General features: G+C 46.2%; 1 protein-coding gene across 2 annotated transcripts; it reads left to right on the top strand.

Annotated features, from left to right (window-relative positions):
* Window positions 1-109,525: 109,525 nt before the first annotated feature.
* Window positions 109,526-242,269, top strand: SLC39A4 (solute carrier family 39 member 4). 2 transcript variants are annotated; one of them, XM_069732109.1, is made up of 12 exons: window positions 109,527-109,778; window positions 138,603-138,845; window positions 160,623-160,812; window positions 167,446-167,615; window positions 169,829-170,003; window positions 180,330-180,502; window positions 181,532-181,687; window positions 222,556-222,669; window positions 224,802-224,853; window positions 234,616-234,768; window positions 240,531-240,718; window positions 240,790-242,269. In XM_069732109.1, the coding sequence occupies exons 1-12, from the start codon at window positions 109,584-109,586 to the stop codon at window positions 240,916-240,918; spliced, it is 1,938 nt and encodes a 645-aa protein (XP_069588210.1). In that variant the 5' UTR covers window positions 109,527-109,583; the 3' UTR covers window positions 240,919-242,269. The 2 variants fall into 2 exon arrangements, with proteins under 2 accessions (XP_069588211.1, XP_069588210.1); XM_069732110.1 differs by lacking the exon at window positions 138,603-138,845 and having other exon boundaries at window positions 109,526-109,778.
* Window positions 242,270-288,358: the final 46,089 nt, after the last annotated feature.

The following is a 288,358-nucleotide window of genomic DNA, read 5'->3' as shown; positions in this document are numbered from 1 at the left end:
TCCGGTAATCTTCTCCAGAAGACTCTCACTAAAAATGCAGACTGATGAGTTCCACGAAAAGATGACTGATGTAGAAAGATTAAGAATTTTGATTTTCTGTGGATTGAAAGAAAATTATCCAGATCTTGATATTCTTCTAAAATTGAAGATTGGCCGGGAAGAATGTACGTTTACTTTTATGGCCATTTTTGAAAGGATTTATAAATTGGTCTGTACGAATTTGAATCAACAATCCATGATAAATTGTTTTGTAAACAAGTTTAAATTCTTAAATCCTGTATCTCGTATAATTGCTTCACAGAAAAATTCTTTATACGAATGCGCCCAATCCCTTGATTTTTCTAGAAAACACGAGAATCTTGAAAGGAAAACACATTTTACTAAGTTTTTGAAATCAGTCAGAATTCAATCTTATCAAAAGCCAAAATCAAAATCTTCAAATCTGATCCAAAATCAAATCTATGAAGTACGAAGAAAATTACATATTTGTTACAAACCGTATGAAAAGATTCAGGAGTCTATTAAAGAAATTTCTCTGAAAGATTTAAAATCTGAAGGGTCAGATCTGTCTCTAAAGATGGCGGAGACTGACAGACGGAAGCAGGTGAGTATCCCAGGGGGAGCTCAGCTGAACACTCCATTATCACAGCAGCTCTTCAAAGAGTCCATAGGGTTAAAACTGACCTTACTAAATAAAGCATTTCAGATAATCGACAGAGAGTTACATTTTGGGATAGGAATTGGCTAAATATGTAATTATATTATATGATGAGTTATACAATGTATTATTTATTAATGTAATTATTCTATTTCAATATAATTCTGCAGTTATATATATTAATATAGTATACAGTAAATACTGTAGCATATTTGTATAAATAGAGATTATATTAACTGCATTTTTATATATATAGTGAAATAATTAAAATTTACTCCAGTAAAAAATATTTAGAATTACAATTAAATACATTTATTAAGTATATACATATGTATAAGATATCTAAATTATTTTGTTTTGAAATAAATATGAAAATAACCTTTATCTTTCATTTCCCTTAGAATTTTACTTTCAAAGCGAGGATTGAACAAAAAATACCTGTTTCATGAATTTATGTCTTATTCACACAGGAAGCTATATTAACTGCATGATTTTTATATATTTAACACTAACAAAATAAATAATATATCTAACAACCTAAAAAAATGTGTGTACTACATGTTTTTCTGTAACATTATGTTTTTTCCACTGCATTGTGCATGGTGTGACAGCTGTGAGTTAAGGAATATCATATAGCCTTGTTTTAATTTTAGGAATTTTCCTCAGCCTATACATTCAAAGGGTCTTAGTTACAGGCTTGTACCGAAATAGCGTTAGAACATTCAACTCAAGTTTCTTGTAAATGAGTCCAGTCCTTTCTATAGTTTAAAACATACTGTTACTGTTAGATAATATTTGGGGAATATTCAAAGGAATATTAGAATACTAAATTTAATAGATTACAATGCGCATTGATTGATAATTAGGATACAATATTTTGGGTTAATATACATGTTTTTTATTCTTTGTATGTGAAATGTATTGTGAACGTCTTATGTGAGTCACATGTGACAGGTGAGAGAACACATGAGCAGCTGCTGAGAGTGAACCTAATGCTAAGTGTGTAATGTAAGAGTGACCAGAGCGTGGTATGTGGAATGTGGAATGTGGAATGTGGATGCACAGTTTGACTGAGGCCTCATGATTTATGGTATGTCAGAAAAAAAACCAACAACTGTGTGTTTAAAAAAAAATAATAATAATAGGATTCAGTTAAATTATTAGAATATTAAGATATATTTAAATATTATTATTCAACATGTAAGCAACATATATTTCTTTAGTTATTATTATTATTTAATAAGTACAATAACACATCAATATGGTTTATCAAGGAAACCTACATTTAGAACATTTTTTCCTAATGATAATTTTTTCATATTTCAGTGTTTTTTATATTTACCTAGATGAGTATACATCTTCAAACAAATATATGGCACAAGTTGATATGACAGTTATAAAAATAATTATTTTTCACTTGGGTTTTTACAAATTAATTTTTTCATAAAATAATATTTTTTGATATTAAGGGGGAAATGTGTTTTTGATCCTGATCACATCATCACATTTCATCAATACCTCTTCTTCACACATTTTAATAAAGAAGAAATATTAATAAGGTATTATTGGGTACAATAACAATAAATATTATAAAAATCATTTTTTTCTCTTATGAAGGGTATTCTATGCAAAGTTGCATAATTTCAATATTTTGGTAATCCAAGGTTATGACAACATCTACAAAAATATTAAGGGAATGTGTTACTGAGACATAATCTCAGCATTTGTCATCAACATATAAAGGCCTTATTTTTATTTTTTATTCTCATTTTTATTTTTCATTTTTTTCCACTTTTCTTTCAATTTTTATTTTTCATCAAGAAAAAATCAATATTTAATAGAGTAATGTCTACAAGAATATTGCTTGATCAAATATAGTGATCATATGGTTTCATTATATAAGAAATGTTTCAATTCTGAGTTAAATACAACAATTCATTCATTCATTCATTCATATATATTCTTATTTTGGTTCATGACTATACATACTTACATATTATTGGTTTACTGAACATAAATTAATAAAGTTTTAATAATAAATATCAGCACTTGTTACATAAAAGACATACTGACATCTATGGGTTCAAAAAGAAATTACACCTATGACATAAAAATGTCCAATCACATGAAGAATATGGTAAATAATATATATCATTTATTATTATTATTATTATTATTATTTTATTTTTCCAAATATAAACTCCATTTTAATATCATTTAATAATTATATGGATATTATTGATTGCTATGGTACGCTGTGATATTATAAGTTAGGGAAATTACCAGATTTGGTATAGAATAGGGAATGAAGACTTCAATCAAGATACTAAAGACGTTAATAAAGATTTTATATTTTTCTAAATTCAATTGATTCTTAAAAGTTACAAGAAGGAAAGCCGTTATCCAGAAGTTCCACAAGGTAACAATGCTATGATTTCTGAGTAATAATAGACTGTGTCAAATACAATTCATGTCACCACTCACAACTACAGCATCCATCACTGACAACTGAGTACAGTATCAAAGATGAACTGTGTTATTACGTTCCAGTGGTTTCCTATCACCTATAAGACTTCCATGAAAGCTGGTGAACACTCAGGTAATTGTCAGGACGCTACAACCCTGACATGTGTCCTGTGTACTAAGGACTGGTTATGGTGCTATGTTTAGCAAGGAAGAGTCAATGTAACCCTTGCTGTGCTGACCAAAGACGTCACACCTGTCCCAAGACCAGTGCGGACGATATGAGGATTCCAGATGATTTCCAAGGCGAGCCAATGTAAGTCCAGGTCTCTAAAGGTGACACTGCACAGATATTAAAGCTACATTTCATCTATGGACTTTGTTTTCTTATCAACATTTGAATTTATGGACTTTGATTGACACATGACACACGGTCTCTACATATCTACATGCTATCATCTATTGCAAAAGACTTATAATAAAGATTGTTTAAAAGAACCAAGAAGACATCAATATGAAGACCAGATGACATCAGACCTGAGATGCTTCAAGTAGATATAGGGAAGTATAATATATATTTTATATGAATATTAGTCACGGCCTACCATAACATGAATTACCATAACATGAATTACCATAACATGAATTTACATATCATTATATTATTGAGAACATATAACGATATCATTATTATTGATATTATTTATTACATCATTTTGCCAAAGAAGAAAGAAGATTTTATTAATATTTTAATTTGAGGGTTCCAATCAATGTCTGTCACCCTCAAAAGGGGGAATTGTTAAATATTAATTATTCTTATTTTTATTCTGTACTGAGCACATTGCTTCTTGCTGACACTATGAAAAGCTATTTCTGTGTATGTAGCTCAGACTATAAGTTAACTCCATATACAGAAGACACGTGATCTGTAGAAATCATATAAATAACGTCTCTAAGGAGGGTGGGGGTCTTTTTGTCACGTGGGACGGTCACCTCCCTTCCTTCACCATCATTCTCCATGGACATGAGACAAGACACGAGGAACAACAGCTGTTAGCTACTCCATGCCATGATGACTTCAGACTTTCACACAGACAGATGACTTCTACCATTCTACCTTTTAAAGATGAGTAACAGGAGAAGCGCTGATATCTACACATGAACACTCTGTTTGTAATTGTTTCATCTACCTTTTATGTTTTTGCTGCGATGGTGGATAACTCAATAAACCACTATACTTTCGTCAGAATATCATGACATTTTTCTTTTAAGAATAACGCACCTGGTTAAGTCTTGATTAGATATTTTTGCGCAATAACGATTTTTAACAGCTATGTGCCCTGGACCATGACATCTCTACCAAATTAAAACATTACCAGCGACCTTTGGCAACCGCCTCAGTGACACTTTGGGACCTCGGAATCCCCCAATTGTGGCTCTATTACCCTTCTTTCGAGAGCCAAGATCCTTCTGGGTACCCCAGTATGGAGATGTAACCAAGTCCTATTTTCTTAAGGACTTCTCGACCACCTGGTACTTTTCCACTAGGCTAACCAGGTCGTCCACATTCTGGGGGTCTGCATGGGTTAGCCAGGTCTGCACTGGCCTAGGAAGAGAGTGGATAAATCTGTACATGACAACACGATTGACGATCGTGGCCGGGGTGGAGGACTCCAGATGCAACCACTTCTATATCACATGTAGCAGGTTGAACATTTGTGAGTTAAATAAATAGGGCAGCACACTGCAGCGCCAAAACATGCAAACTTGAAAAAACAAAATTTGAACTGCATTACTGCACTAGAAATATGAAAAATGAGAGCTTTTAGCGCACAAAAATGGCCAATTTTATGTGTACCTCGTAGCCACGTTAAGGCATCTCTCTTATACGAGGTCCTACGTTTGACCTACCTCACTGAGAATAAACGTCTCCATCTGAATGGGTACATGTAAAAACCTCTTCTTGGACTCAAATTCTCTCTCTCTGTGGAGGGGTATTGGACCTGCTGTAATTAAAACACCTGAAGCTAGGAGGCGGGAAGTGCACGATCAGAAGGCTAAAGAATACATTTCAAAAACCTGACCTGCACATCCAAACATAGACTGAGTGTGAACAGGTGCTGAACCCAGAGTCGCCAACTCGTATATAGTTAAATAAATAGGGCAGCACACTGCAGCGCCAAAACATGCAAACTTGAAAAAACGAAATTTGAACTGCATTACTGCACTAGAAATATGAAAAATGAGAGCTTTTAGCGCACAAAAATGGCCAATTTTATGTGTACCTCGTAGCCACGTTAAGGCATCTCTCTTATACGAGGTCCTACGTTTGACCTACCTCACTGAGAATAAACGTCTCCATCTGAATGGGTACATGTGAAACCTCTTCTTGGACTCAAATTCTCTCTCTCTGTGGAGGGGTATTGGACCTACTATAATTAAAACACCTGAAGCTAGGAGGCGGGGAGTGCACGATCAGAAGGCTAGAGAATACATTTCAAAAACCTGACCTGCACATCCAAACATAGACTGAGTGTGAACAGGTGCTGAACCCAGAGTCGCCAACTCGTATATAGTTAAATAAATAGGGCAGCACACTGCAGCGCCAAAACATGCAAACTTGAAAACACGAAATTTGAACTGCATTACTGCACTAGAAATATGAAAAATGAGAGCTTTTTGAAATGTATTCTCTAGCCTTCTGATCGTGCACTTCCCGCCTCCTAGCTTCAGGTGTTTTAATTATAATAGGTCCAATACCCCTCCACATAGAGAGAGAATTTGAGTCCAAGAAGAGGTTTCACATGTACCCATTCAGATGGAGACGTTTATTCTCAGTGAGGTAGGTCAAACGTAGGACCTCGTATAAGAGAGATGCCTTAACGTGGCTACGAGGTACACATAAAATTGGCCATTTTTGTGCGCTAAAAGCTCTCATTTTTCATATTTCTAGCGCAGTAATGCAGTTCAAATTTCGTGTTTTCAAGTTTGCATGTTTTGGCGCTGCAGTGTGCTGCCCTATTTATTTAACTATATACGAGTTGGCGACTCTGGGTTCAGCACCTGTTCACACTCAGTCTATGTTTGGATGTGCAGGTCAGGTTTTTGAAATGAACATTTGTGAGTGACGGGATTTGTCACTGCAATACATCCAGTGGTGAACCCTTTGAGCTCAGAGAGACATAGTCACTCCTCAGTGTGCCAATATTTCCATTTCTAACTAGACATATTTCTGTGTGTCCTGTAAGGCCAGGTCATAATAAGCTTTTTGGGGCTCACCAGTTAGATAGGGGGTCAGCACCTCCACCCACAGCTTCTCCCACTCTGTTACCCTTTCAAACACAGTTAAAAATGCCTCAATGTCATTGACCGGGGTCATCTTTTGCATGCTTGTCTTATCACCTTCCGGACATATGAGTCATCACCTGGACTAGGGGGAAGGGTTGCCAGCCTTCAGCGAACAGCCTCTGCGAAGAGTTCCATCTGCCCCATAAGCAACTCCTGTTGCCGTTGTTGCTGTTGGAGCTGTTGCACTTACAATTTGTTTCCTGTTACCGTTGTTGCTGTTGGAGCTGTTGCACTTACAATTTGTTTCCTGTTGCTGCTGTTGGAGCTGTTGCAGGTACAGTTTATTTGTTTCCTGTTGTGTTAGTTGCTGCTGTTGGGTGCGGACCAGGTGATCATTTCCTCCATGCTGTCCAACTTCGCTTCCTGGCTCACCCACCGCCACTTCACCAAATACATTCAGTTTATCCACTGCCGTCACATGTGGTCCTTGGGGACGTTGCCGGAACTTCTAGCACCAACTGTGTGATGCACCAACGGTGTAATGCAATTGCTTTTATCACTGGAAAAAGATGCTAGTCCAGTGTTGAAGCAAATTGTGGAAATAAAAAACGTTCTACTTATCTTGGTCCTAAAGATTCTTTATTACAGCAGCGCAGCCCGATATCGTGTCATTTTCCGAATTGGTCACCTATCCTGGCGGAGATTATCCTCCAGCCACGATGCATGAGCAGCTGATATCTCCAGATGTTCATAGGAGTTGTGCCTGCACACAACCTGCTCAGGTGAGAACCTTCCTTTTACTTTCCTTTGCAGATAAAAGGTTGTCATCCGATGGCCAACAGAGTTTCTACTAACTGTGGTAGATGGACTCACCCGGATGCTCACAGTGGTGGACACAGGAACGCTTCTCGTTTGAATCTTCGACTGGTTTATTGAATAGGTACAGTATAAACCAGTGCAAAGCAAAGTAAAATCGGTCTTTCTGGCATAACTGGAAAACTAAAAAATATAACATATAGCCCAGTCTGTGTCTGCAGTGAAAACAGCAGGGTTCCGCTCTCTTTACCAGTGACGTTGTCACAGTGCACACAGACGTAGACCATACTATGCACGGATGTGTAAACTTTTGCAAGCATTTTACTTGCGACATAGTGATGAGCAAGCTTATTATATTGCCTCATTCATATGACGTCGTACATGTCTATAATGAGGTCCGTTGTACTGATCGGCCGTGCCCTCTCTTGGAGAATGAGGCACCTCAGGCCCCTCCACCTGTTGATTCTTTCTCTTTGAGAAGCTCTCATAAAGGCATATTACCGGCCATAAAATCATTTCTCGTCAAGGACATGAACGTTTGCCAGGCACAAGCTGATAAGAGGGCAATAAGTGCTACATGCAGGAATGTCTACATCTATATGGGGCCATAGCTCTCACTCAAGGTGAAAATAAGTTGCTTTTTTATTTCAGCCAACATTTTGGAGGAGAATTACTTCTGGCCTCCATATTTCCGGCCTCTGCTCCCCTGTGTGTTACATCCAGTCTCATATGGATGTGTATTGTTACTAACAATAAGACTGTACAAGGCAAAAACATTTACAGGGACAATCACTGACAAAACCCTTTTATCTTAAAGCCACCAACACTTTGAAGCTCTTGAGACCCCAAATTAGAGAAGATTCAGCCAGCATGACCGATCCCCTGTTTGGCTTGTAACCTGGCACACGGCGGTAGCCGTTGGCGAGGTACTTGTCTCTTACGGCCCCGCACGTTACGTGAAGGTGGGGGTCCTAGCTGGGTGTGTTGACTTGTACTATGGGGGCGCTATGCACTTGCAGGTTGCATGATGCCAATTGACTCTGGTTTTCCAGGACCGGATGTTAAACAGTTCGATGAGGGAGGCCACCACTCAAAAATAAACTTTTTACTGAACGATAGCTTGGTGAGGATTATGTACAAATGATAGCGGGTGCACAGTTTGATGCACATTTCCTTCACAATGCGGAATATTGTCACACACGGTCTCAATTCATTTCCCATGTCTTCACTTGAACTCTGGTTCCTTGAACTCCTCTGGTTCCTCTGCCTTCGCCACAGCCCAGCTCAGCACTACGTCCAGTTAGTGAGAGTCCTAATCTAACCTCCAGCTCCACATCCTCTTCCCTTTTAAGGCAACTAGTTTGCCAATATGGCCGGTCCTTAGCCTCTCTGTTTCTTGCACCTTGGAACTCCCGCCCCTGGCACTCTCTTTGGCTCAAACTCTGTTCCTTATTAACCCATTACCTCTCTGAGTTATTAACTTGGGGCCGAACTGCTAGGCGTCCTCTTCCATGACCCGTCTCCAATGCTCACTCTGTCCTTTGGTCACTTTCCTACCTCTACTCCAGATCTTGCTATCCTCTGTCTCAGTCTCCACTAGATCACTCTGTCCTTCAGTCACTTTTCTCACTCCTTCTACTCAGGATCACGCTATCCACTGCCTCGGTCTCCACTCACGTTAGGGACACTCATGTCATGCGGCTATGCTGACTGATCAGACCTTATGTCTCTTTCTGTGTCACGCTGGGCCCTATCAGATGTACTGACAGGAAACTATCTCTGTCCATTCACTTTATCCATTCACTCTCTGGGCTAGTCCCAAACAGTAAAAGTAATTCTCCCTACTGACAGGCAAAACACATCCTATCACCAACAACGCATGTCACAGAACACCTTACACATCAAGTTACTGTACTTTTATAATAACAACTACATGTGTCTTCATAGGGGAACATGGGCAGTATGTCCATTTCCTTCCAGGCTAATGCAGGAAATGTTACAAGTTATACACTAAGTAGTATACAGACGGCTCTTGTGGAAATCCTCTGAACATGGTGCTTTAAAACAAAGGAGCGGTGGTGGCTGCAGAGACTGAGATGTAATAACACACCCGGAGAGTCATGAATCTCTGTGGATCATCCATCAGGGAGGACTATTGGTGTTTGCATAAAATGAGATTCAAGACCACACTGGGAGAAGAGAGTCAAGAATCTCTGAAGATGGAAGAGGACTAGTGGTGGCTATAGAAAGTGAGGCATAAGTCCCCATGAGGAAAGTCATCCATTAATGAAGGACTAGTGGTGGCTGCAAAAACTGAGATATAATAACATACTGGGAGTCAAGATTCTCTGTGGATTAAGTCTATTACGGAGGTCCAGTTGTGGCTGCAGAGACTAAACACGAGAGGCCACCCGTGGAGACTCATGCACCATCTACAGAGATTCGTGGGGGAGGTCCAGTTGTGGCTGCAGAGACTAAACATGTGAGGCCACCCGTGGAGAATCATGCACCATCTACAGAGATTCATGGGGGAGGACCAGTGGTGGCTGCAGAGACTAAACATGTGAGGCCACCCGTGGAGAATCATGCACCATCTACAGAGATTCATGGGGGAGGACCAGTGGTGGCTGCAGAGACTAAAACCCGAGAGGCCACCCGTGGAGAATCATGTACCATCTACAGAGATTCATGGGGGAGGACCAGTGGTGGCTGCAGAGACTAAACATGTGAGGCCACCCGTGGAGAATCATGTACCATCTACAGAGATTCATGGGGGAGGACCAGTGGTGGCTGCAGAGACTAAAACACAAGAGGCCACCCGTGGAGAATCATGCACCATCTACAGAGATTCATGGGGGAGGACCAGTGGTGGCTGCAGAGACTAAAACACAAGAGGCCACCCGTGGAGAATCATGCACCATCTACAGAGATTCATGGGGGAGGACTCGCTGTGGCTGCAGAGACTAAACACGAGAGGCCACCCGTGGAGACTCATGCACCATCTACAGAGATTCATGGGGGAGGACCAGTGGTGGCTGCAGAGACTAAAACACAAGAGGCCACCCGTGGAGAATCATGCACCATCTACAGAGATTCATGGGGGAGGACCAGTGGTGGCTGCAGAGACTAAAACACAAGAGGCCACCCGTGGAGAATCATGCACCATCTACAGAGATTCATGGGGGAGGACCAGTGGTGGCTGCAGAGACTAAAACACAAGAGGCCACCCGTGGAGAATCATGCACCATCTACAGAGATTCATGGGGGAGGACTCGCTGTGGCTGCAGAGACTAAACACGAGAGGCCACCCGTGGAGACTCATGCACCATCTACAGAGATTCATGGGGGAGGACCAGTGGTGGCTGCAGAGACTAAACACGAGAGGCCACCCGTGGAGAATCATGTACCATCTACAGAGATTCATGGGGGAGGACTCGCTGTGGCTGCAGAGACTGAGATGTATGACCACCCCGGCGGAGTCATAAATCTCTGAAGATGGCTCTGTGGGGATGGGGACCAGTTATGGCTATATACACTGAGATATATATGCCCCTGGTCACTGACAATCCACAATAGGGAGCGGTAAAGTTATCCTCGTCTCCCATTATTGGAGCTTCTTTCTTCAGACCTTTGGTGAGCGCCATTTTGTTTGGCACTTTGTAACATTTGCTGACTCACCGATGTGCAATGGTTGCCCTCTGCTTTCCAGAATTTTTTCTGTTGTGCTTTCTTTTGGTCATTGTCTTAAGGTACCGTCACACATAACGATATCGTTACCGAAATCGTTATGTGTGACAGCGACCAACGATCAGGCCCCTGCTGGGAGATCGTTGGTCGCTGGGGAAAGTCCAGAACTTTATTTCGTCGCTGGACTTCCCACTGACATCGCTGAATCGGCGTGTGTGACACCGATCCAGCAATATCTTCACTGGTAACCAGGGTAACATAGTAACATAGTAACATAGTTAGTAAGGCCGAAAAAAGACATTTGTCCATCCAGTTCAGCCTATATTCCATCATAATAAATACCCAGATCTACATCCTTCTACAGAACCTAATAATTGTATGATACAATATTGTTCTGCTCCAGGAAGACATCCAGGCCTCTCTTGAACCCCTCGACTGAGTTCGCCATCACCACCTCCTCAGGCAAGCAATTCCAGATTCTCACTGCCCTAACAGTAAAGAATCCTCTTCTATGTTGGTGGAAAAACCTTCTCTCCTCCAGACGCAAAGAATGCCCCCTTGTGCCCGTCACCTTCCTTGGTATAAACAGATCCTCAGCGAGATATTTGTATTGTCCCCTTATATACTTATACATGGTTATTAGATCGCCCCTCAGTCGTCTTTTTTCTAGACTAAATAATCCTAATTTCGCTAATCTATCTGGGTATTGTAGTTCTCCCATCCCCTTTATTAATTTTGTTGCCCTCCTTTGTACTCTCTCTAGTTCCATTATATCCTTCCTGAGCACCGGTGCCCAAAACTGGACACAGTACTCCATGTGCGGTCTAACTAGGGATTTGTACAGAGGCAGTATAATGCTCTCATCATGTGTATCCAGACCTCTTTTAATGCACCCCATGATCCTGTTTGCCTTGGCAGCTGCTGCCTGGCACTGGCTGCTCCAGGTAAGTTTATCATTAACTAGGATCCCCAAGTCCTTCTCACTGTCAGATTTACCCAGTGGTTTCCCGTTCAGTGTGTAATGGTGATATTGATTCCTTCTTCCCATGTGTATAACCTTACATTTATCATTGTTAAACCTCATCTGCCACCTTTCAGCCCAAGTTTCCAACTTATCCAGATCCATCTGTAGCAGAATACTATCTTCTCTTGTATTAACTGATTTACATAGTTTTGTATCATCTGCAAATATCGATATTTTACTGTGTAAACCTTCTACCAGATCATTAATGAATATGTTGAAGAGAACAGGTCCCAATACTGACCCCTGCGGTACCCCACTGGTCACAGCGACCCAGTTAGAGACTATACCATTTATAACCACCCTCTGCTTTCTATCACTAAGCCAGTTACTAACCCATTTACACACATTTTCCCCCAGACCAAGCATTCTCATTTTGTGTACCAACCTCTTGTGCGGCACGGTATCAAACGCTTTGGAAAAATCGAGATATACCACGTCCAATGACTCACCGTGGTCCAGCCTATAGCTTACCTCTTCATAAAAACTGATTAGATTGGTTTGACAGGAGCGATTTCTCATAAACCCATGCTGATATGGAGTTAAACAGTTATTCTCATTGAGATAATCCAGAATAACATCCCTCAGAAACCCTTCAAATATTTTACCAACAATAGAGGTTAGACTTACTGGCCTATAATTTCCAGGTTCACTTTTAGAGCCCTTTTTGAATATTGGCACCACATTTGCTATGCGCCAATCCTGCGGAACAGACCCTGTCGCTATAGAGTCCCTAAAAATAAGAAATAATGGTTTATCTATTACATTACTTAGTTCTCTTAGTACTCGTGGGTGTATGCCATCCGGACCCGGAGATTTATCTATTTTAATCTTATTTAGCCGGTTTCGCACCTCTTCTTGGGTTAGATTGGTGACCCTTAATATAGGGTTTTCATTGTTTCTTGGGATTTCACCTAGCATTTCATTTTCCACCGTGAATACCGTGGAGAAGAAGGTGTTTAATATGTTAGCTTTTTCCTCGTCATCTACAACCATTCTTTCCTCACTATTTTTTAAGGGGCCTACATTTTCAGTTTTTATTCTTTTACTATTGATATAGTTGAAGAACAGTTTGGGATTAGTTTTACTCTCCTTAGCAATGTGCTTCTCTGTTTCCTTTTTGGCAGCTTTAATTAGTTTTTTAGATAAAGTATTTTTCTCCCTATAGTTTTTTAGAGCTTCAATGGTGCCATCCTGCTTTAGTAGTGCAAATGCTTTCTTTTTACTGTTAATTGCCTGTCTTACTTCTTTGTTTAGCCACATTGGGTTTTTCCTATTTCTAGTCCTTTTATTCCCACAAGGTATAAACCGCTTACACTGCCTATTTAGGATGTTCTTAAACATTTCCCATTTATTATCTGTATTCTCATTTCTGAGGATATTGTCCCAGTCTACCAGATTAAGGGCATCTCTAAGCTGGTCAAACTTTGCCTTCCTAAAGTTCAATGTTTTTGTGACTCCCTGACAAGTCCCCCTAGTGAAAGACAGGTGAAACTGCACAATATTGTGGTCGCTATTTCCTAAATGCCCAACCACCTGCAGATTTGTTATTCTGTCAGGTCTATTAGATAGTATTAGGTCTAAAAGTGCTGCTCCTCTGGTTGGATTCTGCACCAATTGTGAAAGATAATTTTTCTTGGTTATTAGCAGAAACCTGTTGCCTTTATGGGTTTCACAGGTTTCTGTTTCCCAGTTAATATCCGGGTAGTTAAAGTCCCCCATAACCATGACCTCATTATGGGTTGCAGCTTCATCTATCTGCTTTAGAAGTAGACTTTCCATGCTTTCTGTTATATTTGGGGGTTTGTAACAGACCCCAATGAGAATTTTGTTACCATTTTTCCCTCCATGAATTTCAACCCATATGGACTCGACATCCTCATTCCCTTCGCTAATATCCTCCCTTAAAGTGGACTTTAGACAAGACTTTACATAGAGACAAACCCCTCCTCCTCTCCGATTTTTACGATCCTTTCTAAACAGACTGTAACCCTGTAAGTTAACTGCCCAGTCATAGCTTTCATCTAACCATGTCTCGGTTATTCCCACTATGTCAAAGTTACCTGTAGATATTTCTGCTTCTAGTTCTTCCATCTTGTTTGTCAGGCTTCTGGCGTTTGCGAGCATGCAGTTTAGAGGATTTTGTTTTGTTCCAATCTCCTCGCTGTGGATTGTTTTAGAAATGTTCTTACCTCCCATCTGAGTATGTTTTCCTGGGTCGTCTTTGTTCGAGTCTAATGTTTTTCTTCCCGTCCCCTCTTCTTCTAGTTTAACGCCCTCCTGATGAGTGTAGCGAGTCTTCTGGTGAATGTGTGTTTCCCAGGTTTGTTGAGGTGTAGTCCGTCTCTGGCGAGGAGTCCATCGTACAAGTAATTCACACCGTGGTCCAGGAATCCAAATCCTTGTTGTCTGCACCATCGTCTTAGCCAGTTGTTTGCATCAAGGATCCTGTTCCATCTCCTGGTGCCATGCCCGTCTACTGGAAGGATAGAAGAAAAAACTACCTGTGCATCCAGTTCCTTTACTTTCTTCCCCAACTCTTCAAAGTCCTTGCAGATTGTCGGTAGGTCCTTCCTTGCCGTGTCATTGGTGCCAACATGTATCAGAAGAAATGGGTGGACGTCCTTGGAGCTGAAGAGCTTTGGTATCCTATCGGTCACATCCTTGATCATCGCACCTGGAAGGCAGCATACTTCTCTTGCAGTTATGTCCGGTCTGCAGATGGCTGCTTCTGTGCCTCTCAGTAGTGAGTCTCCCACCACCACCACTCTTCGTTGCTTCTTGGCTGTACTTTTTGCTGTCACTTGTTGCTGTGTGCCCTTTTCTTTTTTGCTTGCTAGTATTGCTTCATTCTTAGGTGTGCCATCTTCATCCTCTACAAAGATTTGATATCGGTTCTTCAGTTGTGTTGTTGGTGATTTCTCCATGGTCTTCTTGCTTCTTTTGGTCACATGCTTCCACTCATCTGCTTTTGGAGGTTCTCTGACACTTTTTTCACCTTCTGTGACCAGTAGAGATGCTTCTGTTCTGTCTAGAAAGTCTTCATTCTCTTTGATGAGTTTCAAAGTTGCTATTCTTTCTTCCAGACCCCGCACCTTTTCTTCTAAAAGGGCCACTAGTCTACACTTCTGACAGGTGAAATTGGATTCTTCTTCTGGTCGATCTGTGAACATGTAGCACATGCTGCAGCTCACCATGTAGGTTGTCACATCTGCCATGTTGCTCCTAGATCCTGCTGACTTGCTGTGTGTTTTCCTTCTTGTGTAATCTACTCAGCCAAGCTCTCTTGCAATAATGTCCTACAGGCAAAAATTACGGCGCGCGGTTTGGTGATGCTTTCGAAGCAGCTGGTCCCGGCTGTACCCAACGATCTTCTAGCTTAGGGAGACTTCGCTTCTCCCAGAAGGCACCTGGAATATGCAAATTAGCCTCCTGAAGCTTGAATCCCTGGTTTGGTGATGCTTTCGAAGCAGCTGGTCCCGGCTGTACCCAACGATCTTCTAGCTTAGGGAGACTTCGCTTCTCCCACAAGGCACCTGGAATATGCAAATTAGCCTCCTGAAGCTTGAATCCCTGGTTTCGCAGGTGCGCAGGGCCGCACTTAGTAACCTGATGTTTACCCTGGTTACCAATGTAAAAGTAAAAAAACAAACAAACACTACATACTTACATTCCTGTCACGTTCCTCAGCGTCAGCTTCCCTGCGTCCCCCAGTGTCAGCGCCGGCCAGCCGGAAAGCAGAGCACAGCGGTGACGTCACCGCTCTGCTTTCCGGCCGGCGCTTACACAGTGCGGGAAGCTGATGACGGGGGACAGACACCGGAATGTAAGTATGTAGTGTTTTTTTTTTACATTTACAAGCGGCCCTGCGCTTAGTAACCCGATGTTTACCCTGGTTACCCGGGGACTTCGGCATCGTTGGTCGCTGGAGAGTGGTCTGTGTGACAGCTCTCCAGCGACCACACAGCGACGCTGCAGCGATCGGTATCGTTGTGTAGATCGCTGCAGCGTCGCTTAATGTGACGGTACCTTAATGTCTTATCCTATGGCGAGGTTTGGCCGGGGATGAGGTTCCATTACCTTTGGTTCTGTTCAGTGACTTTCCTGTTGATCTTGCGGGTTGTTGACACACACTTCTTGGTTTGTGGCATTATATGACAGTGGAGATCTGAAGCTTCTGGTCACCAGTGATGGCGTCTAGTTGCCCTGTGATGTCTGTCTCTTGTGTGGCTGGTCCCAGTATGACCCCCAGTTATTCTCCAGCCTGCAGGCATGGCCCATTAGTGAATAGCCAGAACTGTGCAGATCTTTTTATTGATCAATTGGTGGATAAGTGTCTGCGCTATACGAGTTCTCCTGTTATTTAATAACCTGCCATTCCTTCATAGAGAAGGTAAAACAATCTTCTTTGTGCTCTCGTGACCCCTTTGTAACGTCGTGACTTTCTGGCATTTACCTCAATGGGACGTCACCCACACTGGAACTTTCCTTTACAAGACGTGTTCATCTTCAGCACAAACATCTGGAGTAAAGGTTACAATCTGCCACCATGACATCACTGGTTCCATGGTCAGGTCCTCTCCATGACCTCCTGCTGAGGAGCCCTGTCTGACCCCAGCTTCTGGCTCCTTAACCCCTCTGTGACCTTAGACGTACTATCCCGTCGAGGTGCCCTGGGCTTATCTGACCCTGGACGGGATAGTACGTCATAGCGATCGGCAGCGCTCACGGGGGGAGCGCCGCCGATCGCGGCCGGGTGTCAGCTGCTTATCGCAGCTGACATCTGGCACTATGTGCCAGGAGCGGTCACGGACCGCCCCCGGCACATTAACCCCTGGCACACCGCGATCAAACATGATCGCGATGTGCCGGCGGTGCAGGGAAGCACCGCGCAGGGAGGGGGATCCCTACGGGCTTCCCTGAGCCCCCCGCAGCAACGCGATGTGATCGCGTTGCTGCGGGGGTCTTACCTCCCTCCCTCCCTGCTCCAGGCCCGGATCCAAGATGGCCGCGGATCCGGGTCCTGCAGGGAGGGAGGTGGCTTCACAGCGCCTGCTCAGAGCAGGCACTGTGAAGCCTGCAGCGCTGCATGTCAGATCAGTGAGTGCTGTGCAAACTGTCAGATCACTGATCTGTGATGTCCCCCCTGGGACAAAGTAAAAAAGTAAAAAAAAATTTTTCCAAATGTGTAAAAAAAAAAAAAAAAATATTCAAAAATAATGAAAAAAAAAAAATATTATTCCCATAAATACATTTCTTCATCTAAATAAAAAAAACAAAACAATAAAAGTGCACATATTTAGTATCGCCGCGTCCGTAACGACCCGACCTATAAAACTGTCTCACTAGTTAACCCCTTCAGTAAACACCGTAAGAAAAAAAAAAAAAAACGAGGCAAAAAACAACGCTTTATTAGCATACCGCCGAACAAAAAGTGGAATAACACGCGATCAAAAAGACAGATATAAATAACCATGGTACCGCTGAAAACGTCATCTTGTCCAACAAAAAACGAGCTGCCATACAGCAACATCAGCAAAAAATAAAAAAGTTATAGTCCTGAGAATAAAGCGATGCCAAAATAATAATTTTTTCTGTAAAATAGTTTTTATCGTATAAAAGCGCCAAAACATAAAAAATGATATAAATGAGGTGTCGCTGTAATCGTACTGACCCGAAGAATAAAACTGCTTTATCAATTTTACCAAACGCGGAACGGTATAAACGCCTCCCCCAATAGAAATTCATGAATAGCTGGTTTTTGGTCATTCTTCCTCACAAAAATCGGAATAAAAAGCGATCAAAAAATGTCACGTGCCCAAAAATGTTTTCAATAAAAACGTCAACTCGTCACGCAAAAAACAAGACCTCACATGACTCTGTGGACCAAAATATGGAAAAATTATAGCTCTCAAAATGTGGTATTGCAAAAAATATTTTTTGCGATAAAAAGCGTCTTTCAGTGTGTGACGGCTGCCAATCATAAAAATCCGCTAAAAAACTCGCTATAAAAATAAATCAAACCCCCCTTCATCACCCCCTTAGTTAGGGAAAAATAAAAAAAAGTATTTATTTCCATTTTTCCATTAGGGCTAGGGTTAGGGCTAGGGTTAGGGCTAGGGTTAGGGTTAGGGTTAGGGCTAGAGTTAGGGCTAGGGTTAGGGCTAGGGTTAGGATTAGGGCTAGGGTTAGGGTTAGGGTTAGGGCTAGAGTTAGGGCTAGGGTTAGGGTTAGGGTTAGGGCTAGGGTTAGGGCTAGGGTTAGGGCTAGGGTTAGGGCTAGGGTTAGGGCTAGGGTTAGAGCTAGGATTAGGGCTAGGGTTAGGGCTAGGGTTAGGGTTAGGGCTAGGGTTAGGGTTAGGGCTAGGGTTAGGGCTAGGGTTAGGGTTGGGGCTACAGTTAGGGTTCGGGTTGGGGCTAAAGTTAGGGTTAGGGTTTAGATTACATTTACGGTTGGGAATAGGGTTGGGATTAGGGTTAGGGGTGTGTCAGGGTTAGAGGTGTGGTTAGGGTTACCGTTGGAATTAGGGTTAGGGGTGTGTTTAGATTAGGGTTTCAGTTATAATTGGGGGGTTTCCACTGTTTCGGCACATCAGGGGCTCTCCAAACACGACATGGCGTCCGATCTCAATTCCAGCCAATTCTGCGTTGAAAAAGTAAAACAGTGCTCCTTCCCTTCCGAGCTCTCCCGTGTGCCCAAACAGGGGTTTACCCCAACATATGGGGTATCAGCGTACTCAGAACAAATAGGACAACAATTTTTGGGGTCCAATTTCTCCTGTTACCCTTGGGAAAATACAAAACTGGGGGCTAAAAAATAATTTTTGTGGGAAAACAAAAAGATTTTTTATTTTCACGGCTCTGCGTTATAAACTGTAGTGAAACACTTGGGGGTTCAAAGTTCTCACAACAAATCTAGATAAGTTCATTGAGGGGTCTAGTTTCCAACATGGGGTCACTTGTGGGGGGGGTTTCTACTGTTTAGGTACATTAGGGGCTATGCAAACGCAATGTGACGCCTGCAGACCATTCCATCTAAGTCTGCATTCCAAATGATGCTCCTTCCCTTCCGAGCCCTCCCATGCGCCCAGACGGTGGTTCCCCCCCACATATCGGGTATCAGCGTACTCAGGACAAATTGGACAACAACATTTAGGGTCCAATTTCTCCTGCTAACCTTGGAAAAATACAAAACTGGGGGCTGAAATATAATTTTTGTGGAAAAAAAATATTTTTTATTTGCACGGCTCTGCATTATAAACTGTAGTGAAATACTTGGGGGTTCAAAGCTCTCACAACACATCAAGATGAGTTCCTTAGGGGGTCTACTTTCCAAAATGGTGTCACTTGTGGGGGGTTTCTACTGTTTAGGTACATTAGGGGCTCTGCAAACGCAATGTGACACCTGCAGACCATTCCATCTAAGTCTGCATTCCAAATGGCGCTCCTTCCCTTCCGAGCCCTCCCATGCGCCCAAACAGTGGTTCCCCCCCCCCCACATATGGGGTATCAGCGCACTCAGGACAAATTGGGCAACAAATTTTGGGGTCAAATTTCTCCTGTTACCCTCAGGAAAATACAAAACTGGGGGCTAAAAAATAATTTTTGTGGGAAAAAAATTTTGTTTTATTTTTATGGCTCTGCATTATAAACTTCTGTGAAGCCCTTGGTGGGTCAAAGTGCTCACCACACATCCAGATAAGTTCCTTAGGGGGTCTACTTTCCAAAATGGTGTCACTTGTGGGGGGTTTCAATGTTTAGGCACATCAGTGGCTCTCCAAATGCAACATGGCGTCCCATCTCAATTCCTGTCAATTTTGCATTGAAAAGTCAAACGGCGCTCCTTCCCTTCCGAGCTCTGTCATGCGCCCAAACAGTGGTTTACCCCCACATATAGGGTATCAGCGTACTCAGGACAAATTGGACAACAACTTTTGAGGTCCAATTTCTTCTCTTACCCTTGGAAAAATAAAAAATTGGGGGCAAAAATATAATTTTTGTGAAAAAATATGATTTTTTATTTTTACGGTTCTGCATTATAAACTTCTGTGAAGCACTTGGTGGGTCAAAGTGCTCACCACACCTCTAGATAAGTTCCTTAGGGGGTCTACTTTCCAAAATGGTGTCACTTGTGGGGGGTTTCAATGTTTAGGCACATCAGTGGCTCTCCAAACGCAACATGGCGTCCCATCTCAATTCCTGTCAATTTTGCATTGAAAAGTCAAACGGCGCTCCTTCCCTTCCGAGCTCTCCCATGCGCCCAAACAGTGGTTTACTGCCACATATGGGGTATCAGCATACTCAGGACAAATTGGACAACAACTTTTGGGGTCCATTTTCTCCTGTTACCCTTGGTAAAATAAAACAAATTGGAGCTGAAGTAAATTTTTTGTGTAAAAAAGTTAAATGTTCATTTTTATTTAAACATTCCAAAAATTCCTATTAAACACCTGAAGGGTTAATAAACTTCATGAATGTGGTTTTGAGCACCTTGAGGGGTGCAGTTTTTAGAATGGTGTCACACTTGGGTATTTTCTTTCATATAGACCCCTCAAAATGACTTCAAATGAGACGTGGTCCCTATAATAAAATGGTGTTGTAAAAATGAGAAATTGCTGGTCAACTTTTAACCCTTATAACTCCCTAACAAAAAAAAACTTTGGTTCCAAAATTGTGCTGATGTAAAGTAGACATGTGGGAAATGTTAATTATTAAGTATTTTGTGTGACATATCTCTGTGATTTGATTGCATAAAAATTCAAAGTTTGAAAATTGCAAAATTTTCAAAATTTTCGCCAAATTTCCGTTTTTTTCACAAATAAATGCAGGAAATATCAAAGAACTTTTACCACTATCATGAAGTACAATATGTCACGAGAAAACAATGTCAGAATCACCAGGATCCGTTGAAGCATTCCAGAGTTATAACCTCATAAAGGGACAGTGGTCAGAATTGTAAAAATTGGCCTGGTCATTGACGTGCAAACCACCCTGGGGATAAAGGGGTTAATAATATTACAGGTGTATGAACTGTTTTGCCGTTTGGTAAACTAGGACCCTCCATCCCAAACCACATGTTACTGATATCAGTGGATAAAAGGACGTCACTGCCATTGATATGACAGCAGAACATGTGACCCATGGTGGACATAGGCCTCCATATACATTTATACATGATGGACACTGCCAGTCATGGAACGAATTGATAGCAGCGCCGGTATCGACACATTAATGATAATTCTTATGCAGATGAAAAACTCTAATATCCTGGTAACAAAAACCTGAATCTATCCCCTAATCCCCCAGCCCTGCACACACATATTCCCGGTTATAGGATGTTTCGCCCCCAGCAGTTCGCCCCCGGGTACATCCTGTTCGTGACGCCAAGTTGAGTCTCCCGTAAGGGCAGTGGGGTACTCAGTACCAGGTCCGGTACTTGAAGGGGACGTCACGGTGGCTGCAACCCGGTCTGTGGCCCTGGGCGCCCAAGTAAAGGGAAAGGTCTTTAAAGGGAGTTTAAGAATAAGCTTTGTTCGTGACGCCACCTGTGGTATTCGGTCAGTAGGGACCAACGCTGCTTAAAGGGGTCCTTTGGGGTGATGGTATGGCACCTGGATGGTATAACTTCCCACAGGTGAAGTAAATCTACCCGGGGCAAACTGCTGGAGGTGAAACATCCAAATCCCCATATTCCCATCATGCCCCTGGTTCACCCGTTGTGTTGGATATCAGAATCCTGACACGTGAGGAAATCACATACGTGAACGGATATTTGTCCCCATTTGTCACGGCGTCGCCATCCTTTCTTAGATACGTCTTAGCTCCACGTGATCACTGTGACTTCTGCTGCACTTTCCATGGGCTTGGATGTCGAATTGTTTTGCACGAACTAGAAGTTTCAGCAGTAACCACCTTATAACCACGAGTGGTTGGCAATTTGGATCACATAATACCTTGTTCTGACATTATTATGGATTCTTTTGAAGCATAAATACAAACAGTGATTCCACTTTCAGGAAAATGTGACCCTTTAACTGTGTAAAATACTTAAAAATATCAGGTTCTCCCCCTCTCTGGGTCCAGCACTGGTTCCACACTAGTTCCGCTGCTTTAACAGTGATGTCACATTAACAGCACATGTCACCGCTTTAGCCCGTCACTAACCTGTGCAGCTCTGGTGAGGTTGTTGGCCCATGCAGCTGAGCTCAGAGGCAGGCTATGATGGTGACGCACACTGAGACTTGACAGCACGACTGAAGATAAAACACCAAGACCAGAGCAGGGCTGGAAGCCGGCACTGGATCTACGGAGGGTGAGCACCTGCTGAATTTATTGTTATTGGTATATTACACAGTTTGGGCCAATTTTCCTGAAAGTGGACAATGCCATTTAATATTCAGTGGAAAAAGTTCAAATCATATAAATGGCACCGCTATGGGGTCAGTTTCTGCCCCTAAATATGTCAGTTTACATTTATGCATGTTTGGATGACACTCTTGTGCTCAATGCTGACATAATTTGGAGCTGTTATATCAACAATATCCTGGTGACTTGTGTGATGGAAAAATAACTTTTTCACTATTCTCAACAATAATATAATTGGGATGAAGATCAGATCAGAAATTCGTGATAATGTTGTGTCCACTCTTGATTTGACAATATCACTGGCAGTGCCCTCACAGATGAATACACATATCTGCAGCTACAAACAATTTATTTCATTGAGTTAGCACTCACCCTCAGTGGAATGTGGAATTTCCACAGGCCAATATATGATGCCCCATACATAGTGCCCCATACATAGTGTTCCATACATAGTGCTCTATACATAGTGTCTGTCAGAAACATGAGGTATTTGGCTGTCTATGATCACGCACGCTGAGCTCTGCTACGTCCCTTAAAGCTGAGCACAGATACCCTGCAAGCATCTCCATCCCCACTGAATACAACAAACAAAGCCCTATGGCAGATACACTGTGTAACTTGAAACTCCAGTGTGGGACTCTGTCACCTTTCTCCTTCTCAAAGGCAGGAGTTTGTACAAATCCTTTTGTCTGAAACCCATGTGCTTTCATGCTCATGTACAGCTTTAATAGTAAGGCATAATTTGACCCCAATTAGTGACAGAGATATGGGAGTTATATATTTGGTATGTGCTTCGGCCGGGCCATCACACAATGCGTTTTCTAGGCGAAGCGCCTAGCAGATTCAGAAAAACGAATTACTGCTTACTCACTATGCCTAGCAAAGGCATGTTTGATCTCAATAGAATGCTAGTTGTAAAGCAAGATCAATAATGATCCTTTCGTCGCTATACGAGGTTGCATCCTGGGGCTATGGTGGATATGAATGTTCCATACCTCTGAGTCCCTCTGAGAAAGTAGGAATGCATTTCATAGCTCCGCCCACTTAGTGATGTCATGACCAAGGGGAATAAGACCCTGGGAGCTCAGTTTTCACTAGCCTTTGACTAGGAAGCTAGCTGAGAGACGCTCTGTAATGTATTTTGATGTTGCCCCTCCCCCGAGCCACATCGTTTACCATGATGTCAATTGATGAGAGAAATATAAGTGTTCTTTTCAATTTTAATCCCATTATATTTGTAATCTGTATTGTACATATGATATTGTCTTCTTTATAATATCTGTTTAATACTTTGTAAACACTGCCTACCTTTTTATGAAGTAAAATATAAAATTACTTGCTTGTCTATTCATGCTCTATACGAACTGTCGCATCCTCTGATGTGAATTACGCTACTGATTTGGGTTGGCACCGGACCTGTCAATCGGAGCTGGTGGCACCTGCTGAGTTGATATTCATTGTTCCCGCCTGTGTGGGAGTAGTTATATCGCCCTCGCTGCAGCATGCCCAGTAGCCAGTACATAGCAGGCAGCCTTTCTGGTGACTAATTACCCTAGGTGCAGTACCAAATCTGACCTGAGAGTAAAGGGGGCTCCAGAGAGCTACAAGTTCCAAACCGGAACTGGGAAGGGAGATATAGATATATCCCCTTCAGAAGGAACAAGGGGCAACCCAACAACCCCAGGTCGTGTTTAATTGGTGTGAGTGGTGGGGACGATAAAGGCATCTTCCCCGTGATCCTTGACATAGTTTTGGCAGCACAGTGTGAACTGTGACAGTGTCCCATACATAGTGTCCCATACATATTTCTCCATATATAGTGTCCCATACATATTTCTGACTTCATGCACCTCTCTCCCTCTGTTCTACCTGCTACGCTGCTACTTTTCCCCTGACCTTAATTCCATGAATCATACTTCTAATTTACTGCATGCTGATTGATATATCCATGCTTTTCACACCTAACACTATCCTCCCATCTTATTCTATCTTTCTTCAGCTTTGATGGCAGTCAAATGTTCATTTTTCTGCAATCTGCTAATTGTCCCCTGCTGTGGACTGTCCTCCTCCTCCTTCCTCCTTCCTCCGTCCTCCTCATTCTTCCTCCTCCCCCCTCCCTCTCTCACCTGGCTCCATTTCTTGGACACTTGAATGGTATAAGTTGAATGGTACTCGTCAGATTTGACTTAAGTCAGATGTGAAATCATTTGAAGTGACATCTTTTAAGAAATAGTCCAAGAATCGGCCAGATGGGAAGACTAATCACTGTATTCTAATTTTACTTGCTTCTCCTTTCTTCCCCTGCTCTTTAACCACACTCACATTTGCCCTCACTGTTTTCGCTCCACTAATCGTCACTCTCCTTCACTATCCCCAAACCCCTGCACCCTCAAACCAAATAACTATCTCCCCCTCTCTCCTACCCCCACCTCACTTCACCCGCAGACCTGCTCTACAACCTCAAACCTCACCTACTAACATATAATATAAGCCGACTGCTCTCCTTCACCCACCCGCTTTCCCTTTTTTCTCATTTTCACTGCTGGCGACATATCCCCCAATCCTGCCCCCCCCCACGCCCCGCCTTATACATCCCACTAATCCTCACCCCTATCCTTCTCACACTAAGGCCGGGGTCACACTGGCGTATTGCATCGGATGCGAGAGCATCGGATGCGATATGCTAATGACACTCTGCTCCTGCTCGCAGCAGAGCAGGAGCAGAGTGTCATGTGTCTGTGCTCCGATTCTCTCGCACAAGGAGGATCGGAGCACAGCTGCGGAGGAGGCGGAGAAATGAATTTCTCCATCTCCTCCATTGCTGGGGTCCGCTTATAGCGCACATCACTCGGATGATATCTGAGTGGTGTGCGCTGTCTCACTCGCACCCATAGGTTTATATGGGTGCGAGTGAGCCGAGAGTTTTCCTCGGTCCGTGACAATCGCAGCATGCTGACCGAGGAAAACGGCCGAGTAAAAGTCGGCTGCTGGGAGCGGCCCCATATGTTAATATTGGCCCGAGTGCAATGCGATTTTTTTGTCGCATTGCACTCGGCCGTATTACGGTCTAGTGTGACCCCGGCTGTTATGAAAGGTAATTCAGTACCACAATGGACATAGAGGTCAGTGCACATACAGTGACCTGGCAATAACCCAAAAAACAAGAACGAGCTCTGAGACGTGGGAACTCTGTTAACCGCAATTCCTAATCCTCTCCAACCACACTAAAGGCAGCCGTGGATTGCGCCTGACGCTCCCTATGCAACTCGGCACGGCCTGAGAAACTAGCTAGCCTGAAGATAGAAAATAAGCCTACCTTGCCTCAGAGAAATACCCCAAAGGAAAAGGCAGCCCCCACATATAATGACTGTGAGTTAAGATGAAAAGACAAACAGAGATGAAATAGATTTAGCAAAGTGAGGCCCAACTTTCTGAACAGAGCGAGGATAGGAAAGGTAACTTTGCGGTCAACACAAAACCCTACAAAGACCACGCAAAGGGGGCAAAAAGACCCTCCGTACCGAACTAACGGCACGGAGGTACACCCTCTGCGTCCCAGAGCTTCCAGCAAGCAGAAAAAAAACAAATTGACAAGCTGGACAGAAAAAAACAGCAAACAAATAGCAAAGAGGAACTTAGCTATGCAGGCCACAGGAACGATCCAGGAGGAAACAGGTCCAATACTAGAACATTGACTGGAGGCCAGGATCAAAGCACTAGGTGGAGTTAAATAGAGCAGCACCTAACGACTTCACCACATCACCTGAGCAAGGAAACTCAGAAGCCGCAGTACCACTTTCCTCCACCAACGGAAGCTCACAGAGAGAACCAGCCGAAGTACCACTTGTGACCACAGGAGGGAGCTCTGCCACAGAATTCACAACACCCGGCCTAAGAGAAACTACCGCAATCCCTCACACTTAAAATCTGTGCCACTGACCCCCACCCCCCTACTTCCTCTCTCTGGGGCACTTTGGAATGCCCGCTCTGTCTTCAACAAGCTCCACGTGATCCACAATCTCTTTACTTCCCGCAGCCTTTCCTTCCTGGCCCTCACTGAGATCTGGCTGACGGCCCCTGACTTGGCCTCGCCTTCAGCACTGAGCTACGGTGGCCTCCAATTTACCCACACTCCTCGCTCTGGCAACAGACATGGTGGAGGAGTGGGTATCCTTCTTTCCAAAAACTGCTCCTTCAACACTATCCAACCCCCACCCTCCCTTATCTTCCCTTCTTTCGAGGTTCACTCTGTCCATATCTACTCTCCCTCCAATCTCAAAATGGCTGTCATATACCGACCACCGGGCTTAGCCACTGCCTTCATTGACCAATTCTCCACCTGGCTTCTTCACTTTCTCTCTGCTGACATCCCCACCATCATAATTGGTGACTTTACTATCCCTACTGACACCCGCCAGCCAGCAGCCTCCAAGCTCCTGGCCCTTACCTCATCCATTGGACTTACTCAGTGGTCCTCCACAGCCACCCACACAGACAGACATACACTAGACCTCATCTTCACCCGCCTCTGTTCCTTATCTAATATCACAACCTCTCCCTTCCCCCTATCTGACCACCATCTACTCACCTTCTCATCCTTGTCCTCCTCACCCGCCCCCCATGTCCAGCCATTACCACATCCTCACAGAAACCTTGCACACCTAGACATTCACAGACTCTCAGACTCTCTCCTACCCCTGTCCTCCATATCTTCACTCCACGACACGGACAGCGCCACCGCTTTCTATAACTCCACCCTCACATTATTATTATTATTCATTTTTATAGCGCCATTTATTCCATGGCGCTTTACATGTGAATGGGGCAAATATAGACAAGTACAATAAACATGAGTAAAACAAGGCACACACAAGTACAGGGGGAGAGAGGGCTCACAGTCTACAGGGGATGGGTGAGGATACACTAGGTGAGGGTAGAGCTGGTCATGTGGCGGTTCAGTAGACTGGGGATCACTGCAGGTTGTAGGCTTGTCGGAAGAGGTGGGTCTTCAGGTTCCTTTTGAAGGTTTCCGTGGTAGGTGAGAGCCTGATGTGTTGTGGTAGAGGGTTCCAGAGAATGGGGGAAGCACGGGAGACGTCTTGGATGCGGTTGTGGGAGGAAGAGATGAGAGAGGAGTAGAGTAGGAGATCATGAGATGATCGAAGGTTGCGTGTAGGTAGGTAGCGGGAGACCATGTCACAGATGTATGGAGGAGTCAGGTTGTGGATGGCTTTGTATGTCATTGTTAGTGTTTTGAACTGTAGCCTCTGGGCAATAGGAAGCCAGTGAAGGGCCTGGCAGAGAGGAGAGGCTGGGGAGTAACGGGGAGACAGGTGGATTAGTCGGGCAGCAGAGTTTAGGATGGATTGGAGTGGTGCCAGAGTGCTAGAAGGGAGGCCAGAGAGTAGGAGGTTGCAGTAGTCGAGGCGGGAGATGATAAGGGCATGTACTAGTGTTTTTGTGGTTTCGTGGTCAAGGAATGTACGGATCTGGGAAATGTTTTTGAGTTGGAATCGACAAGAGGAGGCAGGGGCTTGGATATGTGGCTTGAAAGATAGGGTAGAGTCAAGGATCACCCCGAGGCAGCGAGCATGCGCGACCAGGTAAAATGAGCAGCCATTGACATTGATGGATAGGTCGGGTGGAGGGGTAGAGTAAGGTGGGGGAAAGGTGATGAATTCTGTTTTGTTCATGTTCAGTTTTAGAAAACGAGCAGAAAAGAAGAATGAAATAGCAGGCAGACAGTGCGGGATTTTGGTCAGTAAGGAAGTGAGGTTGGGTCCAGATAGGTAGATCTGCGTGTCATCAGCGTAGAGATGATATTGTAAACCGTGGGATTCTATGAGCTGTCCCAGGCCGAAGGTGTAGATGGAGAAGAGTAGGGGTCCTAGAACTGAGCCTTGGGGAACACCGACAGACAGGGGGCGAGATGAGGAGGTGGTGTGGGAGAGGGAGAAACTGAATGTCCGGTCTGTTAGATATGATGAGATCCAGGATAGGGCCAAGTCTGTGATGCCAAGAGATGAGAGGATCTGTAACAGGAGGGAGTGGTCCACAGTGTCGTAGGCAGAAGACAGGTCCAGGAGGAGGAGGACAGAGTAGTGTCGCTTGCTCTTGGCGGTTAGTAGGTCATTGGTCACTTTAGTTAGGGCAGTTTCAGTTGAGTGATGTGTTCGGAAACCAGATTGTAACCGGTCAAAGAGGGAGCAGGAGGAGAGGTGGGAGGACAGTTCAAGATGGACATGCTGTTCCAGTAGTTTTGAGGCAAAAGGGAGAAGGGATATCGGGCGATAGCTGGACACAGAGGATGGGTCGAGGGAAGGTTTTTTGAGGATAGGTGTGATTGATGCATGTTTGAAGGATAAGGGGAAGTGTTATGGACCTGGTGGTTAGGAGCACCCGGAAAGACCTGACGGGTAAACGAACACAGGACAAGCTCTGGGAAGTGGGAACTCTGCTGACCGCAATCCCTAATCCTATCACACACACTAGAAATAGCCGTGGAGCGTACCTAACAGGCCTAGACGCCTCGACACAGCCTAAGAGCTAGCTACCCCTAGAGATAGAAAGTAAAGCCTACCTTGCCTCAGAGAAATTCCCCAAAGGAAAAGGCAGCCCCCCACAAATATTGACTGTGAGTAAAGATGAAATACACAAACACAGGAATGAAAGAGGTTTCAGCAAAGGGAGGCCAGACTACCTAAACAGACAGAGGATAGAAAAGGTAACTTTGCAGTCAGCACAAAAAACTACAAAAGACCACGCAAAGTGTGCAAAAAGACCCCTGCACCGACTCACGGTGCGGAGGTGCCACTCTGCATCCCAGAGCTTCCAGCTAGCCTGACAGAATCATATTAGCAAGCTGGACAAGAAAACAAGAACAACAAAATAAAATAGCAGGGACTTAGCTTCTGCTGGCAAAGACGGTCACCAGAAAGATCCAAGAGCGAACTGAATCAGTACTGGAACATTGACAGGTGGCATGGAGTAACGATCTAGGTGGAGTTAAATAGAGCAGCAGCCTAAGAATAAACCAGGTCACCTGTGGAAGGAATCTCAGAACCAGCAGCTCCACTCACAGCCACCAGAAGGAGTCCATGGACAGAACTCGCCGAAGCACCATTCATGACCACAGGAGGGAGTTCCAAAACAGAATTCACAACAGGGAAGACACCGTTTGTAAGTGAGAGGTTGACGAGTTGTGTTAAGGTTGGGATGAAGACTTTTGCGAGGTTAGGGATGAGGTGGGATGGGAGCGGGTCAAGAGTGCAAGTGGTGAGATGTGATCTTGATAGAAGGAGGGAGATCTGATCGTCTGTCATGGTGGAGAAGCTGGCTTTGGAACAGGGCTGAGAAGTCAAGAGGAGGGGCATTGGGGGCTGCGGGCCAAAGCTTTGTCTGATGTTATCTATCTTCTGCTTAAAGAAAGAGGCAAAGTCTTCAGCTGAAATGAGAGGGGAGGGAGGAGATGCTGGGGGGCGGAGTAGAGAATTGAAAGTGTTGAAGAGCTGTTTAGGGTTGTGAGACAGGGAGGATATGAGAGATGAGAAGTAAGTTTGTTTTGTGTCAGTGAGCGCGGACTTGAAGCTGGCAAGGGACTGCTTGTATGCAGTGAAGTGCTCAATAGAACGAGATCTCTTCCATCGCCGTTCAGCGATCCTGGAAGCCCGTCTCAGTTCTTTGGCAAGGCTGGTTAGCCAGGGCTGCCTGTTGATTGTAAGAATTTTGTTATGCATGAGTGGGGCGGTCGAATCGAGTGTTGCTGTTATTGTGGTGTTATAAAAAGAGGCAGCAGCGTCTGTGTCATGAAGGGAGGCTATGTCTGTAAGAGGGAGAAGGGACTCAAAGTGATTGTAAATTGAGGTGTTTGAGATTTCTGCGAGGGTGAGTGAGTTTGTGGAGTGGAGTTTGTGCGCTAGGAGGGGAGAGAGAAGAAAATGTCAATAGGTTGTGGTCAGACAGGGGGAGGGGAGAGTTAGTAAGATTAGTAAGGGAACATAGGCGGGTGAAGATGAGGTTCAGTGTGTGGCCATCTTTATGGGTGGCTGCAGATGACCATTGAGTGAGACCAAAGGAGACAGTGGGCGATAAAAGTTTAGAGGCGGCTGAGGTGGAAGTGTCAATGGGGATATTGAAGTCACCCATGATGATAGTGGGGATGTCGGCTGAGAGGAAATGAAGTAGCCAGGTGGTGAAGTGGTCAAGAAAGGTGGAGATGGCTAGTTCTGGGGGGCGGCAGATGACAGCCAGCTGTAGATTGGAGGGGGACTAGATGCGGACAGAGTGCACCTCGAACGAGGGAAGAGTAGCAGAGGGTGGTAGTGGAATTGGGGTAAAGGAGCAGGTGTTGGACAGGAGCAATCCAACACCTCCACCACGTTTGTTGCTGGGGTGAGGGGTGTGAGAGAGGTGGAATCCACCATAGGAAAGAGCGGCTGGAGAGGCTGTGTCAGAGGGGGTGAGCCAGGTATCAGTGATGACAAGGAAGGAGAGTTTGTTATTGATAAAGAGGTCGTGGATAAATGACAGTTTATTGCAGACATCAGCCATAGACTCAGTCGCCCCTCTCATACATGGCAAAGTGCGGCAAATCAATAGGCAACCCTGGCATAACAACCTCACCAAAAAACTCCAACAAGCATCCAGGGTCGCGGAGCGGCATTGGAAAAAAACACGCCTGCCAGACGACTTCACCGCTTTCAAACAAGTTACACTTGCCTTCAAACTAGCCCTCACTTCTGCTAAACAGACCTATTTCACTAACCTTGTATCTTCACTATCCTACAACCCAAAACAACTGTTCAGCACATTTAACTCTCTCCTCCACCCGCCACTGCCACCTCCAACTCCCCTCATCTCTTCTGAGGACTTTGCCACATACTTCAAAAACAAGATCGACCAAGCATGGTAAACCTTTACTGTTCCACCACCCTGACCACTCCATATACCAGACCTCTGCCCTTCCCCAATAACTTCCCTCTCCAACATCACTGAAGGAGAGCTTACTAGCCTCCTTTCCAAATCGCACCTCACCACCTGTGCACTTGACCCCATCCCTTCCCACCTGCTCTCCAACCTCACTAACATGCTCATTCCAGCATACTTTCCCCTATGCCTTCAAACATGCCACCATCACACCCATCCTCAAAAAAGTTAACCTTGACCCAACTGCTATGCCCAGCAATCGCCCCATTTCACTGCTCCCATTTGCTTCCAAACTCCTTGAGCAGCATGTCCATGCTCAACTTTCCTCCCACCTCTCATCTAACTATCTCCTTGACAACCTCCAATCTGGCTTCTGCCCCCACCACTCCACCCAAACTGCCCTGACAAAAATTACTAATGACTTACAGCCAAAGCTAACAGACAAATCTCCATCCTCCTCCTTCTCGACCTGTCCTCTGCTTTCGACACAGTCAACCTGTGCCTACTGCTACAGATTCCTGGATTGCCTCATACCTTTCCAACCGCACATTTAGCATTTCCCACTCCCACACTACCTCCTCACGCCGCCCCCTCTCTGTTAGAGTCCCTCAAGGCTCTGTCCTAGGGCCCCTACTTTTTTCCATCTATACCCTTAACCTAGGACAACTCATAAATTCCCACGGCTTCCAGTCCCACCTATATGCAGACGACACTCAGATCTACCTCTCTGGCCCAGATGTTGCCTCTCTGCTGTCCAGAATCCCGGAGTGTCTGTCAGCCATATACTCCTTCTCCTCTCGCTTCCTAAAACTCAATGTAGACATAACCGAACTCATCATCTTTCCCCCATCTCATGTATCCCCCCCTACCTGATCTATCTATTATGGTAAACGGCATCACGCTCTCTCCCGCACCAGAAATCTGCTGCCTCGGGTTAAATCTCGACTCTGCCCTGTCCTTCAAACCGCACGTCCAAACTCTCGCCACCTCCTGTCGCCTCCAACTCAAAAATATGGCCAGAATCCGTCCCTTCCTCAGCCCACAATCTACCAAAACTCTTGTGCACGCCCTCATCATCTCCCGCCTCGATTACTGCAACACCCTCCTCTGTGGCCTCCCCGCTAACTCTCTTGCACCACTCCAGTCTGTCCTCAACTCTGCTGCTCGGCTAATCCACCTCCCTCCTCGCTACTCCCCTGCTTCTCCCCTCTGCAAATCTCTCCACTGGCTCCCAATTCCCCAACGAATTCAGTTCAAACTACTAACACTGATCTACAAAGCCATCCGCAACCTGTCCCCTCCCTATATCTCTGAACTAATCTCCCAATATCTTCCCTCACGTAATCTCCAGTCCTCCCAAGACCTCCTACTCTCCTCCACACTTATTCGTTCCTCACACAACCGTCTCCAAGATTTCTCCCGAATATCCCCTATCCTCTGGAATTCCACACCTCAACACGTCCTATTACCCACCACCCTCGGATCCTTCAGACGGAACCTGAAAACCTATCTCTTCAGGAAAGCCTAGAGCCTGCAATAATAGTAGTAGTGTATCATAACCATGATTCGTCAAACTCAATCTGACAGGTGCCCCGCCCCTATCAAAGTGTATCAAAGTGTGTAACCCCTCCCCTCCCCTTGTCTGACGGCTGGTATCCAGCTGTCCCTCCTTGTTTGATTTCCCCCTTTTGATATAGTTTGATATATTTTAATTTGTTGCAGTTTGATATTATTCACGTATTTGATTTATATTAGATGTTCGAGTTTGATTCTGTAAGCTGTGTTTTATTCACAGTGTACACATATAGTGCAGAACTTTTGTTTTATAACACACCAAGCTGTTTATTTGTGAGGGGTCCTTTATATATATATATATATATATATATATATATATATTGTAGGGATTTCACTCACTCAGCTGCGACGGCTGACACTCAGGAGACGTGTTCCTTTAAAGTTCACTGGGTTTATTGCTTCATAAACCATGTGGCAAACAACAGAAAACAAATAGCCTTTGGTTCAGGTAAAGAAAAACAAGTGTCCAGTTCATCCGGCTCAGTCCTGAAGCCGTAACACACTCAGGAGGGTTTCACCTCCACACATATCTACCTGTGTTAAGCATTAGGCTTTCTTTTATATGTCTAACCACACCCAGAACCCATCACATGACCAGACATGTGGTTGTGACATCACCACAGGTCCTGAAACACATATAGGTAGCCATGGTTACATCACAGCAACAAGCCATCTATAAGACACATATCTCCCATCGATTAGACATCCTTTAGCCACGCTACAATATATATATATATATATATATATATATATATATATATATATATATATATATAAAATATGCTTTACACATATAGTGCAGAACTTTTGCTTTATAGCACACCAAGCTGTTTATTTGTGTCTCTACTGACCATTAACTAAATGCTTATTTACACAAACAGAAAAGTTATTTGTGTCTCTACTGACCATTAACTAAATGCTTATTTTCACAAACAGAAAAGACAGATTTTCTGTTTGTACCTGTATTGTACCTGTAGGGTTATGTAGGGTTATCTGCAGGTCATTTGCTGGGAATTGTGTTTTATTTATGTTTTTATAACGCACCATGTTTGTTTTTGTATTCGCTTTCTCAGGGTCAGTGGTATATAATTATATCCTAGGATCTGTACGCTTACATACAGCATGTTATGTTCTGTAAAGCAAACCCTAGGAAACACACAGATCAGCTTAAAATGTTTTTACTAACCATGATTTTCCCTTTCATCCTGGTATTATTTAAATCACACACACTAATATTGTTTTGGACTCTAGCAAGTGGTAATGCCAAATTCTGAAAATAGCCATTTTATATTGAATTACTAACGTTTTTCTATTTTAGCGCTGCCACATCCACATATATTATTCCAGCTTTCTTTAATTCTGCATTATTTTATCACACATTAATTTCACAGCTGATGAAAATAGCCATTTTATATTGAATTACTGCAGCTCGCTGAGCGTTACCACTGGACTCGTTTCTCAATTAATTTCCCAGCTGGCGGCGCTATCTATAATTATGCTTATACCTTAGGCGTGTATTTACATGGCACTGTAATTCGCACTTTTACACACTATATGTGGATTACAGCCGGTATACAGTAACAGTCGGCATGACTGAGTGTAATATTGCACTCAATACTGTGCAAAGGGTCTGAATACTTATGTCCGTGTGATATTTCAGATTTTCTTTTTAATAAATTCGCAAAAAAAATCTACATTTCTGTTTTGTTCAGGCATGATGGAGTGCAGAGTGTACATTAATATATATATCTCAGAATGCAGCTGAATAGTATTGCTAATTAGTCCATATAAATAGAAAATTATGTAGAAACCCAAAGTTTTGATAAGTGTATGAAAATACACCAATATTAACTATTTGTGCTATTTTAGGCGTAAATTTGGTCTATATGTATAACAGTCAGGAGTTGGGGCGATGAAATATGTGTTACAAGCGTAGTGAATTGCAGATATATTCTGCAGTGTATGTCATTTTGAGAAATGTGTAGCATAACCAATTACCTATCACAGCCACTAGATGGCAGAATATCATATTAATTATACATTGGGGTTTACTTTTGGAAACTTACAAATTCATTGGAAAATTTTTAAGCCATTATTGCTTAGGCAAATACAGAATATAAAAAGTAAAAACATTAAATAGTACAAAAATGTTTTATTGTCAGAACTAATTGGAAATAAAGAACACATTTTAAGCTAACCGCACTCACTTTACACAATCAGAAAAAAGGAAACACACTTTAAGTTAGCTAACAGCATGATGCTGACAAATGCATCTTTGCGGAATCTGATAACGCGCTGAACAAAGGGATGAGCCTGAAAATCTTGATCTTTTAAAGCTTTTTTACATTTCTATTGGTGTTACTTTTGCACATGTATTACTGGATTCTTTAAAAATATGAATATTATCTAGTTTACTTATGTTGCGGTATTTTATTTTCCTGGTGTTACTTTTGCACACGTATTACTGTTTTTCTTGTTTTTTGTGTAAAATCTCGGTCAGGCAGGCATGAACACACACACACACACAAAACACAGAACCCACACACAACAAACACACATAACATACAAAACACACAACACATACAACACACACGACAAACATACACACACAACATACAGAACACATACAACACATGCGGCAAACACAACACACACACAACAAACACACAGAACACACACACAAGAAATAGACATTTAGGACTTATTTATGTTATTATGTTTTTGCACTTTGCCTGTGCTGCCTATAATTTGACCCCTTTTTATTCAAAGACAGCTAACATATGCAGACTTTTAAAGCTTTTTTTTACATTTCTATTGGTGTTACATTTCTATTGGTGTTACTTTTGCACATGTATTACTGGCGTCTTTAAAAAATATGAATATTATTTAGTTTACTTATGTTACAGTATTTTATTTTCCGTGTGTTACTTTTGCACATGTATTACTGGCGTCTTTAAAAAATATGAATATTATTTAGTTTACTTATGTTACAGTATTTTATTTTCCGTGTGTTACTTATGCACATGTATTACTGGCGGCTTCAACAGTTATGATCCATACCTTTTCTATATAAATATGGGTAAATGAATACACCATTATAGAACCATTTCGAATCCGTGTTTTGTTGATACAAATCTTGAATTTGCGCGCTCTGATAACAATAAGAAAAACAACAATTGTTCAGGAATGTCACAAAAGCGCGTTGCTTCGCAGCCTTACTAGGGATCTCAGGATCCCATGTTTAGTACTGTCATATGTTGCATAATTTTAGCACATTTCCTGTACCACAGAATATTTTATCATGTGCATCATTATTAGTCATTTAGGACTTATTTATGTTATCATGTTTTTGCACTTTATTAATATGCTCTCCACATAGGGCAGTGATTTTTGCACTTTATTAATATGCTGTCCACATATAGTATTTTTGATATCTCAAAAGGGTGTGACACATTCCCATATATTATTTCAGCTTTCTTTAATTCTACATTATTTTAGCACATATTAATTTGACTCCTTTTTATTCAAAGACATCTAACATATGCAGACTTTTAAAGCTTTTTTACATTTCTATTGGTGTTACATTTCTATTGGTGTTACTTTTGCACATGTATTACTGGCTTCTTTAAAAAATATGAATATTATCTAGTTTACTTATGTTGCAGTATTTTATTTTCCTGGTCTTACTTTTGCACATGTATTACTGGCGTCTTTAAAAAATATGAATATTATTAACCAATTAGCTATCACGGCCACTAGATGTCAGAATATCATATTAATTATACATTGGGGATTACTTTTGGAAACTTACAAATTCATTGGAAATTTTTAAGCCATTATTGCTTAGGCAAATTCATTGGAAATTATAAATTTATTATACTAACTACAGGCACGTATATTGATAAAACTTTACCTCAGCCTCAATGACCCATGTAATTTTTTGCTGAATTAAAAATTATACAGTTATTTCATATTTTTGGGGCTTACTTCCAGGAGAAATTATTGATAGAAACCCAAAGTTTTGATAAGTGTATGAAAATACACCAATATTAACTATTTGTGCTATTTTAGGCTCAAATTTGGTCTATATGCATAACAGGCAGGAGTTGGGTCGAAGAAATATGTGTTACATGCGTGATGAATTGCAGATATATTCTGAAGTGTACGGCATTTTGAGAAATGTGTAGCATAACCAATTACCTATCACGGTCACTAGATGGCAGAATATCATATTAATTATACATCGGGGTTTACTTTTGGAAGCTTATAAAGGCGGTGTGTATGTGCACAGGATGACTTATTTTGTTTTTATAGTCACTAATATCCATATTAAATGACTCTTTAGCTTTATGAGTAAGAGACATCCTACAAATAGAATCCTTTTCCCTAGTAGTTTTATATTCCATGTCTGATATATTTCTACACAAAGCTACAAAACTATTTTGTAGTTTATAATGTATCACAGTAGTTTCATGTGAAGTTACATCTTAGGTTCTGTTCAGACTATTGTAATATCTGTAGCTTAAAATAGAGCCAAATAGCTACTTTCAAACCCGGACATGCACCATTGATTTTCGTCACAAATGGATCCAATATACACTATATATGGCTCAAATACAGACGGCAGGCAGCCTATTTACACGGCACTTTATAAAATCTTTCGTTTGAAAGGTTATTCTGTATTTCTAAAGCGCAACTCTGTGTCGATAAGCGAGTAATTCTAAAAGCACAGGCAAACATATGTGTCAAAGTTTATTTTTCTGCGTTATGGTTTAAAGTTATAATCATTTAACCCCTTAATCCCATATGACGTACTATCCCGTCCAGGTGACCTGGGACTTAATTCCCAGGGACGGGATAGTACGTCATATGCGATCGGCCACGCTCACGGGGGGAGCGCGGCCGATCGCGGCCGGGTGTCAGCTGCCTATCGCAGCTGACATCCGGCACTATGTGCCAGGAGCGGTCACGGACCGCTCCCGGCACATTAACCCCCGGCACACCGCGATCAAAGATGATCGCGGTGTGCCGGCGGTGCAGGGAAGCATCGCGCAGGGAGGGGGCTCCCTGCGGGCTTCCCTGAGACGATCGGTACACGGTGATGTACTCACCGTGTACCGAGAGTCTTCTCCCTGCAGTCCCCGGATCCAAAATGGCCACCGGGCTGCATCCGGGTCCTGCAGGGAGCACTTCCGGGTCAGGATCAGGCTGCAGCTGCAGCTCTAATCCTGCCCGGCTGTATGTCAGATCACCGATCTAACAGAGTGCTGTGCACACTGTCAGATCGGTGATCTGTATTGTCCCCCCCTGGGACAAAGTGAAAAAGTAAAAAAAACAATTTCCACACTTGTAAAAAAAAAAAAAAAAAAATTCCTAAATAAAGCAGAAAAAAAAAAATATTATTCCCATAAATACATTTCTTTACATAAAAAAAAAACAAAAAAACAATAAAAGTACACATATTTATTATTGCCGCGTCCGTAACGACCCAACCTATAAAACTGGCCCACTAGTTAACCCCTTCAGTGAACACCGTAAGAAAAAAAAAAAAAAAACGAGCCAAAAAACAACGCTTTATTATCATAACGCTGAACAAAAAGTGGAATAACACGCGATCAAAAAGACGGATATAAATAACCATGGTACCTCTGAAAACGTCATCTTGTCCCGCAAAAAACGAGCTGCCACATAGCATCATAACCAAAAAAATAAAAAAGTTATAGTCCGCAGAATAAAGCGATGCCAAAATAATTATTTTTTCTATAAAATAGCTTTTATCGTATAAAAGCGCCAAAACATAAAAAAAATGATATAAATGAGGTGTCGCTGTAATCGTACTGACCCGAAGAATAAAACTGCTTTATCAATTTTACCAAACGCGGAACGGTATAAACGCCTCCCCCAAAAGAAATTCATGAATAGCTGGTTTTTGGTCATTCTGCCTCACAAAAAATCGGAATAAAAAGCGATCAAAAACTGTCACATGTCCGAAAATGTAACCTATAAAAACGTCAACTCGTCCCGCAAAAAACAAGACCTCACATGACTCTGTGGACCAAAATATGGAAAAATTATAGGTCTCAAAATGTGGAGACGCAAAATATATTTTTTGCAATAAAAAGCGTCTTTCAGTGTGTGACGGCTGCCAATCATAAAAATCCGATATAAAAAACGCTATAAAAGTAAATCAAACCCCCCTTCATCACCCCCTTAGTTAGGCTAGGTTCACATTGCGTTAATGGGTTAACGCTAACGGACAGCGTTGCACGGCGAAAATGTCACAATTAACGCCGTGCAACGGGTCCGTTAGCACAACCATTGACAGCAATGTGATTTTCGGGTGTAGCGCATCGCTAGAGCGTGCCATTTTCGGCTCGCGCTAGCAAGGTGCCGTTCTTTTGTGGCGCGCCTCAGACGCTGCTTGCAGCGTCCGCGGCGCGCCCGAGGTCCGATCCCCGATCTTCCAGACCGGGGACGTTAACGGACCACTAAACATGACACCTAAAAAGACATTGCGTTAGCGCAATCCGCTAGTGCTAAACGAATTTCGCTAACGCAATGTGAACCTAGCCTTAGGGAAAAATACTAAAATTAAAAAAAATGTATTTATTTCCATTTTCCCATTAGGGTTAGGGTTAGGGTTTGGATTACATTTACGGTTGGGATTAGGGTTGGGATTAGAATTAGGGGTGTGTCAGGGTTAGGTGTGTGGTTAGGGTTACAGTTGGGATTAGGGTTAGGGGTGCGTTTGGATTAGGGTTTCATTTATAATTGGGGGAGTTTCCACTGTTTAGGCACATCAGGGGCTCTCCAAACGCGACATGGCGTCCGATCTCAATTCCAGCCAATTCTGCATTGAAAAAGTAAAACAGTGCTCCTTCCCTTCCGAGCTCTCCCGTGCGCCCAAACAGGGGTATACCCCAACATATGGGGTATCATCGTACTCGAGACAAATTGGACAACAACTTTTTGGGTCCAAGTTCTCTTGTTATCCTTGGGAAAATAAAAATTTGGGGGGCTAAAAATCATTTTTGTGGGAAAAAAAAGGATTTTTTATTTTCACGGCTCTGCGTTATAAACTGTAGTGAAACACTTAGGGGTTCAAAGTTCTCACAACACATCTAGATAAGTTCCTTGGGAGGTCTAGTTTCTAATATGGGGTCACTTGTGGGGGGTTTATACTGTTTGGGTACATCAGGGGCTCTGCAAATGCAACGTGACGCCTGCAGACCATTCCATCTAAGTCTGCATTCCAAATGGCGCTCCTTCCCTTCCGAGCTCTGCCAAGCGCCCAAACAGTAGTTCCCCCCCACATATGGGGTATCAGCGTACTCAGGACAAATTGGACAACAACTTTTGGGGTCCAATTTATTATGTTACCCTTGTGAAAATACAAACCTGGGGGCTAAAAAATAATTTTTGCGAAAAAAAAAAAATTATTTTAACGGCTCTGCGTTATAAACTGTAGTGAAACACTTGGGGGTTCAAAGCTCTCAAAACACATCTAGATAAGTTCCTTAGGGGGTCTAGTTTCCAAAATGGTGTCACTTGTGGGGGGTTTTAATGTTTAGGCACATCAGGGGCTCTCCAAACCAACATGGCGTCCCATCTTAATTCCAGTCAATCTGCTCTGCTATATGTAATTCCAGCTCTGCTATGCACCCAAAAAGTGGTTTACCCCCACATATGGGGTATCATCGCACTCAGGACAAATTGCACAACAACTTTTGTGGTCTAATTTCTTCTCTTACCCTTGGGAAAATAAAAAATTGGGGGCGAAAAGATCATTTTTGTGAAAAAATATGATTTTTTATTTTTACGGCCCTGCATTATAAACTTCTGTGAAGCACTTGTTGGGTCAAAGTGCTCACCACACATCTAGATAAGTTCCTTAAGGGGTCTACTTTTCAAAATGGTGTCACTTGTGAGGGGTTCCAATGTTTAGGCACATCAGGGGCTCTCCAAACGCAACATGGCGTCCCATCTCAATTCCAGTCAATTTTGCATTGAAAAGTCAAATGGCGCTCCTTTCCTTCCGAGCTCTGCCATGCGCCCAAACAGTGGTTTACCCCCACATATGGGGTATCGTCGCACTCAGGACAAATTGCACAACAACTTTTGTGGTCTAATTTCTTCTCTTACCCTTGGGAAAATAAAAAATTGGTGGCGAAAAGATTATTTTTGTGAAAAAATATGATTTTTTATTTTTACGGCTCTGCATTATAAACTTCTGTGAAGCACTTGGTGGGTCAAAGTGCTCACCACACCTCTAGATAAGTTCCTTAGGGGGTCTACTTTCCAAAATGGTGTCACTTGTGGGGATTTCAATGTTTAGGCACATCAGGGGCTCTCCAAACGCAACATGGCATCCCATCTCAATTCCAGTCAATTTTGCATTGAAAAGTAAAATGGCGCTCCTTCCCTTCCGAGCTCTGCCATACGCCCAAACAATGGTTTACACCCATATATGGGGTATCAGCGTACTCAGGACAAATTGGCCAACAATTTTTGAGGTCCAATTTCTTCTCTTACTCTTGGGAAAATAAAAAATTGGGGGCGAAAAGATCATTTTTGTGAAAAAATATGATTTTTTATTTTTACGGCTCTGCATTATAAACTTCTGTGAAGCACTTGGTGGGTCAAAGTGCTCACCACACCTCTAGATAAGTTCCTTAGGGGGTCTACTTTCCAAAATGGTGTCACTTGTGGGGGGTTTCAATGTTTAGGCACATCAGTGGCTCTCCAAACGCAACATGGCGTCCCATCTCAATTCCTGTCAATTTTGCATTTAAAAGTCAAATGGCACTCCTTTCCTTCCGAGCTCTGCCATGCGCCCAAACAGTGGTTTACTGCCACATATGGGCTATCAGCGTACTCAGTACAGATTTTACAACAATGTTTGGCATCCATTTTATCCTGTTACCCTTGGTAAAATAAAACAAATTGGAGCTGAAATAAATTTTGTGTGAAAAAAAGTTAAATATTCATTTTTATTTAAACATTCCAAAAATTCCTGTGAAACCCCTGACGGGTTAATAAACTTCTTGAATGTGGTTTTGAGCACCTTGGGGGGTGCAGTTTTTAGAATGGTGTCACACTTGGGTATTTTCTATCATATAGACCCCTCAAAATGACTTCAAATGAGATGTGGTCCCTAAAATAAAATGGTGTTGTAAAAATGAGAAATTGCTGGTCAACTTTTAACCCTTATAACTCCCTAACAAAAAAAAATTTTGGTTCCAAAATTGTGCTGATGTAAAGTAGACATGTGGGAAATGTTACTTATTAAATATTTTGTGTGACATATCTCTGTGATTTAATTGCATAAAAATTCAAAATTGGAAAATTGCGAAATTTTCATAATTTTCGCCAAATTTCCGTTTTTTTCACAAATAAACGCAGGTGCTATCAAATAATTTTTACCATTGTCATGAAGTACAATATGTCATGAGAAAACAATGTCAGATTCACTGGGATCCGTTGAAGCGTTCCAGAGTTATAACCTCATAAAGGGACAGTGGTCAGAATTGTAAAAATTGGCCCGGTCATTAACGTGCAAACCACCCTCGGGGCTTAAGGGGTTAAATAATAATTTTCTCATTAGATATGTGACTTGCACTATTTATTTGCTTAGGCTAGATCATTTACAGTTTAACAATACATTTTATTACAAAAATGACCTTATCTGGGGCCCTAGAAATAACCTAGCAGCATTAGTAAGCCCCTTACTTTCTGCATTATCAAGAATCCTTGGGTTAAGATAACGTAAGTTTATATGCATAAAGCATTTAATATAGCGTACCAAAACATATAAGGTTAAAAATATGAATATTATTGAATATAATGTTTTACTTTTGTTTACAGTATTTTATTTTCCGGGTGTTACTTTTGTTCATGTACTACTGGCTTCTTCTTCAGCTGTGATTTTTACCTTTTCTATATAAATATGGGTAAATGAATTGTCCATTATAGAACCATTTTGAACCCGTGCTTTGGCGGCCTTAAACATTTTGTATAACAGATGTGTTTCTCCTGATTTTTCTTGCTTAAGGGATCACTGATGTTTTAATAAACTTTGAATAAATAACTGGGCATACATAAGAAACCCTGCAATATATCTTTATAGAAATAATACTTCTGCACTCATGGCCGCTTCTCCGTCACCTTTGTCTCCTGAACTCATCATTCACTGTGAAATAATGCAAAAATTCATCTTTGTATTGACGGATGCCACAACATTTTGCCATTATAAGTTTATGGTTCTGTAAGGAGAGAGGAGAATTACAGAAAGGAGATGGCTGCAGACACACACACACACAACACACACAACAAACATACACAACAAACACACAGAACACACACACACAACACTGAACACACACACAACAAACACACATAACATACAAAACACACACAACACATACAACACACACGACAAACATACACACACACACACACACCCACACAACATACAGAACACATACAACACATGCAGCACACACACACACACACCAAACACACATAACATACAGAACACGCACAACACATACAACAAACATACACACACAACATACAGAACCATAAACTTATAATGGCAAAATGTTGCGGCATCCGTCAATACAAAGATGAATTTTTGCATTATTTCACAGTGAATGATGAGTTCAGGAGACAAAGGTGGCGGAGAAGTGGCCATGAGTGCAGAAGTATTATTTCTATAAAGATATATTGCAGGGTTTCTTATGTATGCCCAGTTATTTATTCAAAGTTTATTAAAACATCAGTGAGCCCTTAAGCAAGAAAAATCAGGAGAAACACATCTGTTATACAAAATGTTTAAGGCCGTCAAAGCACGGGTTCAAAATGGTTCTATAATGGACAATTCATTTACCCATATTTATATAGAAAAGGTAAAAATCACAGCTGAAGAAGAAGCCAGTAGTACATGAACAAAAGTAACACCCGGAAAATAAAATACTGTAAGCAAAAGTAAAACATTATATTCAATAATGTTCATATTTTTAACCTTATATGTTTTGTTTGCGACAGTTCAGAGAAATCAAAAACCATATCATGTTTGGTGCGCTATATTAAATGCTTTATGCATATAAACTTACGTTATCTTAACCCAAGGATTCTTGATAATGCAAAAAGAAAGTGACTTACTAATGCTGCTAGGTTGTTTCTAGGTACCCAGATAAGGTCATTTTTGTAATAAAATGTATTGTTAAACTGAAAATGATCTAGCCTAAGCAAATAAATATCGCGAGTCACATATCTAATGAGAAAATTATTATTTAAATGATTATAACTTTAAACCATAACGCAGAAAAATAAACTTTGACACATGTTTGCCTCTGCTTTTAGAATTACTCGCTTATCGACACAGAGTTGCGCTTTAGAAATACAGAATAACCTTTCAAACGAAAGATTTTATAAAGTGCCGTGTAAATAGGCTGCCTGCCGTCTGTATTTGAGCCATATATAGTGTATATTGGATCCATTTGTGAAGAAAATCAATGGTGCATGTCCGGGTTTGAAAGTAGCTATTTGGCTCTATTTTAAGCTACAGGTATTACAATAGTCTGAACAGAACCTAAGATGTAACTTCACATGAAACTACTGTGATACATTATAAACTACAAAATAGTTTTGTAGCTTTGTGTAGAAATATATCAGACATAGAATATAAAACTACTAGGGAAAAGGATTCTATTTGTAGGATGTCTCTTACTCATAAAGCTAAAGAGGCATTTAATATGGATATTAGTGACTATAAAAACAAAATAAGTCATCCTGTGCACATACACACCGCCTTTGTAAGTTTCCAAAGTAAACCCCGATGTATAATTAATATGATATTCTGCCATCTAGTGGCCGTGATGGGTAATTGGTTATGCTACACATTTCTCAAAATGCCGTACACTTCAGAATATATCTGCAACTCATCACGCATGTAACACATATTTCTTCGACCCAACTCCTGACTGTTATGCATATAGACCAAATTTGAGCCTAAAATAGCACAAATAGTTAATATTGGTGTATTTTCATACACTTATCAAAACTTTGGGTTTCTATCAATAATTTCTCCTGGAAGTAAGCCTCAAAAAATATGAAATAACTGTATAATTTTTAATTCAGCAAAAAATTACATGGGTCATTGAGGCTGAGGTAAAGTTTTATCAATATGCGTGCCTGTAGTTAGTATAATAAATTTATAATTTCCAATGAATTTGCCTAAGCAATAATGGCTTAAAAATTTCCAATGAATTTGTAAGTTTCCAAAAGTAATCCCCAATGTATAATTAATATGATATTCTGACATCTAGTGGCCGTGATAGCTAATTGGTTAATAATATTCATATTTTTTAAAGACGCCAGTAATACATGTGCAAAAGTAAGACCAGGAAAATAAAATACTGCAACATAAGTAAACTAGATAATATTCATATTTTTTAAAGAAGCCAGTAATACATGTACAAAAGTAACACCAGGAAAATAAAATACTGCAACATAAGTAAACTAGATAATATTCATATTTTTAAAGCAAGCAGCTTGGATGGTATCTGAGTCATTCTATCTTCGGCATTGAATCCTGCATGTATCTATATATGTAAACATATCATTCATTCTCTGAGCTGAAATATCCTGCATGTCTATTGCTCCAGTCCCTGACAGCAAGCAGCTTGGATGGTATCTGAGTCATTCTATCTTCGGCATTGAATCCTGCATGTATCTATATATGTTAGTCATACTATTATGCCTTTGTGTTTATAGATATTTAACTCACTTTTGCATGTCCTTACTCAGAGAGATCACATAACTGTTTCAAAGTGCTTTATGATCCATGTAGACCTGGACATTTGTTTATCTGATCACTACATTTATTGTGTCCTGTTGTCTCAACTGAGTTAGATTGATTGCTAACGAGCTTTAACACAAAAAAAAAAAAAAAGAGATCTAAGGGCTAGCCTTCTATAAATGTAGATGTAGCTTGGGGATGCATTCGTGCAGGGGTGCATTCGTGCACTGTTATTCGTGTATTTTTTATTCAAAGTACTTTTTTTTCTAAGTACTCGGCAGTTATAACATGGCAGTTAGACAGGGCAGGAGACAGGTAAGAAAAACTAAATCTAATCCATATTCACTTGAAACAGCACAAATACTCACCATATTTATTTGTATAATCTATATTCTGGCTGCTGCATTCACTCACATTCACCGCCCTTGCATTAACTCTCTACACTCCATCCATATCGGCCCCTCTGTCCTTGCCTCTCCTATGTATAGCACTCATGCTCTATTCACATTGCTTAACAGCACAGATCCATTCAGTCCCAACATCCAACACAAGAGACGCTCTCACAAATCACTTAACCATCTGCTCACTCTTTCGATCCTCCTTCTCCTAGTCGCTGGAGACATATCTCCAAACCCCGGCCCCCCATGTTATAGCCAGTCAAACCTCCCAATTGCTACACCCAGAAACCCCTCTAACCTTATTAATATTCCCTGCATGCCTGCTGTCTCTTTCAATTGTGCCCTTTGGAATTCTCGCTCTGTGTGTAATAAACTCTCCTTCATTCATGACTTCTTCCTTTCTAATTCTCTTAATCTCCTGGCTCTTACTGAAACCTGGATCCAGCAGACAGACACCACCGCTGCTGCTGCTCTTTCATATGGTGGACTACACTTTTCTCATACCCCAAGATCAGACAACAGAGCAGGTGGAGGCGTTGGTCTGCTCCTTTCACCCAAATGTACTTTCCAAGTTATCCCCCAAGTACCCTCACTTGTCTTCCCTTCCTTTGAGGTCCATGTGGTCAGACTCTACGTCCCCTTCTCCATGCGAGTGGCGGTGGTGTATCGTCCTCCCGGCCCCTCTCATCAGTTCCTGGATCACTTTGCCACCTGGCTTCCACACTTTCTCTCCTGTGACACCCCCACCCTTATCATGGGTGATTTCAACATCCCCATTGCCTCTCCCCTCTCCCCATCTGCTTCTCACCTTTTATCTCTATCCTCCTCTTTTGGCCTCTCGCAGCATACTAACTCTCCAACACATGAAGATGGAAACTCCCTTGACTTGGTCTTCTCCCGCCTTTGCTCAGTGGATGACTTCACAAACTCCCCTCTCCCGCTCTCTGACCACAACCTTCTTTCATTCTCTATCAAGAACTGCCATCCCGCTCAGGTCACCCCCACTTTCCACACCTATAGAAACATACAGGCCATTAACACCCAGAAACTTATGATGAACTTGCAGTCCTCATTGGCCCCTATTTCCTCCATCTCATGTCCTGATTCTGCATTGAAGCATTACAATGAAACCCTGCAAAGTGCCCTGGATGAAGCTGCTCCTCCTATACATAAAACAACTCGGCACAGACGGCAACAACCGTGGCACACGCTGCAAACACGTTTCCTGCAGCGGTGCTCCAGGTGCGCAGAACGTCTGTGGAGAAAATCTAATCTACCCGAAGATTTCATCCATTATAAGTTCATGCTAAAGACATACAATTCTGCCCTTCACCTCTCCAAACAAACCTACTTCAACACCCTCATCACCTCCCTGTCCAATAACCCTAAACGTCTCTTTGACACGTTCCAGTCCCTACTCAACCCAAGAGAGCAGGCCCCAACCACGGATCTCCGTGCTGACGATCTGGCCAATTACTTCAAAGAAAAAATTGACCACATTCGACAGGAAATCATCTCCCAATCTCTTCATACCATGCACTGTCCTCCCTCCCCCACTGCATCTAGTTCACTCTCTGACTTTGAAGCAGTTACAGAAGAAGAAGTAAGCAGGCTCCTTGCATCTTCGCGCCCGACCACTTGCACCAGTGACCCCATTCCGTCACATCTCCTCCAGTCCCTTTCCCCGGCTATCACCTCTCACCTAACAAAAATATTCAACCTTTCCCTCACTTCCGGTATTTTTCCCTCCTCATTTAAGCATGCCATCATACATCCATTACTTAAAAAACCATCCCTCGATCAAAACTGTGCCGCTAATTATAGACCTGTCTCTAATCTTCCCTTCATCTCTAAACTCCTCGAACGCCTGGTCCACTCCCGTCTTACCCGCTATCTCTCAGATAACTCTCTTCTCGACCCTCTTCAATCTGGCTTCCGCTCTTTACACTCTACTGAAACTGCCCTCATTAAAGTCTCTAATGACCTACTAACAGCTAAATCTAATGGTCACTACTCCATGCTAATTCTCTTGGATCTCTCTGCAGCATTTGACACTGTGGATCATCAGCTCCTCCTCACTATGCTCCGCTCCATCGGCCTCAAGGACACCGTTCTCTCCTGGTTCTCCTCCTATCTCTCTGACCGATCCTTCACTGTATGTTTTGCTGGTTCCTCCTCCTCTCACCTTCCCCTTACTGTTGGGGTTCCTCAAGGATCAGTCCTAGGCCCCCTCCTCTTCTCGTTGTATACTGCCCCTATTGGACAAACAATCAGTAGATTTGGTTTCCAGTACCATCTCTATGCTGACGACACCCAATTATACACTTCTGCTCCCGATATCACACCGACCTTTTTAGAAAACACCAGTGATTGTCTTAACGCTGTCTCTAACATCATGTCCTCCCTCTATCTGAAACTAAACCTGTCAAAAACTGAACTCCTCGTGTTCTCTCCCTCTACTAACCTACCTTTGCCTGACATTGCCATCTCCGTGTGCGGTTCCACCATTACTCCAAAGCAACATGCCCGCTGCCTTGGGGTCATCCTTGATTCTGACCTTTCATTCACCCCCTACATCCGATCACTGGCTCGCTCTTCTTACCTGCATCTCAAAAACATTTCTAGAATTCGCCCTTTTCTTAATTTCGACTCTGCAAAAACTCTGACTGTTTCACTTATTCATTCTCGTCTGGACTATTGTAACTCTCTACTAATCGGTCTCCCTCTTGCAAAACTCTCCCCGCTCCAATCTGTCCTGAATGCTGCAGCCAGGATCATATTCCTCACCAACCGTTACACCAATGCCTCTACCCTGTGCCAGTCATTACACTGGCTACCCATCCACTCCAGAATCCAGTACAAAACTACTACCCTCATCCACAAAGCACTCCATGGCTCAGCACCACCCTACATCTCCTCCCTGGTATCAGTCTACCACCCTACCCGTGCCCTCCGCTCCGCTAATGACCTCAGGTTAGCATCCTCAATAATCAGAACCTCCCACTCCCGTCTCCAAGACTTTACACGTGCTGCGCCGATTCTTTGGAATGCACTACCTAGGTTAATACGATTAATCCCCAATCCCCACAGTTTTAAGCGTGCCCTAAAAACTCATTTGTTCAGACTGGCCTACCGCCTCAATGCATTAACCTAACGATCCCTGTGTGGCCTATTTATAATAAAAAAAAAAAAAAAAAAAAAAAAGGTTCCTCGCATCATGTTCTCATACACTTTATGCAGTATTAGCCCTCTGTGTCTGTACTGCTACATACTTAGGCAGGTAACTGGTTCATGCAGCTTTACATGAACACCTGAGCCTTACACTATAGCTGGTCCGAATAACTAAAGCAATTGTTACCATCCACCTCTCGTGTCTCCCCTTTTCCCCATAGTTTGTAAGCTTGCGAGCAGGGCCCTCACTCCTCCTGGTATCTGTTTTGAACTGTATTTCTGTTATGCTGTAATGTTTATTGTCTGTACAAGTCCCCTCTATAATTTGTAAAGCGCTGCGGAATATGTTGGCGCTATATAAATAAAATTATTATTATTATTATTATTATTATTATTTAAAGAAGCGAGTAATACATGTGCAAAAGTAACACCAATAGAAATGTAACACCAATAGAAATGTAAAAAAGCTTTAAAAGTCTGCATATGTTAGATGTCTTTGAATAAAAAGGAGTCAAATTATAGGAAGCACAGGCCCTGTAAAATTAATATGTGCTAAAATAATTTAGAATTAAAGAAAGCTGAAATAATATATGGGAATGTGTCACACCCTTTTGAGATATCAAAAATACTATATGTGGACAGCATATTAATAAAGTGCAAAAATCACTGCCCTATGTGGACAGCATATTAATAAAGTGCAAAAATCACTGCCCTATGTGGACAGCATATTAATAAAGTGCAAAAAATCACTGACCTATGTGGACAGCATATTAATAAAGTGCAAAAACATGATAACATAAATAAGTCCTAAATGACTAATAATGATGCACATGATAAAATATACTGTGGTACAGGAAATGTGCTAAAATTATGCAACATATGACAGTACTAAACATGGGATCCTGAGATCCCTAGTAAGGCCGCGAAGCAACGCGCTTTTGTGTCATTCCTGAACAATTGTTGTTTTTCTTATTGTTATCAGAGCGCGCAAATTCAAGATTTGTATCAACAAAACACGGATTCGAAATGGTTCTATAATGGTGTATTCATTTACCCATATTTATATAGAAAAGGTATGGATCATAACTGTTGAAGCCGCCAGTAATACATGTGCATAAGTAACACACGGAAAATAAAATACTGTAACATAAGTAAACTAAATAATATTCATATTTTTTAAAGACGCCAGTAATACATGTGCAAAAGTAACACCAATAGAAATGTAACACCAATAGAAATGTAAAAAAAAGCTTTAAAAGTCTGCATATGTTAGCTGTCTTTGAATAAAAAGGGGTCAAATTATAGGCAGCACAGGCAAAGTGCAAAAACATAATAACATAAATAAGTCCTAAATGTCTATTTCTTGTGTGTGTGTGTTCTGTGTGTTTTTTGTGTGTGTGTTGTGTGTGCCGCATGTGTTGTATGTGTTCTGTATGTTGTGTGTGTATGTTTGTCGTGTGTGTTGTATGTGTTGAGTGTGTGTTGTATGTTATGTGTGTTTGTTGTGTGTGGGTTCTGCGTTGTGTGTGTGTATATGTGTTCGTGCCTGCCTGACCGAGATTTTACACAAAAACAAGAAAAACAGTAATACGTATGCAAAAGTAACACCAGGAAAATAAAATACCGCAGCATAAGTAAACTAGATAATATTCATATTTTTAAAGAATCCAGTAATACATGTGCAAAAGTAACACCAATAGAAATGTAACACCAATAGAAATGTAAAAAAAGCTTTAAAAGTCTGCATATGTTAGCTGTCTTTGAATAAAAAGGAGTCAAATTATAGGCAGCACAGGCAAAGTGCAAAAACATAATAACATAAATAAGGCCTAAATGTCTATTTCTTGTGTGTGTGTGTTCTGTGTATTTGTTGTGTGTGTGTGTGTTGTGTGTGCCGCATGTGTTGTATGTGTTCTGTATGTTGTGTGTGTATGTTTGTCGTGTGTGTTGTATGTGTTGTGTGTTTTGTATGTTATGTGTGTTTGTTGTGTGTGGGTTCTGTGTGTTGTGTGTGTGTGTGTGTGTGTGTTCGTGCCTGCCTGACCGAGATTTTACACAAAAAACAAGAAAAACAGTAATACGTGTGCAAAAGTAACACCAGGAAAATAAAATACCGCAACATAAGTAAACTAGATAATATTCATATTTTTAACCCCTTTACCCCCAAGGGTGGTTTGCACGTCAATGACAAGGCCAATTTTTACAATTCTGACCACTGTCCCTTTATGAGGTTATAACTCTGGAACGCTTCAACGGATCCTGGTGATTCTGACATTGTTTTCTCATGACATATTGTACTTCATGATAGTGGTAAAATTTATTTGATAGTACCTGCGTTTATTTGTGAAAAAAACGGAAATTTGGCGAAAATTTTTAAAATTTCGCAATTTTCAAACTTTGAATTTTTATGCAATTAAATCACAGAGATATGTCACACAAAATACTTAATAAGTAACATTTCCCACATGTCTCCTTTACATCAGCATAATTTTGGAACCAAATTTTTTTTTTTGTTAGGGAGTTATAATGGTTAAAAGTTGACCAGCAATTTCTCATTTTTACAACACCATTTTTTTTTTAGGGACCACATCTCATTTGAAGTCATTTTGAGGGGTCTATATGATAGAAAATACCCATGAGTGACACCATTCTAAAAACCGCACCCCTCAAGGTGCTCAAAACCACATTCATGAAGTTTATTAACCCTTCAGGTGTTTAATAGGAATTTTTGGAATGTTTAAATAAAAATGAACATTTAACTTTTTTACACAAAAAATTTACTTCAGCTCCAATTTGTTTTATTTTACCAAGGGTAACAGGAGAAAATGGACCCCAAAAGTTGTTGTCCAATTTGTCCTGAGTACGCTGATACCCCATATGTGGCAGTAAACCACTGTTTGGGTGCATGGGAGAGCTCGGAAGGGAAGGAGCGCCGTTTGACTTTTCAATGCAAAATTGACAGGAATTGAGATGGGACGCCGTGTTGCGTCTGGAGAGCCACTGATGTGCCTAAACATTGAAACCCCCCACAAGTGACACCATTTTGGAAAGTAGACCCCCTAAGGAACTTATCTAGAGGTGTGGTGAGCACTTTGACCCACCAAGTGCTTCACAGAAGTTTATAATGCAGAACCGTAAAAATAAAAAATCATATTTTTTCACAAAAATTATATTTTTGCCCCCAATTTTTTATTTTTCCAAGGGTAAGAGAAGAAATTGGACCTCAAAAGTTGTTGTCCAATTTGTCCTGACTGCGACGATACCCCATATGTGGCAGTAAACCACTGTTTGGGTGCATGGGAGAGCTCGGAAGGGAAGGAGCGCCGTTTGACTTTTCAATGCAAAATTGACAGGAATTGAGATGGGACGCCATGTTGCGTTTGGAGAGCCGCTGATGTGCCTAAACATTGAAACCCCCCACAAGTGACACCATTTTGGAAAGTAGACCCCCTAAGGAACTTATCTGGATGTGTGGTGAGCACTTTGACCCACCAAGGGCTTCACATAAGTTTATAATGCAGAGCCATAAAAATAAAACAAAATTTTTTTCCCACAAAAAATATTTTTTAGCCCCCAGTTTTGTATTTTCCCTAGGGTAACAGACGAAATTGGACCCCAAAAGTTGTTGTCCAATTTGTCCTGAGTATGCTGATATCCCATATGTGGGGGGGGGAACCACCGTTTGGGCGCATGGGAGGGCTCGGAAGGGAAGGAGCGCCATTTGGAATGCAGACTTAGATGGAATGGTCTGCAGGCGTCACATTGCGTTTGCAGAGCCCCTAATGTACCTAAACAGTAGAAACCCCCACAAGTGACACCATTTTGGAAAGTAGACCCCCTAAGGAACTCATCTTGATGTGTTGTGAGAGCTTTGAACCCCCAAGTATTTCACTACAGTTTATAACGCAGAGCCGTGCAAATAAAACATGTTTTTTTTCCACAAAAATTATATTTTAGCCCCCAGTTTTGTATTTTTCCAAGGTTAGCAGGAGAAATTGGACCCTAAATGTTGTTGTCCAATTTGTCCTGAGTACGCTGATACCCGATATGTGGGGGGGAACCACCGTCTGGGCGCATGGGAGGGCTCGGAAGGGAAGGAGCATCATTTGGAATGCAGACTTAGATGGATTGGTCTGCAGTCGTCACATTGCGTTTGCAGAGCCCCTAATGTACCTAAACAGTAGAAACCCCCCACAAGTGACCCTGTTGTGATAGGCAATTCAGTATCACAATGGACATAGCGGTCAGAGCACATACAGTGATCTGACAATAACCCAAAATAATAGAACGAGCTCTGAGACGTGGGAACTCTGCAGACCGCAATCCCTAATCCTCTCCAAACAACACTAGAGGCAGCCGTGGATTGCGCCTAACTCTGCCTATGCAACTCGACACAGCCTGAGAAACTAACTAGCCTGAAGATAGAAAATAAGCCTACCTTGCCTCAGAGAAATACCCCAAAGGAAAAGGCAGCCCCCCACATATAATGACTGTGAGTTAAGATGAAAAGACAAACGCAGGGATGAAATAGATTCAGCAAAGTGAGGCCCGACTTTCTTAACAGAGCGAGGATAGGAAAGATAACTTTGCGGTCTACACAAAACCCTAAAGAAAACCACGCAAAGGGGGCAAAAAGACCCTCCGTACCGAACTAACGGCACGGAGGTACACCCTTTGCGTCCCAGAGCTTCCAGCAAAACAATTAGACAAGCTGGACAGAAAAAATAGCAAACAAATAGCAAAGAAGAACTTAGCTATGCAGAGCAGCAGGCCACAGGAATGATCCAGGGAAAAACAAGTCCAACACTGGAACATTGACAGGAAGCATGGATCAAAGCATTAGGTGGAGTTAAGTAGAGAAGCACCTAACGACCTCACCAGATCACCTGAGGGAGGAAACTCAGAAGCCGCAGTACCACTTTCCTCCACAAACGGAAGCTCCCAGAGAGAATCAGCTGAAGTACCACTTGTGACCACAGGAGGGAGCTCTGCCACAGAATTCACAACAGTACCCCCCCCTTGAGGAGGGGTCACCGAACCCTCACCAGAGCCCCCAGGCCGACCAGGATGAGCCACATGAAAGGCACGAACAAGATCGGGAGCATGGACATCAGAGGCAAAAACCCAGGAATTATCTTCCTGAGCATAACCCTTCCATTTAACCAGATACTGGAGTTTCCGTCTTGAAACACGAGAATCCAAAATCTTCTCCACAATATACTCCAATTCCCCCTCCACCAAAACCGGGGCAGGAGGGTCAACAGATGGAACCATAGGTGCCACGTATCTCCGCAACAATGACCTATGGAATACGTTATGTATGGAAAAAGAATCTGGGAGGGTCAGACGAAAAGACACAGGATTAAGAACCTCAGAAATCCTATACGGACCAATGAAACGAGGTTTAAATTTAGGAGAGGAAACCTTCATAGGAATATGACGAGAAGATAACCAAACCAGATCCCCAACACGAAGTCGAGGACCCACACGGCGTCTGCGATTAGCGAAACGTTGAGCCTTCTCCTGGGACAAGGTCAAATTGTCCACTACATGAGTCCAAATCTGCTGCAACCTGTCCACCACAGTATCCACACCAGGACAGTCCGAAGACTCAACCTGTCCTGAAGAGAAACGAGGATGGAACCCAGAATTGCAGAAAAATGGCGAAACCAAGGTAGCCGAGCTGGCCCGATTATTAAGGGCGAACTCAGCCAAAGGCAAAAAGGACACCCAGTCATCCTGATCGGCAGAAACAAAGCATCTCAGATAGGTTTCCAAGGTCTGATTGGTTCGTTCGGTCTGGCCATTAGTCTGAGGATGGAAAGCCGAGGAAAAAGACAAGTCAATGCCCATCCTACCACAAAAGGCTCGCCAAAACCTCGAAACAAACTGGGAACCTCTGTCAGAAACGATATTCTCTGGAATGCCATGCAAACGAACCACATGCTGGAAGAACAATGGCACCAAATCAGAGGAGGAAGGCAATTTAGACAAGGGTACCAGATGGACCATCTTAGAAAAGCGATCACAGACCACCCAAATGACTGACATCTTTTGAGAAACGGGAAGATCTGAAATAAAATCCATAGAGATATGTGTCCAAGGCCTCTTCGGGACCGGCAAGGGCAAAAGCAACCCACTGGCACGAGAACAGCAGGGCTTAGCCTGAGCACAAATCCCACAGGACTGCACAAAAGTACGCACATCCCGCGACAGAGATGGCCACCAAAAGGATCTAGCCACTAACTCTCTGGTACCAAAGATTCCAGGATGACCAGCCAACACCGAACAATGAACCTCAGAGATAACTTTATTCGTCCACCTATCAGGGACAAACAGTTTCTCCGCTGGACAACGATCAGGTTTATTAGCCTGAAATTTTTGCAGCACCCGCCGCAAATCAGGGGAGATGGCAGACACAATTACTCCTTCCTTGAGGATACCCGCCGGCTCAGATAAACCCGGAGAGTCGGGCACAAAACTCCTAGACAGAGCATCCGCCTTCACATTTTTAGAGCCCGGAAGGTACGAAATCACAAAGTCAAAACGGGCAAAAAACAGCGACCAACGGGCCTGTCTAGGATTCAAACGCTTAGCAGACTCGAGATAAGTCAAGTTCTTATGATCAGTCAATACCACCACGCGATGCTTAGCTCCTTCAAGCCAATGACGCCACTCCTCGAATGCCCACTTCATGGCCAGCAACTCTCGGTTGCCCACATCATAATTTCGCTCAGCAGGCGAAAACTTCCTGGAAAAGAAGGCGCATGGTTTCATCACTGAACAATCAGAACCTCTCTGCGACAAAACAGCCCCTGCTCCATTCTCAGAAGCATCAACCTCGACCTGGAACGGAAGAGAAACATCTGGTTGACACAACACAGGGGCAGAAGAAAAACGACGCTTCAACTCTTGAAAAGCTTCCACAGCAGCAGAAGACCAATTGACCAAATCAGCACCCTTCTTGGTCAAATCGGTCAATGGTTTGGCAATACTAGAAAAATTGCAGATGAAGCGACGATAAAAATTAGCAAAGCCCAGGAACTTTTGCAGACTTTTCAGAGATGTCGGCTGAGTCCAATCATGGATGGCTTGGACCTTAACAGGATCCATCTCGATAGTAGAAGGGGAAAAGATGAACCCCAAAAATGAAACCTTCTGTACACCAAAGAGACACTTTGATCCCTTCATAAACAAAGAATTAGCACGCAGGACCTGAAAAACCGTTCTGACCTGTTTCACATGAGACTCCCAATCATCCGAGAAGATCAAAATGTCATCCAAGTACACAATCAGGAATTTATCCAGGTACTCTCGGAAGATGTCATGCATAAAGGACTGAAACACTGATGGAGCATTGGCAAGTCCGAATGGCATCACTAGATACTCAAAATGACCCTCGGGCGTATTAAATGCAGTTTTCCATTCATCGCCTCGCCTGATTCGCACCAGATAATACGCACCACGAAGATCTATCTTGGTGAACCAACTAGCCCCCTTAATCCGAGCAAACAAATCAGATAACAATGGCAAGGGGTACTGAAATTTAACCGTGATCTTATTTAGAAGGCGGTAATCTATACAAGGTCTCAGCGAACCATCCTTCTTGGCTACAAAAAAGAACCCTGCTCCTAATGGTGACGATGACGGGCGAATATGCCCCTTCTCCAGGGATTCCTTCACATAACTGCGCATAGCGGCGTGCTCAGGCACAGATAAATTAAACAGTCGACCTTTTGGGAATTTACTACCAGGAATCAAATTGATAGCACAATCACAATCCCTATGCGGAGGTAGGGCATCGGACTTGGGCTCATCAAATACATCCCGGTAATCAGACAAGAACTCTGGAACCTCAGAAGGGGTGGATGACGAAATTGACAGAAATGGAACATCACCATGTACCCCCTGACAACCCCAGCTGGACACCGACATGGATTTCCAATCCAATACTGGATTATGGGCTTGTAGCCATGGCAACCCCAACACGACCACATCATGCAGATTATGCAACACCAGAAAGCGAATAACCTCCTGATGTGCAGGAGCCATGCACATGGTCAGCTGGGTTCAGTATTGAGGCTTATTCTTGGCCAAAGGCGCAGCATCAATACCTCTCAATGGAATAGGACACTGCAAGGGCTCCAAGAAAAACCCACAACGCTTAGCATATTCCAAGTCCATCAAATTCAGGGCAGCGCCTGAATCCACAAACGCCATGACAGAATACGATGACAAAGAGCAGATCAAGGTAACGGATAGAAGAAATTTTGACTGTACTGTACCAATGGTGGCAGACCTAGCGAACCGCTTAATGCGCTTAGGACAATCAGAGATAGCATGAGTGGTATCACCACAGTAGAAACACAGCCCATTCAGACGTCTGTGTTCTTGCCGTTCAACTCTGGTCAAAGTCCTATCGCACTGCATAGGCTCAGGTTTAAGCTCAGGTAATACCGCCAAATGGTGCACAGATTTACGCTCACGCAAGCGTCGACCGATCTGAATGGCCAAAGACATAGACTCATTCAAACCAGCAGGCATAGGAAATCCCACCATGACATCCTTAAGGGCTTCAGAGAGACCCTTTCTGAATATAGCTGCCAGCGCAGATTCATTCCATTGAGTGAGTACGGACCACTTTCTAAATTTCTGACAATATACCTCTATCTCATCCTGACCCTGACAAAGAGCCAGCAAATTTTTTTCTGCCTGATCCACTGAATTAGGCTCATCGTACAGCAATCCAAGCGCCAGGAAAAACGCATCGATATTACTTAATGCAGGATCTCCTGACGCAAGAGAAAATGCCCAGTCCTGAGGGTCGCCACGCAAAAATGAAATGACGATCCTAACCTGTTGAACTGGGTCACCAGAGGAGCGAGGTTTCAAAGCCAAAAATAGTTTACAATTATTTTTGAAACTCAGAAATTTAGTTCTATCTCCAAAAAACAAATCTGGAATAGGAATTCTCGGTTCTAACAAAGAATTCTGAACCACAAAATCTTGAATATTTTGAACTCTTGCCGTGAGCTGATCCACACATGAAGACAGACCTTTAATGTCCATGTCCACACCTGTGTCCTGAGCCACCCAAATGTCTAGGGGAAAAAAAAGGCAAAACACAGTGCAAAGAAAAAAAAATGGTCTCAGAACTTCTTTTTTCCCTCTATTGAGAATCATTAGCACTGGGGGCTTCCTGTACTGTTGTGATAGGCAATTCAGTATCACGATGGACATGGAGGTCAGAGCACATACAGTGATCTGACAATAACCCAAAATCATAGAACGAGCTCTGAGACATGGGAACTCTGCAGACCGCAATCCCTAATCCTATCAAACCACACTAAAGGTAGCCGTGGAGCGCTCCTGACCAGAACCTAGGCGCCTCGTCACAGCCTGAGAAACTAGCTAATCCTGAAGATAGAAAAATAAGCCTACCTTGCCTCAGAGAAATTCCCCAAAGGAAAAGGCAGCCCCCCACATATAATGACTGTGAGTTAAGATGAAAAGACAAACGCAGGGATGAAATAGATTCAGCAAAGTGAGGCCCGACTTTCTTAACAGAGCGAGGATAGGAAAGATAACTTTGCGGTCTACACAAAACCCTAAAGAAAACCACGCAAAGGGGGCAAAAAGACCCTCCGTACCGAACTAACGGCACGGAGGTACACCCTTTGCGTCCCAGAGCTTCCAGCAAAACAATTAGACAAGCTGGACAGAAAAAATAGCAAACAAATAGCAAAGAAGAACTTAGCTATGCAGAGCAGCAGGCCACAGGAATGATCCAGGGAAAAACAAGTCCAACACTGGAACATTGACAGGAAGCATGGATCAAAGCATTAGGTGGAGTTAAGTAGAGAAGCACCTAACGACCTCACCAGATCACCTGAGGGAGGAAACTCAGAAGCCGCAGTACCACTTTCCTCCACAAACGGAAGCTCCCAGAGAGAATCAGCCGAAGTACCACTTGTGACCACAGGAGGGAGCTCAGCCACAGAATTCACAACATGACCCCATATTGGAAACTAGACCCCTCAATGAACTTATCTAGATTTGTTGTGAGAACTTTGAACCCCCAAGTGTTTCACTACAGTTTATAACGCAGAGCCGTGAAAATAAAAAATCTTTTTGTTTTCCCACAAAAATTATTTTTTAGCCCCCAGTTTTGTATTTTCCCAAGGGTAACAGGAGAAATTGGACCACAGAAGTTGTTGTCCTATTTGTCCTGAGTACGCTGATACCCCATATGTTGGGGTAAACCCCTGTTTGGGCACACGGGAGAGCTCGGAAGGGAAGGAGCACTGTTTTACTTTTTCAACGCAGAATTGGCTGGAATTGAGATCGGACGCCATGTCGTGTTTGGAGAGCCCCTGATGTGCCGAAACAGTGGAAACCCCCCAATTATAACTGAAACCCTAATCTAAACACACCCCTAACCCTAATTCCAACGGTAACCCTAACCACACCTCTAACCCTGACACACCCCTAACCCTAATCCCAACCCTATTCCCAACCGTAAATGTAATCTAAACCCTAACCCTAACTTTAGCCCCAACCCGAACCCTAACTGTAGCCCCAACCCTAACCCTAGCCCTAACCCTAGCCCTAGCCCTAACCCTAGCCCTAGCCCTAACCCTAGCCCTAATCCTAGCCCTAGCCCTAACCCTAGCCCTAACCCTAGCCCTAACCCTAGCCCTAACCCTAGCCCTAACCCTAACCCTAGCCCTAACCCTAGCTCTAGCCCTAACCCTAGCCCTAACCCTAACCCCAACCCTAACCCTAACCCTAACCCTAGCCCTAATCCTAACCCTAGCCCTAACCCTAGCCCTAACCCTAACCCTAGCCCTAACCCTAGCCCTAACCCTAGCCCTAACCCTAACCCTAGCCCTAACCCTAGCCCTAACCCTAACCCTAGCCCTAACCCTAGCTCTAGCCCTAACCCTAGCCCTAACCCTAGCCCTAACCCTAGCCCTAGCCCTAACCCTAGCCCTAACCCTAGCCCTAACCCTAACCCTAACCCTAGCCCTAATCCTAACCCTAACCCTAACCCTAACCCTAGCCCTAACCCTAACGGGAAAATGGAAATAAATACATTTTTTTTATTTTTCCCTAACTAAGGGGGTGATGAAGGGGGGTTTGATTTACTTTTATAGCGAGTTTTTTAGCGGATTTTTATGATTGGCAGCCGTCACACACTGAAAGACGCTTTTTATTGCAAAAAATATTTTTTGCAATACCACATTTTGAGAGTTATAATTTTTCCATATTTTGGTCCACAGAGTCATGTGAGGTCTTTGTTTTTTGCGGAATGAGTTGACGTTTTTATTGAAAACATTTTCGGGCACGTGACATTTTTTGATCGCTTTTTATTCCGATTTTTGTGAGGAGGAATGACCAAAAACCAGCTATTCATGAATTTCTTTTGGGGGAGGCGTTTATACCGTTCCGCGTTTGGTAAAATTGATAAAGCAGTTTTATTCTTCGGGTCAGTACGATTACAGCGATACCTCATTTATATCATTTTTTTATGTTTTGGCGCTTTTATACGATAAAAACTATTTTACAGAAAAAATAATTTTTTTGGCATCGCTTTATTCTCAGGACTATAACTTTTTTATTTTTTTGCTGATGATGCTGTATGGTGGCTTGTTTTTTGTGGGACAAGATGACATTTTCAGCGGTACCATGGTTATTGATATCTGTCCTTTTGATCGCGTGTTATTCCACTTTTTGTTCGGCGGTATGATAATAAAGCGTTGTTTTTTGCCTCGTTTTTTTTTTTTTTTCTTACGGTGTTTACTGAAGAGGTTAACTAGTGGGACAGTTTTATAGGTCGGGTCGTTACGGACGTGGCGATACTAAATATGTGTACTTTTATTGTTTTTTTTTTTTATTTAGATGAAGAAATGTATTTATGGGAATAATATATATATTTTTTTTCATTATTTTGGAATATATATATATATATATTTTTTTACACATTTGGAATTTTTTTTTTAAACTTTTTTACTTTGTCCCAGGGGGGGACATCACAGATCAGTGATCTGACAGTGTGCACAGCACTCTGTCAGATCACTGATCTGACATGCAGCGCTGCAGCCTTCACAGTGCCTGCTCTAAGCAGGCTCTGTGAAGCCACCTCCCTCCCTGCAGGACCCGGATCTGCGGCCATATTGGTTTCGGGGCTAGAGCAGGGAGGGAGGGAGGTAAGACCCCCGCAGCAACGCGATCACATCGCGTTGCTGCGGGGGGCTCAGGGAAGCCCGCAGGGAGCCCCTTCCCTGCGCGGTGCTTCCCTGCACCGCCGGCACATCGCGATCATGTTTGATCGCGGTGTGCCAGGGGTTAATGTGCCGGGGGCGGTCCGTGACCGCTCCTGGCACATAGTGCCGGATGTCAGCTGCGATAAGCAGCTGACACCCGGCCGCGATCGGCGGCGCTCCCCCCGTGAGCGCTGCCGATCGCTATGACGTACTATCCCGTCCAGGGTCAGATAAGCCCAGGGCACCTCGACGGGATAGTACGTCTAAGGTCACAGAGGGGTTAAAGAATCCAGTAATACATGTGCAAAAGTAACACCAATAGAAATGTAACACCAATAGAAATGTAAAAAAGCTTTAAAAGATCAAGATTTTCAGGCTCATCCCTTTGTTCAGCGCGTTGTTATCAGATTCCGCAAAGATGCATTTGTCAGCATCATGCTGTTAGCTAACTTAAAGTGTGTTTCCTTTTTTCTGATTGTGTAAAGTGAGTGCGGTTAGCTTAAAATGTGTTCTTTATTTCCAATTAGTTCTGACAATAAAACATTTTTGTACTATTTAATGTTTTTACTTTTTATATTCTGTATTTGCCTAAGCAATAATGGCTTAAAAATTTTCCAATGAATTTGTAAGTTTCCAAAAGTAAACCACACTGTATAATTAATATGATATTCTGCCATCTAGTGGCCGTGATAGGTAATTGGTTATGCTACACATTTCTCAAAATGACATACACTGCAGAATATATCTGCAATTCACTACGCTTGTAACACATATTTCATCGCCCCAACTCCTGACTGCTATACATATAGACCAAATTTACGCCTAAAATAGCACAAATAGTTAATATTGGTGTATTTTCATACACTTATCAAAACTTTGGGTTTCTACATAATTTTCTATTTATATGGACTAATTAGCAATACTATTCAGCTGCATTCTGAGATATATATATTAATGTACACTCTGCACTCCATCATGCCTGAACAAAACAGAAATGTAGATTTTTTTTGCGAATTTATTAAAAAGAAAAACTGAAATATCACACGGACATAAGTATTCAGATCCTTTGCACAGTATTGAGTGCAATATTACACTCAGTCATGCCGACTGTTACTGTATACCGGCTGTAATCCACATATAGTGTGTAAAAGTGCGAATTACAGTGCCATGTAAATACACGCCTAAGGTATAAGCATAATTATAGATAGCGCCGCCAGCTGGGAAATTAATTGAGAAACGAGTCCAGTGGTAACGCTCCGCGAGCTGCAGTAATTCAATATAAAATGGCTATTTTCATCATGTGATAAAATAATGCAGAATTAAAGAAAGCTGGAAAAATATATGTGGATGTGGCAGCGCTAAAATAGAAAAACGTTAGTAATCTACTATATAAAGCTGAATGTGTGTGTATGTATGTATGTATGTGTGTATGTCCGGGATTGGCATCTGCACCGTCGCAGCTACAGCCTCGAGAGCGTCATAGGCTATGTTGTGAGGCGAAATTTTAACCCCGCGCGTTCCAATTCACCAAATAATTTTGCCCCTATCTACATAATGGGGAAAAAAGTGAAAGGAAAAGTGTTGGAGGCGTCACAGCTACAGAAACAAAATTTTGCACAGTCACACGTCTGGACTCTGAGAGCGTCATAGGCTATGTTGTGAGGTGAAATTTTAACCCCGCGCTTTCCAATTCACCAAACAATTTTGCCCCTATCTACATAATGGGGAAAAAGTGAAAGGAAAAGTGTTGGAGGCAAATTGACAGCTGCCAGATGTGAACAAGGGGGACTTAAAGAGTGAGAGCGATGGCGCCAAAGAGTATATACCGTACAGTTGCTAAGGTGGGGCCTCGACATGGGATACTCACCACACACGGGGATATGAACACGCACACAAAATGCGCCACACACTACCACGTGCTTGAACACATATACCACCCTCAGCACACATTTCACCACACATACACCAACCTCGCCACATAAAAGTCAAAACACAAAAGTCGCCACTCAAAACTCGCCACGCGCAGAACTCGCCACATGCAAAAACTAGGCTCTTGCAAAACTCGCCACAAGTGCAAAATTCTCCTCATGAAAAACTCGCCACACGCAAAACTTGCACACGCGGAAAAATTGCCACATGCACAAAAGTTGCAACACATGCAAAAGTTGCCTCACACAAAACTTGCACATACTCAAAAGGCACCACACATAATACTCGCAACGCGCAAAACTCGCCATGCGCAAAACTTGCTGCACACAACTTGCTACACTAACCTGTCACATGTAACTCGACACACAAAAAGTTGCTACACTCATGTTGCTACACAAAACTCATCTCACAAAAGTCGCTACATGCATGTCGCCACACACAACTCAACACACACAACTTGACAAACGAAACTCGCCCTAAAACACACACAAGTCTGGTATTATCCTTCAAAAATAAAAATCTGATTAATAAGCAGACAAACTACAACAATTGCACCATATAGGAAATACGGCAGCTGTCAGTCACATGACCTGTCTATTATGTGTATGTGTGAGCTAATATATACAGCCAGGGGGAGGGCTTCCTGTTGGCTGGGGATTTATCAGGCTGCCAATTTATCTTACAAATACTGAGGTAAAAATAGTGAGCAAATAACGTGTGAACGAGGTCTAATACAGGAGGAGATGACACACAGGTATATACTATATACAGGTGAGATGACACACAGATATATACTATATACAGGAGAGATGACACACAGGTATATACTATATAGAGGAGGAGATGACATATAGGTACATATATATACAGGAGGAGATGACATACAGGTATATACTATATACAGGAGGAGATGACATACAGGTATATGCTATATACAGGAGGAGATGACACAGGTATATACTATATACAGGGGAGATGACACAGGTATATACTATATACAGGGGAGATGACACACAGATATATACTATATACAGGAGAGATGACACACAGGTATATACTATATACAGGGGAGATGACACAGGTATATACTATATACAGGGGAGATGACACACAGGTATATACTATATACAGGGGAGATGACACAGGTATATACTATATACAGGGGAGATGACACACAGATATATACTATATACAGGAGAGATGACACACAAGTATATACTATATAGAGGAGGAGATGACATATAGGTACATATATATACAGGAGGAGATGACATACAGGTATATACTATATACAGGAGGAGATGACATACAGGTATATGCTATATATAGAAGATGACATGCAGGTATATACTATATGCAGGAGGAGATGACACTCAGATATATACTGTATACAGGGGAGATGACACACAGGCATATACTATATACAGGAGGAGATGACATACAGGTATATGCTATATATAGAAGATGACATGCAGGTATATACTATATGCAGGAGGAGATGACACTCAGGTATATACTATATACAGGGGAGATGACACACAGGTATATACTATATACAGGAGGAGATGACATACAGGTATATACTATATATAGAAGGAGATGACATTCAGGTATATACTATATATAGGGGAGATGACACACAGCAGGTATATATTATATACAGGGGAGATGACATACAGGTATATACTATATACAGGAGATGACATACAGATGTATACTATATATAAGGGAGATTACAAACATGTATATACTGAGGTGATGAGGTGAAAATGAGAGGTGTGAGGTGAAAATGAAAAGGTGTGAGTGCAAAATGAGAGAAGTGAGGAAGAATAGTGGAGTGATCAGAAAATGACAGATGTGAGGTTGAAATGACAAGTGTTAGGGGGGAATGAGAGGTGTGAGGGAGAAAATGAGAGATGTGAGGGGGAAAATGAAAGATGTGATTGGGAAAATGAGAGGCGTGATGGGAAAATAAGACAAGTGAGGTGCTATAACTAACCACAGATATTTACTATGCCCAGGCAACGCCGGGCTCTTCAGCTAGTTCAATATAAAATGGCTATTTTCAGAATTTGGCATTACCACTTGCTAGAGTCCAAAACAATATTAGTGTGTGTGATTTAAATAATACCAGGATGAAAGGGAAAATCATGGTTAGTAAAAACATTTTAAGCTGATCTGTGTGTTTCCTAGGGTTTGCTTCACAGAACATAACATGCTGTATGTAAGCGTACAGATCCTAGGATATAATTATATACCACTGACCCTGAGAAAGCGAATACAAAAAACAAATGACCCTCAGATAACCTCTGCAGTCACAAAGAGAAAGCGCAAATGACCCCTCAGATAACAACTACAGCCGCAAAGAGAAAGCAAATACAAAAACAAACATGGTGCGTTATAAAAACATAAATAAAACACAATTCCCAGCAAATGACCCGCAGATAACCCTACATAACCCTACAGGTACAATACAGGTACAAACAGAAAATCAGTCTTTTCTGTTTGTGAAAATAAGCATTTAGTTAATGGTCAGTAGAGACACAAATAACTTTTCTGTTTGTGTAAATAAGCATTTAGTTAATGGTCAGTAGAGACACAAATAAACAGCTTGGTGTGTTATAAAGCAAAAGTTCTGCACTATATGTGTACACTGTGAATAAAACACAGCTTACAGAATCAAACTCGAACATCTAATATAAATCAAATACGTGAATAATATCAAACTGCAACAAATTAAAATATATCAAACTATATCAAAAGGGGGAAATCAAACAAGGAGGGACAGCTGGATACCAGCCGTCAGACAAGGGGAGGGGAGGGGTTACACACTTTGATACACTTTGATAGGGGCGGGGCACCTGTCAGATTGAGTTTGACGAATCATGGTTATGATACACTACTAATAATCATTCTGCCGCCTCACCAACCGCCCGAGCTGCCGCCTCACCAACCATCCGAGCTGCCATGCCCTTGCATACAGGAGGGAGGGGGAATATGAGCCATGCATACAGGAGTGGGGTGTATGAGCCATGCATATGGGGGGGATATGAGCCATGCACACAGGAGGGGGGGATATGAGCCATGCATACAGGAGGGGGGGATATGAGCCATGCATATGAGATGGGAGGGAGATGAGCCATGCATACAGGAGAGGGGGAATATGAGCCATGCATACAGGAGGGGGGGAATATGAGCCAGGCATACAGGAGGGGGGAGTATGAGCCATGCATACAGGAGGGGAGAATATGAGCCATGCATACAGGAGGGGAGAATATGAGCCATGCATACAGGAGGGGGTGGGGAATATGAGCCATGCATATGGGATGGGAGGGAGATGAGCCATGCATACAGGAGAGGGGGAATATGAGCCGTGCATACAAGAGGGGGGGGGAATATGAGCCATGCATACAGGTGGGGGGGAATAGGAGCCATGCATATGGGATGAGCCATGCATACGGGGGATATGATCCATGCACACAGGAGGGGGGAATATGAGCTATGCATATGGGATGGGAGGGAGATGAGCCATGCATACAGGAGGGGGGAATATGAGCTATGCATACAGGATGGGGAGATGAGCCATGCATACAAGATGGGAGGGGGGCATTAAACAGTATTGAGCATCATGTGGGGTCATTATACAGTATGGAGCATCATGTGTGGCCATTATACAGTATGCAGCATCATGTGTGGCCATTATACAGTATGGAGCATCATGTGTGGCCATTATACAGTATGGAGCATCATGTGTGGCCATTATACAGTATGGAGCATCATGAGCAGTCATTACACAGTATTGCCACTGTGTGGTCATTATACAGTATGGAGCATCATGTGGGGCCATTATACAGTATTGAGCATCATGTGGGGCCATTATACAGTATGGAGCATCATGTGGGGCCATTATACAGTATGGAGCATCATGTGGGGTCATTATACAGTATGGAGCATCATGTGTGGCCATTATACAGTATGGAGCATCATGTGTGGCCAATGGCCATTATACAGTATTGAGCATCATGTGTGGCCATTATACAGTATGGAACACCATGTGTGGCCATTATACAGTATTGAACATCATGTGGGGTCATTATACAGTATTGAGCATCATGTGTGGCCATTGTACAGTATTGAGCATCATGTGTGGCCGTTATACAGTATTGAGCATCAAGTGTGGCCATTATACAGTATTGAGCATCATGTGTGGCCGTTATACAGTATTGAGCATCATGTGTGGCCTTTATACAGTATTGAGCATCATGTGTGGCCATTATACAGTATTGAGCATCATGTGTTGCCATTATACAGTATGGAGCATCATGTGTGGCCATTATACAGTATTGAGCATCATGTGCGGTTATTATACAGTATGGAGCATCATGTGTGGCCATTATACAGTATTGAGCATCATGTGTGGCCATTATACAGTATGGAGCATTATGTGTGGTCATTATACAGTATTGAGCATCATGTGTGGCCATTATACAGTATTGAGCATCATGTGTGGCCATTATACAGTATTGAGCATCATGTGTGGCCATTATACAGTATTGAGCATCATGTGTGGCCTTTATACAGTATTGAGCATCATGTGTGGTCATTATACAGTATTGAGCATCATGTGCGGTTATTATACAATATGGAGCATCATGTGTGGCCATTATACAGTATTGAGCATCATGTGTGGCCATTATACAGTATGGAGCATCATGTGTGGTCATTATACAGTATTGAGCATCATGTGCGGTCATTATACAGTATGGAGCATCATGTGTGGCCATTATACAGTATGTAGCATCATGTGTGGCCATTATACAGTATTGAGCATCATGTGTGGCAATTATACAGTATGGAGCATCATGTGTTGCCATTATACAGTATGGAGCATCATGTGTGGCCATTATACAGTATTGAGCATCATGTGCGGTTATTATACAGTATTGAGCATCATGTGTGGCCATTATACAGTATGGAGCATCATGTGTGGTCATTATACAGTATTGAGCATCATGTGAGGCCATTATACAGTATGGAGCATCATGTGTTGCCATTATACAGTATGGAGCATCATGTGTGGCCATTATACAGTATTGAGCATCATGTGCGGTTATTATACAGTATGGAGCATCATTTGTGGCCATTATACAGTATTGAGCATCATGTGTGGCCATTATACAGTATTGAGCATCATGTGTGGCCATTATACAGTATTGAGCATCATGTGTGGCCATTATACAGTATTGAGCATCATGTGTGACCATTATACAGTATTGAGCATCATGTGTGGCCATTATACAGTATTGAGCATCATGTGTGGCCTTTATACAGTATTGAGCATCATGTGTGGCCATTATACAGTATGGAGCATCATGTGTGGTCATTATACAGTATTGAGCATCATGTGCTGTCATTATACAGTATGGAGCATCATGTGCGGTCATTATACAGTATGGAGCATCATGTGTGGTCATTATACAGTATTGAGCATCATGTGCTGTCATTATACAGTATGGAGCATCATGTGCGGTTATTATACAGTATGGAGCATTATGTGTGGCCATTATACAGTATTGAGCATCATGTGTGGCCATTATACAGTATGGAGCATCATGTGTGGTCATTATACAGTACTGAGCATCATGTGCGGTCATTATACAGTATGGAGCATCATGTGTGGCCATTATACAGTATGTAGCATCATGTGTGGCCATTATACAGTATTGAGCATCATGTGTGGCCATTATACAGTATTGAGCATCATGTGTGGCCTTTATACAGTATTGAGCATCATGTGTGGCCATTATACAGTATTGAGCATCATGTGTGGCAATTATACAGTATTGAGCATCATGTGTGGCCTTTATACAGTATGGAGCATCATGTGTGGCCATTATACAGTATGTAGCATCATGTGTGGCCATTATACAGTATTGAGCATCATGTGTGGCCATTATACAGTATGTAGCATCATGTGTGGCCATTATACAGTATGGAGCATCATGTGTGGCCATTATACAGTATGGAGCATCATGTGTGGCCATTATACAGTATTGAGCATCATGTGTGGCCATTATACAGTATTGAGCATCATGTGCGGTCATTATACAGTATGGAGCATCATGTGTGGCCATTATACAGTATTGAGCATCATGTGTGGCCATTATACAGTATTGAGCATCATGTGCGGTCATTATACAGTATGGAGCATCATGTGTGGCCATTATACAGTATGGAGCATCATGTGTGGTCATTATACAGTATGGAGCATCATGTGTGGCCATTATACAGTATGTAGTATCATGTGTGGCCATTATACAGTATGGAGCATCATGTGTGGCCATTATACAGTATGGAGCATCATGTGCGGTCATTATACAGTATTGAGCATCATGTGTGGCCTTTATACAGTATTGAGCATCATGTGCGGTCATTATACAGTATGGAGCATCATGTGTGGCCATTATACAGTATTGAGCATCATGTGTGGCCATTATACAGTATTGAGCATCATGTTCGGTCATTATACAGTATGGAGCATTATGTGTGGCCATTATACAGTATTGAGCATCATGTGTGGCCATTATACAGCATGGAGCATCATGTGCGGCCATTATACAGTATTGAGCAACATGTGTGGCCATTATACAGTATTGAGCATCATGTGTGGCCATTATACAGTATGGAGCATCATGTGTGGCCGTTATACAGTATTGAGCATCATGTGTGGCCTTTATACAGTATTGAGCATCATGTGTGGCCATTATACAGTATGGAGCATCATGTGTTGCCATTATACAGTATGGAGCATCATGTGTGGCCATTATACAGTATTGAGCATCATGTGTGGCCATTATACAGTATTGAGCATCATGTTCGGTCATTATACAGTATGGAGCATTATGTGTGGCCATTATACAGTATTGAGCATCATGTGTGGCCATTATACAGCATGGAGCATCATGTGCGGCCATTATACAGTATTGAGCAACATGTGTGGCCATTATACAGTATTGAGCATCATGTGTGGCCATTATACAGTATGGAGCATCATGTGTGGCCGTTATACAGTATTGAGCATCATGTGTGGCCTTTATACAGTATTGAGCATCATGTGTGGCCATTATACAGTATGGAGCATCATGTGTTGCCATTATACAGTATGGAGCATCATGTGTGGCCATTATACAGTATTGAGCATCATGTGCGGTTATTATACAGTATGGAGCATCATTTGTGGCCATTATACAGTATTGAGCATCATGTGTGGCCATTATACAGTATTGAGCATCATGTGTGGCCATTATACAGTATTGAGCATCATGTGTGGCCATTATACAGTATTGAGCATCATGTGTGACCATTATACAGTATTGAGCATCATGTGTGGCCATTATACAGTATTGAGCATCATGTGTGGCCTTTATACAGTATTGAGCATCATGTGTGGCCATTATACAGTATGGAGCATCATGTGTGGTCATTATACAGTATTGAGCATCATGTGCTGTCATTATACAGTATGGAGCATCATGTGCGGTCATTATACAGTATGGAGCATCATGTGTGGTCATTATACAGTATTGAGCATCATGTGCTGTCATTATACAGTATGGAGCATCATGTGCGGTTATTATACAGTATGGAGCATTATGTGTGGCCATTATACAGTATTGAGCATCATGTGTGGCCATTATACAGTATGGAGCATCATGTGTGGTCATTATACAGTACTGAGCATCATGTGCGGTCATTATACAGTATGGAGCATCATGTGTGGCCATTATACAGTATGTAGCATCATGTGTGGCCATTATACAGTATTGAGCATCATGTGTGGCCATTATACAGTATTGAGCATCATGTGTGGCCTTTATACAGTATTGAGCATCATGTGTGGCCATTATACAGTATTGAGCATCATGTGTGGCAATTATACAGTATTGAGCATCATGTGTGGCCTTTATACAGTATGGAGCATCATGTGTGGCCATTATACAGTATGTAGCATCATGTGTGGCCATTATACAGTATTGAGCATCATGTGTGGCCATTATACAGTATGTAGCATCATGTGTGGCCATTATACAGTATGGAGCATCATGTGTGGCCATTATACAGTATGGAGCATCATGTGTGGCCATTATACAGTATTGAGCATCATGTGTGGCCATTATACAGTATTGAGCATCATGTGCGGTCATTATACAGTATGGAGCATCATGTGTGGCCATTATACAGTATTGAGCATCATGTGTGGCCATTATACAGTATTGAGCATCATGTGCGGTCATTATACAGTATGGAGCATCATGTGTGGCCATTATACAGTATGGAGCATCATGTGTGGTCATTATACAGTATGGAGCATCATGTGTGGCCATTATACAGTATGTAGTATCATGTGTGGCCATTATACAGTATGGAGCATCATGTGTGGCCATTATACAGTATGGAGCATCATGTGCGGTCATTATACAGTATTGAGCATCATGTGTGGCCTTTATACAGTATTGAGCATCATGTGCGGTCATTATACAGTATGGAGCATCATGTGTGGCCATTATACAGTATTGAGCATCATGTGTGGCCATTATACAGTATTGAGCATCATGTTCGGTCATTATACAGTATGGAGCATTATGTGTGGCCATTATACAGTATTGAGCATCATGTGTGGCCATTATACAGCATGGAGCATCATGTGCGGCCATTATACAGTATTGAGCAACATGTGTGGCCATTATACAGTATTGAGCATCATGTGTGGCCATTATACAGTATGGAGCATCATGTGTGGCCGTTATACAGTATTGATCATCATGTGGAGCCATTATACAGTATGGAGCATCATGTGTGGCCATTATACAGTATTGAGCATCATGTGTGGCCATTATACAGTATTGAGCATCATGTGTGGTCATTATACAGTATGGAGCATCATGTGTGGCCATTATACAGTATGGAGCATCATGTGTGGCCATTATACAGTATTGAGCATCATGTGTGGCCAGTATATAGTATGGAGCATCATGTGTGGCCATTATACAGTATTGAGCATCATGTGTGGCCGTTATACAGTATTGAGCATCATGTGTGGCCGTTATACAGTATTGAGCATCGTGTGTGGCCATTATACAGTATGGAGCATCATGTGTGGCCGTTATACAGTATTGAGCATCATGTGGAGCCATTATACAGTATGGAGCATCATGTGTGGCCATTATACAGTATTGAGCATCATGTGTGGCCATTATACAGTATTGAGCATCATGTGTGGCCGTTATACAGTATTGAGCATCATGTGTGGCCGTTATACAGTATTGAGCATCATGTGGAGCCATTATACAGTATGGAGCATCATGTGTGGCCGTTATACAGTATTGAGCATCATGTGGAGCCATTATACAGTATGGAGCATCATGTGTGGCCATTATACAGTATTGAGCATCATGTGTGGCCATTATATAGTATGGAGCGTCATGTGTGGCCGTTATACAGTATTGAGCATCATGTGTGGCCATTATATAGTATGGAGCATCATGTGTGGCCATTATACAGTATGGAGCACTGTGTGGCCATATTTGTTTTTGGTTATAATTATTGTATATAAAACAGTGTGATCAGCAGTGCTTAAATGGGTGTGGTTGGGACGTGGATATGGGTGTGACTACTTGTGAAATGGGTGTGGTCAGAGGCGTGGCCTAAAATTTGCCGCGGTGCACTATGCGCGTCTCAAACTTTATATCTCTTTCCTTACTTCAAAAGCTGGGAGGTATGGTACCACATTTGCCAGATCACGGCAAGTGTTGCAAATCCCATAGGAAATGAATGAGGCCGAACGCAGTGTTCCAGTAAGTGATCCATTACGCGGCAGATGCAGAAAAACTGCCCGATCTGCTGCAAAAGGCGACTTTCACATCAGCGATTTATGCCAAAGTCACTGCCGATAGAGTAATACTCACCAAAGGGGGAGGCAGCGCTAAAAGTGCCTGGGGCAGCAGAAACGCTAAATACGGCCCTGGTTACATGGGAGCTCTCGTGGGCTGTCGGCGAGAAGTACAAGGGTTAATTGTGGACTGTCTTCGGTACACGTAGTGCGGGTTCAGCACTGCAGATAACGTTCTGAGAAGGAAGCGAAGTTATGGCGGTCGAAGTCCTCCTGATCGGGACTTTCCCGGTCAGCTTTATCTAGATAAATTTACATAAGATTTAGACATGGAGCCAGGAATGAATCTCAAAGAACAAGAAAATCCGGTTATAACACACAAGGCAAATAATGGTATAAGGTGAAGCCATAAGGGGAAAGTCCGATCATACCGACCGGATTACTAAGGATGCCATATTTCTCATTAAGGAGCATCATGCGTTAGTAAGCTGTGGTTTCACAATTCATTTTCTGTGCTTAGCTCAAATTCAGCCCCACAATTATCATTTCCCTTTCAGCCCCTTCTTTTTACTAGATGTGGTGGTTGATTGATGCATGGTCTCTCTGCCCTTGAGGGACAAAAGTACGCGCAGTGGCAGTACACAGCTCTCTCCCTTGTTGGGTAGATGCCCCTTAGTTGTTGGCGAGACACTCTCAAGTTGTGGGTGTCGTTTCTAGTTATTGGTGAGGTGCCACTTAGTTGTTTGTGAGGAGTCCCCTAATTGACGAGGAGAACTCATTAGCTATTGGTGAGGCGCCTCCTCCTCTTTGCTGTGGTGCTATGTCATTGTTGGTGAGGCTCCCCTTAATTGTTGCTATAATGCCCTCCCTACTTGTAGGGGTGATGCTCCCCAGCTAAAAGGTTGACACCCTCTACTAGTTGCTTCTGTGGTCCTTCTAGTTGTTGGTGAGGCATTCCATAGTTTTTGGTGAGGTGCCCTCTAATTGTTTGAGGTCTCCCAAGTCGGTTGTACCTCCTAATTGTTGGTAAGGTGCATTCTAGTTGTTGGGGAGGAGGCCCCCAGTTATTGGTGAGGTCCCTCAGTCTTCCAGGGAAGAGTCCACTAAGAGATGTTGAGGGCACTCTAGTTTTTGGTAAATTGCATGCTAGTTGTTGGATAGCTTCCCCTTAATTGTTGATGAGATGACCCCTAGTCATTAGGGAGGTGCACATTAGTTTTTAGGGAGGTATCCCCCTGCTGTTTGTTATTGTCAGTATATCACCCCCTAGTTGTTGTTGAAGCTCCACTTAGTTGTTGGTGAGGTTCCCCTAATTTTCACACACATCATAGTTGTTGGGTATATATGTCCCCTGGCTGTCAGTGAGGCACCCTCTAGTTGTCAGTATGGTCTTTAGTTATTGGACAGGTGTCCCTTAGTTATTGATGAGGATCCCCCTAGTTGATACGGAGACACCCATTAGATGTTGTGGTGGCATCAACTAGTTGTTGCTTAGGAACTCTCTAGTTGTTTGTTAGGCTCCCCTTAGTTGTTTGTAATGCAACTACTAGGAGCACCTCCTAGTGCTCCTAGTAGTTTGTGAGGCACACCCTGGTTGTTGAATAGGTACCTCCTAGTTGGTGTTGAGAAGCCCTCTAGTTGTCCCCTAGTTGTCTGGGAGGTGCCCATTAGTTATGGGGGTGGAATCACTTAGTTGTTGATGAGGTACTTCCTAGTTTTTTTTTTGCTGTTCATGAGCTCTCTAGTTGTCCCCTAATTGTTGGTGAGGTGTACACTAGATGTTGGGGGTGAAATCCCCAAGTTGTTGGTGCACCATCATTATTAGTTGGTGAGGAGTCTCCTCCTTATTGCTGAGTTGCTTCTTAATTGTTGGTGATTCCCCCCCTAACTGTTGGAAAAGTGCTCCATAGGTGTTGGTGAAGTGCGCCTTAGTTGTTCGTGACATGTCCCATGGGTGTTGGTGAGGCACTCCTAGTTGTTGATGAGGTTCTTTCTAGTTGTTGAGAAGCCTTCTAGTTGTCCTCTGCTTGTTGGTGAGGTATCTCTTCCTTTTGCTGAGTTGCTCCTTATTCATTGGTAAGGTGCCTCCTAGCTATTAGTAAAGTGTCCCCTAGTTGTTGGTGAGGTGCATTGAGTTATTGATGATGTACATCCTAGTTGTTGTTGTTGAGGAGCCCTCAAGTTGTCCCCTAGTTGTAATGCAGCCACCCACTAGCTTTAGGGGTGCTCCTTAGTTGTTGGTGAGGGTCCCCCTAGTTATTTATAAAGTACTTCATAGTTGTTGGTGAGGCACCACAATTTCTTGATGAGGTTCTTCCTGGTTGTTGTTGTTAGAATCAGAGAATCCTATAATGTTGGAGTTGGACGGGACCTCCAGGGTCATCGTGTCCAACGCACTACTCAAAGCAGGATTCACTAAACCATCTCAGACAGATGACTGTCCAGCCTCTGTTTGAAGACTTCCATTGAAGGAGAACTCACCACCTCTCATGGCCGCCTGTTCCACTCATTTATCACCCTCACTGCCAAAAAGTTTTTTCTAATATGTAATCTTTATCTTCTCCCTTGTAGTTTCATTCCATTGCTCTACACTGTGACATCCCTTCAGATACTTGTAGACAACTATTAAAGGAGTTGTCCGGTACAAATCAGGCATTCGACGGTTTCCGACCCGGGACCAGAGGATATGTATCAGTTATACATACACCCGGCTGTGGGCGCAGCCTCACTCTCCACTTGTAGGCAGCGAGGTAGCTTCCTATAGTCAGAGACGCCCACTGGCCGGCTGCGTCACTACCAGGAGAGCGGCCTCAGCTTTATACAAGTGTATGGAGAGTGATGCCGAGCCCACTGGTTTGGAGTATGTATAACTCACACATACTGGTTCGGAAACCAGCTAATCCGCGCTCTAGGGGGGATTCATAAGTCTGCAGTCACACCGTTCCTCGTAGTACTTTGGAGACCGGTCACCATCCTGGTCGCTCTTTTCTGAACTTGCTCCAGTTTATCTTTGTCTTTTTTATAATGTGGTGCCCAGAACTGGACCCAGTATTCCAGATGAGGCCTGACCCCTTAGTTGTTGGTGAGACATCTCGTCCTTATTTGCTGTTGAGCCATCCCCTAGATGTTGGTAAAGTGACCCCTAGTTGTTGATGAGGCGACTTTTAATTGTTGGTGAGACATGATTTTCTTGTCAGTGAGGCACCCCTAGTGTTTGATGAAGTACCTCTTTGGTGTTGGTGAGGGGCACCCTACTAGTTGTTAGTGAGGCACCCACTATTTGTTGGAGAGGTGCTCTTTGTTGTTTGTGCAGTATCCTTAGTTTTTGGGTAGGCATCTATGAGCCGTCCACTAGTTTTTGATCAAGAACCCCCCTAATTGTTGATGATGTCCCATAGTTTCATAGTTGCATAGATTTAAGATTGAAAGAAGAAATAAGTCCACCGAGGTCAAACTATAAGTTAACATATTAATAACTCCATATTAGGGGAAAGTCCTTCCTGACTCCACATACCATGGATCAACGTCCATCACTGAATCTAGTGCTCAAAACCTGTAATATTATATTGTCTAGAATGGAGTCCAGGTTGTTGATGAGGTACCTCCTACTTGCTGGTAAAGCGCCCCCTCATTGTTGATGAGGCGACCTTTAGTTGTTAGGTGTGCACGCTTTTTTTGGTTGGTCAGGCTTCCATCCAGTCATTGATGATGTGTTCTCCAGTATTTTTTGATGATGAGCTCACTAGTTGGTGAAGCATCTCCTAATTGCTGTGATGTGCCCCTTATTTGTTGGCTATGAGTCTCCTTGTAGTTGTTGTTGGGGAGGCTCTCCCTAGGGCCCTTTGTGAGAGACCCTTTAGTTGTTGATGGGTCTTTTAGTGGTTGTTAGTGAGGAGTCCTTTAGTTGGAGAAATGTCCCCTAATTGCTGGAGATTTGTCTCCTAGTTATTGGTGGCACCTGCTAATGACCCCCGTGAGGAGCTTTCTGCTTGGGGAGGCACTCCCTAGTGCCCTTTGTGAGGGACCCCTTAGTTGTTGATGGGTCTTTTAGTGGTTGTTAGTGAGGAGTCCTTTAGTTGGTGAAATGTCCCCTAATTGCTGGAGATTTGTCTCCTAGTTATTGGTGACACACCTGCTAATGACCCCCGTGAGGAGCTTTCTGCTTGGTGAGGCTCTCCCTAGGGCCCTTTGTGAGGGACCCTTAGTTGTTGATGGGTCTTTTGGTGGTTGTTAGTGAGGAGTCCTTTAGTTGGTGAAATGTCCCCTAATTGCTGGAGATTTGTCTCCTAGTTATTGGTGACACACCTGCTAATGACCCCCGTGAGGAGCTTTCTGCTTGGTGAGGCTCTCCCTAGGGCCCTTTGTGAGGGACCCTGTTGTGAGTTCTGTTTTTGGGCTCCCTCTGGTGGTTACTGATGGTACTGGGTGATTTGTGTTCTGCTGTCTCTGGTGTCCACCTGTTCTATTAGGATTTGGGAGTTTCCTATTTAACCGGGCTTTCTTGTCATTTCCCCGCCGGCTATCAAGGTTATCAGAGTGTTTTGTTACCTCAGCTTCTGGCTTCAGTAATCTTCAGGACAAGCTAAGTTTTGATTTTCTTGTTCCACGTTTTGCTTTATTTTTGTCTTGTCCAGCTTGCATATAATTGTCTCTTTGCTGCTGGTTGCTCTAGTGGGCTGTAATTGCTCCTCATGTTCCATGAGTTGGAACATGAGTTCAAGTAATTACAGGATGGTTTTTTGAAGGGTTTTTTGCTGACCGCGCAGTTTACTTTTGTATCCTCTGCTATCTAGTTTTAGCGGGCCTCATTTTGCTGAATCTGATTTCATACTGTGTATGTGCCTTCCTCTCATTTCACCGTCATTATATGTGGGGGGCTGCTATTTCTGTGGGGTATTTCTCTGGAGGCAAGAGAGGTCTGTGTTTCTTCTAATAGGGGAAGTTAGATCTTCGGCTGGTGCGAGACGTCTAGGATTAACGTAGGCACGTTCCCCGGCTATTGTTATTTGTGTGTTCAGGTTTAGGGTCGCGGTCAGCTCAGGTTCCATCACCCTAGAGCTCGTTGGTGCTTGTCCTTTTGTGATTCCCTGCCATTGGAATCATGACTGTATAGCCGGCCAAAAAATGTTTGGGCTGAAGTAGGAGGAAAAGTAGTCTGAGGAAGTTTTTTTTTTTTTTTTTTTTCTCCTCTGAGGTTGCTGCGTAGCCCTAATTGCAGCCTGGCTGATTTTTTATTTTTTTTCCTCCTCTTAATCCTTGAATGGCTCTGACCTTAGCTGTTTATCATGGACGTCCAGAGTTTAGCTTCCAGCTTGAATAATCTTGCTGCTAAGGTTCAAAATATACAAGATTTTGTTGTACATGCTCCTATGTCTGAACCTAGAATTCCTATTCCAGAGTTCTTTGCTGGAGATAGATCTAGTTTTCTGAATTTTAGGAACAATTGCAAGCTGTTCCTTTCTTTGAAATCTCGCTCCTCTGGAGACCCTGCTCAGCAAGTCAAGATTGTAATATCTTTCCTGCGGGGTGACCCTCAGAATTGGGCATTTGCATTGGCACCAGGGGATCCTGCGTTTCTCAATGTGGATGCGTTTTTTCTGGCATTGGGTTTGCTCTATGAGGAACCTAACCTAGAGATTCAGGCTGAAAAAGCTTTATTGGCTCTCTCTCAGGGGCAAGATGAAGCAGAAATATATCGTCAGAAATTTCGGAAATGGTCGGTGCTTACTCAGTGGAATGAGTGCGCTCTGGCTGCAAAATTCAGAGATGGCCTTTCTGAGGCCATTAAAGATGTTATGGTGGGGTTCCCTGCGCCTACGGGTCTGAATGAGTCTATGACTATGGCTATTCAGATTGATCGGCGTTTACGGGAGCGCAAACCTGTGCACCATTTGGCGGTGTCTTCTGAACAGGCACCTGAGACAATGCAATGTGATAGAATTCAGTCTAGAAGTGAACGGCAAAACTATAGGCGGAAAAATGGGTTGTGTTTTTATTGTGGTGATTCAGCTCATGTTATATCAGCATGCTCTAAACGCACAAAAAAGGTTGATAAGTCTGTTGCCATTGGTACTTTACAGTCTAAGTTCATTCTGTCTGTGACTCTGATTTGTTCATTATCATCCATTTCCGTCGATGCCTATGTGGATTCAGGCGCTGCCCTGAGTCTTATGGATTGGTCATTTGCCAAGCGATGTGGGTTTAGTCTTGAGCCTCTGGAAGTCCCTATTCCTTTGAAGGGAATTGACTCTACACCTTTAGCTATGAATAAACCTCAGTACTGGACACAAGTGACCATGCGTATGACTCCCGTTCATCAGGAGGTGATTCGCTTCCTGGTGTTGTATAATTTACATGATGTTCTAGTACTTGGTCTGCCATGGTTACAAACTCATAATCCAGTCCTTGACTGGAAAACAATGTCTGTGTTGGGCTGGGGATGTCAGGGGGTTCATGATGATGCACCTCCGATTTCTATCGCTTCATCTACTCGTTCTGAGGTTCCTGTATTTTTGTCTGATTATCGGGAGGTTTTTGAGGAGCCTAAGCTCAGTTCGCTTCCTCCTCACAGGGATTGCGATTGTGCTATAGATTTAATTCCTGGTAGTAAATTTCCTAAAGGTCGTTTGTTCAATCTGTCAGTGCCAGAGCATACTGCTATGCGGGATTATGTTAAGGAGTCCTTGGAAAAGGGACATATCCGTCCATCTTCGTCCCCTTTGGGAGCAGGTTTTTTTTTCGTGGCCAAGAAAGATGGGTCCTTGAGGCCTTGTATAGATTATCGTCTTTTGAATAAGATTACAGTCAAATATCAGTATCCTTTGCCTTTGTTGACTGATTTGTTTGCTCGCATTAAGGGGGCTAAATGGTTCACTAAGATTGATCTCCGGGGTGCGTATAATCTTATACGAATAAAACAAGGTGATGAGTGGAAAACCGCATTTAATACGCCTGAGGGCCATTTTGAGTATTTGGTAATGCCTTTCGGACTTTCTAATGCTCCTTCAGTCTTCCAGTCCTTTATGCACGATATTTTCCGTGAATATCTGGATAAATTTATGATTGTGTATTTGGATGATATTTTGTTTTTTTCTGATGACTGGGAGTCTCATGTTCAGCAGGTCAGGAAGGTGTTTCAGGTCCTGCGGGCCAATTCCTTGTTTGTAAAAGGCTCAAAGTGTCTCTTTGGAGTCCAGAAGATTTCTTTCTTGGGGTATATTTTTCCCCCTCTACTATTGAGATGGATCCCGTCAAGGTTCGGGCTATTTGTGACTTGATGCAGCCTGCATCTCTTAAGAGTTTGCAGAAGTTCTTGGGCTTTGCTAATTTCTATTGTCGTTTTATAACTAATTTTTCTAGTGTTGTTAAGCCTTTGACGGATTTGACTAAGAAGGGTGCTGATGTTGCTGATTGGTCTCCTGCGGCTGTGGAGGCCTTTCAGGAACTTAAACGCCGGTTTTCTTCTGCTCCTGTGTTGCATCAGCCTGATGTTTCGCTTCCTTTCCAAGTTGAGGTTGATGCTTCCGAGATTGGAGCGGGGGCGGTTTTGTCACAGAGAAGCTCCGATTGCTCGGTGATGAAGCCATGTGCGTTCTTTTCTAGAAAATTTTCGCCCGCTGAACGGAATTATGATGTGGGTAATCGGGAACTTTTGGCCATGAAGTGGGCATTTGAGGAGTGACGTCATTGGCTGGAGGGTGCTAGACATCGTGTGGTGGTCTTGACTGATCACAAAAATCTGATTTACCTTGAGTCTGCCAGGCGTCTGAATCCTAGACAGGCTCGTTGGTCACTGTTTTTCTCTCGTTTCAATTTTGTGGTTTCATACCTGCCAGGTTCAAAGAATGTGAAGGCGGATGCTCTTTCTAGGAGTTTTGTGCCTGACTCCCCTGGAAATTCTGAGCCCACTGGTATCCTTAGGGATGGGGTGATTTTGTCGGCCGTATTCCCAGACTTGCGACGTGCTTTGCAGGAGTTTCAGGCGGGTAAACCTGATCGTTGTCCGCCTGAGAGACTGTTTGTTCCGGATAGCTGGACCAGTAGAGTCATCTCTGAGGTCCATTCTTCTGCGTTGGCAGGTCATCCTGGAATATTTGGTACTAGAGACTTGGTGGCCAGGTCTTTTTGGTGGCCTTCCTTGTCTAGGGATGTGCGTTCTTTTGTGCAGTCTTGTGAGGTTTGTGCTCGGGCTAAGCCTTGCTGTTCTCGAGCCAGTGGATTGTTGTCACCTTTGCCTATCCCGAAGAGGCCTTGGACGCACATTTCCATGAACTTTATTTCGGATCTCCCTGTCTCTCAAAAAATGTCCGTCATCTGGGTTGTGTGTGACCGCTTTTCTAAAATGGTTCATCTTGTACCCTTGCCTAAGTTGCCTTCCTCCTCTGAGTTGGTCCCTCTGTTTTTCCAGAACGTGGTTCGTTTGCATGGGATTCCGGAGAACATCGTTTCTGACAGGGGATCCCAGTTTGTGTCTAGATTTTGGCGGACGTTCTGTGCTAAGATGGGCATTGATTTGTCCTTTTCGTCTGCATTCCACCCTCAGACGAATGGCCAGACGGAGCGAACTAATCAGACCTTGGAAACTTATTTGAGGTGTTTTGTTTCTGCTGATCAGGATGACTGGGTTACCTTTTTGCCGCTGGCCGAGTTTGCCCTTAATAATCGGGCTAGTTCTGCTACCTTGGTTTCTCCTTTCTTTTGTAATTCGGGGTTTCATCCTCGTTTTTCCTCTGGTCAGGTGGAGCCTTCTGATTGTCCTGGAGTGGACATGGTGGTGGATAGGTTGCATCAGATTTGGAGTCATGTGGTGGACAATTTGAAGTTGTCCCAGGAGAAGGCTCAGCAGTTTGCTAATCGCCGTCGCCGCGTGGGTCCTCGACTTCGTGTTGGGGACTTGGTGTGGTTGTCTTCACGTTTTGTTCCTATGAAGGTCTCTTCTCCTAAGTTCAAGCCTCGGTTCATCGGTCCTTATAGGATCTTGGAAATTCTTAACCCTGTGTCGTTTCGTTTGGATCTCCCGGCATCGTTTGCTATTCATAATGTGTTCCATCGGTCGTTGTTGCGGAGGTATGAGGTACCTGTTGTTCCTTCGCCTGAGCCTCCTGCTCCAGTGCTGGTAGAGGGAGAATTGGAGTATGTTGTGGAGAAGATCTTGGATTCTCGTGTTTCCAGACGGAAACTCCAATATTTGGTCAAGTGGAAGGGTTATGGTCAGGAGGATAATTCTTGGGTGGTTGCCTCTGATGTTCATGCTGATGATTTGGTCCGCGCTTTTCATAGGGCTCATCCTGGTCGCCATGGTGGTTCTCGTGAGGGTTCGGTGACCCCTCCTCAAGGGGGGGGTACTGTTGTGAGTTCTGTTTTTGGGCTCCCTCTGGTGGTTACTGATGGTACTGGGTGATTTGTGTTCTGCTGTCTCTGGTGTCCACCTGTTCTATTAGGATTTGGGAGTTTCCTATTTAACCGGGCTTTCTTGTCATTTCCCCGCCGGCTATCAAGGTTATCAGAGTGTTTTGTTCCCTCAGCTTCTGGCTTCAGTAATCTTCAGGACAAGCTAAGTTTTTGATTTTCTTGTTCCACGTTTTGATTTATTTTTGTCTTGTCCAGCTTGCATATAATTGTTTCTTTGCTGCTGGTTGCTCTAGCGGGCTGTAATTGCTCCTCATGTTCCATGAGTTGGAACATGAGTTCAAGTAATTACAGGATGGTTTTTTGAAGGGTTTTTTGCTGACCGCGCAGTTTACTTTTGTATCCTCTGCTATCTAGTTTTAGCGGGCCTCATTTTGCTGAATCTGATTTCATACTGTGTATGTGCCTTCCTCTCATTTCACCGTCATTATATGTGGGGGGCTGCTATTTCTGTGGGGTATTTCTCTGGAGGCAAGAGAGGTCTGTGTTTCTTCTAATAGGGGAAGTTAGATCTTCGGCTGGTGCGAGACGTCTAGGATCAACGTAGGCACGTTCCCCGGCTATTGTTATTTGTGTGTTCAGGTTTAGGGTCGCGGTCAGCTCAGGTTCCATCACCCTAGAGCTCGTTGGTGCTTGTCCTTTTGTGATTCCCTGCCATTGGAATCATGACAGGACCCTTAGTTGTTGATGGGTCTTCTAGTGGTTGTTAGTGAGGAGTCCTTTAGTTGGTGAAATGTCCCCTAATTGCTGGAGATTTGTCTTCTAACATGTAAATATTCTATAATAAAGTCTTATTTGAGAAAAAAATGAAAAATAAACTTACAATGTATAATTTTATTAGATATATTCTTAAAAATGAATAGACAAAAGACACACAAATGTAAGTCTGACCCTATTAAATCTTAAGTCTTCCCCTAACCTGGGACCTGCCTATCAGCGGAGGTCGGCACCCTAATTGTAGAGGAGAACTGGTGCCCCCGCTCCTCGGCGGCTGTCCCTATGGTGACCATACAGATAGGGAAGAGCACTCATACAGTATATGAACGTCCCTGCAGACTAGATGGCAGAAGATAAGGAAGAAAGGGGAACATAGACAGTGGCGGGGTCCTGACCGAATCATCCTTTCTGGTGATGCCCTGACACCTGTGCAATTTATCACATATTGATAGAAAGATGAAAGGACTGGAAAAAGAATTTTGTACAATATGAACCTTGATATATAGTGAATAGTCTGTATAGAGGATTCCCAGCGAATATACTTTGTCCTGATAAAGGCATCAACACATGTTATTACAGCCTCAAACACAAACCTTATGTGTGCAATCAAGAAGACGAGTGACTCCGTGACCCAATCTAGGGAAAAGTGCCTGTGCGAAAAGTGTAGTGAGTGTATTATTCATACACACGGGGTAACCAGCCCCATATACGCAGGAGCCATGGCCACCTTGTAGGCGAGATCAACAACAATAGCGCCCAGTATTGGACTTATCCCCTACTGAACATGGTTCCTCAGGAGGCCAGATGGACATTGTGTGTGGTCACCATGAAGATCCACCATGCTGGATGCTGGAGACTTGTCTCCTAGTTACTGGTTAATACTGTGATAGCCAGTAATGCTCTCAGTGTGAAAACCAAGATAATCTTGTAGTTATGAGGCCTTGTAATGGCGAAGAAAAATATAATAAATGATGACACACAGCAGCATCCAGGACTTCTTAGGTCGGTTCCTCTCACGTCGGATAAAACAAAGTATTGGAAGAAACACAAATATATGCACAAACAAACGACAAAAAGGGGCCTGATATATTAACTAAATGCTCATTTATTCTACCATGACCCTCTTTTTTTTGTTATTTGTTTGTATATATACAGTGCCTTGCGAAAGTATTCACCCCCCCTGGAACTTTCCAATCTTTCCCACATATCAGGCTTCAAACATAAAGATACAAATGTAAATTTCTGGTGAAGAATCAACAACAAGTGGAGCACAATTGTGAACTTGAATGAAATTTATTGGTTATTTTAGATATTGGTGGAAATTCAAAACCTGAACAGTGGGCGTGTAATATTATTTGTCCCCTTTACTTTCAGTGCAGAAGTTCATTGTGGATCTCTGAATGATCCAGTGTCGTCCTAAATGCCTAATGATGATAAATATAATCCACTTGTGTGTGATCGAGTCTCCGTATAAATGCTCCTGCTCTGTGATAGTCTCAGGGGTCTGTGTGAAGACCAAGGAAAACACAAGAGGCAGCTCCGTGATACTGTGGAGGAGAAGATTAACCCCTTTATGACCTTGGGATTTTCCGTTTTTCCGTGTTCGATTTTTCCTTCCCAGAGCTATAACTTTTCTATTTTTTCGGCAATTTGGCCATGTGAGGGCTTATTTTTTGCGAAACAAGTTGTACTTTTGAACGACATCATTGGTTTTACCATGTCGTGTACTAGAAAACAGGAAAAAAAATTCCAAGTGCAGTGAAATTGTAATAAAAGTGCAGTCCCACACTTGTTTTTTGTTTGGCTTTTTTGATAGGTTCACTAAATGCTAAAACTGACCTGATATTATGATTCTCCAGGTCAGTACGAGTTCATAGACACCAAACATGACTACGTTATTTTTTATCTAAGTGTGAAAAAAAATTCCAAACTTTGCTAAAAAAAAATTGCGCCATTTTCCGATACCCGTAGCGTCTCCATTTTTCGTGATCTGGGGTCGGTTGAGGGCTTATTTTTTGCGTGCTGAGCTGATGTTTATTGATATCACTTTTGTGCAAATACGTTATTTTGATCACCCATTATTGCATTTTAATACAATGTCGCAGCGACCAAAAAAAAAACCGTAATTCTGGCATTTTGAATTTTTTTCTCGCTACGCCGTTTAGCGATCAGGTTAATCTTTTTTTTTTTTTTTGATAGATCGGGCGATTCTGAGCGCGGCTATACCAAATATGTGTAGGTTTGATTTTTTTTTATTGATTTATTTTGAATGGGGCGAAAGGGGGGTGATTTAAACTTTTATATTTTTTTTATTTTTTTCACATTTTTTTTAAACTTTTTTTTTACTTTTGCCATGCTTCAATAGCCTCCATGGGAGGCTAGCAGCAGGCACAACGCGATCGGCTCTGCTACATAGCAGCGATCTGCTGATCGCTGCTATGTAGCAGAAATGGAGGTGTGCTGTGAGCGCCGACCACAAGGTGGCGCTCACAGCCACCGGCGATCAGTAACCATAGAGGTCTCAAGGACCTCTATGGTTACTATGCAGAAGCATCGCTGACCCCCAATCATGTGACGGGGGTCGGCGATAACATTATTTCCGGCCAGATGGCCAAAAGCGCCGGTTAAATCCCACTGTCAGCGTTTGACAGCGGCATTTAACTAGTTAATAGCGGCGGGTGGATCACGATTTCACCCGTCGCTATTGCGGGCACATGTCAGCTGTACAAAACCGCTGACATGTCGCGACTTTGATGCGGGCTCACTGCGGAGCCCTGCATCAAAGCGGGGGTTCTGACCTCGGACGTACTATCCCGTCCGAGGTCAGAAAGGGGTTAAAGCCGGATTTGGACGCAAAATGATTTCCAAAACTTTAAACATCCCAAGGAGCACTGTGCAAGGATCATATTGAAATGGAAGGAGTGTCATGCCACTGCAAATCTGGCCTTTATGGAAGAGTGGCAAGAAGAAAGCCATTTCTCAAAGATATCCAAAAACAACAAGCCACCTGGGAGACACCAAACATGTGGAAGAAGGTGCTCTGGTCAGATGAAACCAAAATCAAACCTTTCGGCAACAATACCAAACGATATGTTTGGCATAAAGGCAACACAGCTCATCACCCTGAACACACCATCCCCACTGTCAAACATGGTGGTGGCAGCATCATGGTTTGGGCCTGCTTTTCTTCACCAGGGACAGAGAAGATGGGTAAAATTGATGGGAAGATGGATGGAGCCAAATACAGGACCATTGAAGAAAACCTGTTGGAGTCTGCAAAAGACCTGAGACTGGGACGGAGATTTGTCTTCCAACAAGACAATGATCCCAAACATAAAGCAAAATCTACAATGGAATGGTTCACAAATAAACGTATCCAGGTGTTAGAATGGTCAAGTCAGAGTCCAGACCTCAATCCAATCGCGAATCTGTGGAAAGAGCTGAAAACTGTTCACAAACGATCTCCATCAAACCTCACTGAGCTCCAGCTGTTTGCTGAGGAAGAACGGGCGAGAATTTCAGTCTCTCCATGTACAAAACTGATAGAGACAAACCCCAAGAGACTTGTAATCACAGCAAAAGGGGCGCAACAAAGTATTAAGTTAAAGGGGCCGAATAATATTGCACGCCCCACTTTTCAGTTTTTGAATTTCCACAAAAAAAAAAAATAAATAAATTTCGTTCAACTTCACAATTGTGTTCCACTTGTTGTTGATTCTTCACCAAAAATTTACATTTGGTATCTGTAACGGGGTCTGCTGTGCTGTAGTACCTCTTTCAGTACCACCCCGTGTTTCAGGAGGTCCACTCCGCTTCTGCTGGACTCTGAATGAAGGACGCTGGCTGGAATTCCTCGATTACGTGAGAGCATATAAAAGCTGACTGCTACTCCACGTATTTCCAGTCTAAAATAACACACTTTATTCACAGCACACAGAATATATAATACAGATACACAGGGCAGGCCAATAGAAAAAGCAGGCCAGACAAACATTACAATAGCCGCAGGGGGCCTGAGCCTGCTGATATTTACTGTGGGAATGACAAAGGTGGGGGAGGTCAGAAGGAGAATATCTTGTCCCCTCTGACCAGGGGCGCAGCCTGTGGACTGATGCATTTCACATGGAACCTATTATACATGATATATATAGCATAACGTATTCTTGGTGCTGGGGGGTTCTGTAACACGGCTCCCCTTTTCAGCGACACGATCGGCATACGCAGTCTGATCCTTAACAGATCGGTTTGGGGACACCGAAGTTTATGGGGTTAGTAGAAGTTCTGTTTGTTGACTTAGTCCATCGGCATTACCGTTTTGTTTGCCGGGTCTGTAGTGGATAGTGAAGTCCAGAGGTTGTCGAGCTAAACTCCACCGCAGTAATCTGGCGTTGTCTCCGTAGACCCGATTAAGCCAGACTAGGGGATTATGGTCCGTTAGGAGGGAAAACCGTCGTCCATACAAATATGGTTGTAACTTTTTGAGTGCCCATACTATTGCCAGGCACTCCTTCTCGATGGCCGCATAGCTCACTTCACGGGGCAGTAGTTTCCGACTCAGGTAAGCTACCGGGTGTTCTTGCCCGTGGGGCCCGACTTGGCTCAGTACTGCCCCCAATCCAAACATAGAAGCGTCTGTGTGAACCAGGAAACGTTTAGTTGGATCGGGTGCGGCCAATACAGGGGTATTGGTGAGGGCGTCCTTTAGCTGGCGGAAGGCTTCCTCACACTCTGGGGTCCAGGTTACCTGGCGGGGTTGGTTCTTACGGGTCAGATCAGTGAGGGGCTTGGCTACGCTGCTGTAATTGGGAACGAATTTCCTGTAATACCCAGCTGTCCCTAGAAACGTCATGACCTGGGTTTTAGTGCGTGGGGTGGGCCATTTGGCTATGGACTCAATCTTGGCTGGTTCTGGTCTCTGTTTCCCACTTCCCACCCAATGCCCTAAATACTGAACCTCTGCTTTGCCCACGTGACACTTGTTTGGGTTCATGGTGATTCCGGCCTTGAGGATCCTGTCCAATACTGTCTCTAGGTGATTTAGATGCTCTTCCCATGTCGCACTGTAGATGGCGATGTTGTCCAGGTAGGCACACGCATAGTCCTGGAAACCATCCAGAAGTTGGTCAGCCAGCCTCTGGAAGGTCGCCGGGGCAGTCTTCATCCCGAATGGCATAACTCGAAACTGGAATAAGCCAAACGGGGTGACAAATGCCGACTTGGGAATAGCATCAGGACTAAGGGGAATCTGCCAGTGGCCTTTGCATAGATCGATGGTGGTCAAATACTTTGCCCCTGCCAGCCGATCTAACAACTCATCCACACGTGGCATGGGATACGCATCCGTCACTGTTTTCTCATTGAGCTTACGATAGTCTACACAAAACTGTGTAGTCCCATCCTTCTTGGGCACTAACACCACGGGGGATGCCCAGGGACTATCTGACTCTTCAATTACCCCTAAACTCAACATCTCTTGTATCTCTTGTCGCATCCCTTCTCGTACAGACTCAGGGACGCGGAAGGGGGGTTGTCGCAGGGGGATCTGATCCTGGGTCTCAACCTTGTGTTGTGCCAGGTGAGTGTACCCCGGTTCCCCGAAAACATCCTCTGTCACTGCCTCAACAACTCCTCCGCCTGCTGTCTCTCCCGGGGGCCTAGGTCTTCACCCCAGTGTACCTGCTCCCATGTTTTAGACTGAGTCCTCTCCCCTAAGACATCAGGCAAGGGAAGTCCGGCTAAATCCTCTGCTTCAGGTGCACAGATAGCCACTACCTCTTCAGGGCGCTCCCGATAGGGCTTCAGCATATTCACGTGGAACATGCGGATAACCCTGGTGTCGTCACAATCGGCGTCATTATAGGTTGTGTCGGCTATTTTCCCCACTACCTGGTAGGACCCCTGCCATGCAGCTTGGAACTTGTTCTGCCTAGTGGGATCTAACACCAGGACCTTCTGCCCTATTTCCAAGGTGCGCTCTCTGGCCCTCCGATCGTACCATACGCGATGGCGCCACTGGGTCGCCTGCATGTTCCCATGTACAGCCTGGGTCAGCTCCAGTAGGCGGTCCCGGAATTCCAGCACATAGGGTACAATAGGTACCCCTTCTATGATGCCCTCCCCTTCCCAGTGTTCTAGCACTAAGTCTAGGGGTCCCCTTACCCACCTCCTGTATACCAGTTCAAATGGGGAGAACCCCGTGGATTCTTGGGGCACCTCCCGATAGGCAAACAGGAGGTGTGGCAAGAATTTCTCCCAGTCCCTGTAGGTCCTGGTAAAAGTCCCAATGAGTTGTTTTAACGTCCCGTTAAAGCGTTCACACAACCCATTGGTTTGTGGGTGGTACGGGGCGCTTCTAATGGACTTTACGCCACACAGCTTCCACAGTTGGTTGGTCACCTCTGCTGTAAACTGGGTACCCTGGTCTGAGAATCTCCCGGGGAAATCCAACCCGTGAGAAAACCTGGAGCAGGGCAGCCGCCTCCGTCTCTGCCAGTATGTTAGGTAACGCAACCGCCTCTGGATACCGTGTGGCATAATCTACCACTGCCAATATATACCTTTTCCCTGACGGACTGGGTTTGGCTAAAGGCCCTATCAGATCGACCGCTACTCGGCTAAATGGTTCCTCCACAATGGGGAGGGGGCGTAATTTGGCCTTGCATCGATCTCCCCTCTTGCCAATGCGCTGGCAACTGTCACAGGTCTGGCAGTACTGACGAACATCATAGGTTACCCCCGGCCAAAAGAAGTTTTGTGTCAGACGATGCCTGGTGCGACTGACGCCGAAGTGCCCGGCCAAGGGTATGTCATGAGAGATTCGCAGTAACTCCTGCCTATACTTCTTGGGAACTACCAGCTGTCATTTTATAGTGGGGCTCGTCCCTGTGTGGTGCTGCTCTGTGATCCGGTAGAGGAGTCCCTGCTTCCATATAAACTGTTCCCCTTCCAGTACCCCTCTCCCCTCCTGTGCGTTCCCACGATATCCCTCCAATGAAGGATCCTCAAGTAACTCCCTCTTAAATTCATCTGGGGTGGCCCAAGAAATGTGTCTGGCTATGGGAATACGTGTAGGGCTGGGATGTCTCACCTGGGCCTCCTCTGAGTGTGATTCCGCCTCCGCAGCTCGAGCTTGTCTCCGGGTGGTCACAGGATATGTCTCAACTAGAGGGGCAACCGAGAAGGCAGACAACATGGGCCCCAAGTCATTTCCCAGCAAAACGTCTGTAGGCAAATCCTCCATCAAGCCGACCTCAACAAGGCCATCCCCGACTCCCCAGTACAGGTGAATCCTGGCAGTGGACAGTCGATGTATGGCTCCCCCTGCTACATGGACTGCCACTGTCCGGTCCGTCTTCTCTTGGTCCCGGACGAGATGAGGCTTCACAAGGGTCAAAGTTGCTCCGGAATCTCTTAGTCCCTGCATACGTTTCCCATTAACCCACACGACCTGTCGATGCTGTTGTCGATTATCTGCCCCGGCTGCCTGCACGGGGTCTACTTCATGCAGCACTTCCTCCATGTCTTCCACCCCTTGGTTAGTTGTAGCCCCCAATGCCGGGTCAGCTTCGCCTTGGTAGCAGGGTACAGCGGCCCGGCGGAAGGTAGCTGTTCCCACCTTTGGCCACTGGGTATGCTGAGTCCGGTTGGGACATTGTCTTTGCAGGTGGCCCAGCTGACAGCAGGTGTGGCATCGCGCCCCTGGGGGACTGTGGTAGGCCGGGTTTCTAGCTGGTCCCCCTACAATCTTCGGTGGTTTGGGGCCCTCCAGGTCCATGGGCGGACACCTAGTGACCATCTTTGATCCGGACAACTTAGGCCTCCTGGCGTCATGATGTTCATCGGCCAAACGAGCGGCTTCCTCAAGAGTCAGTGGCCGCCTGTCCCAAAGCCATTCCTGTATCTCGGGGTTTAGTCCATTAAAGAATCGTTCTAACAAGAAGAGCTGGAGGACGTCCTCCTTAGTGGTTGCTTGGCTCCCTTGTACCCACTGTAGCAGTGACCGCCGTAATTTACAGGCCCATTCAGCATGGGTATCGGTTACTCGTTTTATAAGTCCGCGGAACTTTTGGCGGTATGCCTCTAGTGTCAGCGCATACCGGGCCAAGATCACTTCTTTGATCCGCTCATAGTCCATACAGTCCTCATCAGGTACCGTGCGATAGGCGTCCACTGCCCGGCCTGTCAGCTTGCTGGCCAGAATCTGAACCCGTTCCTCCAGCTTCACTTGATGAAGGGCACACTGCCGCTCAAAGTCCTGCAGAAAGCCATCAATGTCTTCCTCTGCCTCCCCCATCTGTCGGAAGGCATTATACTGGATCTTTTTGTGGCTTACTGTTGAAGGTACTTTGGCGGAGGCCAGAGCTCCCCCTGCTCGCTGACTCTCCTCTCTCCGCTCTGCCATCTCCATCTTGGCCAGCTCCACTTTGGTCCGCTCTGCCATCTCCATCTTGGCTGGCTCTATCCTGGTCCGCTCGGCCATCTCTTCCTTCAGATCAGTACGCACATCAGCCATCACCTCTCGTATGATCTCTACTGCAGGGTTTGGGCTGTAGAACGCCAGTCTGTTCTTTACCTCCCTCTGGAATTCAGTCTCCTCCACGTTCACATTGGGGGACGCTGCACTGTCGTGTTCCATGATGGCTGCTATCAAATCCGCTTTTGTTTTGTTGCTGGCGATTAACCCTCGGGCTTCCACCAGATCTTTTAATGTAGTCCTCTTTAACTTCTGGTAGTTGTCTTCCATTCATTCCTTTCCTCCTGTAGAAGGGGTATCACATCCCGCTGTCTGCCACCAGTGTAACGGGGTCTACTGTGCTGTAGTACCTCTTTCAGCACCCCCCGTGTTTCAGGAGGTCCACTCCGCTTTTGCTGGATTCTGAATAAAGGACGCTGGCTGGAATTCCTTGATTACGTGAGAGCATATAAAAGCTGACTGCTACTCCACGTATTTCCAGTCTAAAAGAACACACTTTATTCACAGCACACAGAATATATAACACAGATACACAGGGCAGGCCAATAGAAAAAGCAGGCCAGACATACATTACAATAGCCGCAGGGGGCCGGAGCCTGCTGATATTTACTGTGGGAATTACAAAGGTGGGGGAGGACAAAAGGGGAATATCGTGTCCCCTCTGACCAGGGGCGCAGCCTGTGGACTGATGCATTTCACATGGAACCTATTATACATAATATATACTGCATAACACATTCTTGGTGCTGGGGGTTCTGTAACAGTATCTTTATGTTTGAAGCATGATATGTGGGAAAAGGTTGAAAAGTTCCAGGGGGCGAATACTTTCGCAAGGCACTGTATTTGTTTTTCTTCCAATACTTTGCTATACCTGACGTCTGAGGAAGGGACCTAAGAAGTCCTAAATGCTGCTGTGTATCATCATTAATTATATTTTTCTTCGCCATTAAAAGGCCTCATAACTACAAGATTATCTGGTTTTCACACTAAGAGCACTAGTTATAGGTGAGGCACCTGCAAATGCCCCCACGTGAGGAGTGGTTGTTAGTGAGGAATCCTTTATTTGGTTAAATTCCCCTTTAATTTTTGGAGATTTGTCTCCTAGTTATTGGTGACACACCTGCTAATGACCCCCGTGAGGAGCTTTCTGCTTGGTGAGGCACTCCCTAGTGCTCTTTGTGAGGCACCCCCTAGTTGTTGTTTGTCACGGTTCACACCGTGCTGCCAAAAATGTGTCGCGGATCCCAGCAATCTTTATCGTCCCCACCACTCACACCAATTTGTCACGAACCGGGGTTTACCATCCCACCCCGATGACCCCAATATGTCATGAACCGGGGTTGTTTGGTTCCCCTGGTTCCTTCTGGAGGGGATTTATCTATATCCCACTTCCCAGTTCCGGTTTGGAACTTGCAGCTCTCTGGCGCCCCCCTTACCCTTAAGTCAGACTAGGTACTGCACCTAGGATAATTAGTCACCAGAAAGGCTGCCTGCTGTGTATTGGCTATTGGGTGCACTGCAGCGAGGGAAATATAACTACTCCCACACAGGCAGGAACAATAATTATCAACGCGTCTGTCGCTGCAAAGATTCCCAATCGCACAAAGTATGCTGCCACCAGCTCCGATTAATGGGTCTGGAGCCAACCCAAATCAGTAGCATAATTCACTTCAGAGGATGCACAGTCATACAGAGCAGAAGAGACAAGCTAGAAATTAAATATTTTTCTCCATGAAAAATTAGGCAGTGTTTACAAAGTATAAAAAGATTATTAGAAAGGAGACAATTCGTATATACATTACAACTACAAATAAAATAAGGATTAAAATAGAAGATTACCTCACATTTTGCTTAAGTCATTGCGGGCTAACCATGCTGGTTGAGGCTCCAGACATCACAATGCATGACAAAGGGTCTTCATGCATTAAGGTTCCAGGCAAGAATGAAGGCTGGGCTACGTGTAGTACCTTATACTTCTGGGCTTGTGACATCCCCAAAGGACTGAGTAATGATATGCACTGATCTGATAGTTATTTATGTTCTGTTATGAGTCTGGAAACAAAGGCATTCCTGAGTGAGAAGGGAGGGACAACGGGTGGCTTTGCATAATTGGTCACCTGCAGTTTAATGCCACACTCTGCTCACACACTAGTTTCAAGTTACCCAGTGTCCCAGCTCTAGGCTTTGCCTTTGGGTGGAGGATTGCAGAGGGGGGAAGAGGGGTCGCAGCTGCATTGTGTGTGTGTAGGAAGCCATGTCCTTCTGAAACTAAACTCAAAATAGGACATTTTTGGCATTATCGTGACATTGTTGATGTGTCTTCTAGTGGTTGTTAGTGAGAAGTCCTTTGGTTGGAGAAATGCCCCCTAATTGTTTGAGATTTGTCTCCTAGTTATTGGTGAGACACCTGCTAATGACCCCCGTGAGGCGCTTTCTGCTTGGTGAGGCACTCCCTAGTGCCCTTTGTGAGGCAGCCCCTTGTTGTTGTTGATGTGTCTTCTAGTGGTTGTTAGTGAGGAATCCTTTAGTTGGAGAAATGCCCCCTAATTGTTGGAGATTTGTCTCCTAGTTATTGGTGAGCCACATGCTATTGCCCCCAATGAGGCGCTTTCTGCTTGGTGAGGCTCTCCCTAGTGCCCTTTGTGAGGCACCCCTAGTTATTGTTGTCGGTGTCTTCTAGTGGTTGTTAGTGAGGAATTCTTTAGTTGGAGAAATGCCCCTAATTGTTGGAGATTTGTCTCCTAGTTATTGGTGAGCCACATGCTATTGCCCCCAATGAGGAGCTTTCTGCTTGGTGAGGCTCTCCCTAGTGCCCTTTGTGAGGCAGCCCCTTGTTGTTGTTGATGTGTCTTCTAGTGGTTGTTAGTGAGGAGTCCTTTAGTTGGAGAAATGCCCACTAATTGTTAGACATTTGTCTCCTAGTTATTGGTGACACCTGCTAATGCCCCCCATGAGGAGCTTTCTGCTTGGGAGTTTTTTTTCACAGATATCGTATAAACAGAAACTAAGCGATGTTCACACGGAAATATGATACAAAGAAATCAGACGATAATAGCAGAGCACCACAAGTGAGAAACTGCACACAGATAGGGCTTAGATTACAGAAGGTGTTTATTTTTCTTATTGTGTTACGTACAACAGTCCAAGAGATTAGCAGGTAGCACGGCCGGGGGTTTGGGCAGTCCTTGGATCATTCCCGGGGTTTGGGCAGTCCTTGGATCATTCGGGAGTCTGGACAACACATTCAATAAACCAGTGAGGTCAACGTGGAAGAATGTCTTCTATTACTTCTTATTTTATTATCGCAGCTCAGTGGCTCAGTCATTAGCACGGTAGGGTGGCTCAGTGGTTGACACTGTAGCCATGCACTGCTGATGTCCTGGGTTGTAGATAGCTGTATGAGGATGTAGATGGTTAAAGGTGAGTTTAGATGAGGGCGATTGTAGATGGATATTGGTGCTAAATATGAAAGATATTTGGCAACATGGAGAAAATATCTTCTCTGTGAGGGACTAAAATGTCCCTTTTTATCAGAAGAGCTGGTACGAGTGGCCACCATGCTATATCAAGAATAATATAGAGGGTTAGTGGTCAGGTCACCAAAAAAAGCATGGTAGACAGTAATTGCTGAACAATCAGGATGACTGCCAAAAACATTCAGTGTACTATGTAACTATGTACGAAGCAGAGACATGAAAGCTGAGGTCTTGGCTGCCAGAGATTATAGGGAGTAAATAAAATGAGGGCAGCTGGCCATATTCTCGTCAAACATAACTGGCGAGTTCCTTTCTCGGGTTGAGTGTGGTGTTTGGTTTCAACTTTTCATAAATTTTTCTCGGCAGTCCAAGTCTAGGGAGTTTAGCTGCAGCGCCATTGGTTGTAAACTTCTTGATTGTATTGGGCACTTTGGACAAAGGCACATCAAGATCTGTGGAGATGGACTTGTAACCTTGAGATTGTTGATATTGTTCAATAATTCTGATCCTCAAGTCCTCGGACAGTTCTCTTCTCCTCTTTCTGTTCTCCGTGCTTACAGTGGCACACTGTTATGACCTGGTGGTTAGGAGCACCCGGAATGACCTGATAGTTAAACCTCATACAGGACGAGCTCTGGGATGTGGGAGCTCTGCTGACCGCAAGCCCTAATCCTATCACACACACTAAAAATAGCTGTGGAGCGCTCCTGACCAGACCTAGGCGCCTCGTCACAGCCTAAGAACTATCTAGCCCTAGAGATAGAAAATAAAGCCTACCTTGCCTCAGAGAAATTCCCCAAAGGCAAAAGCAGCCACCCACATATATTGACTGTGAGTAAAGATGAAAGTCACAAACGCAGAAATGAAACAGGTTTCAGCAAAGGGAGGCCAGACTTACTAAACAGACAGAGGATAGGAAAGGTAACTTTGCGATCAGCACAAAAACCTACAAAAGACCACGCAAAGTGTGCAAAAAAGACCTCCGCACCGACTCACGGTGCGGAGATGCCACTCTGCATCCAAGAGCTTCCAGCTAGCAAGACAAAATCATGAAAACCAGCTGGACAAGAAAACAATGAACAAATAATAACTATCAGGAACTTAGCTTCTGCAGGAGAAGGCAGGTCACCAGAGAGATCCAGGAGCGAACTGCACCAATGCAAAAACATTAGTAACATAGTAACATAGTAACATAGTTAGTAAGGCCGAAAAAAGACATTTGTCCATCCAGTTCAGCCTATATTCCATCATAATAAATACCCAGATCTACGTCCTTCTACAGAACCTAATAATTGTATGATACAATATTGTTCTGCTCCAGGAAGACATCCAGGCCTCTCTTGAACCCCTCGACTGAGTTCGCCATCACCACCTCCTCAGGCAAGCAATTCCAGATTCTCACTGCCCTAACAGTAAAGAATCCTCTTCTATGTTGGTGGAAAAACCTTCTCTCCTCCAGACGCAAAGAATGCCCCCTTGTGCCCGTCACCTTCCTTGGTATAAACAGATCCTCAGCGAGATATTTGTATTGTCCCCTTATATACTTATACATGGTTATTAGATCGCCCCTCAGTCGTCTTTTTTCTAGACTAAATAATCCTAATTTCGCTAATCTATCTGGGTATTGTAGTTCTCCCATCCCCTTTATTAATTTTGTTGCCCTCCTTTGTACTCTCTCTAGTTCCATTATATCCTTCCTGAGCACCGGTGCCCAAAACTGGACACAGTACTCCATGTGCGGTCTAACTAGGGATTTGTACAGAGGCAGTATAATGCTCTCATCATGTGTATCCAGACCTCTTTTAATGCACCCCATGATCCTGTTTGCCTTGGCAGCTGCTGTCTGGCACTGGCTGCTCCAGGTAAGTTTATCATTAACTAGGATCCCCAAGTCCTTCTCCCTGTCAGATTTACCCAGTGGTTTCCCGTTCAGTGTGTAATGGTGATATTGATTCCCTCTTCCCATGTGTATAACCTTACATTTATCATTGTTAAACCTCATCTGCCACCTTTCAGCCCAAGTTTCCAACTTATCCAGATCCATCTGTAGCAGAATACTATCTTCTCTTGTATTAACTGCTTTACATAGTTTTGTATCATCTGCAAATATCGATATTTTACTGTGTAAACCTTCTACCAGATCATTAATGAATATGTTGAAGAGAACAGGTCCCAATACTGACCCCTGCGGTACCCCACTGGTCACAGCGACCCAGTTAGAGACTATACCATTTATAACCACCCGCTGCTTTCTATCACTAAGCCAGTTACTAACCCATTTACACACATTTTCCCCCAGACCAAGCATTCTCATTTTGTGTACCAACCTCTTGTGCGGCACGGTATCAAACGCTTTGGAAAAATCGAGATATACCACATCCAATGACTCACCGTGGTCCAGTCTATAGCTTACCTCTTCATAAAAACAGATTAGATTGGTTTGACAGGAGCGATTTCTCATAAACCCATGCTGATATGGAGTTAAACAGTTATTCTCATTGAGATAATCCAGAATAACATCCCTCAGAAACCCTTCAAATATTTTACCAACAATAGAGGTTAGACTTACTGGCCTATAATTTCCAGGTTCACTTTTAGAGCCCTTTTTGAATATTGGCACCACATTTGCTATGCGCCAGTCCTGCGGAACAGACCCTGTCGCTATAGAGTCCCTAAAAATAAGAAATAATGGTTTATCTATTACATTACTTAGTTCTCTTAGTACTCGTGGGTGTATGCCATCCGGACCCGGAGATTTATCTATTTTAATCTTATTTAGCCGGTTTCGCACCTCTTCTTGGGTTAGATTGGTGACCCTTAATATAGGGTTTTCATTGTTTCTTGGGATTTCACCTAGCATTTCATTTTCCACCGTGAATACCGTGAAGAAGAAGGTGTTTAATATGTTAGCTTTTTCCTCGTCATCTACAACCATTCTTTCCTCACTATTTTTTAAGGGGCCTACATTTTCAGTTTTTATTCTTTTACTATTGATATAGTTGAAGAACAGTTTGGGATTAGTTTTACTCTCCTTAGCAATGTGCTTCTCTGTTTCCTTTTTGGCAGCTTTAATTAGTTTTTTAGATAAAGTATTTTTCTCCCTATAGTTTTTTAGAGCTTCAATGGTGCCATCCTGCTTTAGTAGTGCAAATGCTTTCTTTTTACTGTTAATTGCCTGTCTTACTTCTTTGTTTAGCCACATTGGGTTTTTCCTATTTCTAGTCCTTTTATTCCCACAAGGTATAAACCGCTTACACTGCCTATTTAGGATGTTCTTAAACATTTCCCATTTATTATCTGTATTCTCATTTCTGAGGATATTGTCCCAGTCTACCAGATTAAGGGCATCTCTAAGCTGGTCAAACTTTGCCTTCCTAAAGTTCAGTGTTTTTGTGACTCCCTGACAAGTCCCCCTAGTGAAAGACAGGTGAAACTGCACAATATTGTGGTCGCTATTTCCTAAATGCCCAACCACCTGCAGATTTGTTATTCTGTCAGGTCTATTAGATAGTATTAGGTCTAAAAGTGCTGCTCCTCTGGTTGGATTCTGCACCAATTGTGAAAGATAATTTTTCTTGGTTATTAGCAGAAACCTGTTGCCTTTATGGGTTTCACAGGTTTCTGTTTCCCAGTTAATATCCGTGTAGTTAAAGTCCCCCATAACCAGGACCTCATTATGGGTTGCAGCTTCATCTATCTGCTTTAGAAGTAGACTTTCCATGGTTTCTGTTATATTTGGGGGTTTGTAACAGACCCCAATGAGAATTTTGTTACCATTTTTCCCTCCATGAATTTCAACCCATATGGACTCGACATCCTCATTCCCTTCGCTAATATCCTCCCTTAAAGTGGACTTTAGACAAGACTTTACATAGAGACAAACCCCTCCTCCTCTCCGATCTTTACGATCCTTTCTAAACAGACTGTAACCCTGTAAGTTAACTGCCCAGTCATAGCTTTCATCTAACCATGTCTCGGTTATTCCCACTATGTCAAAGTTACCTGTAGATATTTCTGCTTCACCGATTAGCACCAAATTATGTAGACCTCTTATAAAACGTAACTTTTAATAAACCAATAAAATATGTATAATAACGCCATAAATTTCACTCCCAACACAAAGAAAGTCTGTATTAGATAATATGAGTGAAGGAAGGAGGTAAAGAACAATCCCACCCTTTGGTGCGGTCCCCTTTTAATATTTTGGATGTCTCTTCATCCCTTAAAATCTTATTACACATCCGTAGATGCTTCTCGTAATTCAGCATAACAAGGTTACCCCCTTAATCCGAGGGTTTAAAAATTAACTCCTTGTTATCCGCCAGTCAGGGCCGTATTTGCCACTAGGCACTTGAGGGCACGTGCCTAGGGCGGCGGGATGCTGGGGGGCGCCCTTGAGCTAGGTTTTTTCTTATATATATATTTTTTTTTTATAAAACTCCGGGTTCAAGTTTCCGCCCCCCCTCCTCCCTCCCTCCTTCCCGCCCCCTTCCCTCCCTCCTTCCCTGAAGACGTAATACTCACCTTCCTCCAGCGGTGGCTGCAACTGCGTCTCAGCGCGTCCTGTCTTCAGCGGTCACATGGTACCGATCATTAAGGGTGATGAATATGCGCATATTCATCTCACCTTAATTAGCGCTACCATGTGATCGCTGAAGACAGGAAGGAAGACGCTGCAGAGATGCCAGGAAGTTCTGTGCTGCGCGGTGAGAGGTAAGTATGACAGGGAAAAAAAGTGGGGAGCCGTGCACACAGGGGAGAAGGATGGGGAGCCGTGCACACAAGGGAGAAGTATGGGGAGCCGTACACACAAGGGAGAAGGATGGGGAGCCGTGCACACAAGGGAGAAGGATGGGGAGCCGTGCACACAGGGGAGAAGGATGGGGAGCCGTGCACAAAAGGGAGAAGGATGGGGAGCCGTGCACACAAGGGAGAAGGATGGGGAGCCGTGCACACAGGGGAGAAGGATGGGGAGCCGTGCACACAAGGGAGAAGGATGGGGAGCCGTGCACACAAGGGAGAAGGATGGGGAGTCGTGCACACAGGGGAGAAGGATGGGAAGCCGTGCACACATGGGAGAAGGATGGGGAGCCGTGCACACAAGGGAGAAGGATGGGGAACCGTGCACACAGGGGAGAAGGATGGGGAGCCGTGCACACAGGGGAGAAGGATGGGGAGCCGTGCACACAAGGGAGAAGGATGGGGAGCCGTGCACACAAGGGAGAAGGATGGGGAGCCGTGCACACAAGGGAGAAGGATGGGGAGCCGTGCACACAAGGGAGAAGGATGGGGAGCCGTGCACAAAAGGGAGAAGGATGGGGAGCCGTGCACACAAGGGAGAAGGATGGGGAGCCGTGCACACAGGGGAAAAGGATGGGGAGCCGTGCACACAAGGGAGAAGTATGGGGAGCCGTGTGTTGTGAATTCTGTGGCTGAATTCACTCCTGTGGTCACAAGTGGTATTGCAGCCTCTGGGCTTCCTCCCTCAGGTGTTTTGGTGAGCTCGTTGGCTGCCTTGCTATTTAACTCCACCTGAGTCTGTCTTCCTTGCTCCTTGTCAATGTTCCAGTGTTGGATCTGAGCTTCTGGATCTTTCCTGTGGCCTGCTGCTCTGCTAGATAAGTGTTACTTTGTTTTTGTTTCCGTTTTTTCTGTCCAGCTGTGCTATTCTCTTTTGCTGGAAGCTCTGAGACGCAAAGGGTGCACCGCCGTGCCGTTAGTTCGGCACGGTGGGTCTTTTTGCCTCCCTTTGCGTGGTTTTGCTTTAGGGTTTTTTGTAGACTGCATAGTTCTCTTTGCTATCCTCGCTCTGTCTAGAATATCGGGCCTCACTTTGCTGAATCTATTTCATCCCTACGTTTTGTCTTTTCATCTTGCTAACAGTCATTATATGTGGGGGGCTGCCTATTCCTTTGGGGTATTTCTCTGAGGCAAGTCAGGCTTGTATTTCTATCTTCAGGCTAGTCAGCTCCTCAGGCAGTGCCGAGTTGCATAGGTAGTGTTAGGCGCAATCCACTGCTGCTTTTAGTTGTGTGAGGATAGGTTCAGGTATTGCAGTCTGCAGAGATTCCACGTCTCAGAGCTTGTTCTATTGTTTTTGGGTTATTGCCATATCACTGTATGTGCGCTGATTACTGCACACTGTGTTGCCTCATGGCACAGCATAACAGTACAAGGAGCCATACCAATGATTCTCAATAGAGGGAAAAAAGAAGTCCTGACATCATTTTTTTTTTTTTTTCCCCTAGACATTAGAGTGCTTCAGGACACAGCTGTGGACATGGATATTCAGGCTCTGTGCTCCTCAATGGATAATCTCGTTATAAATGTACAAAAGATTCAAGATACAATTGATCAGAAATCTATGCTAGAACCAAGAATTCCTATTCCTGATTTGTTTTTTGGTGACAGAACTAAGTTCCTGAGCTTCAAAAATAATTGTAAGCTATTTCTGGCCTTGAAACCTCATTCTTCTGGTAATCCTATTCAACAGGTTTTGATTATTATTTCTTTTTTGCGCGGCGACCCACAGGACTGGGCGTTTTCTCTTGCGCCAGGAGACCCTGCATTGAGTAATGTTGATGCGTTTTTCCAGGCGCTTGGATTGCTTTACGATGAGCCTAATTCAGTGGATCAGGCTGAGAAAAATTTGCTGGCTTTATGCCAGGGTCAGGATGATGTAGAAGTATATTGTCAGAAATTTAGGAAGTGGTCAGTACTCACTCTGTGGAATGAATCTGCACTGGTGGCTTGGTTCAGAAAGGGTCTCTCTGAAGCTCTTAAGGATGTCATGGTGGGATTTCCTATGCCTGCTGGTTTGAATGAGTCTATGTCCTTGGCCATTCAGATCGGTCGTCGCTTGCGCGAGCGTAAATCTGTGCACCATCTGGCGGTATTGTCTGAGAGTAAACCTGAGCCTATGCAGTGCGACAGGACTATGACTAAAGTTGAACGGCAAGAACACAGACGTCTGAACAGGCTGTGTTTCTACTGTGGTGATTCCACTCATGCTATTTCTAATTGTCCTAAGCGCACTAGGCGGTTCGATAGCTCTGCCGTCATTGGTACTGTACAGTCCAAATTCCTTCTGTCCATTACCTTGATATGCTCTTTGTCATCGTATTCTGTCATGGCGTTTGTGGATTCGGGCGCTGCCCTGAATCTGATGGACTTGGAACATGCTAAGCGTTGTGGGTTTTTCTTGGAGCCTTTGCGGTGTCCTATTCCATTGAGAGGAATTGATGCTACGCCTTTGGCCAAGAATAAACCTCAATACTGGGCCCAGCTGACCATGTGCATGGCTCCTGCACATCAGGAAGTTATTCGCTTTCTGGTGTTGCATAATCTGCATGATGTGGTCGTTTTGGGGTTGCCATGGCTACAAACCCATAATCCAGTATTAGATTGGAACTCTATGTCGGTAACCAGCTGGGGTTGTCAGGGAGTACATGGTGATGTTCCATTTTTGTCTATTTCGTCATCCACCCCTTCTGAGGTCCCAGAGTTCTTGTCTGATTATCAGGATGTATTTGAAGAGCCCAAGTCCGATGCTCTACCTCCGCATAGGGATTGTGATTGTGCTATCAATTTGATTCCTGGTAGTAAATTCCCTAAGGGTCGTTTATTTAATTTGTCCGTGCCTGAACACACCGCTATGCGCAGTTATGTGAAAGAATCCCTGGAGAAGGGACATATTCGCCCATCGTCATCACCATTGGGAGCAGGGTTCTTTTTTGTAGCCAAGAAGGATGGTTCGCTGAGACCGTGTATTGATTACCGCCTTCTTAATAAGATCACTGTTAAGTTTCAGTATCCCTTGCCATTGATATCTGACTTGTTTGCTCGGATTAAGGGGGCTAGTTGGTTTACTAAGATAGATCTTCGTGGTGCGTATAATCTGGTGAGAATCAGGTAAGGAGATGAATGGAAAACTGCATTTAATACGCCCGAGGGTCATTTTGAGTATCTAGTGATGCCATTCGGACTTGCCAATGCTCCATCTGTTTTTCAGTCTTTTATGCATGACATTTTCCGTGAGTATCTGGATAAATTCCTGATTGTTTACTTGGATGACATTTTGATCTTCTCAGATGATTGGGAGTCTCATGTGAAGCAGGTCAGAATGGTTTTCCAGGTACTGCGTGCTAATTCCTTGTTCGTGAAGGGATCAAAGTGTCTCTTCGGTGTGCAGAAAGTTTCATTTTTGGGGTTCATCTTTACCCCTTCTACTATCGAGATGGATCCGGTTAAGGTCCAAGCCATCCAGGATTGGACTCAGCCGACATCTCTGAAAAGTCTGCAGAAATTCCTGGGCTTTGCTAATTTTTATCGTCGCTTCATCTGTAATTTTTCTAGCATTGCCAGACCATTGACCGATTTGACCAAGAAGGGTGCTGATTTGGTTAATTGGTCTTCTGCTGCTGTGGAAGCTTTTCAGGAGTTGAAGCGTCGTTTTTGCTGTGCCCCTGTGTTGTGTCAAGCAGATGTTTCTCTTCCGTTCCAGGTCGAGGTTGATGCTTCTGAGATTGGAGCAGGGGCGGTTTTGTCACAGAGAGGTTCTGGTTGCTCAGTGTTGAAACCATGTGCTTTCTTTTCCAGGAAATTTTCTGCTGCTGAGCGTAATTATGATGTGGGCAACCGAGAGTTGCTGGCCATGAAGTGGGCATTCGAGGAGTGGCGTCATTGGCTTGAGGGAGCTAAGCATCGCGTGGTGGTATTGACTGATCATAAGAATCTTACTTATCTCGAGTCTGCCAAGCGCTTGAATCCTAGACAGGCCCGTTGGTCGTTATTTTTTGCTCGTTTTGATTTTGTGATTTCGTACCTTCCGGGCTCTAAAAATGTGAAGGCGGATGCTCTGTCTAGGAGTTTTGTGCCCGACTCTCCGGGGTTATCTGAGCCGGCGAGTATCCTCAAGGAAGGAGTCATTGTGTCTGCCATCTCTCCTGATTTGACCTTGTCCCAGGAGAAGGCTCAGCTTTTCGCTTATCGTAGACGCCGTGTGGGTCCCCGACTTCGTGTTGGGGATCTGGTTTGGTTATCTTCTCGTCATATTCCTATGAAGGTTTCCTCTCCTAAATTTAAACTTCGTTTTATTGGTCCGTATAGGATTTCTGAGATTCTCAATCCGGTGTCTTTTCGTCTGACCCTCCCAGACTCCTTTTCCATACATAATGTATTCCATAGGTCGTTGTTGAGAAGATACGTGGCACCTATGGTTCCATCTGTGGAGCCTCCTGCCCCTGTTTTAGTGGAGGGGGAATTGGAGTATATTGTGGAGAAAATTTTGGATTCTCGTGTCTCTAGACGGAAACTCCAGTATCTGGTCAAATGGAAGGGTTATGCTCAGGAGGATAATTCCTGGGTTTTTGCCTCTGATGTCCATGCCCCAGATCTTGTCCGTGCCTTTCATGTGGCTCATCCTGGTCGGCCTGGGGGTTCTGGTGAGGGTTCGGTGACCCCTCCTCAAGGGGGGGGTACTGTTGTGAATTCTGTGGCTGAATTCACTCCTGTGGTCACAAGTGGTATTGCAGCCTCTGGGCTTCCTCCCTCAGGTGTTTTGGTGAGCTCGTTGGCTGCCTTGCTATTTAACTCCACCTGAGTCTGTCTTCCTTGCTCCTTGTCAATGTTCCAGTGTTGGATCTGAGCTTCTGGATCTTTCCTGTGGCCTGCTGCTCTGCTAGATAAGTGTTACTTTGTTTTTGTTTCCGTTTTTTCTGTCCAGCTGTGCTATTCTCTTTTGCTGGAAGCTCTGAGACGCAAAGGGTGCACCGCCGTGCCGTTAGTTCGGCACGGTGGGTCTTTTTGCTTCCCTTTGCGTGGTTTTGCTTTAGGGTTTTTTGTAGACTGCATAGTTCTCTTTGCTATCCTCGCTCTGTCTAGAATATCGGGCCTCACTTTGCTGAATCTATTTCATCCCTACGTTTTGTCTTTTCATCTTGCTAACAGTCATTATATGTGGGGGGCTGCCTATTCCTTTGGGGTATTTCTCTGAGGCAAGTCAGGCTTGTATTTCTATCTTCAGGCTAGTCAGCTCCTCAGGCTGTGCCGAGTTGCATAGGTAGTGTTAGGCGCAATCCACTGCTGCTTTTAGTTGTGTGAGGATAGGTTCAGGTATTGCAGTCTGCAGAGATTCCACGTCTCAGAGCTTGTTCTATTGTTTTTGGGTTATTGCCATATCACTGTATGTGCGCTGATTACTGCACACTGTGTTGCCTGATGGCACAGCATAACAGCCGTGCACACAAGGGAGAAGGATGGGGAGCCGTGCACACAAGGTAGAAGGATGGGGAGCCGTGCACACAGGGGAGACGGATGGGGAGCCGTGCACACATGGGAGAAGGATGGGGAGCCGTGCACACAAGGGAGAAGGATGGGGAACCGTGCACACAAGGCAGAAGGATGGGGAGCCATGCACAAAGGGGAGAAGGATGGGGAGCCGTGCACACAAGGGAGAAGGATGGGGAGCCGTGCACACAGGGGAGAAGGATGGGGAGCCGTGCACACAAGGGAGAAGGATGGGGAGCCGTGCACACAAGGGAGAAGGATGGGGAGCCGTGCACACAGGGGAGAAGGATGGGGAGCCGTGCACACAGGGGAGAAGGATGGGGAGCCGTGCACACAAGGGAGAAGGATGGGGAGCCGTGCACACAGGGGAGAAGGATGGGGAGCTGTGCACACAAGGGAGAAGGATGGGGAGCCGTGCACACAGGGGAGAAGGATGGGGAGCCGTGCACACAAGGGAGAAGGATGGGGAGCCGTGCACACAAGGGAGAAGGATGGGGAGCCGTGCACACAGGGGAGAAGGATGGGGAGCCGTGCACACAAGGGAGAAGGATGGGGAGCCGTGCACACAGGGGAGAAGGATGGGGAGCCGTGCACACAGGGGAGAAGGATGGGGAGCCGTGCACACAGGGGAGAAGGATGCGGAGCCGTGCACACAGGGGAGAAGGATGGGGAGCCATGCACACAGGGGAGAAGGATGGGGAGCCGTGCACACAAGGGAGAAGGATGGGGAGCCGTGCACACAAGGGAGAAGGATGGGGAGCCGTGCACACAAGGGAGAAGGATGGGGAGCCGTGCACACAAGGGAGAAGGATGGGGAGCCGTGCACACAAGGGAGAAGGATGGGAAGCCGTGCACACAGGGGAGAAGGATGGGAAGCCGTGCACACAGGGGAGAAGGATGGGGAGCCATGCACACATGGGAGAAGGATGGGGAGCCATGCACACAAGGGAGAAAGATGGGGAGCCATGCACACTGGGGAGAAGGATGGGGAACCGTGCACACAAGGGAGAAGGATGGGGAGCCATGCACACATGGGAGAAGGATGGGGAGCCATGCACACAGGGGAGAAGGATGGGAAGCCGTGCACACAGGGGAGAATGATGGGGAGCCATGCACACATGGGAGAAGGATGGGGAGCCATGCACACAAGGGAGAAAGATGGGGAGCCATGCACACTGGGGAGAAGGATGGGGAACCGTGCACACAGGGGAGAAGGATGGGGTGCCATGCACACAGGGGAGAAGGATGGGGAGCCATGCACACAGGGGAGAAGGATGGGGGAGCCATGCACGCAGAGGAGAAGGATGGGGAGCCATGCACACAGGGGAGAAGGATGGGAAGCCATGTACACAGGGGAGAAGGATGGGGGAGCCATGCACGCAGGGGAGAAGGATGGGGGAGCCATGCACGCAGGGGAGAAGGATGGGGGAGCCATGAACGCAGGGTGGGAGGATGGGGGAGGCATGAACGCAGTGTGGGAGGATGGAGTATAAATATGGAGTATAAATACTGGGCCCTATAAGGGGGACACAGTGTGAGAGGACAGTGTGAAGAGGGGGCCGGTATAGAAAGGAGAGGTCAGTGTGAAGAGTATGTACCATAAGAGGGACAGTGTGGGGGTCACATTTTGTGCAGACAATATAGTGAGGGGCAATTTTTTATTTGGGAGCATTATAATGACACTTGTATCTTTAAGGGCGTCATGTGGAGACTTTCTGTAAAAGAGCGGCGAAGATGGAAGTCTGCAGAGACGGCTGTGGATGAGAAAACTCATCATGGGGTCTGGACAAGATGAAGAAAAGGAGAACGACTCCAGAGGCGACGTCATCTATCAGGTACCAGGATGTAAATGTTATTTGTGATGCTAACTCTCATGTTTTTATTTATCTTAGGAGATTTAAAGGGGATGTCCAGGCTTGTGATGAGTCTGCAGTCATTCTTTGTGACTGCAGACTTCTGAATTCTCACAGTGCACACTGCACGCTGTCAGGATTCTCTCATGCTGGGGATTTACATTAATGCGATCACTAGATATGCGTGACCTCCGTCAATGAAAATGAACTGAGCGAGGCCGGGCACGTCTAGTCAGAATGTGGTCAGAAGTCTACAAATCACATACTTGTGCTGACATGACCGTCCACCGGCAAGGGAGAATCCTAGTAGTGTGCAGTGCATGCGTTGTGAGAATTCAGAAGCTGCGATGTCAGGATTCAGCTCTGCAAGTTCCAGTAGTCGTCACATGGACACGTCACTCATATGCGATTTTCAGACTTAGAGTATGTGTCCACGTTCAGGATTGCATCAGGATTTGGTCAGGATTTTTCATCAGTATTTGTAGCCAAAACCAGGAGTGGGTGATAAATGCAGAAGTGGTGCAGATGTTTCTATTATAGTTTTCCGCTAATTGTTCCACTCCTGGTTTTGGCTACAAATCCTGATGAAAAATCCTGACCAAATCCTGATGCAATCCTGAACGTGGACACATACTCTTATGGTCCTGTGACATCGAGCTTCTCTTCTGCTTCTCTTAGTTTTTCACTGAACATTGAGAGCATTAGGGAGAGGAGCTCGTGGGCACATGACTGAGTGTGCAAATCACATATGTCCTTGGCGGAGGGGGGGCACCAAAATGAATTCTTTCCCCGGGTGCCAGAAACCCTAGATACACCTCTGCTGGTATGCTACTGCGAGCGGTGATTACCGGGTGCGGTGGAGGGAGGTCTGTGCACAGGCAGTGAGGCAGGGACTGAGGGTGTGCACAGAGAGGATGGAGACCCGGAGACTGCCCGTCCCAGTCTACGCCGTAGCCTAGAGCCCTCATTATCATAGGAATATGGCAGTTAATAAATTGCTTTTCTGAAGCTTTATAGTGTAGTTTTAGGTCAGGGAGGGTTGGATAGGGATGAGCTAGCAAGGTGCAGGGACAGGTAATGATGGCTACTTGCGAACATGTGCGGCAATTGCGGTTTTGCACTTACGATGATACATAAAACACTGCTAGTAGTGTTTTTTCTCATTGCTGCAAGTACCGCATTTGCCGGATGGCGGCAAAACCGCAAGTGCCGCACATGTCTGTAAGTCCCATAGGGAATGAATGAGGCCGAACGCAGTGTTGCCCTAAGTGATCCATTACGCGGCAGATGCGGAAAAACTGTCGGATCTGCTGCAAAAGGCGACTTTCACATCAGCAATTATTTGCCAAAGTCACTGCCGATAGTGTCATACTCACCAAAGCGGGAGGCAGCGCTAAAAGTGCCTAGGGCAGCAGAAACTCTAAATACGGCCCTGACTACACACACAAGTGGCATAAAATTTACATAACCTCTATATCAGTTTGGCCCTGGCAAATTGAGGCACGGGCAGAGCCAGAATATGTAAAATGTGCCCGGCCTGGGAGGCACCAAACCCACCCAATTCTGCACCTCAAGCTGGCCGAGGTTTTGGACTCTGGCCGAGTTGTCAGATACTGGCCGAGATGTCGCATTCTGGCTGAGGTGTCGGATCCTGGCTGAGGTGTAAGATCCTGGCTGAGGTGTCAGATCCTGGCTGAGGTTTCAGATCCTGGCCGAGTTGTCGGATTCTGACCGTGGTGTCAGATACCGACTGAGGTGTTGGATACTGGCCAAGTTCTCGGATCATGGCCGAGATGTCGGATCCTGGCGGCGGTGTCGGATTCTGGCCCTGGTGTCAGATACTGGCCGAGCTGTCAGATCCTGGCTGCTTTCCATGTTGAATTAAGAGTTAATTATTCCACAATACTAGAAAAACTCCTGTGAATGCAGGGCATCCTGACAAGGGAGGAGAAGAGACTCAGGTGAGCAGAGAAGGGGGGGTGATAACGAGAATCTGCTCTTGGCGCTCTGTCCAATCACCGTACAGGTCAGGAACATGGAGAGGAGCAGTCGAGGCTTTTGGCTGTCACTTTGTCAGCAGGACACGGTGGTGATCCTCTGTCCTCATAGAATCAGTCATGTCCTTGTCTTCACTATGGCCGTGCCTCGCTCTACTACTCCTGTGTCCCTTCTCCACCACGCAGGAGACACCATTCCAGAGAGTCCTGAACCTTCTGTCACCAGGACAGTCTGCTCTCAACTACTCCTCCGTGGCGGATCTTATAAAGCGTCTGGAAGACCGTGTGCACTGTGGAAACGTGTCGTGTGAAAAGGTAAGAAGTGGGGAGTGAGATAGTGAGAGGGACGAGTGCAAAACCTCAGAGCGGCAATCACCGGCCGCACGGGGCAAAGGGCACTAGACAGTGGGAGTCAGAGGAGACATCACCAATACAGGATCCCTCAACTGGGCGATTACAGGATGAGGGTCCTACAACTGGGCGATTATAGGATGAGGGTCCCACAACTGGGCGATTATAGGATGAGGATCTCTCAACTGGGTGATTATAGGATGAGGGTCCCACAACTGGACGATTATAGGATGAGGGTCCCACAACTGGGTAATTATAGCATGGGTTCCCACAACTGGACAATTATAGGATGAGGGTCCCACAACTGGGCGATTACAGGATGAGGGTCCTACAACTGGGCGATTATAGGATGAGGGTCCTACAACTGGACGATTATAGGATGAGGGTCCCACAACTGGACGATTGTAGGTTGAGGGTCCCACAACTGGACGATTATAGGATGAGGGTCCCACAACTTGGCGATTACAGGATGAGGGTTCCCACAACTGGACGATTATAGGATGAGGGTCCCACAACTGGGCGATTATAGGATGAGGGTCCCACAACTGGACGATTATAGGATGAGGGTCCCACAACTGGACGATTAAAGGATGAGGGTCCCACAACTGGACGATTGTAGGATGAGGGTCCCACAACTGGACGATTGTAGGATGAGGGTCCCACAACTGGACGATTGTAGGATGAGGGTCCCACAACTGGGCGATTATAGGCTGAGGGTCCCACAACTGGGCGATTACAGGATGAGGGTCCCACAACTGGACGATTAAAGGATGAGGGTCCCAAACTGGGTGATTACAGGATGAGGGTCTCACAACTGGACGATTGTAGGATGAGGGTCCTACAACTGGGCGATTATAGGATGAGGGTCCCACAACTGGGCGATTATAGGATGAGGGTCCTACAACTGGGCGATTATAGGATGAGGGTCCTACAACTGGGCGATTATAGGATGAGGGTCCCACAACCAGACAATTATAGGATGATGTTCCCACAACTGGCCGATGATAGGATGAGGGTCCCACAACTGGGCTATTATAGGATGAGGGTCCCACAACTGGACGATTATAGGATGAGGGTCCCACAACTGAGCGATTATAGGATGAGGGTCCCACAACTGGACGATTATAGGATGAGGGTCCCACAACTGGACGATTATAGGATGAGGGTCCCACAACTGGGTAATTATAGCATGGGTTCCCACAACTGGACAATTATAGGATGAGGGTCCCACAACTGGGCGATTACAGGATGAGGGTCCTACAACTGGGCGATTATAGGATGAGGGTCCTACAACTGGACGATTATAGGATGAGGGTCCCACAACTGGACGATTGTAGGTTGAGGGTCCCACAACTGGACGATTATAGGATGAGGGTCCCACAACTTGGCGATTACAGGATGAGGGTTCCCACAACTGGACGATTATAGGATGAGGGTCCCACAACTGGGCGATTATAGGATGAGGGTCCCACAACTGGACGATTATAGGATGAGGGTCCCACAACTGGACGATTAAAGGATGAGGGTCCCACAACTGGACGATTGTAGGATGAGGGTCCCACAACTGGGCGATTGTAGGATGAGGGTCCCACAACTGGACGATTGTAGGATGAGGGTCCCACAACTGGGCGATTATAGGCTGAGGGTCCCACAACTGGGCGATTACAGGATGAGGGTCCCACAACTGGACGATTAAAGGATGAGGGTCCCAAACTGGGTGATTACAGGATGAGGGTCTCACAACTGGACGATTGTAGGATGAGGGTCCTACAACTGGGCGATTATAGGATGAGGGTCCCACAACTGGGCGATTATAGGATGAGGGTCCTACAACTGGGCGATTATAGGATGAGGGTCCCACAACCAGACAATTATAGGATGATGTTCCCACAACTGGCCGATGATAGGATGAGGGTCCCACAACTGGGCTATTATAGGATGAGGGTCCCACAACTGGACGATTATAGGATGAGGGTCCTACAACTGGGCGATTATAGGATGAGGGTCCCACAACTGGGCGATTATAGGATGAGGATCTCTCAACTGGGTGATTATAGGATGAGGGTCCCACAACTGGACGATTATAGGATGAGGGTCCCACAACTGGACGATTATAGGATGAGGATCTCTCAACTGGGCGACTATAGGATGATGGTCCCACAACTGGACAATTATAGGATGAGGGTCCCACAACTGGGCAATTATAGGATGAGGGTCCCACAACTGGGCGATTGTAGGATGAGGGTCCCACAACTGTGCAATTATAGGATGAGGGTCCCACAACTGTGCAATTATAGGATGAGGGTCCCACAACTGTGCAATTATAGGATGAGGGTCCCACAACTGGGCAATTATAGGATGATGTTCCCACAACTGGACGATTATAGGATGAGGGTCCCACAACTGGGCAATTATAGGATTAGGGTCCCACAACTGGACGATTATAGGATGAGGGTCCCACAACTGGGCGATTATAGGATGAGGGTCCCACAACTGGACGATTATAGGATGAGGGTCCCACAACTGGACAATTATAGGATGAGGGTCCCACAACTGGACGATTATTAGATGAGGGTCCCACAACTGTGCAATGATAGGATGAGGGTCCCACAACTGGATGATTATAAGATGAGGGTCTCAGTACAGAGTGATCTTTTTCACGTGATATTTCTGTTAATGTTGATGATTATGGCTTACAGCCAATGAAAACCTAAAAGTCATTATCTCATAAATTAGAATACTTTATAACACCAGCTTGAAAAATGATTGTAAAATCCTAAATGCTGGGCAACTGAAATGTCCTTTTGCACCAATTACTGCATCAATGCAATGTAGCACTGCTGAGGGGTTATGGAAGCCCAGGTTGCTTTGATAGCAGCCTTCAGCTCGTCTGCATTGTTGGGTTTGGTCTCTCATCTTCCTCTTGACAATATCCATAGATTCTCTATGGGGTTAAGGTCAGGCGAGTTTGCTGCCAATCGAGCGCAGTGATACTGTTGTTTTTACACCAGGTATTGGTCCTTTTGGCAGTGTGGACAGGGGCCAAGTCCTGCGGGAGAATGACATTTCCATCTCCATAAAGCTTGTCAGCAGAGGGAAGCATGAAGGGCTCTACAATGTCCTGGTAGACGGCTGTGCTGACTTTGGTCTTGATAAAACCCAGTGGACCTACACCAGCAGATGACATGGCCCCCGAACCATCACTGATTGTGGAGACTTCACACCAGACCTCCAGCAGCTTGGATTGTGGCCTCTCCACTCTTCCTCCAGACTCTGGGACCTTGGACCACTGACAACAGCCCGGTTCTTCTTCTCCTTGGCCCAGGTAAGAGGCTTCTGGCGTTGTCTATTGGTCATGAGTGGCCGCACACAAGGAATGTGACACTTGTAGCCCATGTCCTGGACACGTCTGTGTGTGGTGAAGCAATGACTCCAGCAGCAGTCCGCTCCTTGTGAATCTCCCCCAAATTTTTGAATGGGCTTTTCTTAACAATCCTTTCCAGGCTGCGGTTATCCCGGTTGCTTGTGCACCCTTTGCTACCACACTTTTTCCTTTCTCTCTGCTTTTCATTAATATTCTTGGATACAGCACTGTGAACAGCCAGCTTCTTTACCAATGACCTTTTGTGGCTTCCCCTCCTTGTGGAGTGTGTCAGTGACGCCTTCTGGACATATGTAAAGTCAGCAGTCTTCCCCATGATTGTGGAGCTAATGAAACAGACTAAGGGACCTTTATAAATGCTTAGGAAGCTTTCACCGGTGTTTGTTACATAGTTACATAGTTATTAAGGTTGAAGGAAGACTATATGTCCATCTAGTTCAACCCATAGCCTAACCTAACATGCCCTAACATGTTGATCCAGAGGAAGGCAAAAAAAAACCCATGTGGCAAAGAGTAAGCTCCACATTGGGGAAAAAAATTCCTTCCCGACTCCACATACGGCAATCAGACTAGTTCTCTGGATCAACGCCCTATCAAGGAATCTAGTGTATATACCCTGTAACATTATACTTTTCCAGAAAGGTATCCAGTCCCCTCTTAAATTTAAGTAATGAATCACTCATTACAGCATCATACGGCAGAGAGTTCCATAGTCTCACTGCTCTTACAGTAAAGAATCCGCGTCTGTGATTATGCTTAAACCTTTTTTCCTCCAAACGCAGAGGATGCCCCCTTGTCCCTGTTTCAGGTCTATGATTAAAAAGATCATCAGAAAGGTCTTTGTACTGTCCCCTCATATATTTATACATTAAAATAAGATCACCCCTTAGTCTTCGTTTTTCCAAACTAAATAGCCCCCAGTGTAATAACCTATCTTGGTATTGCAGACCCCCCAGTCCTCTAATAACCTTGGTCGCTCTTCTCTGCACCCGCTCCAGTTCAGCTATGTCTTTCTTAAACACCGGAGACCAGAACTGTGCACAGTATTCTAAGTGTGGTCGAACTAGTGACTTGTATAAAGGTAAAATTATGTTCTCCTCATGAGCATCTATGCCTCTTTTAATGCATCCCATTATTTTATTTGCCTTTGTAGCAGCTGCCTGACACTGGCCACTGAATTTAAGTTTGTCATCCACCCATACACCCAGGTCTTTTTCATTGACGGTTTTGCCCAGAGTTTTAGAATTAAGCACATAATTATACATCTTATTACTTCTACCCAAGTGCATGACCTTACATTTATCCCCATTAAAGCTCATTTGCCATTTATCAGCCCAAGCTTCTAGTTTACATAAATCATCCTGTAATATAAAATTGTCCTCCTCTGTATTGATTACCCTGCAGAGTTTAGTGTCATCTGCAAATATTGAAATTCTACTCTGAATGCCCCCTACAAGGTCATTAATAAATATGTTAAAAAGAAGAGGGCCCAATACTGACCCCTGTGGCACCCCACTGCTAACCGCTACCCAGTCCGAGTGTGCTCCATTAATAACCACCCTTTGTTTCCTATCCCTGAGCCAGCTCTCAACCCACTTACACATATTTTCCCCTATCCCCATTATTCTCATTTTATGTATCAGCCTTTTGTGTGGCACCGGATCAAAAGCTTTTGAAAAGTCCATATACACTACATCCACTGGGTTCCCTTGGTCCAATCCGGAACTTACCTCTTCATAGAAACTGATCAAATTAGTCTGACATGAACGGTCCCTAGTAAACCCGTGCTGATACTGGGTCATGAGGTTATTCCTCTTCAGATACTCCAGTATAGCCTCCCTTAGAATGCCCTCCAGGATTTTACCCACAGTAGAGGTGAAGCTTACTGGCCTATAATTTCCGAGTTCAGTTTTTGTTCCCTTTTTGAATATTGGCACCACATTTGCTATACGCCAGTCCTGTGGTACAGACCCTGTTATTATGGAGTCTTTAAAGATTAAAAATAATGGTCTATCAATGACTGTACTTAATTCCTGCAGTACTCGGGGGTGGATCCCATCCGGGCCCGGAGATTTGTCAATTTTAGTGATTTTTAGACGCCGCCGCACTTCCTGCTGGGTTAAGCAGGTGACATTTAATGGGGAATTTTTATCACTAGACATTTTGTCTGCCATGGGATTTTCTTGTGTAAATACTGATGAAAAAAGTCATTTAGCATATTGGCTTTTTCCTCATCCTCATCCACCATTTCACCCAGACTATTGTTAAGGGGGCCAACACTATCATTCTTTAGTTTCTTACTATTTATGTAGTTAAAGAATATTTTAGGATTATTTTTACTCTCTCTGGCAATGAGTCTCTCTGTCTCAATCTTTGCTGCCTTGATTTGCTTTTTACAGAATTTATTTAATTTTTTGTATTTATTTAATGCCTCCTCACTACCTACTTCCTTTAATTCTCTAAATGCTTTCTTTTTGTCACTTATTGCGCCCCTTACAGCTCTATTTAGCCATATTGGTTTCCTCCTATTTCTAGTATGTTTATTCCCATACGGTATATACTGTACACAAGTCCTATCCAGGATGCTAATAAATGTCTCCCATTTTCTTTGTGTATTTTTGTGTCTCAGGACATCGTCCCAGTTAATTGCACCAAGATCCTCTCTCATCCGTTGGAAATTTGCCCTCCTGAAGTTTAGTGTCCTTGTAACCCCTCTACTACACATCTTTTTAAAGGATACATGAAAACTTATTATTTTGTGATCGCTATTCCCCAAGTGACCCCCAACCCTTATATTTGATATGCGGTCTGGCCTGTTGGTTAATATTAGGTCTAGCAGTGCCCCCTTCTTGTTGGGTCCTGAACCAGTTGTCAGAGGTAATTGTCTCTCATAGTTGTCAAAAACCGATTACCTTTGCTGGAACTGCAGGTTTCTGTTCCCCAATCTATTTCAGGGTAGTTGAAGTCCCCCATAATAATGACTTCTCCTTGAGTCGCAGCTTCATCTATTTGCTTTACGAGGATATTCTCCATTGCTTCCATTATTTTTGGAGATTTATAACAAACCCCTATCAGTAATTTATTATTTTTTCCCCCTCCCCTTATCTCCACCCACAGGGATTCTACATTTTCATTAAATTCACCTATATTATCGCGCAGGATGGGTTTTAAGGACGATTTTACATATAGACACACCCCTCCCCCTCGCTTATCTGTACGGTCATTTCTGAACAGGCTATAGCCCTGCAAGTTAACAGCCCAGTCATGGCTCTCATCCAGCCACATTTTTATGAGATAATGACTTTTGGGTTTTCATTGGCTGTAAGCCATAATCATCAACATTAACAGAAATAAACACGTGAAATAGATCACCTAGCATCTATCTATTAATATTATTATTAATCTATTATCTATCTATGTATCTATTATCTATCTATTTTCTATCTATCTATGGGGGTGAGTCTTGAGCAGATTCATTATTCGGGTGACTCGAGAAGATTCATCATCTGGGTGAGTCTTGGGCAGATTCATTATTTGGGTGAGTCTTGGGCAGATTCATTATTTGGATGAGTCTTGAGCAGATTCATTATTCGGGTGACTCGAGAAGATTCATCATCTGGGTGAGTCTTGGGCAGATTCATTATTTGGGTGAGTCTTAGGCAGATTCATTATTTGGGTGAGTCTTGGGCAGATTCATTATTTGGATGAGTCTTGGGCAGATTCATTATTTGGGTGAGTCTTGAGCAGATTCATTATTTGGATGAGTCTTGGGCAGATTCATTATTTGGGTGAGTCTTGGGCAGATTCATTATTTGGATGAGTCTTGGGCAGATTCATTATTTGGATGAGTCTTGGGCAGATTCATTATTTTGATGAGTCTTGGGCAGATTCATTATTTGGATGAGTCTTGGGCAGATTCATTATTTGGGTGAGTCTTGGGCAGATTCATTATTTGGGTGAGTCTTGGGCAGATTCATTATTTGGATGAGTCTTGGGCAGATTCATTATTTGGATGAGTCTTGGGCAGATTCATTATTTGGGTGAGTCTTGGGCAGATTCATTATTTGGGTGAATCTTGGGCAGATTCATTATTTGGGTGAGTCTTGGGCAGATTCATTATTTGGGTGAATCTTGGGCAGATTCATTATTTGGGTGAGTCTTGGGCAGATTCATTATTTGGGTGAGTCTTGAGCAGATTCATTATTTGGGTGAGTCTTGAGCAGATTCATTATTCGGGTGACTCGAGAAGATTCATCATCTGGGTGAGTCTTGGGCAGATTCATTATTTGGGTGAGTCTTGGGCAGATTCATTATTTGGATGAGTCTTGGGCAGATTCATTATTTGGATGAGTCTTGGGCAGATTCATTATTTGGATGAGTCTTGGGCAGATTCATTATTTGGATGAGTCTTGGGCAGATTCATTATTTGGATGAGTCTTGGGCAGATTCATTATTTGGATGAGTCTTGGGCAGATTCATTATTTGGATGAGTCTTGGGCAGATTCATTATTTGGATGAGTCTTGGGCAGATTCATTATTTGGATGAGTCTTGGGCAGATTCATTATTTGGATGAGTCTTGGGCAGATTCATTATTTGGATGAGTCTTGGGCAGATTCATTATTTGGGTGAGTCTTGGGCAGATTCATTATTTGGGTGAGTCTTGGGCAGATTCATTATTTGGGTGAGTCTTGGGCAGATTCATTATTTGGGTGAGTCTTGAGCAGATTCATTATTTGGGTGAGTCTTGAGCAGATTCATTATTCGGGTGACGCGAGAAGATTCATCATCTGGGTGAGTCTTGGGCAGATTCATTATTTGGATGAGTCTTGGGCAGATTCATTATTTGGATGAGGTCTTGGGCAGATTCATTATTTGGATGAGTCTTGGGCAGATTCATTATTTGGATGAGTCTTGGGCAGATTCATTATTTGGATGAGTCTTGGGCAGATTCATTATTTGGATGAGTCTTGGGCAGATTCATTATTTGGGTGAGTCTTGGGCAGATTCATTATTTGGATGAGTCTTGGGCAGATTCATTATTTGGATGAGTCTTGGGCAGATTCATTATTTGGATGAGTCTTGGGCAGATTCATTATTTGGGTGAGTCTTGGGCAGATTCATTATTTGGGTGAGTCTTGGGCAGATTCATTATTTGGATGAGTCTTGGGCAGATTCATTATTTGGATGAGTCTTGGGCAGATTCATTATTTGGATGTGTCTTGGGCAGATTCATTATTTGGGTGAGTCTTGGGCAGATTCATTATTTGGATGAGTCTTGGGCAGATTCATTATTTGGGTGAGTCTTGGGCAGATTCATTATTTGGATGAGTCTTGGGCAGATTCATTATTTGGATGAGTCTTGGGCAGATTCATTATTTGGATGAGTCTTGGGCAGATTCATTATTTGGGTGAGTCTTGGGCAGATTCATTATTTGGGTGAGTCTTGGGCAGATTCATTATTTGGATGAGTCTTGGGCAGATTCATTATTTGGGTGAGTCTTGGGCAGATTCATTATTTGGGTGAGTCTTGGGCAGATTCATTATTTGGGTGAGTCTTGGGCAGATTCATTATTTGGGTGAGTCTTGAGCAGATTCATTATTTGGGTGAGTCTTGAGCAGATTCATTATTCGGGTGACTCGAGAAGATTCATCATCTGGGTGAGTCTTGGGCAGATTCATTATTTGGGTGAGTCTTGGGCAGATTCATTATTTGGATGAGTCTTGGGCAGATTCATTATTTGGATGAGTCTTGGGCAGATTCATTATTTGGATGAGTCTTGGGCAGATTCATTATTTGGATGAGTCTTGGGCAGATTCATTATTTGGGTGAGTCTTGGGCAGATTCATTATTTGGATGAGTCTTGGGCAGATTCATTATTTGGGTGAGTCTTGGGCAGATTCATTATTTGGGTGAGTCTTGGGCAGATTCATTATTTGGGTGAGTCTTGGGCAGATTCATTATTTGGGTGAGTCTTGAGCAGATTCATTATTTGGGTGAGTCTTGAGCAGATTCATTATTCGGGTGACTCGAGAAGATTCATCATCTGGGTGAGTCTTGGGCAGATTCATTATTTGGGTGAGTCTTGGGCAGATTCATTATTTGGATGAGTCTTGGGCAGATTCATTATTTGGATGAGTCTTGGGCAGATTCATTATTTGGATGAGTCTTGGGCAGATTCATTATTTGGATGAGTCTTGGGCAGATTCATTATTTGGATGAGTCTTGGGCAGATTCATTATTTGGATGAGTCTTGGGCAGATTCATTATTTGGATGAGTCTTGGGCAGATTCATTATTTGGATGAGTCTTGGGCAGATTCATTATTTGGATGAGTCTTGGGCAGATTCATTATTTGGATGAGTCTTGGGCAGATTCATTATTTGGGTGAGTCTTGGGCAGATTCATTATTTGGGTGAGTCTTGGGCAGATTCATTATTTGGGTGAGTCTTGGGCAGATTCATTATTTGGGTGAGTCTTGAGCAGATTCATTATTTGGGTGAGTCTTGAGCAGATTCATTATTCGGGTGACTCGAGAAGATTCATCATCTGGGTGAGTCTTGGGCAGATTCATTATTTGGATGAGGTCTTGGGCAGATTCATTATTTGGATGAGTCTTGGGCAGATTCATTATTTGGATGAGTCTTGGGCAGATTCATTATTTGGATGAGTCTTGGGCAGATTCATTATTTGGATGAGTCTTGGGCAGATTCATTATTTGGGTGAGTGTTGGGCAGATTCATTATTTGGATGAGTCTTGGGCAGATTCATTATTTGGATGAGTGTTGGGCAGATTCATTATTTGGATGAGTCTTGGGCAGATTCATTATTTGGGTGAGTCTTGGGCAGATTCATTATTTGGGTGAGTCTTGGGCAGATTCATTATTTGGATGAGTCTTGGGCAGATTCATTATTTGGATGAGTCTTGGGCAGATTCATTATTTGGATGTGTCTTGGGCAGATTCATTATTTGGGTGAGTCTTGGGCAGATTCATTATTTGGATGAGTCTTGGGCAGATTCATTATTTGGGTGAGTCTTGGGCAGATTCATTATTTGGATGAGTCTTGGGCAGATTCATTATTTGGATGAGTCTTGGGCAGATTCATTATTTGGATGAGTCTTGGGCAGATTCATTATTTGGGTGAGTCTTGGGCAGATTCATTATTTGGGTGAGTCTTGGGCAGATTCATTATTTGGATGAGTCTTGGGCAGATTCATTATTTGGGTGAGTCTTGGGCAGATTCATTATTTGGGTGAGTCTTGGGCAGATTCATTATTTGGGTGAGTCTTGAGCAGATTCATTATTTGGGTGAGTCTTGAGCAGATTCATTATTCGGGTGACTCGAGAAGATTCATCATCTGGGTGAGTCTTGGGCAGATTCATTATTTGGGTGAGTCTTGGGCAGATTCATTATTTGGATGAGTCTTGGGCAGATTCATTATTTGGATGAGTCTTGGGCAGATTCATTATTTGGATGAGTCTTGGGCAGATTCATTATTTGGATGAGTCTTGGGCAGATTCTTTATTTGGATGAGTCTTGGGCAGATTCATTATTTGGGTGAGTCTTGGGCAGATTCATTATTTGGATGAGTCTTGAGCAGATTCATTATTCGGGTGACTCGAGAAGATTCATCATCTGGGTGAGTCTTGGGCAGATTCATTATTTGGGTGAGTCTTGGGCAGATTCATTATTTGGGTGAGTCTTGGGCAGATTCATTTTTTGGATGAGTCTTGGGCAGATTCATTATTTGGGTGAGTCTTGGGCAGATTTATTATTTGGGTGAGTCTTGGGCAGATTCATTATTTGGGTGAGTCTTGGGCAGATTCATTATTTGGGTGAGTCTTGAGCAGATTCATTATTTGGGTGAGTCTTGAGCAGATTCATTATTCGGGTGACTCGAGAAGATTCATCATCTGGGTGAGTCTTGGGCAGATTCATTATTTGGGTGAGTCTTGGGCAGATTCATTATTTGGATGAGTCTTGGGCAGATTCATTATTTGGATGAGTCTTGGGCAGATTCATTATTTGGATGAGTCTTGGGCAGATTCATTATTTGGATGAGTCTTGGGCAGATTCATTATTTGGGTGAGTCTTGGGCAGATTCATTATTTGGATGAGTCTTGGGCAGATTCATTATTTGGGTGAGTCTTGGGCAGATTCATTATTTGGATGAGTCTTGGGCAGATTCATTATTTGGATGAGTCTTGGGCAGATTCATTATTTGGGTGAGTCTTGGGCAGATTCATTATTTGGATGAGTCTTGGGCAGATTCATTATTTGGATGAGTCTTGGGCAGATTCATTATTTGGATGAGTCTTGGGCAGATTCATTATTTGGGTGAGTCTTGGGCAGATTCAGTATTTGGGTGAATCTTGGGCAGATTCAGTATTTGGGTGAATCTTGGGCAGATTCATTATTTGGATGAGTCTTGAGCAGATTCATTATTTGGGTGAGTCTTGGGCAGATTCATTATTTGGGTGAGTCTTGGGCAGATTCATTATTTGGGTGAGTCTTGAGCAGATTCATTATTTGGGTGAGTCTTGAGCAGATTCATTATTCGGGTGACTCGAGAAGATTCATCATCTGGGTGAGTCTTGGGCAGATTCATTATTTGGGTGAGTCTTGGGCAGATTCATTATTTGGATGAGTCTTGGGCAGATTCATTATTTGGATGAGTCTTGGGCAGATTCATTATTTGGATGAGTCTTGGGCAGATTCATTATTTGGATGAGTCTTGGGCAGATTCATTATTTGGATGAGTCTTGGGCAGATTCATTATTTGGATGAGTCTTGGGCAGATTCATTATTTGGATGAGTCTTGGGCAGATTCATTATTTGGATGAGTCTTGGGCAGATTCATTATTTGGATGAGTCTTGGGCAGATTCACTATTTGGGTGAGTCTTGGGCAGATTCATTCCTTCGGTGAGTCTTGAGCAGATTCATTATTTGGTTGAGTCTTGGGCAGATTCATTCCTTCGGTGAGTCTTGGGCAGATTCATTATTTGGGTGAGCCTTGGGCAGATTCATTATTTGGATGAGTCTTGAGCAGATTCATTATTTGGGTGAGTCTTGGGCAGATTCATTATTTGGGTGAGTCTTGGGCAGATTCATTCCTTTGGTGAGTCTTGAGCAGATTCATTATTTGGTTGAGTCTTGGGCAGATTCATTCCTTTGGTGAGTCTTGGGCAGATTCATTCCTTCGGTGAGTCCTGGGCAGATTCATTATTTGGTTGAGTCTTGGGCAGATTCATTCCTTCGGTGAGTCTTGGGCAGATTCATTCCTTCGGTGAGTCTTGGGCAGATTCATTATTTGGATGAGTCTTGAGCAGATTCATTATTTGGGTGAGTCTTGGGCAGATTCATTATTTGGGCGAGTCTTGAGCAGATTCATTATTTGGATGAGTCTTGAGCAGATTCATTATTTGGTTGAGTCTTGGGCAGATTCATTCCTTCGGTGAGTCTTGGGCAGATTCATTATTTGGATGAGTCTTGGGCAGATTCATTATTTGGATGAGTCTTGGGCAGATTCATTATTTAGGTGAGTCTTGGGCAGATTCATTATTTGGGTGAGTCTTGGGCAGATTCATTATTTGGGTCAGTCTTGGGCAGATTCATTATTTGGGTCAGTCTTGGGCAGATTCATTATTTGGGTCAGTCTTGGGCAGATTCATTATTTGGGTGAGTCTTGGGCAGATTCATTATTTGGGTGAGTCTTGGGCAGATTCATTATTTGGATGAGTCTTGGGCAGATTCATTATTTGGGTGAGTCTTGGGCAGATTCATTATTTGGATGAGTCTTGGGCAGATTCATTATTTGGGTGAGTCTTGGGCAGATTCATTATTTGGATGAGTCTTGGGCAGATTTATTATTTGGATGAGTCTTGGGCAGATTCATTATTTGGATGAGTCTTGGGCAGATTCATTATTTGGGTGAGTCTTGGGCAGATTCATTATTTGGATGAGTCTTGGGCAGATTCATTATTTTGGTGAGTCTTGGGCAGATTCATTATTTGGGTGAGTCTTGGGCAGATTCATTATTTGGGTGAGTCTTGGGCAGATTCATTATTTGGGTGAGTCTTGAGCAGATTCATTATTTGGGTGAGTCTTGAGCAGATTCATTATTCGGGTGACTCGAGAAGATTCATCATCTGGGTGAGTCTTGGGCAGATTCATTATTTGGGTGAGTCTTGGGCAGATTCATTATTTGGATGAGTCTTGGGCAGATTCATTATTTGGATGAGTCTTGGGCAGATTCATTATTTGGATGAGTCTTGGGCAGATTCATTATTTGGATGAGTCTTGGGCAGATTCATTATTTGGATGAGTCTTGGGCAGATTCATTATTTGGATGAGTCTTGGGCAGATTCATTATTTGGATGAGTCTTGGGCAGATTCATTATTTGGATGAGTCTTGGGCAGATTCACTATTTGGGTGAGTCTTGGGCAGATTCATTCCTTCGGTGAGTCTTGAGCAGATTCATTATTTGGTTGAGTCTTGGGCAGATTCATTCCTTCGGTGAGTCTTGGGAAGATTCATTATTTGGGTGAGTCTTGGGCAAATTCATTATTTGGATGAGTCTTGAGCAGATTCATTATTTGGGTGAGTCTTGGGCAGATTCATTATTTGGGTGAGTCTTGGGCAGATTCATTCCTTCGGTGAGTCTTGAGCAGATTCATTATTTGGTTGAGTCTTGGGCAGATTCATTCCTTCGGTGAGTCTTGGGCAGATTCATTCCTTCGGTGAGTCCTGGGCAGATTCATTATTTGGGTGAGTCTTGGGCAGATTCATTCCTTCGGTGAGTCTTGGGCAGATTCATTCCTTCGGTGAGTCTTGAGCAGATTCATTATTTGGGTGAGTCTTGGGCAGATTCATTCCTTCGGTGAGTCTTGGGCAGATTCATTCCTTCGGTGAGTCTTGGGCAGATTCATTATTTGGATGAGTCTTGAGCAGATTCATTATTTGGGTGAGTCTTGGGCAGATTCATTATTTGGGCGAGTCTTGAGCAGATTCATTATTTGGATGAGTCTTGAGCAGATTCATTATTTGGTTGAGTCTTGGGCAGATTCATTCCTTCGGTGAGTCTTGGGCAGATTCATTATTTGGTTGAGTCTTGGGCAGATTCATTCCTTCGGTGAGTCTTGAGCAGATTCATTATTTGGATGAGTCTTGGGCAGATTCATTATTTGGATGAGTCTTGGGCAGATTCATTATTTGGATGAGTCTTGGGCAGATTCATTATTTGGGTGAGTCTTGGGCAGATTCAGTATTTGGGTGAATCTTGGGCAGATTCATTATTTGGATGAGTCTTGGGCAGATTCATTATTTGGATGAGTCTTGGGCAGATTCATTATTTGGATGAGTCTTGGGCAGATTCATTATTTGGATGAGTCTTGGGCAGATTCATTATTTGGATGAGTCTTGGGCAGATTCATTATTTGGATGAGTCTTGGGCAGATTCATTATTTGGATGAGTCTTGGGCAGATTCATTATTTGGATGAGTCTTGGGCAGATTCATTATTTGGATGAGTCTTGGGCAGATTCATTATTTGGATGAGTCTTGGGCAGATTCATTATTTGGATGAGTCTTGGGCAGATTCATTATTTGGGTGAGTCTTGGGCAGATTCATTATTTGGGTGAGTCTTGGGCAGATTCATTATTTGGGTGAGTCTTGGGCAGATTCATTATTTGGGTGAGTCTTGAGCAGATTCATTATTTGGGTGAGTCTTGAGCAGATTCATTATTCGGGTGACTCGAGAAGATTCATCATCTGGGTGAGTCTTGGGCAGATTCATTATTTGGATGAGTCTTGGGCAGATTCATTATTTGGATGAGGTCTTGGGCAGATTCATTATTTGGATGAGTCTTGGGCAGATTCATTATTTGGATGAGTCTTGGGCAGATTCATTATTTGGATGAGTCTTGGGCAGATTCATTATTTGGATGAGTCTTGGGCAGATTCATTATTTGGGTGAGTCTTGGGCAGATTCATTATTTGGATGAGTCTTGGGCAGATTCATTATTTGGATGAGTCTTGGGCAGATTCATTATTTGGATGAGTCTTGGGCAGATTCATTATTTGGGTGAGTCTTGGGCAGATTCATTATTTGGGTGAGTCTTGGGCAGATTCATTATTTGGATGAGTCTTGGGCAGATTCATTATTTGGATGAGTCTTGGGCAGATTCATTATTTGGATGTGTCTTGGGCAGATTCATTATTTGGGTGAGTCTTGGGCAGATTCATTATTTGGATGAGTCTTGGGCAGATTCATTCCTTCGGTGAGTCTTGGGCAGATTCATTCCTTCGGTGAGTCTTGGGCAGATTCATTATTTGGATGAGTCTTGAGCAGATTCATTATTTGGGTGAGTCTTGGGCAGATTCATTATTTGGGCGAGTCTTGAGCAGATTCATTATTTGGATGAGTCTTGAGCAGATTCATTATTTGGTTGAGTCTTGGGCAGATTCATTCCTTCGGTGAGTCTTGGGCAGATTCATTATTTGGTTGAGTCTTGGGCAGATTCATTCCTTCGGTGAGTCTTGAGCAGATTCATTATTTGGATGAGTCTTGGGCAGATTCATTATTTGGATGAGTCTTGGGCAGATTCATTATTTGGATGAGTCTTGGGCAGATTCATTATTTGGGTGAGTCTTGGGCAGATTCAGTATTTGGGTGAATCTTGGGCAGATTCATTATTTGGATGAGTCTTGGGCAGATTCATTATTTGGATGAGTCTTGGGCAGATTCATTATTTGGATGAGTCTTGGGCAGATTCATTATTTGGATGAGTCTTGGGCAGATTCATTATTTGGATGAGTCTTGGGCAGATTCATTATTTGGATGAGTCTTGGGCAGATTCATTATTTGGATGAGTCTTGGGCAGATTCATTATTTGGATGAGTCTTGGGCAGATTCATTATTTGGATGAGTCTTGGGCAGATTCATTATTTGGATGAGTCTTGGGCAGATTCATTATTTGGGTGAGTCTTGGGCAGATTCATTATTTGGGTGAGTCTTGGGCAGATTCATTATTTGGGTGAGTCTTGGGCAGATTCATTATTTGGGTGAGTCTTGAGCAGATTCATTATTTGGGTGAGTCTTGAGCAGATTCATTATTCGGGTGACTCGAGAAGATTCATCATCTGGGTGAGTCTTGGGCAGATTCATTATTTGGATGAGTCTTGGGCAGATTCATTATTTGGATGAGGTCTTGGGCAGATTCATTATTTGGATGAGTCTTGGGCAGATTCATTATTTGGATGAGTCTTGGGCAGATTCATTATTTGGATGAGTCTTGGGCAGATTCATTATTTGGATGAGTCTTGGGCAGATTCATTATTTGGGTGAGTCTTGGGCAGATTCATTATTTGGATGAGTCTTGGGCAGATTCATTATTTGGATGAGTCTTGGGCAGATTCATTATTTGGATGAGTCTTGGGCAGATTCATTATTTGGGTGAGTCTTGGGCAGATTCATTATTTGGGTGAGTCTTGGGCAGATTCATTATTTGGATGAGTCTTGGGCAGATTCATTATTTGGATGAGTCTTGGGCAGATTCATTATTTGGATGTGTCTTGGGCAGATTCATTATTTGGGTGAGTCTTGGGCAGATTCATTATTTGGATGAGTCTTGGGCAGATTCATTATTTGGGTGAGTCTTGGGCAGATTCATTATTTGGATGAGTCTTGGGCAGATTCATTATTTGGATGAGTCTTGGGCAGATTCATTATTTGGATGAGTCTTGGGCAGATTCATTATTTGGGTGAGTCTTGGGCAGATTCATTATTTGGGTGAGTCTTGGGCAGATTCATTATTTGGGTGAGTCTTGGGCAGATTCATTATTTGGGTGAGTCTTGGGCAGATTCATTATTTGGATGAGTCTTGGGCAGATTCATTATTTGGGTGAGTCTTGGGCAGATTCATTATTTGGGTGAGTCTTGGGCAGATTCATTATTTGGGTGAGTCTTGGGCAGATTCATTATTTGGGTGAGTCTTGAGCAGATTCATTATTTGGGTGAGTCTTGAGCAGATTCATTATTCGGGTGACTCGAGAAGATTCATCATCTGGGTGAGTCTTGGGCAGATTCATTATTTGGGTGAGTCTTGGGCAGATTCATTATTTGGATGAGTCTTGGGCAGATTCATTATTTGGATGAGTCTTGGGCAGATTCATTATTTGGGTGAGTCTTGGGCAGATTCATTATTTGGATGAGTCTTGGGCAGATTCATTATTTGGGTGAGTCTTGGGCAGATTCATTATTTGGGTGAGTCTTGGGCAGATTCATTATTTGGGTGAGTCTTGGGCAGATTCATTATTTGGGTGAGTCTTGGGCAGATTCATTATTTGGGTGAGTCTTGGGCAGATTCATTATTTGGGTGAGTCTTGAGCAGATTCATTATTTGGGTGAGTCTTGAGCAGATTCATTATTTGGGTGACTCGAGAAGATTCATTATTTGGATGAGTCTTGGGCAGATTCATTATTTGGATGAGTCTTGGGCAGATTCATTATTTGGATGAGTCTTGGGCAGATTCATTATTTGGATGAGTCTTGGGCAGATTCATTATTTGGACGAGTCTTGGGCAGATTCATTATTTGGATGAGTCTTGGGCAGATTCATTATTTGGATGAGTCTTGGGCAGATTCATTATTTGGATGAGTCTTGGGCAGATTCATTATTTGGATGAGTCTTGGGCAGATTCATTATTTGGATGAGTCTTGGGCAGATTCATTATTTGGGTGAGTCTTGGGCAGATTCATTATTTGGGTGAGTCTTGGGCAGATTCATTATTTGGGTGAGTCTTGGGCAGATTCATTATTTGGGTGAGTCTTGAGCAGATTCATTATTTGGGTGAGTCTTGAGCAGATTCATTATTCGGGTGACTCGAGAAGATTCATCATCTGGGTGAGTCTTGGGCAGATTCATTATTTGGATGAGTCTTGGGCAGATTCATTTTTTGGATGAGGTCTTGGGCAGATTCATTATTTGGATGAGTCTTGGGCAGATTCATTATTTGGATGAGTCTTGGGCAGATTCATTATTTGGATGAGTCTTGGGCAGATTCATTATTTGGATGAGTCTTGGGCAGATTCATTATTTGGGTGAGTGTTGGGCAGATTCATTATTTGGATGAGTCTTGGGCAGATTCATTATTTGGATGAGTGTTGGGCAGATTCATTATTTGGATGAGTCTTGGGCAGATTCATTATTTGGGTGAGTCTTGGGCAGATTCATTATTTGGGTGAGTCTTGGGCAGATTCATTATTTGGATGAGTCTTGGGCAGATTCATTATTTGGATGAGTCTTGGGCAGATTCATTATTTGGATGTGTCTTGGGCAGATTCATTATTTGGGTGAGTCTTGGGCAGATTCATTATTTGGATGAGTCTTGGGCAGATTCATTATTTGGGTGAGTCTTGGGCAGATTCATTATTTGGATGAGTCTTGGGCAGATTCATTATTTGGATGAGTCTTGGGCAGATTCATTATTTGGATGAGTCTTGGGCAGATTCATTATTTGGGTGAGTCTTGGGCAGATTCATTATTTGGGTGAGTCTTGGGCAGATTCATTATTTGGATGAGTCTTGGGCAGATTCATTATTTGGGTGAGTCTTGGGCAGATTCATTATTTGGGTGAGTCTTGGGCAGATTCATTATTTGGGTGAGTCTTGAGCAGATTCATTATTTGGGTGAGTCTTGAGCAGATTCATTATTCGGGTGACTCGAGAAGATTCATCATCTGGGTGAGTCTTGGGCAGATTCATTATTTGGGTGAGTCTTGGGCAGATTCATTATTTGGATGAGTCTTGGGCAGATTCATTATTTGGATGAGTCTTGGGCAGATTCATTATTTGGATGAGTCTTGGGCAGATTCATTATTTGGATGAGTCTTGGGCAGATTCTTTATTTGGATGAGTCTTGGGCAGATTCATTATTTGGGTGAGTCTTGGGCAGATTCATTATTTGGATGAGTCTTGAGCAGATTCATTATTCGGGTGACTCGAGAAGATTCATCATCTGGGTGAGTCTTGGGCAGATTCATTATTTGGGTGAGTCTTGGGCAGATTCATTATTTGGGTGAGTCTTGGGCAGATTCATTTTTTGGATGAGTCTTGGGCAGATTCATTATTTTGGTGAGTCTTGGGCAGATTTATTATTTGGGTGAGTCTTGGGCAGATTCATTATTTGGGTGAGTCTTGGGCAGATTCATTATTTGGGTGAGTCTTGAGCAGATTCATTATTTGGGTGAGTCTTGAGCAGATTCATTATTCGGGTGACTCGAGAAGATTCATCATCTGGGTGAGTCTTGGGCAGATTCATTATTTGGGTGAGTCTTGGGCAGATTCATTATTTGGATGAGTCTTGGGCAGATTCATTATTTGGATGAGTCTTGGGCAGATTCATTATTTGGATGAGTCTTGGGCAGATTCATTATTTGGATGAGTCTTGGGCAGATTTATTATTTGGATGAGTCTTGGGCAGATTCATTATTTGGATGAGTCTTGGGCAGATTCATTATTTGGGTGAGTCTTGGGCAGATTCATTATTTGGGTGAGTCTTGGGCAGATTCATTATTTGGATGAGTCTTGGGCAGATTCATTATTTGGGTGAGTCTTGGGTAGATTCATTATTTGGGTGAGTCTTGGGCAGATTCATTATTTGGGTGAGTCTTGGGCAGATTCATTATTTGGGTGAGTCTTGAGCAGATTCATTATTTGGGTGTGTCTTGAGCAGATTCATTATTCGGGTGACTCGAGAAGATTCATCATCTGGGTGAGTCTTGGGCAGATTCATTATTTGGGTGAGTCTTGGGCAGATTCATTATTTGGATGAGTCTTGGGCAGATTCATTATTTGGATGAGTCTTGGGCAGATTCATTATTTGGATGAGTCTTGGGCAGATTCATTATTTGGATGAGTCTTGGGCAGATTCATTATTTGGATGAGTCTTGGGCAGATTCATTATTTGGATGAGTCTTGGGCAGATTCATTATTTGGGTGAGTCTTGGGCAGATTCATTATTTGGATGAGTCTTGGGCAGATTCACTATTTGGGTGAGTCTTGGGCAGATTCATTCCTTCGGTGAGTCTTGAGCAGATTCATTATTTGGATGAGTCTTGGGCAGATTCACTATTTGGGTGAGTCTTGGGCAGATTCATTCCTTCGGTGAGTCTTGGGAAGATTCATTATTTGGGTGAGTCTTGGGCAAATTCATTATTTGGATGAGTCTTGAACAGATTCATTATTTGGGTGAGTCTTGGGCAGATTCATTATTTGGGTGAGTCTTGGGCAGATTCATTCCTTCGGTGAGTCTTGAGCAGATTCATTATTTGGTTGAGTCTTGGGCAGATTCATTCCTTCGGTGAGTCTTGGGCAGATTCATTCCTTCGGTGAGTCCTGGGCAGATTCATTATTTGGGTGAGTCTTGGGCAGATTCATTCCTTCGGTGAGTCTTGGGCAGATTCATTCCTTCGGTGAGTCTTGAGCAGATTCATTATTTGGGTGAGTCTTGGGCAGATTCATTCCTTCGGTGAGTCTTGGGCAGATTCATTCCTTCGGTGAGTCTTGGGCAGATTCATTATTTGGATGAGTCTTGAGCAGATTCATTATTTGGGTGAGTCTTGGGCAGATTCATTATTTGGGCGAGTCTTGAGCAGATTCATTATTTGGATGAGTCTTGAGCAGATTCATTATTTGGTTGAGTCTTGGGCAGATTCATTCCTTCGGTGAGTCTTGGGCAGATTCATTATTTGGTTGAGTCTTGGGCAGATTCATTCCTTCGGTGAGTCTTGAGCAGATTCATTATTTGGATGAGTCTTGGGCAGATTCATTATTTGGATGAGTCTTGGGCAGATTCATTATTTGGATGAGTCTTGGGCAGATTCATTATTTGGGTGAGTCTTGGGCAGATTCAGTATTTGGGTGAATCTTGGGCAGATTCAGTATTTGGGTGAATCTTGGGCAGATTCATTATTTGGATGAGTCTTGGGCAGATTCATTATTTGGGTGAGTCTTGGGCAGATTCATTATTTGGGTGAGTCTTGGGCAGATTCATTATTTGGGTGAGTCTTGGGCAGATTCATTATTTGGGTGAGTCTTGAGCAGATTCATTATTTGGGTGAGTCTTGAGCAGATTCATTATTCGGGTGACTCGAGAAGATTCATCATCTGGGTGAGTCTTGGGCAGATTCATCATTTGGGTGAGTCTTGGGCAGATTCATTATTTGGATGAGTCTTGGGCAGATTCATTATTTGGATGAGTCTTGGGCAGATTCATTATTTGGATGAGTCTTGGGCAGATTCATTATTTGGATGAGTCTTGGGCAGATTCATTATTTGGATGAGTCTTGGGCAGATTCATTATTTGGATGAGTCTTGGGCAGATTCATTATTTGGATGAGTCTTGGGCAGATTCATTATTTGGATGAGTCTTGGGCAGATTCATTATTTGGATGAGTCTTGGGCAGATTCACTATTTGGGTGAGTCTTGGGCAGATTCATTCCTTTGGTGAGTCTTGAGCAGATTCATTATTTGGTTGAGTCTTGGGCAGATTCATTCCTTCGGTGAGTCTTGGGCAGATTCATTATTTGGGTGAGCCTTGGGCAGATTCATTACTTGGATGAGTCTTGAGCAGATTCATTATTTGGGTGAGTCTTGGGCAGATTCATTATTTGGGTGAGTCTTGGGCAGATTCATTCCTTCGGAGAGTCTTGAGCAGATTCATTATTTGGTTGAGTCTTGGGCAGATTCATTCCTTCGGTGAGTCTTGGGCAGATTCATTCCTTCGGTGAGTCCTGGGCAGATTCATTATTTGGTTGAGTCTTGGGCAGATTCATTCCTTCGGTGAGTCTTGGGCAGATTCATTCCTTCGGTGAGTCTTGGGCAGATTCATTATTTGGATGAGTCTTGAGCAGATTCATTATTTGGGTGAGTCTTGGGCAGATTCATTATTTGGGCGAGTCTTGAGCAGATTCATTATTTGGATGAGTCTTGAGCAGATTCATTATTTGGTTGAGTCTTGGGCAGATTCATTCCTTCGGTGAGTCTTGGGCAGATTCATTATTTGGATGAGTCTTGGGCAGATTCATTATTTGGATGAGTCTTGGGCAGATTCATTATTTGGGTGAGTCTTGGGCAGATTCATTATTTGGGTGAGTCTTGGGCAGATTCATTATTTGGGTCAGTCTTGGGCAGATTCATTATTTGGGTCAGTCTTGGGCAGATTCATTATTTGGGTGAGTCTTGGGCAGATTCATTATTTGGGTGAGTCTTGGGCAGATTCATTATTTGGGTGAGTCTTGGGCAGATTCATTATTTGGATGAGTCTTGGGCAGATTCATTATTTGGGTGAGTCTTGGGCAGATTCATTATTTGGATGAGTCTTGGGCAGATTCATTATTTGGGTGAGTCTTGGGCAGATTCATTATTTGGATGAGTCTTGGGCAGATTCATTATTTGGATGAGTCTTGGGCAGATTCATTATTTGGATGAGTCTTGGGCAGATTCATTATTTGGGTGAGTCTTGGGCAGATTCATTATTTGGGTGAGTCTTGGGCAGATTCATTATTTGGATGAGTCTTGGGCAGATTCATTATTTGGGTGAGTCTTGGGCAGATTCATTATTTGGGTGAGTCTTGGGCAGATTCATTATTTGGGTGAGTCTTGGGCAGATTCATTATTTGGGTGAGTCTTGAGCAGATTCATTATTTGGGTGAGTCTTGAGCAGATTCATTATTCGGGTGACTCGAGAAGATTCATCATCTGGGTGAGTCTTGGGCAGATTCATTATTTGGGTGAGTCTTGGGCAGATTCATTATTTGGATGAGTCTTGGGCAGATTCATTATTTGGATGAGTCTTGGGCAGATTCATTATTTGGATGAGTCTTGGGCAGATTCATTATTTGGATGAGTCTTGGGCAGATTCATTATTTGGATGAGTCTTGGGCAGATTCATTATTTGGATGAGTCTTGGGCAGATTCATTATTTGGATGAGTCTTGGGCAGATTCATTATTTGGATGAGTCTTGGGCAGATTCATTATTTGGATGAGTCTTGGGCAGATTCACTATTTGGGTGAGTCTTGGGCAGATTCATTCCTTCGGTGAGTCTTGAGCAGATTCATTATTTGGTTGAGTCTTGGGCAGATTCATTCCTTCGGTGAGTCTTGGGAAGATTCATTATTTGGGTGAGTCTTGGGCAAATTCATTATTTGGATGAGTCTTGAGCAGATTCATTATTTGGGTGAGTCTTGGGCAGATTCATTATTTGGGTGAGTCTTGGGCAGATTCATTCCTTCGGTGAGTCTTGAGCAGATTCATTATTTGGTTGAGTCTTGGGCAGATTCATTCCTTCGGTGAGTCTTGGGCAGATTCATTCCTTCGGTGAGTCCTGGGCAGATTCATTATTTGGTTGAGTCTTGGGCAGATTCATTCCTTCGGTGAGTCTTGGGCAGATTCATTCCTTCGGTGAGTCTTGGGCAGATTCATTATTTGGATGAGTCTTGAGCAGATTCATTATTTGGGTGAGTCTTGGGCAGATTCATTATTTGGGCGAGTCTTGAGCAGATTCATTATTTGGATGAGTCTTGAGCAGATTCATTATTTGGTTGAGTCTTGGGCAGATTCATTCCTTCGGTGAGTCTTGGGCAGATTCATTATTTGGTTGAGTCTTGGGCAGATTCATTCCTTCGGTGAGTCTTGAGCAGATTCATTATTTGGATAAGTCTTGAGCAGATTCATTATTTGGGTGAGTCTTGGGCAGATTCATTATTTGGGTGAGTCTTGAGCAGATTCATTATTCGGGTGACTCGAGAAGATTCATCATCTGGGTGAGTCTTGGGCAGATTCATTATTTGGATGAGTCTTGGGCAGATTCATTATTTGGATGAGTCTTGGGCAGATTCATTATTTGGATGAGTCTTGGGCAGATTCATTATTTGGAAGAGTCTTGGGCAGATTCATTATTTGGATGAGTGTTGGGCAGATTCACTATTTGGGTGAGTCTTGGGCAGATTCATTCCTTTGGTGAGTCTTGAGCAGATTCATTATTTGGTTGAGTCTTGGGCAGATTCATTCCTTCGGTGAGTCTTGGGCAGATTCATTATTTGGGTGAGCCTTGGGCAGATTCATTACTTGGATGAGTCTTGAGCAGATTCATTATTTGGGTGAGTCTTGGGCAGATTCATTATTTGGGTGAGTCTTGGGCAGATTCATTCCTTCGGAGAGTCTTGAGCAGATTCATTATTTGGTTGAGTCTTGGGCAGATTCATTCCTTCGGTGAGTCTTGGGCAGATTCATTCCTTCGGTGAGTCCTGGGCAGATTCATTATTTGGTTGAGTCTTGGGCAGATTCATTCCTTCGGTGAGTCTTGGGCAGATTCATTCCTTCGGTGAGTCTTGGGCAGATTCATTATTTGGATGAGTCTTGAGCAGATTCATTATTTGGGTGAGTCTTGGGCAGATTCATTATTTGGGCGAGTCTTGAGCAGATTCATTATTTGGATGAGTCTTGAGCAGATTCATTATTTGGTTGAGTCTTGGGCAGATTCATTCCTTCGGTGAGTCTTGGGCAGATTCATTATTTGGATGAGTCTTGGGCAGATTCATTATTTGGATGAGTCTTGGGCAGATTCATTATTTGGGTGAGTCTTGGGCAGATTCATTATTTGGGTGAGTCTTGGGCAGATTCATTATTTGGGTCAGTCTTGGGCAGATTCATTATTTGGGTCAGTCTTGGGCAGATTCATTATTTGGGTGAGTCTTGGGCAGATTCATTATTTGGGTGAGTCTTGGGCAGATTCATTATTTGGGTGAGTCTTGGGCAGATTCATTATTTGGATGAGTCTTGGGCAGATTCATTATTTGGGTGAGTCTTGGGCAGATTCATTATTTGGATGAGTCTTGGGCAGATTCATTATTTGGGTGAGTCTTGGGCAGATTCATTATTTGGATGAGTCTTGGGCAGATTCATTATTTGGATGAGTCTTGGGCAGATTCATTATTTGGATGAGTCTTGGGCAGATTCATTATTTGGGTGAGTCTTGGGCAGATTCATTATTTGGGTGAGTCTTGGGCAGATTCATTATTTGGGTGAGTCTTGGGCAGATTCATTATTTGGGTGAGTCTTGGGCAGATTCATTATTTGGGTGAGTGTTGGGCAGATTCATTATTTGGGTGAGTCTTGGGCAGATTCATTATTTGGGTGAGTCTTGAGCAGATTCATTATTTGGGTGAGTCTTGAGCAGATTCATTATTCGGGTGACTCGAGAAGATTCATCATTTGGGTGAGTCTTGGGCAGATTCATTATTTGGGTGAGTCTTGGGCAGATTCATTATTTGGATGAGTCTTGGGCAGATTCATTATTTGGATGAGTCTTGGGCAGATTCATTATTTGGATGAGTCTTGGGCAGATTCATTATTTGGATGAGTCTTGGGCAGATTCATTATTTGGATGAGTCTTGGGCAGATTCATTATTTGGATGAGTCTTGGGCAGATTCATTATTTGGATGAGTCTTGGGCAGATTCATTATTTGGATGAGTCTTGGGCAGATTCACTATTTGGGTGAGTCTTGGGCAGATTCATTCCTTCGGTGAGTCTTGAGCAGATTCATTATTTGGTTGAGTCTTGGGCAGATTCATTCCTTCGGTGAGTCTTGGGAAGATTCATTATTTGGGTGAGTCTTGGGCAAATTCATTATTTGGATGAGTCTTGAGCAGATTCATTATTTGGGTGAGTCTTGGGCAGATTCATTATTTGGGTGAGTCTTGGGCAGATTCATTCCTTCGGTGAGTCTTGAGCAGATTCATTATTTGGTTGAGTCTTGGGCAGATTCATTCCTTCGGTGAGTCTTGGGCAGATTCATTCCTTCGGTGAGTCCTGGGCAGATTCATTATTTGGTTGAGTCTTGGGCAGATTCATTCCTTCGGTGAGTCTTGGGCAGATTCATTCCTTAGGTGAGTCTTGGGCAGATTCATTATTTGGATGAGTCTTGAGCAGATTCATTATTTGGGTGAGTCTTGGGCAGATTCATTATTTGGGCGAGTCTTGAGCAGATTCATTATTTGGATGAGTCTTGAGCAGATTCATTATTTGGTTGAGTCTTGGGCAGATTCATTCCTTCGGTGAGTCTTGGGCAGATTCATTATTTGGTTGAGTCTTGGGCAGATTCATTCCTTCGGTGAGTCTTGAGCAGATTCATTATTTGGATAAGTCTTGAGCAGATTCATTATTTGGGTGAGTCTTGGGCAGATTCATTATTTGGGTGAGTCTTGGGCAGATTCATTATTTGGATGAGTCTTGAGCAGATTCACTATTTGGGTGAGTCTTGGGCAGATTCATTATTTGGGCGAGTCTTGAGCAGAGTCATTATTTGGGCGAGTCTTGGGCAGATTCATTATTTGGGTGAGTCTTGGGCAGATTTATTCCTTCGGTGAGTCTTGAGCAGATTCATTATTTGGTTGAGTCTTGGGCAGATTCATTCCTTCGGTGAGTCTTGGGAAGTTTCATTATTTGGATGAGTCTTGGGCAGATTCATTATTTGGGCGAGTCTTGAGCAGATTCATTATTTGGGTGAGTCTTGGGCAGATTCATTATTTGGGTGAGTCTTGGGCAGATTCATTCCTTCGGTGAGTCTTGAGCAGATTCATTATTTGGTTGAGTCTTGGGCAGATTCATTCCTTCGGTGAGTCTTGGGAAGTTTCATTATTTGGATGAGTCTTGAGCAGATTCATTATTTGGTTGAGTCTTGGGCAGATTCATTTCTTCGGTGAGTCTTGAGCAGATTCATTATCTGGGTGAGTCTTGGGCAGATTCATTATTTGGGTGAGTCTTGAGCAGATTCATTATTTGGATGAGTCTTGAGCAGATTCATTATTTGGGTGAGTCTTGGGCAGATTCATTATTTGGATGAGTCTTGGGCAGATTCATTATTTGGGTGAGTCTTGGGCAGATTCATTATTTGAATGAGTCTTGGGCAGATTCATTATTTGGGTGAGTCTTGGGCAGATTCATTATTTGGGTGAGTCTTGGGCAGATTCATTATTTGGATCAGTCTTGGGCAGATTCATTATTTGGGTGAGTCTTGGGCAGATTCATTATTTGGGTGAGTCTTGAGCAGATTCATTATTTGGGTGAGTCTTGAGCAGATTCATTATTTGGGTGAGTCTTGGGCAGATTCATTATTTGGGTGAGTCTTGGGCAGATTCATTATTTGGGTGAGTCTTGGGCAGATTCATTATTTGGGTGAGTCTTGAGCAGATTCATTATTTGGGTGAGTCTTGGGCAGATTCATTATTTGGGTCAGTCTTGGGCAGATTCATTATTTGGGTGAGTCTTGGGCAGATTCATTATTTGGGTGAGTCTTGGGCAGATTCATTATTTGGGTGAGTCTTGGGCAGATTCATTATTTGGGTGAGTCTTGAGCAGATTCATTATTTGGGTGAGTCTTGGGCAGATTCATTATTTGGGTCAGTCTTGGGCAGATTCATTATTTGGGTGAGTCTTGGGCAGATTCATTATTTGGGTGAGTCTTGGGCAGATTCATTATTTGGGTGAGTCTTGAGCAGATTCATTATTTGGGTGAGTCTTGGGCAGATTCATTATTTGGGTGAGTCTTGGGCAGATTCATTATTTGGGTCAGTCTTGGGCAGATTCATTATTTGGGTGAGTCTTGGGCAGATTCATTATTTGGGTGAGTCTTGGGCAGATTCATTCCTTCGGTGAGTCTTGGGCAGAGTCATTATTTGGGTGAGTCTTAAGCAGGTTCATGGTTTGCTAGTGAATCTTATCCATGTTTAGTGTTTCTTACTTCTTAACGGGAACCTGTCATCTGATTTTTGCTGCACAAATAACAAGCAGCATGAATTGGAGCACGGTTGCATGATTGCAGCCAGATATATTTTTTGCTTGCTGCGTTTTTTTACAGAAGCCATCGGCTGGTACTAGTTCCATCTTTCCAGCACCGCTACTAGTGATTTATTAATCTGTCCCATGGCTAGACACCTATTTCCTGGAGTGGGGCTGAGAGAAGCCAGCAGGGGTGATGCCGAACTTGTCTCATCTCCAGTTATGTTCCTCAAACTATACTTTCTCTCAAACAATTGAGCATTTCATGGAAAACTACCCTTGCCTGCAATCATACAGCCAGGCTGTGATTCATGCTGCTCATGTACTAACTGCTGGGGAACTACAGAGAGGACACGACTTCTCCAGGACATATGGTCAGAAGAGGTGCTAAAAGTTCTTATTACCTGTATCTGTGCCACAAAATTGATGCATGTCCTTGGATGAACATATGCACGGCAGCAAGGGTTATGATCATACTATCCAATACTACACATACTATAAACACTACGCATAATATTTTTATAGCTGGTAGATATGGAATTTGACATTTCTCTCCACAGTGTCTGACTCCATCCATCTTGTTTAATTCACTGAAGAAATCTCCAGAATCCCAGCTTGATGCCCAGGGATTTGCAGCTTTATCTGGTGGTTTGCTGAGCTACATCTCAGACCCATCATCCACCTGTGGAGCCGTCAAAGTTGGAAATTGGTTGAAAAGCCTCCTGCCTGAGAATTATCAAGCCTTGGAGACTACACTCTATATCATCACAACCATACTATCCCACTACAAGCCAAATGATCAGGTAAAGGACCAAGGGGGCACATAGTGATAACAAGGAATGACTAAAAAATGTAGGGAAGACAAGTAAGGGATGAGCAGATGTGAAGAAGACAATGGAGGGGCATGGCGAGATATGAAGACAAGGTAAGGATGAGGAGCAAATGATCAAGGGATGAGTGGATGTGGAGAAGACAATATAAGAGGGATGACAAGATGTGAAGGCAAGGCTCAGCTGAGGAGAGGATGATGGAGGAACGAGTGGATGTGGAGAAGACAATATATGAGGGATGACAAGATGTGAAGGCAAGGCACAGCTGAGGAGAGGATGATGGAGGAACGAGTGGATGTGGAGAAGACAATATATGAGGGATGACAAGATGTGAAGAGAAGGCTCAGCTGAGGAGAGGATGATGGAGGAATGAGTGGATGTGGAGAAGACAATATATGAGGGATGACAAGATGTGAAGAGAAGGCTCAGCTGAGGAGAGGATGATGGAGGGATGAGTGGATGTGGAGAAGATAATGAAGGAAGAATGATGAGATGTGAAGGCAAGGCTCAGCTGAGGAGAGGATGATGGAGGGATGAGTGGATGTGGAGAAGACAATATATGAGGGATGACAAGATGTGATAGAGAAGGCTCAGCTGAGGAGAGGATGATGGAGGGATGAGTGGATGTGGAGAAGATAATGAAGGAAGAATGATGAGATGTGAAGATGAAGAGACGATCATGGAGAGATGAGAGGATGTGGAGAAGACAATATAAGAGGGATGACAAGATGTGAAGGCAAGGCTCAGCTGAGGAGAGGATGATGGAGGGATGAGAGGATGTGGAGAAGACAATATAAGAGGGATGACAAGATGTGAAGGCAAGGCTCAGCTGAGGAGAGGATGATGGAGGAATGAGTGAATGTGGAGAAGATAATGAAGGAAGGATGATGAGATGTGAAAACAAGGTGAAGGTGAAGAGAGGGTCATGGAGGGATGAGTGGATGTGGAGAAGACAATGGAGGAGGGATGACAAGATGTGAAGAGAAGGATGACAAGAGTATGGTGGAGGGATGACTGGATGTCGAGATGACAGAGCAGTGACGAGATGTAAAAACAACAATGAAGGAGCCATGAAGAAATGTGGAGAAGATAATGTAGGAAGGATGAGGAGATGTGAGACTAAGGTAAGGATGGGGAGATGATATTGGCGGGATGAGTGGATGTGAAGACAGACCAATGACAAGATGTAAAAAAGACAATGGAGGAATCATGAGAAATTGTGGAGAAGATAACAGAGGAGGGATGAGGAGATGTGAGGATTTTTGCAGCGCATTAATCTCTGTACTGTCCAGCCGTTCAACAGTGAAGAAGATATATTTATTCAGGAATAAAGATCACAGCTTACAACTGGTGCATCTTATAGCTTAGTATCTTGTCTGTCAGCCTACAAAGTGAAAGTAAAATGTTCTCCAGCTACACACACAGTGAGTGAAAAGGAACGTCCTGTGTTTTTTTTTTCAACAATGCATTATTGGTAGTAATGATCGAATAGTGAAATATTCAGATCCTGGAAGATCGGCACTAGTGTAGTGTGCTCATTACTCGGGTTTTCTGAGTATTTGGGGCGCGCATGTGGGGATTTCCTAACAAACAGGCAATCCCTGCATGTGTTCAGGCTGTCTAGCAGCCGCAAATCATGCAGCTGCAGGGACTCAAACATAATCTACAAGCACGCCCCAGATACTTGGAGAACACCCGAGCATGTTCGGAAAACCACACGCGCTCATCACTAACTGGCACGAATAACAAATCCAAGGCACGTCAATGGGAAAGCCGAATATTTTTCTGCTGGACCCAACACACAGGTCTGGGGGCCGGAGAAAAAAGCTGAAATGGATGGAAAGAGCTAAAACAAAATGGGACCAGCATGGAGGAGATGCCGCAGGTCTTTCCAACTCATGTGGTATCTGGGAATAATGCTGTCAGACTATTGTGCCGGTTTTAAGGATTTATAAAAAGACCTACCAAACCAAACCTAAGTTGGTAGCGCCATACGGAATGGACCCCATATAATGCTCCATACAGTATATGATCGGCCCCATACTACAGTATACTGTGTCCCATATATTGCTCCATACAGAATGGGCCCATATAATGTTCCAAAAATAATTGGCCCCATAAGATGCTCCATGTAAATGGGCCCCCCATAATGCTCCATATATAATTGGCCATATAAAATGCTCCATATATAATTGGCCATATAAAATGCTCCATGTATAATTAGTCCCATAAGATGCTCCCTATAGAATTGGTCCCATAAGATGCTCCATATTAAATTGGCCCCATATAATGCTTCATATATGGGCCCCTTCTGATGGTCCCCATATATTAACATAGTAACATAGTAACATAGTTAGTAAGGCCGAAAAAAGACATTTGTCCATCCAGTTCAGCCTATATTCCATCATAATAAATCCCCAGATCTACGTCCTTCTACAGAACCTAATAATTGTATGATACAATATTGTTCTGCTCCAGGAAGACATCCAGGCCTCTCTTGAACCCCTCGACTGAGTTCGCCATCACCACCTCCTCAGGCAAGCAATTCCAGATTCTCACTGCCCTAACAGTAAAGAATCCTCTTCTATGTTGGTGGAAAAACCTTCTCTCCTCCAGACGCAAAGAATGCCCCCTTGTGCCCGTCACCTTCCTTGGTATAAACAGATCCTCAGCGAGATATTTGTATTGTCCCCTTATATACTTATACATGGTTATTAGATCGCCCCTCAGTCGTCTTTTTTCTAGACTAAATAATCCTAATTTCGCTAATCTATCTGGGTATTGTAGTTCTCCCATCCCCTTTATTAATTTTGTTGCCCTCCTTTGTACTCTCTCTAGTTCCATTATATCCTTCCTGAGCACCAGGAATATTGCTCCAAATATAAAAAAAAAAATGAAATACTCACCTCTCGTTGCTTGTCGCTGCTCTGGACTCCTCACCGTCGGCGTCTTCCTGCTCTCTGTGCTGTGACTGCTCAGGCATAGGGCGCGCACTGGTGATGTCATCGTGCCCTCTGACCTGGACGTCAGAGTCAGAGGATGGAAGACGCTGCAGCGCTGGAACCGGGAGAGGTAAGTATCGCAAGTGTCGGGGCCCGGAGCAGGCGGGGGGTCCACTCGTGGGGGCCGGCACTATAGCACGCCAGTGTCCACGACGACGAGTGGGCCCCCTGCCTGCTCAGGGCCCCGGCACTTGACCGGTTGAGCTATACGAACAACTTCAGGGAGAACCTGGGACCAGGTCAATCCCCTGATTCCTCTCAAAAAGACAATCAATATCGACATCAAGATCTCTTCCACCCGGCCGACGCTCTGCCCTTTGTGACACCCAGAAAATGTACGAATGCACAAGAATCAACATGACGAGTTTCACACCCTCTGAAAAGCAAACACTGAAGTTAATGGAGTAATAAATCCGGTCTGATGTACTTTGAAAAACAAGAGGAACGCCATCTACCAATATGCTGAATTTCAGGGATAGACAAACCAGCCCGGGCCGCATCTGTAGCCGCTCCAATCCTGAATGAGTGGGTACCAATCTCGCTAGGACGGAGGCCCAGGCAAAGGAAGGATTTAGGAAAGAGAGGTTGGAACTAAAATACCATCGGGGGAACCGTCCTCATGGGAGAAAAAAGCTTCACCAGAATGGCGGACTGCTAAATAATTGTGAACTAGATTTACGGGACACATAGGACCAGAAACTGCAAAAAGAAAGACCCAGGAACCCAGACTCGACGGGTCAGTCTTGGATTTACGAATACGAATCCCTGCTCGCAAGCTTACAATCTAAGAGGAAAAGGGGAGACGAGAGGTGGATGGTAACAATTGCTTTCGATGTTTGGACCAGCCATAGTGTAAGGCTCGGGTGTTCTTATAAAGCTGCATGAACAAGTTAACAGTACAGACACAGAGGGCTATTAAATGCATAAATCATGTGAGAACATGATATGAGGAACCTGGTTATAGTGAAAAATTTTGAATGGGAAACAACACAGGGATCGTTAGGTTAATGCATTGAGGCGGTAGGCCAGTCTGAACAAATGAGTTTTTAGGGTACGCTTAAAACTGTTCGGATTGGGGATTAATCGTATTAACCTAGGTAGTGCATTCCAAAGAATTGGCGCAGCACGTGTAAAGTCTTGGAGACGGGAGTGGGAGGTTCTGATTATTGAGGATGCTAACCTGAGGTCATTAGCGGAGCGGAGGGCACGGGTAGGGTGGTAGACTGAGACCAGGGAGGAGATGTAGGGTGGTGCTGAGCCATGGAGGGCACGGTAGGGTGGTAGGCTGAGACCAGGGAGGAGATGTAGGGTGGTGCTGAGCCATGGAGGGCACGGTAGGGTGGTAGACTGAGACCAGAGAGGAGATGTAGGGTGGTGCTGAGCCATGGACAGCTCGGGTAGGGTGGTAGGCTGAGACCAGGGAGGAGATGTAGGGTGGTGCTGAGCCATGGACAGCTCGGGTAGGGTGGTAGGCTGAGACCAGGGAGGAGATGTAGGGTGGTGCTGAGCCATGGAGGGCACAGGTAGGGTGGTAGACTGAGACCAGAGAGGAGATGTAGGGTGGTGCTGAGCCATGGAGTGCTTTGTGGATGAGGGTAGTAGTTTTGTACTGGATTCTGGAGTGGATGGGTAGCCAGTGTAATGACTGGCACAAGGTAGAGGCATCGGTGTAACGGTTGGTGAGGAATATGATCCTGGCAGCAGCATTCAGGACAGATAGGAGCAGGGAGAGTTTGGTAAGAGGGAGGCCGATTAGTAGAGCGTTACAATAGTCCAGACGAGAATGAATAAGTGAAACAGTCAGAGTTTTTGCAGAGTGGAAATTAAGAAAGGGTCGAATTCTAGAAATGTTTTTGAGGTGCAGATAACAAGAGCGAGCCAGTGATCGGATGTGGGGGGTGAATGAAAGCTCGGAATCAAGTATGACCCCAAGGCAGCGGGCATGTTGCTGGGGAGTAATGGTGGAACCGCACACGGAAATGGCAATGACAGAGGTGACGTTAGCCAAACGGGTAAGCAAACTGAAAGAAATCGGCCATCTGTTCTCCTGACCTTTGATGGCCTGACGAATGATAAAAAAAACTTGGTGACTTTCGTCCAACCAAAAGGCGGAAATAAAAAGCCAAACCAGATATGCGATTCTGAGCAACAGCCTCAGATACCCCCATACATCGCAGGTGAAGTAGGTAATCAATGGTGACTTCCAAATAAATGTCCTGGGAGGACAAACTCTGTCAGTACCCCACTAAACTACACCACTCCTTCCATGCCTTACTGTAAGAACGACATGTAGACAGGGCAACCGAGGATCTCACCAGGTCCATTAAACATCCTCCACCACTTGCCACATGAGGGACGGGCATGGGTGCCTCTCTAGTTTGGCCGTGGGTAAACCGTTCTGAAATTTATGACAAGGGGAACTCTTTCCAGACCAGCAAATCAACTTGTAAAGGTGGTTGTATATGAATTTTGTGAAGGGGAAACGTGATAACTCTGGTTGACAGAGACAGATGTCTAGAAAAAATTATTCCCATGGACATTACACGGCATGCGAATGTGAGAAGACCCAACAATGACTGCATCTGTCATAGAGTAACTTTTCAGACAGGGCAAAAACCTTCAATCAATGACAGCAGTTTTGAAATTGTTTCAGAATGAAGACAGAAAACCATTGTCATGGAATCAATCTCAATCCATAAAAAAGATAGGATAATGGAAGGAACAAAAGTTTGTTTTTCGGATACAGGAACACCAAAGCGTGACATGAGAAAACGGAAAGTGTCAAACAAAAACTAGCAGGACCCGGAGTCCTTAGGACCCACAAACAAAAAATCAATAAGCTAATGGGTAATCGCTTGGGAACCGGTCTCATATTTGACTCCCCATTCCAGGAAAGTACCGAATAATTTGAAATAATAGCAAGAAATAGAACAATCCATAGGCAACCGTGTGTCATAATAATAAGAACCGTCTACAAAGCAACCCAACAGATGATGACAATCCGGATGAACTGGCAAAAGACCCAAAGCAGACTCAATGTGTGATTTTGCTATTAAAGCCCCTGGGCCAGCATCCCTAATCAACATGATAGCCCGATCAAAGGAAACGTATGTGACCGATGCGTCGTTTCATGAAATGCCGTCATTCAGTGACGATCCTTTGGGGTAAGAGAGGTGTTGAATGAGTCAAAACTTGCCAGGCTCTTTCTTGGGAACAAACCCTAACAGGGAAATGCTCAAATTGTAAAACGGTGGGGTTGAGAATGGACCTTTTATTCTGCCTAGGGAGACCTCTTTCTGAACCTTATCTGTAAGAATTAGCAGAAAATCGCGTGCCGTTTTTAAGTTGGGAAAAAAGATGTCTGTCTACTGAAAGAAAAGGGGATGAAAAAAAAACGTAAATGACACCAAAACATTGACATCAACCCCCCCAACTGTTACCCCACTTGCCACCGCAACAGGGCCAGTGGGAAGAGCGAGGCTAAGTGCCAGAATTGGCGCATCTCAGAGACGCGCCTTTCTGGGGTGGCTGAGAGCTCATGTTTTTAGCTGGGGGAGGGGGGCGCCAGTATCCATGGCCTCTTCCTAGACTATTAACGTCAGCCCACAGCTGTCTGCATAGCCTTTGCTGGTTATTAATTATGAGGGAACTCAATGTCAGTTTTTGGGGGGTTTCCCATTCTAATAGCCAGTAAAGGATAAGTATACAATTGTGAACTGATATTAATAGCCTGGGAAGCTCCATTGGTATTACCCCCTTCCCAGGATATAAACATCTACCCTCAGTTACTGGCTTTCCCTGTGCTGGCTATGAAAATTGCAAGGGGGCCCACACCATTTTTTTTCCAATAAATAATCTTGTATTAATTAAATACAAGTCCTGTAATTTGCACACACACTGCACTAATTGTATTTGTCACTGACATCTGTATATCTATCTATTCTATATGTATGTACTGTGTGTAATCCATCTCTTCTATCCTGTCGGCTCCTGCAGTGATTTTAAAGAACCCGACAGATGAATTACCGGCTTTTCTTCTATCTATCTCTCTATGCAATATAAAGACATGTATACAGCTCTGGAGAAAATGAAGAGACCACTGCCCAGTTGTATAATAATCCGCTTTTCTCCATGTCTGAGCCATTCCATTCCAGTGTCAGCTGAATTCCCCCCAGAGTTCGTCTCATTCTACTTAATGCGCTTCTGATTAGTGATCACCTGAACCAAATCTTATTTATTAAAGGAAAGTATAAACCCCGCTGTGGTGTTCACAATCCTCCTGCAATAGGACAAGCTGGATGGCAAAACAGGTGCTAGTAATATCCCAAAAGTAATAGGAATGAAAAAATAACATTTAACCATTGAAAAGGAGAGGAAAAGAAAAGTCTTGAGTGAGAAAAAGAAGGGCTGAATTTTGGCTTTACTAGCAGAGGGGCACAGCGTCATGTTACCTCCAGCCTTAACATTTTTAAGGCTGGCTTCACATTTGCGGTTGTGCCCGCGGCGTTTTGGACGCATACATCCGCATGCGTTGTGTATTTTGTGTATTCCTATCTTTAACATTAGATAGGTTGCGTTTTGCCGCGTTTGATGACGCATGCGTCGTTTGGTCGTCTGCGGTTTGGCGCGGTAAACGCTACATGTAGTAATTTCAGAGGCGTCAATTTGCCGCCTAGAAATGTATGCGGTTGTTAGCGGAAGGAATGCTTTGTAAAAACGTATTACAGTCTATGTGAACGCATGCGTTTTACCACAGGAAAACATGTCTAGACACTGATTAGTCCCCCCACATAAAGTGATAAAAGGAGGGAGTGGGCATTGGCAGGTCACTACACAGCAGACTGGGAAGAAGAGCAGACAGACAATGTGAGTATCAAAGCCAATGTCTCTATTTTCTTTTTTCTCTCTCTATATGTCCTAATAATTTCTGTATTTTTTTCTTGCAGCATTCATCAGAATGTCGTCTTCTTCAGAGGAGCGTCCTGGCCCTGCACAGGGTGGAAATAAAAGTGAAGTGAGTACTCACCTCTTCGGATTGAGAAGTATTCTCTGTCACATCTACACATGTGACAATAATTTTTTTTCTTTTTCAGAACAGTTCTTCCACTGCGGTAGAGGCCAAGCAGGAGCAGCGTGGACACGGTCGTGTGGCAAGGCAGCGTGTAAGTATACCTGGCTGACTGTCCTATGCTTATTGTATCCTGACTTTACTATTATTTACTGTTCATTTCTTTACTTTGCTCTTTCTTTACCTTTTTCTTCTTGACTCCTTTTTTTATTCTTGACTTTGAATATTCTTGCCTGTTTTCTGTCTCTGTTGCTTTCTTTCTTTTCCTTATGTTAATCTCTCCAACATTAATGTATTTATTTATTTTCTAGGTTCCAGAAAAGGATGAGGACCTCATTGACAATGACATCCTCAAATTCCTGGTCCATGAGCGAGTCCCGTTGTGGGACTCCCGGGTTCTGCAGCATTCGGACGTGACGATCCGGCAGCCATGGAATGAGGTGGCCCAAGCGATGTGGGATGGCTGGGACGGCGCCCCAACTTGGGTCCGCAATGCATTTAGTAAGTATTGCAATGCGGTGTAATGCAGCTGTGACCTTGGCCGGGATCACACAACTGTGTGCGATGAGAGAAACTCCTGATCCCAGCCAAAAGTGCATTGTCTAACCATTATTTTGTGTTTTTTCAACAGTGCTCAAAGTCAAAACCCGTTGGCGTTCGATGAAGGATCGCTTCAACAAGGACCTTCGTCAGGAGAGCCGGGTTCCTAGTGGTTCTGTAGCAAGGATCCGAAAATATAAATATCACCGCATCCTGGCATTTTTGAGACCGGTCCTTGCCCAGAGAATGTTAGTACTTTTTGTGGTGTATTGGGTCGTGTTGTATTGCCGAATCTGTATTTTTCTATTCCACAGGAGTTGGCGCTTTACTATTGTAAATGTTTGGTAGTAATGTGTTTTTTTTCTTCTTTATTTCACAGCACATGGAGCAGCACTCTTGACCCTGGTTCTGGAGCGGTCCTTCATCAAACAGCCACGGACTCGTCCCAGCCATCCAGCAGCACTGCAGCAAGTGGGCATGCCACACAGACTGGAGACCAGGAAGCTGGCCCATCAGGTATTCCCCTGTCCCAGGCCTCTGCCTCTTTTTTTTGGGCTCTTCCAGGCAGCGGCAGTGGGCCTCGGACAGGTCACTCATGCCCGAGTTTTTGCACTTGAGCTCGGTCTTTCATTATGGACTCAAGGCGATAGGAGACCGACTGGATACTGCCATAAACCATATGAATACACTTATCCAAGATGTCACCAGAAGCCTTGACCAAGTGAAAGCCGACCTCCAGAGGCCAGCACATCATTTTTTCAATGAAATAGAGAAGGGCATGTTGGAACACCTTACTCCTGATCTCCAGCTTAGTGTCATGCAGGCCTGCAATGCTGCTTACGTGCAGACTATGCAGCAGAGTCGGTATTTTCAGCAGCCAGTGGTGGCATTTCCTCCTGTGCCTACACTGTCATGCTTGACCTCAATGCCAAGCTCTGCTGCATACGACTACACGGCCACCACCATTCCAAGCACTGCCGGACACCACTACCGCGCCACCACCGTGCTGAGTGCTGTTGGACAGCCCACGGCCACCACCATACCAACTGCTGCTCCTGCTTGGACATCCTCCTCTGCCACCACCATGCAGCAGCAGCAGCAGCAACAGCAGCACCCGGACCCTGGAATGGCTTTCCGCACCACCACCATGCAGCAGCCGGACCCTGGCACGGCCTTCACCACCACCACCATGCAGCAGCCGGACCCTGGCACGGCCTTCACCACCACCACCATGCAGCAGCAGGACCCTGGCACGGCCTTCACCACCACCACCATGCAGCAGCAGGACCTTGGCACGGCTTTCCCCACCACCACCGTGTAGCAGCAGGACCTTGGCACGGCCTTCACCACCACCACCATGCAGCAGCAGCGGCACACGGACCCTGACAGGTCTGCCACCATGACAAGGCCGCAAGAAATGAGCCCACCGAGGCTCCCCAGACCGCAGCGCCGATCCCAAAAAGGGAAAAACAATAAAAAGCAGCGGACTATCTCTATTCCTCCCCCCTCACCTCCCAATGTGTCTTTAATGACAGGTTTGCCTCCCCTTCCAGTGCGTCTCAGCCCTCTCATGAGTCTAGCACCATCCCCGAACTCCCAGACCCCACTACTTTAATTGCCCCTTCTCCTGCCACCCCTGCGTCGTCACAGCTACACCCCCCCAGTTCCGTCATTCTACCTCAAGCCGGCACAGTTAATATTTTGTTTGTTTTTTTTGTTTATAAATAAATGTAAATGTTTTTTGCCCCCAATACTGTTTGGTTATTTGTGTATTTCGCCGCCGGCAACACACACCGTGCTCCGAATAAGCACACTGCGCCGCACACTTTGCTTTTTTGCCACCTCATAGCTCCAGTGGTTAGTAAGTACAACACTGCAGCTCTGTGTGTTTGGTATGGAGCTATGAGTTGTCCAAAAATAATATTACTTGTATTTTCTCCATAATCTCTTCAGTCCGCTTAATCTGTGTCGCAGACTGAAGAGACAATGGCGGTAATACCAAGCAGAACTAGACTCAACAGGTCATGTTTCAAAAAACTCATTAGTTAGGACACCTGACCTGGTGAGTAGAGATCTGCCGTGTAGAACCTCCATTTTCTCTTCAGTCTATGTAATCTATGTCACACAAAGTGAAGAGACGATGGAGGTCACACACGGCATATCTGTACTCACCTGGACAGGTGTCAGAAATAGTGAATTCATGAGGCTGGGTTTTGTGCTCATGAATTCATTATTTCTCACTAGTGATGAGTGAAAATACTCGAGATTTCTTGAGCACGCTCGGGGGTCCTCCGAGTATTTTTTAGTGCTTGGAGTTTTAGTTTTTAGCGCCGCAGCTGAATGTTTTACATCTGTTAGCCAGCATAAGTACATGTGGGGATTCCCTAGTAACCAGACAACCCCCACATCTACATACAAATATAGTGCCTGGAACTTCTGAGACGTTGTCAGTAGTTTATAGAATAAAAGAACAATTTACATTTTACTCAAAAAATATAAAGAGACAAACTGAACATTTGCCAGTGGTCTCTTAAATTTTGCCAGAGCTGTATATGTGTGTGTCACTAACATATATATATACAGTATCTATGAGTTCTATGTGTATATGCAGTATGTATTCTATCTGTTCTATTCTAAGCTGTCAGTGTGATCTTACTGTACGCGCACATGATTTGCCGGCTTTTCTTAGATCGATCTATCTATGATATATATATATATATATTGTAAGGCTGCAGTAGCATCGTACGCAGTGAAGAGGCAGTGACCCACAAAGTTCCAACACAAAAGTCTCTTTAATGTGTTTCCTCACAGCATTAAAGTCCAGTTCACACAAATGCATATAACTTCAGTGTATATTATCAGTGATGATCAGTTCACACCAGTTCGTAGCACTACATATCATATGGCTTTAGATTTACAGTCCCTGAACAGGCCGGACTTCCCTTGTCCAGTTTCCCTGGGTGACCGCACGCCGTATTACAGTCTCCATATACACAGCCTCATATGTTGCAGATACTACACACGCCAGCCCCCTCTGGCTAGTTCCCGTGGGTGTCCTGCTTCACTGTATCACAGTCTCTTTACTCACACAGCCGTACACTGCCCAGGATATCCTCCAGATAGCAGCCGGGCACCATATCCACCTGTTTGCAATCATTACACATGCTAGTCCTCTTTCGGGCACAGGACATCCACCTCTAGGCACAGGACTGTCCACATCTGACTCCTTTGGGCACAGGACATCCTCCTCCAGGCACGAGACTGTCCGCATCCGAGACCAGTACCATGGATGACTTGCATTGCTGTATAAGCTGCGGGTGCGCGGCTATTCAGCTGCTCTGGGTGCTGGCTCCGCTGGCCTGTGCCTCCATGCACTCAGCCAGCGCTCTGCAGGCCTCTGCTCTGCACACTAGACTGACAAAGACGTGCACTTCACCTGAAACGACACACCCATACCTCTTACTTCAAGGCTTTTAACACACACAAACCTGTGCCTTCAGCTACGTGGAAAATCCGGACCGGAAATCCGTGACTCCCATGCACACCTATGGACTTCATCCGTCTGCATGCACAATCTGGGGAGAAGACACAGTGACCCCTACCTGTGACACAAGTCACTGCCACACATTGCAATCACAGCTACACCTGGGACTGCCATGCACACCTATGGCCTTCATACGCCTCCGTGCGCATTCTGGGGAGCACAAACAGCGCCCCCTAGCTGTAACTGGGGTCACTGCCTCACAATATACACTGCTCAAAAAAATAAAGGGAACACAAACAACAGAATATAACTCCAAGTAAATCAAACTTCTGTGAAATCAAACTGTCCACTTAGTAACAACACTGACTATCAATTTCACATGCTGTTGAGCAAATGGAACAGACAACAGATGGAAATTATTGGCAATTGCGTAGCCCGCCAGGGCCGTCGGGTACTCGGTACTGGGTCCGGTACTCACAGGGGGATGGCACGATGTCGGCGACCTGGTCCGTGGCCAAAGGCGCCTATGTTAAAGGGAAAGTCTTTAAAGGAGTTTGGAATAAAGTTTGTGTTCATGACGCCACCTGTGGTATTCGGTCAGTAGGGACCGACGCTGCTTAAAGGGGTCCTCTGGGTTGATGTTATGGGAGCTAGATGGTATAACTTCCCACGGGTGAAGTATGTCCCCAGGGCTCCCGTGTGTAGATGGAGATGGTGAATGGTGCAGTAAAGAACGAAGGACACAGGTTTGCAGTCTCTTTACCTGGTCTACTGTAGCTTCATGCAACCGCAGTCCAGGGCACCAGATCACAGGACAGGCAGGGTCCGGCCGGCTTGGAAGCAAATTCAGAGTCCACTTTACCAGGTGGAGTTAGGAGCCTTCCTCAAAGCACGGTGGTGTTGTAGTCCCTTATTGCCTATGGCTTCTGGCAAGGTCCTCACAGTTCTCTCTCTGTCCCCCATATAGGTTAGGACACAAACCCGTATGATAGGTGGTTCGAGTCTTTTTGTAGGGTCTCTATCCCCACCCGGGCTCTATGTGCCACTGTGCCTCCTGGGTGTTATGGCAGACAGGTTATGTGTAGTATGCTGTCCTGCCGGCTTCTGCTGTGCCACTTGGAGTCTGACACAACCTTGGTCTTCCGGCTACCGGTATCTCTACTCTCCAGGAAGGTAGCCCAGTCGCAGCTGTCCTCCCCTGGTGTCACTCGCCTGTGCTTCGCTCTCCTGTGTGCTCACTAAACACTGCTCTTCCTTCGGTATATCATGATCCAGGAGCTGCAGCACCTTTTCGTGGCTGCACGGCCCCTCTGTTTCCTTCCCCTCTGTCTCTCTGACAGAAACTCACTCCCTTTCCCTCCAAACCAGAATGTATATCTCAGGAAGCCATCCATAAACTGGATCAGGGCTCCCCCTTCTGGCCTGGAGTGTGAACATGTTGTATGCATTGTGGTTACCTGATAAAAGAGATCTTCCTTTGCTTCCAAGCGTGACATCACTCTCCCCGTGAGGAAAGCAATGCCACTGTGAGGACCAGGACCATGGGGTGTCTCACAATTATCAAGACACTCTCAATAAAGGAGTGGTTCTGCAGGTGGGGACCACAAACCACACCTCAGTACCAATGCTTTCTGGCTGATGTTTTCATCACTTTTGAATGTTGGTTGTGCTTTCACACTCGTGGTAGCATGAGACGGACTCTACAACCCACACAGGTGGCTCAGGTAGTGCAGCTCATCCAGGATGGCACATGTGTCTGCACAAATGATTAGAAACCAACTCCATGAGGATGGTCTGAGTGCCCGACGTCCACAGATGGGTGTTGTGCTCACAGCCCAACACCGTGCAGGACACTTGGCATTTGCCACAGAACACCAGAATTGGAAAATTCGCCACTGGCGCCTTGTGCTCTTCACAGATGAAAGCAGGTTCACAATGAGCACATGTGACATAGTCTGGAGACTGTTGTGAATTCTGCTCTTGAGTTCCCTCCAGTGGTTGTTGGTGGGAATGCAGTTGTTTCTGACTCGCAGTCCTGGCCAGGTGTATCGGATAATTACAATTCTGACTGGGATATTTAGGTGTGCAGGATCCTTTAGCCCTTGCCAGTAGTCAATTTTTCTCTGGAAGTGTTGGATCTCAGCCTGGCCTCTCCTGCTTATCTGCCAGTTCTGCAAAGATAAGTGTTTGTTTATTTTCCTGTGGCACACATGAAGTGTGCTTATTTTCAATACTGTTCGTTTGTTTTTCTTTTGTCCAGATTAGACTGTGTCTGTGTTTTCTCGGTCTGGTTGGTTTCACTGGAGTTGCAGATATACGCTCCTACATCTTTAGTTAGATGTAGGAAGGTTTTAGTATATTCTGCTGTGGATTTTTTGAAGGGTTTTAATACTGACCGCACAGAACTCTGTCCTATCCTGACCTATCTAGCTAGAGTGGCCTCCTGTGCTAAATCATGATTTTTCTGCCTGTGTGTTTTTTCCTCTCCTACTCACAGCCAATATTTGTGGGGGGCTGCCTATCCTTTGGGGATTTTCTCTGAGGCAAGACAGTATTCTGATTTCCATCTTTAGGGGAATTTAGTCCTCCGGCTGTGACGAGGTGCCTAGGATTGTTAGGTACACTCCACGGCTACTTCTAGTTGCGGTGTTAAGATCAGGTTTGTGGTCAGTATAGTGGCCACTTTCTCCAGTGAAAGTTCTCATGCAGCCGGATCATAACAGGAGACGCCGTGGAGAGCGATCTGCTGCCTGCAACATTCTTCATCATGACCGGTTTGTCAATGCACCAGTAATGGTGTGGGGTGGCATTTCTTTGGAGGGCCGCACAGCCCTCCATGTGCTCACCAGGGGTAGCCTGACTGCCATTAGATACCGAGATGAGATCCTCAGACTCCTTGTGAGACCATATGCTGGCTCAGTTGGCCCTGGGTTCCTCCTAATGCAGGACAATGCCAGACCTCATGTGGCTGGAGTGTGTCAGCAGTTCCTGCAAGATGAAGGCATTGAAGCTATGGACTCGCCCGCCCGTTCCCCAGACCTGAATCCTGAACACATCTGGGACATTATGTCTTGCTCCATCCACCAATGTCACGTTGCACCACAAACTGTCCAGGAGTTAGCGGATGCTTTAATCCAGGTCTGGGAGATCCCTCAGGAGACCATCCACCGCCTCATCAGGAGCATGCCCAGGCATTGTAGGGAAGTCATACAGGCACGTGGAGGCCACACACACTACTAAGCATCATTTCCTTGTCTTGAGGCATTTCCACTGAAGTTGGATCAGCCTGTAACTTTATTTTCCACTTTGATTTTGAGCATCATTCCAAATCCAGACCTCCGTGGGATATTAGTTGTGATTTACGTTGATCATTTTTAGGTTTTATTGTTCTGAACACATTCCACTATGTAATGAATAAAGATTTACACCTGGAATATTTCATTCAGTGAGATCTAGGATGTGGGATTTAGTGTGCCCTTTATTTTTTTTGAGCAGTGTATATATGTGTGTGTGTTTTGACGAATATTTCCTTTGAAAACGATGTGTAAATGACAGAATTACTGTATGTAAAAGCTCAAGTTAAAATACCATTGCAATCGGATAGCAATCACGCTGCATTCGGATGTAAATCGGATGCCAGGTATGAAACTCGCATAAAAAACGCATCACACTCGCATGACACTTGCATTACACTCGACCACTCTCCTGCATCAAAATCGGACTGATTTTAAAATCGCTAGTGTGTCTCCAGCCTTAGGCCGGGGGGACTGTGATGTGAGAAACTCGCGTGAATCTCTTGCATCAATACCCGGCACTGCCGCTGGCACTCGGGATCGGAGTATGCGGCTGCATGTATTTCAGTGCCGGGTGTTGATGCAAGAGGCTCACGCGGTTTTCTCGCATCACACTCGCAAGTGTGACCCCGGCCTTACTTTGAATTTCCAGGATTGGTATTTCTGGTTAGTCAGATTTGGCACTGTGAACTTCACAAAGTTGCTGCTGGATGCCATCTTTGCTTCTTCTTCTTCTTAGTACATTGTTGTTTTCTCTCCTCTGGGCTGTTCTCTGGGTTTTTGAGTTTCTGGGCCCATAACCTGTTGGCAATGTATTCATCTCTGTACTGTCCATTCATCAGTGAATAAATGTTTATTCAAGAACAAAGATAACAGTTTACAATTAGTATTTCTAGCTTAGGATCTTAGCATCTTGTCCGTCAGCTTGCATCCTGAAAGTAAAACGTGCTCCAGCTACACACACAGTGAGCAGGAAGTCCTGGTTTTTTATTGATAATATAACACTACGGCTGGAGACTCATGCAGCATTAAACAGCACAAGATGTGGCTGTTGTTGAACATGGTTAAGAGACTGTGATATTTGCCTGTAAGATCTGTTTGGAGGGTTTTATAAAATGAAACACAGGAGAAGGAAGCGCGGCCATCTTGTGCAGGGTCTGTAGGAATGAGGGGTGTGCTGGAGAGGAGTCCGATTATAACCTCTTGTGACAGCACCCCTCTGAGTTACAAGCAGTGGCAGATTGGAGCTGAGCTAGTCCAGGATCCAAAGCTGTCCTGATGTGAGGGAATTCCTGCTGTACAAGCTGTTAAGGAACAAAAGGGACTGGAACCTGGAGAGAGACGCGCTACACCCTGTGAGAGAATCACTCGACACGCATCCTTGGAAAGGCGAGCCATCCACCTCTGTTCAAGAGCCCCTAATTTATCATTTTACAGGTGGGCCAGTGGGTTATTGTCTGTCATTGCAGTCACTTCAGCACCCATCAGAAACTCGCAAACTTTTTGGTCATGGCCCACACTAGTGCCAAGAGTTCCGATTTAAAGGTGCTGTAGTTGTCGGGGTTGCACTCTGACTCTCTTAAAGACCGGCTGCCATAAGTGTTATGAAAGGTAATTCAGTACCACAATGGACATAGAGGTCAGCGCACATACAGTGACCTGGCAATAACCCAAAAAACAAGAACGAGCTCTGAGACGTGGGAACTCTGTTGACCGCAATCCCTAATCCTCTCCAACACACTAAAGGCAGCCGTGGATTGCGCCTAACGCTCCCTATGCAACTCGGCACAGCCTGAGAAACTAGCTAGCCTGAAGATAGAAAATAAGCCTACCTTGCCTCAGAGAAATACCCCAAAGGAAAAGGCAGCCCCCACATATAATGACTGTGAGTTAAGATGAAAAGACAATCGTAGAGATGAAATAGATTTAGCAAAGTGAGGCCCAACTTTCTGAACAGAGCGAGGATAGGAAAGGTAACTTTGCGGTCAACACAAAATCCTACAAAAACCACGCAAAGGGGGCAAAAAGACCCATCGTAACGAACTAACGGCACGGAGGTACACCCTCTGCGTCCCAGAGCTTCCAGCAAGCAGTAAAAAACGAATTGACAAGCTGGACAGAAAAAAACAGCAAAACAAAAAGCAAAGAGGAACTTAGCTATGCAGAGCAGCAGGCCACAGGAACGATCCAGGAGGAAACAGGTCCAATACTAGAACATTGACTGGAAGCCAGGATCAAAGCACTAGGTGGAGTTAAATAGAGCAGCACCTAACGACTTCACCACATCACCTGAGGAAGGAAACTCAGAAGCCGCAGTACCACTTTCCTCCACCAACGGAAGCTCACAGAGAGAACCAGCCGAAGTACCACTTGTGACCACAGGAGGGAGCTCTGCCACAGAATTCACAACACATAAGCAATTACTCTCTCACATCCGTCTTCAACTTGAGATAGCACAGTGCCCAGTCCATGTAAGCTTCCATCCGTATACAACAAGAATGGGGCATCGAATCGTGCAAACACCAAGATCGGAGCACTGGTCAGGGCCTTTTTCAATGCTTCAAAGACTTCCTGCCGCTGTTGTCCCCACTTGATGGGTTGATGCACTTCCCGAAGAGTATTCAGCCGTGGTCAGTTTCAGACTGCATCCACCTTGCTGGTAGTCAGCTGCACCCCCTCTGGAGTAATCACATGTCCTAGGAATTCTATCCGCTGTTGAAACATTTGACACTTCCTGGGTATGATCTTTAGCCCGTGATCTCGTAACCACCTCAGGACTTGTTGCAGTTTCTGCAAGTGGTCTTCAAAGGAGTATTCAAATATCACCACACCGTCCAAGTATATCAACACCGATTCAAAGTTGAAATCACCCAAACCTTATCTGAGCTACCTCTAAGCGGATCTCCCCTATTTGTTCTTGCATTGCTGTCAGCGTTTGGACTGCCTCTCTCAGGGCCACTGCCTCCTCTAACCTGTTCCAACCTTCTGTGACTTGGGCACTGGTTACAGATTTGTTAATCACAGGATTTGGCTCCTCTTCCTGCTCCAGGGCAGCCAGTAAAAATATCATCAAATGTCAGAGCGATGTTACCGTGAGTCATTTCTTGGAGTTTTTCCTGTAAGGACTTATTAGCCATCCCAGGAATGCCGATCCAGCTCTTGAAAGATGCCCATGCCTGTTGGGTCACGTCTCTGGATCTCTTGTATTGCTTACTGAAGGACGTTCCACATCAGTGTTTCCCCCTCATATGGCAGGATCTGCTCCTCAGTTGCACCACCTGCACATGGGTCCCATGGACCCTTTCCAACAGAGCAGATATATTTTCCATACTGTCCCTTTCAGATTCAGAGCGCACCATCAATGTATGCCTGGCATCGTCCTCTAACGCATTCAGAGCTACGTGGCTTGTAACTCCGGTTTAAACGGGCACGCCAACTGGTATATTTATGTAGAGATTACACCTAGTGATGAGCGAGCGTACTTGTTGCTCGGGTGATTTCCGAGTATTTGTTGGTTCTTGGAAATTTAGTTTTCATCGCCTCAGCTGAATGATTTACAGCTACTAGCCAGGCTGAGTACATGTGGGGGTTGCCTGGTTACTAGGGAATCACCACATGTAATCAAGCTGTCTAGTAGCTGTAAATCATTCAGCTGTAGCGATGAAAACTAAATCTCTGAGCAGTCATTAATACTCGGAAGATCATCCGGAGCAACGAGTACACTCGCTCATCACTAGTTACAACAGAAACAGTTCTCTTGGGTACCGAACAGTTCAGAACAGAAGAAAAGCCTTCTGGTGAAACATTTGTTTGACGTCTTCTTTTTGTGGGGTTACCAAAACTGTAGGAATAATTACATCCCTAAGTAAAGTAGTTACAGAAAGTGGACGGTGTGAAATGGGTTCTTTTCCCGTCCGTGACTCGGCTGTTTCTGGAACATGATTTACAGATATGGGGAAGAAGATTGAGGTGGTGAGGGGATGTGGAGAAAAAGCTGGAGGGATGAGGAGATGTGGAGAAAAAGCTGGAGGGATGAGGAGATGCCAGGAAGACACTACAAGGATAAGAAGACAAAGGTGGGACAGGGGAATACAGAGAAGAAGATTGAGGTGGTGAGTGGATGTGGAGAAAAAGCTGGAGGGATGAGGAGATGTGGAGAAGTTGATGGAGGGATGAGGAGATGTGGAGAAGACACTACAAGGATAAGAAGACAAAGGTGGGACAGGGGAAGACAGAGAAGATGATTGAGGAATGGGGAGATGTGGAGAAGATGTCGGAGGACTAACATTGAGGAGGGATAAGGAGATGAGGAGAACATAACTCACTATGAATCAGGAAATGTGAAGAATACAATGGAGGGATGAGGGAATGTTACTGATGGACTGAGGACGCACTGTGGTATGAAGCTGGTTCATTGGATAAAAGTTGCACATAATTATAACTGGAATATTGCAACCATTACAAAAAACAATGTACTTCTATGGTGAATGGAGAAAAAAGTGCAATCAGTGGGAAAAATAAGTATTTGATCTGCTGCCAGTTTTGCAGGTTTTCCCACCTACAAAGAATGGAGAGGTCTGTAATTTTTATCGTAGGTGCACGTCACCTGTGAGAGACAGAATCTAAAGATTAAATCCAGAAAATCACATTGTAGGATTGTTACATAATTAATTTGCATTTTATTGCATGAAATAAGTATTTGCTCACCAACCAACCAGTAGAATGCTGGCTCTCACAGACCTGTACGAAGCCTCCTACTCTGCACTCATTACCTGTATTAATTGCACCTGTCCACACAATCAATCAATTCCAACCTGTCCACCATGGCAAAAACCAAAGAGCTGTCTCAGGACAACAGGGACAAAATTGTAGACCTGCACAAGGTTGGGATGGCCTACAGGACAACAGGCAGGCAGCTTGGTGAGAGGGCAAAAACTATTGGCACAATTGTTAGAAAATTCTTTGAAGGTGAGAAAACTTGCAAAATTGGCAGAGTATCAAATAGTTATTTGTCCCAGTGTAAGGAGAGAGCAGATAATGTCAGGGTGTTGTTATTAGAGGGGTGGAATGTGCCTGGGAGCCTAAGACAGGGTGGCACCAACAGGCCCGATGTTCGGATGTAGGACTAGGGTAGTTAGCTCAACCTTTGACCCTGTGTAATGCCTGAATGCAATGTACAGAGATCAAGAGGTGGAACCAGCCAGGCATTGATATATTGGTATATTTATACAACCATAACTTCTTAACAATTAAGGTTAGTAACTTTGCAATTTAACAATATAGGAATAAACAGGTTACGAACAAGCTAGAAAAGTCTCTCAGTGCTTAGTGTTGGTGGTGCGCCTAGTCTTGGGAGTCACCATGTGAGTTTTCCCTTGAAGCTCTGGCGCTAGCGGGGGACACCGGGTTTTCCCACTAGGCCGCAAGTCTCTTCCTTGCATAGTCTATTAAAGCCCATTGACCTCCCATGCACCAACCGGCCTCCTCCCAACATGTGATCCCAGTCCCAGCCGACCACGGTACTGTAGGTGATGGCTGGAAGTGACGGCCCTGCTCACTCGCACTGTGCCTCCTCTCTCCCAGGTGTGTTTCTCCTGTCGCAGGTGCCGCACTGCTCTTCTCGGCTTGACCTTCGGGAAAAGTCTCTTGGGCTCAGGGCCAGGCCTCAACTCTCAACAGGCGTAGTCGGACCTTGGAGGTTTGACCAGCGCAGGACACAGATTACGGCTCTGACCAGCACAAATCATACTCGTGGTTATCTTCCGGGAGATCCGGACCTTGCCAGGTGGTGATTGACACCCAGGTAGCACAGTCTTCCCAAAGAGGCCTGTCACGTTTGTCTCAGCGGTATCTCTGGAGCACGTCTGCTCCGCTCTCTTCCCTGGCGCCAAGTCTCCTTGTGGTTTGGCACACCGGGCTTTTATATCAGGGAAGTCCTTACAGAGGGTCACCTGATCTGGTCCAGCACACAAGGTCCTTCCCCCTGCAAATCTTCCAGCAGGCTTTGGTTCCGCTTGATTTCGGCTGGCCAGCAGATGGCTGCCTAGTGCACATCCTGCACTAATTTATTTCATGTTTTCTTGTTACACCTGGAGAAAGAAATCCAAAATACAGCTCTGGATAATTCCATTAGGTAGGACATTTGGGCAGTACGGTAAGTGAATGGGGTGAGGGTAGAAACAGAATAGACAGGTGTGAAGCACAGCATCAGGCGAGCAGAGTTGACCAATCATTAGATGAGCGGAGGAAGAGAAGGAGACATGGCCTCATGAATGGTCCTAAGTTTGTCTTCAGATAGGAGGATCTGGGAACATTGTTGTTAGTAAAACATTTCTTTAGATGAATGCTTCAATTTGTTTTCAGATTGGGGAATGTGTAAATGCAGAACAAATCCTAAACATGACGTCTGATCCACATCATGTAACCCCCATGATTGAGGAAGCTCTGCTAGCAGTGGTTCTAGAGGGAACCTGCCTGACCATCCTGCCACCCGCTGAATACTTCATCAAGTACATCTACAAGTCATATGGCAAAAACGGCCTAAACATAACAGGTAAGAAGACGAGGTACTTCAGTAGCGGAATAGTCCTATATAACCAGTGCACCCCTGTATACCTAGTAAACCGCTATATAACTTGTAAGCCCATATATAATGAAATTAAGTCATATAACCAGTGCACCCCTATATAATGAATATAAACCATATAATCAATACACCCCAATATAACAGTGCACCCCTATATACATAGTGAACCACTATATAACTAGTGAAACTGTCACGAAATGTAACAACCCAACAGAGGGTTGGACAGCAGACGGCATGAAACACACACAACAGGGTGAAAATGGAGAGTGGAAGGTCCTACTGATAGTGAATGAGGGATGGTCACCTCCTGCTTAAACCTGAGCCTGTCCCTGCACTCCCATAACGCCCTAAGTGGGTCCTTCCCCCCACCACTGTCAGGAACCTTGTCCCTCGCCAACACCTAGCACTGCCCTGGCTAGTGCACTAGCCAGCAAGGGCGCTAGCCTCACCACTGCCAATGGTATAACACAGGGGACAGTGACAAACAAGAGACAGACAAGGAGAAAACACCAAGCTTAGCTTAATAGCCTTCTCTGCTGCAAAGCACCGCACAGAAGAAGAAAGGCACCCAGCACAAACTTCATGAAACCAGCAGATTCACCACTGCAACTAGAGAGCTCCTTACTCCAGGCTTGGCCAACATAGATTGCTCTATCACCGACAGTCAGCTGATGCATCAGGTGACTATATAAAGGATGGTGGTAGTGGTCTGAAATTGCAGTTCACAGCCAGCAAGGAAAACTGACATTAACCCCTGCTGGACTGAAAGGAAAAAAGCTACATTTAAATCATAGCGGAACCAGAGCTGCCACGCATAACAAAAATGGATCGTAACAGAACCCCTGTATAATTAGAATAAACCTTATAACCAGTGTATCCTTATGTAACAACTATAAATCCTATAATCAATACACCCCAATATAACCAGTGCACCCCATATAACCACTAAAATCCAAAATAACTGCTGTAGCCCCTACATGAACAGTACGCTCCCAAGCAATTAACAATTCTGAAAAGCCGTAAGGTCCCTATTAGAGGAAGCCCCCTGCAGCTGTCGTTGGTATATTGGGACATTCCTGACAACCAGAGAAATCTACATTTCCTGCTATGTGGCATGGTGTCCTGCGTCTAGATGTGCTGCCGAAATACCGCACACATATCTCTCTCCTCTCCATCATCAGAGCCTGTCCCATTTTTTCTCTCTCATCAACAGAGCCTGTGATTGTCTTCTCTAACATCAGCAAAGCCTGTCCTCTTCTCTCAATAATTCAGACAGTCCTTTTCTTCTCTCCCTCATCATCAGAGCCTGTCCTCAACTTCTCTCCTTCATCATCAGAGCCTGTCCGCTCCTTCTCTCCCTCATCATCAGAGCCTATCCTCTCTTTCTCTCCCTCATCATCAGAGCCTGTCCGCTCCTTCTCTCCCTCATCATCAGAGCCTGTCCGCTCCTTCTCTCCCTCATCATCAGAGCCTATCCTCAACTTCTCTCCTTCATCATCAGAGCCTGTCCGCTCCTTCTCTCCCTCATCATCAGAGCCTGTCCGCTCCTTCTGTCCCTCATCATCAGAGCCTGTCCTCAACTTCTCTCCCTCATCATCAGAGCCTGTCCTCAACTTCTCTCCTTCATCATCAGAGCCTGTCCTCTCCTTATCTCCCTCATCATCAGAGCCTATCCTCAACTTCTCTCCCTCATCATCAGAGCCTGTCCTCTCTCTCCCTCATCATCAGACCCTGTCCTCTCTTTCTCTCCCTCATCAGAGCCTGTCCTCTCCTTCTCTCCCTCATCATCAGAGCCTGTCCTTTCTTTCTCTCCCTCATCATCAGAGCCTATCCTTTCTTTCTCTCCCTCATCATCAGAGCCTATCCTCTCTTTCTCTCCCTCATCATCAGAGCCTATCCTTTCTTTCTCTCCCTCATCATCAGAGCCTATCCTTTCTTTCTCTCCCTCATCATCAGAGCCTATCCTCTCTCTCTCCCTCATCATCACAGCCTGTCCTCAACTTCTCTCCTTCATCATCAGAGCCTGTCCGCTCCTTCTCTCCCTCATCATCAGAGCCTGTCCTCAACTTCTCTCCCTCATCATCAGAGCCTGTCCTCAACTTCTCTCCCTCATCATCAGAGCCTGTCCTCTCTCTCCCTCATCATCAGACCCTGTCCTCTCTTTCTCTCCCTCATCAGAGCCTGTCCTCTCCTTCTCTCCCTCATCATTAGAGCCTATCCTCTCTTTTTCTTCCTCATCATCAGAACCTATCCTCTCTTTCTCTCCCTCATCATCAGAGCCTGTCCTCTCTTTCTCTCCCTCATCATCAGAGCCTATCCTCTCTTTCTCTCCCTCATCATCAGAGCCTGTCCTCAACTTCTCTCCCTCATCATCACAGCCTATCCTCTCCTTCTCTCCCTCATCATCAGAGCCTGTCCTCAACTTCTCTCCTTCATCATCAGAGCCTGTCCTCAACTTCTCTCCCTCATCATCACAGCCTGTCCTCTCCTTCTCTCCCTCATCATCAGAGCCTGTCCTCTCTTTCTCTCCCTCATCATCACAGCCTGTCCTCTCCTTCTCTCCCTCATCATCAGAGCCTATCCTCTCTTTCTCTCCCTCATCATCAGAGCCTATCCTCTCTTTCTCTCCCTCATCATCAGAGCCTGTCCTCTCCTTCTCTCCCTCAACATTAGAGCCTGTCCTTTCTTTCTCTCCCTCATCATCACAGCCTGTCCTTTCTTTCTCTCCCTCATCATCACAGCCTGTCCTCTCCTCTCCCTCATCATCACAGCCTGTCCTCTCCTTCTCTCCCTCATCATCAGAGCCTATCCTCTCTTTCTCTCCCTCATCATCACAGCCTGTCTTCTCCTCTCCCTCATCATCAGAGCCTGTCCTCTCCTTCTCTCCCTCATCATCAGAGCCTATCCTCTCCTTCTCTCCCTCATCATCAGAGCCTGTCCTCTCCTTCTCTCCCTCATCATCAGAACCTGTCCTCTCCTTCTCTCCCTCATCATCAGAGCCTGTCCTCCTTTTCTCTCCCTCATCATCAGAGCCTGTCCTCTTTTTCTCTCCCTCATCATCAGAGCCTGTCCTCTCCTTCTCTCCCTCATCATTAGAGCCTGCCCTCTTTTTCTCTCCCTCATCATCAGAGCCTGTCCTCTCCTTCTCTCCCTCATCATTAGAGCCTGCCCTCTTTTTCTCTCCCTCATCATCAGAGCCTGTCCTCTCCTTCTCTCCCTCATCATCAGAGCCTGTCCTCTCCTTCTCTCCCTCATCATCAGAGCCTGTCCTCCTTTTCTCTCCCTCATCATCAGAGCCTGTCCTCTCCTTCTCTCCCTCATCATTAGAGCCTGCCCTCTTTTTCTCTCCCTCATCATCAGAGCCTGTCCTTTCTTTCTCTCCCTAATCATCAGTCTGTCCTCTCTTTCTTTCATTTATCATCACAGCCTGTCCTCTCCTCTCCCTCATCATCAGAACCTGCCCTCAACTTCTCTCCCTCATCATCACAGCCTGTTCTCTTCTTCTCTCCCTCATCAGAGCTTGTCCTCTCCTTTTCTCCCTCATCATCACAGCCTGTCCTCTCCTTCTCTCCCTCATCATTAGAGCCTGTCCTCTTCTTCCCTCCCTCATCAGAGCCTGTCCTCTCCTTCTCTCCCTCATCATCACAGCCTGTCCTCTCCTTCTCTCCCTCATCATCACAGCCTGTCCTCTCCTTCTCTCCCTCATCATCACAGCCTGTCCTCTCCTTCTCTCCCTCATCATCACAGCCTGTCCTCTCCTTCTCTCCCTCATCATCACAGGCTGTCCTCTCCTTCTCACCCTCATCATCAGAGCCTGTCCTTTCTTTCTCTCCCTCATCATCAGAGCCTGTCCTCTCCTTCTCTCCCTCATCATTAGAGCCTGCCCTCTTTTTCTCTCCCTCATCATTAGAGCCTGTCCTCTCCTCTCCCTCATCATCACAGCCTATCCTCTCCTTCTCTCCCTCATCATCAGAGCCTGTCCTCTCTTTCTCTCCCTCATCATCACAGCCTGTCCTCTCTTTCTCTCCCTCATCATCAGAGCCTATCCTCTCTTTCTCTCCCTCATCATCAGAGCCTGTCCTCTCTTTCTCTCCCTCATCATCAGAGCCTGTCCTCTCCTCTCCCTCATCATCACAGCCTATCCTCTCCTTCTCTCCCGCATCATCAGAGCCTGTCCTCTCTTTCTCTCCCTCATCATCACAGCCTGTCCTCTCTTTCTCTCCCTCATCATCAGAGCCTATCCTCTCTTTCTCTCCCTCATCATCAGAGCCTGTCCTCTCCTTCTCTCCCTCAACATTAGAGCCTGCCCTCTTTTTCTCTCCCTCATCATTAGAGCCTGTCCTCTCTTTCTTTACTTTATCATCACAGCCTGTCCTCTCCTTCTCTCCCTCATCATCAGAGCCTGTCCTCTCTTTCTCTCCCTCATCATCAGAGCCTGTCCTCTCCTTCTCTCCCTCATCATCACAGCCTATGCTCTCCTTCTCTCCCTCATCATTACAGCCTATCCTCTTCTTCTCTCCCTCATCATCACAGCCTGTCCTCTCCTTCTCTCCCTCATCATTAGAGCCTGTCCTCTCTTTCTTTACTTTATTATCACAGCCTGTCCTCTCTTTCTTTACTTTATCATCAGAGCCTGTCCTCTCTTTCTCTCCCTCATCATCACAGCCTGTCTTCTCCTTCTCTCCCTCATCATCAGAGCCTGTCCTCTCTCTCCCTCATCATTAGAGCCTGTCCTCTCTTTCTTTACTTTATCATCAGAACCTATCCTTTCTTTCTCTCCCTCATCATCAGAGCCTGTCCTCTCTTTCTTTACTTTCTCATCACAGCCTGTCCTCTCCTTCTCTCCCTCATCATCACAGCCTATCCTCTCCTTCTCTCCCTCATCATTAGAGCCTATCCTCTTCTTCTCTCCCTCATCATCAGAGCCTGTCCTCTCTTTCTCTCTCTCTCTCATCATCACAGCCTGTCCTCTCCTTCTCTCCCTCATCATTAGAGCCTGTCCTCTCTTTCTTTACTTTATCATAACAGCCTGTCCTCTCTTTCTTTACTTTATCATAACAGCCTGTCCTCTCTTTCTTTACTTTATCATCACAGCCTGTCCTCTCTTTCTTTACTTTATCATCACAGCCTGTCCTCTCTTTCTCTCCCTCATTAGAGCCTGTCCTTTCTTTCTCTCCCTCATCATCACAGCCTGTCCTCTCTTTCTCTCCCTCATCATCACAGCCTGTCCTCTTCTTCTCTCCCTCATCATCAGAGCCTGTCCTCTCCTTCTCTCTTTCATCATTAGAGCCTGCCCTCTTTTTCTCTCCCTCATCATCAGAGCCTATCCTCTCCTTCTCTCCCTCATCATTAGAGCCTGTTCTCTTCTTCTCTCCCTCATCAGAGCTTGTCCTCTCCTTTTCTCCCTCATCATCACAGCCTGTCCTCTCCTTCTCTCCCTCATCATTAGAGCCTGTCCTCTTCTTCCCTCCCTCATCAGAGCCTGTCCTCTCCTTCTCTCCCTCATCATCACAGCCTGTCCTCTCCTTCTCTCCCTCATCATTAGAGCCTATCCTCTCCTTCTCTCCCTCATCATCACAGCCTGTCCTCCTCTTCTCTCCCTCATCAGAGCCTGTCCTCTCTTTCTCTCCCTCATCATCACAGCCTGTCCTCTCCTTCTCTCCCTCATCATTAGAGCCTGTCCTCTCCTTCTCTCCCTCATCATCAGAGCCTGTCCTCTCCTTCTCTCCCTCATCATCACAGCCTGTCCTCTCTTTCTCTCCCTCATTAGAGCCTGTCCTTTCTTTCTCTCCCTCATCATCACAGCCTGTCCTCTCTTTCTCTCCCTCATCATCACAGCCTGTCCTCTTCTTCTCTCCCTCATCATTAGAGCCTGTCCTCTCTTTCTCATCATCAGAGCCTGTCCTCTCCTTCTCTCTTTCATCATTAGAGCCTGCCCTCTTTTTCTCTCCCTCATCATCAGAGCCTATCCTCTCCTTCTCTCCCTCATCATTAGAGCCTGTTCTCTTCTTCTCTCCCTCATCAGAGCTTGTCCTCTCCTTTTCTCCCTCATCATCACAGCCTGTCCTCTCCTTCTCTCCCTCATCATTAGAGCCTGTCCTCTTCTTCCCTCCCTCATCAGAGCCTGTCCTCTCCTTCTCTCCCTCATCATCACAGCCTGTCCTCTCCTTCTCTCCCTCATCATTAGAGCCTATCCTCTCCTTCTCTCCCTCATCATCACAGCCTGTCCTCTTCTTCTCTCCCTCATCAGAGCCTGTCCTCTCTTTCTCTCCCTCATCATCACAGCCTGTCCTCTCCTTCTCTCCCTCATCATTAGAGCCTGTCCTCTCCTTCTCTCCCTCATCATCAGAGCCTGTCCTCTCCTTCTCTCCCTCATCATCACAGCCTGTCCTCTTCTTCTCTCCCTCATCAGAGCCTGTCCTCTCTTTCTCTCCCTCATCATCACAGCCTGTCCTCTCTTTCTCTCCCTCATCATCACAGCCTGTCCTCTCCTTCTCTCCCTCATCATCAGAGCTTGTTGTTTCCTTCTCTCCTTCATTATCAGAGCCATCAAAAAAGTACAATGCTTCCATGCTTCCCCTCATGTTTTTCTCATTTTAGGACTCACTAATCTCATGAAAGATCTTATATTGCTAAATGAAGATTACAATGGTGACGACCATGAACACGATCATGACCATAAAGAAGATCACAACAACCAAACAGATGAAAATGAAGGACGCTGGCGCAGCTTAAGCGGGGGTGGTGTTCACATCCATCACTGGGATCAGGTATGAGTACAGTCACATCCCTATCTGTCCTTTACATGGAGACATAGACAACCGGCCAGGGACAAGATTGATGTAAACGAGATGAACACTTCTGCTGCATAAGACTACAGATGAGGAAGAGCAGCGTGTGAATATCCAGTGTTGTCTGCAGTCACGTGAACAGCTGTAGACACGATTCTGCTGTTACACCAGAATGGAGGGTAAGGATTCCACCTCTCTGAGTGAATTACTGCCCAATGTGTCCTGCGCTGTCAGTAATTGATGGACGCTGCCCAGTACTGGGGCCTACTGAGCTGTCAGTGTCTTGATTGACAGTTTAGCTATCCAATCAGAGTGTTGGTGTTGCTTGAGCTTCAGCCATGTGTTTCCTGTTCAGGTAATTACCTGGCTATTGAGGGTAGCGGTACTGTGCAGGATCCATACATACAATGGAATGATAGCGGTACTGTGCAGGATCCATACATACAATGGAATGATAGCGGTACTGTGCAGGATCCATACATACAATGGAATGATAGCGGTACTGTGCAGGATCCATACATACAATGGAATGATAGCGGTACTGTGCAGGATCCATACATACAATGGAATGATAGCGGTACTGTGCAGGATCCATACATACAATGGAATGATAGCGGTACTGTGCAGGATCCATACATACAATGGAATGATAGCGGTACTGTGCAGGATCCATACATACAATGGAATGATAGCGGTACTGTGCAGGAACCATACATACAATGGAATGATAGCGGTACTGTGCAGGATCCATACATACCATGGAATGATAGCGGTACTGTGCAGGATCCATACATACAATGGAATGATAGCGGTACTGTGCAGGATCCATACATACCATGGAATGATAGCGGTACTGTGCAGGATCCATACATACAATGGAATGATAGCGGTACTGTGCAGGATCCATACATACGATGGAATGATAGCGGTACTGTGCAGGATCCATACATACGATGGAATGATAGCGGTACTGTGCAGGATCCATACATACAATGGAATGATAGCGGTACTGTGCAGGATCCATACATACAATGGAATGATAGCGGTACTGTGCAGGATCCATACATACAATGGAATGATAGCGGTACTGTGCAGGATCCATACATACAATGGAATGATAGCGGTACTGTGCAGGATCCATACATACAATGGAATGATAGCGGTACTGTGCAGGATCCATACATACAATGGAATGATAGCGGTACTGTGCAGGATCCATACATACGATGGAATGATAGCGGTACTGTGCAGGATCCATACATACAATGGAATGATAGCGGTACTGTGCAGGATCCATACATACAATGGAATGATAGCGGTACTGTGCAGGATCCATACATACGATGGAATGATAGCGGTACTGTGCAGGATCCATACATACAATGGAATGATAGCGGTACTGTGCAGGATCCATACATACAATGGAATGATAGCGGTACTGTGCAGGATCCATACATACAATGGAATGATAGCGGTACTGTGCAGGATCCATACATACAATGGAATGATAGCGGTACTGTGCAGGATCCATACATACGATGGAATGATAGCGGTACTGTGCAGGATCCATACATACAATGGAATGATAGCGGTACTGTGCAGGATCCATACATACAATGGAATGATAGCGGTACTGTGCAGGATCCATACATACAATGGAATGATAGCGGTACTGTGCAGGATCCATACATACAATGGAATGATAGCGGTACTGTGCAGGATCCATACATACAATGGAATGATAGCGGTACTGTGCAGGATCCATACATACGATGGAATGATAGCGGTACTGTGCAGGATCCATACATACGATGGAATGATAGCGGTACTGTGCAGGATCCATACATACCATGGAATGATTGGGGTACTGTGCAGGATCCATACATACGATGGAATGATAGCGGTACTGTGCAGGATCCATACATACAATGGAATGATAGCGGTACTGTGCAGGATCCATACATACGATGGAATGATAGTGGTACTGTGCAGGATCCATACATACGATGGAATGATAGCGGTACTGTGCAGGATCCATACATACAATGGAATGATAGCGGTACTGTGCAGGATCCATACATACAATGGAATGATAGCGGTACTGTGCAGGATCCATACATACAATGGAATGATAGCGGTACTGTGCAGGATCCATACAGGAGAGGTATTGACTCCACTTTCTTCCCCTCCAGACTTGCTTTAGCCCTGAAGACATCCTGACAATTCATGGGGTGAATGTAGAAGAGGACATCTCCCCAGAGAAGTTCGGGGAATTGAGCAGCAGTCTGATCCAGCAGCAGCTTATCGGACTCTGTCCTGATGGTCATAAGCACGGGGCCACTGATGGTCAACTGAGCACCGCTGAAAGTAAGTCTCTACTTAGATACTAAGGGTACCGTCACACAGTGCAATTTTCATCGCTACAACGGCACGATCCGTGACGCTCCAGCATCGTAACAATATCGCTCCAGCGTCGTAGACTGCTGTCACACTTTGCAATCTACGACGCTGGAGCAATAATTTCATGACGTATGTGCGATGTAGAAGCCGTTGGTTACTATGCGCACATCGTATACGATATATGTTACACCATGCGATCATGCCGCCACAGCGGGACACTAGACGACGAAAGAAAGTTCCAAACGATCTGCTACGACGTACGATTCTCAGCGGGGTCCCTGATCGCAGGAGCGTGTCAGACACTGCGATATCGTAACTATATCGCTCGAACGTCACGAATCGTGCCGTCGTAGCGATGAAAATTGCACTGTGTGACGGTACCCTAAGTCTCAACTAAGATAGCAGCACAGTTTTAGAAGAATGTGCGATGTGGGGGTCCTGGTGTCTGTTATTGGGGCAATGTTCAGTCTCTTCCATCGCATCCCAGTGAGTCGTGTATTACACAGAAGAGATGTTGAGAAAAAGTCGCACAAGCATCTCCGCTTCATTAACTTCACCGATTCCCCAGTTGTATGTTTCCCTCTGCTCCAGGTCTCTCCCTCTGCTCCAGGTCTCTCCCTCTGCTCCAGGTCTCTCCCTCTGCTCCAGGTCTCTCCCTCTGCTCCAGGTCTCTCCCTCTGCTCCAGGTCTCCCCCTGCTCCATGTCTCCCTCTTGTTGAGGTCGTTCTCTGCTCCATGCTTCTCTCTGGTTGATGTCTCCCTCTGCTCCAGGTCTGTTCCTCTGCTCCAGGTGTCCACCTGCTCCAGGTTTCTCTTTGCTCCAGATCTTCCTCCAGTTGAGGACTCTCTCTGCTCCAGGTGTCTCCCTCTGCTCCAGGTTTCTTCCTCTTCTCCAGGTCTCTCCCTCTGCTCCAGGTCTCTCCCTCTGCTCCAGGTCTCTCCCTCTGCTCCAGGTCTCTCCCTCTGCTCCAGGTCTCTCCCTCTTGTTGAGGTCGTTCTCTGCTCCATGTTTTTCTCTGGTTGATGTCTCCCTCTGCTCCAGGTTTCTTCCTCTTCTCCAGGTCTCTCCCTCTGCTCCAGGTGTCTCCCTCTGCTCCAGGTCTCCCCCTGCTCCATGTCTCCCTCTTGTTGAGGTCGTTCTCTTCTCCAGCTTTCTCTCTGGTTGATGTCTCCCTCTGCTCCAGGTCTGTTCCTCTGCTCCACGTGTCCACCTTGTTGTGAGTTCTGTTTTTGGGCTCCCTCTGGTGGTTACTGATGGTACTGGGTGACTTGTCTTTCCTGGGTCTCTGGGTTCCACCTGTTCCATCAGGATATGGGAGTTTCCTATTTAACCTGGCTTTGCTGGCATTTCCTCGCTGGTTATCAATGTATCCAGTGTGTCTTGTTACCTCTGCTCCCTGCTCCTAGAACCTTCTGGTCAAGCTAAGTTTGGATTTTCCTGTTTTGGTGTTTTGCTTTATTTGGTTTTTAGTCCAGCCTGCAGATATGTGATTCTTGCTGCTGGTTGCTCTAGTGGGCTGAAATTGCTCCTCATGTACCATGAGTTGGCACATGAGTTCAAGTAATTTCAGGATGGTTTTTTGAAGGGTTTTTCGCTGACCGCGCAGTTCACTTTTGTATCCTCTGCTATTTAGCTTTAGCGGGCCTCATTTTGCTGAAACTGTTTTCATACTGCGTATGTGCTTTCCTCTCATTTCACCGTCATTATATGTGGGGGGCTGCTATTTGCTGTGGGGTATTTCTCTGGAGGCAAGAGAGGTCTGTGTTTCTTCTAATAGGGGAAGTTAGATCTTCGGCTGGAGCGAGACGTCTAGGATCATCGTAGGCACTTTCCCCGGCTACTTTTATTTGTGTGTTAGGTTCAGGGTCGCGGTCAGCTCAGGTTCCATCGCCCTAGAGCTTGTTTGTATCTGCGCTTGTCCTTTAGTGATCCCCTGCCATTGGGATCATGACACCACCTGCTCCAGGTTTCTCTTTGCTCCAGATCTTCCTCCAGTTGAGGACTCTCTCTGCTCCAGGTGTCTCTCTCTGCTCCAGGTTTCTTCCTCTTCTCCAGGTCTCTCCCTCTGCTCCATGTCTCTCTCTCTGCTTCAGGTCTCTCTCTCTGCTCCAGGTTTCTCTCTCTGCTCCAGGTCTCTCTCTCTGCTCCAGGTTTCTCCCTCTGCTCCAGGTTTCTCCCTCTGCTTCAGATCCCTCTCTGCTTCAGGTCCCTCTCTGCTCCAGGTCTCTCTTTGCTCCAGGTCTCTCTCTCTGCTCCAGGTTTCTCCCTCTGCTCCAGGTTTCTCCCTCTGCTCCAGGTTTCTCTCTCTGCTTCAGGTCTCTCTCTCTGCTCCAGGTTTCTCCCTCTGCTCCAGGTCTCTCTCTCTGCTTCAGGTCTCTCTCTCTGCTCCAGGTTTCTCCCTCTGCTCCAGGTTTCTCCCTCTGCTTCAGGTCCTCTCTGCTTCAGGTCCCTCTCTGCTCCAGGTCTCCTTATGGTTGAGGTTTCCCCTCTGCTTTCTGTTGTGAGCTCTGGAATCTCCGCTTTCTATTGTGAGCTATGGACTCTACTCTTTCTGTTACATCTATGGCGACTTTACTGAAATGTTACAACTCTGTATATGGAACAAACTGCTCGAAAACATATCATTAAATCAATAATGAAACTGATTTCTGTACAATAAAGCAAAGCGCATTCCTCCTGCAGCCAACAACACTGAATGGGAAGAGCTAACGGAAACCTGCTGCTGAGAAAACAGTGATGTGAGACTGCAAGTGTCCATCTATCCTGCAGTATATCTCTCCTCTCACCTCACTGTATACAGCCCATCCTGACAAAAAAAGAAAAAAGGATGGCTCACCTTTATGAAGGACTTCACAAGATCCACATGTGGAGCACAGGATTCCATCTTAATAACAATAGTAATAATAATAATTATTTTATTTATATAGCGCCAACATATTCCGCAGCGTTTTACAAATTATAGAGGGGATTCATACAGATAATAGACATTACAGCATAACAGAAATCACAGTTCAGAACAGATACCAAGAGGAGTGAGGGCCCTGACCACCAGATACAAGAGGAGTGAGGGCCCCGATCACCAGATACAGGAGGAATGAGGGCCCCGATCACCAGATACAAGAGGAGTGAGGACCCCGATCACCAGATACAGGAGGAATGAGGGCCCCGATCACCAGATACCGGAGGAGTGAGGACCCCGATCACCAGATACAGGAGGAGTGAGGGCCCCGATCACCAGATACAGGAGGAATGAGGGCCCCGATCACCAGATACAGGAGGAGTGAGGGCCCCGATCACCAGATACAGGAGGAGTGAGGGCCCCGACCACCAGATACAAGAGGAGTGAGGGCCCCGATCACCAGATACAAGAGGAGCGAGGGCCCCGATCACCAGATACAGGAGGAGCGAGGACCCCGATCACCAGATACAAGAGGAGTGAGGGCCCCGATCACCAGATACAAGAGGAGTGAGGGCCCCGATCACCAGATACAGGAGGAATGAGGGCCCCGATCACCAGATACAGGAGGAGCGAGGACCCCGATCACCAGATACAGGAGCAGTGAGGGCCCTGATCACCAGATACAGGAGGAGTGAGGGCCCCGATCACCAGATACAAGAGGAGTGAGGGCCCCGATCACCAGATACAGGAGGAGTGAGGGCCCCGATCACCAGATACAGGAGGAGTGAGGGCCCCGATCACCAGATACAGGAGGAGTGAGGGCCCCGATCACCAGATACAGGAGGAGTGAGGACCCCGATCACCAGATACAGGAGGAGTGAGGGCCCCGATCACCAGATACAGGAGGAGTGAGGGCCCCGATCACCAGATACAGGAGGAGTGAGGGCCCCGATCACCAGATACAGGAGGAGTGAGGGCCCCGATCACCAGATACAGGAGGAGTGAGGACCCCGATCACCAGATACAGGAGGAGTGAGGGCCCCGATCACCAGATACAGGAGGAGTGAGGGCCCCGATCACCAGATACAGGAGGAGTGAGGGCCCCGATCACCAGATACAGGAGGAGTGAGGGCCCTGCTTACAATCTATAGGATGTAGATTCAATGAGAAGGAAAAACTGAATCAATCCAGCTCTCACGAAAAATTCATTAAAGGCATTCTTTAATAATATATCAATAAAAAGAAAAATATTGGTTACAAGGCATTGTTGTGCGTAGCTTCTAAGGAGAGACGTGTCAAAATGAATGTAACCGAAGCAGTATATTTCTCTTCTCACCTCCCTGTATACAGCCCACCCTGCAGTATATCTCTCCTCTCAGCCCCTCTATACAGCCCATCCTGCAGTATATCTCTCCTCTCACCTTCCCTGTATACAGCCCATCCTGCAGTATTTATCTCCTCTCACCTTCCTTGTATACAGCCCATCCTGCAGTACAGACCCTGCCTATATCTCTCCTCTCAGCCTCTGTATACAGCCCATCCTGCAGTAAATCTCTCCTCTCAGCCCCTGTATACAGCCCATCCTGCAGTATATCTCTCCTCTCACCTTCCCTGTACACAGCCCATCCTGCAGTATATCTCTCCTCTCAACTCCTTGTATACAGCCCATCCTGCAGTATATCTGGATCGCCCCCAAGGGCTAGGGGAACTCGGTACCAGGCCCTTCGGTTCTCAAGGGGGATGTCACGGTGGCTGACCCGGTCCGTGGCCCTAGGGGCGTCCGTTGTAAATGGGGAAAGGTCTTTAAAGGGATAATGTTCGTGACGCCACCTGTGGTATTTGGTCAGGGTGACCGACGCTGCTTAGGGGTCCACTGGGGTGATGTTATGGCAGCTAGATGGTATACCTTCCCACAGGTGAAGTATGTCCCCCGGGGCTTCCCAGAGTGTAGATGGTGGATGGTGAGAGGCGCAGTGAAGAACGAGGACACAAGGGTGCAGTCTCTTTACCTTTACTGAAGGCTTCGGTGTCCACAGTCCAGAGCACCAGATCACAGGGTAGGCAGAGTCCAGCCGGTCTGAAGGCAAATCCAGAGTCCCCTTATCCAGGTAGAAATCAGTAGCCTTCCTCTAGCGCCTGAGTGTTGTAGTCCCTCCCTGCTGAGCTTCTTGGTGAGGTCCTCACAACTGTTGTTGGTGTTCTAGATGTTATTTATCTTTCTCTCTGTCCCTCTGATGGTAAGGACAGGACAAACTCAAATGACTGGTGGCCTGAGGCTTTTTACAGGGACCCTATGACGCCCCGGCCCCCACAAGTTGCCACCGTGCCTCCTGGGTGTAAGGTCGGGCAGCCAACGTGGAATTAACTGTCCTGCCAGTCTCTGAAGCAAGGCTTGGAGACGATTGCTCCCTCGGTGTTCTGGCTACCGGCTTCTGCGCCTCAGAAAGAGGCAGCCTTTTACAGGGCAGAACTCCTTCTGGTTTCCTCTCCTTTCGCAATGATTTCGTTTCTCACTCTCAGCAACGCAATTCCCTTTGTGTCCTTTCTTAGGATGCTGCCGCACGTGGGGCATGCGCAGCTCCGTAACCTTCTGGCTAGGCCTCTGACAGGATCCCACCCCTGCCAGGGACCTCTCTGTCTGCAGCTGTTGTCTGCAGATGTTCCTCCTTCCCCATGTCTACCTGACAGGTGCTGCCTGGGTAAAGCCCTGACAGCTTCTGCCTGGGTCGATGCCCAGTCAGTTTCTGCCTAACTTCCTATCCAAGCCACCAGTTTTACCTAATTGTGACAAGTGCCCTACTCAATAGGAGCATAGCTTCCCCTGGTGGACTGGAGTGTGAAGTGTGTTGTGTGGTTTGTGATACCTGGTAAAGAGATCTCCTTTATTGCCTCCAGACATAATATCACTCCCCCTGGTGGAAGAATGACATTACTGCAACGACCAGGGCCCTGGGGCGCTGCATATCTCTCCTCACTTCCCTGTGTACTGCCCATCCTGCAGTATATTTCTCCTCGCAGCCCCTGTATACAGCCCATCCTGCAGTATATCTGTCACGCTGTGACTGTCCTGGTGTGACACGACCTTGCGGGTGGTCAGTCACAAAACGACGAAACACACAATGGTACACCGGGGACACTTTAACAATGGTGGGCCCTGTCGGTAGGGAATGGGGAATGGGCACCTCCTGAACTCACCTGAGGCTGTGCCCTGATCTTGCTACCGTCCCTATACGGGTTCTTTCAACCCATCGCCGACCAGGATACCTATTCCCTCACTTGCCCTGCTCTAATCCCTATATAGGGAACTGGCAGGTGAGAGCACTGGTCCCACCGCTGCACTAATACAACGCTGGGAAAGTTACAAACAACAAAGGGACAAAGAAACAATAACACCACACTTAGCTTTCTCTGCTGCAATGCACCGCACAGCAGAGTAAGGCACCAGGAATAAGTATTCAGCTGTAGAACAACAGCACTCAGCAAGCTCCTATTCCAGCAAGCTTGGTATCCAAAGGACCAGTATAACCAACAGTCAGCTGATGAACCAGGTGACCTTTTAAAGGAAGGTGGGAGTGGTCACCACCCACAACAACAGAACAAGCTGCAATGCAATTACACCAGCGGCCACCGGGGAAAAACTGCATTAACCCCCGATGACCTGAAAGGAAAAAAGGTTTTAATCTGAAGGAAACCAGATCTGCCACAGATCCAAACATGGATCGTGACAATATCACTTGTCACGATAATGTAAAAATGTCATATTGTGAGTTTAGTTTCAGAAGGCTACATGGCTTCCCAGACACACACTGCAGATACGACATCCCCTTTCTCCCCCTCTGCATTCGCTCATACAAAGACAAAGCCATATGGCAGACACTCTGTGCAACTTGATACCAATGTGTAAGCAGTTTATGGCTTTTAGCTGCAGCAGATAAATCTCCCTAAAAGTATTCATTCCCTCCTCCCAACCAATACCAGCCCAAACTGGTATAGCCCCTTCCAAACTGCATGAGATCCTTTGTTCTATTAACTTGATACATAAGGGCACCGATCCGGGCTAGAGATATAAGAATTATAGATCTATCACTCACTGAAAGCGCTAACAGCTAAACGCACCGAGTGCAAAGCGTGGATTTCTTTGTAAGTGGTTCAAATAATTACTCTTTGTGTACAATAAAAGAATCTCCATGATGTGGGGCACATTCTGATCATCGTGTCTTTCTTACACGAGGTTCATACAGCGAGATATGTGTAAAAATAGTTTTCATATTCTAAGTAAAGGGGAGGTGTCAGCCTCTAAGTCAGTGTTTCTCAACTCCAGTCCTCAAGACCCACCAACAGGCCAAGTGAAATTATCACCTGTGAAATACTAAGAGATCCTGAAAACTTGACCTGTTAGTGGGTCTTGAGGACCGGAGTTGAGAAACACTGCTCTCAGTGATGTCACCACAGGGGGAGTGCCTGGGTTTTGGGCTAGGAATAACTTAGTGAGACAGCATTCTTGCAGTGTCTTTTGTCAGGAGTCCTGCTGCTATGCAGAGGGGTGCTATGCATCTGGATATATGCTCACCCTTCCCCCCCAGCACATGGCCAATCAAGATAATGCAATGACATAACAACCTGTAAGTGTTCTTTTCAATTTTAATCCCATTTTATTTGCAATTTGTATTGTACATACGATATTGTCTCCTTTATAATATTTTTTTATACCTTGTAAACACTGCCTACCTTTTTTTTGGAGTAAAATATACAATTTATTAGCTTGTCTCTCCTTGTTCTATAAAGAACTGTCGCGTCCTCTGAGGTGAATTACGCTACTGATTTGGCTTTACTCTGGACCTGTTAACATTTAAGAGAATCATAGCTGGTGACAGCATACTTTGTCTTATGCAATCGGGCGTCTGGCAATCGCCAGTAAGTCTAACCTCTATTGTTGGTAAAATATTTGAAGGGTTTCTGAGGGATGTTATTCTGGATTATCTCAATGAGAATAACTGTTTAACTCCATATCAGCATGGGTTTATGAGAAATCGCTCCTGTCAAACCAATCTAATCAGTTTTTATGAAGAGGTAAGCTATAGGCTGGACCACGGTGAGTCATTGGACGTGGTATATCTCGATTTTTCCAAAGCGTTTGATACCGTGCCGCACAAGAGGTTGGTACACAAAATGAGAATGCTTGGTCTGGGGGAAAATGTGTGTAAATGGGTTAGTAACTGGCTTAGTGATAGAAAGCAGAGGGTGGTTATAAATGGTATAGTCTCTAACTGGGTCGCTGTGACCAGTGGGGTACCGCAGGGGTCAGTATTGGGACCTGTTCTCTTCAACATATTCATTAATGATCTGGTAGAAGGTTTACACAGTAAAATACCGATATTTGCAGATGATACAAAACTATGTAAAGCAGTTAATACAAGAGAAGATAGTATTCTGCTACAGATGGATCTGGATAAGTTGGAAACTTGGGCTGAAAGGTGGCAGATGAGGTTTAACAATGATAAATGTAAGGTTATACACATGGGAAGAAGGAATCAATGTCACCATTACACACTGAATGGGAAACCACTGGGTAAATCTGACAGGGAGAAGGACTTGGGGATCCTAGTTAATGATAAACTTACCTAGAGCAGCCAGTGCCAGGCAGCAGCTGCCAAGGCAAACAGGATCATGGGGTGCATTAAAAGAGGTCTGGATACACATGATGAGAGCATTATACTGCCTCTGTACAAATCCCTAGTTAGACCGCACATGGAGTACTGTGTCCAGTTTTGGGCACCGGTGCTCAGGAAGGATATAATGGAACTAGAGAGAGTACAAAGGAGGGCAACAAAATTAATAAAGGGGATGGGAGAACTACAATACCCAGATAGATTAGCGAAATTAGGATTATTTAGTCTAGAAAAAAGACGACAGAGGGGCGATCTAATAACCATGTATAAGTATATAAGGGGACAATACAAATATCTCACTGAGGATCTGTTTATACCAAGGAAGGTGACGGGCACAAGGGGGCATTCTTTGCGTCTGGAGGAGAGAAGGTTTTTCCACCAACATAGAAGAGGATTCTTTACTGTTAGGGCAGTGAGAATCTGGAATTGCTTGCCTGAGGAGGTGGTGATGGCGAACTCAGTCGAGGGGTTCAAGAGAGGCCTGGATGTCTTCCTGGAGCAGAACAATATTGTATCATACAATTATTAGGTTCTGTAGAAGGACGTAGATCTGGGGATTTATTATGATGGAATATAGGCTGAACTGGATGGACAAATGTCTTTTTTCGGCCTTACTAACTATGTTACTATGTATGTTACTATGTCTTTGCAGCGATCGGCGGCATTGTTATTGTTCCTGCCTGAGTGGGAGTAGTTATATCGCCTTTGCTGCAGCATGCCCAATAGCCAGTACATAGCAGGCAGCCCCTCTGGCGACTAATTACCCTAGGTGCAGTACCCTGACTGACCTGAGGGTAAGGGGTGCGCCAGAGAGCTGCAAGTTCCAAACCGGAACTGGGATATAGATAAATCTTCTTCAGAAGAAACCAGGGGTAACCAAACAACCCCGGTTCGTGACAAATTGGTGTGAGTGGTGAGCATGATAAAGGTATCTTCCCCGTGAACCGTGACAGATTGGTGGGATCCCGGTGGGATTCTTGACATATTGGTGGCAGCACGATGGGATTCCTGACATCTCTCCTCTCTCTATACAGCCCATCCTGCAGTATATCTCCTCTCAATTACTTGTATACAGCTCATCCTGCAGTATAACGTGTTGGCAGATATGCAACAGATACAGACTTATTTGTGTGCAGGAGGAGTTTACACTTTTCTGACAGTAGATGGGGATGTTGTTACTGTTATATGCTCAGTTGAATGTAGTGCATATACTTGTTGTACTTTAGTTTCACTTTCTCTCTGGTGAAAGGTTCTTCAGACTTCCTGTTATGCTGTATTAAGAAGCTGATGCATGAACCTCATGTTCTGTGAAGATAAATGTTGAATTACCCCATATAATCTACTCTCACATGTTTCTTCTGTGACCAAACTATGCAGCATACCTCTCCTCTCAGCCCATCCTCCAATATATTTCTCCTCTCACCTCCCTGTATACAGCCCATCCTCCAATATATTTCTCCTCTCACCTCCCTGTATACAGCCCATCCTCCAATATATTTCTCCTCTCACCTCACTGTATACAGCCCATCCTGCTGTATATTTATCCTCTCTGCCCCTGTATACAGCTCATCCTGCAGTATATCTCTCCTCTCAGCCCCTCTTACAGCCCAACCCGATTTCCCTGTGATCAGTCACTTGTACTGAGCTTTTCTCACAGCTGGAAGTCTGCGTCGCGCGGTTCTTGTGTTGTCTGACTGCTTACCTGTTGCCTCTGTACTCCACAGAATACATCTACGCCAGTATCGCCACGCTGGTCGTCTGCCTGTGTGCGCTGTTCGGCATTGTGGTCCTGCTGTGTACAGCCTGCACCTCGGCCTATCAGTACGTCATCCAGTTCTTTGTAAGTCTGGCAGTCGGGTCACTCACCGGGGATGCGATACTGCACCTGATCCCACAGGTAAGGGACCATTATTACTGGACTGTGGCGCCCTCTGTTGGCTGTACTGATACACTGCACTGATTACACTGCCCCCTGCTGGCTGTATTGATACTCTGCACTGATTATACCGCCCCCTGCTGGTTGTATTGATACTCTGTACTGATTATACCGCCCCCTGCCGCCTGTATTGATACACTGCTCTGATTACACTGCCCCCTGCTGGGTGTACTACTACACTGCTCTGATTATACCGCCCCCTGCTGGCTGTATTGATACACTGCACTGATTATACCGCCCCCTGCTGGCTGTATTGATACACTGCACTGATTATACCGCCCCCTGCTGGCTGTATTGATACACTGCACTGATTATACCGCCCCCTGCTGGCTGTATTGATACACTGCACTGATTATACCGCCCCCTGCTGGCTGTATTGATACACTGCACTGATTATACCGCCCCCTGCTGGCTGTATTGATACACTGCTCTGATTATACCGCCCCCTGCTGGCTGTATTGATACACTGCACTGATTATACCGCCCCCTGCTGGCTGTATTGATACACTGCTCTGATTATACCACCCCTGCTGGCTGTACTACTACACTGCTCTGATTATACCGCCCCCTGCTGGCTGTATTGATACACTGCTCTGATTATACCGCCCCTGCTGGCTGTACTACTACACTGCACTGATTATACCGCCCCCTGCTGGCTGTATTGATACATTGCTCTGATTATACCGCCCCTGCTGGCTGTACTACTACACTGCTCTGATTAAACCGCCCCCTGCTGGCTGTATTGATACACTGCACTGATTATACCGCCCCCTGCTGGCTGTATTGATACATTGCTCTGATTATACCGCCCCTGCTGGCTGTACTACTACACTGCTCTGATTATACCGCCCCCTGCTGGCTGTATTGATACTCTGCTCTGATTATACCGCCCCCTACTGGCTGTACCGATACTCTGCACAGTGAGGCTGAGGGCACCTTTATATTTTTGCTCATCATGTTCTTGACAGTGTCCATGTTCTGCTTTCTCAGTTCTTGGGCCTCCACTCCCACAGCGAAACAGATGGCCACGCTCACAGTCAGGGAGAAGAAGATCGCACTCATATATGGAAACTTCTGGCAGTCTTGGGTGGTCTTTACGCTTTCTTCCTCCTGGAGAAGATCTTTGGGCTACTGCTAAAACATGAGGTGAATAAATAGATTGTAAACTGGGAACATAATGGTGGGGACAGTGTGACCTGCAGAAGGTCCTCAGGGTTCAGAGGCAGTATAGACGGCCACTCATGTATTATGTTATTACAATACCCCATGGCACAAGCAGAATAAACTGGAGACGTTCACTAGAATGGGACATTCTATGGACTGGAGACCTGCACTGACAAGGAGACCTTCACTCAGCTGGATTCCTTCATTAGACAATTGACCTGGACTGTAGACCTTCACTTGCATAATTGACCTTGACTGGACAGGAGACCTTCACTGGACAGAGGACCTTTGCTGGACAGAAGACTTTCAATGTATCCTCGCTGTGCAGTGATGAGGCAGTGACCCAGCTAAAGTTCAAAATAAAGTCCCTTTAGGCTATGTGCACACGTTCAGGTTTTTTCGCGCTAAAAACACTATAAAAACTAATTAAAAACGCATACATTATGCATTCTATCATTTAGAATGCATTTTGCATGTTTTGTGCACATGGATGCGTCTTTTTCCGCGAAAAAAACGCATCGCGGTAAAAAAATGAGCATGTTCATTATTTTTGCGGATTCTCCGCGTTTTTCCCGCAATTCTATGCGGAAAAATCGCTGTAAAAACGCATGCGGATTTCTGGCAGAAATGTCCGGTTTTTGTCAGGAAAATTTCTACAAGAAATCCTGACGTGTGCACATACCCTTAATGAACGGTGTACTCACAAACAGAAAGTAAATCGGATCCTCTGGATCGCAGCTGGGAAAACAGACAGTCTGTGACCAGTTGCCATGGGCTACGGCACCGCCATGTACGCTGAGGGTGCCAGGCCTTTGGCTCTGTTTGGACCTGTCTCACATAGTTGAGCTCTGCAGACCCATATGCTCTACCTGCTTGCAAGACCAAAACTGACACACCCAACCCTCTGCGGCAGGGGTTTCTACAAAAGAACCTGTGGCCATCGGCCACATGGAAAACCCGGAGCCAGGGAGGAAACAGACTGCCTCGCTGCCATCATGAAGTCCGTTCCAAAAATAAAAACCCAGAACAGGTTTTCTATATCTTCCCTGGACACATAGCATGCCCAAGACCAATACTCACTTTTATTTTGCATTGCAATCACAGCTATGCCTGTGACTGCAATGCACTCTCACGGCCTCTTTGCACATCCTGGGGGACACAAAGCGACCCTTGCATATAACACCGGTCGCTGCCTCACATACCCCTCCCCTGTTCAAACTTGTGGGGTTGAACATTTGTAACCCCTCCTCACATGTAAAGCGCCATGGAATAAATGGCGCTATAATAATAAATAATAATAATAACCATACAGGGGACCGATGACAGGGCATCTGCATTTCCCTGTGACATCCCCGCGCCGATGTTCCACTAAGAGACTAAAGTTTTGTAGGGACAGGAACCATCTGGTGACTCGGGCATTCCTCTATTTTGCGTTTGTCATACAGACGAGGGGTGAATGGTCCGTTACCAAACAAAACTGACGCCCGAGCAAATAGTAGCGTAGGAACTCCAAGGCCCACTTAATAGCCAAGCACTGCTTCTCCATCACGCTATATTTTTTCTCTACCGGGGTCAGTTTCCTGCTCAAGTAGATGACTGGATGCTTATTCCCGTTCACCTCTTGTGACAGCACCGCTCCTGGGCTAACTCTGAGGCATCGGTTTGAACGATAAAGGTTTCCTTGAAGTTGGGGCTGATGAGGACCGGCTGTCCACACATCAACTTCAGGGACTGGAATGCTTCCTCCACTTGAGGATTCCACCGGACCATCACCGACTTCTTACGTTTTAACAGGTGCTGATTTCCAAACAAAAATTGGGTATAAACCGGCGGTAGTACCCAATGATGCTGAGGAATGCCCTCACCTGTTTGGTACTTAATGCCTTATGCCAGTTTAGAATGGCCTCAATTTTGTTTACTTGGGGTTTGATAACCCCGCGGACGATCACGTAACCTAAGTACCAGGCTTCCATGAGTCCTATCGAGCACTTCTTTAGGTTTGCTGTTAACCCCGCGCTTCTGAGAGACTCCAACAATGCTTGTACCTGGGACAGGCGGGTGTTCCAATCCGCACTAAAGATGACTGTGTCATCCAAATAGGCAGACGCGTAATTCCAATGAGGCTCTAACACAATGTCTATCAGCCTCCGGAATGTAGGCGGAGCTGCATGTAACCCAAAAGGCAAGACGACATACTGATAGAGACCCTCTGGTGTGATTAAAAGTGGTCTTTTCTTTTGCAGATGCAGTTAACTGGTCCTGCCAGTAACCTTTGGTGAGATTGAGCGTGGTGAAGTTTTGGACCTCCCCCAGCCTTTCAGTTAGCTCGTCCATCCGGGGCATTGGATAGAGGTCAAACTTAACTTCATTAAATTTCCTGAAGTTATTAAAAAACATGAAGACCCATCTGGCTTTGGAATCAGCACAATGGGGCTAGCCCACTCACTTCGGGATTCCTCAATGACTCCTAACTGGAGCATTTGCTTCACTTCGGCCACGACAGCTTGCCGCTGGGCATTTGACACTCGATACGTTTTCATCCATTCCCTTACCCATGGCTCGGTAACAATGTCATGTTGTATCAGAGAGGTCCACCTCGGCAGTTCTGAGAATAAGTCCGTATTCCGCTGCAACAGAGCCCGAGCCTCCTGACGCTGCTGTTTGGTGACAGCGTAATGTATTTTAACCTGTCCCCCTGCTGTGTCTTTAGCCGGTGCCAGAGGGATCCCCGTTGGTACGACCGGAGTCGGCTCCGTGACCAAACATTCCCAGTCCTTCCAGGCTTTTAGCAAGTTTACACACTACAGTTGCTTGGGTTTCCTTTTTGCGGGCTGATACACCCTGTAATTCACTTCTCCCACCTTCCCCCATATCTCATATGGCCCTTGCCGCTTGGCCATGAGCTTACTCTCTGGGGTGGGCACTAGTACCAACACCCGGTCTCCTTCTTTAAAGGTCCTGACCGTGGCTCTCTTATTATGCGTGCAGCTCTGCGCGGCCTTGGCATCCAACAAATGCTCCTTGACTATGGGCCTGACTGCCACAATCCGGTCCTGCATGCCCACCACGTCCTCACTCTCACTCTGATGCGGAGTTTGCTCCTGCTCCCATGTCTCCTTAGCTACGTCTAGCAGTCCCCTCGGATGCCTGCCATACAATAGCTCAAATGGGGGAAAAACCTGTGGACCCCTGTGGTACCTCACGGACAGCGAACATCAGATAGGGCAATAACATGTCCCAATCCCTCCCATCCTTGGCTACCACTTTCTTGAGCATGCCTTTGAGGGTCTTATTAAACCTCTCCACCAACCCATCGGTCTGTGGGTGGTACACCGACGTGCATAGCTGTTTGATCCTGAGCAGCTTACATCGCTCCTTGGACATAAAAGGAGTCCCCTGATCTGTGAGGATATCCTTTGTTAGCCCAAGGCGACAAAATATGGCAAATAGCTTGCAGGCTATTAGCTTTGCCAAGGTGTGACGGAGAGGAATCGCCTCTGGGAACCGTGTGGCATAGTCCACTATGACCAAGATATGTTGATGGCCACAGGCGGATTTCACTATTGGCCCTACCAGGTCCACTCAAAGGGTACCTCTATGATGGGCAGAGGTACCAATGGACTCCGGTAGTTTGCGGTGGGTGAGGATAGTTGGCACTCCGGACACGTGTGACAGTACCTCTGGACCTCTGCGTAGACCCCAGGCCAAAAAAACCCGCTGCAGTATGTGCTCCTGCATCTTTTTGGCCCCCAAGTGCCCTCCCAGCATGTGCGTGTGAGCCATGTCGAGCACCGTCCGACGGTAGGATTGGGGCACCACCAGCTGTTCCACCACCTCATCCAAGATTTTATCCATCCTGTATAACAACTCCTAGTGCATAACCAGGCAGGGAAAAACTGTCTGAGCACCCAGTTGCTGAGCCACTCCATTAATCTCTACAACCCATTCTCGGGCCCGGACCAGGGTGGGATCCTGGAGCTGAGCTGTCCCGAACTTACGAGGGGACACCTCCAGCTCAGGGATCGGTGAGGTCTCCTTGACCTCTCCTGCCAATACTTCTAGGGGAAGCCTATCGGGTTTACACTCTGTCCCTATGTTGGCGACCCCTATGGCAGGTATCTTAGGGTTCCATGCCCGGAAGATAACCTTGGGAGGGTTAACCCTGGTCTCCCACAGGGACCAGAACAGAGGCAAGTCTCTTTCCAACACAGTCCCATATGGAAGGGTCTAAACCACTAACACCACATGTTTGATTTCTCCACACGGTGTGGAAAACGTAACCTCTGCGGTCGGCTACTCTCGGAATTCCACATGGATACACACCACGCCCACTTTACGTCCATTGATGTTGTCCCCGGCAACAAGAGATCCATGAACCAGAGTCACTAAGCTCACTGAGTCCTAGAGAGCCTCTGTCTGGTACCCGTTGATGAGTATCTGGCACAGTTGGGGCTCGCTGCCGGCAGTGTCTATAGTTGAGGTGCAGACAGGCTGGGCGTACATAGACACTTGGCGAGTATACCCGCAGTCCATGAGTTCAGTTGTTAGGGGGCAGCCACATGTCCGGGCCCTTGGTACCATCAACACTTAATAGCTGCAACACGAGGGGACCATGGGGCGGATATAGGGGACACGGCTCTGTTGTCACTCTATTTTTGGGATGCCCCCTCAGTACCATGGACATGGACCTTCTCCAGGCTATTAATATCTGCCCTCAGTCACTGGCTTTCCCACTCTGGTGGAGAAAATTGTGCGGGAGCCCACACCAGTTTTTCCCGTGAATTAACCCTTTATTTTAACAGCTAGAGCTCCCAAATTTTGCACATACACACTACTAACATTAGTAGTGCGGAATATGTAAAAAAATAAGGGATATGAGATGGTTTACTGTATGTAATCATGTCTCATATCCTGTCGGGTTTGGGAAGGAGATAGGAAAAGCCGACAAATGAATTACCGGCTTTTCTGCTATCTAGCGCTGTATGAAATATAAATATATATACATATATGTGTCTCACTGACATATACATATGTATATATATATATATATATATATATATCTATACTAATGTGTAGACATTTATCTTAGGCTGGCTTCACATTTGCGTTTAAAAACGCAGCGTTTTAAACGCAAACGCATGTGGTGAAAAAAACGCATGTAAACACGGTAAAACGCCGCGTTTTTTAGACGCATGCGTTTTTGCATGTTTTATTATTATTTATTATTTATTATTATTTATTTATATAGCACCATTGATTCCATGGTGCTGTACATGAGAAGGGGTTACATACAAGTTACAGATATCACATACAGTAAACAAACTAACAATGACGGACTGATACAGAGGGGCGAGGACCCGGCCCTTGGCGGCTTACATTCTACAGGATGGTGGGGAAGGAGACAGTAGGTTGGGGGTTGCAGGAGCTCCGGTGTTGGTGAGGCGGTAGCTCCAGTGTTGGTGAGGCGGTAGCTCCGGTGTTGGTGAGGCGGTAGCTCCGGTGTTGGTGAGGCGGTAGCTCCGGTGTTGGTGAGGCGGTAGCTCCGGTGTTGGTGAGGTGGTAGCTTCGATAGTGATGAGGCAGCAGCGGTGTCAGTGCAGGCTGTAGGCTTTCCTGAAGAGATGAATTTTCAGGTTCCGTCTGAAGGATCCGACTGTGGTTGATAGTCGGACGTGTTGGGGCAGAGAGTTCCAGAGGATGGGGGATATTCGGGAGAAGTCTTGGAGGCGATTGGATGAGGAGCGAATAAGTGTGGAGGAGAGAAGGAGGTCTTGGGAGGATCGGAGATTACGTGAGGGAAGATATCGAGAGATTAGTTCAGAGATATATGGAGGAGACAGGTTGTGGATGGCTTTGTAGGTCAGTATTAGTAATTTGAACTGGATACGCTGAGGGAATGGGAGCCAGTGAAGAGATTTGCAGAGGGGAGAAGCAGAGGAGTAGCGAGGAGAGAGATGGATTAGTCGGGCAGCAGAGTTAAGGATGGACTGGAGAGGTGCAAGGGTGTTAGCAGGGAGGCCACAGAGGAGGATGTTGCAGTAGTCGAGGCGGGAGATGATGAGGGTGTGCACAAGCATTTTAGTAGATTGGGAGTTGAGGAAAGGACGGATTCTGGAGATATTTTTGACCTGGAGGCGACAGGAGGTGGAAAGAGCTTGGATGTGCGGTTTGAAGGACAGGGCAGAGTCGAAGGTTACTTCGAGGCAGCGGACTTCGGGTACGGGGGAAAGCATGATGTCATTGACTGCGATAGATAGGTCAGGTAAGGAAGATTTGTGGGATGGAGGAAAGATAATGAGTTCAGATTTGTCCACATTGAGTTTGAGGAAGCGAGAGGAGAAGAAGGAGGATATGGCTGATAGGCACTCTGGGATTCTGGACAGCAGAGCGGTGACGTCTGGGCCAGAGAGGTAGATCTGAGTGTCATCAGCATAGAGGTGGTACTGGAATCCATGGGACTTTATGAGTTGTCCCAAGCCAAGTGTATAGATTGAGAAGAGTAAGGGTCCTAGAACAGAGCCTTGGGGGACTCCAGCAGAGAGAGGGTGGGATGAGGAGGTAGTATGGGAGTGGGAGACGCTGAATGTGCGGTTGGAAAGGTACGAGGCGATCCAGGATAGGGCGAGGTCTTTGATGCCAAAGGAGGAGAGGATCTGTAGTAGGAAGCAGTGGTCAACTGTGTCGAAAGCAGAGGACAGGTCTAGAAGGAGGAGTACAGAGTATTGTCCTGTAGCTTTGGCGGTAAGTAGGTCGTTAGTGATTTTGGTCAGGGCAGTCTCAGTTGAGTGATGGGGGCGGAAACCAGATTGTAGATTGTCGAACAACAAGTTAGATGAGAGGTGGGAGGAGAGTTCAGCGTGGACGTGCTGATCCAGGAGTTTGGAAGCGAATGGGAGCAGCGATATTGGGCGATAGCTGGACATAGCAGTTGGATCGAGGGTTGGCTTTTTAAGGATAGGCGTGATTGTGGCATGTTTGAACGCAGAGGGGAAGGTGCCAGAAGTTAGTGATAGGTTAAAGAGGTGGGTTAGGGATGGGATAAGTGTGGTGGTGAGGTTGGGGAGGAGGTGGGGTGGGATGGGGTCGAGCGCACAGGTGGTGAGGTGGGATTTGGAGAGGAGACAATTAAGCCCCCCTTCAGTGATGTTGGATCTGGAGGTTATGGGGTTTGGGCATTGGTCTGGTATACAAAGGGGTTGTGGTGGTTGAACAATAAAGTCTTGCCTTGTCTGGTCGATCTTATTTTTAAAGTGTGTGGCAAAGTCCTCAGCAGAGATGAGGGAGGTTGGAGGGGGCAGTGAGGGGCGGAGGAGGGAGTTTAAGGTTTTGAATAACTGTTTGGGGTTGTAGGATGGGGAGGATACGAGGGTTGTGAAGTCGCTTGTTTAGCAGAGGTGAGAGCAGATTTAAAAGCGAGTGTTGCTTGTTTGAATACAGTGAAGTCATCTTGCGAGTGTGTTTTCTTCCAACACCGCTCCGCAACCCTGGACACTTGCCGGAGCTTTTTGGTGTTGTTATTGTGCCAAGGTTGTCTATTGATACATCGCACTCTGCCATGGATGAGAGGGGCAACCGTGTCAATAGCTGATGCGAGAGTGGCATTGTAGAAAGCAGTGGCAGTGTCTGTGTCGTGGAGTGAGGATATGGATGCCAGTGGTAGGATGGAGTCAGAGAGTGTGTGGGTGTCTAGGTGTGCAAGGTTTCTGCGTGGGTGCGCATGTTGCTGGACATGGATGACTGGTGAGGAGGACAGGGATGAGAAGGTGAGCAGATGGTGGTCGGATAGAGGGAGAGGGGAGGTGGTGAAGTTAGATAGAGAGCAGCAACGGGTGAATACCAGGTCTAGTGTATGCCCATCCGTGTGGGTGGCTGCGGAGGACCACTGAGTAAGTCCAAAGGATGAGGTAAGGGACAGAAGTTTGGAGGCTGTTGACTGAAGGGTATCAATGGGGATGTTGAAGTCACCAATGATGATGGTGGGAATGTCAGCAGAGAGAAAGTGAAGAAGCCAGGTGGAGAATTGGTCAATAAAGGCAGTGGCCGGGCCCGGAGGTCGGTATATGATGGCCACTTGGAGGTTGGAGGGAGAGTAGATGCGAGTAGATGTTTTATTACAAACGCGTTTTGACGCGTTTACATGCGTTTTTTCATGCGTTTTGGTTTTTTAAACGCATGATAAGTGTGTGACAGCTGCCAATCATCAAAATCAACAAGAAAACCCACTATAAACAGAAATAGCTAGGGTTAGGATCCCTAGTAACCCTAGCCCTAACCCTTACCTAAGGGATCTTAACCCTAACCCTACCCCTAACCCTACTGTCACGATATGGTATGAAATATCATATAAGTAGTTTCTCTTGTTAGCAGGCTGCGGGCTAAAAAAAAGCCCCCCTTCCCTTTCACTCAGCCGAGAGCTGCCTTGTCAATATACATGGGGGAAGAGCGTTTTTATTGCCTAAAGGAATTTTTACGACCGGCATTCCTGCAGTGAAAGTGACCAGCTAGAACTGGATTCTAAGTCGCTAGAATTCATGGAAGTTCTTTGTTTTGTTTTTGTAAGATATTACGTAAACCGTTTACGTTAAGAACACGAAAATATATATTCTTATTCTCCTTCGGTGGATCTACCCATCACTCGAAACACGGGCTTCTAACTCCATCTGGTAAAGAAGTAGGGATTTCTCTTTAAATATGTATCCCAGATAGGACATATTTGATCTCATTAGAATGCCCACGTTAATCCAAGATGAATGCTGTGTTTGGTATGACTATGACATGTTTTGCAGCGAAGTTATAGAAAGTAGATAAATTTAAGGTTGCAGTACTCAGAATGTAGAGAGAGGAGGGTCTGGATAAGCCAGCCTTTCTGTGATGTCACAGGCTGCAGGTTTTAAGTTTGTGGCAGGCTCCCCAGCTCAGTCTTCTTGTCTTCTCCTGGAGAGCCCTGAGCACGTCCAATGAACTGGGACGTATGGTTGCCTGCAATGCAATGAACTGAGAACATGTGAGTGTTATCTTTTCTCCTTTAATCCCCTTTATGTTATAATTACCTTGTACATATTTACAATTGTCTCATTTGTAACATCTTTGTAAAATATTTTGATAAAGCACTGCCTAACTTTTGTGAGGTATATTATTTCATGCCAGTTCTTTCTCCATGCTCTAAAAACGTACCCTAAGTCTCCTTAAGGGAATTACGCTACTGTGTTGGGTTAGCTTCGGACCCGTTTAATCGAAGCTGGTGGCAGCGATACCGTGCAGGCTTTTGGGGTGATGTTGGAGCGACTGCGGCGTTGATAATTATTGTTCCTGCCTGAGTGGGAGTAGTTTATCGCGTCGCTGCAGCATGCCCAATAGCCAGTACATAGCAGGCAGCCTGTCTGGCGACCAATTACCCAGGGTGCAGTACCTAATCTGACCTGAGAGTAAGGGGGGCGCCAGAGAGCTGCAAGTGTTGAGTGGAACTGTAAGCGGGATATACATAAATCCCTGCAGTTCGTGGTATATTGAAAAGCAGTGGGATACCTAGAATAAGCCCCTGCTGTAAACTAAGAGGTCAATAGCCTTGTGTGTGTTGTTTCATCACATTGTGGAGTGGAGGGATAACTGAGATAAGCCCACCTGCACATGTGATAGCCGTCTGTTGGCCCAAAGTCACCCCGATCCATGACGTAGGGGTGACGGTCACGGTGGGAATCGTGACAAATTGGTGGCTGCGGTCAGGTATTCCTGACACCTACCCCTAACCCTAAGGGATCCTAACCCTAACTCTAAGGGATCCTAACCCTTTGGGTTAGGATCCCAAGGGTTAGAGTTAGGGTTAGTGTTAGGATCCCAAGGGTTAGGGGTAGGGTTAGGGGTAGGATCCCTTTATCAATTTTATGGTGTGGGGTGGCTTATCAGTGTGTTTTCTTGTTTTTTTTATAAAAACGCATGCGTTTTTAATGCAACCAAACGCATGTGCTTAAAAACGCATGCGTTTACTTAGACAGCAATGCCGCTAAAAATTACTACATGTTGCATTTCTGCAACACAACGCATGCATACAAAAGACGCATGCGGCGGCAAAACGCATGCAAAAAAAGCATGCGTTTTTAATGTTAAGTATAGGAAAAAACGCATGCTTTTTTTGCACTAAAACGCAGCGGCAAAAAACGCAAATGTGAAACCAGCCTTAGCTATTCTATTCTGTCAGTGTGATGTTACTGTACACCGCACTGAATTGCCGGCTTTTCTCTAGAACACCGCTGCGTATTTCTCGCAAGTCACACTGCTGGTCCGTGTGTAATCCGTATTTTTCTTGCCCCCATTGACTTTCATTGGCGGATTTTTCTCGGAATACGCTGACAGCATGCTGCGATTTTCTACGCCCGTAAAATGCAGCTGTGAAATATACGGCAGATAGGAGCTTGACCATAGAGAATCATTGGTCCGTGTGCAATGCGTTGTTTTTGAGCCTCTCATACGTCTGTAAAACTCTCTAGTGTGACGCCGGACTTAAGGTCTCAAGCTGGAGCCATTGTTTAACCAGCTGCAGCAAGTCATACGCATGAGACCTGGCAGGAGGAGACTTCACAAAAGACCACTGGAATACCCGTTGAGCCCACACATATGTATTAACCCCCAGTCAGGCAAGGATCTTACCTTTCAGCTTCTTTTAGTCCAGGGCATTGTCCAGACTGAGGTCCAGGTAGGCCTTTTGGGCATCTCCTGTCAGGAAGGGGGCCACCACTTCGGCCCACTGGGTCATCAGCAAGCTCTCCCACTCTGCTGTGTGCTCAAAGATGGTTAGGAAGGCCTCCACATCGTCCACGGGACTCATCTTCCTCAGCACTGACCATACTTTATACTGGGCCTCCAACCGAAACGTGGTCGCTGATGGGGCTGCCTCTTGCGTGGTCGCTGGTGGGGCCACCTCTTATGTGGTCGCTGGTGGGGCCGCCTCTTGCATGGTCGCTGGTGGGGCCGCCTCTTGCGTGGTCGCTGGTGGGGCCGCCTCTTGTGTGGTCGCTGGTGGGGCTGCCTCTTGCGTGGTCGCTGGTGCAGCCGCCTCTTGCATGGTCGCTAGTGGGGCCGCCCGTGGCCCTTTGAGGGGCACCCAAATAAAAGGGAGAGAGTTTATAGTAATTATAGTGTTCGTGACGCCACCTGTGGTATTTGGTCAGGGTGACCGACGCTGCTTAGGGGTCCGCTGGGGTGATGTTATGGCAGCTAGATGGTATACCTTCCCACAGGTGAAGTGTTTCCCCCAGGGCTTCCCAGAGGTGTAGATGGTGGATGCTGGATGATGTAAGGCGCAGGGAATAATGAGGACACAAGGGTGCAGTCTCTTTACCTTTACTCCTTTACTGAAGGCTTCAGCATCCACAGTCCAGAGCACCAGATCACAGGGTAGGCAGAGTCCGGCCTGTCTGAAGGCAAATCCAGAGTCCCCTTATCCAGGTGGAAATCAATAGCCTTCCTCTAGCGCTGGGCGTTGTAGTACCTCCCTGCTGAGCAACTCGGTAAGGTCCTCACAACTATTGTAGATGTTAAGTCTCTTCCTCTCTGTCCCCCTGTCGGATAGGACAAACCCCATATGACTGGTGGCCTGAGGCTTTTTATAGGGACCCTAGAGATGCCCCGGCCCCCAGAAGTTGCCACCGTGCCTCCTGGGTATATGGTCGGGCAGCCTACGTGGAATCAACTGTCCTGCCAGTCTCTGAAGTAAAGCATAGAGATCCTTACTCCCTCGGTGTTCTGGCTACCGGTACTGCGCTTCAGAAGGGGACAGCCTGCTTCTAGCTGGTCCCCCTCTGATATTCCTCTCCTTTTTGCTATGACTTCGTTTCTCACTCACTGCAACACATTTCCTTTCAATGTCTCTTTCTTGGGATGCTGCCGCACGTGGGGCAGGCGCAGCTCCGTGTACCCTCATCTTCCGCAGGCCGCAGTCTGGAGCTGGCTGGAACCCACTCCAACCAGCCTCTGCCAAACTCGGTCGGGACTCCCTGACTATCTCCTACTCCCTCCAGTCAGCTTCTGTCTGACTTCCTAACCAACCCACCAGTTTTACCCAAGTGTGAGGAGTGCCATAATAGATAGAAGCATTGCTCGCCCTGGCGGACTGGAGTGTGAAGTGCGTTATGTGGTATTGATACCTGGACAGAAGATCTCCTTCATTGCCCTCAGACGTAACATCACTCCCCTGGTGGAAGAATAAGATTTCTGCAACAACCAGGACTCTGGGACGCTGCAACTGCATGGAACTCTGCTTTTCTACATTTTTTAACAATTTCACAACAAAATGGAAGTTTTATACAAATATGACCTCTGAAGGTGCAGCGGATTCTTCATCGCCGGGTCATATATTTTTTTGTCTGGATTTCATTGCTGCGGCTGCTGAGCCACAACCCTGGTTGACAGACAGTCCCCTGGAGTAAGACGAGGATGGTGAGCTGACTAAAATATTTATTTTTTCTTGTTATAAGCAGAGAATTTCAGAACTCTTTACTTGCTGGACACCCAGGTGGTAAGGCAACCGCGGACCTCCTTTCTTGTCGATTTTGGTGGCCGGGGTTGCATCAGGATATAGTTGAACAAACTTCCTGCAGTTTTTGCGCACGTTCTAAAGTACTGCATACCCGTCCATCTTGTTGTATTTCGTCACTACCTGTTCCTAACAGGGTCACGGGAGGCAAGTATAAATGTATGACTGTCAGTAAACACGTGCCAGGTCCAGACCCAAATGTGAATGACTTTGTGTGGTTGTCTACCAGGAATTTCAGGTTGAGGGTTCCTTCCTGTGAGTTGGGACCTAGATTCATTGGTCCCTATAAGATTACCGCTATCATTGGTCCAGCAGGATTTCATCTTGAACTACCTCAGGCTCTTAAAATCTACGCTTTTCACAGGTCTTTGCTCAAGAGATATGGGGAACTCCTTGAGCCCTCACCCCTACCGCTTCCCCCAAAAATGGTTGAGGGAAATCTAGAGTTTCAAATTTCAAGGATTGTAGATTCTCTCCTCCAATGTCGTTCCCTAAAAAACTTGGTGCATTGGAGGGGTTATGGTCCAGAAGAAAGGATGTGGATTTCTGCATCGGAGGTGAATGCCCCCAGACTGGTTTGTTTGTTTCACACCTCTTAACCAGAGAAACCTGGTTTTGAGTGTCCGGAGGCCACTCATAGACGGAAGGGAATACTGTCAGAGGCTGCAGACCTTCTAACTCTAGGACACTGTGGAAACCTTACTTCAACTCTATCAACCAGTGCTCACCCCGTCCATCCAAAAGCAGGGCTTACTCCGAGGGTCAGGCAGGAAGTAGGCATTCTGCTCGGCGATAGGTATAAAAACTATTTAGGGTTGATTAGGGCAGACAGATGATGTTAGATCTGCCTAGGGGTCTCCACTCCCAGCTTCCCTAGTGTTGGACTCCCTTCCCCTTATCCACTTGTGTTGTACTTAATCCTTCCTAGACTGTGCGTGACATCAAGCTTGCTTCCTCTCCTGCCAAGGACAACAGTGAGGGGATCATTATCCTCTTCATTTCCTGACTGTTGTGCGCCCATCACCTCTTCATGCTCGTTCTCCTCCATTTATTCCTCGGCTTCTTCACTAACCGTTTCTCTGGAACCATGAGCCCTCTTGATAGCTGTAATCAACCCTCCTCTGGCACCCACCTGTGCAACAACAGTCCAGAACTTTAGAGATATTGTTATCCCTTCCACATCCTCCTCTGCTTCCTCCTCTTCCTATGGGACCACCACCTCCTCCCGCAGATCATTTATAGTGTGCTCCAGCATGTAGATGACCGAAATAGTAAAGCTGGTTATGGCATCGTCAGTGCTAACCATCTTAGTAGCCATTTCAAAACTGTGCAGAAGGGTGCAGAGGTCCTTAATCTGTGTCCACTCCGCAAGTGTGAATTGCACCACGTCCGTACTATGTTGGCCCAGGCTATGCAAATTGACATATTGCACTAGGGCTCTTTCTGCTGTCATAGTCGCTACAAAATGTGCAGAGTGGAATTACACCGTGTCAGCACATTGTATGTGAATTGGTTAACCAGTAGGCCGAAAGACCCCTGTAGCGATGCAAGTCGATGACCAGTGAATGGTTAAAGTCAACACACCGCAACCGTGCTTTTTGCAGCTGCCCATCCAGGCCAGGATAGTGGCGGAGAAATTGCTCTAACATCAGGTTGAGGATGCGAGCAATGCAAGGCACGTGTGTGAGGTTGCTCCAGCATAGAGCCGCCACGAGGTTTGCACTGTTATTGCACACGGCGTTCTCTGGCTCCAGATTTAGTGGAGACAGCTATTGATCAAAATCGGCCTGCAAAGCTGTCCACACCTCTTAAGCTTTGTGATTGCGATCTCCAAGGCAATCCTCACATGTTTTGCGGCTGTTAGGCAGTCCTCATGTATTTTGTGGCTGTTAGTCAATCCTCGCGTGTGTTGCGACTGATAGGCAATCCTCGTGTGTGTTGTGGCTGATAAGCAATCCTCGCATGTTTCGCGGCTGATAGGCAATCCTCGCGTGTGTTGCTGCTAATAGGCAATCCTCGCGCGTGTTGCGGCTGATAGGCAATCCTCACATGTTTTGCGGCTGATGGGCAATCCTCACATGTTTTGCGGCTGATGGGCAATCCTCATGTGTTTTGCGGCTGATAGGCAATCCTTGCGTGTGTTGTGGCTAATAGGCAATCCTCGCGTGTGTTGTGGCTAATAGGCAATCCTCGCATGTTTCGCGGCTGATAGGCAATCCTCGCGCGTGTTGTGGCTGATAGGCAATCCTCGCGTGTGTTGTGGCTGATAGGCAATCCTCGCGCGTGTTGCGGCTGATAGGCAATCCTTGCGTGTGTTGCGGCTAATAGGCAATCCTCGCGCATGTTGCGGCTGATAGGCAATCCTCACATGTTTTGCGGCTGATGGGCAATCCTCGCATGTTTTGCGGCTGATGGGCAATCCTCGCATGTTTCGCGGCTGATAGGCAATCCTCACATGTTTTGCGGCTGATGGGCAATCCTCGCATGTTTCGCGGCTGATAGGCAATCCTCACATGTTTTGCGGCTGATGGGCAATCCTCACATGTTTTGCGGCTGATGGGCAATCCTCACATATTTTGCGGCTGATAGGCAATCCTCATGTGTTTTGCGGCTGATAGGCAATCCTTGCGTGTTGTGGCTGATAGGAAATCCTCACATGTTTTGCGGCTGATGGGCAATCCTCATGTGTTTTGCGGTTGATAGGCAATCCTCGCGTGTTTTGCGGTTGATAGGCAATCCTCACATGTTTTGTGGCTGATAGGCAATCCTCACATGTTTTGCGGCTGATGGGCAATCCCTGCTTGTTTTGCGGCTGATAGGCAATCCTCGCATGTTTTGTGGCTAATAGGCAATCCTCACATGTTTTGCGGCTGATGGGCAATCCTCGCGTGTGTTGTGGCTGATAGGCAATCCTCGCGTGTGTTGTGGCTGATAGGCAATCCTCGCGTGTGTTGTGGCTGATAGGCAATCCTCGCGTGTGTTGTGGCTGATAGGCAATCCTCGCATGTTTTGCGGCTGATAGGCAATCCTCGCATGTTTTGCGGCTGATAGGCAATCCTCGCGTGTGTTGCGGCTGATAGGCAATCCTCGCGTGTGTTGTGGCTGATAGGCAATCCTCGCGTGTGTTGCGGCTGATAGGCAATCCTCGCCGCGTGTGTTGCGGCTGATAGGCAATCCTCGCGTGTGTTGCGGCTGATAGGCAATCCTCGCGTGGGTTGTGGCTGATAGGCAATCCTCGCGTGTGTTGCGGCTGATAGGCAATCCTCGCCGCGTGTGTTGCGGCTGATAGGCAATCCTCGCGTGTGTTGCGGCTGATAGGCAATCCTCGCGTGGGTTGCGGCTGATAGGCAATCCTCGCGTGGGTTGCGGCTGATAGGCAATCCTCGCGTGTGTTGCGGCTGATAGGCAATCCTCGCCGCGTGTGTTGTGGCTGATAGGCAATCCTCGCGTGTGTTGCGGCTGATAGGCAATCCTCGCGTGTGTTGCGGCTGATAGGCAATCCTCGCGTGTGTTGCGGCTGATAGGCAATCCTCGCGTGTGTTGTGGCTGATAGGCAATCCTCACGTGGGTTGCGGCTGATAGGCAATCCTCGTGTGTTTTGTGGCTGATAGGTAGTCCTCGCGTGTGTTGCGGCTGATAGGCAATCCTCGTGTGTTTTGTGGCTGATAGGTAGTCCTCGCGTGTGTTGCGGCTAATAGGCAATCCTCGTGTGTTTTGTGGCTGATAGGTAGTCCTCGCGTGTGTTGTGGCTGATAGGCAATCCTCGCGTGTGTTGCGGCTGATAGGCAATCCTCGTGTGTTGCGGCTGATAGGCAATCCTCGTGTGTTTTGTGGCTGATAGGCAATCCTCGCGTGTTTTGCGGCTGATAGGCAATCCTCGCGTGTGTTGCGGCTGATAGGTAGTCCTCGCGTGTGTTGTGGCTGATAGGCAATCCTCGTGTGTTTTGTGGTTGTCTAAGAGACACGTTATCAGACCACGTTTGCTCATCACTGCCACAATCACTTTAGGTCTTTATCTATCCCTATCCTCTACGCTCTGAGCGCCTATCCCTTAACAGTACAGACATAACATGGCATTCCTTGGCTGGTTCCTACGTTTCATCATGCCTGTGATAGCCCCTTGATTGGCTGTGCTACTCCATGTGATTAAACTGCTGCAGGGCATTATGGGGAAGCTCGCACTGCCGTTCCATTGGCCCACTCAATGAGTGTGTGCGACATCTGTGAAATGGCGCTGGGCATTTTTTTCAGATCATTTGAATGGAACCTCTCTGATTGATTTGCTCATCTCTACTTACCAGGATTAGATTCTTTCCTTTGGAATGGAGACGTTAGCTGGACAGGAGATGTTCACTGGACTTTAAGACCTGACCATTTGTGAAGATCTGAGGTTGTGGGTTTATATAATCATCTAGGCAGGTTCACGATGCAGCTCGCTTTATTTCTTCTGTCCTCAGTTGTACAACAAATCCAGGAAGATGGTCAACAAGCAATGTCCTCAGCCCACAAGTTCCCAACCTGAGATCGGTTGTTCCACTGGCCCCGTACCAGGCGACACCCACTGTCTCTCAACCTTTGATTGTCCCACAGCGCCCATGTTCCTCCAGACGATGGATATCATGACCGTAGCTCATGGGTCGTAGGCCATCCACCCATGGCTCCAGGCCCTCAGCCTCCATCATCTCCCCTCAATGTCACTCTCCCCACTCCCTGACTAAACCTGGGGCTTCTTTTCCACCCTCCCCTTTAACATTTGCTCTTATCTCAAAGAATGAAGAATATTCCAGAAGTCCATCACCTGGGACAGCATGAGACCCCCTGTAGTGATGGCTCCATTGGGTCTGCAAGCCTCATCCACACAATTGGACTAGTGGCCGGGAGAACAATGGAATGATACAGTTCTTTGGTTTACATAAGATCCAGCCTGCAGTCTTCCTCTGCTTAAGGTACCGTTACACTAAAGGCCCCTTCACATTAAGCGACGCTGCAGCGATACCGACAACGATCCGGATCGCTGCAGCGTCGCTGTTTGGTCGCTGGAGAGCTGTCACACAGACCGCTCTCCAGCGACCAACGATGCCGGTAACCAGGGTAAACATCGGGTAACTAAGCGCAGGGCCGCACTTAGTAACCCGATGTTTACCCTGGTTACCATCCTAAAAGTAAAAAAACAAACACTACATACTTACCTACAGCCGTCTGTGCTCCAGCGCTGTGCTCTGCTCTCCTCCTGTACTGTCTGTGTGAGCACAGCGGCCGGAAAGCAGAGCGGTGACGTCACCGCTCTGCTTTCCGGCTCACAGACAGTGCAGGAGGAGTGCAGAGCGCAGTGCTGGAGGACAGACAGCGGTAGGTAAGTATGTAGTGTTTGTTTTTTTACTTTTACGATGGTAACCAGGGTAAACATCAGGTTACTGAGTGCGGCCCTGCGCTTAGTTACCCGATGTTTACCCTGGTTACCAGTGAAGACATCGCTGGATCGGTGTCACACACGCCGATCCAGCGATGTCAGCGGGAGTCCAGCGACGAAATAAAGTTCTGGACTTTGTTCAGCGACCAACGATCTCCCAGCAGGGGCCTGATCGTTGGTCGCTGTCACACATAACGATTTCCTTAACGATATCGTTGCTACGTCACAAAAAGCAACGATATCGTTAACGATATCGCTATGTGTGAAGGTACCTTAAACGACTTACCAACGATCACGACCAGTGATACGACCTGGCCGTGATTGTTGGTAAGTTGTTGTGTGGTCGCTGTCACACAGACAGACACCGGAATGTGAGTAGTGTTTTTTTTTTTTAACTTTTGCAATGGTAACCAGGGTAAATATCGGGTTACTAAGCGCGGCCCTGCGCTTAGTAACCCGATATTTACCCTGGTTACCCGGGGACTTCGGCGTCGTTGAAGACAGTTTCAACGATGCCGAAGTCGTTCCCCTGATCATTGGTCGCTGGAGAGAGCGGTCTGTGTGACCACACAACGACTTACCAACAATCACGGCCAGGTCGTATCGCTGCTCGTGATCGTTACCTTTAGAGACTACTTACACAGACTGACTGGTGGCACTATGTGACTGCCAATAGGTAAGATTTACTGGTCAAGGGTCATTTAAAAGCCTGTTTACACAGGCAGATGTGTATTAGATCACTCAGTGCACATAGGCTGCCATTGCAGGAAAGAAGGTTTAGCCATAATAACAGACGCGGGTTCTTTACTGTAAGAGCAGTGAGACTATGGAACTCTCTGCCGTATGATGTTGTAATGAGTGATTCATTACTCAAATTTAAAAGGGGACTGGATACCTTTCTGGAAAAGTATAATGTTACAGGGTATATACACTAGATTCCTTGATAGGGCGTTGATCCAGGGAACTAGTCTGATTGCCGTATGTGGAGTCGGGAAGGAATTTTTTTCCCCAAGGTGGAGCTTACTATTTGCCACATGGGGTTTTTTGCCTTCCTCTGGATCAACGTGTTTGGGCATGTTAGGTTAGGCTGTGGGGTGAACTAGATGGACTCATAGTCTTCCTTCAACCTTAATAGCTATAGCCATAATTGTTCCCGGCAGTGTGAGTCCTGATTACACAGGCAGATCTGTAATATATCACATAGACTGTTAGGGTTCTCGGCAGTGTGAGTCCTGATTACACAGGCAGATCTGTAATATATTGCTCAGTGCACATAGGATGCCATGATTCCTGGCAGTGTGAGTCCTGATTACACAGGCAGACCTGTAGTATATTGCTCAGTGCACATAGGATGCCATGATTCCTGGCAGTGTGAGTCCTGATTACACAGGCAGATCTGTAATATATTGCTCAGTGCACATAGACTGTTAGGGTTCTCGGCAGTGTGAGTCCTGATTACACAGGCAGATCTGTAATATATTGCTCAGTGCACATAGGATGCCATGATTCCTGGCAGTGTGAGTCCTGATTACACAGGCAGATCTGTAGTATATTGCTCAGTGCACATAGGATGCCATGATTCCTGGCAGTGTGAGTCCTGATTACACAGGCAGATCTATAGTATATTGCTCAGTGCACATAGGATGCCATGATTCCTGGCAGTGTGAGTCCTGATTACACAGGCAGATCTGGAATATATTGCTCAGTGCACATAGGATGCCATGATTCCTGGCAGTGTGAGTCCTGATTACACAGGCAGATCTGTAGTATATTGCTCAGTGCACATAGGATGCTATGATTCCTGGCAGTGTGGGTCCTGATTACACAGGCAGATCTGCAATATATTGCTCAGTGCACATAGGATGCCATGATTCCTGGCAGTGTGAGTCCTGATTACACAGGCAGATCTGTAATATATTGCTCAGTGCACATAGGATGCCATGATTCCCGGCAGTGTGAGTCCTGATTACACAGGCAGATCTGCAATATATTGCTCAGTGCACATAGGATGCCATGATTCCTGGCAGTGTGAGTCCTGATTACACAGGCAGATCTGTAATATATTGCTCAGTGCACATAGGATGCCATGATTCCTGGCAGTGTGAGTCCTGATTACACAGGCAGATCTGTAATATATTGCTCAGTGCACATAGGATGCCATGATTCCCGGCAGTGTGAGTCCTGATTACACAGGCAGATCTGTAATATATTGCTCAGTGCACATAGGCTGTTAGGGTTCTCGGCAGTGCGAGTCCTGATTACACAGGCAGATCTGTAATATATTGCTCAGTGCACATAGGATGCCATGATTCCTGGCAGTATGAGTCCTGATTACACAGGCAGATCTGTAATATATTGCTCAGTGCACATAGGATGCCATGATTCCTGGCAGTGTGAGTCCTGATTACACAGGCAGATCTGTAATATATTGCTCAGTGCACATAGGATGCCATGATTCCCGGCAGTGCGAGTCCTGATTACACAGGCAGATCTGTAGTATATTGCTCAGTGCACATAGGATGCCATGATTCCCGGCAGTGTGAGTCCTGATTACACAGGCAGATCTGTAATATATTGCTCAGTGCACATAGGATGCCATGATTCCCGGCAGTGCGAGTCCTGATTACACAGGCAGATCTGTACTATATTGCTCAGTGCACATAGGATGCCATGATTCCTGGCAGTGTGAGTCCTGATTACACAGGCAGATCTGTAATATATTGCTCAGTCCACATAGGCTGTTTGGGTTCTCGGCAGTGTGAGTCCTGATTACACAGGCAGATCTGGAATATATTGCTCAGTCCACATAGGCTGTTTGGGTTCTCAGCAGTGCGAGTCCTGATTACACAGGCAGATCTGTAATATATTGCTCAGTGCACATAGGATGCCATGATTCCTGGCAATGTGAGTCCTGATTACACAGGCAGATCTGTAATATATTGCTCAGTGCACATAGGCTGTTAGGGTTCTCGGCAGTGTGAGTCCTGATTACACAGGCAGATCTATAGTATATTGCTCAGTGCACATAGGATGCCATGATTCCTGGCAGTGTGAGTCCTGATTACACAGGCAGATCTGTAGTATATTGCTCAGTGCACATAGGATGCCATGATTCCTGGCAGTGTGAGTCCTGATTACACAGGCAGATCTGTAATATATTGCTCAGTGCACATAGGCTGTTAGGGTTCTCGGCAGTGTGAGTCCTGATTACACAGGCAGATCTATAGTATATTGCTCAGTGCACATAGGATGCCATGATTCCTGGCAGTGTGAGTCCTGATTACACAGGCAGATCTGTAGTATATTGCTCAGTGCACATAGGATGCTATGATTCCTGGCAGTGTGGGTCCTGATTACACAGGCAGATCTGCAATATATTGCTCAGTGCACATAGGATGCCATGATTCCTGGCAGTGTGAGTCCTGATTACACAGGCAGATCTGTAATATATTGCTCAGTGCACATAGGATGCCATGATTCCCGGCAGTGTGAGTCCTGATTACACAGGCAGATCTGTAATATATTGCTCAGTGCACATAGGCTGTTAGGGTTCTCGGCAGTGCGAGTCCTGATTACACAGGCAGATCTGTAATATATTGCTCAGTGCACATAGGATGCCATGATTCCTGGCAGTATGAGTCCTGATTACACAGGCAGATCTGTAATATATTGCTCAGTGCACATAGGATGCCATGATTCCTGGCAGTGTGAGTCCTGATTACACAGGCAGATCTGTAATATATTGCTCAGTGCACATAGGATGCCATGATTCCCGGCAGTGCGAGTCCTGATTACACAGGCAGATCTGTAGTATATTGCTCAGTGCACATAGGATGCCATGATTCCCGGCAGTGTGAGTCCTGATTACACAGGCAGATCTGTAATATATTGCTCAGTGCACATAGGATGCCATGATTCCCGGCAGTGCGAGTCCTGATTACACAGGCAGATCTGTACTATATTGCTCAGTGCACATAGGATGCCATGATTCCTGGCAGTGTGAGTCCTGATTACACAGGCAGATCTGAAATATATTGCTCAGTCCACATAGGCTGTTTGGGTTCTCGGCAGTGTGAGTCCTGATTACACAGGCAGATCTGGAATATATTGCTCAGTCCACATAGGCTGTTTGGGTTCTCAGCAGTGCGAGTCCTGATTACACAGGCAGATCTGTAATATATTGCTCAGTGCACATAGGATGCCATGATTCCTGGCAGTGTGAGTCCTGATTACACAGGCAGATCTGTAATATATTGCTCAGTGCACATAGGCTGTTAGGGTTCTCGGCAGTGTGAGTCCTGATTACACAGGCAGATCTGTAATATATTGCTCAGTGCACATAGGATGCCATGATTCCTGGCAGTGTGAGTCCTGATTACACAGGCAGATCTGTAGTATATTGCTCAGTGCACATAGGATGCCATGATTCCTGGCAGTGTGAGTCCTGATTACACAGGCAGATCTGTAATATATTGCTCAGTGCACATAGGCTGTTAGGGTTCTCGGCAGTGTGAGTCCTGATTACACAGGCAGATCTATAGTATATTGCTCAGTGCACATAGGATGCCATGATTCCTGGCAGTGTGAGTCCTGATTACACAGGCAGATCTGTAGTATATTGCTCAGTGCACATAGGATGCTATGATTCCTGGCAGTGTGGGTCCTGATTACACAGGCAGATCTGCAATATATTGCTCAGTGCACATAGGATGCCATGATTCCTGGCAGTGTGAGTCCTGATTACACAGGCAGATCTGTAATATATTGCTCAGTGCACATAGGATGCCATGATTCCTGGCAGTGTGAGTCCTGATTACACAGGCAGATCTGTAATATATTGCTCAGTGCACATAGGCTGTTAGGGTTCTCGGCAGTGCGAGTCCTGATTACACAGGCAGATCTGTAATATATTGCTCAGTTCACATAGGATGCCATGATTCCTGGCAGTGTGAGTCCTGATTACACAGGCAGATCTGTAATATATTGCTCAGTGCACATAGGATGCCATGATTCCTGGCAGTGTGAGTCCTGATTACACAGGCAGATCTGTAATATATTGCTCAGTGCACATAGGCTGTTAGGGTTCTCGGCAGTGTGAGTCCTGATTACACAGGCAGATCTGTAGTATATTGCTCAGTGCACATAGGATGCCATGATTCCTGGCAGTGTGAGTCCTGATTACACAGGCAGATCTGTAATATATTGCTCAGTGCACATAGGCTGTTAGGGTTCTCGGCAGTGTGAGTCCTGATTACACAGGCAGATCTATAGTATATTGCTCAGTGCACATAGGATGCTATGATTCCTGGCAGTGTGAGTCCTGATTACACAGGCAGATCTGTAGTATATTGCTCAGTGCACATAGGATGCCATGATTCCCGGCAGTGTGAGTCCTGATTACACAGGCAGATCTGTAATATATTGCTCAGTGCACATAGGCTGTTAGGGTTCTCGGCAGTGTGAGTCCTGATTACACAGGCAGATCTATAGTATATTGCTCAGTGCACATAGGATGCTATGATTCCTGGCAGTGTGAGTCCTGATTACACAGGCAGATCTGTAGTATATTGCTCAGTGCACATAGGATGCTATGATTCCTGGCAGTGTGGGTCCTGATTACACAGGCAGATCTGCAATATATTGCTCAGTGCACATAGGATGCCATGATTCCTGGCAGTGTGAGTCCTGATTACACAGGCAGATCTGTAATATATTGCTCAGTGCACATAGGATGCCATGATTCCCGGCAGTGTGAGTCCTGATTACACAGGCAGATCTGTAATATATTGCTCAGTGCACATAGGCTGTTAGGGTTCTCGGCAGTGCGAGTCCTGATTACACAGGCAGATCTGTAATATATTGCTCAGTGCACATAGGATGCCATGATTCCTGGCAGTATGAGTCCTGATTACACAGGCAGATCTGTAATATATTGCTCAGTGCACATAGGATGCCATGATTCCTGGCAGTGTGAGTCCTGATTACACAGGCAGATCTGTAATATATTGCTCAGTGCACATAGGATGCCATGATTCCCGGCAGTGCGAGTCCTGATTACACAGGCAGATCTGTAGTATATTGCTCAGTGCACATAGGATGCCATGATTCCCGGCAGTGTGAGTCCTGATTACACAGGCAGATCTGTAATATATTGCTCAGTGCACATAGGATGCCATGATTCCCGGCAGTGCGAGTCCTGATTACACAGGCAGATCTGTACTATATTGCTCAGTGCACATAGGATGCCATGATTCCTGGCAGTGTGAGTCCTGATTACACAGGCAGATCTGTAATATATTGCTCAGTCCACATAGGCTGTTTGGGTTCTCGGCAGTGTGAGTCCTGATTACACAGGCAGATCTGGAATATATTGCTCAGTCCACATAGGCTGTTTGGGTTCTCAGCAGTGCGAGTCCTGATTACACAGGCAGATCTGTAATATATTGCTCAGTGCACATAGGATGCCATGATTCCTGGCAGTGTGAGTCCTGATTACACAGGCAGATCTGTAATATATTGCTCAGTGCACATAGGCTGTTAGGGTTCTCGGCAGTGTGAGTCCTGATTACACAGGCAGATCTGTAATATATTGCTCAGTGCACATAGGATGCCATGATTCCTGGCAGTGTGAGTCCTGATTACACAGGCAGATCTGTAGTATATTGCTCAGTGCACATAGGATGCCATGATTCCTGGCAGTGTGAGTCCTGATTACACAGGCAGATCTGTAATATATTGCTCAGTGCACATAGGCTGTTAGGGTTCTCGGCAGTGTGAGTCCTGATTACACAGGCAGATCTATAGTATATTGCTCAGTGCACATAGGATGCCATGATTCCTGGCAGTGTGAGTCCTGATTACACAGGCAGATCTGTAGTATATTGCTCAGTGCACATAGGATGCTATGATTCCTGGCAGTGTGGGTCCTGATTACACAGGCAGATCTGCAATATATTGCTCAGTGCACATAGGATGCCATGATTCCTGGCAGTGTGAGTCCTGATTACACAGGCAGATCTGTAATATATTGCTCAGTGCACATAGGATGCCATGATTCCCGGCAGTGTGAGTCCTGATTACACAGGCAGATCTGTAATATATTGCTCAGTGCACATAGGCTGTTAGGGTTCTCGGCAGTGCGAGTCCTGATTACACAGGCAGATCTGTAATATATTGCTCAGTGCACATAGGATGCCATGATTCCTGGCAGTATGAGTCCTGATTACACAGGCAGATCTGTAATATATTGCTCAGTGCACATAGGATGCCATGATTCCTGGCAGTGTGAGTCCTGATTACACAGGCAGATCTGTAATATATTGCTCAGTGCACATAGGATGCCATGATTCCCGGCAGTGCGAGTCCTGATTACACAGGCAGATCTGTAGTATATTGCTCAGTGCACATAGGATGCCATGATTCCCGGCAGTGTGAGTCCTGATTACACAGGCAGATCTGTAATATATTGCTCAGTGCACATAGGATGCCATGATTCCCGGCAGTGCGAGTCCTGATTACACAGGCAGATCTGTACTATATTGCTCAGTGCACATAGGATGCCATGATTCCTGGCAGTGTGAGTCCTGATTACACAGGCAGATCTGTAATATATTGCTCAGTCCACATAGGCTGTTTGGGTTCTCGGCAGTGTGAGTCCTGATTACACAGGCAGATCTGGAATATATTGCTCAGTCCACATAGGATGCCATGATTCCTGGCAGTGTGAGTCCTGATTACACAGGCAGATCTGTAATATATTGCTCAGTGCACATAGGCTGTTTGGGTTCTCAGCAGTGCGAGTCCTGATTACACAGGCAGATCTGTAATATATTGCTCAGTGCACATAGGATGCCATGATTCCTGGCAGTGTGAGTCCTGATTACACAGGCAGATCTGTAATATATTGCTCAGTGCACATAGGCTGTTAGGGTTCTCGGCAGTGTGAGTCCTGATTACACAGGCAGATCTGTAATATATTGCTCAGTGCACATAGGATGCCATGATTCCTGGCAGTGTGAGTCCTGATTACACAGGCAGATCTGTAGTATATTGCTCAGTGCACATAGGATGCCATGATTCCTGGCAGTGTGAGTCCTGATTACACAGGCAGATCTGTAATATATTGCTCAGTGCACATAGGCTGTTAGGGTTCTCGGCAGTGTGAGTCCTGATTACACAGGCAGATCTATAGTATATTGCTCAGTGCACATAGGATGCCATGATTCCTGGCAGTGTGAGTCCTGATTACACAGGCAGATCTATAGTATATTGCTCAGTGCACATAGGCTGTTAGGTTTCTCGGCAGTGTGAGTCCTGATTACACAGGCAGATCTGTAATATATTGCTCAGTGCACATAGGATGCTATGATTCCTGGCAGTGTGGGTCCTGATTACACAGGCAGATCTGCAATATATTGCTCAGTGCACATAGGATGCCATGATTCCTGGCAGTGTGAGTCCTGATTACACAGGCAGATCTGTAATATATTGCTCAGTGCACATAGGATGCCATGATTCCTGGCAGTGTGAGTCCTGATTACACAGGCAGATCTGTAATATATTGCTCAGTGCACATAGGCTGTTAGGGTTCTCGGCAGTGCGAGTCCTGATTACACAGGCAGATCTGTAATATATTGCTCAGTGCACATAGGATGCCATGATTCCTGGCAGTATGAGTCCTGATTACACAGGCAGATCTGTAATATATTGCTCAGTGCACATAGGATGCCATGATTCCTGGCAGTGTGAGTCCTGATTACACAGGCAGATCTGTAATATATTGCTCAGTGCACATAGGCTGTTAGGGTTCTCGGCAGTGTGAGTCCTGATTACACAGGCAGATCTGTAGTATATTGCTCAGTGCACATAGGATGCCATGATTCCTGGCAGTGTGAGTCCTGATTACACAGGCAGATCTGTAATATATTGCTCAGTGCACATAGGCTGTTAGGGTTCTCGGCAGTGTGAGTCCTGATTACACAGGCAGATCTATAGTATATTGCTCAGTGCACATAGGATGCCATGATTCCTGGCAGTGTGAGTCCTGATTACACAGGCAGATCTGTAGTATATTGCTCAGTGCACATAGGATGCTATGATTCCTGGCAGTGTGGGTCCTGATTACACAGGCAGATCTGCAATATATTGCTCAGTGCACATAGGATGCCATGATTCCTGGCAGTGTGAGTCCTGATTACACAGGCAGATCTGTAATATATTGCTCAGTGCACATAGGATGCCATGATTCCCGGCAGTGTGAGTCCTGATTACACAGGCAGATCTGTAATATATTGCTCAGTGCACATAGGCTGTTAGGGTTCTCGGCAGTGCGAGTCCTGATTACACAGGCAGATCTGTAATATATTGCTCAGTGCACATAGGATGCCATGATTCCTGGCAGTATGAGTCCTGATTACACAGGCAGATCTGTAATATATTGCTCAGTGCACATAGGATGCCATGATTCCTGGCAGTGTGAGTCCTGATTACACAGGCAGATCTGTAATATATTGCTCAGTGCACATAGGATGCCATGATTCCCGGCAGTGCGAGTCCTGATTACACAGGCAGATCTGTAGTATATTGCTCAGTGCACATAGGATGCCATGATTCCCGGCAGTGTGAGTCCTGATTACACAGGCAGATCTGTAATATATTGCTCAGTGCACATAGGATGCCATGATTCCCGGCAGTGCGAGTCCTGATTACACAGGCAGATCTGTACTATATTGCTCAGTGCACATAGGATGCCATGATTCCTGGCAGTGTGAGTCCTGATTACACAGGCAGATCTGTAATATATTGCTCAGTCCACATAGGCTGTTTGGGTTCTCGGCAGTGTGAGTCCTGATTACACAGGCAGATCTGGAATATATTGCTCAGTCCACATAGGCTGTTTGGGTTCTCAGCAGTGCGAGTCCTGATTACACAGGCAGATCTGTAATATATTGCTCAGTGCACATAGGATGCCATGATTCCTGGCAGTGTGAGTCCTGATTACACAGGCAGATCTGTAATATATTGCTCAGTGCACATAGGCTGTTAGGGTTCTCGGCAGTGTGAGTCCTGATTACACAGGCAGATCTGTAATATATTGCTCAGTGCACATAGGATGCCATGATTCCTGGCAGTGTGAGTCCTGATTACACAGGCAGATCTGTAGTATATTGCTCAGTGCACATAGGATGCCATGATTCCTGGCAGTGTGAGTCCTGATTACACAGGCAGATCTGTAATATATTGCTCAGTGCACATAGGCTGTTAGGGTTCTCGGCAGTGTGAGTCCTGATTACACAGGCAGATCTATAGTATATTGCTCAGTGCACATAGGATGCCATGATTCCTGGCAGTGTGAGTCCTGATTACACAGGCAGATCTGTAGTATATTGCTCAGTGCACATAGGATGCTATGATTCCTGGCAGTGTGGGTCCTGATTACACAGGCAGATCTGCAATATATTGCTCAGTGCACATAGGATGCCATGATTCCTGGCAGTGTGAGTCCTGATTACACAGGCAGATCTGTAATATATTGCTCAGTGCACATAGGATGCCATGATTCCTGGCAGTGTGAGTCCTGATTACACAGGCAGATCTGTAATATATTGCTCAGTGCACATAGGCTGTTAGGGTTCTCGGCAGTGCGAGTCCTGATTACACAGGCAGATCTGTAATATATTGCTCAGTGCACATAGGATGCCATGATTCCTGGCAGTATGAGTCCTGATTACACAGGCAGATCTGTAATATATTGCTCAGTGCACATAGGATGCCATGATTCCTGGCAGTGTGAGTCCTGATTACACAGGCAGATCTGTAATATATTGCTCAGTGCACATAGGATGCCATGATTCCCGGCAGTGCGAGTCCTGATTACACAGGCAGATCTGTAGTATATTGCTCAGTGCACATAGGATGCCATGATTCCCGGCAGTGTGAGTCCTGATTACACAGGCAGATCTGTAATATATTGCTCAGTGCACATAGGATGCCATGATTCCCGGCAGTGCGAGTCCTGATTACACAGGCAGATCTGTACTATATTGCTCAGTGCACATAGGATGCCATGATTCCTGGCAGTGTGAGTCCTGATTACACAGGCAGATCTGTAATATATTGCTCAGTCCACATAGGCTGTTTGGGTTCTCGGCAGTGTGAGTCCTGATTACACAGGCAGATCTGGAATATATTGCTCAGTCCACATAGGCTGTTTGGGTTCTCAGCAGTGCGAGTCCTGATTACACAGGCAGATCTGTAATATATTGCTCAGTGCACATAGGATGCCATGATTCCTGGCAGTGTGAGTCCTGATTACACAGGCAGATCTGTAATATATTGCTCAGTGCACATAGGATGCCATGATTCCTGGCAGTGTGAGTCCTGATTACACAGGCAGATCTGTAGTATATTGCTCAGTGCACATAGGATGCCATGATTCCTGGCAGTGTGAGTCCTGATTACACAGGCAGATCTGCAATATATTGCTCAGTGCACATAGGATGCCATGATTCCTGGCAGTGTGAGTCCTGATTACACAGGCAGATCTGTAATATATTGCTCAGTGCACATAGGATGCCATGATTCCCGTCAGTGTGAGTCCTGATTACACAGGCAGATCTGTAATATATTGCTCAGTGCACATAGGATGCCATGATTCCCGGCAGTGCGAGTCCTGATTACACAGGCAGATCTGTACTATATTGCTCAGTGCACATAGGATGCCATGATTCCTGGCAGTGTGAGTCCTGATTACACAGGCAGATCTGTAATATATTGCTCAGTGCACATAGGATGCCATGATTCCCGGCAGTGCGAGTCCTGATTACACAGGCAGATCTGTAATATATTGCTCAGTGCACATAGGATGCCATGATTCCCGTCAGTGTGAGTCCTGATTACACAGGCAGATCTGTAATATATTGCTCAGTGCACATAGGATGCCATGATTCCCGGCAGTGCGAGTCCTGATTACACAGGCAGATCTGTACTATATTGCTCAGTGCACATAGGATGCCATGATTCCTGGCAGTGTGAGTCCTGATTACACAGGCAGATCTGTAATATATTGCTCAGTCCACATAGGCTGTTTGGGTTCTCGGCAGTGTAAGTCCTGATTACACAGGCAGATCTGGAATATATTGCTCAGTCCACATAGGCTGTTTGGGTTCTCAGCAGTGCGAGTCCTGATTACACAGGCAGATCTGTAATATATTGCTCAGTGCACATAGGATGCCATGATTCCTGGCAGTGTGAGTCCTGATTACACAGGCAGATCTGTAATATATTGCTCAGTGCACATAGGCTGTTAGGGTTCTCGGCAGTGTGAGTCCTGATTACACAGGCAGATCTGTAGTATATTGCTCAGTGCACATAGGATGCCATGATTCCTGGCAGTGTGAGTCCTGATTACACAGGCAGATCTGCAATATATTGCTCAGTGCACATAGGATGCCATGATTCCTGGCAGTGTGAGTCCTGATTACACAGGCAGATCTGTAATATATTGCTCAGTGCACATAGGATGCCATGATTCCCGTCAGTGTGAGTCCTGATTACACAGGCAGATCTGTAATATATTGCTCAGTGCACCTAGGCTGTTAGGGTTCTCGGCAGTGCGAGTCCTGATTACACAGGCAGATCTGTACTATATTGCTCAGTGCACATAGGATGCCATGATTCCCGGCAGTGTGAGTCCTGATTACACAGGCAGATCTGTAATATATTGCTCAGTGCACATAGGATGCCATGATTCCCGGCAGTGCGAGTCCTGATTACACAGGCAGATCTGTACTATATTGCTCAGTGCACATAGGATGCCATGATTCCTGGCAGTGTGAGTCCTGATTACACAGGCAGATCTGTAATATATTGCTCAGTGCACATAGGATGCCATGATTCCCGGCAGTGCGAGTCCTGATTACACAGGCAGATCTGTAGTATATTGCTCAGTGCACATAGGATGCCATGATTCCCGGCAGTGTGAGTCCTGATTACACAGGCAGATCTGTAATGTATTGCTCAGTGCACATAGGATGCCATGATTCCCGGCAGTGCGAGTCCTGATTACACAGGCAGATCTGTAGTATATTGCTCAGTGCACATAGGATGCCATGATTCCCGGCAGTGTGAGTCCTGATTACACAGGCAGATCTGTAGTATATTGCTCAGTGCACATATGCTGTTGGGGTTCTCGGCAGTGTGAGTCCTGATTACACAGGCAGATCTGTAATATATTGCTCAGTGCACATAGGATGCCATGATTCCCGGCAGTGCGAGTCCTGATTACATAGGCAGATCTGTAATATATTGCTCAGTCCACATAGGATGCCATGATTCCTGGCAGTGTGAGTCCTGATTACACAGGCAGATCTGTAATATATTGCTCAGTGCACACAGGCTGTTGGGGTTCTCGGCAGTGCGAGTCCTGATTACACAGGCAGATCTGTAATATATTGCTCAGTGCACATAGGATGCCATGATTCCTGGCAGTATGAGTCCTGATTACACAGGCAGATCTGTAGTATATTGCTCAGTCCACATAGGATGCCATGATTCCCGGCAGTGTGAGTCCTGATTACATAGGCAGATCTGTAATATATTGCTCAGTGCACATAGGCTGTTAGGTTTCTCGGCAGTGTGAGTCCTGATTACACAGGCACATCTGTAATATATTGCTCAGTGCACATAGGATGCCATGATTCCCGGCAGTGTGAGTCCTGATTACACAGGCAGATCTGTAATATATTGCTCAGTGCACATAGGATGCCATGATTCCCGGCAGTGTGAGTCCTGATTACACAGGCAGCTCTGTAGTATATTGCTCAGTGCACATAGGATGCCATGATTCCCGGCAGTGTGAGTCCTGATTACACAGGCAGATCTGTAGTATATTGCTCAGTGCACATATGCTGTTGGGGTTCTCGGCAGTGTGAGTCCTGATTACACAGGCAGATCTGTAATATATTGCTCAGTGCACATAGGATGCCATGATTCCCGGCAGTGCGAGTCCTGATTACATAGGCAGATCTGTAGTATATTGCTCAGTGCACATAGGATGCCATGATTCCTGGCAGTGTGAGTCCTGATTACACAGGCAGCTCTGTAATATATTGCTCAGTGCACATAGGATGCCATGATTCCTGGCAGTGTGAGTCCTGATTACACAGGCAGATCTGTAATATATTGCTCAGTGCACACATGCTGTTGGGGTTCTCGGCAGTGCGAGTCCTGATTACACAGGCAGATCTGTAATATATTGCTCAGTGCACATAGGATGCCATGATTCCTGGCAGTATGAGTCCTGATTACACAGGCAGATCTGTAGTATATTGCTCAGTCCACATAGGATGCCATGATTCCCGGCAGTGTGAGTCCTGATTACATAGGCAGATCTGTAATATATTGCTCAGTGCACATAGGCTGTTAGGTTTCTCGGCAGTGTGAGTCCTGATTACACAGGCAGATCTGTAGTATATTGCTCAGTGCACATAGGATGCTATGATTCCTGGCAGTGTGAGTCCTGATTACACAGGCAGATCTGTAATATATTGCTCAGTGCACATAGGATGCTATGATTCCTGGCAGTGTGAGTCCTGATTACACAGGCAGATCTGTAGTATATTGCTCAGTGCACATAGGATGCTATGATTCCTGGCAGTGTGAGTCCTGATTACACAGGCAGATCTGTAGTATATTGCTCAGTCCACATAGGATGCCATGATTCCCGGCAGTGTGAGTCCTGATTACACAGGCAGCTCTGTAATATATTGCTCAGTGCACATTGGATGCCATGATTCCTGGCAGTGTGAGTCCTGATTACACAGGCAGATCTGTAATATATTGCTCAGTGCACACATGCTGTTGGGGTTCTCGGCAGTGCGAGTCCTGATTACACAGGCAGATCTGTAATATATTGCTCAGTGCACATCGGATGCCATGATTCCTGGCAGTATGAGTCCTGATTACACAGGCAGATCTGTAGTATATTGCTCAGTCCACATAGGATGCCATGATTCCCGGCAGTGTGAGTCCTGATTACATAGGCAGATCTGTAATATATTGCTCAGTGCACATAGGCTGTTAGGTTTCTCGGCAGTGTGAGTCCTGATTACACAGGCAGATCTGTAGTATATTGCTCAGTGCACATAGGATGCTATGATTCCTGGCAGTGTGAGTCCTGATTACACAGGCAGATCTGTAATATATTGCTCAGTGCACATAGGATGCCATGATTCCTGGCAGTGTGAGTCCTAATTACACAGGCAGATCTGTAATATATTGCTCAGTGCGCATAGGCTGTTAGGGTTCTCGGCAGTGTGAGTCCTGATTACACAGGCAGATCTGTAATATATTGCTCAGTCCACATAGGATGCCATGATTCCCGGCAGTGTGAGTCCTGATTACATAGGCAGATCTGTAATATATTGCTCAGTGCACACAGGCTGTTAGGGTTCTCGGCAGTGCGAGTCCTGATTACACAGGCAGATCTGTAGTATATTGCTCAGTGCACATAGGATGCCATGATTCCCGGCAGTGTGAGTCCTGATTACACAGGCAGATCTGTAATATATTGCTCAGTGCGCACAGGCTGTTAGGGTTCTCGGCAGTGTGAGTCCTGATTACACAGGCAGATCTGTAATATATTGCTCAGTGCACACAGGCTGTTAGGGTTCTCGGCAGTGCGAGTCCTGATTACACAGGCAGATCTGTAGTATATTGCTCAGTGCACATAGGATGCCATGATTCCTGGCAGTGTGAGTCCTGATTACACAGGCAGATCTGTAATATATTGCTCAGTGCACACAGGCTGTTAGGGTTGTCGGCAGTGTGAGTCCTGATTACACAGGCAGATCTGTAATATATTGCTCAGTGCACACAGACTGTTAGGGTTCTCGGCAGTGTGAGTCCTGATTACACAGGCAGATCTGTAATATATTGCTCAGTGCACATAGGATGCCATGATTCCCGGCAGTGCGAGTCCTGATTACACAGGCAGATCTGTAGTATATTGCTCAGTGCACATAGGATGCCATGATTCCCGGCAGTGTGAGTCCTGATTACACAGGCAGATCTGTAATATATTGCTCAGTGCACATAGGATGCCATGATTCCCGGCAGTGCGAGTCCTGATTACACAGGCAGATCTGTACTATATTGCTCAGTGCACATAGGATGCCATGATTCCTGGCAGTGTGAGTCCTGATTACACAGGCAGATCTGTAATATATTGCTCAGTGCACATAGGATGCCATGATTCCCGGCAGTGCGAGTCCTGATTACACAGGCAGATCTGTAGTATATTGCTCAGTGCACATAGGATGCCATGATTCCCGGCAGTGTGAGTCCTGATTACACAGGCAGATCTGTAATATATTGCTCAGTGCACATAGGATGCCATGATTCCCGGCAGTGCGAGTCCTGATTACACAGGCAGATCTGTAGTATATTGCTCAGTGCACATAGGATGCCATGATTCCCGGCAGTGTGAGTCCTGATTACACAGGCAGATCTGTAGTATATTGCTCAGTGCACATATGCTGTTGGGGTTCTCGGCAGTGTGAGTCCTGATTACACAGGCAGATCTGTAATATATTGCTCAGTGCACATAGGATGCCATGATTCCCGGCAGTGCGAATCCTGATTACATAGGCAGATCTGTAATATATTGCTCAGTGCACATAGGATGCCATGATTCCTGGCAGTGTGAGTCCTGATTACACAGGCAGATCTGTAATATATTGCTCAGTCCACATAGGATGCCATGATTCCTGGCAGTGTGAGTCCTGATTACACAGGCAGATCTGTAATATATTGCTCAGTGCACACAGGCTGTTGGGGTTCTCGGCAGTGCGAGTCCTGATTACACAGGCAGATCTGTAATATATTGCTCAGTGCACATAGGATGCCATGATTCCTGGCAGTATGAGTCCTGATTACACAGGCAGATCTGTAGTATATTGCTCAGTCCACATAGGATGCCATGATTCCCGGCAGTGTGAGTCCTGATTACATAGGCAGATCTGTAATATATTGCTCAGTGCACATAGGCTGTTAGGTTTCTCGGCAGTGTGAGTCCTGATTACACAGGCACATCTGTAGTATATTGCTCAGTGCACATAGGATGCCATGATTCCCGGCAGTGTGAGTCCTGATTACACAGGCAGATCTGTAATATATTGCTCAGTGCACATAGGATGCCATGATTCCCGGCAGTGTGAGTCCTGATTACACAGGCAGCTCTGTAGTATATTGCTCAGTGCACATAGGATGCCATGATTCCCGGCAGTGTGAGTCCTGATTACACAGGCAGATCTGTAGTATATTGCTCAGTGCACATATGCTGTTGGGGTTCTCGGCAGTGTGAGTCCTGATTACACAGGCAGATCTGTAATATATTGCTCAGTGCACATAGGATGCCATGATTCCCGGCAGTGCGAGTCCTGATTACATAGGCAGATCTGTAGTATATTGCTCAGTGCACATAGGCTGTTAGGTTTCTCGGCAGTGTGAGTCCTGATTACACAGGCACATCTGTAGTATATTGCTCAGTGCACATAGGATGCCATGATTCCCGGCAGTGTGAGTCCTGATTACACAGGCAGATCTGTAATATATTGCTCAGTGCACATAGGATGCCATGATTCCCGGCAGTGTGAGTCCTGATTACATAGGCAGATCTGTAATATATTGCTCAGTGCACATAGGATGCCATGATTCCCGGCAGTGTGAGTCCTGATTACACAGGCAGCTCTGTAGTATATTGCTCAGTGCACATAGGATGCCATGATTCCCGGCAGTGTGAGTCCTGATTACACAGGCAGATCTGTAGTATATTGCTCAGTGCACATATGCTGTTGGGGTTCTCGGCAGTGTGAGTCCTGATTACACAGGCAGATCTGTAATATATTGCTCAGTGCACATAGGATGCCATGATTCCCGGCAGTGCGAGTCCTGATTACACAGGCAGATCTGTAATATATTGCTCAGTGCACATAGGATGCCATGATTCCTGGCAGTGTGAGTCCTGATTACACAGGCAGATCTGTAGTATATTGCTCAGTGCACATAGGATGCCATGATTCCTGGCAGTGTGAGTCCTGATTACACAGGCAGATCTGTAATATATTGCTCAGTGCACACATGCTGTTGGGGTTCTCGGCAGTGCGAGTCCTGATTACACAGGCAGATCTGTAATATATTGCTCAGTGCACATAGGATGCCATGATTCCTGGCAGTATGAGTCCTGATTACACAGGCAGATCTGTAGTATATTGCTCAGTCCACATAGGATGCCATGATTCCCGGCAGTGTGAGTCCTGATTACATAGGCAGATCTGTAATATATTGCTCAGTGCACATAGGCTGTTAGGTTTCTCGGCAGTGTGAGTCCTGATTACACAGGCAGATCTGTAGTATATTGCTCAGTGCACATAGGATGCTATGATTCCTGGCAGTGTGAGTCCTGATTACACAGGCAGATCTGTAATATATTGCTCAGTGCACATAGGATGCCATGATTCCTGGCAGTGTGAGTCCTAATTACACAGGCAGATCTGTAATATATTGCTCAGTCCACATAGGATGCCATGATTCCCGGCAGTGTGAGTCCTGATTACACAGGCAGATCTGTAATATATTGCTCAGTCCACATAGGATGCCATGATTCCCGGCAGTGTGAGTCCTGATTACATAGGCAGATCTGTAATATATTGCTCAGTGCACACAGGCTGTTAGGGTTCTCGGCAGTGTGAGTCCTGATTACACAGGCAGATCTGTAATATATTGCTCAGTCCACATAGGATGCCATGATTCCCGGCAGTGTGAGTCCTGATTACATAGGCAGATCTGTAATATATTGCTCAGTGCACACAGGCTGTTAGGTTTCTCGGCAGTGTGAGTCCTGATTACACAGGCAGATCTGTAGTATATTGCTCAGTGCACATAGGATGCTATGATTCCTGGCAGTGTGAGTCCTGATTACACAGGCAGATCTGTAATATATTGCTCAGTGCACATAGGATGCCATGATTCCTGGCAGTGTGAGTCCTAATTACACAGGCAGATCTGTAATATATTGCTCAGTCCACATAGGATGCCATGATTCCCGGCAGTGTGAGTCCTGATTACACAGGCAGATCTGTAATATATTGCTCAGTCCACATAGGATGCCATGATTCCCGGCAGTGTGAGTCCTGATTACATAGGCAGATCTGTAATATATTGCTCAGTGCACACAGGCTGTTAGGGTTCTCGGCAGTGTGAGTCCTGATTACACAGGCAGATCTGTAATATATTGCTCAGTCCACATAGGATGCCATGATTCCCGGCAGTGTGAGTCCTGATTACATAGGCAGATCTGTAATATATTGCTCAGTGCACACAGGCTGTTAGGGTTCTCGGCAGTGCGAGTCCTGATTACACAGGCAGATCTGTAGTATATTGCTCAGTGCACATAGGATGCCATGATTCCCGGCAGTGTGAGTCCTGATTACACAGGCAGATCTGTAATATATTGCTCAGTGCGCACAGGCTGTTAGGGTTCTCGGCAGTGTGAGTCCTGATTACACAGGCAGATCTGTAATATATTGCTCAGTGCACACAGGCTGTTAGGGTTCTCGGCAGTGCGAGTCCTGATTACACAGGCAGATCTGTAGTATATTGCTCAGTGCACATAGGATGCCATGATTCCTGGCAGTGTGAGTCCTGATTACACAGGCAGATCTGTAATATATTGCTCAGTGCACACAGGCTGTTAGGGTTCTCGGCAGTGTGAGTCCTGATTACACAGGCAGATCTGTAATATATTGCTCAGTGCGCACAGGCTGTTAGGGTTCTCGGCAGTGTGAGTCCTGATTACACAGGCAGATCTGTAATATATTGCTCAGTGCGCACAGGCTGTTAGGGTTCTCGGCAGTGTGAGTCCTGATTACACAGGCAGATCTGTAATATATTGCTCAGTGCACACAGACTGTTAGGGTTCTCGGCAGTGTGAGTCCTGATTACACAGGCAGATCTGTAATATATTGCTCAGTGCACATAGGCTGTTAGGGTTCTCGGCAGTGTGAGTCCTGATTACACAGGCAGATCTGTAATATATTGCTCAGTGCACACAGACTGTTAGGGTTCTCGGCAGTGTGAGTCCTGATTACACAGGCAGATCTGTAATATATTGCTCAGTGCACATAGGCTGTTAGGGTTCTCGGCAGTGTGAGTCCTGATTACACAGGCAGATCTGTAATATATTGCTCAGTGCGCACAGGCTGTTAGGGTTCTCCGCAGTGTGAGTCCTGATTACACAGGCAGATCTGTAATATATTGCTCAGTGCGCACAGGCTGTTAGGGTTCTCGGCAGTGTGAGTCCTGATTACACAGGCAGATCTGTAATATATTGCTCAGTGCACATAGGCTGTTAGGGTTCTCGGCAGTGTGAGTCCTGATTACACAGGCAGATCTGTAATATATTGCTCAGTGCACACAGACTGTTAGGGTTCTCGGCAGTATGAGTCCTGATTACACAGGCAGATCTGTAATATATTGCTCAGTGCACATAGGCTGTTAGGGTTCTCGGCAGTGTGAGTCCTGATTACACAGGCAGATCTGTAATATATTGCTCAGTGCGCACAGGCTGTTAGGGTTCTCGGCAGTGTGAGTCCTGATTACACAGGCAGATCTGTAATATATTGCTCAGTGCACATAGGCTGTTAGGGTTCTCGGCAGTGTGAGTCCTGATTACACAGGCAGATATGTAATATATTGCTCAGTGCACATAGGCTGTTAGGGTTCTCGGCAGTGTGAGTCCTGATTACACAGGCAGATCTGTAATATATTGCTCAGTGCACATAGGCTGTTAGGGTTCTCGGCAGTGTGAGTCCTGATTACACAGGCAGATCTGTAATATATTGCTCAGTGCACACAGACTGTTAGGGTTCTCGGCAGTGTGAGTCCTGATTACACAGGCAGATCTGTAATATATTGCTCAGTGCGCACAGGCTGTTAGGGTTCTCGGCAGTGTGAGTCCTGATTACACAGGCAGATCTGTAATATATTGCTCAGTGCACATAGGCTGTTAGGGTTCTCGGCAGTGTGAGTCCTGATTACACAGGCAGATCTGTAATATATTGCTCAGTGCACATAGGCTGTTAGGGTTCTCGGCAGTGCGAGTCCTGATTACACAGGCAGATCTGTAATATATTGCTCAGTGCACATAGGCTGTTAGGGTTCTCGGCAGTGTGAGTCCTGATTACACAGGCAGATCTGTAATATATTGCTCAGTGCACATAGGCTGTTAGGGTTCTCGGCAGTGCGAGTCCTGATTACACAGGCAGATCTGTAATATATTGCTCAGTGCGCACAGGCTGTTAGGGTTCTCGGCAGTGTGAGTCCTGATTACACAGGCAGATCTGTAATATATTGCTCAGTGCACATAGGCTGTTAGGGTTCTCGGCAGTGTGAGTCCTGATTACACAGGCAGATCTGTAATATATTGCTCAGTGCACATAGGCTGTTAGGGTTCTCGGCAGTGCGAGTCCTGATTACACAGGCAGATCTGTAATATATTGCTCAGTGCACATAGGCTGTTAGGGTTCTCGGCAGTGTGAGTCCTGATTACACAGGCAGATCTGTAATATATTGCTCAGTGCACATAGGCTGTTAGGGTTCTCGGCAGTGTGAGTCCTGATTACACAGGCAGATCTGTAATATATTGCTCAGTGCACATAGGCTGTTAGGGTTCTCGGCAGTGCGAGTCCTGATTACACAGGCAGATCTGTAATATATTGCTCAGTGCACATAGGCTGTTAGGGTTCTCGGCAGTGCGAGTCCTGATTACACAGGCAGATCTGTAATATATTGCTCAGTGCGCACAGGCTGTTAGGGTTCTCGGCAGTGTGAGTCCTGATTACACAGGCAGATCTGTAATATATTGCTCAGTGCACATAGGCTGTTAGGGTTCTCGGCAGTGTGAGTCCTGATTACACAGGCAGATCTGTAATATATTGCTCAGTGCACATAGGCTGTTAGGGTTCTCGGCAGTGTGAGTCCTGATTACACAGGCAGATCTGTAATATATTGCTCAGTGCGCACAGGCTGTTAGGGTTCTCGGCAGTGTGAGTCCTGATTACACAGGCAGATCTGTAATATATTGCTCAGTGCGCACAGGCTGTTAGGGTTCTCGGCAGTGCGAGTCCTGATTACACAGGCAGATCTGTAATATATTGCTCAGTGCGCACAGGCTGTTAGGGTTCTCGGCAGTGTGAGTCCTGATTACACAGGCAGATCTGTAATATATTGCTCAGTGCACATAGGCTGTTAGGGTTCTCGGCAGTGTGAGTCCTGATTACACAGGCAGATCTGTAATATATTGCTCAGTGCACATAGGCTGTTAGGGTTCTCGGCAGTGTGAGTCCTGATTACACAGGCAGATCTGTAATATATTGCTCAGTGCGCACAGGCTGTTAGGGTTCTCGGCAGTGTGAGTCCTGATTACACAGGCAGATCTGTAATATATTGCTCAGTGCGCACAGGCTGTTAGGGTTCTCGGCAGTGCGAGTCCTGATTACACAGGCAGATCTGTAATATATTGCTCAGTGCGCACAGGCTGTTAGGGTTCTCGGCAGTGTGAGTCCTGATTACACAGGCAGATCTGTAATATATTGCTCAGTGCACATAGGCTGTTAGGGTTCTCGGCAGTGTGAGTCCTGATTACACAGGCAGATCTGTAATATATTGCTCAGTGCACACAGGCTGTTAGGGTTCCCGGCCCTTTTTAAAGAAAATGAATGAGTTTACTCAGGATCATGGTTACATTGAATGAGTATGTTCTTAAGAATCCTGACACTAATCCGTCTGTGTCCATAGACAACGCAAAGAGTAAAGAGCCAGTTCCTGACTAGTTGTATTGTTTTTCATTGTCAGGATGATGATGATAATGACGGTCATGGACATGACCACGGGGTCTCCCTGCAAAACTTCCATGAGGAGCAGAAGAAAAAGAAACAGCAAGCGCAGTCCTTGTCCCAGACAGACCTGGTATGTAACTAAGATCTTCCACTATGAAACTCTTGGGGCAGCTGTTTACCTCCTGTGAGTGGTGTCCTCGGAGAGCTGGCACAGAAATGAAGAATGGGATTTGTTTTTTCTCAATGAATCACGATAGTGTCACCTTCAGTGGTGGACAAGCTTAGTGGCATCTGTCATACAGAAAAATGAAAATCCATGTAGCCATCTCCAGAAAAGGGACATATCCCTCACATTGAAAATATGGGAAAGTGAGAAACACTAGTTATAACAACGGGGGAAGAGGGAAACGGAGCTCACACCTGCATTCCATTGAAGTAGTAGCCTCCTGCAGTGACCAGGTAAGGTTAGTTTACACAGAGGCGTAAGCTTCCTATGATCAAAGTGACCGGGCAAATAAAACAGGAAGATCTGCTCCGGGAACCAGACATCAAAATGGGGATTTGTTTACACAGAGGCGTAAGCTTCCTCTGATCAAAGGATCTGTCCCAGCCCAGCCGGTGCCAGTGATGAATATTGGGGTTTGTATCTATCCGATATTTAGGGGAGATTGATTTTCAGTGTTGTTGCAAAGGGGCGAAGAGAAAGCATCACTGACTTCACTGTAACCCCTCCAACCTAATAACGGGCCGACGGATGCTGCTATACATTCCGCGCCAGGTCTCTAAATACCTGTCAAATCGAGATAAGATACATGGCAACAATATCTACCTCTGAAATTCTAACAGACCCAGCTCGCCCCACAATCTGCCCCCCACAGGAGCTCTTCAAGGGGAGGTATGTTGGTGTAACTGTGGACTAATAAAAAGCAGAATTTGGGTTTGGTTGTTATTAGTGATGAGCGAGTGTACTGATTGCTCGGGTGACCTCCGAGTATTTGTAAGTGTTCGGAGATTTAGTTTTAATCACCGCAGCTGAATGATTTACAGCTACTAGCCAGCCTGAGTACATGTGGGGGTTGTCTGGTTGCTAGGGAATCCCCACATGCAATCAGGCTGGCTAGTAGCTATAAATCATTCAGCTGCGGTGATGAAAACTAAATTTCCGAGCAGTCACAAATACTCGGAGGTCACCCGAACAACGAGTACACTCGCTCATCACTAGTGGTTATCCTTGAACAGCAGGGATAAGAGCAGTCTCTGATTGGGTCAGAAGGCCAGGGCACCACATCACAAGCCCGATAGTTTGGCAGATTGTGGCCATAATGACTGACAGATCTTGCCTGGGTTCAATGGAGGCTGACCCTACCGGAGGCTGACCCTACCGGAGGCTGACCCTGCCGGAGGCTGACCCTACCGGAGGCTGACCCTACCGGAGGCTGACCCTGCCGGAGGCTGACCCTGCCGGAGGCTGACCCTACCGGAGGCTGACCCTACCGGAGGCTGACCCTCCCGGAGGCTGACCCTGCCGGAGGCTGACCCTACCGGAGGCTGACCCTGCCGGAGGCTGACCCTACCGGAGGCTGACCCTACCGGAGGCTGACCCTGCCGGAGGCTGACCCTGCCGGAGGCTGACCCTGCCGGAGGCTGACCCTACCGGAGGCTGACCCTCCCGGAGGCTGACCCTGCCGGAGGCTGACCCTACCAGAGGCTGACCCTACCGGAGGCTGACCCTACCGGAGGCTGACCCTGCCGGAGGCTGACCCTGCCGGAGGCTGACCCTACCGGAGGCTGACCCTGCCGGAGGCTGACCCTACCGGAGGCTGACCCTACCGGAGGCTGACCCTACCGGAGGCTGACCCTACCGGAGGCTGACCCTGCCGGAGGCTGACCCTACCGGAGGCTGACCCTACCAGCGCCTGCCTGGCATTGTTCTCAGCCTCTTGTGTAGCATTGTACTGGTGCTAACGTTCGGTAAACAGTAGGCGACAGCCCTCTAATGGGATGGGCCCTCCTACCGAGGCCATGAGGGTTCATGGTGACAGGAGTACTGGTGATATTATAAGTAACACCCTCCTCCCCCCGGGGCATCCCGGATCTTGTCCTAAACTACCACCTAGGTAGTACTCATCTCTACACCATGGCCATTTGTTAGATGGTCAGCTCAGCAGGTAGTAGCATAGTCATTACGTATTAGTGTGGTGTATGGCACCTTAAGGATGGAGTATTACATGGCATGGCTCACTTCACTATTCTTTCTTCAAGGTCAGTCCAGATATTGAGTTTCAGAAGAATCCGCCACCAGTGAGAAGTCGCGGTAAGTCCCATCATAGCTCATGTCTTGTCCCATCATGTCCGGCTCATGTCCTGTCCCATCACATAAGGATCATGCAGGGGCAGACACTGACAGCTTGGGGCCCTGTGTAAAAAATGTTTCTGGCCCCCCTCTTTTTATGGCAACAAAAATATATATAATATATATAGCCATATACACACATCCATGTATATACATATATTACATAGTCTCCTTTATTATGTATATTGCCATCCCTTATTACACAGTGCCCTCTCATGTACAGCACTGTCCCTTATATTCCAGATTATATAGCGTCTCCTGTCTTTATTACGTAACGTCCTCTCTTGTTAGATATATAATGCAATGATGGCTGACGGAGCATGGGAAAGCTTCTTTTCTAATGGAGGAGATTATGGACTTATCATCTGGTCACTGGCTGCTCCACCAGCAGTTATTTTATATCTAACTGGAGAGGGGACTATGTAATAAAAGAGGGCGCTGTGAATAATAAAAATAACAAGAATACACTATGCAAGAGACAGTGCTGTACATAACAGCACAGTAAGCTATGTAATAAGGGACAGCACCATATATAACTAGAGGATGATGCGTAATAAGGAACGATGTTATACATAATAAAAGAGGAAACTATGTAACTAAGGATGGCACTATAAATAATAAGGGAGTAAACTATATAATAAGGGACTGTGCTATAAATAATAAGTGAGAACACTATATACTAAGGGACTGTGCTATACATAATAAGTGAGAACACTATATACTAAGGGACTGTGCTATACATAATAAGTGAGTACACTATATACTAAGGGACTCTGCTATACATAATAAGTGAGAACACTATATTCTAAGGGACTGTACTATACATAATAAGTGAGAACACTATATACTAAGCGACTGTACAATACATAATAAGTGAGAACACTATATACTAAGCGACTGTGCTATACATAATAAGTGAGTACACTATATACTAAGGGACTCTGCTATACATAATAAGTGAGAACACTAAATACTAAGGGACTGTACAATACATAATAAGTGAGAACACTATATACTAGGGGGACTGTACTATACATAATAAGTGAGAACACTATATACTAGGGGGACTGTACTATACATAATAAGTGAGAACACTATATACTAAGGGACTGTACAATACATAATAAGTGAGAACACTATATACTAGGGGGACTGTACTATACATAATAAGTGAGTACACTATATACTAAGGGACTGTGCTATACATAATAAGTGAGAACACTATATACTAAGGGACTGTGCTATACATAATAAGTGAGTACACTATATACTAAGGGACTCTGCTATACATAATAAGTGAGAACACTATATACTAAGGGACTGTACTATACATAATAAGTGAGAACACTATATACTAAGGGACTGTACAATGCATAATAAGTGAGAACACTATATACTAAGGGACTGTGCTATACATAATAAGTGAGTACACTATATACTAAGGGACTGTGCTATACATAATAAGTGAGAACACTATATACTAAGGGACTGTACAATACATAATAAGTGAGAACACTATATACTAAGGGACTGTGCTATACATAATAAGTGAGAACACTATATACTAAGGGACTGTACAATACATAATAAGTGAGTACACTATATACTAAGGGACTGTGCTATACATAATAAGTGAGAACACTATATACTAAGGGACTGTACAATACATAATAAGTGAGAACACTATATACTAAGGGACTGTGCTATACATAATAAGTGAGAACACTATATACTAAGGGACTGTACAATACATAATAAGTGAGAACACTATATACTAAGGGACTGTGCTATACATAATAAGTGAGAACACTATATACTAAGGGACTGTACAATACATAATAAGTGAGAACACTATATACTAAGGGACTGTGCTATACATAATAAGTGAGTACACTATATACTAAGGGACTGTGCTATACATAATAAGTGAGAACACTATATACTAAGGGACTGTACAATACATAATAAGTGAGAACACTATATACTAAGGGACTGTGCTATACATAATAAGTGAGTACACTATATACTAAGGGACTGTGCTATACATAATAAGTGAGAACACTATATACTAAGGGACTGTACAATACATAATAAGTGAGAACACTATATACTAAGGGACTGTGCTATACATAATAAGTGAGAACACTATATACTAAGGGACTGTACTATACATAATAAGTGAGAACACTATATACTAAGGGACTGTACAATACATAATAAGTGAGAACACTATATACTAAGGGACTGTACTATACATAATAAGGCTACATTCCTGTATCCGTGTGCAGTGTTGGTGTGCTGCGAGCTTTTACAGACGCATTGAGCATGTCCTATGCTGATGCTCAAAATTGGATCAGAACAGAACATTCTGTGACCCTCACGGATCTCATTCTCAGATCTGTGATTTTCATGTATGTGTGAATGAACATATAAAACTCTATAAGTCCGTGTGCCGTCTGATAAATAAACCTGGCAGCACATTCACACTGTGGGAATGTATAATAAGGGATGTTACAGACAACATTATCACTCCACGTCACACACAGCAGACACAGAGTAATATCTACAGGCACCGCTGACGTCTCGTCTGATTACAGCCGCTTTCTGCTGTTTCTTCTCCATCTGGTCAGACCTTCATGTCGACATCTCCAGCCACAACTCGTCTTGTCACGATGATCATCACAGCCAGAAAATAGCAAGGTCACATACATTGTATACATACATGTGTCTCCCCCGAATACAGATACGTACCCACCATTAATCGTCACACACCAATCCAAATATACAGTGGGTACGGAAAGTATTCAGACCCCTTTACATTTTTCACTGTTTTTGTTATATTGCAGCCATTTGGTAAATTCAAAAAAGTTCATTTTTTTCTCATTAATGTTCACTCTGCACTTCATCTTGACTGTAAAAAAAACAGAAATGTAGAAATTTTTGCAAATTTATTAAAAAATAAAACCTGAACTATCCCATGGTCATAGGTCTTCAGCCCCTTTGCTCAGTATTGGTAGAAGCCCCTTTTGAGCTCGTACAGCCAGGAGTCTTCTTGGGAATGATGCCACAAGTTTTCCCCCCTGGATTTGGGGATCCTCGGCCATTCTTCCTTGCAGATCCTCTCCAGTTCCGTCAGGTTGGACGGTGAACGTTGGTGGACGCCATTTTCAGGTCTCTCCAGAGATGCTCCATTGGGTTTAGGTCAGGGCTCTGGCTGGGTCGGTCAGGAATGGTCACAGAGTTGTTCTGAAGCCGCTCCTTTGTTATTTTAGCTGTGTGCTTAGGGTCATTGTCTTGTTGGAAGGTGAACCTTCGGCCAAGTCTGAGGTCCAGAGCAGAGAAGAGGTTTTCATCCAGGATCTCTCTGTACTTGGCCGCATTCATGTTTCCTTCAATGACAACCAGTCGTCCTGTCCCTGCAGCTGAAAAACACCCCCATAGCATGATGCTGCCTCCACCATGCTTCACTGTGGGGATTGTATTGGGCAGGTGATGAGCAGGGCCTGGTTTTGTGCACACATACCGCTTAGAAATATCACCAAAAAGTTCTATCTTCATCTCCGCAGACCAGAGAATCTTATTTCTCATAGTCGGAGTCCTTCATGTGTTTTTTAGCAAACTCTATGCAGCTTTCATATGTCTTGCATTGAGGAGAGGCTTCCGTCAGCCACTCTGCCATAAAGGCCCGACTGGTGGAGGCTGCAGTGATAGGTGACTTTGTGGAACATTCTCCCATCTCCCTACTGCGTCCCTGGAGCTCAGCCACAGTGATCTTGGGGTTCTTCTTTACCTCTCACCAAGGCTCTTCTCCCACGATTGGCCAATTTGGCTGGACGGCCAGGTCTAGGAAGACTTCTGTTGGTCCCAACTTCTTCCATTTAAGGATTATGGAGGCCACTGTGCTCTTAGTAACCTTGAGTACTGCAGAAATTCTGCTGTAACCTTGGCCAGATCTGAGCCTTGCCACAATTGTGTCTCTGAGCTCCTTGGCCAGTTGCTTTGACCTCATGATTCTGTAACACCCCAGGTTCCTGGTTGTAACAGTGGCATTGCTTTCATTATGGGGAGAGTGATGTCACACTTGGAAGCGAGGGAGGATCCCTTTGACAAGTATTCAGCACATACAACACTGTTCTGACTCCAGGCCAGAAGGGGGAGCTCTACACCCGAGTTCAGGGGAGCTGCTCTCTCTGGTCGGGAGGAGGAGTCAGTTGCTAGGCAGTTGGAGAGAGACAGTTGGTGAGAGAAGAGCGAGGAGTGAGGAAGGAAAGCTGAGGCCGTGGAGACAAGTGATTCTGCGGCTCCTGGGAAGGCAAAAGAAAGCAGAGCGGTCTGTAGGAGACTGAGAGGGAGAAGGAGCACAGGAGAATGAAGAGCTGGAGAGAGAAGCTGCGATTGAGCTTCCTCCATGCTGAGCACAGATACCGGTAGCCAGAAGACCGAGGTTGTGGAAGTAACTTCATGCCCCACGGCAGAAACTGGTGGACAGCTGATTGCCAGTTACCTGTCCACAATTAACACCCGAGGAACAGTAGCAAATAGAGCCCGGGTCGTCATAGAGATCCTATAAAAACGCTCGAGTTACCTGTCGTACGGGTAGTGTCCTACCTAAAGGGGGACACAGAGAAAACATGAGGACCTTGTGTGAGGCCTAAGGCAGCAAGGGACTACAATACCACAGCACTAGAAGGAAGGCTTCCAACCTCACCTGACCACGCCAGCATCCGTGATCCGGTACCCTGGACTGTGGCTGCCTTGAACCAAGTAAAGAGGTAAAGAGACTGCAACCCTGTGTCCTCCGCATCTTTCTACACCACCTATCATCATCTTCATCTATTACACCAGGAGCCCTGTGGACCCAGCTTCACCTGTGGGAAGCCACACCATCCCAGCTGCCATAACATCACTCCAGTGGACCCCTTTAAGCAGTGTCGGTCACCCCTGACCGAATACCACAGGTGGCATCAAGTCCTTCCCTTTAACATGGGCGCCTAGGGCCACGGACCGGGTCGCCGCCACTGTGACATCCCCTTTGTACCGGACCTGGTACCGAGTACCCCATGGCCCGGGCCAATTCTCCTTGGGTCTGACGTGCACTGTGAGCGGTGAGCTCTTATATAGACAGGTGTGCGCCGCTCCAAATCATGTCCTATCAGGTTAATTACACACAGCTGGACTCCAATGAAGGAGGAGAACCATCTCACGGAGGATCACAGGGAAATGGACAGCATGGGACTTACATATGAGTGAGCAAAGGGGCTGAAGACTTAAGAGCATGTGATATATCAGTGTTTCTTTTATTAAATTTGCAAAAATTTCTACATTTGTTTTTTTTTCAGTCAAGATGTGGTGCAGAGTGAACATTAATGAAAAAATGAACTTTTCTGAATTTTCCAAATGGCTGCAATGAAACAGAGTGAAAAATGTAAAGGGACCTGAACACTTTCCGTACCCCCTGTGTGTGACAATCAGCGCTGTGCCCCCAATACCTATAATCTCTGCCTCCCAATAATATAAATGATTCAGTCTGTGGCTCCCAATTACACGGAATATACACAAGGTTACAGTACAAGCGAGGGGACCGAGATCCCCGACGTCTCGTGCACGCGCTGCTTATTATTTCCTTGGAGATTTGCAGCACATTAAAATCTGCATAATGTCAATTCTTGCAGCGTATTTCTGCCGTACTAATGCGAAAAAAAAAGTGCAACCAAGGCATGGCAAAAATGTGGAAAAAATGTATTTTGCGCAACTTTCTTCCTGCCAACACATTAGGACATGCAGCAGAATTTTGTCCTGCAAATCCTGAACGTGTGCACATGGCCTTAGTCCTGTCCGGTGCCCCCCCCCAATTCATTATAAGTACTTGATAGCATCATAATGAATTTGGGGGTGGGAGAAGACGCGATCAGGTACTGAGCCTCCTCCCAATTCATGACAAGTCCCTGACAGTCTTCTCCCACCTTTCAGTTCATTATAAAGGGTCCTATGCACCTTACCCCTCCGCTCCCATTCCCCAATAAATGGTAAGTGTTCGATAGCATCACAATGAATGGTGAGATGGGGTGGACGCTCTCAGGGGTCAGCACCCTCCTCCCCCACCCAATTCATTTTACATCCATGTATAATGTCTTACTCCACCTCCCCCCTGTTCGTAAGTCCATTATAAGACCCCCTTCCTCCCATCCCAATCCCCCACATCCCTCATTGTCCCCCCACCCCAATGACTGCCCTCTCCATCACCTCCATGATTTCCTTCTCCACCCCCCCATTGCCCTCTCTCTGTCTCCCCCATCATTGCCCTCTCTCTATCCCACCTCAATCATTGCTCTCTCCACCACTTCCATTATTGCCCTCTCCACCACCCCTATCATTGCCCTCTCCACCACCCCCATCATTGCCCTCTCCACCACTTCCATCGTTACCCTCTCCACCACTTCCATTATTGCCTTCTCCCACACCACCCCCATCATTGCCCTCTCCACCACCCCCATCATTGCCCTCTCCACCACCCCCATCATTGCCCTCTCCACCACCCCAATCATTGCCCTCTCCACCACTTCCATCATTACCCTCTCCACCACTTCCATTATTGCCTTCTCCCACACCACCCCCATCATTGCCCTTTCCACCACCCCCATCATTGCCCTTTCCACCACCCCCATCATTGCCCTTTCCACCACCTCCATCATTGCCCTCTCCACCTCTCTGCTTGTTCCTCGGCAGCGGCAGAACACACACAGACACACACCTATGCAGACAGGCAGACACACAGCACTGCTCACTTCTCCGCGCGTTCCCCCGCAGCTGTGCACACACAATCATCTTTGTCACCGGCAGCTTTCCGTCTGACACAGATGCACGCTGAATGCTGACATCAGACATGAATCGCAGGCAGATAGCAAGAAGGATCCCTGCAGCTCCGATCCTCTGCCATTTTTGCCTGTAGGCAGTGGTGCTGCTGTGATCGCTCCCTGCCCTCCGCTCACCAGGGCAAGCTGGCCAAGGGACCCTCAGAGCCTCAGGGCCGGATAAACAGGCCAGATTGCCCTGTATTAGCCACCCTGCAGGGGCTCTCCTCCACCTCTGGGCCCCGTGCAGCCGCACCAGCTGTACATGCGAGATCTCCGCCCCTGGGATCATGTTCTCTCCCATCTTTTCCAGCTCATGCCCTTTTCCATCATATCAGGCTAATGTCTGGTCCCATGACATCTAGCACCAGTCCCATCTCATCGGGCTCACTCCTTGTCCCAACATATTTCTCATGTTTATTCCCATCACATCCGGCTCAGGTCCTGTCCCATCACATCCGGCCCCATCATGTTCAGCTCGTGTCCTGTCCCATCACATCCGGCTCAGGTCCTGTCCTATCACAACTGGGTTATGTCTGGTTCCATCACTTCAGTTCACATCCAGCCCCATCATGTTCAGCTCGTGTCCTGTCCCATCACATCCGGCCCCATCATGTTCAGCTCGTGTCCTGTCCCATCACATCCAGCCCCATCATGTTCAGCTCGTGTCCTGTCCCATCACATCCAGCCCCATCATGTTCAGCTCGTGTCCTGTCCCATCACATCCGGCCCATCATGTTCAGCTCGTGTCCTGTCCCATCACATCCGGCCCATCATGTTCAGCTCGTGTCCTGTCCCATCACATCCAGCCCCATCATGTTCAGCTCGTGTCCTGTCCCATCACATCCGGCCCATCATGTTCAGCTCGTGTCCTGTCCCATCACATCCAGCCCCATCATGTTCAGCTCGTGTCCTGTCCCATCACATCCGGCCCCATCATGTTCAGCTCGTGTCCTGTCCCATCACATCCGGCCCATCATGTTCAGCTCGTGTCCTGTCCCATCACATCCGGCCCATCATGTTCAGCTCGTGTCCTGTCCCATCACATCCGGCCCATCATGTTCAGCTCGTGTCCTGTCCCATCACATCCGGCCCATCATGTTCAGCTCGTGTCCTGTCCCATCACATCCGGCCCATCATGTTCAGCTCGTGTCCTGTCCCGTCACATCCAGCCCCATCATGTTCAGCTCGTGTCCTGTCCCATCACATCCGGCCCCATCATGTTCAGCTCGTGTCCTGTCCCATCACATCCGGCCAATCATGTTCAGCTCGTGTCCTGTCCCATCACATCCAGCCCCATCATGTTCAGCTCGTGTCCTGTCCCATCACATCCGGCCCCATCATGTTCAGCTCGTGTCCTGTCCCATCACATCCGGCCCCATCATGTTCAGCTCGTGTCCTGTCCCATCACATCCGGCCCCATCATGTTCAGCTCGTGTCCTGTCCCATCACATCCGGCACATCATGTTCAGCTCGTGTCCTGTCCCATCATATCCAGCCCCATCATGTTCAGCTCGTGTCCTGTCCCATCACATCCGGCCCCATCATGTTCAGCTCGTGTCCTGTCCCATCACATCCGGCACATCATGTTCAGCTCGTGTCCTGTCCCATCACATCCAGCTCAGGTCCTGTCCCATCACATCCAGCCCCATCATGTTCAGCTCGTGTCCTGTCCCATCACATCCGGCACATCATGTTCAGCTCGTGCCCTGTCCCATCACATCCGGCCCATCATGTTCAGCTCGTGTCCTGTCCCGTCACATCCAGCCCCATCATGTTCAGCTCGTGTCCTGTCCCGTCACATCCAGCCCCATCATGTTCAGCTCGTGTCCTGTCCCATCACATCCGGCCAATCATGTTCAGCTCGTGTCCTGTCCCATCACATCCGGCCCATCATGTTCAGCTCGTGTCCTGTCCCATCACATCCGGCACATCATGTTCAGCTCGTGCCCTGTCCCATCATATCCAGCCCCATCATGTTCAGCTCGTGTCCTGTCCCATCACATCCGGCCCCATCATGTTCAGCTCGTGTCCTGTCCCGTCACATCCAGCCCCATCATGTTCAGCTCGTGTCCTGTCCCGTCACATCCAGCCCCATCATGTTCAGCTCGTGTCCTGTCCCATCACATCCGGCCAATCATGTTCAGCTCGTGTCCTGTCCCATCACATCCAGCCCCATCATGTTCAGCTCGTGTCCTGTCCCATCACATCCGGCCCCATCATGTTCAGCTCGTGTCCTGTCCCATCATATCCAGCCCCATCATGTTCAGCTCGTGTCCTGTCCCATCACATCCGGCCCCATCATGTTCAGCTCGTGTCCTGTCCCATCACATCCGGCACATCATGTTCAGCTCGTGTCCTGTCCCATCACATCCGGCTCAGGTCCTGTCCCATCACATCCAGCCCCATCATGTTCAGCTCGTGTCCTGTCCCATCACATCCATCCCCATCATGTTCAGCTCGTGTCCTGTCGCATCACATCCGGCTCCATCATGTTCAGCTCGTGTCCTGTCCCATCACATCCGGCTCAGGTCCTGTCCCATCACATCCAGCCCCATCATGTTCAGCTCGTGTCCTGTCCCATCACATCCAGCCCCATCATGTTCAGCTTGTGTCCTGTCCCATCACATCCAGCCCCATCATGTTCAGCTCGTGTCCTGTCCCATCACATCCGGCTCAGGTCCTGTCCCATCACATCCGGCCCCATCATGTTCACCTCGTGTCCTGTCCCATCACATCCAACTCATCTCTTGTCCAGTCACGTTGAACTCACATTTTGTTCTCTCGAACTCATGTCTATTCTCATCATGTCGTGTTTCCATCTCGTTTTACCTCTACCTCTTCTAAATTCATCTTGAACTGTTCCTTGCAGAGCTGCGGATGATCCCGTATATGATCACCATAGGTGATGCTATCCATAACTTTGCTGATGGTTTGGCCATGGGAGCTGCCTTCTCAACATCCTGGAAGACTGGTCTAGCCACAAGTCTCGCTGTTCTTTGCCATGAACTGCCACATGAGCTGGGTGAGCTCCACATCCCAAAGGGTGATAGACAAATACAGGCCCAACTCCTGCTCCTGCAGGGTGACAATATACAGGCCCACCTCCTGCTCCTGTAGGGTGACAATATACAGGCCCACCTCCCATAGGATGACAGAGATTCTGGCCCATCTCCTGCAGGGTGACAAAGAAATACAGGCACAGGCCCACCTCCCAAAGGGATTCAGGCCAAACTCCTGCATGATGACAGAGAAAGATACAGGCCCACTTCTGGCAGGGTGACAGAAAGATACAGACTCCCCTCCCACAGGGTGACAGAAATTCTGGCCCACCTCCTGCAGGGTGACCAAGAAATACAGGTCCATCTCGCAAAGGGTGACAGAGAGATACAGGCCCACCTCCTGCTCCTGCAGGGTGATAGAGCACGATACAGGCCCATCTCCTGCAGGGAAACAGAGAGATACAGGCCCACCTCCTGCAGGGAGACAGAAAGATACAGGCCCTCCTCCTGCTCCTGCAGGGTGATAGAGCACGATACAGGCCCATCTCCTGCAGGGAAACAGAGAGATACAGGCCCACCTCCTGCAGGGAGACAGAAAGATACAGGCCCACCTCCTGCTACTGCAGGGTGATAGAGCACGATACAGGCCCATCTCCTGCAGGGAAACAGAGAGATACAGGCCCACCTCCTGCAGGATGACAGAGAGAGATACAGGTCCACATCATGCTCCTGGAGGGTTACAGAGATACAGGCCCACCTACTGCAATGTGACAGATAGATAAAGGCCCACCTCCTGCTCCTGCAGGGTGACAGATAGATAACGGCCCACCTTCTGCAGGGTGACAGAGAGATACAGGCCCACCTCCTGCAGAATAGCCAAGAGATACAGGCCCATGTTCTTTAGGGTGACAGTGAGAAAAACGTGCCTCTCTCCTGCAGGGTGACAGAGAGAGATACAGATTCCCCTCCTGCAGAATGACGGAGATACAGACCCACCTCCTTCGGGGTGAGAGAGAGATACAAGCCCACCTCTTACAGGGTGACAGAGAAATACAGGCCCACCTCCTGCAGGGAAACAGAGAAATACAGGCCCATCTACTGCAGTGACAGAGAGATACAGGCCCACCTCCTGCAGGGTCAGAGAGAGATACAGGCCCACCTCCTGCAGAATGACCGAGATACAGGCCCACCTCCTGCAGGATGACCGAGATACAGGCCCACCTCCTGCAGGATGACCGAGATACAGGCCCACCTCCTGCAGGATGACCGAGATACAGGCCCACCTCCTGCAGGATGACCGAGATACAGGCCCACCTCCTGCAGGATGACCGAGATACAGGCCCACCTCCTGCAGGATGACCGAGATACAGGCCCACCTCCTGCAGGATGACCGAGATACAGGCCCACCTCCTGCAGGATGACCGAGATACAGGCCCACCTCCTGCAGGATGACCGAGATACAGGCCAACCTCCTGCAGGATGACCGAGATACAGGCCAACCTCCTTCGGGGTGACAGAGAGAGATACAGGCCCACCTCCTTCGGGGTGAGAGAGAGATACAAGCCCACCTCTTACAGGGTGACAGAGAAATACAGGCCCACCTCCTGCAGGGAAACAGAGAAATACAGGCCCATCTACTGCAGTGACAGAGAGATACAGGCCCACCTCCTGCAGGGTCAGAGAGAGATACAGGCCCACCTCCTGCAGAATGACCGAGATACAGGCCCACCTCCTGCAGGATGACCGAGATACAGGCCCACCTCCTGCAGGATGACCGAGATACAGGCCCACCTCCTGCAGGATGACCGAGATACAGGCCCACCTCCTGCAGGATGACCGAGATACAGGCCCACCTCCTGCAGGATGACCGAGATACAGGCCCACCTCCTGCAGGATGACCGAGATACAGGCCCACCTCCTGCAGGATGACCGAGATACAGGCCCACCTCCTGCAGGATGACCGAGATACAGGCCCACCTCCTGCAGGATGACCGAGATACAGGCCAACCTCCTGCAGGATGACCGAGATACAGGCCAACCTCCTTCGGGGTGACAGAGAGAGATACAGGCCCACCTCCTTCGGGGTGACAGAGAGAGATACAGGCCCACCTCCTGCAGGGTGAGAGAGAGATACAGGCCCTTCTCCTTCAGGGTCAGAGAGAGATACAGGCCCTCCTCCTGCAGGGTCAGAGAGAGATACAGGCCCACCTCCTGCAGGGTCAGAGAGAGATACAGGCCCACCTCCTGCAGGATGACCGAGATACAGGCCCACCTCCTGCAGGATGACCGAGATACAGGCCCACCTCCTGCAGGATGACCGAGATACAGGCCAACCTCCTGCAGGATGACCGAGATACAGGCCAACCTCCTTCGGGGTGACAGAGAGAGATACAGGCCCTCCTCCTGCATGGTCAGAGAGAGATACAGGCCCACCTCCTGCAGGGTGAGAGAGAGATACAGGCCCTCCTCCTGCAGGGTCAGAGAGAGATACAGGCCCACCTCCTGCAGGGTGAGAGAGAGATACAGGCCCTCCTCCTGCAGGGTCAGAGAGAGATACAGGCCCTCCTCCTGCATGGTCAGAGAGAGATACAGGCCCTCCTCCTGCAGGGTGAGAGAGATACAGGCCCACCTCCTGCAGGGTCAGAGAGAGATACAGGCCCACCTTCTGCATGGTCAGAGAGAGATACAGGCCCACCTCCTGCAGGGTGAGAGAGAGATACAGGCCCTCCTCCTGCAGGGTGAGAGAGAGATACAGGCCCTCCTCCTGCAGGGTCAGAGAGAGATACAGGCCCTCCTCCTGCAGGGTCAGAGAGAGATACAGGCCCTCCTCCTGCAGGGTGAGAGAGAGATACAGGCCCTCCTCCTGCAGGGTCAGAGAGAGATACAGGCCCACCTCCTGCATGGTCAGAGAGAGATACAGGCCCACCTCCTGCAGGGTGAGAGAGAGATACAGGCCCACCTCCTGCATGGTCAGAGAGAGATACAGGCCCTCCTCCTGCAGGGTGAGAGAGAGATACAGGCCCTCCTCCTGCAGGGTGAGAGAGAGATACAGGCCCTCCTCCTGCAGGGTCAGAGAGAGATACAGGCCCTCCTCCTGCAGGGTGAGAGAGAGATACAGGCCCTCCTCCTGCAGGGTCAGAGAGAGATACAGGCCCACCTCCTGCATGGTCAGAGAGAGATACAGGCCCACCTCCTGCAGGGTGAGAGAGAGATACAGGCCCACCTCCTGCATGGTCAGAGAGAGATACAGGCCCACCTCCTGCAGGGTGAGAGAGAGATACAGGCCCTCCTCCTGCATGGTCAGAGAGAGATACAGGCCCACCTCCTGCAGGGTGAGAGAGAGATACAGGCCCTCGTCCTGCAGGGTCAGAGAGAGATACAGGCCCTCGTCCTGCAGGGTCAGAGAGAGATACAGGCCCTCCTCCTGCAGGGTGAGAGAGAGATACAGGCCCTCCTCCTGCAGGGTCAGAGAGAGATACAGGCCCTCCTCCTGCAGGGTGAGAGAGAGATACAGGCCCTCCTCCTGCATGGTCAGAGAGAGATACAGGCCCACCTCCTGCAGGGTGAGAGAGAGATACAGGCCCACCTCCTGCAGGATGACCGAGATACAGGCCCACCTCCTGCAGGATGACCGAGATACAGGCCCACCTCCTTCGGGGTGACAGAGAGAGATACAGGCCCTCCTCCTGCAGGGTGAGAGAGAGATACAGGCCCTCCTCCTGCATGGTCAGAGAGAGATACAGGCCCTCCTCCTGCAGGGTCAGAGAGAGATACAGGCCCACCTCCTGCAGGGTGAGAGAGAGATACAGGCCCTCCTCCTGCATGGTCAGAGAGAGATACAGGCCCACCTCCTGCAGGGTGAGAGAGATACAGGCCCACCTCCTGCAGGGTCAGAGAGAGATACAGGCCCACCTCCTGCATGGTCAGAGAGAGATACAGGCCCACCTCCTGCAGGGTGAGAGAGAGATACAGGCCCTCCTCCTGCAGGATGAGAGAGAGATACAGGCCCTCCTCCTGCAGGGTGAGAGAGAGATACAGGCCCTCCTCCTGCAGGGTCAGAGAGAGATACAGGCCCACCTCCTGCATGGTCAGAGAGAGATACAGGCCCTCCTCCTGCAGGGTGAGAGAGAGATACAGGCCCTCCTCCTGCAGGGTCAGAGAGAGATACAGGCCCACCTCCTGCATGGTCAGAGAGAGATACAGTCCCACCTCCTGCAGGGTGAGAGAGAGATACAGGCCCACCTCCTGCATGGTCAGAGAGAGATACAGGCCCACCTCCTGCAGGGTGAGAGAGAGATACAGGCCCTCCTCCTGCAGGGTCAGAGAGAGATACAGGCCCACCTCCTGCAGGGTCAGAGAGAGATACAGGCCCACCTCCTGCAGGATGACCGAGATACAGGCCCACCTCCTGCAGGATGACCGAGATACAGGCCCACCTCCTGCAGGATGACCGAGATACAGGTCAACCTCCTGCAGGATGACCGAGATACAGGCCAACCTCCTTCGGGGTGACAGAGAGAGATACAGGCCCTCCTCCTGCATGGTCAGAGAGAGATACAGGCCCACCTCCTGCAGGGTGAGAGAGAGATACAGGCCCTCCTCCTGCAGGGTCAGAGAGAGATACAGGCCCTCCTCCTGCAGGGTCAGAGAGAGATGCAGGCCCACCTCCTGCAGGGTGAGAGAGAGATACAGGCCCTCCTCCTGCATGGTCAGAGAGAGATACAGGCCCACCTCCTGCAGGGTGAGAGAGATACAGGCCCACCTCCTGCAGGGTCAAAGAGAGATACAGGCCCACCTCCTGCATGGTCAGAGAGAGATACAGGCCCACCTCCTGCAGGGTGAGAGAGAGATACAGGCCCTCCTCCTGCAGGGTGAGAGAGAGATACAGGCCCTCCTCCTGCAGGGTGAGAGAGAGATACAGGCCCTCCTCCTGCAGGGTCAGAGAGAGATACAGGCCCACCTCCTGCATGGTCAGAGAGAGATACAGGCCCTCCTCCTGCAGGGTCAGAGAGATACAGGCCCTCCTCCTGCAGGGTCAGAGAGAGATACAGGCCCACCTCCTGCAGGATGACCGAGATACAGGCCCTCCTCCTGCAGGGTCAGAGAGAGATACAGGCCCACCTCCTGCAGGGTGAGAGAGATACAGGCCCACCTCCTGCAGGGTCAGAGAGAGATACAGGCCCACCTCCTGCATGGTCAGAGAGAGATACAGGCCCACCTCCTGCAGGGTCAGAGAGAGATACAGGTCCTCCTCCTGCAGGGTGAGAGAGAGATACAGGCCCTCCTCCTGCAGGGTGAGAGAGAGATACAGGCCCTCCTCCTGCAGGGTCAGAGAGAGATACAGGCCCACCTCCTGCAGGGTGAGAGAGAGATACAGGCCCACCTCCTGCAGGGTGACAGAGAGATACAGGCCCACCTCCTGCAGGATGACCGAGATACAGGCCAACCTCCTTCGGGGTGACAGAGAGAGATACAGGCCCTCCTCCTGCAGGGTCAGAGAGAGATACAGGCCCACCTCCTGCAGGGTCAGAGAGAGATACAGGCCCTCCTCCTGCAGAATGACCGAGATACAGGCCCACCTCCTGTGGGTTGACAGAGAGATACAAGCCCACCTCTTACAGGGTGACAGAGAGAAATCCAGGCCCACCTCTCATAGGGTGACTCCTATGATATTTGTACTAACACAGAGCAGTGATCAGCATCGTTGTTATATATTATTTTTGTGCACCCTCCATGATGAACCTCTGGAGTTTTAGCCTTGGCTTATGACCCTGTGTCTCTTCAGGTGACTTTGCGGCCCTCCTCCACGCAGGCATCAGTGTCCGCCTGGCTCTACTGCTTAATTTTGGCAGCGCATTGACGTCATTTATTGGTTTGTATATCGCACTCTCCATCGCTGCAGAGGAAGCTATTCAGCACTGGATATTCACCGTGGCGACTGGACTATTTCTCTATGTGGCTCTGGTGGACATGGTAAGGAGCGCTTACTGCGAGACTTCTGTGGACCAGCATCGTCCTTCACTCACATTCTTCTTCTCTCCCAGCTCCCAGCTATAATGAATGTGAAGGACAACAAACCCTGGCTGATCTTCATCCTCCACAACTTGGGTCTCCTAATTGGCTGGACCATCCTTCTCCTCCTGTCCATCTATGAGGAGGACATCACCGTGTGAAGCTTGTCATGACCCTGCCACTGATCTAATCATCATGTCTCCCCTCCAGAGATCTGTAATTGTCCTCAGATACCCCGGGAAGATGCATCATATCATCCTCTAAGTGACAGGACACCCTTATTTGGCTACTATAACTATCATTGTGGCAACAGATGAGAGTAAAAGAGTGGCTCCTCGTACTGCACCATCAGGAGTGGAAAATCTACAGTTTCTTCTACAAGTTTTCTGCTAAAATCCAAAAATCCTTAGGTGCAATTGATATAAGTGGAAAGGCATAAAGATATAACATGGGTGGTTTATTATTCGGGCTTCAGAGACTGTTGTGCAACTGAGAGCTAAGAAGTAATGACAGAAGAGATGGCAGCTAAAGAGTTATGGATGCATATTTCTTGGTTTTCAATGGAATTGTCCTGTGACAACCAGCTGTGATGTATTGCTGTGTTGGTGGGTCACTGGTCTCTCCAGGCATGGTATTCTGTCAGGTATCAGTCATCTTGTTTAGGTCCTTCCAATGGTGGTTTCCCATTTGGAACAAGTCTTTTTGTTAAAGTCCCTCCAGTCGTGGTCTTCAGTCTTCTTGTTTAAATCCCTCCAGCCATGGTCTTTAATCTTCTTATTGATGTCCCTCCAGCTGTGGTCTTCAGTTTTCTTATTGAGGTCCCTCCAGCAGTGGTCTTTAGTCAGTTGAGATGCTTTCAGCAGAGGTATTCAGTCTTCTTTTTGAGGTCCAAAAAGGCATTATCTTTGGTTTTCTTTAAGGTCCCTGTAGCAATGGTCTTCAGTCTTCCTTTTGATGTTCCTCTTTCTGTGGTCTTCAGTCTTCCTTTGTGAGGTCCTTCCAGCAGACTTCTTCGGTCTTCTTTTTGAGGTCCCTCCAGCCACGATCTTCAGTCTTCTTGTTTTCATTTTAGACATGGTCTTCAGACTTAGGGCTCCTTCCCACTTGCGAGAAATACGTCCGAGTCTCGCAGGTTAAAACCCTGCTCTGGCGCCGGCACTCCCTTAAGGTCACACCAGCCATAGTGTTCAGTCTTCCTATTAATGTTGCTCCAGCTATGGTCTTCAGTCCTCTTTTTGAGATACCTCAAGGCACTATATTCATTCTTTTTTAGGTATCTCCAGCTATGGTCTTCAGACTTTTTGCTGAAGTCTTCTTGTTGAGGTCCCTCCAGCCATGGTCTTCTTGAGTAGAGTAGGCCACCTTTATGGTCTTTTGTACAACATTTTATTTTTATTTTATAAGTTACAAGAGTGGTAAGAGGTGGATCAAGCAGTGTTACTGAGTTACACTGGGAGGGGCGCCCAGTTTGGTACTGGTTGCTCCCCTGCCTTCAATAAAGAGAGAATTGTAGTTGTCAGTGTAATACTTTGATTCTGTGCTGGGATTCTCTACGTCTTTTCTTCATTTTCTGGGGTTACACTATGAAGCAGACATCTGCTTTTGGTTACTAGAAGAATGGGCTGTTTTTCATCAGTGCGCGTGCTCCGATTTTCATCCAATTTTGTCTGTTCGTGGTTTATTTTTTCGTGGATCTATTGACTGAGTACATGAGTTTGATCTGTGACTCAGACAAGTGTCTCTATTTTCTTTTTTTTTAATTGTAGACACTTGACTTGTAAAAAAAAATGTACATATGAACATCTCCATGATCTAAAATGGGCAGATAAAACTTGTGAAAGATGGACGTCTAAATGATGCCTCAGGACCACCCTCTTATGACGACACTCCAGACAAAGCCCCTGCCCCAGACTGGAGCAGATTTATCTGATGGACCCCATATTTATATTATATAACCCCATATATCCTCCCCTATTAAACTACATAACTACACCTTATACTTGATATTAGAATATCATGAAAACGTGGATTTATTTCAGTTCTTCAATACAAAAAGTGAACCTCATCTATTCTATAAAGTCATTACACACAGAGTGATCTATTACAATTGTTTATTTCTGTTAATGTTGATGATTATGGCTTACAGCCAATGAAAACCCAAAAGTCATTATCTCAGTAAATTAGAATACTTTATAACACAAGCGTGAAAAATTAATTTAAAACCTGAAATGTCGTCCTACTGAAATGTATGGTCAGTAAATGCCCTCAATACTTGGTCTTTGTTCCTTTTCCATCAATTACTGCATCAATGCGGCGTGGCATGGAGGCGATCAGCCTGTGGCGCTGCTGAGGGGTTATGGAAGCCCAGGTTGCTTTGATAGCAGCCTTCAGCTCGTCTGCATTGTTGGGTTTGGTCTCTCATCTTCCTCTTGACAATACTCCATAGATTCTCTATGGGGTTAAGGTCAGGCGAGTTTGCTGCCAATCGAGCCCAGTGATACTGTTGTTTTTACACCAGGTATTGGTACTTTTCGCAGTGTGGACAGGGGCCAAGTCCTGCGGGAGAATGACATTTCCATCTCCATAAAGCTTGTCAGCAGAGGGAAGCATGAAGGGCTCTACAATGTCCTGGTAGACGGCTGCGCTGACTTTGGTCTTGATAAAGCCCAGTGGACCTACACCAGCAGATGACATGGCTCCCCAAACCATCACTGATTGTGGAGACTTCACACTAGACCTCCAGCAGCTTGGATTGTGGCCTCTCCACTCTTCCTCCAGACTCTGGGACCTTGGACCCCTGACAACAGTCCGGTTCTTCTCCTTGGCCCAGGTAAGACGCTTCTGGCGTTGTCTATTGGTCATGAGTGGCCGGACACAAGGAATGTGACACTTGTAGTCCATGTCCTGGACACGTCTGTGTGTGGTGAAGCAATGACTCCAGCAGCAGTCCGCTCCTTGTGAATCTCCCCCACATTACTCAATGGCCTTTTCTTAACAATCCTTTCCAGGTTGCGGTTATCCCGGTTGCTTGTGCACCTTTTTCTACCACACTTTTTCCTTCCACTCCACTAATATTCTTGGATCCAGCACTGTGTGAACAGCGGCTTCTTTACCAGTGATCTTTTGTGGCTTCCCCTTCTTGTGGAGTGTGTCAGTGACGCCTTCTGGACATCTGTCAAGTCAGCAGTCTTCCCCATGATTGTGAAGCTACTGAAACAGACTAAGGACCTTTATAAACACTTAGGAGCCTTTACAGGTGATTATTGTTAATTATTCTAATTTACTGAGAATGACTTTTTGTCACGCCCTACAGACGTGTCTATCGGGTGGACCCACTGGACCGCAAATACAGCGGTTACTGATACCAGGAAGGGAGAACCAGACCAGGAAAGCAGGTTCAAACGCTTTATTGTACAGTAATACAAACACTAGGGGAGACACCCCAAAGGAAGGCCACAGGGCCACAACACCAGAAAACCTCTAAGGAGACCAAGGCTTGGAGTGACCCCTATACAGGGATTTCCCCTAGACCACCAATAGAGGGTCCAATGAGGCAGACACCTGTGTTAAACCGACCTAGGAGGTAGGAAGAAATGGAAAAAAACAAAACAGGGCTGAATGTGGAACTTGGAAGCAGGAAGAAGACTGCAGGGAACCACACAGGATACTGGACTCAGGATGCTGTGGAGACCAGATTAGATCCTAGGGAAAAAAGGAGCATAGAGTAAGACAGGCAAATTGGACTGATAAGCCTAGCAGGCTAAGACCTGGAGCAGCAACTTCAGGATAATAGAAGTTGCCCAGGCGGCGTCCAGGAGTGACTGAGATCCTTATATACCTCCAGATGATAGGCCGGGAGGAGGGGCAGTGAGTAGGAATGGGCTGGCCCTTTAAGAAGCCTGAGAGCTCACCTGCCCACCCCCTATGCACTCCCTAGGAGAGGGAGAGAAAGGAGGAAGTGCAGCAGACATGGGAGCAAGGACCCGGGCAGCATGTCTGCAGGGACAGACCCTGGAGCGCCGGCGGACGACCGGAGCGTGACCCTGCTGGCTCAGGACAGGAACGGAGGAGGTAAGAGCAGGCGGGGAAGAGAAAGAAGGCGCCCCGGACTGCGAGGTGGTGACAGTACCCCCCCTCCAGGCCCCCCCGGGCGGCGACTGGCAAAGAACCACCGTAGGAGACGAGGAGCATGGACGTTGCCCTCCGGCTCCCAGGACCTCTCCTCAGGACCAAACTCCTTCCAGTCGACTAGGTACCATGTGGCAAGCCCTCTCTTCTTCACGTCCAGGATGGCACTGACCTCATACTCGTCATTGGCCGAAATCGGAGGAGGACGCTCTCCCGGACCTGGGAGAAGCGGCTGAGGATCACAGGTTTGAGGAGGGAATGGTGGAAAGAATTATGTATTCGCAGAGAAGGAGGCAGTAGTAGCCGATAGCACACATCGTTGAGTCTCCGGAACACCTCGAACGGTCCGATGTACCGAGGTCCGAGCTTGAAGGAGGGCACCTTAAGGCGGACGTACTTGGCTGATAACCATACCTTGTCTCCTGGTTGAAACATCTGGGCATCAAGTCTTCTCTTGTCGGCATGGTCCTTCATGCGCTGGGATGCTTTCACAAGAGCCTCACGAGTCTTGTTCCAGATGTTGGCGAAGTCGCGAGCCACGGCCTCTGCTGCAGGATTGGGAGTCGCGATGTCCAAGGGAGTCGGGATCCTCGGGTGTTGCCCATATACAATAAAAAATGGAGTGTTACGAGAGGACTCACCAACATGCTTATTGTACGAGAACTCCGCCCAAGGCAGTAGGGACGTCCAGTTGTCGTGGTGTGCGTTGACAAAGTGTCGTAGAAAACCTGCCAACACCTGGTTTACCCGTTCCACCTGTCCGTTAGACTGTGGATGATAAGCCGAAGAGAAGTCCAAGGCAATATCGAGTTTCCTGCAGAGAGACAGCCAGAATCGGGACACGAATTGTACTCCCCTATCGGAAACAATGTTGGAGGGTAACCCATGCAACCGGAGGATATGTTGAACAAACAACTCGGTCAGCTTGGGTGCCGAAGGAAGACCAGGCAGAGAAACGAAGTGACTCATCTTGGAAAATCTGTCCACCACGACCCAGATGACAGTATTCCCGGAGGATGCAGGGAGATCCGTGATGAAGTCCATCGCAATGTGTTGCCATGGTTTTGATGGTATAGGCAAGGGCAAGAGTTGACCGGTGGGAAGCCGTTTGCGGGTCTTGTTGCGGGCACAGGAAGAACAGGCTGAGACGTAGTCTGACACCTCTTGATGCATCCCGGGTCACCAGTAGTACCGACCGATCAACTGTAGAGTCTTTGTCAGACCTGCGTGGCCGGCTAGTAAGGAGGAATGTCCCCAGCGAAGGATGCGTCCTCGACTCAGTTCGGGCACCAGCGTCTTACCAGGAGGTACCTGCGACAGTCGAAGCGGTGCAACCATGATCACCTTGGATGGATCGATGATGGGACGAGGTTCCTCCTCCTGATCGTTGGTAAGAAAAGACCGGGAGAGGGCGTCAGCCTTGATATTCTTATCTGCGGGACGAAAATAAAGACGGTAGTCAAACCGAGCAAAGAATAAAGACCAACGGGCCTGACGAGGATTGAGCCTCTGGGCAGACTGGAGATAGGCCAAGTTCTTGTGGTCGGTGTAGATCACCACCGGGTGCACCGCTCCCTCTAGGAGGTAACGCCACTCCTCCAAGGCCATCTTGATGGCAAGCAACTCACGGTCACCAATGGAGTAATTCCGCTCACAGGGGGTAAAGGCCTTCGAAAAGAAGCCGCAAGAGACCATGCGTCCGGAGGCAGCTTTCTGCGTGAGGACGGCCCCGGCACCTGTGGAGGATGCGTCCACCTCCAGAAAGAACTGCTTCTCAGCGACGGGCCTGTGCAGGGCTGGTGCGGAGGAGAAGGCCCGTTTGAGTGCCTGGAAGTAACACTCGGCCTCTGGAGTCCATCTATTAGCAGGTATTCCCTTGCGTGTGAGTGCTGTGAGAGGCTTGACCAGATCCGAGAAGTGCTGGATAAACTGCCGGTAGTAGTTGGCGAATCCTACGAACCGCTGGATGGCTTTGATCCCGACCGGCCGAGGCCAGTTCATGATGGCCGACACCTTGTTAGGATCCATCTCCAGCCCAGAGTCAGAGACAATGTATCCAAGGAACGGCAGAGAAGACCGCTCGAAGAGGCATTTCTCATACTTGGCATACAAGCGGTTCTCCCGTAATCGAAGGAGAACTCGTCGGACGTCTCTTCTGTGTGTGGGTAGGTCTGGGGAGAAAACCAAGATGTCATCCAGGTATACCACTACACATACGTACAGCATGTCACGGAAGACGTCGTTCACGAACTCCTGGAAAATGGCTGGTGCGTTGCACAGTCCGAAGGGCATCACCCGGTACTTGAAGTGACCATCACGGGTGTTGAAGGCGGTTTTCCACTCGTCACCAGCCCGGATGCGGACAAGGTTGTAAGCCCCTCGCAGGTCCAGCTTGGTGAAGATCCGGGCTCCCCGGAGCCGATCGAAGAGTTCTGGAATAAGAGGCAGTGGGTACTTATTCTTTACCGTGATAGCGTTTAATCCGCAGTAGTCAATGCAAGGACGCAAGGACCCGTCCTTCTTTTTCACGAAGAAGAACCCGGCTCCCACAGGGGATGTGGACCTCTGGATGAATCCCCGGGCCAAACTGTCTGTGACGTATTCTGACATCGCCTGAGTCTCAGCAGGGGACAGAGGGTAGATTCGTCCTGTAGGAAAAGAAGCACCTGGAACCAAATCAATGGGACAATCATAAGGCCTGTGCGGGGGCAAGACCTCTGCTTCTCGTTTATCGAAGACATCTGCAAATGCCCAGTAGGCCTCTGGAAGTCCGGGCAAGGACGTAGGTGAGGGAGGCAAACGGATAGGCCGGACGGACAGCAGGCAACGGCTATGGCAGGCCGAACCCCAACGCAGGACCTCCCCACTTCGCCAGTCTATGACTGGCTCATGCGTACGCAGCCATGGCAGACCGAGCATGAAAGGCAGAGAGAGAGTGGGTAGCACGTAAAAGACAATCCTCTCAGCATGGAGAGCTCCGATCTGAAGCTCCACCTCACTGGTAATGCCCTCAACGGAATCTAGTAGGGGTCTCCCGTCTATGGTGGTGATGATGCGGGGATGCTGCAGGGGGTGTATAGGAATGCCGAGGCGGAGAGCCATGTCTCGCTGAATAAAGTTACCTGCAGATCCCAAGTCCAAATACGCCAACTCTGAGAATTGCCTGTCACCGACTTTCACCTGTATGGAAACAGTTAACGGTAGAGGTTTCTGAGGGATGTTATTCTGGATTATCTCCAGAATAACTGTTTAACTCCATATCAGCATGGGTTTATGAGAAATCGCTCCTGTCAAACCAATCTAATCAGTTTTTATGAAGAGGTAAGCTATAGGCTGGACCACGGTGAGTCATTGGACGTGGTATATCTCGATTTTTCCAAAGCATTTGATACCGTGCCGCACAAGAGGTTGGTACACAAAATGAGAATGCTCGGTCTGGGGGAAAATGTGTGTAAATGGGTTAGTAACTGGCTTAGTGATAGAAAGCAGAGGGTGGTTATAAATGGTATAGTCTCTAACTGGGTCGCTGTGACCAGTAGGGTACCGCAGGGGTCAGTATTGGGACCTGTTCTCTTCAACATATTCATTAATGATTTGGTAGAAGGTTTACACAGTAAAATATCGATATTTGCAGATGATACAAAACTATGTAAAGCAGTTAATACAAGAGAAGATAGTATTCTGCTACAGATGGATCTGGATAAGTTGGAAACTTGGGCTGAAAGGTGGCAGATGAGGTTTAACAATGATAAATGTAAGGTTATACACATGGGAAGAAGGAATCAATATCACCATTACACACTGAACGGGAAACCACTGGGTAAATCTGACAGGGAGAAGGACTTGGGGATCCTAGTTAATGATAAACTTACCTGGAGCAGCCAGTGCCAGGCAGCAGCTGCCAAGGCAAACAGGATCATGGGGTGCATTAAAAGAGGTCTGGATACACATGATGAGAGCATTATACTGCCTCTGTACAAATCCCTAGTTAGACCGCACATGGAGTACTGTGTCCAGTTTTGGGCACCGGTGCTCAGGAAGGATATAATGGAACTAGAGAGAGTACAAAGGAGGGCAACAAAATTAATAAAGGGGATGGGAGAACTACAATACCCAGATAGATTAGCGAAATTAGGATTATTTAGTCTAGAAAAAAGACGACTGAGGGGCGATCTAATAACCATGTATAAGTATATAAGGGGACAATACAAATATCTCTCTGAGGATCTGTTTATACCAAGGAAGGTGACGGGCACAAGGGGGCATTCTTTGCGTCTGGAGGAGAGAAGGTTTTTCCACCAACATAGAAGAGGATTCTTTACTGTTAGGGCAGTGAGAATCTGGAATTGCTTGCCTGAGGAGGTGGTGATGGCGAACTCAGTCGAGGGGTTCAAGAGAGGCCTGGATGTCTTCCTGGAGCAGAACAATATTGTATCATACAATTAGGTTCTGTAGAAGGACGTAGATCTGGGGATTTATTATGATGGAATATAGGCTGAACTGGATGGACAAATGTCTTTTTTCGGCCTTACTAACTATGTTACTATGTTACTATGTTAGAGAGGTATCACTCTCACCTAGGATGGCCTCTCTTACCTGTCCTAGGTGGAGGAGTTTTCCGGTCTTCTGGGACATTGCCAGCGGAAATGGTTGGAGCCACCACAATAGAGACACAACCTCCGGGCGACTCTCTCCTCACGCTCCCGGGGACTCAGCCAGAGACGATCCACCTCCATGGGTTCGGGTGCTTCAGCAGAAGAAGCGTTACCTGGTAACAGGGGCCTCTGAAAAGAGGGTGCCAATCGAGGTGGTCTTTTCTCCTGGGTTCTCTCCTTGGTGCGTTCTTGTAGGCAGCGATCTATCCGGACGGCAAGGGAGATGTATTCATCCAGGGTACTGGGAAGATCTCGTACGGCGAGCTCGTCCTTCAGGCGACTGGATAACCCTCTCCGGAAGACACCGATCAGGGGCTCGTCAGACTAGCGAAGCTCAGAAGCCAAAGTGCGAAACTGTATGGCGTATTGGCCAACTGACAGAGTACCTTGCTGTAAGTTGAACAACTCCTCCGTGGCAGAAGCCACCCGACCTGGCTCAAAGATCTTCCGGAAGGTGTCCAAGAAGGCCCGCAAATCGGATACAATGGGGTCCTCTCTCTCCAGTAGTGGGTTGAACCAGGCCAAGGCCTCGCCCTCCAGGTGTGATGCCAGAAAGGCCACTTTCGCCACATCCGTAGGGTATTGATGAGGGAGAAGCCTGAAATGCAGCTGGCATTGGTTGATGAAACCCCTGCACATCTTTGGATCCCCAGAGTACCTGGTGGGTTTGCAGAGGCGAGGGGAAGAGTAGACGCCTCCTACGGCACTGGGATCCAACACGGGTGTGGCAACCGGAGCAGAAGGAGATCGCTGCAGATTCGAAAGCCGCTCGTCCACAGACGTCATGTAACTCAGCATCTGTGTCTGCATCCGTCCTTGTTGATCCAACTCCTGATGGAGATCTGCAAGATGAGAGGAGAAAGATGCATCCACCCCCTGAGGGGAAGCTAGACGGGCCTCAAGGGTACGCATGAACGCAACTACCTGTTCCTGGCTCTGGCGGAGACTAGCGAGCTCCCTCTGAGCATCGAACCAGGCATCAGCAGGGTCCATGGCCTGGGCAAAATCTGTCAAATCTGTCACGCCCTACAGACGTGTCTATCGGGTGGACCCACTGGACCGCAAATACAGCAGTTACTGATACCAGGAAGGGAGAACCAGACCAGGAAAGCAGGTTCAAACGCTTTATTGTACAGTAATACAAACACTAGGGGAGACACCCCAAAGGAAGGCCACAGGGCCACAACACCAGAAAACCTCTAAGGAGACCAAGGCTTGGAGTGACCCCTATACAGGGATTTCCCCTAGACCACCAATAGAGGGTCCAATGAGGCAGACACCTGTGTTAAACCGACCTAGGAGGTAGGAAGAAATGGAAAAAAACAAAACAGGGCTGAATGTGGAACTTGGAAGCAGGAAGAAGACTGCAGGGAACCACACAGGATACTGGACTCCGGATGCTGTGGAGACCAGACTCGATCCTAGGGAAAAAATTAACATAGAGTAAGACAGGCAAATTGGACTGATAAGCCTAGCAGGATAAGACCTGGAGCAACAACTTCAGGATAATAGAAGTTGCCCAGGCGGCGTCCAGGAGTGACTGAGATCCTTATATACCTCCAGGTGATAGGCCGGGAGGAGGGGCAGTGAGTAGGGAGGGGCTGACCCTTTAAGAAGCCAGAGAGCTCACCTGCCCACCCCCTATGCACTCCCTAGGAGAGGGAGAGAAAGGAGGAAGTGCAGCAGACATGGGAGCAAGGACCCGGGCAGCATGTCTGCAGGGACGGACCCGGAGCGCCGGCGGACGACCGGAGCGTGACCCTGCTGACTAAGGACAGGACCAGAAGAGGGAAGAGAAAGAAGGCGCCCCGGACTGCGAGGTGGTGACACTTTTGGGTTTTCATCGGCTGTAAGCCATAATCATCAACATTAACAGAAATAATCACGTGAAATACCAAATGTAAATATGAAGAGGAGACCGTTGCGTCTTGCTGTTTTTATGTGATTTCTGCCTGCACCACTTCTTCCTCATATTTGCATTGGAGTTTCATTATTGGAGTTTGTGTGGAGCGGCCCCCGAGGTCCCGGAGCCGGCACCTGCCCATAGTCCCGGAGTAGTGCAGCTGTGCCTGCCCGTTCTCATCACTCCTACCTTTGAAGCACGAGCACTCGATCACTCTGTGTGTAATGACTCTATACAATAGATCAGGTTCACTATTTGTATTGAAGAACTGAAATAAAGACATTTCTGGATGATGTTCTAATTTTCTGAGAATCATCTGTAACTCTGCCTTATACGCGATATAACTCCTTTTACTCCATTCCGTCCCTCATATTATGTTAAATTACGGCTACACCATAATAAAACCGTTACTTCATATAACCCCTCTTATCTATATATATAATTGTCTAAGGGTTTTTCCGTCTGTCTGTCTTTCTGTCTGTCTGTCTGTCCTGGAATTCCCACGTCTCCCGCCTGGCGGCCTCGACCAATCAGCGACGGGCACAGCATCAACGTAGAAATCCCGCGTCTCTGATTGGTCGAGGCCGCCAGGCCTCGACCAATCAGTGACGAGCACAGTGACGATGATGTCATAAAGGACGTAGACATCCAGCGTCTCTGATTGGTCGAGGCCGCCAAGCCTCGACCAATCAGCAACGGGCACAGCGACGATGATGTCATAAAGGACGTAGAAATCCCACGTTTCTGATTCAGCGACAGGCACAGTATCGACGTAGATGTCATAATGGTTGCCATGGCGACGATGATGTCATAAAGGTTGCCTCGACCAATCAGCGACGGGCACAGTCTGCCGCGAATTCTGGAATCATCATTGTCCATATACTACGGGGACATGCATATTCTAGAATACCCGATGCGTTAGAATCGGGCCACAATCTAGTTAAGCATACCCCTCCTATTACTCTATATAACCCCTCCCATTGCTTGTATAACCCCTCCCATTGCTCCACATAACCCCTCCCATTGCTCATATAACCCCTCCCATTGCTCATATAACCCCTCCCATTGCTCATATAATCCCTCCCATTAAGCATACCCCTCCCATTACTCTATATAACTCCTCCCATTGCTTGTATAATCCCTCGTTACTCTCTATAACTTCTTGCTTGTATAACCCCTCTCATTGCTCCACATAACCCCTCCCATTACTCCATATAACCCCTCCCATTACTCCATATAACCCCTCCCATTACCCCATATAACCCCTCCCATTACTCCATATAACCCCTTCAATTACTCTATATAACCCCGCAGGTGGGGGCAGCATAGAGCATGTCTGAGCAATAGAGAGCAGGTGGGGGCAGCAAAGAGCAGGAGAGGACAGCAGAGAGTGGATGGGGCAGCAGAGAGCAGGTGAGGGCAGCAGAGAGCAGGTGAGAGTAATAAAGAGCAGGTGGGGGCAGGAGAGGACATCTGAGAGCAGATGGGGCAGCAGAGAGCAGGTGGGGCAGCAGAGAGTGGATGGGGCAGCAGAGAGCAGGTGAGGGCAGCAGAGAGCAGGAGAGGGCAGCAGAGAGCAGGAGAGGGCAGCAGAGAGCAGGTGAGGGCAGCAGAGAGCAGGTGAGGGCAGCAGAGAGCAGGTGGGGCAGCAGAGAGAGGAGGGGGCAGCAGAGAGCAGGTGAGGGCAGAAGAGAGCAGGTGAGGACAGCAGAGAGCAGGTGAGGGCAGAAGAGAGCAGGTGAGGGCAGCAGAGAGCGGGTGAGGGCATCAGAGAGCAGGTGGGATAGCAAAGAGCAGGTGGGATAGCAGAGAGCAGGTGGAGCAGCAGAGAGGAGGAGGGGGCAGCAGAGAGCAGGTGGGGCAGCAGAGAGCAGGTGGGGCAGCAGAGAGCAGGTGAGGGCAGCAGAGAGCAGGTGGGGCAGCAGAGAGCAGGTGAGGGCAGCAGAGAGCAGGTGGGGCAACAGAGCAGGTGAGGGCAGCAGAGAGCAGTTGAGGGCAGCAGAGAGGAGGGGGCAGTAGAGAGCAGGTGAGGGCAGTAGAGAGCAGGTGAGGGCAGTAGAGAGGAGGGGGCAGCAGAGAGCAGGTGGGGGCAGCAGAGAGGAGGAGGGGGCAGCAGAGAGCAGGTGAGGGCAGCAGAGAGCAGGTGGGGCAGCAGAGAGCAGGTGAGGGCAGCAGAGAGCAGGTGGGGCAGCAGAGAGCAGGTGGGGCAGCAGAGAGGAGGAGGGGGCAGCAGAGAGCAGGTGAGGGCAGCAGAGAGCAGGTGAGGGCAGCAGAGAGCAGGTGGGGCAGCAGAGAGCAGGTGGGGCAGCAGAGAGGAGGAGGGGGCAGCAGAGAGCAGGTGAGGGCAGCAGAGAGCAGGTGGGGCAGCAGAGAGCAGGTGGGGCAGCAGAGAGCAGATGGGGCAGCAGAGAGCGGGTAAGGGCAGCAGAGAGCGGGTGAGGGCAGCAGAGAGCGGGTAGGGCAGCAGAGAGCGGGTGGGGCAGCAGAGAGCAGGTGAGGGCAGTAGAAAGCAGGTGGGGGCAGCAGAGAGCAGGTGAGGGCAGCAGAGAGCAGGTAAGGGCAGCAGAGAGCGGGTGAGGGCAACAGAGAGCAGATGGGGCAGCAAAGAGCAGGTGGGATAGCAGAGAGCAGGTGAGGGCAGCAGAGAGGAGGAGGGGGCAGCAGAGAGCAGGTGGGGCAGCAGAGCAGGTGGGGCAGCAGAGAGCAGGTGAGGGCAGCAGAGAGCAGGTGGGGCAGCAGAGATCAGGTGAGGGCAGCAGAGAGGAGGAGGGGCAGCAGAGAGCAGGTAAGGGCAGCATAGAGGAGGAGGGGCAGTAGAGAGCAGGTGAGGGCAGTAGAGAGCAGGTGAGGGCAGTAGAGAGGAGGAGGGGGCAGCAGAGAGCAGGTGAGGGCAGCAGAGAGCAGGTGGGGCAGCAGAGATCAGGTGAGGGCAGCAGAGAGGAGGAGGGGCAGCAGAGAGGAGGAGGGGGCAGAAGAGAGCAGGTGAGGGCAGAAGAGAGCAGGGGAGGGCAGCAGAGAGCAGGTGAGGGCAGAAGAGAGCAGGTGGGGCAGCAGAGAGAAGGTGAGGGCAGCAGAGAGCGGGTGAGGGCAACAGACAGCAGATGGGGCAGCAAAGAGCAGGTGGTGTAGCAGAGAGCAGGTGGGGCAGCAGAGAGCAGGTGGGGCAGCAGAGAGCAGGTGGGGCAGCAGAGAGCGGGTGAGGGCAGCAGAGAGCGGGTGAGGGCAGCAGAGAGCGGGTGGGGCAGCAGAGAGCAGGTGAGGGCAGTAGAAAGCAGGTGGGGGCAGCAGAGAGCAGGTGAGGGCAGAAGAGAGCAGGTGGGGCAGCAGAGAGCAGGTAAGGGCAGCAGAGAGCGGGTGAGGGCAACAGAGAGCAGATGGGGCAGCAAAGAGCAGGTGGGATAGCAGAGAGCAGGTGAGGGCAGCAGAGAGGAGGAGGGGGCAGCAGAGAGCAGGTGGGGCAGCAGAGCAGGTGGGGCAGCAGAGAGCAGGTGGGGCAGCAGAGAGCAGGTGAGGGCAGCAGAGAGGAGGAGGGGGCAGCAGAGAGGAGGAGGGGGCAGCAGAGAGCAGGTGAGGGCAGCAGAGAGCAGGTGAGGGCAGCAGAGAGCAGGTGGGGCAGCAGAGAGCAGGTGGGGCAGCAGAGAGCAGGTGAGGGCAGCAGAGAGCAGGTGAGGGCAGCAGAGAGCAGGTGGGGGCAGCAGAGAGCAGGTGAGGGCAGCAGAGAGCAGGTGAGGGCAGCAGAGAGCAGGTGGGGCAACAGAGCAGGTGAGGGCAGCAGAGAGCGGGTGAGGGCAACAGAGAGCAGATGGGGCAGCAAAGAGCAGGTGGGATAGCAGAGAGCAGGTGAGGCAGCAGAGAGCAGGTGAGGGCAGCAGAGAGCAGGTGAGGGCAGCAGAGAGCAGGTGGGGCAGCAGAGAGCGGGTGAGGGCAGCAGAGAGCGGGTGAGGGCAACAGAGAGCAGATGGGGCAGCAAAGAGCAGGTGGGATAGCAGAGAGCAGGTGAGGCAGCAGAGAGGAAGAGTGGGCAGCAGAGAGCAGGTGGGGCAGCAGAGAGCAGGTGAGGGCAGCAGAGAGGAGGAGGGGGAAGCAGAGAGGAGGAGGGGGCAGCAGAGAGCAGGTGAGGGCAGCAGAGAGCAGGTGAGGGCAGCAGAGAGCAGGTGAGGGCAGCAGAGAGGAGGAGGGGCAGCAGAGAGCAGGTGAGGGCAGAAGAGAGCAGGTGAGGGCAGCAGAGAGCAGGTGAGGGCAGCAGAGAGCAGGTGGGGCAGCAGAGAGCGGGTGAGGGCAACAGAGAGCAGATGGGGCAGCAGAGAGCAGGTGAAGGCAGCAGAGAGCAGGTGAGGACAGCAGAGAGGAGGAGGGGGCAGCAGAGAGCAGGTGAGGGCAGCAGAGAGCAGGTGAGGGCAGCAGAGAGCAGGTGAGGGCAGCAGAGAGCGGGTGAGGGCAGCAGAGAGCGGGTGAGGGCAACAGAGAGCAGATGGGGCAGCAAAGAGCAGGTGGGATAGCAGAGAGCAGGTGAGGGCAGCAGAGAGCAGGTGGGGCAGCAGAGAGCGGGTGAGGGCAACAGATAGCAGATGGGGCAGCAGAGAGCAGGTGAAGGCAGCAGAGAGCAGGTGACGGCAGCAGAGAGGAGGTGAGGGCAGCAGAGAGCAGGTGACGGCAGCACAGAGGAGGGGGGCAGCAGAGAGCAGGTGAGGACAGCAGAGAGCAGGTGAGGACAGCAGAGAGCAGGTGAGGCAGCAGAGAGGAGGAGGGGGCAGCAGAGAGCAGGTGGGGCAGCAGAGAGGAGAGGGCAGCAGAGAGCATATGGGATAGCAGAGAGCAGGTGGGGCAGGTGAGGGCAGCAGAGAGCAGGTGAGGGCAGCAGAGAGCAGGTGAGGGCAGCAGAGAGCAGGTGAGGGCAGCAGAGAGCAGGTGAGGGCAGCAGAGAGGAGGAGGGGCAGCAGAGAGCAGGTGAGGGCAGCAGAGAGCAGGTGAGGGCGAGAGCGGGTGGGGGCAGCAGAGAGCAGGTGAGGGCGAGAGTGGGTGGGGGCAGCAGAGAGCAGGTGAGGGCGAGAGTGGGTGGGGGCAGCAGAGAGCAGGTGGGGCAGAACTGAGCTGCTACAGACAGGAGCAGAAGTACCAGACTGCAGATATAAAGGAATATGCTCCTTATCCTGGTCTATGCCCCCCATTCTGCTATATGCCCCTCATCCTTGTACATGCCCCACATCCTGGTATTTGCATTCCATCTATGTATGTGCCCCCCATCCTGATATGTCTTGTAGAAAACGTGGCACTCAGGTAAATGTTGTGAGCAGGTAATTTTATTTTGTGCAGGTAATCCAGTAACAAAGCTACGTTTCGATCCTATAAAGACCTTCCTCAGTCATCAGATTGCAGTGTGCACAGGGTCACAGGCAGAAAGGAACGCTCAGGATCTGCAGCACATGAATAAAACTACCGGCTCACAACATCTACCGGAGTGTCGGGCCGTCTACAAGATATACTGATCATACCCATCCTGATATATATCCTCTATCCTGTAGTGTATGCTCCCCCATCATTGTGATATATTCTCTCCATCCATGTATATGCTGGTCACTCTGATAAATATGCTCCCCACAACCTTGTGGTACATTATTATTATTATGATAGCGCCATTTATTCCATGGCGCTTTACATGTGAGGAGGGGTGTACATAATAAAAACAAGTACAATAATCTTAAACAATACAAGCAATGACTGGTACAGGAGGACAGAGGACCCTGCCCGCGAGGGCTCACAATCTACAAGGGATGGGTGAGCATACAGGAGGAGAGAGGACCCTGCCCGCGAGGGCTCACAATCTACAAGGGATGGGTGAGGATACAGGAGGAGAGAGGACCCTGCCTGCGAGGGCTCACAATCTACAAGGGATGGGTGAGGATACAGGAGAGAGGACCCTGCCCGCGAGGGCTCACAATCTACAAGGGATGGGTGAGGATACAGGAGGAGAGAGGACCCTGCCCGCGAGGGCTCACAATCTACAAGGGATGGGTGAGGATACAGGAGGAGAGAGGACCCTGCCCGCGAGGGCTCACAATCTACAAGGGATGGGTGAGGATACAGGAGAGAGGACCCTGCCCGCGAGGGCTCACAATGGATGGGTGAGGATACAGGAGGAGAGAGGACCCTGCCCGCGAGGGCTCCCTGTCTACAAGGGATGGGTGAGAATACAGGAGGAGAGAGGACCCTGCCCGCGAGGGCTCACAATCTACAAGGGATGGGTGAGGATACAGGAGGAGAGGACCCTGCCCGCGAGGGCTCACAGTCTACAAGGGATGGGTGAGGATACAGGAGGAGAGAGGACCCTGCCCACGAGGGCTCACAATCTACAAGGGATGGGTGAGGATACAGGAGGAGAGAGGACCCTGCCCGCGAGGGCTCACAATCTACAAGGGATGGGTGAGGATACAGGAGAGAGGACCCTGCCCGCGAGGGCTCACAATCTACAAGGGATGGGTGAGGATACAGGAGGAGAGAGGACCCTGCCCGCGAGGGCTCCCTGTCTACAAGGGATGGGTGAGAATACAGGAGGAGAGAGGACCCTGCCCGCGAGGGCTCACAATCTACAAGGGATGGGTGAGAATACAGGAGGAGAGAGGACCCTGCCCGCGAGGGCTCCCTGTCTACAAGGGATGGGTGAGGATACAGGAGGAGTGAGGACCCTGCCCGCGAGGGCTCCCTGTCTACAAGGGATGGGTGAGAATACAGGAGGAGAGAGGACCCTGCCCGCGAGGGCTCACAATCTACAAGGGATGGGTGAGGATACAGGAGGAGAGGACCCTGCCCGCGAGGGCTCACAATCTACAAGGGATGGGTGAGGATACAGGAGGAGAGGACCCTGCCCGCGAGGGCTCACAATCTACAAGGGATGGGTGAGGATACAGGAGGAGAGGACCCTGCCCGCGAGGGCTCACAATCTACAAGGGATGGGTGAGGATACAGGAGGAGAGGACCCTGCCCGCGAGGGCTCACAATCTACAAGGGATGGGTGAGGATACAGGAGAAGAGAGGACCCTGCCCGCGAGGGCTCACAATCTACATGGGATGGGTGAGGATACAGGAGGAGAGAGGACCCTGCCCGCGAGGGCTCACAATCTACAAGGGATGGGTGAGGATACAGGCGGAGAGAGGACCCTGCCTGCGAAGGCTCACAATCTACAAGGGATGGGTGAGGATACAGGAGGAGAGAGGATCCTGCCCGCGAGGGCTCACAATCTACACGGGATGGGTGAGGATACAGGAGAGGACCCTGCCCGCGAGGGCTCACAATCTACAAGGGATGGGTGAGGATACAGGAGGAGAGAGGACCCTGCCCGCGAGGGCTCACAATCTACACGGGATGGGTGAGGATACAGGAGGAGAGAGGATCCTGCCCGCGAGGGCTCACAATCTACACGGGATGGGTGAGGATACAGGAGGAGAGAGGACCCTGCCCGCGAGGGCTCACAATCTACAAGGGATGGGTGAGGATACAGGAGGAGAGAGGACCCTGCCCGCGAAGGCTCACAATCTACAAGGGATGGGTGAGGATACAGGAGGAGAGAGGACCCTGCCCGCGAGGGCTCACAATCTACAAGGGATGGGTGAGGATACAGGAGGAGAGAGGACCCTGCCCGCGAGGGCTCACAATCTACAAGGGATGGGTGAGGATACAGGAGGAGAGAGGACCCTGCCTGCGAGGGCTCACAATCTACAAGGGATGGGTGAGGATACTGTAGGTGAGGGTAGAGCTGGTCGTGCAGCGGTTTGGTCGATCGGTGGTTACTGCAGGTTGTAGGCTTGTCGGAAGAGGTGGGTCTTCAGGTTCTTTTTGAAGGTTTCGATGGTAGGCGAGAGTCTGATGTGTTGTGGTAGAGGGTTCCAGAGTAGGGGTGATACGCGAGAGAAATAGGCGATTGTGGGAAGAGGAGATAAGAGGGGAGTAGAGAAGGAGATCTTGTGAGGATCGGAGGTTGTGTGCAGGAAAAGTACCGGGAGACGAGGTCACAGATGTATGGAGGAGACAGGTTGTGGATGGCTTTGTATGTCATGGTTAGACTTTTGTACTGGAGTCTCTGGGTAATGGGGAGCCAGTGAAGGGATTGACAGAGGGGAGAGGCCGGGGAATAGCGGGGGGACAGGTGGATTAGTCGGGCAGCTGAGCTTAGAATAGATTGGAGGGGTGCGAGAGTGTTAGAGGTGAGGCCACAGAGCAGGAGGTTGCAGTAGTCATGCTCCCTTCATACTTGCGGTATATTCTCTCACCATCCCTATATATGCTCCTAAAATCCATGTACATGCTTCTCCATCCATGGTATATTTCCCCCCTCCCATTCTTCTGATATATGGCCTCCATCGTAGTGAATATGCTCCTCCCATCCTTGTACATGCTCCCCCCATACCTGTATATGCTCCCCTAATCCATGTATATGTGTCACGCCGTTAACGGCAATAAAGGGGCAGGACGGCGTACTGGGACCCGCACCTGACCCTACCACTTTAATGGGGCCCTGGCTTTCCCTTATCTCAGGGGTACCTATGATGGATAGTAGACCTGAGCCGCCAGCGTATCCCTGTCTCCTGTGCAGGCCCTATCAGTGGCCCCCTCTCCCCCCAAGGAAGGTGGACTGCTCCAGTGTAATAATACAACAAATAACAGGGTATACAGACAAGGTAACTAAAAGTCTCTAACTCACCAAATGCTCACACAACCACAGAGGAAACACAGAGAAGGGAAGAGAAGGAATAAACTAGGAAGGAAAACAGGTTTAACATGCAACCAAAACAGCAGACACCAATCTCTGTAAATAAACCTCCAACTCTAACACTACGCTCCTTTAACCTCCAAGCCAGGCAGCAGAACTAATCACTGATAATAGCTGAAGTCAGGACTGGGTCTATATAGAGGATCAGATTACAAAATCCACTTCAGCTGAGAGACCCAGCTCTCAGCAACTCAGCAATAAGGTTAACTCCTGCACTGCTGGCACAAGGCAGCCAGGTCAGAACTCAAGAGAAGAGCTTCTGTTCACTGTGTGTGAACGAGGCCCAGAGCGATGTGGTTCTCTGGAACCTCTCTGTCGTGGTAGCCCCGTGACAGTACCCCCCCTTCTACGAGGGACCTCCGGAACCTCAGGACCAGGTTTCTCAGGATGAGCTGTATGAAATGCCCGAACCAGCAGGTACCCACATCCTTTCCTCAGGACCGTACCCTCTTCAGTGTACCAGATATTGTAGGGATCGACGAACTAAACGAGAATCCATAAACCTGGAACTTGAGATTTCCATCAACAAAGACCGGAGATGGAGGTGAAGGAGACTGATTGGATGACACCACAACCTTTTTGAGTAAGGAGCGATGAAAAACATTATGGATCTTAAATGACTAAGGCAAAGCCAGCCGAAAAGCAACGGAATTCCCGACGGCCACAATCCTATAAGGGCCAATGATCCTAGGGCCCAGTTTCCACGAGGGAACTCTCAGCTTAATATTTTTAAAGGACAACCAAACCCAATCACGCACACACAGGTCCGGACCTTCCACACGTCTCCGATCAGCCGCATTCTTATACCTGGAACCCATCCTCTTTAGTTTATCAAGAACCCCTTGCCAAACGGACGTAATGGATGAAGAAAACCTCTCTTCAGGAACACCTGAGGAATCCCTCCTATTAAATGAACTAGATTGAGGATGAAAACCATATGCCCTGAGAATTGGGGACTTACCAGTAGACTCATGAGTACGATTGTTTATAACAAATTTTGCTAACGGTAAGTACTTAACCCAGTCCTCCTGATTCTGAGATGAAACACCTGAGATAAGTTTCAAGATTTTGATTTACGTGTTCAGTCTGACCATTGCATTGAGGATGAAAAGCTGAAGAAAACGACAAATGAGTCCCCAGCCGGCTGCAGAAAGCCCTCCAAAACATAGAAATAAACTGCACCCCTCGGTCTGAGACAATATCTGAAGGAATACCATGCAGTCTCACAACCTCCTTAACCCCTTTCTGCCATTGGACGTTGTAACGGGGTCTACTGTGCTGGAGTACCTCTTTCAGCACCCCCCGTGTTTCCAGAGGTCCACTCTGCTTTTGCTAGATTCTGTATGAAGGACGCTGGCAGGAATTTCTTGATTACATGAGAGCATATAAAAGCTGACTACTTCTCCACGTATTTCCAGTCTAAGAACACCCTTTATTTACAGCACACAGAATATATAACACAGATACACAGGGCAGGCCAATAGGAAAACAGCAGGCCAGACATACATTACAATAGCCGCAGGGGGCCGGAGCCTGCCGATATTTACTGTGGGAATTACAAAGGTGGGGGGAGGTCAGAAAGAGAATATCTTGTCCAGGGGCGCAGCCTGTGGACTGATGCATTTCACATGGAAACTATTATACATACATATACTGCATAACATTCTTGGTGCTGAGGGGTTCTGTAACACGGCTCCCATTTTCAGCGACGCGATCGGCATACACTGTCTGATCCTTAACGGATCGGTTTGGGGATGACCGAAGTTTATGGGGTTGGTACGAGTTCCGTTTGTCGACTTAGTCCATCGGCGTTACCATTTTGTTTGCCGGGTCTGTAGTGGATGGTGAAATCCAGAGGTTGTAGGGCTAAACTCCACCGCAGTAATCTGGCGTTGTCTCCGGAGACCCGATTAAGCCAGACTAGGGGATTATGGTCCGTTAGGAGGGAAAACTCGTCCATACAAATATGGTTGTAACTTTTTGAGTGTCCATACTATTGCCAGGTACTCCTTCTTGATGGCCGCATAGCTCACTTCACGGGGCAGTAGTTTCCGACTCAGGTAAGCTACCGGGTGTTCTTGGCCGTCCGGCCCGACTTGGCTCAGTACTGCCCCCAATCCAAACATAGAAGCGTCTGTGTGGACAAGGAAATGTTTAGTTGGATTGGGTGCAGCCAATACAGGGGTATTGGTGAGGGCGTCCTTTAGTTGGCGGAAGGCTTCCTCACACTCTGGGGTCCAGGTTACCTGGCGGCGTTGGTTCTTACGGGTCAGATCAGTGAGGGGCTTGGCTACGCTGCTGTAATTGGGAACGAATTTCCTGTAATACCCCGCTGTCCCTAGAAACGCCATGACCTGGGTTTTAGTGCGTGGGGTGGGCCATTTGGCTATGGCCTCAATCTTGGCTGGTTCTGGTCTCTGTTTCCCACCCAATGCCCTAAATACTGAACCTCTGCTTTGCCCACGTGACACTTGTTTGGGTTCAGAGTGATTCCGGCCTTGTGGATCCTGTCCAGTACTGTCTCCAGGTGATTTAGATGCTCTTCCCATGTCGCGCTATAGATGGCGATGTCATCCAGGTAGGCACACGCATAGTCCTAGAGACCATCTAGAAGCCGGTCAGCCAGCCTCTGGAAGGTCGCCGGGGCAGTCTTCATCCCGAATGGCATAACTCGAAACTGGAATAAGCCAAACGGGGTGACAAATGCCGACTTGGGAATAGCATCAGGACTAAGGGGAATCTGCCAGTAGCCTTTGCATAGATCGATGGTGGTCAAATATTTTGCCCCTGCCAGCCGGTCTAACAACACATCCACACGCGGCATGGGATACGCATCCGTCACTGTTTTGTCATTGAGCTTACGATAGTCTACACAAAACCGTGTAGTCCCATCCTTCTTGGGCACTAACACTACGGGGGATGCCCAGGGACTATCTGACTCTACAATGACCCCTAAACGCAACATCTCTTGTATCTCTTGTCGCATCCCTTCTCGTACAGACTCAGGGACGCGGAAGGGGGGTTGTCGCAGGGGGGTCTGATCCTGGGTCTCAACCTTGTGTTGTGCCAGGCGAGTGTACCCTGGTCTCCCCGAAAACATCCTCTGTCGCTGCCTCAACAACTCCTCCGCCTGCTGTCTCTCCCGGGAACCTAAGTCTTCACCCCAGTGTACCTGGTCCCATGTTTTAGACTGAGTGCTCTGCCCTAAGACATCAGGCAAGGGAAGTCCGGCTAAATCCTCTGCTTCAGGTGCACAGATGGACACTACCTCTTCAGGGCGCTCCCGATAGGGCTTCAGCATATTCACGTGGAACATGCGGATAACCCTGGGGTCGTCACAATCGGCGACATTATAGGTGGTGTCGGCTATTTTCCCCTCTACCTGGTAGGGCCCCTGCCATGCAGCTTGGAACTTGTTCTGCCTAGTGGGCTCTAACACCAGGACCTTCTGCCCTATTTCCAAGGTGCGCTCTCTGGCCCTCCGATCGTACCATACGCTCTGGTGCCGCTGGGCCACCTGCATGTTCCCACGTACAGCCTGGGTCAGCTCCTGTAGGCGGTCCCGGAATTCCAGCTCATAGGGTACAATAGATACCCCTTCTATGATGCCCTCCCCTTCCCAGTGTTCTAGCACTAAGTCTAGGGGTCCCCTTACCCGTCTCCCGTATACCAGTTCAAATGGGGAGAACCCCCTGGATTCTTGGGGCACCTCTTGATAGGCAAACAGGAAGTGAGACAAGAATTTCTCCCAGTCCCTGTAGGTCCGGGTAAAAGTCCCAATGAGTTGTTTTAACGTCCCATTAAAGTGTTCACACAACCCATTGGTTTGCGGGTGGTACGGGGCGCTTCTAATGGACTTTACGCCGCACAGCTTCCACAGTTGGTTGGTCACCTCTGCTGTAAACTGGGTACCCTGGTCTGAGATAATCTCCTGGGAAAATCCAACCCGTGAGAAAACCTGGAGCAGGGCAGCCACCACCGTCTCTGCCAGTATGTTAGGTAACGCAACCGCCTCTGGATACCGTGTGGCATAATCTACCACTGTCAATATATACCTTTTCCCTGACGGACTGGGTTTGGCTTACGGCCCTATCAGATCGACCGCTACTCGGCTAAATGGTTCCTCCACAATGGGGAGGGGGCGTAATTTGGCCTTGCATCGATCTCCCCTCTTGCCAATGCGCTGGCAACTGTCACAGGTCTGGCAGTACTGACGAACATCATAGGTTACCCCCGGCCAAAAGAAGTTTTGTGTCAGACGATGCCTGGTGCGACTGACGCCGAAGTGGTTGCTTGGCTCCCTTGTACCCACTGTAGCAGTGACCGCTGTAATTTACAGGCCCATTCAGCGTGGGTATTGGTTACTTGTTTTATAAGTCCGCGGAACTTTTGGCGGTATGCCTCTGGTGTCAGCGCATACCGGGCCAAGATCACTTCTTTGATCCGCTCATAGTCCATACAGTCCTCATCAGGTACCGTGCGATAGGCATCCACTGCCCGGCCTGTCAGCTTGCTGGCCAGAATTTGAACCCGTTCCTCCAGCTTCACTTGATGAAGGGCACACTGCCGTTCAAAGTCCTGCAGAAAGCCATCAATGTCTTCCTCTGCCTCCCCCAACTTATACTGGATCTTTTTGTGGCTTACTGTTGAAGGTACCTGGTCGGAGGCCAGAGCTCCCCCTGCTCGCTGACCCTCCTCTCTCCGCTCTGCCATCTCCATCTTGGCCAGCTCCACTTTGGTCCGCTCTGCCATCTCCATCTTGGCCAGCTCTATCCTGGTCCGCTCGGCCATCTCTTCCTTCAGATCAGTACGCACATCAGCCATCACCTCTCGTATGATCTCTACTGCAGGGTTTGGGCCATAGAACGCCAGTCTGTTCTTTACCTCCCTCAGGAATTCAGTCTCCTCCACATTCACATTGGGGGGCGCTGCACTGTCGTGTTCCATGATGGCTGCTATCAAATCCGCTTTTGTTTTGTTGCTGGCGATTAACCCTCGGGCTTCCACCAGATCTTTTAATGTAGTCCTCTTTAACTTCTGGTAGTAGTCTTCCATTCATTCCTTTCCTCCTGTAGAAGGGGTATCACATCCCGCTGTCTGCCACCAGTGTAACGGGGTCTACTGTGCTGGAGTACCTCTTTCAGCACCCCCCGTGTTTCAGGAGGTCCACTCTGCTTTTGCTAGATTCTGAATGAAGGACGCTGGCAGGAATTTCTTGATTACATGAGAGCATATAAAAGCTGACTGCTACTCCACGTATTTCCAGTCTAAGAACACCCTTTATTTACAGCACACAGAATATATAACACAGATACACAGGGCAGGCCAATAGGAAAACAGCAGGCCAGACATACATTACAATAGCCGCAGGGGGCCGGAGCCTGCCAATATTTACTGTGGGAATTACAAAGGTGGGGGGAGGTCAGAAAGAGAATATCTTGTCCAGGGGCGCAGCCTGTGGACTGATGCATTTCACATGGAAACTATTATACATACATATACTGCATAACATTCTTGGTGCTGGGGGGTTCTGTACCAGACGTACTATCCCGTCGAGGTGGGGTGGGCCTTACTTCCCATGGACGGAATAGTACATCCAGCGCGATCGGCCGCACTCACGGGGGAGCGCGGTCGATCGCGGACGGGTGTCAGCTGCCTATCGCAGCTGACATCCGGCACTATGTGCCAGGATCGGTCACGGACCGCCCCCGACACATTAACCCCCGGTACACCGGGATCAAACATGATCGCGTTGTGCCGGCAGTATAGGGAAGCATCGCGCAGGGAGGGGGCTCCCTGCGGGCTTCCCTGAGACCCCTGGAGCAACGCGATGTGATCGCATTGCTCCGAGGGTCTCCTACCTCCTTCCTCGCTGCAGGCCCCGGATCCAAGATGGCCATGGCATCCGGGTCCTGCAGGGAGGGAGGTGGCTTACCAAGTGACTGCTCAGAGCAGGCGCTTGGTAAGCCTGCAGTTCTGTAAGTCAGATCGCTGATCTGACTGAGTGCTGTGCAAACTGTCAGATCAGCGATCTGTGATGTCCCCCCCCCCCCGGGACAAAGTAAAAAAAAACCTTCCACATGTTTAAAAAAAAAAAAAAAAATCCTAAATAAAGAAAAAAAAATATTATTCCCATAAATACATTTCTTTATCTAAATAAAAAAACAAACAATAAAAGTACACATATTTAGTATTGCCGAGTCTGTAACGACACAACCTATAAAACTGGCTCACTAGTTAACCTCTTCAGTAAACACCGTAAGAAAAAAATAAAAAAACGAGGCAAAAAACGCTTTATTATCATACCGCCGAACGAAAAGTGGAATAACACGCGATCAAAAAGACGGATATAAATAACCATGGTACCGCTGAAAACGTCATCTTGTCCCGCAAAAAATGAGCTGCGAAACAGCATCATCAGCAAAAAAATAAAAAAGTTATAGTCCTCAAAATAAAGCGATGCAAAAATAATTATTTTTTCTATAAAATAGTTTTTATCGTATAAAAGCGCCAAAACATAAAAAAATGATATAAATGAGGTGTCGCTGTAATCGTACTGACCCGAAGAATAAAACTGCTTCATCAATTTTACCAAACGTGGAACAGTATAAACGCCTCCCCCAAAAGAAATTCATGAATAGCTGGTTTTTGGTCATTCTGCCTCACAAAAATCGGAATAAAAAGCGATCAAAAAATGTCACGTGCTCGAAAATGTTACCAATAAAAACGTCAACTCGTCCCGCAAAAAACAAGACCTCACATGACTCTGTGGACTCAAATATGGAAAAATTATAGCTCTCAAAATGTGGTAACGCAAAAACAATTTTTTGCAATAAAAAGCGTCTTTCAGTGTGTGACGGCTGCCAATCATAAAAATCCGCTAAAAAACCCGCTATAAAAGTAAATCAAACCCCCCTTCATCACCCCCTTAGTCAGGGAAAAATTTTAAAAAATGTATTTATTTCCATTTTCCCATTAGGGTTAGGGCTCGGGTTAGGGCTAGGGTTAGGGTTGGGGCTAAAGTTATGGTTAGGGTTACATTTACGGTTGGGAATAGGGTTGGGATTAGGGTTAGGGGTGTGTCACGGTTAGAGGTGTGGTTAGGGTTACCGTTGGGATTAGGGTTAGGGGTGTGTCAGGGTTAGAGGTGTGGTTAGGGTTACCGTTGGGATTAGGGTTAGGGGTGTGTCAGGGTTAGGGGTGTGGTTAGGGTTACCGTTGGGATTAGGGTTAGGGGTGTGTCAGGGTTAGAGGTGTGGTTAGGGTTACTGGTGAGATTAGGGTTAGGGGAGTGTTTGGATTAGGGTTTCAGTTATAATTGGGGGGTTTCCACTGTTTAGGCACATCAGGGGCTCTCCATACGCGACATGGCATCCAATCTCAATTCCAGCCAATTCTGCGTTGAAAAAGTAAAACCGTGCTCCTTCTCTTCCGAGCTCTCCCGTGTGCCCAAACAGGGGTTTACCCCAACATATGGGGTATCAGCGTACTCAGGACAAATTGGACAACAACTTTTGGGGTCCAATTTCTCCTGTTACTCTTGGAAAAATACAAAACTGGGGGCTAAAAAATAATTTTTGTGGGAAAAAAGATTTTTTATTTTCACGGCTCTGCGTTATAAACTGTAGTGAAACACTTGGGGGCTCAAAGTTCTCACAAGACATCTAGATAAGTTCCTTGGGGGGTCTAGTTTCCACTATGGGGTCACTTGTGGGGGGTTTCTACTGTTTAGGTACATTAGGAGCTCTGCAAACGCAATGTGACACCTGCAGACCATTCCATCTAAGTCTGCATTCCAAATGATTCTCCTTCCCTCCCACATATGGGGTATCAGCGTAATCAGGACAAATTGGAGAACAACTTTTGGGGTCCAATTTCTCCTGTTACCTTTGGGAAAATACAAAACTGCTGGCTAAAAAATAATTTTGGGGGGAATTTTTATTTTTTTATTTTCACGGCTTTGCGTTATAAACTGTAGTGAAACACTTGGGGGTACAAAGTTCTCACAACGCATCTAGATAAGTTCCTTGGGGTGTCTAGTTTCCACTATGGGGTCACTTGTGGGGGGTTTCTACTGTTTAGGTACATTAGGGGCTCTGCAAATGTAATGTGACGCCTGCAGACCATTCCATCTAAGTCTGTATTCCAAATGATGCTCCTTCCCTTCCGAGCTCTGCCATGCGCTCAAACGGTGGTTCCCCCCCACATATGGGGTATCAGCGTACTCAGGACAAATTGGACAACAACATTTAGGGTCCAATTTCTCCTGTTATTCTTGGAAAAATACAAAACTGGGGGCTAAAAAATAATTTTTGTGGGAAAAAATTTATTTTTACGGCTCTGCATTATAAACTTCTGTGAAGCTCTTGGTGGGTCAAAGTGCTCACCACACATCTAGATAAGTTCCTTCAAATGGCGCTCCTTCCCTTCCGTGCTCTCCCATGTGCCCAATATGGGGTATCAGCGTACTCAGGACAAATTGTACAACAACTTTTGGGGTCCAATTTCTTCTCTTACCTTTGGGAAAATAAAAAATTGGGGGCGAAAATATAATTTTTGTGAAAAAATATGATTTTTTATTTTTACGGTTCTGCATTATAAACTTCTGTGAAGCACTTGGTGGGTCAAAGTGCTCACCACACCTCTAGATAAGTTCCTTAGGGGGTCTAATTTCCAAAATGGTGTCACTTGTGGGGGGTTTCAATGTTTAGGCACATCAGTGGCTCTCCAAACGCAACATGGCGTCCGATCTCAATTCCTGTCAATTTTGCACTAAAAAGTCAAATGGCGCTCCTTCCCTTCCGAGGTCTGCCATGCGCACAAACTGTGGTTAACCCCCACATATGGGGTATCGGCGTACCCAGGACAAATTGTACAACAACTTTTGGGGTCCATTTTCTCCTGTTACCCTTGGTAAAATAAAACAAATTGGAGCTGAAGTAAATTTTATGTGAAAAAACGTTAAATGTTCATTTTTATTTAAACATTCCAAAAATTCCAGTGAAACACCTGAAGGGTTAATAAACTTCTTGAATGTGGTTTTGAGCACCTTGAGGGGTTCAGTTTTTAGAATCGTGTCACACTTGGGTATTTTCTATCATATAGACCCCTCAAAATGACTTCAAATGAGATGTGGTCCCTAAAAAAAAATGGTGTTGTAAAAATGAGAAATTGCTGGTCAACTTTTAACCCTTATAACTCCCTAACAAAAAAATTTTTTGGTTCCAAAAATGTTCTGATGTAAAGTAGACATGTGGGAAATGTTACTTATTAAGTATTTTGTGTGACATATCTCTGTGATTTAATTGCATAAAAATTCAAATTTGGAAAATTGCGAAATTTTCTAAATTTTCGCCAAATTTCCGTTTTTTCACAAATAAACGCAGGTAATATCAAAGAAATTTTACCACTATCATGAAGTACAATATGTCACGAGAAAACAATGTCAGAATCACTGTTCTCCGTTGAAGTGTTCCGGAGTTATAACCTCATAAAGGGACAGTGGTCAGAATTGTAAAAATTGGCCCGCTCATTAAGCTGCAAACCACCCTTGGGGGTAAAGGGGTTAATAAAGACCTGTGCCAGAGTCTTAGCATTTGGTAATGCGGGGAGCGCAATGAAATGAAACATCTTGCTAAATCTGTCAACTACGACTAAAATAACTATTACCCTCCGAAACCGGTAAGTCAGTGATGAAGTCTATTGACAAATGGGTCCAAGGTCTATTGGGAATCTCCAGAGGTTGGAGAGACCTAGATGGGCGAGAACGAGAGGACTTGGAACGCGCACACACACTGCAGGCAGCGATATATTCCTGTACATCATGTCTTACCCCAGACCACCAAAAACGCCGAGTGAGTAGGTCCGCGGTAACCTTACTTCCAGGGTGTCCGGCCAAAACCGAGTCATGATGCTCATTTATGACCCTGAGACGGAGATTAGCTGGAACAAAAAGTTTACCTAACAGACAGGCTGCTGGGGCGTCCCCCTGTGCCTCTCCCACCTCTCTCTCAAGATCAGAATAAATTGCGGCGACTACTACACCCTTCTGCAGTATAGGACCTGGTTCACAATTATCCTCACCCCCCGGGAAACAACGGGATAACGCATCAGCCTTGACATTCTTATTTCCTGGCTGGTACGTAATGTAGAAATTGAACCTGGCGAAGAACAGAGACCACCTTGCTTGCCTAGGTGTGAGACGCTTCGCAGATTCTAAATAAAACAGATTTTTGTGATCTGTGATCACCATGACTGGGTGAAGTGCTGTCTCCAAAAAATGGCGCCATTCCTCAAATGCCCATTTAATTGCCAACAGTTCCCTGTTACCAATGTCATAATTCTTCTCCGTAGATAATTTTTTCGAGAAAAATGCACACGGACGCCACTTACTTGGAGAAATCCCCTGAGACAATACAGCTCCCACCCCTACCTAAGAGGCATCCACCTCTACCACAAATGGCTGAGTGATGTCAGGCTGTATAATATGGGTGCAGTGGAAAAACACTTCTTCAAAGTTTCAAAAGCTTTACTGGCCGCACTGGACCATACGGAGAAATCCGTGCCTCTCTTGGTCATGTCTGTCAATGGTTTGGCTACCACTGAAAAGTTTTTAATAAATTTGCAATAGAAATTTGCAAAACCTAAAAACCTCTGTAAGGCCTTAAGGTCCTCAGGACGATCCCACTCCAAGACCGCCCTGACCTTAGCCGGATCCATACGAAAACCTGTGGAGGATAAGAAATAACCCAGAAACGGAATCTCTTTAACCGCGAACATGCATTTCTCAAGTTTGGCAAACAGTTTATTGTCCCTGAGTATCTGAAGGACCTGCCGTACATGATCCTGATGAGACTCGAGGTCAGGGGAATATATTAAGAGGTCATCGAGTTATACCACCACAAACCTACCTATTAAGTAACTAAATATATCATTGACAAAGTGTTGAAACACAGCAGGAGCACCACATAACCCAAAAGGCATAACCAAGTTCTCGTAATGTCCCTCTGGAGTATTAAATGCTGTCTTCCATTCATCCCCCTCCTTCATCCGAATGAGATTATATGCCCCCCTGAGATCTAATTTGGAGAACCATTTAGCCCCCACAATTTGGTTAAAGAGGTCTCCGGGATATAGTCCTTCATGACCTGTCTCTCTGGGGCAGAGATGTTGTATAGCCTACTCTTAGGCAGTTTAGCACCAGGAATGAGACGTATGGCGCAATCATAAGGACGGTGTGGAGGTAGCTCTCGACTCCCCTCCTCAGAGAATACATCCTCAAAATCTGAGATGAACTCTGGCAGAACCTGAGAACTCAACCCGGCCAGCCGAGTGCCCAGGCAATGTTCCTGACAAAACTCAGTCCATCTAGTAATCTCCCGAGTCTGCCAGTCTAACACCGGGTTGTGTAACGTGAGCCATGGTAAACCGAGAACTGGAAAGAGAAGGAGATCCAGCTCAACGAAATAGTGAAAAATCCATAATTTATTTCACTCAAAATACAGTGAAAGGACAAAACATCAGCATACAGAAAAAATTATAAAAACAAGGTCAACGCGTTTCCGGTGACTAAGCACCTTCATCATGATACCTGGTACAAGACATGTCTATACTTTTATACTAGTATCCGGTTATCACTCCAGTGTTGCAATTGGTAGAATTGTCTAATCAAGCAAAAATAGGCACACATGGTAATGAAAGCAAGACAAGCTTGATGGAAAGACAAAAACAAATGTTTTGGCTAAACATAAATGCAGAAAAAACAGAAATAACACAAAATACAGGAACTATATAAAAAAACAAAATGACATTACAATAATCATTAAATAAATCCAAGAACATGATAGAAAAATAATATAATAGTATGTACAGTGTCCTATGTCATGAACCCACATAACAATATACAAAAAAAACTAATATTAGCAGGAATCTCCCAAACAGGGAGCTGTAACAGCCAAAATAGGTTGGAGCAAATAGGTGAAAGCACAGCTGCAGATGCCGTGACAATGTCACAGCGGCCAGCAAGCAAGGGAAAAAAAAAAAGAAAAAGGCTATCCTTAAGTAGACACAAACTCATATGAGTTCTGGAAAAAATGAGACATACATGTAAATCTTATAATAAATAAAACTACAAAATTCCCTGGTACCTTAAAAAATAGTGAGCTCACAGACAACCATGGATGGAAAAACAAAAAAATCAATGGCAGGAATCTCCCAATCAGGGAGCTGTAACAGCCAAAATAGGTTGGAGCAAGTAAGTGAACGCACAGCTGCAGACGCCGTGACAATGTGACAGCGGCCAGCAAGCAAGGGGAAACAAGGGGAAACAGAAGGACAAATTGATAGCTATTAGCCTCACAAAAATTAATTATACGAGAAATATAAACTACAAATTTAGTTACTAGATGTCAGAAAAGCAGCTTCATTGTTTGTGAACCCTCAGAATACTAATAGAAGAGCATGAGATCTTTCCTTTTGTTTAAACCATGTGGAATTCTTGTTCCGAGTTTAAAGATCCACCATGATTCCCTGTTTCTCAGGGTCACCTCGATGTCTCCTCCTCTAAATGGTTTATGAATTTTTTCAATCGCATACATTTTGAGTGACTCAAGGTTAGATTGATGATAATTAATAAAATGTTGTGAAGCTTGTGAAGTATTCCTATTAGCACTAATATTTCCAACATCGTAAATATGTTCACGAATACGTGTTTTTAAAGACCGTATGGTGCTCCCCACGTATTTAAGATGGCATGCCACGCACTCCATGATGTATACCACATATTTGGTGTTACAGTTCATGAAAGTCTTGATGGGATAAACATTTTGATTACTGGCATCAGTGAAATTGTAGCATTTGCTCGAAAATTTGCAAGTTTTACAAGCCATCGCACCACATTTGTGCTGAGCCAATGAGAAGGTTGTGCAGGGTGGGCATGAAGAGAACTCGGAGATAAACTCGAGCCTAAAGAGGGGGCTCTTCTAGACACAATTCTGTAGCCATTACTCAAAATTTGAGCTATATCAGCATCTTCCTTAAGAATAGTCAAATTATTAGTCAATATTTTCCTGATTGCATTAAATTGATTACTGTACTGGAAGACCACAGTGATTGGATTTTGAGGAGATAAACTTTGGTTTTGTTTACTATGAAAACGAGGTCGTCGAGCGACAATTTTTTCTGCTCTTTTTAGATGCCAGTCACTGTAGCCTCTCTGCACAAGTCTGTCCTTTATGCCCTCGATCTCTTGGGAATAATCTTCCAATGTGCTACAATTACGTTTAGCTCTTACCATCTCCCCTATAGGAATACTTTTGATAGTATGTTTGGGATGGTGACTATTTGCACGCAATATTGTATTCCCTGCTGTGGTTTTCCGGAAAGTGGAGGTAACAATCGGGGTATTAGGTATCCCCTTTAATTTCAAATCTAGAAACTCTATACACATGTGGTCTTGGCGTGAAATAAATTTGAGATTGAATGGATTATAATTTAAATAGTTTGTTAAATCCTGTACGGTAGATACATCAGAACTCCAGATAAATATCAGGTCATCAATGTATCTACCGTACCATCGTATACAGTCTTTAAATGGATTCTCATCATTATATATGTAAGATTCTTCCCACCAACTCATAACCAGATTAGCAATGGAGGGTGAATATTTGGCACCCATTGAGACACCACTGGTTTGCATGAAATATACTTGGTTAAAGCAGAAAAAATTTGTAGTCATGAGAAAAGAAGTGACCTCTATGACATAAGACTGTAAATCTACGGAAAAATCACTATACTTCTGCATGTGAAATTTAAGAGCAAATATCGCCACTTCATGTGGTATAGAGGTATATAACGAGGTGACATCTGAAGTGATCCAAGAGAAATTAGACTGCCATATAAACCCCTCCATGAAATTCAGGACATCAGTACTATCCCTAAGGTGCCCAGGTGTTCTCTGGACGAGAGGCTGGAGGAGCAGATCTAACCACTCTCCCAGCCTCTCACCCAGAGACCCAATGCCCGACACGATCGGCCTCATGGGTGGTGGGTATAAGTTTTTGTGGGTCTTAGGTAAGGCATACAGAATTGGAGTTACTGGATTAGCCACCCTGAGATAGTCACTTTCTTTTTTGTTAAAAAAACCCAAACTGAACCCTTCATCTATAAGATTGGAAATTCTGTTCTGTATTAGTGCAGTGGGGTTAGTAGACAGGCGCATGTACACAGTCAGATCTGTAAGCATATCATTGACCCAGGTGATGTAATTAGCCTTATCCATTACAACAACTGACCCACCCTTGTCAGACTTTTTAATGACAAGGTCATCATTATTTTGTAGTTCCTGTAGTGCCTTTTGTAACCTAGGTTTAAGATTACTACTGTGCAAGCGTTTATTCCGCACACTTTCAGAAAGGCTCCTCAACTGAGACTCTATCACATTTTGGAATCTGTCCATGGCAGGTTTACGTGCCTGAACAGGATAATAGTTAGGATTAGGCACTTTAATTATATTTTTGGGAATGAATGAATCTACATTAGCCTCTAAACTTTCTTCCTGTAAATCTGATAGACACATGAGTGACAGTTGGTCTGAAAAATCGAGAGACCTAAAATCATTACTTTGGGGGTTGATGTTACCTTTTTTCTCTGTTGAATCATCCTTGAAATGCAATTTGAGAGCAATATTTCTAATGAATCTGTTCACATCACAAATTGTAGAAAAAAGATCAAAATTGCAACTTGGTACAAAGTTAAGACCATGTGATAAGAGTTCTAGTTGGTCATCTGTAAGGCAAAAGGAAGACATGTTAACAACATTAAAATGTCCTAACGTTGGCGTCTGAGATAATATCTCGGAGGATTTCTGTTTACTTCGGTGTTTCCTTCCTTTTCTTCGATAGACCTTCTTCTGTTGATAAATGGAGGTTTGCTTTTCTTGAAATAGGAGTTTTTTGCACTCTGTGCAGGTTCAGAATCTGAGTCTTCTGTGACTCCAGTTGAAGTGTCCAGATCAGACGAACTGAAGGTGACCTGTCTCCGCATGCGATTTCTGTAGGTGCGGTTTCTGTGGGGTTTTAAGATAGATTTATGCGGTTGATTCATTTTGTCCCACCTCCCCCACTCATAAACCTGATCATTGGCATAGTCATAAAGGTCCCGATCCAGCTTACGTTTCTTCATATCCATGATGGTTTCTTCTGCTTTGGAAATTTTAGAGTTACTGGTGTTGATAAACTCATCAAATTGTGCCGATGTCATTTTGTCCTTTGCCTCCTTGGTCATAATTTCAATATCTTGTTGCAGTTGGATCAGAGAAATTTCCTCATATTGCACTATCAGGGCAATCAATTTCAACGAACAGTCAGATAGAATTGTGTTCCATTCTTGAACAAAGGTATTGGAAAACACAGTGTTAGGAATTTTCTTCACTCTCAGCCCTCTTGGGATGACATTTTTCTCTTTATAGTTTTTCAAAGAGCTGAGATCCCACCAAAGGCGATTTTCTTTGAGCATTGAAGATAACAAATTATCAAGTAGTCCATCCTTATTACTGGTCGTTGGAGTTTCCTCCGTAGCCAGCGATGCAAACAGTTTCTCTGCTTTGTTTTGTCTTTTTGACATGTCCATTTTATGACATCAAAATCAGTTATGCTGATGTTTAGATTGAAAAAAATCCTTTTGCCAAAATTATATATGTATAGGGAGTCCAGGCGAGCACGGAGACACGAAGGAATACAGGAAAAACAAAATCCAGCTCACCATACCAACATTCCCAGGAGCTCGGAGCACGGAACCGCTGTGTCAGGGCGTGGACGAACAGGAAAGAGAAGGAGATCCAGCTCAACGAAATAGTGAAAAATCCATAATTTATTTCACTCAAAATACAGTGAAAGGACAAAACATCAGCATACAGAAAAAATTATAAAAACAAGGTCAACGCGTTTCCGGTGACTAAGCACCTTAATCATGATACCTGGTACAAGACATGTCTATACTTTTATACTAGTATCCGGTTATCACTCCAGTGTTGCAATTGGTAGAATTGTCTAATCAAGCAAAAATAGGCACACATGGTAATGAAAGCAAGACAAGCTTGATGGAAAGACAAAAACAAATGTTTTGGCTAAACATAAATGCAGAAAAAACAGAAATAACACAAAATACAGGAACTATATAAAAAAACAAAATGACATTACAATAATCATTAAATAAATCCAAGAACATGATAGAAAAATAATATAATAGTATGTACAGTGTCATATGTCATGAACCCACATAACAATATAGAAAAAAAACCGCACCTACAGAAATCGCATGCGGAGACAGGTCACCTTTAGTTCGTCTGATCTGGACACTTCAACTGGAGTCACAGAAGACTCAGATTCTGAACCTGCACAGAGTGCAAAAAACTCCTATTTCAAGAAAAGCAAACCTCCATTTATCAACAGAAGAAGGTCTATCGAAGAAAAGGAAGGAAACACCGAAGTAAACAGAAATCCTTCGAGATATTATCTCAGACGCCAACGTTAGGACATTTTAATGTTGTTAACATGTCTTCCTTTTGCCTTACAGATGACCAACTAGAACTCTTATCACATGGTCTTAACTTTGTACCAAGTTGCAATTTTGATCTTTTTTCTACAATTTGTGATGTGAACAGATTCATTAGAAATATTGCTCTCAAATTGCATTTCAAGGATGATTCAACAGAGAAAAAAGGTAACATCAACCCCCAAAGTAATGATTTTAGGTCTCTCGATTTTTCAGACCAACTGTCACTCATGTGTCTATCAGATTTACAGGAAGAAAGTTTAGAGGCTAATGTAGATTCATTCATTCCCAAAAATATAATTAAAGTGCCTAATCCTAACTATTATCCTGTTCAGGCACGTAAACCTGCCATGGACAGATTCCAAAATGTGATAGAGTCTCAGTTGAGGAGCCTTTCTGAAAGTGTGCGGAATAAACGCTTGCACAGTAGTAATCTTAAACCTAGGTTACAAAAGGCACTACAGGAACTACAAAATAATGATGACCTTGTCATTAAAAAGTCTGACAAGGGTGGGTCAGTTGTTGTAATGGATAAGGCTAATTACATCACCTGGGTCAATGATATGCTTACAGATCCTACTGTGTACAAGCGCCTGTCTACTAACCCCACTGCACTAATACAGAACAGAATTTCCAATCTTATAGATGAAGGGTTCAGTTTGGGTTTTTTTTAACAAAAAAGAAAGTGACTATCTCAGGGTAGCTAACCCTTTAACTCCAATTCTGTATGCCTTACCTAAGACCCACAAAAACTTATACCCACCACCCATGAGGCCGATCGTGTCGGGCATTGGGTCTCTGGGTGAGAGGCTGGGAGAGTGGTTAGATCTGCTCCTCCAGCCTCTCGTCCAGAGAACACCTGGGCACCTTAGGGATAGTACTGATGTCCTGAATTTCATGGAGGGGTTTATATGGCAGTCTAATTTCTCTTGGATCACTTCAGATGTCACCTCGTTATATACCTCTATACCACATGAAGTGGCGATATTTGCTCTTAAATTTCACATGCAGAAGTATAGTGATTTTTCCGTAGATTTACAGTCTTATGTCATAGAGGTCACTTCTTTTCTCATGACTACAAATTTTTTCTGCTTTAACCAAGTATATTTCATGCAAACCAGTGGTGTCTCAATGGGTGCCAAATATTCACCCTCCATTGCTAATCTGGTTATGAGTTGGTGGGAAGAATCTTACATATATAATGATGAGAATCCATTTAAAGACTGTATACGATGGTACGGTAGATACATTGATGACCTGATATTTATCTGGAGTTCTGATGTATCTACCGTACAGGATTTAACAAACTATTTAAATTACAATCCATTCAATCTCAAATTTATTTCACGCCAAGACCACATGTGTATAGAGTTTCTAGATTTGAAATTAAAGGGGATACCTAATACCCCGATTGTTACCTCCACTTTCCGGAAAACCACAGCAGGGAATACAATATTGCGTGCAAATAGTCACCATCCCAAACATACTATCAAAAGTATTCCTATAGGGGAGATGGTAAGAGCTAAACGTAATTGTAGCACATTGGAAGATTATTCCCAAGAGATCGAGGGCATAAAGGACAGACTTGTGCAGAGAGGCTACAGTGACTGGCATCTAAAAAGAGCAGAAAAAATTGTCGCTCGACGACCTCGTTTTCATAGTAAACAAAACCAAAGTTTATCTCCTCAAAATCCAATCACTGTGGTCTTCCAGTACAGTAATCAATTTAATGCAATCAGGAAAATATTGACTAATAATTTGACTATTCTTAAGGAAGATGCTGATATAGCTCAAATTTTGAGTAATGGCTACAGAATTGTGTCTAGAAGAGCCCCCTCTTTAGGCTCGAGTTTATCTCCGAGTTCTCTTCATGCCCACCCTGCACAACCTTCTCATTGGCTCAGCACAAATGTGGTGCGATGGCTTGTAAAACTTGCAAATTTTCGAGCAAATGCTACAATTTCACTGATGCCAGTAATCAAAATGTTTATCCCATCAAGACTTTCATGAACTGTAACACCAAAAATGTGGTATACATCATGGAGTGCATGGCATGCCATCTTAAATACGTGGGGAGCACCATACGGTCTTTAAAAACACGTATTCGTGAACATATTTACGATGTTGGAAATATTAGTGCTAATAGGAATACTTCACAAGCTTCACAACATTTTATTAATTATCATCAATCTAACCTTGAGTCACTCAAGATTTATGCGATTGAAAAAATTCATAAACCATTTAGAGGAGGAGACATCGAGGTGACCCTGAGAAACAGGGAATCATGGTGGATCTTTAAACTCGGAACAAGAATTCCACATGGTTTAAACAAAAGGAAAGATCTCATGCTCTTCTATTAGTATTCTGAGGGTTCACAAACAATGAAGCTGCTTTTCTGACATCTAGTAACTAAATTTGTAGTTTATATTTCTCGTATAATTAATTTTTGTGAGGCTAATAGCTATCAATTTGTCCTTCTGTTTCCCCTTGTTTCCCCTTGCTTGCTGGCCGCTGTTACATTGTCACGGCGTCTGCAGCTGTGCGTTCACTTACTTGCTCCAACCTATTTTGGCTGTTACAGCTCCCTGATTGGGAGATTCCTGCCATTGATTTTTCTGTTTTTCCATCCATGGTTGTCTGTCAGCTCACTATTTTTTTAGGTACCAGGGAATTTTGTAGTTTTATTTATTATAAGATTTACATGTATGTCTCATTTTTTCCAGAACTCATATGAGTTTGTGTCTACTTAAGGATAGCCTTTTTCTTTTTTTTTTTCCCTTGCTTGCTGGCCGCTGTCACATTGTCACGGCATCTGCAGCTGTGCTTTCACCTATTTGCTCCAACCTATTTTGGCTGTTACAGCTCCCGGTTTGGGAGATTCCTGCTAATATTAGTTTTTTTTCTATATTGTTATGTGGGTTCATGACATAGGACACTGTACATACTATTATATTATTTTTCTATCATATTCTTGGATTTATTTAATGATTATTGTAATGTCATTTTGTTTTTTTATATAGTTCCTGTATTTTGTGTTATTTCTGTTTTTTCTGCATTTATGTTTAGCCAAAACATTTGTTTTTGTCTTTCCATCAAGCTTGTCTTGCTTTCATTACCATGTGTGCCTATTTTTGCTTGATTAGACAATTCTACCAATTGCAACACTGGAGTGATAACCGGATACTAGTATAAAAGTATAGACATGTCTTGTACCAGGTATCATGATGAAGGGTGCTTAGTCACCGGAAACGCGTTCACCTTGTTTTTATAATTTTTTCTGTATGCTGATGTTTTGTCCTTTCACTGTATTTTGAGTGAAATAAATTATGGATTTTTCACTATTTCGTTGAGCTGGATCTCCTTCTCTTTCCTGTTCGTCCACGCCCTGACACAGCGGTTCCGTGCTCCGAGCTCCTGGGAATGTCGGTATGGTGAGCTGGATTTTGTTTTTCCTGTAAACCGAGAACTACAGGCGACGACAAACCCCCCAACACATAACAATCTAATGACTCGGAGTGCAACGCCCCTATTTGTAGGCTCACCCCACGGATGATCTGAGTGAAAGTCCCCTGGTTCAAGGGTGCAGAATCAATGGCAATTATAGGTATGGGTCTAGACAACTATTGAGTCTTAAACTCTTGTGTCTGAACAAACCCAGCATCAATTAAATTAAACCCTGCCCCAGAGTCCAGAAAGGCAGAGATATTGAGCCTACTTTCACCAAGACGAATCTCGGCTGGTAGGAAAAATTGAGGTTTACCTAAGGAGGAAACTAGTACACCCGAGTTGCCAACCTCCCCGCAACCCGGGCTCAATAGTTTTCCGGCGGTTGTCTTCTAGAAGGACACACATTCACATAATGACCCCTTCTGCCACAAAAAAACATGCACCTTCCTTACGCTGTACTACTGCAGCCCCCTTAGAACGAGTAGCGCCACCCAACTGCATAGGTTCTCCTAGAGACTCAGATTCTGGTGAGTCCAAATCTGAATTACCCTTGAATAGCGGCGATTCATTAAGTCTCTGGCGCAGGCGGCGGTCCACATGGATCGCAAGAGATATAGCTGTCTCCAGTGTGGTTGGTGTCTCCTGTAGGGCGAAGGCATCTTTTATTTTATCAGATAGGCCCTGATAAAATTGACTGCGGAGTGCAGGGTCATTCCACAATGTGTCAGTAGCCCATCTCCGAAACTCAGCAGTACTCCTGGCTGGTCTCCCTGTGTAAGATGGCGTATTGTGGACTCAGCGAGGGAGACGCGGTCAGGATCATCATACACTTGACCTAAGGCTCGAAAAAACTCCTCCACAGCCCGTAACGGCAAAGCGTCAGCGGGAAGAGAAAATGCCCAGGCCTGAGGGTCACCTTGTAGGAGCGATACTACAATTCCAACCCTCTGCTCCTCTGAACCTGAAGTGTGAGGACGCAACCTAAAATACAATTTACAGGCCTCCATGAATGTAACAAATTTGTCGCGCCCCCAGAGAACCTGTCAGGTAACGCAATTTTAGGCTCCAGAGAAGCTTGTGGAGGTGTAGCAACCCCTGCAGTGGCCACTGGAGTGCGCTGCACAACCGCTGAGCGGAGGTCAGCCACCTCTAGACTGAGTTGCTGCATTTGTCCAGCTAAAGCAGCAATGGGGTCCATATTGGACCAAGAAAATTTTTAAGGTCAGTGATACTGTCACGCCGTAAGCGGCGATAAAGGGGCAGGACGGCGTACTGGAACCCGCACCTGTCCCTGCCACTATAATGGGGCCCTGACTTTCCCTTATCTCGGGGGTACCTATGATGGTTAGGAGGCCCGAGCCGCCAGCGTATCCTTGTCTCCTGTGCAGGCCCTATCAGTGGCCCCCTCACCCCCAAAGGAGGTGGACTGCACCGGTGTAATAATACAACAAATAACAGGGTATACAAACAAGGTAACTAAAAGTCTCAAACTCACCAAATGCTCACACAACCACAGAGGAAACACAGAGAAGGGAAGAGAAGGAATAAACTAGGAAGGAAAACAGGTTTAACATGCAACCAAAACAGCAGACACCAATCTCTGTAAATAAACCTCCAACTCCAACACTACGCTCCTTCACACTCTCTAAGCCAGCAGAACTGATCACTGATAATAGCTGAAGTCAGGGCTGAGTCTATAAAGAGGAGGAGATTACAAAATCCACTTCAGCTGAGAGACCCAGCTCTCAGCAATAAGGTTAACTCCTGCACTGCTGGCACAAGGCAGCCAGGTCAGAATACAGGAGAAGAGCTTCTGTTCATTGTGTGTGAACGAGGCCCAGAGCGCTGCGGTTCTCTGGAACCTCTATGTCATACATACATAGTAACATAGTAACATAGTTAGTAAGGCCGAAAAAAGACATTTGTCCATCCAGTTCAGCCTATATTCCATCATAATAAATCCCCAGATCTACGTCCTTCTACAGAACCTAATAATTGTATGATACAATATTGTTCTGCTCCAGGAAGACATCCAGGCCTCTCTTGAACCCCTCGACTGAGTTCGCCATCACCACCTCCTCAGGCAAGCAATTCCAGATTCTCACTGCCCTAACAGTAAAGAATCCTCTTCTATGTTGGTGGAAAAACCTTCTCTCCTCCAGACGCAAAGAATGCCCCCTTGTGCCCGTCACCTTCCTTGGTATAAACAGATCCTCAGCGAGATATTTGTATTGTCCCCTTATATACTTATACATGGTTATTAGATCGCCCCTCAGTCGTCTTTTTTCTAGACTAAATAATCCTAATTTCGCTAATCTATCTGGGTATTGTAGTTCTCCCATCCCCTTTATTAATTTTGTTGCCCTCCTTTGTACTCTCTCTAGTTCCATTATATCCTTCCTGAGCACCGGTGCCCAAAACTGGACACAGTACTCCATGTGCGGTCTAACTAGGGATTTGTACAGAGGCAGTATAATGCTCTCATCATGTGTATCCAGACCTCTTTTAATGCACCCCATGATCCTGTTTGCCTTGGCAGCTGCTGCCTGGCACTGGCTGCTCCAGGTAAGTTTATCATTAACTAGGATCCCCAAGTCCTTCTCCCTGTCAGATTTACCCAGTGGTTTCCCGTTCAGTGTGTAATGGTGATATTGATTCCCTCTTCCCATGTGTATAACCTTACATTTATCATTGTTAAACCTCATCTGCCACCTTTCAGCCCAAGTTTCCAACTTATCCAGATCCATCTGTAGCAGAATACTATCTTCTCTTGTATTAACTGCTTTACATAGTTTTGTATCATCTGCAAATATCGATATTTTACTGTGTAAACCTTGTCGCGGTAGCCCCGTGACAACCACACTGTATAATACACACACCGTACCCCCACACTGTATATTACACACACCCCGTGACAACCACACTGTATAATACACACACCGTACCCCCACACTGTATATTGCACACACCGTACCCCCAAAATGTATATTACACCCACACCCTCTCTGACTCTATCCTACCACTGGCATCCATATCCGCACTCCACGACACAGACACTGCCACTGCTTTCTACAATGCCACTCTCGCATCGGCTATTGACACAGTTGCTCCTCTCGTCCATGGCAGAGTGTGACGTATCAATAGACAACCCTGGCACAATAACACCACTAAAAAGCTCCGGCAAGTGTCCAGAATTGCAGAACGGCGTTGGAAGAAAACACACTCGCAAGACGACTTCCCTGCATTCAAACAGCCAACACTCGCTTTTAAATCTGCCCTCACCTCTGCTAAACAGGCCTACTACACAACCCTCGTATCTTCCCTATCCTACAACCCCAAACAGTTATTCAAAACCTTAAACTCCCTCCTCCGCCCACCACTGCCCCCTCTAACCTCCCTCATCTCTGCTGAGGACTTTGCCATACACTTTAAAAATAAGATCGACCAGACAAGACAAGTCTTTATTGTTCAACCGCCGCAACCCCTTTGTATACCAGACCAATGCCCAAACCCCATAACCTCCCTATCCAACATCACTGAAGGGGGGCTTAATTGTGCCCTCTCCAAATCGCACCTCACCACCTGTGCGCTCGACCCCATCCCATCCCACCTCTCCCCCAACCTCACCACCAAATTTATCCCATCCTTAACCCACGTCTTCAACCTATCACTATCTTCTGGCACCTTCCCTTCTGCTTTCAAACATGCCATGATCACGCCTATCCTTAAAAGGCCAACCCTCAATCCAACTGCTATGTCCAACTATCGCCCAATATCACTGTTCCCATTCGCTTCCAAACTCCTGGATCAGAACGTCCACGCTGAACCTTCCTGCCACCTCTCATCTAACTTGCTCTTTTACAATCTGGTTTCCGCCCCCATCAAACTGAGACAGCCCTGACCAAAATCACTCCTCCTTCTAGACCTTTCCTCTGCTTTCGACACAGTTTACCACTGCCTCTTACTACAGATCCTCTCCTCCTTTGGCATCAAAGACCTCGCCCCATCCTGGATCTCCTCGTACCTCTCCAACCGCACATTCAGCATCCCCCACTCCCACACTACCTCTTCATCCCACCCGCTCTCTGTTGGAGTCCCCCAAGGCTCTGTTCTAGGACCCCTACTCTTCTCAATCTATACACTTGGCTTGGGACAGCTCATAAAGTCCCATGGATTCCAGTACCCCCTCTATGCTGATGACACTCAGATCTACCTCTCTGGCCCAGACGTCACCGCTCTGCTGTCCAGAATCCCAGAGTGTCTATCAGCCATATCCTCCTTCTTCTCCTCTCGCTTCCTCAAACTCAATGTGGACAAATCTGAACTCATCATCTTTCCTCCATCCCATAGATCTTCCTTACCTGACCTATCTATCACAATGAATAACATAATGCTTTCCCCCGTACCTGAAGTCCGCTGCCTCGGAGTAACCTTCGACCCTGCCCTGTCCTTCAAACTGCACATCCAAGCTCTTTCCACCTCCTGTCGCCTCCAGCTCAAAAATATCTCCAGAATCCGTCCTTTCCTCAACCCCCAATCTACTAAAATGCTTGTGCATGCCCTCATCATCTCCTGCCTTGACTACTGCAACATCCTTTTCTGCGGCCTCCCTGCTAACACCCTTGCACCTCTCCAGTCCATCCTTAACTCTGCTGCCTGACTAATCCATCTCTCTCCTCTCTACTCCTCCGCTTCCCCCCTCTGCAAATCTCTTCACTGGCTCCCATTCCCTCAGCGTATCCAGTTCAAATGACTAATACTGACCTACAAAGCCATCCACAACCTGTCTCCTCCATATATCTCTGAACTAATCTCCCGATATCTTCCCTCACGTGACCTCCGGTCCTCCCAAGATCTCCTTCTCTCCTCCACACTTATTCGCTCCTCATCCAATCACCTCCAAGACTTCTCCCGAATATCCCCCATCCTCTGGAATTCTCTGCCCCAACACGTCCGACTATCAACCACATTCGGATCCTTCAGACGGAATCTGAAAACCCATCTCTTCAGGAAAGCCTACAGCCTGCACTGACCCCGCTGCTGCCTCATCACCAACGAAGCTACCGCCTCACCAACACCGGAGCTACCGCCTCACCAACACCGGAGCTACCGCCTCACCAACACCGGAGCCACCGCCTCACCACCACCGGAGCTACTGCCTCACCACCACCGGAGCTACTGCCTCACCACCACCGGAGCTACCGCCTCACCAACACCGGAGCTACCGCCTCACCAACACCGGAGCTACCGCCTCACCAACACCGGAGCTACCGCCTCACCAACACCGGAGCCACCGCCTCACCACCACCGGAGCTACTGCCTCACCACCACCGGAGCTACCGCCTCACCAACACCGGAGCTACCGCCTCACCAACACCGGAGTTACCGCCTCACCAACACCGGAGCCACCGCCTCACCACCACCGGAGCTACTGCCTCACCACCACCGGAGCTACCGCCTCACCAACACCGGAGTTACCGCCTCACCAACACCGGAGCTACCGCCTCACCAACACCGGAGCTACCGCATCACCAACACCGGAGTTACCGCCTCAGCAACACCGGAGCCACCGCCTCACCACCACCGGAGCTACCGCCTCACCACCACCGGAGCTACCGCCTCACCAACACCGGAGTTACCGCCTCACCAACACCGGAGCTACCGCCTCACCAACACCGGAGCTACCGCCTCACCAACACCGGAGCTACCGCCTCACCAACACCGGAGCTACCGCCTCACCAACACCGGAGCTACCGCCTCACCAACACCGGAGCTACCGCCTCACCAACACCGGAGCTACCGCCTCACCAACACCGGAGCTACCGCCTCACCACCACCGGAGCTACCGCTTCACCAACACCGGAGCTACCGCCTCACCAACACCGGAGCTACCGCCTCACCAACACCGGAGCTACTGCAACCCTCAACCTATTGTCTCCTTCCCCATAATCCTGTAGAATGTGAGCCCACAAGGGCAGGGTCTTCGCCCCTCTGTATCAGTCCGTCATTGTTAGTTTACCGTGCCCCCCACACTGTATATTACACACACACCGTGCCCCCACACTGTATATTACACACACCGTGCCCCCTACACTGTATATTACACACACCGTGCCCCCCACACTGTATATTACACACACCGTGCCCCCCACACTGTATATTACACACACACCGTGCCCCCACACTGTATATTACACACACCGTGCCCCCTACACTGTATATTACACACACCGTGCCCCCCACACTGTATATTACACACACCGTGCCCCCCACACTGTATATTACACACACCGTGCCCCCCACACTGTATATTACACACACACCGTGCCCCCACACTGTATATTACACACACACCGTGCCCCCACACTGTATATTACACACACCGTGCCCCCTACACTGTATATTACACACACCGTGCCCCCCACACTGTATATTACACACACCGTGCCCCCCACACTGTATATTACACACACCGTGCCCCCCACACTGTATATTACACACACCGTGCCCCCCACACTGTATATTACACACACCGTGCCCCCCACACTGTATATTACACACACCGTGCCCCCCACACTGTATATTACACACACACCGTGCCCCCCACACTGTATATTACACACACCGTGCCCGCCACACTGTATATTACACACACCGTGCCCCCCACACTGTATATTACACACACCGTGCCCGCCACACTGTATATTACACACACCGTGCCCCCCACACTGTATATTACACACACCGTGCCCCCACACTGTATATTACACACACACCGTGCCCCCCACACTGTATATTACACACACACCGTGCCCCCCACACTGTATATTACACACACCGTGCCCCCACACTGTATATTACACACACCGTGCCCCCACACTGTATATTACACACACCGTGCCCCCACACTGTATATTACACACACCGTGCCCCCACACTGTATATTACACACACCGTGCCCCCACACTGTATATTACACACACACCGTGCCCCCACACTGTATATTACACACACACCGTGCCCCCCACACTGTATATTACACACACCGTGCCCCCACACTGTATATTACACACACACCGTGCCCCCACACTGTATATTACACACACCGTGCCCCCACACTGTATATTACACACAGACCGTGCCCCCACACTGTATATTACACACAGACCGTGCCCCCACACTGTATATTACACACACACCGTGCCCCCACACTGTATATTACACACACCGTGCCCCCACACTGTATATTACACACACACCGTGCCCCCACACTGTATATTACACACACACCGTGCCCCCACACTGTATATTACACACACACCGTGCCCCCACACTGTATATTACACACACCGTGCCCCCACACTGTATATTACACACACACCGTGCCCCCACACTGTATATTACACACACCGTGCCCCCACACTGTATATTACACACACACCGTGCCCCTACACTGTATATTACACACACACCGTGCCCCCACACTGTATATTACACACACCGTGCCCCCACACTGTATATTACACACACACCGTGCCCCTACACTGTATATTACACACACACCGTGCCCCCCACACTGTATATTACACACACCGTGCCCCCACACTGTATATTACACACACACCGTGCCCCCACACTGTATATTACACACACCGTGCCCCCACACTGTATATTACACACACACCGTGCCCCTACACTGTATATTACACACACACCGTGCCCCCACACTGTATATTACACACACCGTGCCCCCACACTGTATATTACACACACCGTATATTACACACACCGTGCCCCCACACTGTATATTACACACACCGTGCCCCCACACTGTATATTACACACACACCGTGCCCCCACACTGTATATTACACACACACCGTGCCCCCACACTGTATATTACACACACCGTGCCCCCACACTGTATATTACACACACACCGTGCCCCCACACTGTATATTACACACACCGTGCCCCCACACTGTATATTACACACACCGTGCCCCCACACTGTATATTACACACACCGTGCCCCCACACTGTATATTACACACACACCGTGCCCCCACACTGTATATTACACACACCGTGCCCCCACACTGTATATTACACACACCGTGCCCCCACACTGTATATTACACACACCGTGCCC

This window comes from Ranitomeya imitator, chromosome 6 (assembly GCF_032444005.1).
Source record: "Ranitomeya imitator isolate aRanImi1 chromosome 6, aRanImi1.pri, whole genome shotgun sequence".
NCBI classification, from domain to species: Eukaryota; Metazoa; Chordata; class Amphibia; order Anura; family Dendrobatidae; genus Ranitomeya; species Ranitomeya imitator.
This window is presented reverse-complemented; position numbering and strand designations above follow the sequence as displayed.

Bases quoted from the DNA above. Each gene is read 5' to 3' on its own strand.
- SLC39A4 (XM_069732109.1), top strand. From the start codon at position 109,584: ATGTCCTTGTCTTCACTATGGCCGTGCCTCGCTCTACTACTCCTGTGT. The intron at 138,846-160,622 runs GTAAAGGACCAA...ATTTGTTTTCAG, and splicing joins ACTACAAGCCAAATGATCAG to ATTGGGGAATGTGTAAATGC. The intron at 180,503-181,531 runs GTAAGGGACCAT...CTGCTTTCTCAG, and splicing joins TACTGCACCTGATCCCACAG to TTCTTGGGCCTCCACTCCCA.